Consider the following 288358-nt stretch of genomic DNA (forward strand, 5'->3'; position numbering starts at 1 on the left):
TCAAAACATGCACATTCACCAAGGCCTATTAGAGATTAGGCATAACAATCAAAAAATATACAAAATTCAGCCAAGCTATACACATTCCCCAAGGCCTGTTGGGAATAATGGCAGGAGAACTTTAAAAATTCTGCCAATATGCACTAGGGATGGATTCCTCTCCTTTTTTATGTTTTGTTTTTAAGTGTGGCCCCCTGGTGGCCATTAATGATCCAATTCCTTTTTCCTTCGTTATCCTTTTTCCAATAGGCTCCGATAAATTTTCTTTTCTTTTTTGCTTTGCAGAGAATTATCGATATTATAATTGCTATTTATTCATAAGTCTCCACTGGTATCAATCTTTATTCTGAACCGTGTAATGATTGCCTGTTTACATTCTTTTTTAAGTGCAAATTAGGCCGATAATTACCCATCATCAAGTCAGTGTCTTTTCCCCTCCTGCTTTCTGTCTGTCAGTTTCCTATGATATTCATAGAAAAACCCTTACCCCCACAATTAAATTACTGCAGAAACTGAATCCATCACTAGCATGCATAACATACTGAGAAGGGAGAGGGGGGAAAGTGAGCGAGGCACCCTCAGTTCAGCAGGTTACATGAATGGGTGAGCAGGAGCTAATCCTCCACCTGCCTGGGAACAGGCAAGCCACACAGGTGTTCAAAAGCTGGTCTGAACCATTCATGCACAGCAAGAGGGAGGAGGGAAGCCAGCTCAGCTCAGGCGATCCTTCCCTTTGCCATCTCCTTAGCAGAGAAGCAGCAGCCAGCCTCTTCCTCTTTTTGAAGCTGTCTGCCTCGGATCTGGGATCCCTTCTAGCCCTGAGATCCTTGGAGGTCCTTGCTGAGATCCTTGGAGGTCTCTCTCTCCTTTGTTCCCAGCCTGTCCTGCTGCAGACTCGACAAATATCATTTAACAGATTGAAACAGCCCCCTCCAACTGCCCAATACACTCATTGACATAAGTGAAAGGGAAAACACATTTCAAGAGCTGACATAGAGAGTTAAGATCAATAAACATTAACACTAAGTTTATCGATGATTTCAGAGCAATTTAAAAAAACCAAACAAACAGAAAACAGCCGTGGAGAGTTGCAACTTCTAAATCCTCTCTGAAAAATGGAGAATATCAGAAATAATGGATAATCTGATGGCAAATCTGATTACTGTGGAAACGGAGCCCATCGCTAATGTACACATATTCCCAAAGCACATTGGGAATTATGCATGATGACTGGAAAATGTACAAAATTCAGGCAATACAATATATTTTGTATATTTGTTTTTAATGTTTTTAATTGTTGTAAACAGCCCAGAGAGCTTTGGCTAGGGGGCGGTATACAAATGTAAATAATAATAATAATAATAATAATAATAATAATAATAATAATAATAATAATAATATGCATATTTCCCAATTCCTGTTGGAGATTATATTCCCTCTCATGGAAGGATTAAGTGCAGGATGGTCAGTTGTTAAGCACATTCACCACTCAATTTACATTCGCCTTAGCATGTATATATCCTTCAGGGAGGCATATGTTTAATTATATTCTACTACTTTTGGTATATTGTTTTTAAGTTGTTGATATATGTTTTTCCTTGTATATTGGATGTTTTTATGTTGTGCACCGCCCAGAGAGCTACGGCTATTGGGCGGTACAGAAATATAATAAATAAATAAATAAATAAATATGACATGTTGGTCAGGAGATTTTCCTATACAGGAGCATTCAAACATGCAGCTTGCCATCTATTTGAATGGTGCAGTTTCAGATATTCTGAATCATGTGATTTATCACATCTGGTCTTCTTTCAAGCGTAATCTTGAATACTAAATGTTATATCCATATCTAATGCTGCTCCTACTTAGAGTAAACCCATTTAAGTTAATGGACATGATTAACTTAGGTTCACTAATTTCAGTGGGTTGACTCTGAGTAGGACTTAGTTGAATATAACCCTAATTTGTTAATCTTTATGCAACATATAAACAAAACATATGTTTGTTGCTTTATTGATAGACTAATTGCTGCAGGCTAAGAAACTGAAATTAAATTTAAAACCAGTTAATTAACATGAAATAAAACATGAGAACCCAAGTACACAGCTAATCCAAAGGATGAAATTTCACTGATAACAGAACTGTTCCAATTTACTCCAAGTGATTTTTTTTCTTTCTAAAAAGGGCTGATTATGTAATGTTTAACCAGCCCTTCTCACTGAAAGCTCAGACAGATTTCTCTGTGAATGCAGCCTAGATGTTAATCCCCCATGGCACCAATTTCCTTCCATGTTAATGGTGCACCATAAAGATTTTGCCAATCATAAGCATTTGCTTAAAAGCTTGGAAATGCAAATTAATAGTTTGCTAGTGAACCCAAACTGATGTAGGAAAAAGCAGATGCCATATTAAAAAAAAAGTACTGATGGAGAATGTTAAACTCAATTTAAACAGTAGCAATGCAATTAAGGAAAAGAGAAATGCTGAATGAAGGTAATTGGTGAAGGAGATTATGCTTCTCAAATCTTGCACATTCTTTGGAGGATTTGTAAGTACTTCTCGTTGATCAATAAAAATCAGTCCTTTTTCAGCATTTGCAGGGAAGCTAAATGGTATGAAGGAAGGATCTAGAAATCAGACACATTTTGGAAATATGGAAACAGATCACTTCCAAATGACCTGTTTATTGACCATTCATCCTGATTTGTTTTCAGGGAAGTTATACAACATCAGCTGTTCCTTGAGCATTCCATCTAAAGAAAAGAGACCATTTCATTTGGTTGGCTGCAATATGTACTTGGGCTTCTTCCAGACTGCCCCTGTTTTGCAAGTGGGATTCAATCACATTCCAACAAATTCAGGTTGTGCAATGAAAGTGGGTTTGACAAAAAAAAAGAAAAGAAAAAAGGATGTTTTTGTACTAAAGGAAAGTAATGAGTAAATGCACTGGAAAATGTGGGATGACAAATGCTTGATTCAACATCGTATAACCTGTCTGCAAAAATATTTGGGAATGGGCCACAGCTCAGAAGGAGAGCACACGCTTGGTGGAAGGTTCTAGGTTTGATACATAGTATCTCCAACTAAATAGAATCTTACTGGAGAACCACTGCTAGTCAGAGTAGACCAGGGGTGGGAAAGCTGAAGCCCAATGAATTCGGACAGTCCTTGCCCTAATGTCATGTAGCTCTTGGGCTAATTTCTTTCTTTTATTCATTCTTATATATATAAGGACATAAGAAGAGCCTGCTGGATGAGGCCAGTGGCCCATCTAGTCCAGCATCCTGTTCTCACAGTGGCCAACCAGGTGCCTGGGGGAAGCCCGCAAGCAGGACCCGAGTGCAAGAACACTCTCCCCTCCTGAGGCTTCCGGCAACTGGTTTTCAGAAGCATGCTGCCTCTGACTAGGGTGGCAGAGCACAGCCATCATGGCTAGTAGCCATTGATAGCCCTGTCCTCCATGAATTTGTCTAATCTTCTTTTAAAGCCATCCAAGCTGGTGGCCATTACTGCATCTTGTGGGAGCAAATTCCATAGTTTAACTATGCGCTGAGTAAAGAAGTACTTCCTTTTGTCTGTCCTGAATCTTCCAACATTCAGCTTCTTTGAATGTCCACGAGTTCTAGTATTATGAGAGAGGGAGAAGAACTTTTCTCTATCCACTTTCTCAATGCCATGCATAATTTTATACACTTCTATCATGTCTCCTCTGACCCGCCTTTTCTCTAAACTAAAAAGCCCCAAATGCTGCAACCTTTCCTCGTAAACGAGTCGCTCCATCCCCTTGATCATTCTGGTTGCCCTCTTCTGAACCTTTTCCAACTCTATAATATCCTTTTTGAGATGAGGCGACCAGAACTGTACACAGTATTCCAAATGCGGCCATACCATAGATTTATACAACGGCATTATGATATCGGCTGTTTTATTTTCAATACCTTTCCTAATTATCGCTAGCATGGAATTTGCCTTTTTCACAGCTGCCACACACTGGGTCGACATTTTCATCGTGCTGTCCACTATAATAGGCAAAAAAACCCCTTGTGTTTTAGGAACGTACCTATAGCCAGAGAACAGATTGCTTTTCTGTCTATAGCTCCCCTCACCCCCCTGGTTCAGGTTACTTGGTGCAAGCATTGGTATTTTACTCCCAACACACTCCTCTGATGGAGCTATTTCAGATCAGGAGATAAGGGAAGCACTTTGAACAATCCAACAACACCTGGAGAGCACCACATTGGCAGGAAAGGAAAGTACATGTTTGTGCTCAATGTGCATGGGGCGAGAGTTCAGGAGCAAATGAGACACACAGACCAGCTTGGGAAAGCAAGGACACAACTTTATTAGACCCTGGTTGCATTAATAAATTAGGTTGGCGTGGCATAGGGCAGGGATCATGTGATCAGGCAGTCCATCTACTGGCCGATCCTCATATCCAACCTGCCAGCTGAAGGAACCACCAGGGAGCTTGAGGGGTATCAGGGTAGGGATGGTATCCTTTTGCCAGTGACAGTTCAAAAGGATTCCATCAACCTAACAGGCTCACATCAATTCGAGTTCATTCTTTATCCACTAGCCACTGCTTTTACAGATCTGTGGTGTGGGGTTTTTTGCTTGGAAAAATATTGACATTAATACTGATATTTTGAAGGAAATATTGATAAAAGAAATATTTATTCACTAATAGGCAAAAAACCCTTGCAGTTTAAGAACATACCTATAGCCAACAGATATTTCTATCAAACTTTAAAAAGCAGGGAAATTGGGCAGCTACAGTGAATGCACCGGGGAAGCAGGAGACCTGACCTCCTCTCTGAGATATTGGACTGCCCTACAGATTTGTCAAAAGGCAAACACGATTTAGGTTGGTCTTTAACAGTCCAATCCACTTCCTGTGTAGCTTGGAAGAATTTGGTAACATGTGGGAACTGGAAGGGGATAGGGGAGCGGAAGGGAGGGGTGCAGGAAGGGGGAGGAAAGGGGCAAGAGGAAGAGGATAGGAGGAAGGAGGAGGGGAGGGCAGGTTTGATCATCTAAATGCTTTTTGAGTTCAGTGGGATTTACTCCTGTGCAATCATGCTTAGGACAGGTGAAGCTGACCTGGGAAAGGGGCAGGGAGAAGGGGAGGACGGCAGGAAGGGGAGGGAGGAAGGGGAGAGGAGGGGGAGGGGAGGAAAACATTGTGAACACTATCATTCTTTTTCAGGGTTTCCCCCACCTTTTTGTTCTACAGCAGGCCCATGTAGCCTCCCACACAAATTTAAACCAAAGCAGTCACTGACCACATCCACACCAGACCTTGATTTCACTTTAGACAGGCATGGCTTCTCCCAAAGAATCCTGGGAAGTGTAGTTAGTGAACAGTGCTGAGAGTTGCTAGGAGATGCCTTGTTCCCCTCACAGAGCTACAATCAGAGTGGCTGACTGTTAAACCACTCTGGCCACTGTACAGGGGAATAGGAGTCTCCTCTCAGCACCCTTCACAAACTACACTTCCCAGGATTCTTTGGGGGAAGCCATGACTGTCTAAAGTGAAATCAAGATCTGGTGTGGGTGTGGCCCCATGATTAGGAAAACCCAGCAGCTGTGAGTCTGGCTTTTAGACTACTGACAGTTGGTTCTTACTGAGCATGCCCAGCCTTATCATTGAGTTCAATGCTAAATTTCTTAAATTAATTAAAATTCGGCCAGGCATTTCTTGATGCTCTCTGACTGTTTTGTGTATTTCCATGAAAATTTAGAGGGTTGTTAAGCAAGCATTTCTGAGTTCAGGACTATAGGTTTTGTAAGGTTTTGTTTTGAAATGAGCTTATAGGAGGGATCAGAATGGCATGGGGGTATTTTCAATTTAACATTGTGGAATGCAAAAAATCCATGCTGATTGTAGTATACAGCCACTCTTGAAGCTGTATAATTCTTGTGATGGTATCCAATGAGTAGGAGACAATCCTTTATAACAATCCTTTAGAAAGTTAAACAAAGTCAAGTTCATCAAAAGTTGTAAAAAGTGCCACATAATATGATCCCAGGGTTGGCACCAGAGGGTGGCCAGCTTGGGCCCTGGCCCAGGGTCCCTTTGGGCCAGAGGGCCCCCTGAAAGGCCCCTTGTTAGGGTGGGAGGGTGGCACTCCCATTCCATGATCCACAGTGGTGTCAGGTCCTGCAACCCCACCCTGCCATGGATTGCAGAGAGGAAGCTCTCAGGCACCGTCCTTAATACAGATAATGTGGGCTTCAATAAACCCACCCACATGCCCTGCCTACCTCAGTGTGAATGCTATGTGTGCATGCTTGCCATCACCCAAGATCCTGTTGCCACTGGAACTCTTTTGAGGAGAAGGCCCTCCTCTCCCCCATCCTGGAGCCAAGGAGAGATTTGTTTCGTTTTGTTTTGCATCTCATCTTGGGGTGAATCTGAAAAGACACAGAAAGAGGCCTGTTCTCTGGGTCTGAACCCTCAAAGCTATGGGCAATGAGGAGCTGGACTGCTAAGGTGGAGAACTGCTTCATCTTATGCTCAAGCTGTATGTATAAATAAATCATATGTCATAAAGACACCACAATCTCAGCTGACATTCTTTCCAAGGAAACCAAACCGTAGGTAAACGCTGACACCCCTGGAAGTCTCACACCACTCGGAGATTAAGGTGATGCGCAACAGCGTGTGTGTGCACACACACACACAGGCAGTTTTGAACATTTCATTTCTTTCCTTTTAGCACATAAAGTCAACAAACCCCAGACACATCAACCAGCTATCTCTTACACATTCACACACACATACACATATTAATGTGTACCCTCCCCATCAACATACAAGGGTCCCAGCAATATCAAAAGTTTTGCTTTACTGTGGGCTTCCCAAAGGCATCTGGTTGGCCTCTTTTAGAACAGGATGCTGAACTAGATGGACCATTGGCCTGATCCAGCAGACTCTGGTGATGTTCTTAACTGGTTGGCCACTGTGAGGATGCTGGACTAGATGGCCCATTGGCCTGATCCAGCAGGTTCCTCTTATGTTCTCATGTGTTAGCTCATTCCAGAAGAAAAAGCAAAAAGGTCTCTGCCCCTGGAGTAGCCCATAGTGGAATAAATGGCCAACCGCCTGACCACAAGGCAGCAAATGTGCACTTAAAATATGAATGCAACAAATACATTGCAATGTATTCTTGATTTTATTCCATGTTATTATGCCAATGACTATTGTATATATCTTTTGTTTTGTTTGCAATCTGCCTTGGAGGCTATTGGTGGAGAGGCAGGACATAAATCACATACCTACAGAGACATATACCCAAACAAGCAGATTAGCCCTTGTGTCTCTGAGATTACCAAATTCTGGACATTTGCATCTTCTAAAACCCTTTCTTAACCCACCTTTCCTACCTTCATGCAGTTAAACTATAAATCCCACAGGAGAAAAAGATTGCATGGTTGTGGTTTATCTAGGATGAATGGAGACCTGTGGCCCTGTAGATGTTGTTGGACTCCAACTCCTATCAACCTTAGCCAGCATGGCTAATGGTCAGGAATGATGGGAACTATAGTCCAGTCATGTCTGGAAGGTCTCACAGGTTCCCCACCCCTACTCTAGGAAGTGCTGAACACTTTAAACAAGCATTTGTGTCTATAGGCAAGGTCCCCACCCACCCCAAAAAATACAAAGGTAGCTAAAACATTTTTGATCTGATAGGCTTATTCAAAGTCATTTGCATCCCTGATACATGCGAACGCAAGGAAATATGATTTATAATGCAGCTCTTTCAAAGTAGCTTCCAGACAGGAAGAGGGCTTTGATTTATTTGTCTTATATAAATGGTTTCCTGGAAACAAATTTGTGTATGTGTGCATGAGAGCAAAATGTTTGAACGAGGGCTTGGGAGACCGGTTGCTGTCTTTCTTCCAACTTGTTCCTGCCAAAAAGGCAATTTTCAAAAGGGGCTGAGGTTAGCTACAACTCTCCTCACCGCAGGATGTTGTCATGGCAAACCGATCCAGTGAATACATATGGAAGGCAGAAGGGAAATGAGAGCCAAAAGGGTAGTCTCCAGTCTGAGAGACAGTATACCGCTGACTACAGATGGTAAAGATTAATGACAGGGGAAAGATAATGCCTGGTTAAGATGAAAAACCAGACTGACCCAGCCACTGCCCAGCACCTTCTAAAAATTAACAAATAAAAGGCCTGTAGCCTCTGAACAGCTTCAGCCTTCCAAAGAAACAGTGGGAGGGGAGCTGTGTGAATTTATGTGCAACGTGGGATTCAACTTTGTGCGTTGGCTTGATCTATACGTGAGGGGAATGGGGGGTCTCCTCACAACTCTCAGCACCCTTCACAAACTACATTTCCCAGGATTATTTGAGGGAAGCCATGACTGATTAAAGTAGAATGAAAATATGGTATGAATGTGGCCAAGAACTCCCATCGTTTGATGGGAATTGTAGTTCAAAACATCTGGAGGGCACCAGATTGGAAATGGTTGGGCTGGGGAATGTAAATAAGTGTGTGTGGGGAGGGCATATGTGTCCAACAAAGTTCTACTCAGAGTAGTAGACCCACTGAAAACAATGTGCCTAAATTAGTCATGCCCATCTATTTCAATGGGTCTACTCTGAGTAGGACAAACATTGGATACCATTCTTTTTTTAAAATGTAAAGTTTGTTCTAAAGTTAGTCAAAGTCATAGACTACTCATGAAATAGAATTATTATTGGTATTGTTATTATTAATTTCTTACCCGCCTTTTGCCATAAACTCCGAGGGTGAGTTAACAACAGTTTAAAATTAAGTATTTAAACAGGTTAAAACAAATTACAGTCACAGGAATGAGGTAAGGACAAGGTGGCAAAATGGGCAAGAGCTACAGCTAGGGATGGAAAGATCTGTCAGTTTCGGTTCGCTCACTTTCTCATTTTTCTAATGTTACATTCAGGTCTCCACATTTCTGCAGCAATCTGCGATTTTTTTAAAAAAAAAATCCTCAGGAAAATTCTCCACCATTTTAGTGAATTTATCCAAATAAAAATGTTTTTGTAGGTAGTTTTGACGAAGGTACACATTTTTGCAAGCCAATTCTCATCACAACATGCCTTTTTGCATTTTATTTTCACTTGTGTATTCATTTTTATGCACACTTTCCCCTAATACGTGCATTTTTGTAAATATTGTTTTGTTGGCGAACTGCGTCCCAAAATTCTAATAAATGCAACTTTCGAAGGATGACTGTGTTTCGGTTCTCATGTTGTTTCGGAAATTGCAAATTTGATAAATTCTGCTTGAAATGCGAACTGAATTGCAATTCTCACCCATTCCTAGCTGCAGCTCAGTGGTACAACCTCTGCTTGTCATGCAGGCGGTCCCGGGTTCAATCCCTGGAGTCTCAAGTTGAAGGGTTAGGTAGCAGATGCTGGGAAAAGCTTCTGCCTGAGGCCCTGGAGAGCTGCTGCCAGTCAGAGTAGACAACAATGGGCCAGACAGACAAATAGTCTGATGTGGTATAAAGGAGCTTCATTAAACCTGGGGAATTTCCAATCTTTTCAGACTTCTGAGATGTTTTCCTGTATTGTCCATTTGCTTTCAAACCTAATCGGTGGGAAAGGTAGATTCTAATTCTGAACAAGATTATTCTGAAGATGGTGCTCCCATTTATCTCTTTCAGAGCTCCTCGTTTGTTTGAAAGCTGGAGTTTGAAGAAAATGATGTCACTAGACCCTTTCCATGTTACATCCACAGAGTCGTGGCCCTCTTCTCCTAGGCTGATTTCTTGGAGGAAATATTGTGGCAACAGTCCTTTCCCATGTAAACTGAAATGGCATGTTTCAATCTTCAGGCTTCTTCTGAGAACATAAATGTTTAATTCTCGATCTACTCATCAGTCAAGCCAGTTGATCTATAGAAAGTTATCTCACCATCGAAAAGCTCCCTCTAGCTCCCTACAGATATATTCAGGGTACACAGAAGGCTTCTAAGGAGCTGATGTCAGAACAGGTCTGTTGATTAATGGGTCCCTAGGACATTCTGACACCTTTGTATGGATCGGAAAGATAAGAGACAGTGAGAGTCTACCAGAGTGCATTGCTTTATAGCAGGGAGCCAAAAGGTTAGAAGCATTGTAGAATTCCAGAGAGAAACATTAGACACAGGGTTTCCTCTGGGGTGGGATAATGGCCTGCAAAGGCTACTGATAGAGTGAAAGATCATTTTGTAGTACTCAAGCAAAAACCAGAGACAAGACAGATGATGCTAAAGGGTGAGTGTAAAAACAAGAATATAGAATCCACAGAGGAAATGAAGCTTAACATACATCAAGAATGGGTGAGGCTTTCCCAAGCCCCCTGGAAGCAGGCCTTAATTGATCAATAGTGGGAAACAAGGTTAGCTGTAAAAAAAAATTACATTTGTGGACTCATAACTGGAGGAGGAACCTGTGGCCCTCCAGATATGATTTGACTCCAGATCTTATAATTCCATATTTACTATTGGCAATTTTGGCACAGTCGTTAACCAAAATGGAGACAATAGTCAAGAAATAAGAAGAAGGCTAGGACTGGGGAGGACAGCTATGAGACAACTAGAAAAGGTCCTCAAATGCAAAGATGTATCACTGAACACTAAAGTCTGGATCATTCAGACCATGGTATTCCCGATCTCTATGTATGAATGTGAAAGTTGGACAGTGTAAAAAGTGGATAAGAGGAAAATCAACTCATTTGAAATGTGGTGTTGGAGGAGAGCTTTGCGGATACCATGGATTGTGAAAAAGACAAATAATTGGGTGTTAGAACAAATTAAACCAGAACTATCACTAGAAGCTAAAATGATGAAACTGAGGTTATCATACTTTGGACACATAATGAGATGAAAATAGAAGGCAGTAGAAAAAGTGGAAGGCCAAACAAGAGATGGGTTGATTCCGTAAAGGAAGTCACAGACCTGAACTTGCAAGATCTGAACAGGGTGGTTTATAACAGATGCTATTGGAGGTCACTGATTCATAGGGTCGCCATAAGTCGTAATCGACTTGAAGGCATATTGCAAAAACACAAATAATGGAGGGGTGCAGGTTTCCCATCCCTGGTTTAAAAGATAATAAGTGGACATGCTTCAATCAACAGGCCTTACTTCAATTAATGCAAAAGGGCAGCACTAGTTCAAGTTGTGTTACTTCTTGTTTATGCAGGGATCAGAGCTTAATGGTAAAGCCCTGCTTTGCAGGAAGGAAATCCCAGCTTCCACCCCTGGTATCTCTATGTAGGGCTGGGTAAGACTCCAGCCTGAGATCCTGGAGGGCCTCTGCCAGTCAGTATTGAAAGTACTGAGCTAGATGAACTCATGTTCTGACTTAGCGTAAGGTAGATTCACGTGTAGTAGCTCTACCAACTTGTGATCCATCAAGTCTCCAGCCATATATTATGACCTTCAAGGTATTTGACACAGAAACATAGAAAGCTGCCTTATACTGAGTCTGACAATTAGTCCAACTTGTTCCGTATACTCTACACTGACTGGCAGCAGCTCTCCAGGATTCCAGACCCGGAGATGCTGGGGATTTAAACTGGGACCTTCTGCATGCAAAGCAGTTGCTCTACCTCTGAGCTATAACCCTTCCCCATGGCCCCTCCTCATGTAGCATTTTTTCCTGTTTCCACCAGGAAGCAAAACCAGGTGCTTACTCAGAACCTTGGTGTGTTGTTAGGTATGGCTAGTAGTAGGGCTGGTATCAGGTCCCACCACCACTGGGGAGCTGCTGAAGCCCAGCACCTCAGGAGTTCATATTAGAATCCACAAAGACTGCATTTTTCATGCATTCCTGTACATAATGCAACCAAGCATTAAAACACCGGATAAGTTTTATTCTAAGCCAGGTAGGCTGCAATCATATTATCAGTGGGAGAGAAATTTGATTCAATTCACATTTAAAGAGGAACTTGCACTTTCTGAAACAATTATTGCCTCGCTTTTGGGCCCACTTGCCGGTGGCATTAAGGCTTTGCAACCACACCAGGAACAGAGCTGGTTTGGCTTCAAAGCCCTCCACCCTCCATGCCTGAGCATGCGGCTGTCCATTTATTCTTACTCTCTGCTTCCTGCTACTTAACCAATTCCTGATCCACAAGAGGACCTCTCTTCTTATTCCATGACTGCTAAGCTTACTCAGGAGTCTTTGGTGAGGTACCTTGTCGAAAACATTTTGAAAGTCCAAGTAAGCTATGTCAAGCGGATCACCTCTATCTATATGTTTGTTTACACTTCAAAGTGTTTTTGTTGGAGGGTTTGGAGCAGCGATGCATGCTTCAACTGAGCTAGTAAGAAAGTAAATAGGGAAGTCCACCTCACCTTTGCTGTTTTGCAGTGTGATGTTTTTTACCATCCTAGGTGAAGTGTTGTACAGTAGAACTTTACTGTCTGGCCGGCGTACACTGGGCAATTATATATTTCTGGCTAATCTGCAGGGTGCCCTGCATGAGCTATTGTTTGCAGGTGTGGAAAGAGGAACTCTTGTCCTCTTTGGTGGTGGGTATGTGTGGAAAGTTCCCAGGGTAGGGATTGGTGAACACCCTGAGGCACCCTTTAAGGTGAAAGGTGAGACCTGAGACTTGCCTTCCAGGTTGTGAGGCCAATTGGCTGGGTAGGGTTTATCTTTGGGGTTAAGCTGTAACACCCATTCAGAGTTGTGGGCCCTGAGAGAGGATGGCTCAGGAAGGTCTCCCTAACTGCCCTTAGGGATTGGAGCTAGTGGAAGTGTGGTGGAGGTTGAACATGGCAGGCTGTTACTCACCCAATTTGTTAAAAGCTAGGTCCCGCTCAATCACTCTGTAGATCATTTGCATAATATTTTGCATAATTGGCTTAATTTAAATAAACTTGGCTCTTGTTTTACCCACACATCACCTTGTCATGCCTCTTCACTTCATGACCAAAATCCCACCATCCTTCAAAATGTGTACTTTTCCAGATGTTGCAATGCAGTTCTCAAGTCAAGTGATATGTATAAAAATGTACAAAAATCTATAGACTTGGGTAAACTGCACATGAATGCATATATTCATGAAAATAACATCTAAAATACATTATATGAGGAAAACTACTTTGCAAAAAATGTGTATAATAGACAAAATACATGCAAAATGTATGTAATAGAGCAATCTGCACTAAAATCCTGATGAATTTTCATGGGGACTTTTTTTTAAAAAAAAGCACAAACTGGTATGAAAATATGGAGGGAACATTGAAAAGCTCACCACAGGAAGCTTGGGGAAAAAACAAAGCAGTGTCTTGAAAGGAGATTGTGGCTTAGGTTCAAGGTATTTTGGTCTAAATACTTGAGAAGGCCCCAAGAGATTTGAAAGTTTTGTGTCAAAGCAAGCAGCTTGCCTGGCTTAATTCAAGCTGAATTCTCTGTGATGAAAATGTGTTAGGTATGCATGGCATTTGTTGCTGTTTCAAGATTGAGTTTGAGTTGCTTTCAGATGGCAGCCAGCTTTAAGATGTTAAGCCTGTTTATTGAGCATTCATCCTGATTTGCTTCCACAGAGTTTATGCAAAGGTTAAACAATATCTGATCTTTATTGAGCATTTGTTTGGTTTGTTTACAGGGACGTTGTACAACGATGTGTGTGCATCCTGATACCTGGTCTTTATTGAGCAGTTGCTCTGCGTTGTTAGTAAGGAAGCTATACAACAATGAACATGCATCCTGATTTGCTTCTGGGGTGTTTATACATCTTTCCATTAGTCATTTGTTCATACCACTTTCCTAACCGCAAAAAGTCCATTATTTTTAAACTGGATTTCTTGGACTAGGGCATCAGAATGCTTTAAATCCCATTAATTGTGCAAATGTAAATTTCCGGTGTGCGCTTGAATCTCTCCCACAAAATACTGACAGCCTGAAGATGACCTGAGTTTCCAACCTGGGCTTCGAAGGATGCCTTGTTTCTTGTGTCACCAGGGCCATATTTCTGTGACCATCTTTGAAACCTAACTATCTCCTTCTACTCTACCATGTAGGCCACAATGCAAGTTGAGATAGCAGCCAGTCATCTGGTTTCACCATGCCTTATATCCAGTGACATATAGTGCTCTTTAGCATAAATAACTTGTCTCACTGGTGAGAACCAAAGAACTGGGACAAAATGTCCCTCCCCTCCAATTTTACATCTCCTCTCTTCAGGCCACAACATTTGAGTGGGGACAGTTTGTCAATTTGGGGGTAGGCAGTGAATTTGGGAGGTAGGTATGAGTGCTATTAAGTGTCACACCCCTAAATCCCCTGAAAAATGTGAAAAAGGAAAGTACCCTAGCCTCTTCCAAAATTTGGATGAAATTTTGACTTTTGCACTCCTTAACTCATTGCATTGGCCTCACCTAGTTTTGCTCCTCTTCCCTTCCACCACACTGCTACCTTTGGAACTCAACTTCTAACTACATTCGATTATTGTACATTCACACTTGCCCTCCAGAGGTCATGGACTACAACTCACATCAGTCCCATCAAGAGCAAGGGTGATAGAAGTTGTTGTTCACAACATCCAGAGGGCACCATGTTGGCCACCCCTGATACACATTGACGTTCTGTGTTTCAGCTGCTGCCTGTCTTGCCTGGCCTGTACAGCACTGTTCACCCCTGGTCCCATCAGAATGGCTGCTAGGTTCACCCAGTACCACTTGGGCCTGACAGATGCTGTCACTGTAAGGAATTTTTTTAAGAGTTGTTTGTTCATTCTTGAGTTGTTTGCAGCTCCAGTGTTCAGTCAACGTCCTCTGTCTTAAGCACAAAATAATCCCAAGGCATAATTTTCTATTGCATTACATCCTCTTTCACATATTTCAGTGACATGTTCCAGATCACCGGAATATCCGGTCTGTGCAAAAATATGAAGTTAATCGTTCAATGTGCATGATTTCTCTATTATTGAAGTCAAAAGCAGATGTTTTTCATTGTGGGATGCTCTCAGGGCATGGTAGATATATTCACACACTCTCTCAAAGAAATGTATTTTCATCCCCTTGGGTTTAATTTTTTAAAAGCTAGGAACACCATCCTTCAGTTGTTCCATATGCACCAAATCTCATTCATTTAAGAAGGGTCCAATGTCAGCAAAGAATCTTAGAGTACCAGGTTGCAATTCACACCTCTCTTAACTATCCAACCTGAAAAGAAATTCCAGATTGTCAAAGAAAAAATTGCCAATCTAAGTAAAGAGAAACTGAGTCATATGGCAGAGAGCTATTTGCAATCACTGTATTAACAGAAGCAATGACCTTTACACACTCCAGAAGAAGCCATATGGGCCCCAGAGCACAGCAACAGTTTGTCAGGCAAAACCTTTCAGTCGTATCTAACATGGGAGGAATATCTAATTTTATAGACAGCATTGGGACAAATGTGACACAAGAATCCTGGGTGTCAACCACCCCTTGTTACTAAAAGAGCCACCAAGATTTGTGGTATCCAACCAGTAGCGTTTTCCAGGTGTGTTTTTTTATTTAAACAAAATGTTCATCTCAAATGTTGGCCTATCAGTTCTTGAGGATTGAAAACAGATGGTCTGCAGTCAATTCCATCAAGAATCCAAATTAAATCCATTGGCTTGTTCTTATCTTGAATTAATGATAGTTGAATAATATGCACTGGCAGCCTGTGAAGCTCCTATGATTTTTGGCAGTGCAAGACTACAGCGCATTAATTCCACATAAGGCCAACCTCATCCTTGGTGTAATTCCATTGATTTCACAGGAGTAACCACGGGGATGAGTTTGGTCTGTTGAATATCATGACTCCCCCCACTCTTTCTACTATTTAACTATAAGTTGACAAGACCCACTTGTGCCAAGTAAATTATGATATTGCCCTTTGACAGCACTAAATTTTAGCAAGGCTTTGGACTGATTCATCCATGTGTGTCCACTTTTCCCCCCGGCATCTGATGACTTCCAGTTGAATGTGTGAACACATACAAGCTATCTCTACACATGTATGAAGCATGTACACTTGATTTGTACAGCTCAGTTACAAATCCAGGCCTAATCTAAGGTACTCACAGTAGTATTTAAAGCCCTAATTAATGTAGACTCCTACTGACCCTCTTGGGATCAGCAGGAAGGGGGGTTCTTGGTAGTTCTGCCACCCTCAAATGTTCAGGGGATGGTGGCCTGGGAGAGGGCATTCTCTGTGGCAGCCCCTAAGTTGTGGAATTCCCTCCCCACAGAGGTGTACCCGGCACCTTCACTGCAGAGTTTTTGGGAAATGTGAAAGATGCACTTCTTTACTCTGGCCTTTGGCACTTGAGATTTATGTGTTCAGGACCCACCCTATTCCATTGATTGTACATTGTTTTCATTATTTTTAATACTGAAATTTAAACTTCTGTTAACCTGCTCTGGGACCTTCTGGTGAAGAGCAAGTAGCAACAACAACAACAACTGCTGTGTACATAGGTAGATAAATTGGACTCTCGTTGATTGTTACATGTGAATAATTATACGAGTGTACAGCTCAAATATTAAGTGTACACTGGTATACAGATTATACAATCATTGAAGGCAACATGAAAACATCCCTTCTATTTGCAGTGGTAAGAGAGTTCTATCTGCAGTGTACCAGGACATGCTCAAGATCTCACGATTAAGCCCTTAACAGCTTGGAACCAGTTACTTGTGGGATCACCTTGCCTCCTATGTGTCTACTTGACCACTTCAATCTCCTGAAATTTTACAAGTAACATACGATGTTTGATCCACCTCTGCAGAGTCATGCTTTCAGTTTAGCAGCACCCAGTGGTGGTTGGTACCCATTGAGACTGGTAGGGCAGAAGGTACAGAGGCCAACAGTAGGTGGAGCCAGAGCCGATAACAGGTAAAGCCAACAAAGTCTAGTTTCCTCCCCGCTTCCTCCTCCCTACTGAGTTGTATAAGGGCAACACTGAGACTAAGGAGGAAGAAGCTGACAGCCAGTACCACCCCCTAGACTAGATGCAAGTAAGTAGATAGGCAGATGGAGACTGGCTGAGGACAGACTGAAGTTGGTGGGGCAGACCCCATTTACCCAGATAGACCAGACTCTACTGGCAGCACCTGTGCTCTGGAACTCCCTGCCTATTGACATTAGGCAGGCACCCTCATTGTGCAGTTTTAGATGCACGCTAAGAAAAGTCTTTATTTTGGCAAGCCTATCCAGACATGTAAACAAGTGATGGACACTCAAAAAAAAAATGTTGGTTTTATGTGTATATAGAGAATTGTTTTAAATTGTTCTGTGTATGCTGCTTAGAGATTACTTGATTAAGTACTTTATAAATCCTTTTAAAAGATAAATAAAGAAATTGTATGGTCCATTCACAGAACCAAGTCATCACTGGAGCCCTCTTCAGCTTAAACATGTGATGCACTCATGCACGAGTGGGCTAGCCCCGCTTCCTAGATGCCAGTGTGTGCATTGGCTCTGCCCCCTGCCAATGCTTCATCAGTGTCAACCCAAAGGTGACCTTTTATGAATATGAATGTACACACGTACAGTTCCCTCCACAGTGACATGAACCCTGTTTAACCAGCATTCATGTTCATATGGAGGGAACCCTATGCATGTACATACAAACAAACTGATGGTATTTGTGTGCTGGCTGAGAGGTGTGGCAATGTACATGCCATTCTTTAGGAGGCAGTGCCACCCTGCTCAGGCATGAGAGCCCATTCACATCAAAGAGAACGGAAGCATCCTAAGGCTGACTTACCAATGAATGCAAGGAACATATTCCTCCAAATATACTTTGAGGAAACTGTTTCCTCCATTGCTGTTGGAACAAAAACTGGTCTAGATTTTAGGAATAGTGTTTGACAAAGGAATAGCTTTTACCAGAAGAATGGCTAGGTTACACCTGGTAATGACAACCACACAGAAAGTAAAATCGCTCCGTATAGAATCTTTCACTGGGTGAGTTCAGACTTTCACTGACTTTGGGTGGGAGGTTTCAGCCCTCACAACAATACTGTTTCAGCTTTCTGTCCCAATGTAAAAATTGCACTGGGGATCCAGATATTGATCTCTGCTAGCTTAGAGATCCGCATTGTCATTTTAAAAAACAGTTTCTGCTGGACAGATCTATTTTTCATTATTAGCATTATTTTGTTTATAGCCTGCCTTGTATCCAGTGATAGGAGGAACTCAGGGGCATAAATAGGGTCCCCCAGCAGGCAGGCACCTATCCAGGCACTGGCCTGCTTAGCTGCAGCAAAGTTGCTGAATTATGTGCCTTCACAACATGCCTGAGAAAAGAAGGACGTGACATGACAAGTAAAAAGGGTAATCATGGGGAGGGGGACAACACCCAACATGCAAACGATTCCTCACTTGATCTCTTTGCCTGGAATTTAATCTAGGGCTGAGCGTAATCATCTCCCCCAGACACATGTCTTCACCAGAGCTTGGAAGTAACCAGTTACAAGTAACGAATTACTTGTGATTTATTACTTTTTTGAGTAACAAGTGGGTAACCTCATTACATTTTGTTGGTAATAGAACGAGTAGTAACTTCATTACTTTTGAGGAGTAATTACTATTGTGCATTACTTGGGGGGGAGCAGGGGAAGTCTTCTGCTCCTCTGATTTCTGAATAAAAATTATGTGCTTCAAATTGGGCTTCTGTGCAGTGTTGTTCTTCCTTCATGCTCTATGGGTGCTTAGGAGGCGAAAAGGGAGGAGGTGGAGAGCGAGACGGGGTGGAGAAAACAATTGTTTAAAAATTGACAGGAGTGGAAGGAGAAAAGAGCTGGAGGCAATATATATATATACAAAAATATGTGTGTTGGGGTATCATCATTGCTGGGGGTGGGGTGAGGGGATGTGAGATTTTGTTATGCCATTCTGTTAATCTTATGGATAAAAAAATTATTCTACTACCCTCTCTCTGTGTGTGTGTTTATATTTAATGTTGTTTTAGGCTACTCAGATGTGCAGCAGCCAAGGCCAACACCTTGTAGGCATTTTTTTAAAAAAGTAACTAAAATGTAGTAGCAATTACTTTTGTGTAAAAGTAAAGTAATCAGTTACTTTCAAAGCAATTGTAACTGTAACAGTAATTACTACTTTTGGGGGGCCATGTAACTGTAACTGTAATTTATTACTTTTTAAAAGTAATCTTCCAAGCTTTGTTCTTCCCAGGACCACCATGGAAGTGTTGTAGGGGCAGCAGTGGCATGAGGGGAAGGGGAGAGTGGCAGAGGTGTCCTCTCGGTGACAATGGTGTTGTGCTTACTGGAGGCTAGTGGCTCAGCACCTTGGAAAGCTCCTTGAAAGTTTGGATTAAAACCCAGAGTGGATTCACTACCCCACTGAAATCGGAGCCACCAGTTTCCACTGACTGTGCTCCCTGAGAAGGGGTGGGGTGAGGTTGGGAAAACGGCAGCAGTGGTCCCTCAGATGTGCACTCAGGTCTCTAACACCAACTTGGGGCTCCCCCAACCTCACCACCACCTTGTCCCACCCCATTCCAATCATCACAGCACCACCACTGGGAGGTCACCACTGCCACTTCACCCCCAATCCCCACATGCACCACCACTGCTGTGGAAAGGATAATAGCAACTTTGGGGGAGAGGTTTACATTTGACAAGGCGGCTCCTTTTTTGTTTTTACTTAAAATGAAGCTAAGCTGCTGATCTGTGAGGGCAGCCACTTTTTTACCTGTAAATGTTGTTATGTCATCACTTCTGGCCCTCATTTTCAAATAATCAGTGTCTGGGCTGCCGAGTGCAACCAAGCTCTTCTTGGAGCAGTGGCTTAAATTTGTTTTAAGTAAAAAGAAAAGAATGTACGCAGCTACCTCGCAGCATCTTACAAATTCTGGAAGGGTTTTTGCCCTGCCCATAAATGTGTTGGAGGGGGAAAAAAAACTGGGCCGTAGATCTCATCCCAGTGCTACTTATCTCCATTCCCTAAATATATTTTTCGTTCGTTCTGCATGGCCAGTTAGTCTCTGATGTCTTTGGAGAGGATGTTAGCGAAGATGCCAGCTTTGATTATGATTTTGGAAGAGAGTCCTTTTCAGTTCTTGTTACATAAGCATCAAACAGCAGGTGGCTGCAGCTTTGAGATATCATTGAGCTGAGATTAATAAATATTAGGAAGTTAGCTGGAGAAGCTTCCACAAAATATTTCTAATGTCATTTCCAGTACCCTCAGTTTAATACAAAGGTCAAGCAAAACCAACCAACCAATAATCATTAAGAACATAAGAGTCCTGCTGGATCATATCAAAGGCTGATCTAGTCCAGCATCCAGTGATCAGACAAGTGCCTATGAGAAGACTACAAGCACAGCATGAGTACAACAGCTCTCTCCCTTACACAGTGAATGTCAGTCAACAGCCCTCTGAAAATGTCCGGCATGATAAGGAATCTGAACCAATGTTAATCAGCTACAAAGCATATTAAGAGGAGTCAAAGCATCATAGTTATATATTTTTATATACAAGTCAAGCTTGTGCTAAATATGTAACACTCTTGATTAATAATTATATGACTCCTGCTCTGAGAATTGGGAATGGGGGGATAGAGGGTGGGAAGATGCATCTGATAGAGCATAGCTGGGGGGAACCTTTGGCCTGGGGCCAAATGTGGCTCTCTAGGGCCATCTTTCTGACCCACAGAACTCTCCCAGGCCACACCCTCTGCCCAGGTTACACCCATCGTTAGCCCTGCTTTGCACCCTATTGAGTGTCTTTGCCTGGCTGGAACATGTCCTCTGACTGTGACTGTCTCTGTCCTTCAACTTGGCTGGATGGCAGATGGAGAGGGATATTTAGGTGTTTGTAGGAAGTAGCTGTACAAAGATAAACTTTACATCCATTGCTTTGCTCATATTTGCCTCAACAACTGTGTGTCTGGAAAAAAACCCCCAAACCCTGAGCATTCTACTGTCCAAGTGACTATTAGCAGGACTGATTGCAAGTTTTAGGGAGCCATAGCAAAGTGTCTTCTGGTGGATCCCATCCTATGTTGGTGGGCTCTGGCAAGTTTACTTGGTGGTGTTGGTGGCCATAGCAACTGGGATATAAGTTTCCAAATTATCCCCAACATAGTGTTGCTGCCGAGCATTGTGGAAAATCAAAATGGTGTCTCCCAGACTCCCCTACCTGGGGGCCCAGGACAGGCATTAGTGGTGGTCCCTAGGACATGGGCCCCTTGTATCTGCCCAGGGGTGCTGTGTATTGATGCTGAGTCTGAACAGTAGTGACTAGAATTGCAGAACATCCCAATTGGATGGTATGACCAAATAGTCTAGTCTGACATCCTGTATCCTCACAAGGGTGAGAGAGTGCCCCAGTTCTCTGATTGCAATGGTTAGTAATCAAATCAGGCATAGCTTTTCTTTTTGATGTCTGGATTCACCTTGTCGGTTGTAAAAGAAAGCCTGTTTTTCTCCCAGAATGCTTTTAGGCGATCCTTCCGATAAGAGTTGACAGGCTGTCGTTTGGATGTAATCAGCATGTATCCTAAGTGGTGAGAAAAAGCTCACAATAAATAATGTATTTGATGAATGTAGCTTCATTTTCTGCCCAGCTATGCGATGTGACGTGACAAAAGAGCTAAGCCCAGGAAAGGAGGATGTGGATGACACAGAGGAGATGTGTGCTAATGAAGTTCTTTTAAGGCCTAGTCAACTGCCGACAAACACATTTTGATTTCCAAAGTAAGAAAGAGAATACTGGTGATGTTACCAAAGTTGGCTAGGAATACAAACCTTCCAATGGTCTCCTCTAGTCCTAGATGAGCACCATGAACCCACAGAGTTCTTCCCCAGCTTCTAATGTCCCCAGAATCACAGGGCATCACATAATGGCTCATAGTTAAGCTTGGAAATAACCGTTTTCCCCTGGTTCTGTAGGAAAATACTTTGGCTAGCCAAACCTAATTCTGAATTAAGCCCACCTAGGGATGGACGGATTTTCATTTTCTCATTTTTTCCAATTCTAAATTATGTCCTCCACATTTCTGCAGCAATTTGCATTTTTTTAAAAAAAATTCTCATGAAAATTCATCATCATTTCAGTATGAATTTTTCATAATAAACACATTTTTGTATGCAGTTTTGACCAATATACACATTTTGCAATCAATCTTCCCCAACCTAACTGCATCACAAAATTCAGAGAAGTGTGAATTTTGAAGAGTAGGTGTATTTTGGCTTGAGAAGTGTGAATTAGCTAGTTTCCCATTCAAATCCAAACAAAATTGAGTCTCACCTCCATCCCTAGGTTCAGCCCAGGATATTTGTCCATCGCTAGAAAATACCCGTTGTTGCTTGACATCAGATCTTTTTCATCATAGTAGTTAGTGGGATTTTTTTTCTTCCTCTCTCCATAATACTCAATCTCAGGAGCCTTCTTCTGGTCTTCTTCTATCTGCGCAATTCACATCGTGTGGAGGAAGCAGTGGGACAAGTGTGTACGCCGTTCTTGAATTGAAGAGTGACTGTTGACAGCAGGGAGCCTCCATTTCATCTGTATGCTCCCTACATATTTTAGATATGAAGCTATACACAGGGATGTAGTCATCCAGGGTCCCAGGGGATCTTACAAAGGTCCCTATGTCTCCAGTGTCCCATAAGCCAATCAGCATAAAAGGGACGTGTGTTAGCCTCTGAGAAGAGTCCCCAATGAGTGTCAATGGCAAGCAAGCTCTCATTAGTTCCTACTTCAGAAAGCCAAGTCAAGTTGTGGAGAATGAGAATTCTATAATTTCAATAGAAGACACAGTGAATCCTGATTATAATATCCCATCTGCATCCTCAATAAGGTTGGTAGCAGCAGGAGATAAATGTGTAGACACTGAATTCAATAATGCAAGCAATATTTCTTGACAGCGAGGAAGGAGAGTCAAATGGTGACAGTAACACAGAAGCCAAAAACAGTGTTCAAGCCTAGCCATCTTATTCTATACATTTAGAAGTTGTATAATCTTAGAAGCAGGCATAGCTGTGGCTATCATAAAGGGGCCAAACACTTCTGAATTGTGTGTGTGTGTGTGTGAGAGAGAGAGAGAGAGAGAGAGAGAGAGACAGACAGACAGACAGACAGACAGACAGACAGACAGACAGACAGACAGACAGACACAGAGAGAGAGCATTCAGCAAGGATTTAAATGATTTTGTAGATATAGAAATGAAGGAAGCCGTCTTGTATAGTCCAATTGTTGGTCCATCTAGCTCTGTATTGTCTATACTGATTGGCAGCAACTCTTCAGGGCTTTGCGCAGGAGTCTCTTCCCAGCAGTACCTGGAGATGCCTGGGACTGAACCCTGGGACCTTCTGCATGCAAAACAGATGCACCACCATTTATTTATTTATTTATTACATTTCTATCCCACCCCCTCCTCCCAGAAGGAGCCCAGGGCACCAATGAGCTATGACCCTTCCCCTAAATCATATAATAACAATGTGTATTTTTAAAGGGTTCCACCAAAACAGATTTGTATTCCAGAGGAAGAACATGTGGGGAAAACCCATTGACAGCTATGTTTAAGAAAGACAAAACTATCAAGGAAAGTAAATTTATTTCCAGCCTTTTAAGAGAGAAAGAGAGAGAACCACAGAGACAAAAAAAACCCACTCAAATATTTAGAATTATGTTTTCCCTCTAAAACTGAACAGAAGCATGTAAAAAAGTGTTAAACTTTTGCCTAACAATGGCAGTAAAAAGTTTAATTATCAAGTAGTGAATATTACGATGGCAAAAATTATTGTCATGATGATCATAAAGGTGGAGATGAGAACTTAACAGCAGATTTACTTTTCCTCTACACATTAATATAAATCGCTAGTTTTCGGAAAAAAATAATTCATATTGGGGAATATGCAAATATAGCAAAATAGTCTTTGGATTAGAAAAATAGGAAAGTGATAGCAACAATAACCAAAGAACACTGAACTAAGGAGTGTGAGAATCGATATACTATTAATACATAACATTGAAATAGAACATGATAGAATAGTTACATTTTTCCTTATATTCAAGTCTGTTGAGGGGGAAATCTTCCAAATCATTGATTGATTGATTGATTTATATCCCGCCCTTCCTCCCAGCAGGAGCCCAGGGAAGCAAATCTTAGGACTTTAATGGAAAAAGACAACTACACTGATGTCAGCAAGCCTGTAATATTAACCCAATTGTGGCTGAAATAATTTTTGTTTCTGTGGTTTTAAGAATGACAACCAGGAAAGTGATTGAGACCATGGAAGAAATTATGTTTCAGAAAATAATGGGTGAGATTGAGATAACGAAACAAACCCTGAGACAGGGTAGACAGGAGATGAAAATTGAATTTAACAAAATGACGCAGGAGCTTAAAGAAATAGGGGGTTCTGTGAGAGAGGTGTTTGATGAGATTAGAGATGAGAAAAGAAAAATTAAATGGAAGCTACAAGACCTGGAGATTGGAACAATGTGAAATTGGAAAAAGATTTGGAGTTTATGGATGTTAGAAATAAAGTTTACTGTTTGGAATTCAACGTTGTCTCTGAAGAAATTAATGAAGATTTTGGTGGTAAAGTTATCAATGTCTTGGATAATTTTCTGGACTGGAATGATGTGATGGAGCTTGACATAGAAAAAATCTATGGAGTTGGCTACAGATATGTGACAGTGGAGAAACTCTTAAGAGATGAGCCAGTGCATTTTGTAAAAAAGAACAGAGATATGACTTTGCAGCAATATTTCAGCAACATATTCAGAATTCTTGACTGGAATGATGTGATGGGGCTTGACATAGAAAAAATTTATGGAATTAACTACAAATATGTGACAATGGAAAAACTTTTAAGAGATGAGCCAGTGCATTTTGTAAAAAAGAAGAGCAGAGATGTGACTTTACAACAATATTTCAGCAACATATTCAGAATTGATGGCAAGGACATATTTGTGATGGGGGAAATTCCCATCAGACTCTTGTTATATGACTATGGCTATGACAGCAAGATCATCATGGGATACTGATAATGGACGAATGGATACTGAAACCACTGGATTTAACAGGACTATTGAAGATGGAAGATGGAATTAATATTGATAATGGAAGAATGGTTATGGAAATTATTGGACCTAACAGATTTGACGAGATGGATTAATCAATATGTTTATTTGGACTATGGCTATGACAACAAGATTATTATGGGATACTGATAATGGAAGAATGGCTACTGAAATTACTGGACTTAACAGGATTATTGAAGATGGAAGATGGAATTAATACAGATAATGGAAGAATGGCTATTGAAATTATTGGGCCTAACAGATTTGAATCAGATGGATTAAGCGACATGTTTATTTGGAGAAAAATTGAAAGATATATCTGTCAAGGAATTGAAACCTCTCTTTAACTTTTTGAGGAAAGAATAAAGTAATGTTTATGAGATTTGATGATTAATTAAGATAACTACTGGAGGAAAGTGATTTTATAATATAATTTTAGAGACAGGATTGTTATATATTGTAGACCTATAACTGATCTGCGACAAATCGGAAGTCAACATTTTATTTTATTGTTTAATTGTTTTTGTTTTGTTTTGTTTTTTGTCTTTGAAAATTTGAATAAAAATTAATGATAAAAAAGAAAAGAAAAAGACAACTATGTTAAAGTGATTACATTTAAATTAACATACTTACATTGAAAGAAAGACAACCATACACAAGGCAGCTCTCTCAAATATTGGTAACTGGAACACAGGAAGCTGCCTTTTACTGAGCCAGACCATTGGTCCATCTAGTTCAGTATTGTCTACACTAACTGGCAGGGGCTCTCCAGGGTTTCAGAATAGGGTCTCTCACAGCCCTACCAGGAGATGTTGGGATCTTCTGGATGCCCAGCATGTGCTCTACAGCTGAGCTGCAGCCTTTCCCAAACTACAAATTTAAAATGGCAGCAGGGCTTTCCCTCCTCTCCAATCTCCTGTGAGACATTAAAATAGTTTTTTTTTTCTGACGGTATGGTTGTTTTCTATATTTCATTTGCAGACCCCTGACTTTCCCCTACTCGCTGTCTTAAATCTAGCATGTTTACGTATGTGGCCAGCTGCTAAATAAATAAATGACCATAATCTGGTCTGTTGTCTAAACTAATCAGAACTAATCTATAGATCATTTAAAAAAACTTGGAAAAAATCAAAAGTAGCCAGCTATCTTTTTCCTTGTTTTACATTTTAACCCTAAATTCAACAATACCAGTTCAGCAATCTAAAATAAATGTCTAGTAAAATGCCAAAGCCTTCATTAATACACTTTTTAGATAAGGGTTGGGAAGGAAATTGTTAGTGGGTCTCTATCCTCAAACTTAGATTTAAGGCTATAGTAGTCTACGTTAACCTAAAATGCACAGTCAGCTTTAAATGCTCAGAGTAAATTATAAGTACAGTGTACGCCTGCACATTTATAAAATCATTTGTGGGACTGTCAAGAGGAAAGATGGATGCACGTAACATGGAGAAACTACTTAGAAGAAAAAACTGAACTGAATCCAGGGCTGACTCATTTTGCAGCCACCAGCTTGCCAGTATTCCTCAAAAAAACCACAAAAAACCCAGCAACTTGTAACTGATTTTAAATAATCACATAACAAGACAACTTGAGGTACAAATGCATAATAAATAGGCTTATTAAAAGGTCAAGTTGGTAGTGAGAGAGAGATGTACACATGTAAATAGGACATTAGACACAACACTTTCCCTTTAAATGTTTAATAAACAAAACAAGAAGTAAAAAAGAATCATTTTATTTCAAAGTCTGCTTCGTATATTGAAGCACATATTAAAGCAACAGTACAATGTTCATAAAATATAAGTGTGATGTAACATTTCTTACATGTCAGAATACTGATATTTGTATGTATACTAAAATAAGAACTTTAAAATTGTACAAATAGATACATTTAAAAATGACATAGAAATAGGGCGCCTCCCACTGCAACAAGACAGAGTTTTATATCTGGCACGTATTAGATTAGGATGAAAGTAGAAGCAAAAAAGATTTACAAGAGTCAGCAGAAACAAGTCGGAGCTCAAGAGACATTATAATTGTACATTGTCCTGTACATACATCATATGTGTTTAAGCTGGCTGAATATTATATATTTCAAGTTTAAAAATGCACTACATACGGAGTGTCCATAGTTTAAGGCGAAATTACAGCTCAGAACTGTTATCCTTTCTAATTTGTGGAAGCTTCTTTGACATAAAAGACTTAAGTTGTTCATCATACATAGAAAGATTGACTGACTGTAAGTTGATCTTTTTTTTTTTAAAGAATTTCCCTTCATTTAAATATTTTGTATTTCACAAGTGGTTATTTTTCCCCCTTCTAGTGAAGTTGATAACCAACTCCAAACTTTGCCTTTTGCATGAAAAGGTACTTCACAGTATTTACCACTTTTTATGTCCATTTTTAATTAAAGGACTCTCCCCAACCCCGCCAAACCTTAATGCTTTATATGAACCTTTCCTTGTTTTATTTTAAAAAAATACCTGCTTACATTTCCTCTGATTTTTTTTTCCAGAACACTAGACACAGTTCTTAAGGCCAAATTTGTAACTTTATTGTTAAGAATCATCTTCGAAAGTGTCTTTGGAGCCATATAAGTCTGCTAGTTTCTTAAAACGAGGTCCCCAATTTTGTAGATAGTCATAGTCCAAATCGGAATCCGTCGTTGCCGACTCTAATGAGCTAAGTGAACCAGCCACTGAGCCTCTTCCTTCATAGCCATAGATCTGGATAGAGTCATAAGGAGGAGCTGTTGGGTCATTGTCTGCCTCTTGTATCCTTGTGTTAATAAAGTCATCAACGTCAACACTGTTCGGAGCTGGCCGAAGCCCGGGCCTTGGCATGTACTGGTACTCTGGCTTTATATCTTTGCGAGGAATAAATCCATTGATGCCATCAGGGTTTTGCAAAGTAGCAATGTCAAAAGCTTCTGTGTCTTCTTCCCCGCCACCTTCATCATCGTAAGTTATGATATTCTCTCGCACATCTTCCTCTTCAAAAACAATGAGAGGCTCTTTCTTCTGACGTTTTAGTGTTACAAACAACACTACAATCACTGTTGGAGGAAATGAGAAGTTTTTTTTTAATGCACATTCAAAGAAATAACCTCGTGTTTTTTGAGTAAATCTAGGGATAACATGTAGAGATGCTGGGTTGGATCCAAAGGTTTCATTCCATTCACATAGTGTGTTTCTGTTCAAAGAAAGTGAGTTCTGCTCATGGAAGGCTTTTTTTCATCCTTCCATTAATGGAATGAATTCTATGAATGAAAACTCCTTCTGTGCATGGAACAAAGTGTTTGGATCCAATTCATTTTAAAGAGAGAACCCGCTCCAGAATGAATACGTATCTAACAGGTTAATTTCCAAGATGTCTGCTGGATGTCAGAAAACAATATGAGCTCCTTTCTGGGTCTGGAGCAGATCAGGCACAAATATCCTGATATGGTGTTCATATGAGTCCTCTCAGTCCATCTCTGCCATGATGGAATTCTTGTGGATGCCTTGAGGGAAATTGAGACTCTGAACACTAAGGCAGATGAGGTGGTATACAATGCTGGTCTTACTCAGACCAGACCTACTGAAGTTAATAGACATGGCTAATTTGAGTTTATTAATTGCAATGCGTCTGCTCTCAGTAGGACTTAGTTGAATATAACCCATGGTCTTTACAGTACCTCCTTGGGACTTCAAAAACAGGGGATGCTTAAGCATGCGGCTGTTGGGCTGTGCTCAGCTTGGTGTATCCTGAGTTAAGCAGGCCTGCTTTATTTCTCACACATTTCCTGAACCAGGAACTGAATTGTTAAGGCGGAATCCAGGAAAACTTACTAATGGCTGCTCAAAGTAGGTCCACCTAAAAAGTAGATCCACTCAATAAACCTAAGTTAGTCATGTCTATTAACTTCAGTTGACTTACTCTAAGTAGGACCAGCACTGAACACTACCCTAAGTTCCATTTCAAACAATGACTGAACAAAAATGGCTTTCCAAAATTCATAGAATCATAGTATAGTAGAGTTGGAAGGGGTCTATAAGGCCATCGAGTCCAACTCCCTGCTCAGTGCAGAAATCCAACTTAAAACATACCTGAGTGGCTGTCCAGCTGCCTCATGAATGCCTCCAGTGTTGGAGAGCCCATTACCTCCCTAGGTCATTGGTTCCATTGTCGTACCGCTCTAACAGAAAGTTTTTCCTGATGTTCAGTTGAAATCTGGCTTCCTGTAATTTGAGCCCATCATCCCATGTCCTGCACTCTGGGATGATCGGGAATAGAACCTGGCCCTCTTCTGTGTGGCAACCTTTCAAGTACTTGAAGAGTGCTATCATATATTCCCTCAGCTTTCTCTTCTCAAGGCTAAACGTGCTCAGTTCTTTCGGTTTCTCCTCACAGGGCTTTGTGCCCAGTCTCCTGATCATCCTTGCTGCCCTCCTCCGAACCTGTTCATTTGTCTGCATCCTTCTTAAAGTGTTGTGTCCAAAACTGGACACAATTGGTCTAACCAGTGCTGAATAGAGGGAAACTTGTACTTCACGTGAGTTGGAAACTATTTTTCTGTTAATGCAGACTCAAATAGCATTTGCCCTTTTTGCATTTACATCACACGATTGGCTCATCTTCAGCTTGTGATCAGCAACAAATTTCCCGCCCTATTCACAGGTGACAAAATTGGGAAAGGGATGATTCATCAAACTTTATCAAGCAAATTCCTGGGGGAGAGGCCCATTCTTAACATGATGGTGATGCAGATTCTTTCTTTTTTCCCTTGTGTCTCCCCCTGCTCCCACTATCACAAGCAGCAATAGCAGACCTCTCTGATGTTGGGGGTCTGGCCCCCATTTTGAATCCCTCACAATATCCTATATGTAGCATCATTCCAAGGCATTGTGTGTGCGTGTGGGGGGGATGTTCCTGAAATTTATTAGAAAATATTGTTCTTTCCACTAAATTTTCTGAGAATATTTCTCCCATTCTCAGAAAGAAAATGATCCTCTGCTTTGTGGGAAAGAGAAGAAAGGTCTCAGAAAACCTAGTGGAAGGACAATTATTTTCTAATAAATTTCAGCTCCACTATTCAGCTGATTGTCACAAGCAGAAAATTAAGTGGCAAACCTTTAAGTGGAGGCTGGTGCCCGTTGGGACTGGTAGGGCAGAAGGCAGAGAGACCAACAATAGGTGGAGCCATAAGTAATGAGAGGCAGAGCCAACTAATTCTGATTTTGTCCCCATCCTCCTCCCAGATGAATTCTTCAAGGGCAACATACTAAGACCCAAGAGGAAGCAGCTGGCAGGCAGTGTCATCTCCTGGACTGGTTATAAGTAAGAAAGCAGGCAGGTTGGGGCTCCCTCAGGCCAGACAGCAGTTGGTTTGGCAGTGCCCCAGTTGCCACAATGGACCAGCCTCCACTGCTGCCTCTCTTTTGTCCATGGATGGTACTGTTTTCCCTACGTAAGAGTCCACACTTGTAGAAGGCATTTGTTATTAGTCTACAGCAGGGGTCACCAGTGCTCCAATTGCCCTAATAGACCAGCCTCCACTGTAGCCTATGCCTGTACTGCTTCAGATTGCAGCTTTGGGCTCGCATCATTGGCTGCTCACCCTTTAAAAATAACGTGTGCACACAAAATGAGATATTCATGTATAGACGCTTGTACTCACCCCACCCTGGAGGATAGTTATGTGAGTACCCACTTGTGGTCTGAACTGGTACAGTCCAGTAGTCTACCACCTCACCTCTATTTGTGAGGACCCCATTGGTTTAAAAGGGACACCGAGCATAATTTTGTTGGATTGTGCATCATATTGAGATGAAGAAAAGGGTGTGCGTATTGAGATTTCCTTACCTAACAAGATGACAATGCAAGCAAGGATTGCAATTAAAGCTCCTGTGCTAAGTCCAGCATTGAGGATGTAAGCTTCTGGGTTGCAAGAGGTTACTTTGCCCTCTCCATTACAGCCGCACACCCGGATGGTGAGCATGTTGGTGCTGCTCTGTGGTGGGCTCCCGCCGTCACTTATCACGATGGGCAGAAAGTATAGATCCTGCGTCTGCCGGTTGAAGCTGGTGCGTTTTGTGTAAACACTTGCTGTGTTATCTGTTTAAATGAGATAATGATCATAAGGTATCTTCCTGCATCAAACATTTTGGCCTTTTATTCAAAATCAACTCAGAGCTAGGGATGGAAGGATCTGTCAATATCACTTCTCTGATTCTTATTTTTCCAATCTTAAATGCAGTTCTCCACCTTTCTGGAGCAATTTGCAATTTTCAAAAAAATCCTCATGAAAATTCTTCAACATTTTAGTGTGAATTTCCTCTAATAAATATTTTTGTATGCAAATTTGACTAATGTACAATTTTTGGGGGGGTATTTCTCCTAATATAAGGCATTTTTGTATGTTATTTTCACTGAGATGCTCATTTTTATGTGCATTTTGCCCATTATATATATACTGGAGATCACAACACAAAATTCAGAGAAGGGAGGATTTTGAAGGATGCCTGTGTGGGGCCACTACATCCAGCTGCCACACGGAAGCCTCTTAGAGGGGAGGATGCTATCTGCCCTGGTAGGGGACAGTGGAAGGAAACAAATTTATCATCATCATCAACAACAACAACAATAATAATATAATAAAATTTACATCCCACCCTTCCTCCCAATAGGAGCCCAGGGCGGCAAACAAATATACTAAAAACATTCTAAAACATCATAAAAACAGACATTAAAATACATTAAAACAAAACATCTTTTTTTAAAAAAAAAGCTTTAAAAACATCTTTAAAAGCACAGACACAGACTGGGATAAGGTCTCTACTTAAAATGCTGGTTGAAAGAAGGGGCCAAGAGATCATCACCCAATGCTGTTCTCTGAAAATAATGCTAAAGATAGGATCAGAACCACTGTAAAACAGTGCCTCCAGTACCCATCTCACCAAGTTGGAAGGATACCATGGTCAATGGTATCAAAAGCTACCAAGAGATCAAGTAAGAATAAAGGGCGAACAAGGCCGATTCAGTCCCATCGCCAGGACTGAACCCAGATTGGAATGGGTCAAGAAAATTTGTTTTATCCAAGAGTATTTGCAATTCCTGTACCAGAACCCTCTCAATCACCTTCCCTGAAAAGGGGGTATTTGTGACTGGGCAGTGGTTCTCACAAACCAATGGGTCCAGGTTGGGCTTTTTCAGGAGCAGTTGGATCGCCGCTTCTTTCAGAGTGGCTGGAACCACTCCCTCCCACAATGATGCACTGACCACACCCATCCGGTCATACCTCCTTGGCAAACTTTAATAAGCCAAGAAGGGCAAGGGTCGAGAGAACACAGTGCTGGATGCACCATTGCAAGCACCTTGTCCACATCATCAGGCTTCATCAATTGAAAATACATGTTTACTTCTGCCACCCCTTTTCCTGGTGTACTGGCTTCTGGGAGAGAGGGCTGCGGAAGGGAGCCAAACAGGACCTGGATATTGTGTATTTCTCTCCAGCCCTTCCTCAGATATGTCACAGGAACGCCTCTTTCACAGACCTTCCAGCAGCTTCTTCCAGCTCCCCTTATGATGGGCTGGGCTTCTCTGGCAGACCTTTGGCTGAACAGTCTGGTATTAGGCACTTATGCTGGTGTAGCCAAGGACCTAGCTGGCTCAGGCAGAGGTCCACGTATCCAACTCCCCCCAGCCCAGTGTAAACAGCAGTTGGATTGTACCCTGGATCAATTTTCTCCCCCATCCCTACTCAGAGCTTCAGTTCTAACAGCAGTGGCATCACTAGGGCTGGTGTCACCCAGTGTGGTAACTCCTTGGTGAGCCCCCAAATTTCCTGCTGAGTGCACGCATGCATGAGCACACATGCTCGCAAGGCCAGCCAGCCATGCCCCTGGGAGGGTGCACGCCAGAGGGTCACCCAGCCAGAGAAGCAGGACTGGGAACGCCGGTGCGCCTCCCTCGCCCTGCCGAAGCTGCTCCTGGTCTCGCCCGCCCACCTGCCTGCCTCCGAGGAGGAGTTGGCTGCTCCGACGCCAACTCGAAGCGCTTCTTGGCTCCTTTGCTGGGCAACGGCACTGGCACCCTGCCCCGTGACAGGGTGGCTCTGGGTGTCACCCCCCTCATGGTGTTACCCGGGTGCGGTCCGCACCCCACTAGTGACGCTACTGCCTAACAGCCTGGCAGCCTCTTAATATTGTGTCTTCTGCTCTCATCACTTCCCTTATTTGCAAATAAAATGCCATGTTGAGAAGAACACAAAGGAAAAAGTGAAAGGCATAAATTGTTACTTATAATAATATGGACATGCCCATATTTTCCCTGGTGTTTAATACACTAAGTATGTAAAATGCGAAGGGGAGACACACATTGCTAAATGCTCAGAGATTTCAGACAAGTGCCATGAATAAAGATGGGTGAATCTCTCAGTTTAATATTTTTTTCCAATTTTAAGTTCAGTTGTCCATATTTCCACATCAGTCTGCAATTTCATCAGCAATTTAGTGTTAATTGCTCCTAACATACATATTTTTGTTTGCAATTTTGCCCAGTATATACATTTTTGCAAAGCATATTTTTCCGTAATATGTATATTTTCCATCGTTTCTATATTTTATTTTCACAAATATATATTCATTTGGATTCATACATTAGTTTTGTACATGCATTTCTATACATATTACTTGGCTGGAGAACTTGATTGCAAAGTTCAGTGAAGTATGAATTTTGAAGGATGGCTGTGCTTTGGTTCTCATAGTATTTCAGAAAGTGCAGATTAGGTAGGCTTCCTCTAAATGGATCTGAATCCAATTTCTCCCCATCCTTAGCAAAGAAGAACATAGGGCAAGTCCGATGCTAAAAAGCTGAAGCCAATAATGTTCAAGCAGAAAATGCCTCCCCCTTCTTTGTAAGGCCTTTTCAGATTTCAAATGAATGAATGGTGAGGGTGGAGATTAGTGCTGGGAGGACCTACAGGTGACCTACAAAAGTTTACTCCCTGTGAGGGTGTCCCATGTGTCTGTTGGAAGTGGGGCAAGAGCAACTCCTGTTTGGGTTATTTTGTTTGTGTTCCAGAAGAAAGATAGAGTTAGGGTCCTCCAGCTGGCTAGGTTTGCCTACCATTACCTGTGCTGTTCTCTACCTAACTTCCTTCCATTGTAAACTGGTATGCTCAGGGAAGCTGACTTGCCCCTCCTTCCTTTGTCTTCTTCTTCAACTGTCCAAGAAGAGAGGAGACATCTTGTCTTTGCTCTCTCTCCAGAGCCATGAGAGCAATACTCACATCTGAGCATTGCTCCTCCAACGTAGTTAGTTAGTTAGAACTAGGTATGCCTTTCCTATCTACTATGTATTTCTATTATTTATAGAAAGTAGCTTTTCTTATTTTACCAAGTCTTAAGTCTCAGTGATCTAAATGCAGAGTAAAAGCCTGCTTCTATATATACACATACATATTTCCATAACAGTGCCTACAACGGTATTCAAGCCCTCCAAAAATGCATGGAAGTTAGAAGGCAGGCATATTTATTTTAAGTATTTCTACTCTGCTTTTCAAAACAAACGTTTTCCCAAAGCAAATTTTGGGGAAAAAACTTTACACCATATCAAAAAAAGTAAACCCAATCTGCAGAATAAAACAATTCCTACTCCAGACAAATAAAGGAATGTTAGAATATAAAAAGAGAGAGCAATAACAGTCTAAAAATCCAGGAGAAGCAGGAAGACCTTTAAAGCCTGCTTAACAGAAATCAGGGATCTAGACCAGGTATGGGGAACCTTTGGCCCTTCAGATGTTGCTGAACTACAACTCCCATCATCCCTGACCAGTGGCCATGCTTGCTGTGGCTGATGGGAGTTATAGCTCAGCAACATCTGGCGAACCAAAGGTTTCCCATACCTGATCTAGATTTCCCTCTCTCGGGAAGGAGTTCCATAGATATGGGACCACCACTGAAAAATCCCTATGAGCAGGAAAGCTACAGCTAATCTTAAACCCCGACATGGTCAGGTAATCCTTCAAATGACCTGGTCCAAAACCCTTTAGGCCTTTAAAGGCCAATATCAGTGTTTTATATTAGACCTGGATGCCAATAGGTAACCAGCCCAGCTTATACAGAATCAGTGTAGTATAGTTAGTCTCTAGAAACATCCTGCCTCAATCTTAGATCTCTCATGCACAGGGGGAGGGCATGTTTCCACAGGCTTCTTCTTGGATCCCCTTTTCACCATGCAGCATTTACACTTTAACCTCTCTTACCACAAGATGTGGTGATGGCCACCAATGTAGACAGCTTTAAAAGGGGATTAAACAAATTCATGAAGAATGAAGCTAGCAATGGCTACTGGCCACGATGCCTATATCCTACCTCCAGGATCAGAGCTTGGCAAAGTTACTTTTTTTAGACTACAACTCCCATCAGCCCCAGCCAGCATGACCACTGTATTGGGCTGATGGGAGTTGTAGTTCAAAAAAGTAACTTTTCCAAGCTCTGTCCAGGATCAGAGGCAACAACATTAGGAGAAGGCTTTGCCCTTATGTCCTGCTTGTGGGCTTCCAAAAGGCCTCTAGTTGACCACTGTGGAAAATAAGATGCTGTACTAGACAGTCTTTGGGCCAATCCAGCAGGCCCTTCTTAACTAATGGCTGCATTTTGTACCAGCTGAAGCTTCTCAACCCTCTTTAAAGGCAGCCCCACACAAAGCACATTAAAGTAGTCTAGCCTCAATGTGATCTCTCCCATGTCACTGACTCGCCCAACATTTGTTATCTGAAAAAGGCTATATTTTACATGAGGCTTAGAAAATATATTGTTTTAATATATCGCATTTCGAAGCAGACATTTCTAGAAACCTTGTACCAAGCCAGACAATTTAACCACCTAGCCTACTATTTTCTACTTTGAGTGGTAGTCTCAGGTAGGGAGGGTCTTTCTCATCGCCTTCTGCTTTGGGTGTGGGGAAACATTGGTCATTCAGATGTTGTTGGACTACAAGTCCCATCAGCCTCAACCATTGGCCCTGTTGGCTGGAGCTGATGGGAACTGTAGTACAGCAATATCTGGAGAGCTAAAGGTTCCCCATCACTAGCTACTTGATCCCTTTAACTGGAGATGCCCAGGATTTAAAGCATGTCCTGCCCCCCTGATCTTTTCCCTCTCCTCCGACTAAAAGATGGGGATCCTGTGACCCTCCAGATCTTGTTGCACTCCAACTTCCACCATACCTGATCAATGGCCATGCTGGCTGGGACTAATGAGAGTTGGGAGCCCAACAAGATCTGAAAAGCCACACGTTCCCATATCTGCCCATTTTGTCCAAGGATCTATAGAATAGGACTTCCATCTTTTCCAAATACAATCCTAATTATGTCGAGAAATATACAGCTCTTCATAAAGTTTTGCTTGACTTCCATCACTTATAACCAATGTGGGGAACCTTTGCTCCCCCAAAAATGTTGCTAGACTACAAGTCCCATCATCCCTCACCATCAGCAATGCTTGCTAGGTCTGGAATTGTAATTTAGCAACATCTTGAGGGCCAAAGGTTCCTCACCCTGATCTAGAGCATTCAACAGTATTATTTTAATGGAGACTCATTTGTAGAGGATTGATCCCTCATTTCAACACCTAGGTGCTTAAATTTCAATTATCTTTTATACATATCCCACTGAATAAATGGAACCTTGCATATGGGATAACAATGTGCAGGGCTGCATCCTGAATTTTTACTATGATGTCCTTTAAGTCCTTTAAGTCATATTAGTCAAATGAAAATGACTCATGTGTTATGGCTAAGTGGAGCTAAATACCTACCTAAATTAAGCTGTCAAAATAAATATTTTTCCCACTTTATATTTTCAGTGTATTGCCTTTGGCAGACATCAAAGTATTCAAACACTTGAAGGAAAAGGGATTTATTCAGACAATGTCACTGGGCATAATTCCAATAAAGACAGTCCTGGAACTAAATTTGGCTTAATATAGAGACTGATCCCTAATGCTGTCATTCCTCTGACTTTATTTACTGTTTTAATACTACTGCATTTTTCCCACCCTGGACATGTAATTGTTATACAGCCACAAGAGCAGCTGTATACTATAGCCAGCATGGATATTTCACATTCCACAATGTTAAATTGAAACTCCCCCATGCCATTCTGATGCTTCCCATAACCTCAGGTCAAAACAAAACCTTACAAAACTTACAATCCTGGACTCAGAAAGGCTTACTTAACAAAACACTAAATGTTCATGGTGAAACACAAAACATTCAGAGAGAATTGAGAGTTCAATGTGTAAAAAGAGAGAAAAAAGAACCAGACCCATTTCTGTCAGTGTTCTCATAATCTCTTGAAATTAATTAAAAATCAGCCATGTTCACAGAGTACCTATTACTGACCTTGCTCCATACTCTGACCTTCACCTTTTGCAGTTTAAAAGTTGAAAAAAATGCCTGGCCAATTTATAATTAATTTAAGAAATTTAGCATTGGAGTCAATGATAAGCTCGGGCATGCTCAGTAAGAACCAACTGTCAGTGTTCTAAAAGCCAGACTAACAGCTGCTCAACTTGGCTAATCAGATTAAATAATAAAAAAAGGTTTCTAGCATTTGTAGAACCTGAGATATGAGGGGGAAATGCACAGGTACTATTCTTCTAAATAGTTTTTGTGTGTGTGAGAGAGAAACTAGCCTGCTTCCACTTTCAGTGTTTTACTCCACCCCTCTGAGACATTCCTACAGATGTCCAAGAGGAGAGGTGGAGATGGATCTAATGGACCCAAAGCCACTCCATTTCCTGGTGAGAGGCCCAAATTTTTACTCTTCTGTTGTGCCATGCTGGAGTTGTCACAGCGAAAACAGAGAAATAAACTCTCCCACCATCACCTTCCACCCTGGCCAGCCTAAGTGGGCCTTGGATGTGGCGGAATCTCTGCTGCTCCGTTCCATTCCTGCTGCTCCCCCACCCCTACGTATAGGATTGCTCTGTAAATGTCTCTATAACATATCTCACTTTAAAATGATATCTGAAGGTGACACAAGTGTATTGAAGTCTATACTTATAATATCTTCTCACTTGTAGAAAAATACAGCAGGGCCAAAAAATGTGTGACATTTTTTAGATCAGTCATGATAAATATGACACAATATATCATGTTTTATATTACTGAGCAGATTATGAATATTTAGAACCAAAGAACATTAGCATTTACTTTCGATGTCATGCCATGGAGAAAGACCGTTCTGTTCAATAAATACAAGCTGTTACTTCTGAAAAGTCTTGTTCATGTTCATAACCTTGCTTAGTATCCTCATCTACATACTAGGGCTATGAACTGTACTCAACCAAGGCCCAAAGAGGACCAGGCCAATACGGGGGGATTCTAGGCATCATTCGAAATGGGTTGAGATCACCCAGGGGTTTTGTGGGCTTTATCCTTCTCTTATCATATCAGTGGTTATGTGACCTTTTGGGGTCACAGACCCCTTTGAAAATTTGATGAAAGCTATGGACTCCCATAAATAAATAAATAAATAAATAAATACCATTTATTTTATTGCCCTGGATATTTTTTGTGCCTGATTCACAGACCCCTGGGAAGGGCATTCATGGACCCCCATGGGTCCATGGACCACAGGTTAAGAACCCCAATATATATGGTTAATGCCTACATTATACCACAGGGGGAGCCTTGAATAGTCATTTCCCTGTTTTGGGAAGACCATTTCTATTGATATTTGAGGGCTCTTGTTCTGTTGAGTATTTCTTCTATGTTCTGCTAGAATAACAACAAAAAACCCACACACTTTTGTAACAAGATAGAGCAATATATAACCCCAAAACATATCTTCATACTTGCTTTTTTCCTCCTCAGTCCCAGGCCTTTCCATGCAAATGCATGTCTTATTCCATAGCCCATAATTATTTTAATCCTTTTGTTTTCCAGAATTATCCAGTTTCAGCCCCTGTTATTATCCAATCTGAATGTTCTGTGGGAGAAGGGAAAAAATCCATTCCAAACCACTTCAGACTCCATCAATATTGTTTTCTGTTTCAAGAACACCAGCAGCCAGCTGCTATCTCCTGATCCAATCCTTCTTCATAGATTGGTTGCAGCTATTTAAAATATGTGTATAGCATATTATGTCCACAAATGTTTATTTCCTCATCTTTGGTGTTCATCTAGACACCTTGGGGGGGGAAGTCTTCAGATTGGTTTGGGTTCATTGAAATGTCCTTCCTTTTTGTTTTAACTTTTTTTCTCTTCTGGAGGAGATAGTCAAAGAAAGTTTGGTATAGATTACTATATTTTACCGCCTGCTCTACCAGAGGAGGAATTTAATTCAGCAGAGCTGACCATATATCATTGATTGTACATAGATTTAAAAAAATGCATCAGAGAGAAAGATCTTCCAAGGTCAGTAAGATGAGGGTCACAATGGCTTAAGCAAACAGAGAGGCCTTTATAAAGGTCCACTGCTTGGGGTTGACAGGTTCAGCATGTTCACATCTGATTCAGACAGATCTTTCCTTGTTGGGAGAGTGCCCATCGCTATTCATATCTCTCGGATCTCTCGGGTATGTGCAAATAATCACCTTCAAGTCAGATAATGGAAGAGAGCAGGGCTAGATGAAATCGGCTTGAGTTACAGGATAGTAGGTTGTTGGCTGAACATTGAGACAAATTTCTTGATGGTAAAAGAAGAATTTTGCAGTGGAACAATTACGTAGAGAGGTGATCCCTTTTCCCTTCAGGTAGAGGCTGGTTATCTGCTGAGGATGCTGCAACTCTAGATTTCCTGCACTGAAAGTAGATGGCAACAAGGCTTCTCCCAACTTCATATTGCTATGTACTGTATTTTGCCACTAAACAAATTAGGCTACATTGATAAAAGTTTGTAATCATAGCTTACATTCCAAAAAGCCTTCAAAAGGAAATTCTACTAGGTGCAAACTACACATTTGAACTGAGTACTCCACAACATCATATAATACTGTTTCTAACAATGTTGGGGATCATTTAATGGCTGTGATATATATTCACTAATAGCCAAAAAAACCATGCAGTTTAGGAATGTACCTATAGCCAACAGATATTTCTATCAAACAATGGGGCACATATGCACCAGGGGAGCAGGAGACCTGACCTCCTCTCTGAGATATTGTACTGCCCTACAAATTGGTCAAAATGCAAACACAATTTGGGTTGGTCTTTCACAGTCCAATGCACTTCCTGTGTAGCTTGGAAGAATTTGCTAACATGTGCCTCTGAGCATATGGTGAGTGGTGGCAACACCTGCCATCTCCAAAGATGGAGAAATACATTTTTGTATATTTGTTGGTGTTCTTCTTACCTTGCGTCTTTTCTGTGTTACTACTGTTTCTACAGAGAATCAACTCTAGAAAATTATATTTCTGTCTTTATTCATCCTAGAAATCTGTGTCAAAATTATTTTTATTAATTTCAAAGCCTTTTTATTGGTCAGTGTCATATGATGGTGAAGACAGCCTTTTGTGTTTCAAACTGGAGGTTATGCTCTATTTCTATTTTGGGCACATTAACAGTTGAATCTGAAACTGCAGTTTGATGTAAAATCAGACTGATTACAATATGTTGCTACTTAAGCAATGCCTCTAGCTGTTGGGAAAAAACAAACTTAGCCTGCCCAAGATGCATGTTTTCAGCCTGTTGTGCTTAAACTAATCCACTTAAGGAAAGGTGGGCATGGTCAATTAAAAATAGAGCACACCTGTTTGTTCACATATTCACAGAAACAGAAGCAAAAGAAAATGATTTATTATAGGAAACATCACTAAAATTGCAAAGTAAATCAAACATATTTAAAGTGACTATCTGAACTATATCAACTCTTTTAATATTGGTGTTTCCTCCCTGAAAAACAAGATCAGCACATCACATGTCTTGTTTCTGTTATTTGGGCTGATTGCAAGTGTTGCCACCTGTCACCATATGCTTAGAGACACATGTTACCAAATTCTTCCAAACTACACAAGAAGTGGATTGGACTGTGAAAGAGCAACCCAAATTGCGCTTACATTTTTACAAATTTGTAGGGCAGCACAGTGTCTCAGACAGGAGGGCAGGTCTCCTGCTCCCCTGGTACATTTACTATAGCTGCCCAATTTCCCTGCTTTTAAAAATTTGATAGACGTATCTGTTGGCTATAGGCACATTCTTAAATCACAAAGTTTTTTTTTTTGCCTGTTAGTGAATTTTTCTGATTTTCAATCTGGGAAGTAAGAAATGGGATCCTGTGCAAGTTTGCTGAGAATGGATTGATCATTTGCATGCTTATTGAGTTCAATGGTATTTACCCCCCTGCAATCATGCCTAGGATAGGTGAAACTGTTCACAGGGGTTGGGAGAGAAGGAGGGGGATGAAATCACCTTGTCCAAGTGTCTGGAGTCGATGAGTGGCTGGATGGGAAGGAATAAGCTGAAGCTGAACCCGGATAAGACCGAGGTACTGTTTGTGGGAGACAAGGGAAGGTTGGGGGATGTGGACCTGGTGCTCAATGGGGTATGTTTGCCCCTGAAAGACCAGGTCCGCAGCCTGGGGGTCATTTTGGACTCCCAGCTGTCCATGGAGGCTAAAGTCTCGGCTGTGAGCCGGGTGGCGCTGTATCAACTCCATCTGATACAGAGGCTGCGCCCCTACCTTCCCAACCATCTGCTCCCACCGGTGGTACATGCCTTGGTCACCTCTCGCCTAGACTACTGTAATGCGCTCTACGTGGGGTTACCCTTGAAAATGGTCCGGAAGTTGCAACTGGTACAGAATGCGGCGGCTCATCTGATTAAGGCAGCCGCTGGCAAGATCACATCTCTCCTGTGTTGAAGGAGTTGCACTGGTTACCGGTTGTTTACTAAACCCAATTCAAGGTGTTGGTTTTGACCTTTAAAACCCTATACGGTTTTGGCCCAGTCTATCTGAAGGAGCGCCTCCAGCATCGTCAGGGATGCCGCTCAACAAGATCAGCCTCAGAAGACCTTCTCTCAATCCCACCGGTAAGAACAGCGAGACTGGTGAGGACTAGAGAGAGGGCTTTCTCAATAGTGGCCCCCACCCTATGGAACTCTCTCCCAAATGATCTCCGTCATGCCCCTTCTGAGATGACCTTCCGCCGGACTTTGGAGACCTGGCTCTTCAGGAAAACTTTTAGGATGGGTTAGGCTTTTATTGTTATGTTTTAAATTTTAATGCTTAATGTACTGTTTTTATCTTGTACATCGCCCAGAGTGGCTGGTCAACCAGCCAGATGGGTGACTAATAAATTGAATAATTGAAATTGAATTGAATTGAGGAAGGAAGGAGAAGGCAGGAGGAGGGCAGGTTTGATCATTTGAGTATTTATTGAGTTCAGTGGGATTTATTCCTGTGCAGTCATGCTTAGGATAGGTGAAAGAGAGGGGAGGAGGAGGAGGGCAGGAACGGGGAGGGATGGAGGAAGGGGGAGCGAAGGAGATTGGATGGGTGGGCACTGAGCAGAGGGGAAGCCCCTTTCCAAAAGGAAAACTGTAAACAGTATCATTCTTTTTCAGGGTTTCCCCTGTCTTTTTATTTTACAGCAGGCACATGAAGCCTCCTACCCAAATTTAAACCAAAGCTGTCCCTGGCCACATCCATACCAGGGCCTTATTTCAGTCATGGCTTCTCCCAAAGAATTCTGGAAGTGTAGTTAGTGAAAGGTGGTGAAAGTTGCTAGGAAAGGCTCTGGTCCCCTCACAGAGCTTCAATCAGAGTGGTTGACTGTTAAACTGTTAAACTAGTCTGGCAACTGGAGCTCTGTTAGGGGAATAGGAGTCTTCTCTCAGCACCCTTCACAAACTACACTTCTCATGATTCTGTGCGGGAAGCCAGGACTGTCTAAAGTGAAATAAAGGTCTGGTGTGGGTGTGGCCTCCGATTAGGCAAGTCCAGCAGCTATGAGTCTAACTTTTAGAACACTGACAGTTGGTTCTTACTGAGCATGCCTGGGCTTATCATTGACTCCAATGCTAAATTTCTTAAATTAATTAAAAATTGCCCAGACATTTTTTTAACTTTTAATCTTCAGAAGGTGAAGATCAGAATATGGGGCAAGGTCAGTAATAGGATTACAGGTACTCTGTGAAGACAACTGATTTTTAATTAATTTCAACAAATTATGAGAACTCTGACAGAAAAATGTCCCAAAGGGGTCTGTTTCTCTCTCTGTGTTTACACTTTGAACTCTTGATTCTCTCTGACTGTTTTGTGTATCGCCATGAAAACTTGGAGAGTTGTTGAGCAAGTGTTTCTGAGTTCAGGACTATATGGTTTGTAAGGTTTTGTTTCGAAATGGGAAGCATCAGAATGGCATGGGGAGATATTTTCAATTTAACATTGCGGAATGCAAAAAAGCCATGCTGGCTAGAGTATACAGCCACTCTTGCGGCTGTATGATATTCTGATGTCACCACACAGACACAAACACAAACACTCACACACACTTTCACTCATAAAAATGTAAGAGTCCTGATGCATCAGGCCAAGGGCCCATCTACTCCAGCATCCTGTTCTCATAGTGGCCAACCAGATGTCCATGGGAAGCCCACAATCAGAACCTGAGTGCAACAGCACTCTCCCCGCTTGTGATCCCCAGCAACTGGTATTCAGAGGCATACTGCCTCCAACAGCGAAGGTAGAACGTAGCCATTGTGGCTAGTAGCCATTGATAGTAGCTCTTTCCCAGTTTGGGAGTATATGTGTCTAATCGTGAAGAATGTGAAGGGTGGAGCTGGTGATGTGTATTTGATCCCTGAAAAGCTGCAAAGCATCACTGCCACATGGAAGAGACCCATGCAAGGTTATTTCTTGCTATGTCTTCCAGTGCTCCTGGACGTGTGCTAAGGGCGAGAAGCAGAGCTTGGAAAAGTTACTTTTTTGAACTACAACTCCCATCAGCCCAATCCAGTGACCATGATGGCTGGGGTTGATGGGAGTTGTAGTTTTAAAAAGTAACTTTTCCAAGCACTGGCGAGAAGTACATGATTTTGTCATGCAAACATTCTGGTCGTGTTTTTATGAACAATCCCTTTCAAATGACTGTTAATGCCGTGCCTCTTATCTTCCTGCAGTACTCAAGTACATTCCCCAAGCTATCATGGGATTAGAAATGATACCAAATGTATATAGAGAGTGTGAAGTAAGACGTCCATTATATATTAACATTATACAAATATGAGTAAACATCCTGGATGAAAGCAATGCAGTGCTTTATCACAGCATGAAATTACATATTATCTCATGTTTTCTATAGAACCAAGCTAGGCTGGAAAAAGGCAGTAATACCATTAACTATTAACAAGATGCAAAATGTGACTTTTTATTATTACAATATGTAATTACTTTTAGGAGATGAGCAGAAACTCAATTAAATAATCATTATAGGATGGCATTCATTTTTAAAAGTTCTGGCCAGGGCCTAAACATTGGTGTTTTCATTAACTGGTTACTGCAGTTAATAAAGGCATTTTTCTTTTAAAGTAACAAATTCCCTAAGAGTGTGGAGGCATGATACAAAGATTACTCTGATTTACAAATGGAGAGAAGGGGGAAAAAGAGAGAAACATTAAGTTATTTGACTTGCAAATTGTAAGACATTCTGTCACAGGAAAAAAAGGTTACTTGCTAGAAGCCTTTAGAAATCCTACTATTCACTTTGTCTCTCCAGCTTAACCTTTTATAAATATACGCACATACAAAGAATTAAATTAACTCTGCTGTGGGGGTTTTCCCCCTCATGAAAATTACATGAATATATTAAGAAATTCATCATGTGGCTGGAGAATTGGTACAATAAAGGAAAGGAAAGGATTATGCTACACCCCCCCCCGAGATAAATTCAATTGACTTAGATTGCTGGGGAGAATTTGTTAAAATGATGAAACCTGCCAAGGTGGTGTCTGCTAAAGCAATTCGGTTTAATAGATTATCAAGTATTTCTGTTAGGATTTCTCTTCAGTTCAATGCTTGTTTCACTGAAAATAATGAAAAAAGAAGACAAAAATCAGGGGTCCCAATCCAAAGAACATTGAGTTGCATTGGATGTTAGAGCAGGCCCACTGAAATTGAGGAATTAATTTAATGGGCCTACTCTGAGTAGGCCTAGCATTGAATACTACCCAATGCAGGAACATAGGAATCTGCCTTATACTGAGTCAGACAGTGGCTCCCTTGGATTTCAGCCAAGAGTTTCTCTTAGCCCTACCTGGAGATGCCGGGAGTTGAACTTGGAATCTGCGTGCAAGGCAGATGCTCTACCACTGAGCTATGGCTCTTCCTCAAATGGGTCTACTCTGAGTAGAACTTTGATGAATATAACCCTAATAGTGCTTGGCACTGGTTAACCATGGTTGAATTGAGGCATGACCCAACTCCTTTATTTATTTTATTTAACAAAATGTATATACTGCTTGATTGTAAAAAAGCTCTAAGTGGTTTACAAAAAACATTCAAATTAGTGAAAAAATAGTTTAAAAACAAGTAATTTAAAAAAAAAACAATTAAAACAGCAACAGACTCAAAAGATCAACACATTAACATATATGTGTCTTGACAGGCTTGCAAAAAAAAAAGTTTAAGCAGGAGTCGAAAATAATACAGTGAAGGTGCCTGCCTGACATCAAAAGGCAGGGAGTTCCAAAAGGTAGGTGCTGCCACACAAAAGGAACAATTTTTTACAAGTGCAGAATGAGTGTTATGTGACCCCTGCAACAGTGTCTGTTCTTCAGATTGACGGGCTCAAATGGGCACAGATGGCGTAAGGCGGCCCTGCAAGTAAACTGGTCCCAAGCTGTTAAGGGCTTTATATACCAATAGTAACACCTTGAATTTTGCCCTCTAACAAATGGGCAACCAGTGCAGATCCCTGAGCAGTGGTGTTATATGACAAGGTATCATGCTTGTCAGCAATCTGGATGCACTGACTGCAGTTTTCAGATCAAGTGCAAGGGAAGCCCCACATGCAGTAAATTGCAGTAATCCAGTCTTGGAGTCACCAATGCCTGAACTACTGAGGTCAAACTATCCCAGTTCAGGAATGGCCACAGTTGTCTTACCAAGCACAGCTGATAAATGGCATTTCTAGCCACTGAGACTACCTGGGCCTCCAGTGACAGAGATAGATCTAGAGGCTCCCCCAGGCTGTGCATTTGTTCCTTCAAAGGGAGTGCAACCCCATCCAGGGCAGGCAATCAACCAATTCATTAGATATGGGAACCACTCATCCACAGTGCCTCCATCTTGCCAGGATTCTAATGGTCCAGTCCTCCCAGGTAATTCTTTGGATGAAGGCCAGTTTTCAACATCTATACCTTTTAACCAGAGCTCGGAAAAGTTACTTTTTTGAACTACAGCTCCCATCAGCCCCAGCCAGCATGACCACTAGATTGGGCTGATGGGAGCTGTAGTTCAAAAAAGTAACTTTTCCAAGCTCTGCTTTTAACTTGTCGCTAAAATTTCTTAAGGCAATGCTAAGCAAACAGGTTCAACAAAGATACAAGAGTTCATAACTATATAACCACATAGTTATGTAGTTAAAGATAGCTAAAGATCATCTCACTCCTTATATAGGCAACCAATTACTGTGCTCTGCAGGGCAGGGCCTCCAACAGATCTCATTAGCAGGTCCATTCTGTATGGTATAGGAAGGACACTGAGGTGTCACCTATTCTTTGGAACCCCTTACCATTATATATCAAAAGGTGACATCTCTATTGCCTTTTTGGTTTATATTATTCCGGCCTTCCTTTTTCAACAAGCCTTTTAAGGGGAGAGTCTTTAAGGAGATTCTTTATCTCTGTTAGATTTGAAATCGATGTGTATTTGTTTTTTTAATTGTTATAATTATTTTTATATATGAAATTGTGTAACTGTTTTTTATCGTGTAATTGCTTCAAGATACTTTATGGAATTTCGTCTGATCCAAGCCTCCTGCACAGCACGCCCCATTTTGGCTCTACCAGAAGCTATTCATAAATGGAAATAACTAAATAATGGAATGACATCACAACAGCACTTCCACAGAGACCAGCATGTATAAGTGTGATGATAAGAACATAAGAATCATATAACACCTGTCCTGGCCCAGCTGCACTGGCTACCAATATGTTTCCGGGCCAGATTCAAAGTGTTGGTTATTACCTATAAAGCCCTTAACAGCATCGGACCGCAATACCTGGCGGAACGCCTCTCCCGCTATGTACCTACCCGGTCGCTGCGCTCGACGTCGAAGGCCCTTCTCCGTGTCCCAATGCATAGGGAGGCACGGAGAACGATAACTAGAGCTAGGGCCTTCTCAGTGGTGGCCCCCGAACTATGGAACGCCCTCCCTGATGAGATACGCCTGGCGCCTTCTTTGTTATCTTTTCGGCGCCAGGTAAAGACCTACCTCTTCGCCCAGGCATTTTAAAAATTTAAAAATTTAAATTTAAAATTTAAAATTTTTAATTATGTTTTATTGTGTATTGTATTTACATCCACCTGTATTTTAACCTGTTTTATTATGCTGTACACCGCCCTGGGAGCTTATTGCTATAGGGCGGTCTAAAAATGTAATAAAATAAATAAATAATAAATAAATAAATAAGAAGAGCCTGCTGGATCAGGGCAATGGGCCATCTAGTCCAGCATCCTGTTCTCACAGTGGCCAACCAGATGCCCATGAGTAGCCCTCAAGCAGAACCTCAGTGCAATAGTGGTCTCCTCAGCTGTGATTCCTAGCAACTGGTATTCAGAGCAATCCTCCGTGGGCTTCGCATAGGCATATGATTGGCCACTATGAGAACAGGATGCTGTTCTTCTTATGTTATTAATGGGTTTGCCTCTCACAGTGGAGTTAGAACGTAGCCATCATAGCAAGCCTTATTTGTCTCCAGGTATTTGTCTAATCCCCTTTTTGAAGCCATCCAGGTTAGTGGCCATCACTACCTCTTGTGGGAGCAAATTCCACAGTTTAACTCTGTGCAATGTGCAATGTGAAGAAGTAGAACAATACCACATTAAGGCTACAGGCTTAAGGTGGAGGGCTGGAGAGAACCAAAGGCCCATCATCCACTTCAATAATGCCCTACCACCAGAGCTTGGAAAAGTTACTTGTTTGAACTACAACTCCCATCAGCCCCAGCCAGCATGGCCACTAGATTGGGCTGATGGGAGTTGTAGTTTAAAAAAAGTAACTTTTCCAAGCTCTGCCTACCACTAATGAAAGCTCTACCGGCAGGGAAGAAGTGAGAACAGCAGAGCATCCTAGCACTTCTCCATCCTTTATTATTTTTTTCTTTTAAAATTCAGCAATTTCCCTCCCACTGGGAACAACACACCATTCTCTCACAATCTGAGAGCCCCCAACAAATCAGAAGAGTATCGCATCACCATTTTATCCGTGTATCAGCTTAGAGAGGACGTGCTTGCTGCTGTCCCTGAAATCATCAAAGTTTAATAAAGAAGAATTGTACGTATTAAGCTCGCACACACTGGGGCCTGCAATTCCTGTGCATTTATCATAGAGATTTTATATCGCATGTACTTATCAGGATGAATGATGCTGATGATGCACTAAAGGAATGGCTCTGATCATTGGTTGCATATTTCCCCCCATCTTTTGCAATGGCTGTCAGCCACAGATAGCCAGTCACACAGCTAACAAAAATATTGCAATACAATGCGATAGGAGCAATTAGTTGACTTCTGTCCAGTGCAGCGAGACTCTGTACAAACCTTTATTGTCTTGGAGAGTAAAATTAGGCTTCTGGATCATTTCTGGTGGCAAACCAAAGATAAATCTTGGGCCATTGGCAGCAGCATCCTTGTCCTCTGCTTTAATTGTAATTAACAGCTGCAAAAGAAAGGCTCTTGTAAGCATGCATCTATAAAGTTTTTCTTTTCCCTCCCTGTCAACTGGCTCTCGAGTGAAAATTCTATACCTGCCTTTAGGGTACAATCTCATAATTGTTTGCCAGCCCATTCCAGCACAACATGAACTATATCTCACATCATAAGAATGCAAGCAGAGCCTGGCTGGATCTTGGCTGGATCTTGGCTGGATCAAGGCCTTCTTGTCTAGCGTCTTGTTTTACATAGCGATCCACAAGCAAGACACATGGGCAACATTCCTCTCACACTGTTGTTCCCTAGCAACTGGTAATTCAGTGGTGCCCACTTAAAACTTTTTTTCTGTTTGTTTAGGCAAGCCTATCCAGACACATTTTTTTAAAAAAAGTCTGTTGCTGTTTTAATTATTTAAAAAATGTTTTTAAATTACTTTTTAAAACTGTTTTCTCGCTAATTTGAATGGGATTTTTAAAAAATCACTTAGAGGTGTTTTGGGTTGTTGTTTTTTAACAATCAAGCGGTATATAAATTTTGTTAAATAAATAATAATAAATAAATACAGCCTCTGAACTGGGAGGCAGAATGCAGCCATCATCACTTTCAGCCATTGAAAGACTCACCCTCTGTGAATTTGTCTAATAATCCCATTTTAAAGGGGAAGGGCTGGGGCTCAGTGGTAGAGTATCTGCTTAGTGTGAGAAGGTCCCAGGTTCAATACCTAACACCCCCATGTGGGGCTGGGAACGTCCTCTGTCTGAAACCCCAGCGATCTACTGCCAGCCAGTGTCAACAATACGGAGCTAGGTGGACCAGTGATCTGACTCAGTATAAGGCAGATCCCAACATTCCTATGTAAAGCCAGCTTACATAGATAGGATCATATGAAGCTGCTTTATACTGTCAGACACTTGGTCCATCTAGCTCAGAATTGTCTACACTGACTGGCAGGGGCTCTCCAGCATGCCAGCAGGGAATCTTTCATAGCCCTACCTAGAGGTGCCAGGGATTGAAATTCTCCCTTCCCCTTGCACAACTTTTAAAGATACAGAAGACCTCTTGGAGTCTGGGCCTGGCAAAAATCCATTTTTTCCAAGATGCTGCATCAATAAAGTCCAATGGCAGCTGATGGCTCTCTGACAGTGGGGCAGTGAAATCCTTGCTGGATTTTAGTCTGAACTTTCAAGGAAGTACACAAGGTGCTGAAAATGCTGCACCCTAGACAGCTTCTTGAAAGTTTGGACTAAAACCCAGAGCAAATTCCACTGCCCCACTGACATGGAGCACCAGCTGCCACTGCTTATAGTAATGTGAGAACATTGTTGCAGCATGACAGAGACACAGAAGTACAAATGTGGATTTTGGGTGTCAATTGTACTAAAATTTGTAAAAAAACCCCAACCCTATATATATTGAGGTTGTGTGTGTGTGATTATGCGTTATTTGTGGTGAGGACCAAGGGAAAGAGTCTGGAGGGAGGAGGAAGATCCCTAGCTCAGTAGTAGGACACATAATTTGAACATAGAAGGACCTGTTAAATCCCTGGCATCTCTAGATTGGACTGGAAAAGTCATCTTCTGAAATACACAGTTGCCACTGGCAGTCAGTGTAGTCAACACTGGGCTGGTTGGACTTGGTATAAGACAACTTCCTGTGTTTCAATAGGGGAATGTATGCGTTATAACTGTTATTACATCCCCATCCACAAATCAGAGGCAGAAGTTACCTCGTTTGTCTGTGGTTTTTCACAAACAGCTGCTTCATAGGGTTCTTTAAATTTTGGAGCATTGTCATTTACATCGAGGACCTTGATCACGACTGGAACTTTGGCTTCCTGGTGCCGGTTATCTACAACAGTTAATGAAAAGGGGGGAAAATGCAACAATATGGGATAAAAATACAAGGTTCCAAGTTAGTCCCCCCACTTCAAAATGGCACTTCCTATTTTCTACCAATAATATTAGGAATAGAAAACCACTTTTCCTGCCTTTGGCCCAAACAACAAAAATATGTACTCAGCATTCTCTTGCACTAGTGAATGGTTGAATTGTGGTATTGCACAACAGAGGAATCCAGTGCAACAGATTGTACCATCTGTCATGCAACAAAGCTACCAGTGACTTCCTCGCATATTCTCTTGGGCGACAACATTCTGTTGGCACAAAGCATTTCACCAGTTGAACAAGGTATACTGCTAGGTGCCTTTAAAATTAGCACTACATTGGATACAGCCCTTTGTAACTCCTCTAAGAGTAACACACTTTATGATGGCATTAGCTTTCATGTTCTAGAGTCAACTTCATCACATGCAGGAAGTGTAATGCTCAGTTGCAGGTATGCACATAATGGGATGGATTGTAATTAATGGGGTAAGAAAATGCAATAAACAGAGATAGCAAAAATTCAGTTGGCGCTAGACTGTATACAAATACACAAATAGGCAAAAAACCTTGCAGTTTAAGGACGTACCTAAAGCCAACAGATATTTCTATCAAACTTTAAAAAGCAGGGAAATTGGGCAGCTATAGTGAATGCACCAGGGGAACAGGAGACCTGACCTCCTCTCCGAGATATTGGACTGCCCTACAAATTGATCAAAATGCAAACACAATTTGGGCTGGTCTTTCACAGTCCAGTCCACTTCCTGGGTAGCTTGGAAGAATTTGGTAACATGTGCCTCTGAGCATATGGTGAGTGGTGGCAATACCAGCCATCTCCAAAGATGGAGAATTACATTTTTGTATGTTTGTTAGTGTTCTTCTTCCTTTGCTTCTTTTCTGTGTTACTACTGTTTCTACAGAGAATCTAACCTAGAAAATTATGTCTCTCATTATTCATCCTAGAGATCTCGTGTCAAATTTATTTTTATTAATTTCGAAGGCTTTTTATTGGTCAATGTCATATGATGGTGAAGACGGCCTTTGGTGTTTCAAACTGGAGATTAATCTCTATTTTTATTTCATTATTCATCATAGAAATCTGTGTCAAATTTACTTTTATTAATTTCAAATCCTTTTTATTGGTCACTGTCATATGATGGTCAAGATGGCCTTTGGTGTTTCAAACTGGACATTATGTTCTATTTCTCTTTTGGGCACATTAACAGTTGAATCTGAAACTGCAGTTTGATGTTAAATCAGACGGACTACAATATGTTGCTACTTAAACAATGCCTCTAGCTGTTGGAAAAAACAAACTTGGTCTGCCCAAGATGCATGTTTTCAGTCTGTTATACTTAACTCCGCTTAAGGAAAGGTGGCATGGTTAATTAAAAACATAGAGCACATGTAGAATTTTGCCAAAATATATTTCACCTCCCTCTGTCTTATCTTGTGCAAACTGAGACGCTCCTCATGTCTACTGGAAACTATTCTGCGGAATAGTCAGCCCCATTATTCCACAATTGTTTTTGAAGCTTTTTTGTATGTGTTGCAAAGTGTTGCTGTACTTCACATATTCACAGTAACAGAGGCAAAAGAAAATGATTTACTATAGGAAAGGTCACTAAAATTGCAAAGTAAATCAAACATATTTAACGTGACTATCTGAACTATATCAACTCTTTTAATATTGGTGCTTCCTCCCTGCTAAAACCAGATCAGCACAGCACATGGGCAGATTGTAGGTGTTGCCACCACTCACCCTATGCTCAGAGGCACATGTTACCAAATTCTTCCAAGCTACACAGGAAGTGGATTGGCCTATGAAAGACCAACCCAAATTGTGTTTGCATTTTTACAAATTTGTAAGTCCAAAAGGGCTCTGGTTTCTCTCTCACTCTTTTTGCATTTTGAACGCTTAATTCTCTGTTTTGTGCATTGCCATGAAAATTTAAAGGGTTGTTAAGCAAGCGTTTCTGAGTTCAGGAGTATAAGTTTTGTAAGGTTGTGTTTTGAAATGAGCTTATCAGAAGCATTGGAATGGTATTGCAGGGTATTTTCAATTTAACATTGCGGGATGCGAAAAATCCATGCTGACTACAGTATACAGCCACTCTTGTGGCTATATAAACAAGCACAGTGGCACTTTACAACAGCAGTGACAGTGATAAAACAATCAACTTGACAACACTATAATTAACATCTACAGTGGATAAGGAAACTATTGTCTCCATTCAAACTCAAATTAATAGAGCTGAAATTCTTGACAAATTCCTTGGCCTGGTTAGTTTTCTCTTGTGTTTCTTGGAAGGAAATTATAATAGCCTTCTCAAGATCCCATTAATAAACACTTGCCAGTTTAACGATGTTTTGAAGGGCCATGAAATAGTTGATTTTACATGAACTAGACACTAGCTGTATGACAAACAATGCATATTTTGGCTAGCTATAGAGAAAGTGTTTTATTGCTGGCTCTGTCTCATGGACAGATTAATTTTCTGCATGTAATGTGGTGGGTAACATATTCCACATGCTTTTGCCACTTTACCACTGACTGGAAACTGATCTGGACATAGCCTGGAGACATTAAACGACTACTGTGCCTTGAAGCCAAGGACAATATGCACTAAATTGGCTGCAAAGAATGCCCATATTGATCCCTTTTCTCCCTTGGGTCGTAGAAATTAAAATGAGCTCATGATAAGCCTTGAGGGATGCTTTGACAACAGGAAATTAATGAAAACCTAAAACGTTTCAGATTTCTCTCTTGAGGTTAGGAATGGGTGAATCTATCAATTTCAGTTTCTGACAGTTTCTAATTTTTCCCTCTTCAGTTCTCCACATTTAGGCAACAATTTGTGGATTTTTTAAAAAACAGTTTCTCATGAAAATTCATCAGCATTTTTGTGTGATTTACTCATAATACACACACGTTTGTATGCAGTTTTGCCTAACATACACATCTTTGCAATGCAATTTCCCCTCCCAATTCATTTTTTTGTTATTTTCATCATTTGTTCTGCAATATTTATACCCTCTAACATAATGCATTTCTGTATGTTATTTTCACAAATATATGAATTTTTATGCACACTTTCACCCAATGTATGCATTTTAACACATTACATGAAGAACTGCTTTGCAAAATTTGGAGAAGTGCGTATTTTGAAGAATGGCCCTGTTTTGGTTTATATATTATGTGTAAATTAGGAGTAGGTTTGCCTTTAAATGAAAACCAAATCAAATGTATCCCTCATCCACTTGGTTCCACCCAAATTTAATTCTTTTTGGAAATCTGTTCTCATAGTGGCTAACCAGATGCCCATTAGTACAGCTTCTTGTCCCCTCCCCACTAAGCCCCTCATCCAGTTTATTTTTCATTGCTTTTGTGTTAGCAGCTTGGCCACCATGTTGCATCTTCCACAATGCCCAGACCTAGACCACATTCGCACCATACATTTATCCCACTGTTATTCCACTTTAAAAAGTCATGGCTTCCCCCAAAGAATATTGGGAAGTGTAGTTTGTGAACAGTGCTGAGACCCTTATTCCACTCATAGAGCTACAATTTCCAGAGTTTTCTGGGAAGAGGGATTGATTGTTAAACCGCTCCCTTAACAAACTACAGTTACCAAGATTCTTTGGATGAAGCCAAGATTGTTTAAAGTGGAATAATAGTGGAATCAATGAATGGTATGAATGTGGCCCTAGTGTGATTCTATAGTATTGAGGTGGAGAAAGTGGTGCAACACACACATACACAAATTGTGGGTAATATTCACATAAAATCCTGCAGGGGGTGAGAAAAAAAATCTCAGAAATTTCCTCAGAAAAAGTTTGGTTCAGTTCTAGTGCTAGGATGTGGCCTTTCATAGCATCGATATTTTGCTCAACATGGGGACTGTTGCATTTTAATATATTTTATATTTCAAGTATATATATTTTTTCTGCTGAATACTTACGGAGTTCATACGCAAACACTGAGATATTGTGCCAGGCCATTTCTTCCCTATCCAAATTTTTTGTGGTCATAATTGAACCATCTTCTGGGCTGATGCTGAAATATCTGTCAAGGTCAGTGTGACGATCAATTAAATAGCTAAAAGGGGGTGCAAATAAAGTAATTAGAGAATTATTCAATGGCCTCAGCTCATTTAATGTCTCCCAGACAGTGTATCACATATTACTTTAAAATATAATTTTGACACCATCCTTAGGAAGATAAAATATTAAATTGACTTAACTAAATCACTAAAAACTACACAGAAATGGACATCCTTCTAGACAGAAATGGGTTTCCTTTTCTTACTTATACCTACATACGGTCACATGTTTCATATTAGGCTTTTGGTAGGAAGAAACATTTCTTAGGGTGGAACGATGCATTGCCAGACACACAAGAAACATGTTTTGGCATTCTAAATTGTTGCTATTGTTGTTATGTTTATATCCTGTCCTTCCTTCCAGAAGGAGCTCAGAGTGGCAAACGGGTAAAAAAAATCTATAAAGCATCTTAAAAACAAAAGAGCTTTAAAAACATCTTAAACAATGACAGCATAGATGCAGACTGGGGTAAAGTCTCTATTTAAAAGGCTTGTTGAAAGAGGCACTGAATAGACAACAGAGATGTCTAATATTTAAAGGGAGATAATTCCAAAGAGTAGGTGCCACAGTATTAAAGGTCCACTTCCCATGTTGTATGGAATGGACCTCTGGATAAGATGGTTTATGCAGGAGGCCCTCACCTTCAGACAGCAGCAACATATGAGGAGTAAACAATTTTTCAGGTATCCTGGTCCCAGGCTCTATAAGGCATTTACCACCAAAACCAACACCTTGAACTTAACCCGCTAGCTAATGGACAGCCAGTGCAATTATACTGTAGTTGTATAAAGTGGGAGAAGACTTCACTTCAAGGGATGAACCTCTACCACTATGATCCACATTGACTCCCCTGCCCCCCATTTCCATAAGTTGAGGGAATGCCTGAAGACATCAATGTGCATAGCAGACTGCCGCCCCATCATTTGGAACCTATGCAACCATAGTGCCACATCACAGTGGGAGTCAACATGCACAGAGCAGGGTCCTCTCCTCAAACATTCCCCCACTGTGTGCACAACATGCTGAGAGGGACAATGGCCCTAATTTCCCATGACTGTAATCATGTGATTTAGGACACCTAAATAGGCCTGCTGCTGAAAGCGAAATCCTATGTTTAGGGATGGAAGTTTTTGAAAAAAATCATGAAGCTTATCTTCATGATTCTTCTTTCTAATTCCCATCTCACTCCACAATCTAGATGAGAATGTTTTTACCCAGATCCACTAAAAATACAAATATGTATAATATTATGCACTCGTAATAAACACATTTTGTATGCAGTTTTGACTGATATATACATGTTTGCAAGTTTTCTCCTAATATGATGCACTTTCATATGCTATTGTCACCAATAGTCATTTTTATGCAAACCTTCCCCTAATACATGCATTTTTGTAAACTTTGTAAACTTCATCATAAAATTCAGATAAGTATGAATTTCAAAGGATGGCTGTGTTTCAGTTCTTATATGGTTTTGGAAAGTGCAAATTTAGATTTGGCTTTCAATGCAAACTGAATCTAATTTCTCCCCCATCTCTAGTCATTTTAGAAACAACCAGTGTCAGCTTAATTTGCATCATTATATGCTTCATGGTTTGCCAGTTTATTGAAATGTTGCTACTTCATTAACTTCATATTTATCTATACTGCTTCTTTATTAGCTAAGATAACTGTCGTAAGGTCTTGGGAAAGTGCTTGCACTCCAACTCTGTATCCTTGGGCATTGCAGTTGGCATCTGAATGAGTTATATATAAAAAGCATAATAAAACTGAAACTTTTATGGAATCTGGCTTCCCTTTTAAAACTGGTATTACGATGTGAAACAGATGTGTACTTTATAGTAGAACAAAGTATGTAGTGTGATAGTATCAAAGACTGCAATTGCTTGGCTTGTAATGCAAATTGGGTCTGGTTGCAGATCTTGGTGCATTATGGAAGTGAGCACCATGTCCCCAAGAGTTCTTTTCCAAATCAGATCAGTTTTAACCTAGGCCGTTGGGGTAAAATTACACCCCAGTACACTTTTCATTGCAAATTTTTTACAGAAATAGACTTAAAATATAACCCTCCTCTGACAATGTCACCTACACAGTAAGTAGCGAATAATCTCCCCATTCACAGTTTTCTCTTTGCACATACCTGGGACAATAAATAACCCAAGAAAACTTAGTTTTGCATCTTCCCCTCCCCGCCCTCCAATTTTAGAGTTCCTCATCTAATTGATTTATGAATACCCATGTTGCCATTCCCATTTTTCAAGCACACCTTATAAGGCTGTTTTTCGCATCAGGGTCTTTGGCATGTACCCTCCCAACTGGAGCACCAGGGCCTGCATTCTCTTCCACTTCCAGAATATAAAATGGTGCTAAAAATATAGGTGGCTCATCTGCATCCTCCACATTAATTTTCACAGTTACAGTATCCTTGAATGGTCCGTTGCTGATGAACTTTGGGTCAATGTGTATATTGGCTGCCTCTACCTTCAGACTGTAGGTCCTTTTGGTTTCGTAATCAAGATGCTGAAAGAAACAGGAAAATGGTGTATCACTCAAAATAAGTGCTACAGCTGATTTTACAGAAGACAAATGTGTGTGTGTGTGTGTGTGTGTGTGTGTGTGTGTGAAAAATGATGTTTCCCATGCGAGCACAATTATGTCATCCCACATATTATCTCTTAAGGATTCTGTATGTTCAGATTTTCAATGTTCTGTTTATCAAGGACTACAATTGGAGCTGAAATTGACTTTAACCCCCCCCTCAAAATGTCAGAATTAGCAAAGTAGTCCTTAAAGGGGTGGAGGGACAAGCCCCACTGATGTTTACTGCACATTCTTTCATCTGTAAGACAAAATATTTGTAGGCCTTGATAAACATTGAAAATAAAGGTACAGAGGGGTAGGCAAGGTTGAGACTTTGCTGGTGCCTCAAAATTGCCAAAGAGACCAGCACCCCAGCTGTGCCTAAATTCTTTGGTTTTTAAAGGGCATCTAAAGTCAGAGGTTGCAAAAGAAAGTTCTTAGTTTGTGTAGCCCACCGCTTGCATGTTAAGGGAGATGTCGATGGATGCCTTGCTCAAGGGTTCCAACATTCTGGAGTCAGCACTGAGTGACAGTATCCTTCAGTCAGCAGAAATGAGCAGAGCATAATACTTCTGTTATAAAAATGTTTTGGGGTTCTGATTGGAGATGGGTTACTATGTTGATTTTGGTTTCTCTTATTTACTCATTTTTCCAATCTCAAGTTCAGTTCTCCAGCTTTCTACATCGGTCTGCAATTTTTTAAAAACAAATGTCCTCATGAAAATTCATCAGCATTTTACTGCAAATTTCCCCTAATGGATGCATTTTTGCCTAATATGCACTTTTTTCAAAAGCATTTTTAATATAATCTATTTCTATCTGATTTTCACGAATACATGCATTTTAAGCACATTTTACCATAGTATATGCAGCTTCATAACATTACTTTGGCTACATTCCAAAATTCAGAGAAGTGCAAATTTTGAAGGGTAGCTCCAGTTTGCGCATTTCAGAAAGTGCAAATTAGGTAGATTCACCTTAAAATAATAACTTCATCAAATTTCTCCCCCATCTGTAGTTCTGCTATCTTCTTGATTCCACCCAGATTTAATTTTGTTTGGAAATCTGTTCTCACAGTGGCCACAATTATACCCATGGGAAGCCTGCAAGCAGACACTGAGTGCAACGGCACTCTCCCCATCTATGGTGCTTAGCAACTGGTATTCAGAGGAACACTGCCTCCAGCAGTGGAGGTAACACACAGCCATCATGGCCAGCGGCCACTGATAGCCTTCTTCTCCACGAATTTGTGTAATCCTCTTTTTGATAATCGAGAAACGTTCCGCCCAAGTAAAATATACAGAGAGATCAATCAAATTTTCAGAGTTGGTTAAAACTTTGGCATTAATGAAGCTGAGCATTGCTACTTTCGTTTTGGGCTTTGCATTATTAGATGTTCAGATTGATTTCAGCACTGACATCAGCTGAACAATAAAAGAACTTCATTTTTGAAGTGCAAGCAGAAACTGGATAAGTGGCTTAGGATGGCTGAATCCGTTGATGGGAATATAATGCCATTCAGCCTAGGTTTCCTTTCTCTCCCCCCCCCTTTCTTTTTCTCAGCACTGAATGCATTTAGAAGGTATATTGATAGCCAAAATTAAGTTTTCATCAGAAAAGCAGGCACAAAAAGAAATCTCTTGTAATTTTCACATTACTTGAAAATTCACACCATACTGCCAACTTGAAAATGAATGCTTGATTATAACCAAAGCAATCCCATCATTTATTTCCAAGTTAATACGCAATATGCTTTGAAGAGCGAATGGTGTTGATTTCTCAAGTGGAAGATCAGTAAAAGAATAATATACTTTCTTCACTTTAAAAAGATGTTAAGAAGCTTCTATGCATCAATGCTTTCTTTTCATAATCTCTTTCCTTCCATTCTGGCTCCAGGCATTAGCAGATAACAGTAAAATGGGATGCTGGAAGTTAATCATAGCTTCATAAACAAATTATCCCAAACTACATTTGCTGTGATTTTCTTACCATGAGCAATAATCTATGGCTATTATATTTTCTGCAAGACATGGAAAGAAAATGAAGTATATTATCCATTAACAGGAGTGAAAGGATCATATTGCCTACCTTCTTAAGCTTCACAACCCCTTCCTGCGTCTCATAATCGGTTGTAATTTCAAACATCTCTATACCGTCTCCGTCAATAATGTTGTAAGTTACTAAGCCATTTTCTCCAATATCTGGGTCTTTGGCCTTCACTCTTCCAGCTTCCTCCCCTGGGATAGATGCTTCTGATATTGACATCTGGTAAACACCTAGGCAAAGAGCATTTATTAGTAAATGAGTCATCATTAGTTTCTTTGGGTGTATTCTTTTCACTTTCTTAATCTATATGTGCACCAAGTAATGCAAGTGTTAAAATTCAAGATACTTCAAAGAGCAGGGAAAGCCAACAAGGCGTCCTTCAGATGTCATTGGACTCTAACACCTGTCTACCCCAGACACCATGGCCAATGGTCAGGGATGATGAGGATTGTAATCTCCAACATCTGGAGGGCACCACATTAGCCACTTCTGTATAGATCTATTGACAATCAGCCTGCCCCTATCAATATTCTTCTGCAACGCACAGCTACATGGAAGCTTTGGGTGTACTTTTGAATGCATTCTCAGATCACAAAGGTTGGTGGCAAACTGGGAGTGTTTTTGAGAGTACATTCCATAATCTATCCTAACGCATTAGGGTTCTTTGGCAGATGCTCAGGGCTTCCTCCGTAGACACATTGGGACAATGTAATGCAAAAGGAAAACAAAACATCACAACACACATCATCCCCAAACAAGCAGAACCTGATGACAGCAACAACAAAAGTTTTCAAAAAACTTCTTGAATAGTGCATTAGGGTGCTTCCAAAGCTTGAAACCTGGAATTGTACTTCAGAGGACCCATGACCTACAAGCCACACATTCCAGGCATCTGGGACACCTGGCCTTCCACCTTTATGACTATCCTACTGTCAGGCCTAAATAGCAAAACTTCCAGGAGTTGAGATGAATTCATGGCTGGCCTACACATGATGATTATCATGTGAATGACCATTTTAAATTGCTTGCTATAGTGACTTCATTTTCTGTGACCTGTTGACCTATTGTTCTGCCTACATGCAGTGGATTAGCAGACAAACTGGCCAGTGTTATTTCCTCCCCTCCAAAAAGTGTCATCCATGGTAAGGATGTGAATGGATTAGTGCAGGGTATCAGCTGTCCCAGAGACAAATTTAGAATGAAACTCATGTGCATTGTTGGCACCAGCCCTAATTTGTATGTGAAAAATATTGGGCATTTGAGCTACATTTTGGTTGGTTGCTTTGCCATTTTTACCATCAAATTTTCAAACTTATAAATACAATGTTAAGGTCCAGAGGATATAAAATCATCAATGTACATGGAATTTTATAGAGCAACACAGGCAAAAATGATAAGTCTGTTCCTCAAAGTTGATGGAGATCAAGCAGAGGCAAGGACAACAAGGAAGTGCACTGAATGTTAGCTCATAATTATTTTTGAGATGCAAGGGAAGCTTTTCTAGACTCAAAATATTCCCCCTGCAACCCATTCACTGTATTTTTATTTTCTAGTCACATTTGTTTCTTTCCCCTTTCTGTTGCTGCCTTGGCACAAATGTTTAAACCGTGTATGCCCTCATCCTCTGAATTTTCCAAACAAATTAAGTATTATGTAATAAAATTATATTACAAAGTTACCTAGCCAGTTCAGAGTAAGGGCAGGAACTTTAATTCCACCTTACCCTTGAATGTGCACACGTTTTCACAACTGTTTACATCTGTCTCCCAAAACAAGTAAAAGAATTAAATAAAAAAATGAGGTTCCAGTACTCATATCTTGATAAAAGTACAGTGGGAGCCTGCTCAAAATGTCTGGCATGGGCAGCAAAAAGAGTGGCACCAGTACTCTGGTGAGCCCCATCACAAAAAAGCCCTCCCTACAGCAATAAATGGATGGTTTCATGGCTTTTGCCTGTCCACATTCATTGAGACAACTTATAGGCCCCAAACCAGAATACCAGATTCTCTCTGATGTGGGTCCATACAGGGTAGGGATGTTATTGTTTCTATAGTCAGGCCTAGGCAGAAATCAGGGTCACCATCCAGCAACAGAAAGTTTGCCACCAGATTCAAATATCATTGAACTCCGACTTCCATTAGACCAGCCAGCAGAACCAATGTCCGGGGATGGTTGGAGTTGTAGACTAAGAACATCTGGAAGGACATGGGTTCCCCATTCCTGTTTTAAAGGACATGGCTCATACCCAGATCTTACTACTTAAGAAGGTTTAAAATGTTAATAGGAAGGGTAACATAGATGTCTGTTTCAGGTTCACAATATAGCAGAACGCTAAATAAATATGTAGTGCATAAGATATGTACACAGAATGGGTTTTTTTTGTGATGGTACTCACTGGTATGGAGTACCGACACCTCTATTTTTGCTGCCCATGGCAAATATTTTGTGCTGCCACCCACAGCACTTATCAAGATAACGAGTACCTGCACCACATTTTTACACAAACAAGAGCACTGTGTATATGCATGTAGTTTCCTTAAGATATACATGTGCAATTATTGCCTTCTGCTTACTTGCATTTTAAAGAGGAATAGGGCCAAAGTTGCATGTTTGCACACTTCATATTCTATGTGCCACACATATACTTGTACATAATAGTCACACTCCAGACCAATGAACTAGCCCTCAAAAAAGTGACAGAATCAAAACATCCATAAAACAGATAATCCACTGAAAAGTAACTGATGCTCAAGTTTTGTAATTGTTAAGATAGAAATCTAAGCAGATTGCTTTTAATAATGGTGTCCTTGAAGTTTCACAGTGTGCATGAATTCATAAATATACAATGTGGAAGAAGGGTGATTCCATTTCTTTCATCCTTCTCTTGTTACAATGCATTTTTTTCTCTCTCTAGCATATTTGTATTGCTTTTATCCAGTACAGTCTCAACTGTCTTATTTAACAGGTTTTTCCAGTGCTTCCCGCAAAAGTCTCAACCAAATCGCATTGATCTCAGTGGGGGTATGTTTTTAAAACATCCTTGTCCAGTATGTTTTCAAAGTAAGACACAAAATCCAAACCCTTCCCCAGGGTTTTAATCCTGCCTTTGAAAAACGATTCACTGTGTATCACTAGGAAATGGTTTAATCCTTTTATGGAGCTGTTTGCCCCCTTCTTTTTTGTTTAAAAGAGGGCTTTTTGTTTGACTTATAAACTGATAATGACTTATAAACTCAATTTGAATAGATGTGTCTACATATTGAAGGGATGAAATAGAAGAGCTCAAGTGATACTGATAACTTCCATCTAATGTTGAAATCCTACTGACCTGGGTGTAAGTCCCATGGAACCTGGTGGGGCTAGCTTCTGCGCTAACCTACATTAAGTTTGTGCTCTAAATGGTTGAGTGCTTAGGTTTGCTGACATTCAGCCATCATGTTCCCACTTGTACATCCTTGGAGTTGTAGCTTAGAGATGAACTACACAGTAGTGGACAGAGTAGAAGGAGACGGGGAAGGGCAGGGAGATGGGGCAGTGCAGATGAACCAGGAGGAGAGCCAGATTGGCTCGGCTGGTGTGTCTGCACAATGCCAACCTCGCTGTTCCATCGCCCCTGCACTCTCCTTCCCATTAACTCAGCTGTCAGGAGGTCAGGTGACTATGGTTGCCCCACTACACCATCTGCTACTGAAAGTACACATGATTAGGAAAATGGAGATGCTGCTGAAATGAAACAGCATCTCCAGTCAAGCTTCTCAGTCATGGTACCCCTATTGTGAAACGTCATCCCTAAATAAATTCACCAGGCAAAAACATGGCATTATTTAGGCGTTTGGCCAAAAAGCAGCTATTCCATGGCTTGATTTGGGACTGTAATCATCAATCTGCTGACCTGGAAGAAAGGCCCGTTAAAATAAATGGGCCGGCAACTACATGACTAATGTTATTTTGTTGTTGGTATTTGTCCCCCCCCCCGGTAATTCTGTTTTATGAATCATATTGTGTTTCCATGGGAATTGCATTGAGTTCATCTTGTGAAACAAAGGAAGATATAAGTTACTAAAATAAAAACAAATATAAATTATTGGTAATGTGTAGGATCAATTATCCAATGCCAAGGCACCTTCTCCCAAAAAATATGGCAATCAAACTGATGTCAGTACTGAATATTCACAACAAGTAGTTATGCCCTAAACTCCAATTTCCGCTGTTGTCTCCAGAATGTCTCCATGATGGCCAAAATACCCAGCTAGCATGCCATGTGTGCTGTGATGCTAAAGCCGATTACTCCTAGATTTGCTGAATACCTAAGACACTACCTTATTCCCCAGAGGGCAAGCATCTCCAGAGGCAGTTAGCGACTGAATGGCAGTCACTGAGACACAATAGCAGGGAAAATAGGTCCACTGATGGCTATTATAACCATGGCTCGCATTCCATGGCAGCAGCAGGGGAGGGGCAACAGTAGGGAAAGGTTATTGCCTTTGTGCTCTGCTTGTAGTCTACTCTGAAGCATCTCACTGACTACTTTGAGAAACAGGGCGCTGAACTGGATGAACCTTTGCTCTAATTCAGCAGGGTTCTTCTTGCGCTCTCAACTTACTCTGCGGGAACTTCGGTGGGTTGTCGTTGACATCTGTAAGTGTAATTGTCACTTTGGTTGTCCCTGAGAGTCCTCCCATGTGTCCTCCCATGTCCTTCGCTTGTATGACCACGTGATATTCTTCTTTTGCTTCTCTGTCCATGTTGGGAAGGGCAGTTCTAATAATACCTTCAGGTACAAGATGGATGGGGGAAAGGCTCAGAAAACATTCCTTGAACATCTGCTCCACAATGACAACCCGACTTGGAGCTATAAATATTCAGTTGCATCAGCACTGGCCCAGGCTCCTAATGGCCAGCAACTTCCAGCAAGGGAAGAGTGATTTTAAAGGAGGTCAAGCAATATCCAGCTGTTCAGTCCCAATCCCTTGCCTCGGGAGAATTTGGTGAGAACCACTACCTAGTATGACCAGTGCTGTTCCAACAATTTCTCATTTCCCAGCAATTTCCCAGCAATTTAAGAGACAAGAAATGTCATTTGAAAATTAAGAAAGGTGAGAGAATTTTTTTTTTAGAGAAATTCTCCTGGGTGGGCACAACATTTTTTTGTGGTGCATATCAAGGTGGACAAGAGGTGTTTGTGAATGTCATTTCTTTCATTCTCCAAATCATCTCTGCAGTGAAATGTGCTCTCAAGTGGTCTAGACCTCCCTTTAAAACCAACCCAGTGACCACATTGTTTTCATGTGTTTGGTAGCCAGGCTGCCTGGTTCTTCATGCTTCAAATAAACTCAGGGGAAATGCTCAGGGAAAGCTCAGGGGAAAACATCATGGAGTAACTTCTCCCATTGGGGTTTTTCATATCAGGAAGTGTAGGCAGCTGGGAAAGCTGCAGATTGATGGATGGGAACAAAAACAAACACACCACCCACAGCCACCCCGTGATCTTACAGTGGTAACATACTGTAAGTCCCATCCCACATCAACTAAAATGCTAAAGAAATTCTGGAGTGCCTTCAGAAAGAGGCAGAAAAATGGAAGTCCCTTCTGCAAGGGGAAAAAAACTTGTGTGAAACTGAATGACACATTTGGACACAGTGCTAGGCATGACACCAGGTCAGGATATGCTGCCTGAATAATCCTTGTTAAATATAAACACCACATACTGTCTTTTCCTTTACTAAATGTGAGGACCAACTTTATTCTGAGATCTTTTGTAAGCTGCTTCGAGAGCCTCTTGAGATGTAAGTATTTCAGATCAACAAATGATTGCTGTCCAGTGCATATAAATGCAGCATTGGGTTACTCAAGGTGGGGGGGGCTTTGTTGGGCAGGGTTGCACAACATGTTACTCACCAAAATGAATGCAGCGAGGCATGGGGACCTTGATGGAACTTTTGATTTTGCTGCCTTGCCGAGGACTACAAAACCAGGAGGATTGTCAAGTAGTATGGATGCTTGAGGAATCCAATCTTTGCAAGTCCTTCTAGGCCAAAGTCCAGATTAGGACTTATTTATCTATTGAGTTTCATCCTTTCTGAATGTTTCAACACAGTTCTCCATTCAAGAAACTTATTAAATGTGTCATTAAAATTAGAGGAAGTATGTTAAAAATGCATATTTAAATGCGAATGCTTTTTGTAAAAAAAAAACATGTGGAAATGAAACAGAACAGATGTATGGGTGAACACATGAAAATTGTTATGGACTAGGAAAAAAAGACTGATTTGTACATCCCGTGGCCTTGGCAGGCTAAAATACATTGCTAATGGACTGCTTTCACTTGGCGAGTCACATGTTCTGCAACCATTGTCTGGAGCCACTTGTTGATATGAAATGTCATCCTCTATCTAGAACTGAAAAGTAATGGTGCTGTCAAGTTTGCCACCAGCTGGGTCAGAATATGAATTTGTCTCTCTCATAAGGCTTTAATGCATTATGAATCAAATGTCATTTCACCTTAGATGTTGTTCTACAGCTTGAGAGTAAAATCAACTTTGCACATGTTCCAAAAAATGCATTTAGTTTCGATCTATTTTTCATCTAACACCTGGATACTAATTAATGCTCAGACAGAACTAAGCAAATGCTCCCCAAGGCAGATTTTTAAGGCTTTTGGGAACTGTAGATAAATCACAGCATTGTCTTAGGTGGTGGGAAGGAGCTCTCTCCTTTTTCCTAGGATGGCCTTACCCAACCAGGTGACCTCCACATGTTTGGGACTACAACTCCCATCACCCCAAGCCAGCATGGTCCACGGTTAGGGATTATGGAAGCTGCAGTTGAAAGCATCTAAGAACATTGGAAGCTGCCTTATACTGAGTCAAACTATTGTCTACACTGACTGGCAGTGACTCAGTTTCAGACAAAGGGCATTCTAAGCCCTCCCTAGAGATGCCATGGATGGAATCTGGGACCTTCTGCATGCAAGGCAGATGCTCTGCCACTGAGATATAGCATCAACCTGTGGAAGGCTATTCAAGGACATCAGAAACTGCCACGACAATACAGAATATGATAGACATGTCCATTTTTATTTACAGAGTTAATATCTGGATTTCCCTTTATTACCATATCTCAGTATTTGTCAAGGAATGTTGCCCTGGCTACCCTAGGAAGTAGGTCAGGTCCTTTCCCTTGCAGTGAAAACATTTGCTCAGAAGTACCTGTCTGTGCTTCCACGGAGAAGTATGGCTGACCTTCGAGAATGCTGTAAACTAGTTTGGCACTATTTCCATAGGTAGGATCATCAGCATCTGAGGCAGTCACCTGAATTACAGAAGTACCTAAAAATAGAAAGTTTGTAGATTTCAGAATTGAAATATGTTAAAGCCACATCGTCCGATTTAAGCATACAGAATGCTTTCAGAATTTATTTTTATTTTTTTTAAAAATGAAATGAAAAGATGAGGAGATTATATATTAATTAAGCACTGGGAAACTCCCATTTCTCTATGGGAGGTATTTATTAGTGAATCACCAATGGTTTCCCACCAATTGCACCAAGAATTATGAGACATCTGACCACTTAGTTAACTTGGAGTTCTGGAAATCCTATTCCATTAAATACCCTTTTGTTCTCTTAGCAATTGCTTAATATTACTATTTGGGGTGCTCATCATACACTTTGTTTCACAAAACTGTCCTTTTCCAGTTTTTGAAATTGCTTTTTAAGGAATTGTTTTGAAACTGCTTTTTAAGAAGTTCTCAAAGACTTGTAAAAATATGTTTTTGAGATGTTTTGTGTCTGAGTTGTTTTAAGATGTTTTTAGTGGTTTGTTCTTTATTTGCTGCCCTGGGCTCCTTCTGGGAGAAAGGGTGGGATAGAAGTTTAATAAATAAATAAAATTTGGGAATTATATACATAGCAGTGGCAGCTGGTGGCTCCCTGTCAGTGGGGCAGTGGAATTCGCTCCAGGAATCTTGGATAGTTTGGACAGAGCAGATTCCACTGCCTCGGTGACATGGAGCCACTACAGATGCATAGTAATTGTCAACATAAGTGGAATATTATTTTATCTGAATTACAAAGGGTAAAATGCAGGGGATCTACCACTATTATCCATTCCCTTATGCCAGTGTGAACCAGAAACACAATCTAGGATGCAGTTGAGTGAGTGGATGCTTACAGACACCAAGAGTTGGATTTACCTGGAACAGAGAGTGAGTTTAGGCCCCAGCTGCACTATACATTCAAAGCAGTATCATATCACTTTAAACAGTCATGGCTACCTCCGAGAATCCTGGGAATTTTAGTTTGTTAAGGATGATGAGCATTGTTAGGAAATCCATATTCCCCTCACAGAGCTACAATTCTCAGAGTGGTTTAACTGTAAACCCCACTTCCCTGGGTCAACGTGCACCTGGAGCTCTTTGGAAGCAGGGACTTTCACCACTGAATGAAGAAATTCCTGCTTGCATGGAGCTCTGGTTGTGCACCAGAATCTTGCAAACATTTGAACTGGGGTGGAAAAAAACAGAAATATATATGTGAAAGGCATAACAAGTGAAGGCATTCTTCCCCAAGACCACAGAAATGACGGAATGGGATTTTCCCCTCCTTTGGAATGGGATCTACTGTAATTGCCTGTTGCTTCTTCATGCATGTACAATGTGCATGCACACAGTGAATAAGATGTGCATAACCACTTCAAATGAGAAAGAACATCCTGTGGAGTTTTGTAAAGCTATCATGAGCCTAACATTTGCAAAATGGCCTGCCAGGAACCAGGTTGAAAGAGACTGTATAAGCCTGCCCAGAAATCTCTAAGACTAACTGAGATGACCTTGGCAACCTTTTTCTGAAAATAAATAAATCCTAAAACAAATTACAAACATGACAATGTGGGCTAGTGGGTGGAACTCAATTGCTGTTCCCTCTCACTGCTCAACAGTCACCCACTTGTATTACTGTTATCCCCTTCTGACTCCCTGACAGTCATTAAATTCCCCTTGTATTGGCACCAGGTGCACAGTGTTGGCGCCAGGCGCACCTCATCAGTACTGTCATTCCATAATTTGGGGGCCACCACTGAGAAGGCCCTCTCCCTTGTTGCCATCCTCCAAGCTTCCCTCTAACTCATAAACTCTAACTGATGATCGGGACAAAAGCAAAGGTTCAAGCATCTCCTCATTTGTCATCCTGAGAACTGAAGTGCAATTTTGAGCTACATACCTACGTTGGATCTCTCTGGTACGTTGGCATGATAATTTTCATGTAGAAATTCAGGGGGGTTGTCATTGATATCTTGAACTTTCACAATGAATTCTGAAGGTGGCTCTAGGGGTCGGTTTGTATTCCTGTCCACAGCTTGGGCTGTTAATGTGTACTGAGCTCTTTCTTCTCGATCCAGTGTCTTTGTTGCGTGGATGTTCCCTGATTTGTCATCAATGACAAAAATGATTCCCGCTCCTTCACCTGAGAGAATGTATTTTATGTTCCCATCACCAGAATCAATATCCGAATGAAGCTGTAAAATGCAAAACATACATACCTACGGTTTTCAAAGGCAATAAATACAAAGAACAAAAGGAGAGCCTTGCATGGTGAGATCAAAAACCTGTCTAGTCCAGCATTCTGTTCTCACAGTGACCAACCAGATGCTTATGGGAAACCTACAAGCAGGACATGTGTGTGTGATACCCAGCAACTGGTATTCAGAGGCATGGAGCCTCTGATACTGGAGCTATTATGACTACTAGCCATCAATAGAGTAGTATCCAATGCTAGTCCTACTCAGAGTAAACCCACTGAGGTTAATAGATATGACTAAGTTAGATTCGTTAATTTCAGTGGGTCTATTCTGTGTAGGACTTAGCTGACTACAACCTATAGCCTTATCCTCCATGATTTTTTTTTTTGCTCTAATGTCATTTTAAAAACCATTTAAAAACATTTTTAGTAAGCACACTGACTTGAAAATGTTAAAGACTTTTCTAGGGTTTTCAGCTATTTTTTCTTTCTCTCGTATACTGTAACCTTATTGGGAAGAAACCAGATTTTTACACAGAATTTGTTTATTTGTTGATGCTGACCAGAAACTGATCCTCTACAGCAGAGTGAGCCTGGCAGCCAAATGCGGCCCTGCAGGACTCACCAGCTGGCCATTGGGACTCTACCTAGGTTATGCCTATTCCTCAGCCCTCCTTTTGAACGTTTCTTGAATGTTTTTGCCTGGCTTGAAAGTGTTCTTGAATTCTGATAATACCAGAGAGTGGCATGTATGGGGGTACAGGGAGTGGTGTTTGGGGGGGGGAATAAAATTTGCATTCATTGCTCTGCCAACTTTTGCCTCATCCACTGGCATGTGGTCCTTGGAAAAGGTTGCCCTGAAGGGAATGCCAGGGAGAAAAAAAGTTACCCATCCCTGTCCTATACAACCTTGGGGCATCTCTGCAATGAATATTATGGACAAGTCATTTCAAATAGTCTAAAGCAGCCTTTCCCAACCAGTGTGGCTCCAGATGCTGTTGGACCACAACTCCCATCAGCCTCAGCCAGCATTGCCAACGGTCAGGAAAGGTGGAAGTTGTGGTCCAACAACATCTGGAGGCACACTGGTTGGGAAAGGCTGGTCTAAAGAGATCATTCACAAAGTACATTGCAGGCTGGTCCAAACTGCACATGGATTTCTGTTTTTCTTTTTTTAAAAAAAACCAGTGTGGAAGGTAAAACTGATTAGTACTTGTTGATTTTAAGAAGAGGAAGCAGAATATCTTTCATGAAAGGTTTTATATTTTGTGCTTTGTATAAACTATACTTTAAAAAAAGATCTGTGAAGCATGTGGCTGCAACAGATGAACCACTCATTGGCTTTTATCTCATTTCCAATTTCCAATGCCCATTGTGATATGTTAATGAATGGCCCTAAAGCAATTAAGCTATGAAATGAAACCAGAGCCCCACTTCCTCACCTTCCTTCACTTTCATAATGCTATAGCTCTATGAATTGATATGAAAAAACTAATACATAAGATTGGGATCATCTTTGCTTTCTCACACTTTATCCTATTTAAGCTGGTACAATAGCGATAAATTGTCACTCAGGGTAAAGCAAATGCAGGCTGATGCCCAAGTGTAGGAACCTAGAGTGCATGATTAATATTTATTTTCTTCTGTGAAGGCTAGGGATGGGGGAGAAATTAAATTCAGTTTGCATTTAAAGCCAAATCTATCAAATTTGCTCTTTCTGAGAACCAAACACATCTATCCTTTGAAATTTGCACTTATATGAATTTTGTGATGCAGTTCTCCAACCAAACAATGTTTTCAGAAATGAATTATATATGTGTCCATTAGTCAACAGTGCATCAGTGGTGGCTGGTGGCTCCATGTCAATGGGGCAGTGGAATCTGCTCCAGGTTTCATGGAGCTGTCCAAGGTGTTAAACCTATTTTGGGAATAGATTTCAGCACCTTGGACAGCTCCTTGAACATTGGGACTAAAACCAGAGTGGATTCCACTGCCCCCCTGAAACGGAGCCACCAGCTGCCATTGCACTGCATAAAGAAAATGTGTTTATTAAAAGAAATTTGCAATCAAATGCTGAAGAATGTTCATGAGGATTTGTCTTTTCCAAAATCACGACTTGGTAAAGAAATATGGAGAACTGAACTTAAGAACTGAAAAATGGACAGATCATTTTGAAGCCTGGTTCTAGTGTTTTGGTTTTGTGATAAAAAGGTCATCTGAGTGAACTATCATGTGAGATGCCAAATAGATGTGGATCATCCATCATTTCCATTCACACAAAGAACAGAGAGAAGTAGAGCAAGAATGAGGAAGGACTACAACACAATTGTAGAACAGCTGCTTTTCATGCAGAAGGCTCTAGGTTCAACCCAGTGGGCAATGAGGGATGGATGAATCTATCAATTTCAATTTCTCTAATTTTCTCATTTTTCCCCAATTATAAATTTGTGCATCCATTTGCAATTTTTTTCAAAAAGTCCTCACAAAGAATTGTCAGCATTTTAATGCACATTTCTCCAAATATACACAGTTTGGCAAGCCGTTTTGTTTAACATAATACATTTTGGATGTTAGTTGCACTAATATATGCATTTTATGCACAATTTCCTCTAATATACACATTGTACACATTTTTGTACACATTATTTAGATGGAAAACTGCTTCACAAAATTCAGAGAATTTCAAAGGATAACTGTGTCTTGGCCACTTACTGTTTCAGGAAGTGCAAATCAGGTAAGTTTGCATTAAAATGTTAACTGAACTGATTTTCTTCCCCAAAACTACCTGGAGTCCTATGGTCCTTGGGAGGGTATCCCAGTGATCTCTGGGTGTGATGCATCTCCCGCTACAATGGCAGAGAGAGAGAGAGAGAGAGAGACAGACAGACAGACAGACAGACAGACAGACAGAGACAGAGAGGTCAACCTCCAAAGATGAAGCCCTGATGTCCTCTGTGAGGCTGCACAAACACCTGCAACTGGTTTCTCAATGTCAGATCTCTGACATCGGAAAACACACAGCAGAGGTATTCTAGGGGCACTCTGGGAGAGGTTGTGCATCTGCAGGATGCATGGCCCTCCTGTTCCCCAACACAGGGGACAAACTATGTCAGCTTTGTCTTAGTTTATTTCTCTGCTCTTATTTTCAGTAGGAGGGAGATCATAAAAGAAAGGGGGAGGGAACCTGCTTGTAAACAATTGTAGACAATACAGGGCTAGTGGACAAATGGTCTGAAGTGTTATAAAGCAGATCCCTATGGTTCCTATGAAAGTGGATGGTGATGCCAATGGGACTGAAGATGACTCTCATATGGACCATAGGTCAGCCTTGATAGGATACGAATTTGAACCATGCACTCTAGATTCTCTTGAATTTGCCCTCACTCAGAATGCAGCAAATTTTACCTAAGGACACTAGCAAGAACCTTAAAAACCACCGCCCCTCTTATGTCAATGTACCTCCCATCTAAATTCCATCATATCTTATCCTGAGAGTATTCCCATAAAGGAATCCCCTTTCCTTATCAGAATATTTTTTGGTGGGATTTTTTTTAACCATTGAATTTAAAACCTGGAACAGAAGTGGCAATGGTAATGTCTGTGATGAGAAGGGTGCTGGATTATCAGTAGAGTGCCCCTGGGTGCCTGGGGCATTTCAGGACAGCATCTCCAGATGCTGTTGGACTCCAGCTCCCATCAGCCCCAGCCAGTATGGCCAATAGTTACTAATGCTGGGAGCTACAGTTTAATGATATATGGAGACCCACAGATTTTCCAACCCTGTTCTGCAGGGTATTTATTTCAGGGTACCATCAGTATCCACCCTGCACTGAGAGGACACTTAAAATGTAAACTGAAATTCCATCTAATTTACCCAAAGTATGTTAAGAAGTGGCATTATGAATCTGAATCTGCTCTTACCTCTGGAATAAGAAGAACATACCAGTATCCGGACTGGTAGAAAACAAAAAGCCAGACACTCCCAGTGACCTAGTTTCCATTGTATCTCTCTCTCTCCTCTCTCCCTCTTTTAAATATTGTTAGTTGCTCACAAGTCCTACTTTATACATTGGTTTCATTCCAAAGAGACATATCCCTTAAAGTTCGGCAAGGATAAAGTGCCAATAGTTGAGTAGGTAACTGTAGAAATAGCCTACAACATTATTCTACCAACTGAAAGCAGGTCTATTATAGATGCTTTGGTTGTGTCCTGCATTGTTGATCCTGCATTGAGCAAGGGGTATCATCAAACTCTAAAACTGTATGATTGTTTTACCAGCATTACTATACAATTGGATAGATATCAATTGCTTCTCTCCTTGCCCTTCATTCATGCCCCCTTAAAAAATGGCTGCTACTATGTGCAGAAGTGGAATCTGCAACAAGTTGCAGTGTGAAGTGCTCCTATTCTGGGTTCTAGCCAGCCAGCTTTGCCTTCTTCTAGAATACACCATTCCTCCCCCCATCTTTTCACCCCCATCAACAGTAGCATTCCATGGTTACTGATCCCCAGACCTCATTGCAGTGTTTTGGGACTCCCCCTTTTCTTAGATGTTTCATTTTAAACAATTACTGTATTTCTACAAAATACTCAGAGTAGATGCACTGAAATTAATTGGCATGACCAATGTAGGTCTATTGATTTCAACAGGCTACTCTGAGTACAACACTGGAAGCAACCCTATGAGGTTATCCCCAAGTCTATTTACATCTCACTGATGTGCATGGCTGGTGCCATTTTGAATACATAGTGATGCACATTCATAAAATAAGCTTTCTGCTTATATATATTTCACATAGACTTCTGCCTAAGTAAGCAGGCCTACATAGTGCAAAGACAGGCTTATAGAATTAGAAAATCAAAAACCCATCCCATGTTCTATCTTAGTGGCCCTCTCAGATATTGTTGGACTCCAACTCCCATCAGCCCCAGTCAGCATGGCCAATGGTGTTGGGAGTGATCATCCAGCCATGTATGGAAGGGTACCCCATCCATATTCTAACCAATGTAAACTGATGACTGATGAGGAACCCCTTCAATAGTAGCTTGCAACTTTCAAAACTTTCCTGACAATTATAAACATTTTTTTAAAAAAACTCAAAGCCCCATTAGCTTTCCTCAGGAGTCACTTGGATGATTCACTTTATGAAGGACCCCCAAATTCACCTTGAATTCCACTTCAAGTGTTATTTGAAGTGGCAACTGTATTCATAGTTATATCCCAAATATCCAGAGGATTTTCTCAGATCCCCCAGTATTAGTTTACTATTGGTTTTGGAGCAAGCAAAGGTTATGTCATACGCTCATCATGCTGAGCAGATTAGTTTTGAAATATGTTGCCTTCTGACCTGAACTTTGGAGAGAGATTTAATTTAACCACTAAAAACCACTGGTTTTTAAAATTGTATATTTGTTTTTATTGTTCAGTGTTTTGAATTTTTGTAAACTGCCCAGAGAGCTTTGGCTATGGGGCGGTATATAAATGTAATAAATAAATAAAACCACTTATAACCCACCTTTCTTCCATTGTGTAGGCCAGAACAATATGCATGTGGTTCCCCGGTGGTCAGTTACAAGGAAACTGACCAGAGAAAGACCTCCTTAGCTTCAGCAAGGAGGCTGCCTAATGTGTCTTTAGACTATATCCTGTAGTATGTAAGAGATATGTAACCTGTTCTGTCTGCCCTACTTTTTTAAAAAATTCAAAGACATTTATAAGGTATCTTACAAAATATTGATAAAATACATAGAATGCAAAAGTTTAAAAATACACAATTATTACAAACATCAGAAACACAATAAGATCATAACAATGCAATTAAACCTCAGAACATACACTAAAATCAGCATCAGTACTCCATTAAAACCAGACTAACATAATTAAGAAAATAAGCCTTGCTGCCCCAGACCAAAGGTCTATCTAGAGGAGTATTGCGTTCCCAAATGTGGCCAGCCAGATGCCTATGTGAAGCCCACCAGTAGGACTTGAGTGCATTAGCCCTCTTCTCCCTATCCAACTTAAAAAGGAAGGAGTGGCAACTATAACTCAGAGGTAGAATGCATTCATTGCATGCAGAAGGTATCGGGTTCATTATCTGCAACTGCAAAGGAATCAAGTAGCAGACAGAATCAGAATCAGGAAAAGAGGTCAGAGTAGATAGTTTTGGGTGGCAGAGAAATTTAGACCCATAAATTTACTTCTCTTGCATGGCTTGTATGACTTGACTTCTCTCCTATCTCTATTTCACATAATGAAATGCTGGCTTTACCAGATGTGGTTCGGCTTGCAGTCCGACTTAAATGAGAATGGAAAAAGGGAAACAAGCAGAACCAAGGTCAGAGGCATTCTGTCCGTGCCTCTGCGTTCTAGATAGACCCAGAACACACAACAGTGATGTAGTCATCTAGAGACTTGCTGGAACATTTGATTCATGGACAGTACACACACATATGTCTTCTGGGGTGTAGGTCAAAGTCACATATGGAGTACGGGGGACTGTCGGAGAGCCAATGGAGTACACCACCCTATATGGAATCCAATGTTTTATATAAAAAGGAATAAGAGCAAGAGCTTCGGAGGGGAGGGGTTCATGGTTCTTCTGTAATGGGACTATCAACTCTGTGGGCTATGAACTCGACAGTATGGAATCCTGGGCTGGCATATCACTTCTGCTTCCTTTAATGTCTGCTACTCAGGAACATAAGAAATCTCTCTTTTTGTATCTTCTTTCTATGTGTATATGACTATTCTTTTAAATGTGTGTTCTTGTTCTTGTTCTTGAAAGATGCACAGACAAACTACTATGAACCAAAATCTCATTTGTCCTGATTGCACCATAAGCCGAAGTCCAGCAAGTGACCAGCTCCAAGGAGTAGGTAAAGTGGTCAGAAGGTTTTATAGGAGCTTCCAGAGCAAATTTCTGGTACCTAATTAAAAGCCTCTGAAAGTTAAATTCTTACATGGGCCAATTCTGATATGATGTAAGCGTAGCCTTCTATGTACCTTGGTTAAATGAATTTTAAAAATGACCTGGCACTACAACGAAGCAAACTGGTAGGTACCATCTCTGGGTATATCCCACCCCATCTATTCATCTACCCCCCGGGAATATTTTAATGCTACCTTTCCTTAAAGAAGCTCAGAGTGAAATGCCTGCAACTCCTCTCCTCATCCTTTTACCCTCTCCACAAAACTGTGAGGTAGGTTACGTTGAGAGATGGTGACTGGCCCAAGGTAATTCAGAGTTTCATGGCTTATATGGGGATTTCAGCCTGGGTCTCCTCTATCATCCAAGCCATTACACAAAGTGGACTCTCAGCCTTAGATATAGGTTGGGATACCTCTTGCGCAGCTCTGCTGCTGAAATTAAGTGGATCTGCCTCTGAACCCTGGTTGGAAGGGAAGCTACTTGGGTATCATAATTTATCGTCATCATCATCATTCCCCATACACCCAAAGGCAGTTGGTAACAAATTTAAACACATAATTGAAAATAGTTAAAAACAGCCTAAACACCCAAGAGGTCCGTAGGGAAGGAGGTGGCTTTCAGATATTTGGGACCTAAGTCATTTAGGGCTTTAAACACTATCATGAACACCTTAAACTGGGACTGGAAACAAACTGGCAACCAATACAGCTGTTTTAAAACAGGGGTTATATAAGTTCTAAAGGGAATCCCAGCCAGTAATCTTGCTGCTGCATTTTGGACCAGTTGAAATTTCCAAGTCGTCTTCGAAGACAGCCCCATATAGGGCACATTGCAATAATCCCATCTGGAAGTTATCAGAACATGGAGCACTGTCGCCAAGTCTTCTCTGTCCAAAAGGGGATGAAGCCGGCAAACTAGCTGGAGGTAGAAAAAGATACTCCTAGCTACTGAGGCCACCTGAACTTCCAGTGACAAGGAGTACCCCTAGGCTGCAGACCTGCTCTTTCAGGGAAAAAGCAACCCCATCCACAACAGGCCATCTTCCCACGTCCTGGGCATATAACACTTCTGTCTTTTCTGGATTCAGTCTCAATTATTTGGCCCACATCCAGTCCATCACTGCCTCCAAGCACCAGTCCAACACTTCAGATGCCTGTACTGATTCACTTCAACTTCCTGTACTGATTCAGATGGAATAGAGAGGTAGAGCTGGGTGTCAACTGCATATTGATGGCAACTCACTTCAAATGTCCCCATAATAGATCCCAGTGGCTTCATATAGATAGCATGAGGGACAAGATGGAACCCTGCAGAAGACCACAAGATAATTCCCATGGTGCCTCCCAGAACTATGTGTTGGAAGTGGCTCTGGAGGTACGAGCAGAGCCACTGAAACACAGTGCCCCAACCCCCACCTCTTCAAGACGCTCCAGAAGGATATTGTGGTCAATGGTATCAAAAGCTGCTGAGAGATCAAGGAAAATGAGCAGGCTTGCATTCCTCTATCTCAACCAGGGTGACCAAGGCAGTTTCAGCGCCATGGCTAGGCCGGAAGATAGTCTGGAACAGAGCCAAGTAATTGGTTTGCTCTAAGCATGCTTAAAGCTGGACCACCACCACCTTCTCAAGCACCTTGCCCAAAAAGGGGATATTTGCCACTGGGTGATAATTGTTTGACACTTCTGGGTCCAGGGAGGTCTTCTTAAGGAGAGAATGGACCACATCAAAGCAGATGGTACCTCCCCCTCCTCCAGCAAAGCATTCATCACTTCCTGGATTCCTCCCAGTCAGTTACCTACAGCTAGTTCTCAGCAGCCAAGATGGGCCAAGGGTCAAGGGGACAGGTGGTGGGCCACACTTCTTCAAGCAGCTTGTCCACATCAGGCCACAATAATATAAGACCCTTTGATTTGTTAAGAGGATGAGCAGGGAACAAGCATAGTAAATAAATACTAAAAAAATAATAAAAAAATCTTACAAGGCAGTTCTATAGACAGAATGCTGCTGGGAGGAAGGGTGGGATACAAATTAAATAATAATAAATAAATAAATAAATCACACTGAGTTCAAGGTAAGTGGTTTCAGCAGGGATGGAGAATCTATGACTCTCCACATATTGTTGGACTCCAGCTCCGATCGGCTGCACCCAGCATGGCCAAAGGTAAGGAATGATGGGACTTGCAATCCAACAATATCTGGAAGAACATAGGTTCCCCACTCCTGGACTATAGGATTGCAGGCTAGTAGTTCCTAAAGAAGTAAAATAATTGATCAAACCAAAGACTAACTTACCCTGCCCACTAGAACAGGATCTGGTCCGGTATACTCCTCTATTACAAAGAACTGGTTCCACACCCATCCTCTTTTCGAACGGTGAAGAACTTGCCCTTCCTTTCCTTTTTCGTGGTGACCATGGAGCGATGACCTTAAATGATTCATTTTTTCAATCTCCATGGTGAAGCTGCAGCACAGCATTCCCAGGCAGACAAGGGCAGTGTGTAAACAGTCGTCCACCTTCATTTTTGGTTATTGTATAGGCACCGGAGTATCCCCAAATCTACCCCCTTCTTCTCACAGGGCCACCAAAATAGTAAAAAGAAATAATATAATCCTCTGGAAATTTCAGATGTAGTTTCCCATAAACAAGGTGTCACTGCTCCTTAAGCTCATCAATTTAGTTCCGTATAGATTCCCAAATTATTTCCTAGAAGGAAGAAAAAGAGAGAGAGAGGGTGAGAAACGTAGGACAATTTCCCCATTATGTCAATTGGAAAATAATTATCATTTCAAAAATGTAATATGTGGCAACTTAACATGTGGCCACATCTCCTCTTTTACAGAGGGCAGTTGTCTATTTGAAGGTCTTTCCAGTCCATGTCTGGTTCAACAATAAAGGACCTTGATAAAGGAGAGACAGGACATTGAAGGTGCCCATCAACAGGCTTTGGTCTAGTCTGAAGGCACATGAGGCCACCACCTTGCTGAAGCTAAGGGGGTTTGGGTCTGGTCAGTGCCTGCATGGGAGACCACCTGGGAACCACATGTATGTTGCCTTGGGTCCTATCATGAAAGAAAGGCAGAGTATAAATGTAATAAATAAACAAACAGCTAGCAGACTGAGCAGGCACATAGGGTTACCTCGTCACAGTCTTCATGGTGAGATGCATTGTACTTCTATTTTAATTATAGTAATTATTTTGCATCTATACATATACATCTACACATTTTATACAAATCTGTGTCTATGTTTTCGGTGGCATGTTTCCTCTGTTTTGGCATATACACCTTAGCAAGATGTCATTTTCCATTCGAGACAATAATGTATAAGGACTCTACATGAAAAGAATTCCTAGTTATAATATTTACTTAAATTTTGGGCCCTACAAGTAAGCATTCCAAATTCAAATCATAAATGGTTCTTTGCATTATAACGAATGATTTGTCTTCTTGCTCTAGACTCACCATATTATTAAAAAATATTCCCAGTTAGTTTCACGATTACATTGGATAGCAGAGTTTGTTTCAGATTTTCTCACTTATGAACATTGGAAGCTGCTTTGTACTAAGTCAGGCCATTGGTCCATCTAGCTTGGCATTGTCTACTCTGACCAGCAGCGACTCTCTTGAGTTTCAGGCAAGAGCTTTTGCCAGCCTATCTGGAGATACCAGGGATTGAACCTGGGACCTTCTGCAAGCAAGACAGATTCTCTCCCACTGAGCTACAGTCCTTCCCAAGTGCGCATATGCTTTTGTCAACCTCTGCTATCACCATTCCTTAGTACCTTTTCTAAATGCAAGCATGGACCCCAAAGTTAAGGCTGCAGAACCACAGTGCCACGATGGCACAATTCTCATTCAGCTGGTCAAACTGTGACTGGGATGTACCTCTTCAGAGTGCAGGGAGAGCCAATAATTAACACAAAACAGTGTAAGCAACTAAAGCCTAATGTTAGCCGCCTCTGAACTTCTCCCCACTTTCTCCTGATAACTCTCCAACAACAATAAAAGACTGTTAACCAGCCCCAGCTCTTTACTTAGTTGCTCCTCATTTCACCTACACACTCAGCACATAAAATCCAAATATCCAAGAGAAAAATATGCTCAGATGCGTAGCTGTTGAACTACAGACAGTTTGGTGGAGTCCCCTGTAGGAAACTGTAGAATAATGTAAGCCCTATTTAGTCCCTTTTCTCAAGGAATTAACAGCTGCATGCATGATGGCCCCAGACCAGGAATCCTCACTTGCAAAGTCCTCATACAGCAATACCCCAGAGGAGAAGATGGACCCACTTTCCAGTTATTCCCACATGGATCTGTTGGCACCAGAGCCAAGGAGGCATGCCTCTGCCACCAGACTCCAATGACTGAATCACAACTCCTTGAAGAATCAAGAAAGTCCTGGACAGCTTCCCTGAAAGGAGTCCCCACAGTTTAAAACCCCACTGTCTAGAAAAAGCCAACAGCTGCAGGAAATGTCACTCGCCTTTTAACTAACCAGATATAGCACTCAGGGGGTTGGACATCAATCCTGATGTACCTTATCCATACTATAAAGACCTGGCAGTTGCTCTAGGAAACTGCTGAGATGATTTGCTTCTCTGCGTCAGCTGTAGGACTGCTAACTGTAGTCCTGAACCTTGGCCCTTGTCCAGGGTTTCGACCTTCATTCCCCATCTATTTTGGAGCCCTGGGCCTACTGGTCTCCATCTTGCCATGTCTCACTGGTAGAAATCAAAATTGATGACATTGGCATGTGGAGGAGAATGGGACCACACTCACTAACCCTGCCTCTGCTCTCCTATCCTAACTGCCTGCACCTTCTGCCTTCAAGCAGAAGTACTGGGAGGGAAGATCTAAAGTGATGAGGCTGCTGTACACACATAAGCTCTGTGCACATTTTGGAACCATGAATAATGAATGTTCTAGATCATGTGGTGGTCATACACATGTACAGCAAGCCCGCTGGTCCTTTCCTCCACACACAAAAATGTTGATGACAGGGGTTGGGGCTTGCAGGGATGTGGCAATGGGGTAGAGTCAACCAGTGTGTTTTCATTTTCCTCCTTCTTACACAATAATCATAAGGAATATGACTAAATATTGGGGATGGTTTAAATCAAAACCCCTCTCAATTTTCTTCCAGCCATCATGGCCGACTCTTTCAGGCCATCTAAAAGAACATACCAAAGGGAAGGTTTGGGTGTTTTGCTTCATTGTCTTCTTTTGATCGAGGAAGGAGATATGAGGAAATTAAAAGAAGACAAATGAAATGTACAAGCAAATTTTCTTTCACAGACCATTAATTTCAAATGATGCCATCAACAAATAGGTTTAAGAAAAATCATCAGACTTCCAATAATGCCCAAGATGTAGTATAACTTTATTACTGGGATTATGATGTGATTACCAGGAAGGTCTTTAGAAAAATAGAAAAGATGTGCGGATATATGAAAGTGTTTACTATCAGTTGTTCAGGCATGAAGAACTAAACACAAAACATTAACCACAAATCTAAGACATTATCCTTAATTTACTAATTAGGGCTTAATGTGGTAATTGCCTGCAATCCCTTTGTTTTTAAATGCCTCTGTGTAGGGCAAGGAATGGGCTGGTATCTTTTCAAGCCCTGCTGTATCTGGTCTTGTTGACATGACAACAGTACCCTGAAGTTTCTTTCTAGCACATAAGACAGAGCAATCATTTAAGTTTGGAAAAAGCACATAGATAAATCCTGAACCAAGAGTTATTTTGAGCTGACTTTAGGGATGGAAGTATCTGTAAATTTTGGTAGTCTCAGATTCTCATTTTTCCAGTCTGAAATTCAGTTCTCCACATTTCTACAGTAATCTGCATTTTTAATTTAAAAAAATCCCCCTGAAAAATTTTCAGCATTTTAATGCAAATTTCTTCTAATAAACAAATGTACACATTTTTGAGTAATCTACACATTTCTACAAGCAATTTCTCCTAAAAGAATACATTTTTGTGTTACTTCCACTATTCATTTTTATGCATATTTTCCCCAATATTTGCATTTTTGTAAATGTTGTTTGGTTGGAGAGCTGCATGGCAAAATTCGGATAAGTGGAAATTTCAAATGATTTCTGTGTTTCCATTCTCATCATGTTTTGGAAAGTGTGGATTTGATAGATTTGGCTTTAAATAAAAACTGAATTTAATTTCTCTCCCTAGCAGACTTACAAGGATGTGCAACCCTTGTCACAACCTATCAAGGTTTTGTAAGCATTCCTTTCAAATACTTGGGGAGAGGGGTGAAACTAATTGCCATCCTGGGCTCCTTCTGGGTGGAAGGGTGGGATATAAATTTAATAAATATTGCAGTTTTCAGCATTCAGAACACAGGAAGCTGCCATTGAGTTGGACCACTCATCCAACTAGCTCAGGATATTCTACACTTAATGTTTTGGGTATCTGATTTCTATGAATTCTGAAACCAGCTACCTGCTCCACATCCTTCCAGGTGAATGTACATATCGGAAATAAGTTACCCACTGGCTTGTGCAGATCCATAATTTTCTGATGCACTTTTAAGCTAAAAAAAAAAACAATTTAAAATTGCATTATTTGAGAGATAATGCTTTTAGAAATGCATATGCAATGCATATGTATTTAAATGTGTATTTTCATGCTGCCTTTTTAAAAAAAATAATGTGGAAAGAGAACAGACTGATGAGTGAAAACATGCATCATGCAACTGGACTGGAAATAGACAGAGGGCAGGTTCACACCATACATTTAAAGCACATCCAAGGTACATTTAAAGGACAGGACTTGCCCCAAAGAATGATGGGAACTGTAGTTAGTTAAGGGTGCTGGGAATGTATAGCTCTCTGAAGGGAAAACCACAGTACCCAGAATTCTTTGGAGGAAGTCATGCACTTCAAATGTGTGTTGGTTGGGTTTTAAATGTGTGGTGTGAACCTGCCCTGATTTGCCAACCCCTTACTTGTAATGGCTCTCCAGGGTTTCTGTTGGGATATTCCTACTTGTAGATGCCAGGAATATAACCTGGAACCTTCAGATGCTCTTCCATTGAGCTATAGCCCTTCTAACAGCAGGTTCATATGGGATGAGCTGGATGCCGTCCAGTTGTGATCATATACAACAAGTCACAAACAACATCTACCGAGCCAGGATATGGCAGGTCCTGACCAGCGACATTGTAGTCATATAAAAAAAAAGATGCATAAATTAACCAAAGTACTGGAAAGCTGGTCAAATTGTGATCACTATGATAGAAATAGAATCTAGTTGAACTACTGATCAAATGTGGTCAGGCGGTGATCTCTATGGGAGAAGCAGAATCTTATATAGTTATTTATTAAATTTATATCCCACCCTTCTGTCCAGAAGGAGTCCAGCTAGTATTTCTAACTGAAATACTGATCAAATTTGTAGGTGGAGATCAGTGTGGCTTTCAAAAACTAAACATACAAAATAAACGGTGAAAAAATATTGACAGATAAACTGTCAAGATTAACTCCTAACAAAATTCTTCCTCTGTTCCCTTCCAATAGATATTATTTTTCTTTCCATACCAAACCTTCCATCTTAAATTTCCTTAGAGGGGGTGGAAATTAAAACAAATGAATCACAGACAAAAAAGACAAAGGGCCAAGAGATATTAGGTTTTGATGACAAGGCTAGAGTCTAGGAAACCGTGTCTGATCAATGGTACTCAAGCGTGTTGTCTGTATAGCAGATATAATCCCAGTAGAACCAAACAAGTTTCCAGTGAGTGCCTTTATTTCAAACACTGTGTGCTAAAGCTCCATAGACTAAACAATCCCTTAGATTTGTCTAACCAACACTTCTGCATGATACATTAAAATAGCAGCTGTTCTGCAGGGACTGACTCCTCCCCAGCACTGTCTACCAAACTATCTAAACAACGGGCGATATCTGCAACCTTCGCACCAGGCAGGCAAAACACCTTGCGGTCTACACGCCCATCATACACCCCACTGTCTATGTTCCTAATGATCGAATCACCCACTACAAGGATCCCTCCACCCCCTGGAGATATATCCTCGGCACAAGAGGATAGCTGCTCATCCCCCAAGGAATGGGTCCCTTCTAAGGGATCGTTTCCCTCTTCCTCAGCTGGATGCTCTCGTTCCCCGAGACCATCGTTCTCCATGATAGCAGGAGAGCTATCATCGCTGGAGTGGGACACAGCTATAACGTCCCTGAAGGCCTCCTCCACACACCTCTCTCCCTCTCTCAGCTTTTCCAGGTCCGCCACCTTGGCCTCAAGGAAATGAAGTTGTTCCCGGAGAGCCAGAAGTCTGTGGGCTGCATTCCTTTCTAGGTACAGGTTGGGGTAGGAAGGGGGCATGCCAATGTTTGTTGGGGCCAGAGGCAAAAGTGGACAGAGGCATTAATGTTAAGTTTACTTTTGTATAGAAGGCTAGTTTTTGCATACACTCTTCTCGATCTTCCATCCAGTCCTTTATAGGTGTGAAGCAGGGCCGTGGCTGTGGACAGTTCTGAGGATCAGACAGAGAGCCCCAGAGAGCCACATTGGCACCCTGGACCTGCAGTTCCCTACCCATCCAGTTCTCCCATCTTGGTTCAGAGGCTCCTAGCATTAGCGTACAGGCACTTGTAAGCAGTGTCTCTCTTCAAGTGTCTTTGGCACTTGTGGTTTGGCCTGTGGTAATTTTGCTCTTCTGAATTTATATCCTGTGCCCCTGCTCTCACAATGCCTACTTCTAGGCCTACCCCTTTTAAAATTTCATCATTTCTTTGGTTTTTATTCCAGGGGGGAGGTTTATTCCGAACCGGACCTTTCTCAGCTCCTGTCGGGTTTCCCCCCTCAGTCAGTTTAAAAGCTGCTCTGCTACCTTTTTAATTTTAAGTGCCATTGCACTCTCCAAGTGCCAGCAGTCTGGTTCCATTCTGGTTCAAGTGGAGCCCATCCCTTTTGTACAGGCCCGGCTTGTCCCAAAATGTTCCCCAGTGCCTAACAAATCTAAACCCTTCCACCCGACACCATCGTCTAATCCACGCATTGAGACTGCAAAGCTGGGCCTGTCTGGCTGGTCCTGCGCATGGAACAGGTAGCATTTCAGAGAAAGCCACCTTGGAGGTCCTGGCTTTCAGCATCCTACCTAGCAACCTAAATTTTGCTTCCAGGACCTCACGGCTGCATTTCCCCATGTCATTGGTGCCAACGTGCAAAATTACCACAGGCCAAACCACAAGTGCCAAAGACACTTGAAGAGAGACACTGCTTACAAGTGCCTGTACACTAATGCTAGGAGCCTACGAACCAAGATGGGAGAACTGGAGTGCTTGGTCTTAGAGGAGAGCATTGATATAGTGAGCATAACCGAGACCTGGTGGAATGGAGAAAACCAGTGAGATACGGTTATCCCTGGATATAAACTATATCGGAAAGACAGGGAAGGACGTATTGGTGGCGGAGTCGCTCTATACGTGAAAGAAGGCATTGAATCCAGCAAGCTCGAAACCCCAAAAGAGGCAGACTCCTCCACAGAATCGTTGTGGGTGGTGATACCATGCCCCAGGAGGGACTTAATACCGGGAACGATCTATCGTCCCCCTGATCAAAATGCTCAGGGAGACCTTGAGATGAGATATGAAATTGAGGAAGCATCCAAACTAGGAAATGTGGTAGTAATGGGTGACTTCAACTACCCGGACATAGACTGGCCGCATATGTGTTCCAGTCATGACAAAGAAGAAAGTTTCTAGATATTCTAAATGACTATTCCCTAGACCAGTTGGTCATGGAACCGACCAGAGGGATGGCAACCCTGGACTTAATCCTCAGTGGGGACCGGGACCTGGTGCGAGATGTAAGTGTTGTTGAACCGATTGGGAGCAGTGACCACAGTGCTATTAAATTAAACATACATGTAACTGGCCAATTGCCAAGAAAATCCAACACGGTCACATTTGACTTCAAAAGAGGAAACTTCACAAAAATGAGGGGATTGGTAAAAAGAAAGCTGAAAAACAAAGTCCAGAGGGTCACATCACTCAAAAATGCTTGGAAGTTGTTTAAAAACACTATATTAGAAGCTCAACTGGAGTGCATACCGCAGATCAGAAAAGGTACCGCCAGGGCCAAGAAGATGCCAGCATGGTTAACGAGCAAAGTCAAGGAAGCTCTTAGAGGCAAAAAGCCTTCCTTCAGAAAATGGAAGTCTTGTCCGAATGAAGAAAATAAAAAAGAACACAAACTCTGGCAAAAGAAATGCAAGAAGACAATAAGGGATGCTAAAAAAGAATTTGAGGAGCACATTGCTAAGAACATAAAAACCAACAACAAAAAATTCTATAAATACATTCAAAGCAGGAGACCATCTAGGGAGGTGATTGGACCCTTGGATGATAAGGGAGTCAAAGGTGTACTAAAGAACGATAAGGAGATTGCAGAGAAGCTAAATGAATTCTTTGCATCTGTCTTCACAGTGGAAGATATAGGTCAGATCCCTGAACCTGAACTAACATTTGCAGGAAGGGATTCTGAGGAACTGAGACAAATAGTGGTAACGAGAGAGGAAGTTCTAGGCTTAATGGACAATATAAAACTGACAAATCACCGGGCCCGGATGGCATCCACCCGAGAGTTCTCAAAGAACTCAAAGGTGAAATTGCTGATCTGCTAACTAAAATATGTAACTTGTCCCTCGGGTCCTCCTCTGTGCCTGAGGACTGGAAAGTGGCAAATGTAACACCAATCTTCAAAAAGGGATCCAGAGGGGATCCCGGAAATTACAGGCCAGTTAGCTTAACTTCTGTCCCTGGAAAACTGGTAGAAAGTATTATTAAAGCTAGATTAACTAAGCACATGGAAGAACAAGCCTTGCTGAAGCAGAGCCAGCATGGCTTCTGCAAGGGAAAGTCCTGTCTCAGTAACCTATTAGAATTCTTTGTGAGTGTCAACAAGCATATAGATAGAGGTGATCCAGTGGACATAGTGTACTTAGACTTTCAAAAAGCGTTTGACAAGGTACCTCACCAAAGACTTCTGAGGAAGCTTAGCAGTCATGGAATAAGAGGAGAGGTCCTCTTGTGGATAAGGAATTGGTTAAGAAGCAGAAAGCAGAGAGTAGGAATAAATGGACAGTTCTCCCAATGGAGGGCTGTAGAAAGTGGAGTCCCTCAAGGATCAGTATTGGGACCTGTACTTTTCAACTTGTTCATTAATGACCTAGAATTAGGAGTGAGCAGTGAAGTGGCCAAGTTTGCTGATGACACTAAATTGTTCAGGGTTGTTAAAACAAAAAGGGATTGTGAAGAGCTCCAAAAAGATCTCTCCAAACTGAGTGAATGGGTGGAAAAATGGCAAATGCAATTCAATATAAACAAGTGTAAAATTATGCATATCGGAGCAAAATATCTTAATTTCACATATACGCTCATGGGGTCTGAACTGGCGGTGACCGACCAGGAGAGAGACCTTGGGGTTGTAGTGGACAGCACCATGAAAATGTCGACCCAGTGTGCAGCAGCTGTGAAAAAGGCAAATTCCATGCTAGCGATAATTAGGAAAGGTATTGAAAATAAAACAGCCGACATCATAATGCCGTTGTATAAATCTATGGTGCGGCCGCATTTGGAATACTGTGTACAGTTCTGGTCGCCTCATCTCAAAAAGGATATTATAGAGTTGGAAAAGGTTCAGAAGAGGGCAACCAGAATGATCAAGGGGATGGAGCGACTCCCTTACGAGGAAAGGTTGCAGCATTTGGGGCTTTTTAGTTTAGAGAAAAGGCGGGTCAGAGGAGACATGATAGAAGTGTATAAAATTATGCATGGCATTGAGAAAGTGGATAGAGAAAAGTTCTTCTCCCTCTCTCATAATACCAGAAGTCGTGGACATTCAAAGCAGCTGAATGTTGGAAGATTCAGGACAGACAAAAGGAAGTACTTCTTTACTCAGCGCATAGTTAAACGATGGAATTTGCTCCCACAAGATGCAGTAATGGCCACCAGCTTGGATGGCTTTAAAAGAAGATTAGACAAATTCATGGAGGACAGGGCTATCAATGGCTACTAGCCATGATGGCTGTGCTCTGCCACCCTAGTCAGAGGCAGCATGCTTCTGAAAACCAGTTGCCGGAAGCCTCAGGAGGGGAGAGTGTTCTTGCACTGGGGTCCTGCTTGTGGGCTTCCCCGAGGCACCTGGTTGGCCACTGTGAGAACAGGATGCTGGACTAGATGGGCCACTGGCCTGATCCAGCAGGCTCTTCTTATGTTCTTATGACTGAAAAAGAGAGATGAGGGAGAATATTAAGTATTTGTAGCTCGGAGTATAGCTCCAGAGTAGGGATGGAAGGATCTATCAATTTAAGTCCTCTCCGTTTCTCATTTTTCCAACCTGAGGCTGCAATCCAATACGTACTGTGCTTACTTCTGAGTAGACATGAATTGGATTGCACTGTTAAATTTAGTTCTCCACATTTTTTGCAATTTTTTTTTTAAAAAAGTCATGAAAATTCTTCAGCATTGTGCACATTTCTTCCAATAAACACATCTATGTATGCAGGTTTGATTAATGTACACATTTTTGCAAGCAATTTCTCCTATAATGCATTTCGGTATGTTATCTTCCACTAATATATTCATTTGCATGCACACTTTTTTCCTAAAATATGTATTTTTTTAAAAAAAAAACAAATTGTTTGGTTGGAGAACTGGTTCACAACATTCAGATAAGTGCAAATGTTGAAGGATAGTTGTGCGGACAATTATAGCCTTATAGTACAATCCTGTACTTGGCTATTCAGAAGTAAGAGCCACTGAGTTCAGTGACGCTTTCTTCCAGATAAGTGTGTGCAGGATTACAGATTAAATAAATTAAAAAGAGATGTTAGTGAATACTGAGGATATTGTGTGGAAATGTGTTTTCCATATATTGAGCAGTGCCTAGATAATTCACATTCTTCCACCGAAACCCACTGTACTTCAGCATAAACCACTGTCTTTGTTCCTATCTTCAGTTTCAGTGAACTGAAATATTATGGAAAGGTGTTTAAGTAAGCTTAAGCTTACCTCCCTCTGAGAATTTTTATGAGCCAAAGTAAAAACTGTGGTTTCAATCAGCTTAGCTGTTACCAGATTTACATTTCCCTGCTAATTCACAAATTACTTTACACTTCAAGCAACCTCTGTGTGAATGCTGAAAGCATATATCCACTTACCCTAGAGTAAGACCCAGCAACTCAATGTGACTTGATTCTGAGTAGACACATTAAGGATTGCACAGTAAATGTCCCCGTTCATTTGTGATAGTGGCCCCATCTGCACTATACATTTAAAACAGTATTATATCACTTTAAACAGTTGTGGCTTCCATCAAAGAATCATGGGAACTGTAGTTTGTTATGGGTGCTGAGAGCTCTTGGGAAACCCTTATTCCCCTGGCAGAGCTACAATTCCAGTGGTTTAACCATGGCTGTTTAAAGTGATATAATACTGCTTTAAATGCATAATGCAGATGGGCCTAAGTTGTTCTGATATGGTTCTACTTCAAGCCAGTAAGACAGATATAGGGAATCAGTGGCCCTCCTGATGTTGTTAAACTATTTCCAGCATCCCTGGCAATTGGCTCTGCCAGCTGGGGCTGATGGGAGCTGGAGTGCAAGAGCACTTGGAGGGCCACAGGTTTCCTGTCTTTTAAAGGTTCAGTAACAGGTGTAACACTTTTGGGGAACTGGCTGTGTTCTGATCCACATGAAAAATCTTAATATGATTTACCTAATGGTGGTAATTTGTAAGGCGGGTTAAATGAAGTTAATGGGTCTAACAAAATATCTATGCCATATGTTTAAAAATGCTCCTAGTCTTCCATGTTCATGATTCAATATGATTGTTTATAACTTTGAGGGGGTTTTGTTTGTTTTTGCACTGAACCTTTATATTATTGCCTAATAACCTGATTGTTTTAATGATCTCCTGTCTCCAGGTTCTATAGATACCTTACATTAATAGATCAGGTTCTTTGAGCTGGCAGTCTCCCTCTGCCTCCCAATCTGCTCCAGAGAGTTGGGAGGAATCCTCCAGAGCAGCATGAGAAGGAAGTGTGGAGCGCTGCAGGAGGGAAAAATTTGTGCAAACCACCTGATCTTCTTATGAACCTCCCTCTCCTCTACTTTAATGGAAATTTTCACTGGATCCAAGAATCTTCTGTAAATGGAATGGACAGCATTGGATGCACCAATGGTGTGAAGGCAGAACGTCAGGGTAGGTAAACTGCCGTCCTGCAGACTATCTGTCTCTCCCTCATGGCTTTTTCCAGGCTGTGCCTCCTGCATAGCTGACACACTTCATCTGCCCTCCTCTGCGTGCTCCTGAAGTGCTTTTGCCTGGCTGGAATGCATCCTTGATCTGTGATAAGGCTCTTGTATGTCTGGCTGGAGGATATATGTGTGTGTGGTCAGATTGTTAATTTTGAAATGTAATCAATAATAATAATAATAATAATAATAATAATAATTAATTTGTGTGTCGCCTATCTGGCAGATAGCCACTCTAGGCGATGTACATTAAAATGAGATAAAATACAATAATATCAAATGCAGTCACATTAGTCTCAATAAATAAAATACTGGACAGTCATCAATACATTTATAAAATATTTACATTTGCAGCATATAATAGATGACAAAATCATGGAGATTAACCCATCCCAAGGATCTCAAAGGCCTGTTGAAATAGCCACGTCTTCAGGGCCTTGCGGAATACATCCAGGGAAGGGGCGTGTCGAAGATCAAATGGGAGGGAGTTCCAGAGAGTGGGGGCCACCACAGAAAAAGCCCTCTCCCTAGTACCCACCAACCTAGCTGTTTTGGTTGGTGGGACTGAGAGAAGGCCTTGCGTGGCTGATCTGGTCGGGCGGCATAATTGGTGGCGGTGGAGGCGCTCTTTCAGGTAAACTGGGCCGAAACCGTACAGGGTTTTAAAGGTTAATACCAACACCTTGAATCGGGCCCGGAAAACAACCGGCAGCCAGTGTAGATCAAATAACACCGGCGTAATGTGATCACGGCGGCGGCTGTTGGTAAGTAAGCGCGCCGCTGCATTCTGTATAAGTTGCAATTTCCGGGTCGTTTTCAAGGGTAACCCCACGTAGAGCGCATTACAGTAGTCCAATCGAGAGGTGACCAGGGCATGTACCACGAGTGGGAGCTGTTGAACAGGGAGGTAGGGTTGCAGCCTACGTATAAGATGTAATTGAATTTCATTATTTCATAAGTAATTCACTTGGCATAAATTGTCACCAGACCTTGTGTAGGATCTTTTGATGAGTATTTTACTTCATCTCATGCATTTTTATTGGAAGTCAAGTAAGGGTGCATAGGGCTGCAGGCTTACTTTTTGGGGAGTGAGGATGTTAAATGAAAAGTCATTTTGTAACAGCTAGCATTCATGCAAATAGGACTGGGTGAAAGGCCAATTGAGCAAGATGGGATTCAAGGCAGGGGGAGAATTAAGCTTGATAATAAGAAAGAAATCAAATGGGTTAGCACAAAGTGGCGAAAAGGGAATTGATTGGATAGAGCACATGAACCAACTCTCCCATTTTAAACATAATCTTATATAATCTATCAGATGCTACTACGGACAGCTAGAAATCAAAATAGATACATGCATGAAGTAACTGAAATGCAGAATCTCAAGGATCTGAGTGCCCAGTAGCTACACCCTACCTGCTGTTTAAAGCTTCTTCTAAAAATTCTTCCCCAACAGTGTTCTTTGCTGTTCCAGACTGTGATATCATTGTATGGCTTTAATATGCTCAGTATAAACCTCTGCACAAAAATCTTTTAAGGGATTAGAGTCTTATTCTTTTAACTCTGTCTCCCTTGGAAATCTCTTGGGGCAGCTTTAAAAATCACGTTTTATGCAAAGTTATGAATGGAAACCTTAATCCCATGCATTTAAGAATTATTTCTTTTGGCTTGGTATTGGATAGACATTTAAAATCTAGTAACCCCCAAATGATTCCTAAAAATAGCTTTTCAGAGTTGCTTTCCCCCTGTGGCTGGCTGGATATTTTGTACAGTATATAGAACTGGTAAAATAAGGGCTCATTTGAATATTGTGCTTCCAAAGGAGGGAGCCAAGTGATGCCCATGGGTACATACTTGGGCTGTCGACTGATGAAGAATGTCTTGTTGATTAATTGCCTTTCTTCTGGACTGGTTCTGGACTGATTAATTGATTAGGTACTTGATTGTATATAAATTTATTTGCATATCATCAAACTCTCAATATGTGCTCTTTGGAAATACTGGGCGAAGCGTAAGTAATCTTAATTTAATAAGTAAAATCTATTAATTACTTTTAGACTTCATTTAAGATTGTATTTTTAATTCCTTTTTCCAGTAACATCTCAAACAACCATGAAAATTAAACGATTTGTACCCTTATCTCATAATTTTACTGGTTCAAATTTATTCATCTTAAATGGGTATACTGACTAATTCAAAGATTGCAAATATATAGGGTTGTAGTCAACTAAGTCCTACTCAGAGTAGACCTATTAAAATGAATGGCTCTAAGTTAGTCATGTCTATTAATTTCATTGTGTCTACTCTGAATAGAAGTAGCAGTGAATATCACCCAAAGTGACATGAACATATATGCAACATATATTCATGCATGTCTGGATGCATATACAGGTGCACATAACTGATGGTGTTATGCATGAATGGGCAAATATGAAATTTTTCAATTGTTGAGGATAATTTTAACCTCACAGAATTTTGAACTAGGTTGTCCTTGAGTGAATTTCACTCGAGTTACTTAACAATCTGAATGGAAATCACAGAATTTTGAATTGCTCCCCAGGGCTGATTCAGTTGTCCAAAATTCTTGAAAACAACAGTAACTAATAGTAATCAGGGATTATGAGATCGAAGGTCATATAGTCCACCCATATTGATGCTGGAAATCCACTGCTACAACACCCCTGTTAGGTGATCACCCAGCCTTTGCTTAAACATCTCTTATAGGGATGAACCAACCATCTTCTGAGGCAGTCTGCTTCACTGTTGGACAGCATATACTGTTAGGAAGTTCTTCCTAATGTTTAGTCAAAATCCCCTTTCTTGTAATTTTAAGCCATTGATTTGAGACCTACCCTTGGTTAACATATCTAAAGCATCTGAAGTGTGCACCTAAATAATACAGTGTGTGAATGAAAGCTGTAGCTGTTTGTCGTGTGTGTGAGAACAGACATATTATAAAAAAGGGGGTTTGAGGTACCTTACTTCCATCTTTGATAATGATAATACAGGTGTACACTCTAGTGAATCAAACACTGATAGGTCAACCTGCCCACTTGTTACCAGTGCCAGTCTACATCTTCTCCAATTGGAAAAGTGATCAAAGCAACCTGTTCCAGGAAATCAAACTGAGACAATCAATACTGCCACATGGCACGGGTAGTGGATAAGGTTTTCAGGTCAGCAGATTAGGAGGGAAGAATGTGGGGGTGTAAGAAAGAGAAAGAGAGATGGGCACCTCCAGACTGTTGCTATTCTTGGGTGGGATTCAATCACACACTGACAAATTCAGGTTGCACAATTATAGTTGATTGGGAGGTTTTGTGCAACAAACCTACTTCCACAAAAAATCAACCTTTTTGCAATAAGAAAAGTGATGTTGTGTTCTAGTCCTATGGAGAATGTGGCAAAGCTGATCAAAGGTTGCTGGACCATGGATAGCTTCAAGTGACCAACTTGTTCTGACAAAAGATGAGAGTAGATTGAGGCCTCTTAAGGCTCTATTCCCTTGTAGGGAACAAAGCCTTAACGGGCCAACCTTCTAGCCTGAAGACAAGCATTCCTCCTCCATTCCATAGCCTCCCTCCTGGTGTGCTCACTGTACCACAGTCTGGTGATGTGTGGTGGGAAGCATCTGTATCTTCAGGCTCAGGAAAAGGTGGTTATAAAGGTCTGTGCTCAGGCCCTATAGGCCCTGGGCATGTGAATTCCTACCAAACATCCTCAGGTGCACTGTTCTCCCTATCTTCAGCAATCATCTCTGAGACCTGAACCTGACCCAGCTCCCATCTGGTTCTCCTGCAGCCTCCGATCCCATGTCAAGATCACTGCTAGGTTCAGGGGGTCACAATAAGTGTCAGGAAAATGTCATGTGAAGTGTACAGTATCACTTGCTGTGGTGCAACACCATCTAACCTTCCTGCAAACAGTTTGGAACAAATGCTCAATAAACACCCAGAGAGATAATATAGGGGAGAAAGAATGTGGTTGTCAAAGGCTGAGGAAATTGGAGACTAGTGGTTCCAATGTCAGTGTGGCAGTGAATCCATTCCAGGCTTTAGTTGAACTTCCAAGGAGCTGTCCAAGATGTTGAGCCTATTATTGGGATATGTTTCAGCACCTTGGACAGCTCTGTGAACGTTCAGACTAAACCCCCAAGCAGATTCATTGCCCCACTGACATCACAACACCAGTCTCCATGGGTTGAAGATGTGTGCATAAATCCACAGGATATACTGTAGCTTAAGTCAAACACTTTTGCTTGGCCCCAACTATTTGTTTTGAAGGCCTATTTTTTTGCCCTGAATTTCTATTTAAATTATAGTATTTTTCCTAATTTTTCATCTATGCATATTAATAGTTGACCAGAATGGTCACAAAAATGTGTTTCTCTGGTTTCAATTTATTTTGCAGTCTTGCATATTGTTTAGTGCAGGCACAACTTTAAAGTGCAAATAAAGCAAAACAACCAACCAAAACCCTCAAACTGAATGACTTGGAAAAAGAGAGAACAAAAGGTTTGGGAAATGAAATATGGTTGTAAACTGAGTTTACACTCCTTCACTTGAGATATATGTGACACAGACTGTCTATTTTCAAGAATGAACTCGACAGGAATAGGAAAAAAACAAGAATAAGAAAAAATCATACTAAGGAACACAATGATTGATAGTGCTGTATGACATAATGACTATGCTCTTGGAAGAGTTTGTTTTAATAATAATTGTATACTTGTGCAACTTGGAGCTAAGTGGAAAATTCTTAATTTACTGTGTGCTCAGCATCAAATATCACTTTAGTCACTGCCCATTCTAGTTCCAATAGACTTTCTGTTATGTAAGTGAGTGGTTGTGGATGGGGCCTTGAAGGAGTAATAACCAAAGTCAATAAACTGCCAATTATTATATGTTGTGTTCACATTTTAAGCCAGCTCTGAGTGCTTTTCATTTACAAAAGGGCTCATGTGTAAAGAGGTCAACATTAACCTTATACCTTTTCTTTTTGTTTGCACATTTATTGGGGTGGGGGAGAAATCCAATGCAAATAGCAGTCTAATTTCAACATGCAACAGAATGTACATGCTTTGGATCTAAACTAGGACACAGAAAAAGGGTACATACTCTTCTTTCTTTCTTTAGTAATTAGAATTATAGAATCATAGATATATAGAGTTGGAAGGAGCCTATAAGGCCATTGAGTTCAACCCCCTGCTCAATGCAGGAATCCAATCTAACCCGACAGGCCTTCTGAATGCCTCCAGTGCTGGAGAGTCCACCACCTCCCTAGGTAATCTGATCATCCTTGTTGCCCTCCTCTGAACCTGTTCCAGTTTGTCTTCACCCTTCTTACAGTGCAGTGTCCGGAACTGGATGCAGTACTCAATATTAGGCCTAACCAGTGCCAAATGGAGGGTAACTAATACAATTAATTGTTTGGAGGGTTTTTTTTTTAAAAAAAATCATTCTGTATTTATATATTTATTTATTTATTAGTTTGATTTCCTAATTAGAGTGAGACCGATGGGGGAGAGGGAGACAAGAAGTAAACACGGAGGAATAAATTCTGTGTGTGCGTGCACACATCAAACATATATAACTAGTGGACACTGGTGGCTGTGTTTAGTCTGAACTTTCAAGGAGCTGTCCAAAATGCTGAGCATATTTTGGAAATAGGCTTCAGCACCTTGCACATCTCCTTGAAACTTCAGACTAAAAGCAGGAGTGGCTTCACTGCCCCAATGGCATCACAGCCACCAGTCTCCACTGGGTATAACCTTTTAAAATATAGACATTTCTGCAAAGTCTTTAAAACTTAGTGCTTTGTTTTTATCCCAGTCTGTATCTGTATTGGATTTGAGATTGTTTTTATGCATAGAATGGTTTCAATTGTTTTTATAGATGACATTGTTTGAGATGTCATTGTTTGAGATGTTTTTATTTTTGATGTTTTTGTTGTTGCATTGCTTGGAGATGTTTCATTGGGAACAACTCATAAACTGGAATGAATATATGAATGAATAACAATTGTAACGGACAAATGGGAGTTCCCATTGCACCCCCTGGGCGTGCAGGCAGTCTCTGTTTAGAATGAAATTTCTAGCCTGCTTTTGTTTTCCAATGTAGATGCTCAGAAGTGCTAAGAAAGTGGCAAAATAAAAAAATAAGTGCAATAATCCTGTCACAAATACATATATATTGATATATACCATAACAGATCATAACTGCGTTCAGAAAGATCCAAGACAGCCAGAACTAACACATAATAGCATTGAAGAGCAAAAGAATCTAGGGATGGGGAGAAATTTGTTGCTTTCATATTTTAATGTTTTGTGCAAATCTTTTTTTAACCATCTGCAAACTGTTACTGGAATGGGGTGAACTGCCCTCAAGAGTGAAAAAAAAAAGAGAAACCAAAACGGAAAGATTGGACTGTTCTTAATAGAATCAAAGGTCACATCCACACCATACATTTAAAGCACATGGCTTCCCTCAAAGAATCCTGGGAACTGTAGTTTTTAAGGGTGTTGGGAACTGTAGTTCTACAAGGGGTAGGGATGAGGGAGAAATCCAATTAAATTTGCCTTTAAAGCCAAATCTATCAAATTTGCACTTTCTGAAACAATATGAGAACCAAAATACAGCAGTCCTTTGTAATTCACACTTATCTGAATTTTCCAATGCAGTTTGCCAACAAATGTTTACAAAAATACATATATTAAGGGAGGAAATGTACATTGAAATGAATATATTAACAAAAACAACATACAAAAGTGTATTATATTAGAAGAAATTGCTTTCAAAACTGTGTACATTAGTCAAAACTGCATACAAAAAATGTATTTATTAGGAGAAATTCATACTACCCTGCTAAAGAAATCACAAATTGCTGCAGAAATGTAGAGAACTGAATTTAAGATTTGAAAAATCTTTAAAAAATTTTGAAAAATGAGAGAACCAAAAATGGAGAGAGCCTTCTATCCCTAGTAAGGGGGAAACTACAGTTCCTAGGATTCTTTGGGAGGTCATGGCTGTTAAAGTGGTATAAATGTTTTTGAAAGGTATGGTACAGATGTGACCAAAGGCTTATTGTAAAAGAAATGATGCCATAACACAAATAAGAGGAAGATTATTGGGGCAGGGAGTTCCTCATACATATCACAGAGAATGCTCTCTAGCATATTGCCGCAAAACACTTCTCAAACATGAATAGAATGTGCAAGAGATACACATCAACTGGTCTTCATGGCTGGCAGACTCAGAGGGGAAGAGATGATCCTTCAAGTAAATTGGTCTTAAGGTTTTAAACACAACTGACAAGCAACACCTTTTTGACTATTTTACTTCCCCCCCTTTCTTTTACAGGCAACTCAGCAAATTAAGCGTTGGTGCAATTTTTGTGTAGTGTATGCACCATTATTTCCTACAGGTTCCCTGACTGAGGCTACTGCAATGACATAGTAATGACCCACATGATCTACCTTTGGACATAATCAAAGGTAGCCATGTTCTCGTAACATCCCAGGTGGATTGTCTGCATGCAGGTTTTGCATCGAAATGTGCATTTTGAGACACGTTTTCTCTCAAAATATGTGTTTCTAAACACATATTCTTTAAAACGCAAGCACTTAAAATGTATTTGGATACCTTTTTTGAGTGGAGCACTGCATGATAGCATTGGAGAGGTGTCAAAGCTGGTGGACAACTATGTTCCAATCTGCGCGCTAGATGTCAGCTTCTAAAGGAATTTACAAAGGTCAAATTCCTGAAGCATTCCTACCACGCAGAAGCTCAATGGGAGGCGTATTTGGAGTAATGACTCCTGGTACCACTAGCAGCCTTCTCTGGCAACTGGCTGGGGTGCTGTGGGGGGTAATTTCACTATGTGTCCCTCTCACATAATGGTGGCTGGTCAATTAGGGAGACTGGGGCACTGCCCCACCAACTTCAGACTGCCCCCAACCACCCCTCACCTGCTTTCCTTCTTACATATAACTCTACCGAAGGGTAGCCCTGGCTGTCAGCTTCCTTCTCCTTACTGCTGCCCCTTATAGAACTCAGCAGGGAGGAGGCTGGGGACAAAACTAGAATTAGTCAGCTTTGTCTGTCATTGGCTCTGGCTCCATCTTCTGTTGGCTTCTTTGCCTTCTGCCCCACCAGTGCAAATGGGCACAAGCCATCACTGCTCTCATGGGATCTCTCTGTTTCAAAAGCTGACCAGAGTGATGTAGGGAAAATATGAATGCATGAATTTATTTATTTTCGAGCATTTGTAGACCATCTACCAGCCAGAGTTCTTGAGGCTGCTTACAATATGTTTAAAGTGCAATAAAATAGACAATGGGCCGATAGTTACTAGAGCAGAGGAAAGTGGTATATAAATCCCACCCCGCCCCAATTATCCAGTGTTCCAACAAGGGCCACTCTGCAGCTGAATGTCCTGGCCTGGAACTGACTTTACTGCTTCAAAGGTGCTGAAAGTCCTGGGGGGGGGATCCAAAGGTTTCAGATTCTCCAAACAGTAGCAAAGAGATCGTGCAGGTATGAATTTGGAGAGGTTTTGTGCATTGGATGGTCTGGAATGTCACTCTGCATAATTTGCAGCCCCAGATTCTGTTCCTGGGTTGCTGCAGCAGTACTGATGTGACAGGAGAGATTGTCGCCAATGAGACTCCTGACTACTTCATTCCAAGACAACAGAAACCACAGTCACTATATACAGAGCTGCCTTTCACCGTTTCTGTAGTGACATTTTTTCAGGGGGCAGGAGTCTCTGCACAACCCCTTCCCCTTTTCTGTGAGCAGTACAACAGTCTTTAAAATAAGCAGCCATATATACTATATTATGGGAGGGGAGAAATTCGGTCAGTTCAAGGGCCACATTCCTTTCTGGGCAATCTTCCAAGGGCCACATGGCCGTGTTGGCCAGGGCCAAAGGCAAAAGCGAGTGGAGCGATGGAAGTAACTTTTAATTCTGTACAGTGGCCTAGTTTCTACACATGCTCACATATCCCTCCCCATCCTTTATCACAAGAAGCACTATCAGAGTTGAAGCCAGCCTGCTCCCGAAAAAAAAATTCAAGGAGGGTGTGAAGCAGGGCCACTGAGGGATATAGCTCTGGGGGCAGGGGGTGTGGCTTGGGACAGTTACAAGAGTCCTAGAGGGCTGCATTTGGACCCTAGGCCTGGTTTCTCACCCATGCTATACTTGTACACATTGATTCTACATCTGTGATGGGCAGGGATGTAGTCATTCAGGGTTGTGGAGGGAGGGTTGTAGACCCCTTACTTTTTGGAGGAGCAGGGGCCCTATCTACAAGCCAATCAGCATCAAAGATGATCATGTTAGCCATTAAGAAGAGTCGTCTCACTTGGCTAACAACATGCTTCCTTGTCCTTTTATGCTGATTGGAGCCAGTCGGAGTGAAAGGTGAGCCAATCACTGAGAAAACTCTTCTAAGTAGCTAATACATGCCTCATCTTTCATGCTGATTGTCTCTTAGGGTAAGTAAGAAGTGAGCTTCATGGCAAAGTACTTTGGTCTCCCAAATCCTAGTCCCACACCTGAATTCATTTCAGAATTTTTAAAATCAAAAGGTTTCTGGCACCATGTAACTCCAAGAGAGATTTATTTTTTGGGGGGGGGGGAGAGCCTATGCACACAGCAGTTCTTTCTGGTTCTATAATTCTGTAATTGCAGATGACAGTGAATTCTGGGGGTGTGGCTCTGAGGGCACATTGTGTGACTATCATGAAGGGACCCTGCACTTCCCAATTTGCCACTAGGCTGGGATTCACCTTAGCGAAGTTGGCAACCAAATACTGAGCATTGAGGATACACACCATGGGCACAATTCAGTTTGCACTAAGTGCCCAGTTAGCACTAAGCACTTTTAAATCATTTTAATACTATGGGAGGGAATGAAGCATGTGCCTAAGTATTTCACTATAACCATGCCCCACATATCCAGGTATGAAACAACTAGATGCTAGGGATTTTAAACTATAAAACAAACTCCACATATTCATCATTTTCATATGTGTGAGGATGTGCCAAGATTGCTAAAGTAAACACATGCAGAATGTTTACCTATTAAGTGGGGATTAATTAAACTCTGTGAGAATTAATTGGTTCTCCACAGTTAGGTTAGGCAACCTTTTAAAGATCACACAGCTTGCACATTTTAGATTTTGAAAAGTACAGCCCTCCTCATCAGCCAAAGCAAAGATATTATTATCATGATCATCTTCTTTGGAGGAAGTTATTTATTAACAGGTACAAAACAGGGAATATGATGCCTTCCATTGAGCCAACCTCTGCGGTTGTGGAAACAGTTATTCAAGGACTTGCTCATGATTAAACTGAACTAAGTCAATCCAGAGCTAAAATGTTATGCAGTTGTTATGTTATGTAATGCATTTCCCCATGTACAGACATCCAAAGACCCCATTGTTGTTTTGAAAAATTGAAGGATTGATTGGCTTCCTCTTACCTTCATTGAGTCCCTTTTGTTGAAGTGCCTCACATTTTTTGGCTACCTGAGGGCCAAACTACAAGTTATCCTTAATGCCTAGTGTGCCGTTGCATCTCCATTTTGTCTTCATTTAATTCAGAAATAACTGATGTGGTGCCTACATATATTGTGGATGACAAATCCCATTGGTCCCCAGCCAGCATGGTCAATAGTCAGGGATTATGGGAGATGGAGTCTACAACACCTGGATGGAATCATGTCAAGTAACTCTGACTTAATTACAGATGTGGAGGGACAATTGTTCTAGGTGCTGCAGTACACAGTGGGGAGAGGTTCATCTCTTTTCTCCTAAGCTTTCCACCATATGGATACAAAGCATAGTAAAAAAAAAAGTCCCACTAGTGTCAATACTTAATGGGCTCCTACTAGGAGGAAGGGCAGGATATAAATTAAATTAAATTAAATGAATCTTTTTACTAACTCTGGCAGCCATTAGGGTAACAATTTGAGGTTGGCAGTTGGGGATAGAAGTGATAAACTCCCCCCCATTGCACTTCTATCTCGATAGATAATGATTTCCCCAGTGACTGTTATTAAGTAAAAACAAAAGGGTGAAGTAATCTTCATTGTACACATTAAGTGTTAATTACATTAATTTGACCTTCATCTCATGTTCAAAGCCAGACACAGGCTGCATTCAGATGTGGGGCTTATCATGTTATGTTTCCTGATTATTTATTTATTACATTTACCCCCACCCAGAGCTTGGAAAAGTTACTTTTTTGAACTACAACTCCCATCAGCCCCAGCCAGTGCCATGCTGGCTGGGGCTGATGGGAGTTGTAGTTCAAAAAAGTAACTTTTCCAAGCTCTGCCACCTCTTTCATAATAGAAACCCAAGGTGGCTTACATATGGTTCCCAGACGGTCTCCCATCCAGGCACTGACCAGACCTGACCCTGCTTAGCTTCAGCAGGGAAATGGCCTTGTGTGCCTTCAGACTCATGTGCCTGGGACTATGATGGGATTATGATGCTAACACTTCTGCCCTGATTTCTAAAGTTCCTTTCACATTGCAGCATCTGTTGCGTCATGGAACTGTTATATATGATTTTCTTGGTAAACTGGATTGCAAACAGATTTTTTCTGGAAGCAATTAACATGGAAATGAGCACTAAACTTCGACTTGATTCCACTTGATTTGCAGAAGTGGCTTTTATATCATGTGAAAGATCACATAAAATGCAAGGAAACGTTGGGCAAATAGAATAAAATACTTTAGATGATCAACATAAAGTATTTGGGGTGAGTCAAAACAGGGCTCTGAAAAAGCCACAAATTCCATCACTAGGAATGAGGAAGGAAACGGATCCCGTTCTCATTTAAAGCTAAACCTACCTAATTCATTCTTTAAAAAAAAAAAAAAAGTTGGGAAGTGAAACACAGCTATCCTTCAAAATTCCCACATCTCGGAATTAGGAGAAATTCACAAGAAAACACTGATAAATTTTCACAAAGACTTTAAAAAAAATCATTAATTGACATGAAAATGTGGAGAGTTGAACTTAAGATTGGAGGAAAAAATCATGAACTGGAGGAAATGGAAACATTTAATCTGTCCCTAGATGCTGTTCACTGTTCAGAAAGTTGTGTTTTCTGTCCCAGCGCTGCTTCTGAATGGCTGATTTCACAAGACCTTACAACTCCTGAAGATCCCATGTACACACAGGAACAGAGGTCTACATAAACATCCTCAGGCACTTTCTACAGTCGAGCCTCACTTTGCCACCACCCCATTATTGTGCTTGCATCCTGGGCCAAAATCTCTGGGCCTAGATAAGATGTACCCATTTTCCTCTACCCACCATTGCTTAGGCCTTGAGTCAATCCCATCAAAGAGGTTGACAAACTGATTCTTACAACCATCAAGAGTGTGGATGGGTGAATATATCAACGTTCATGTCCTGGTTCCCAATCAGAGAAGCAGATTCAGGACTCCGAGACTGGGTTTTTCTGCATAAAGCTTTATTCCAGAAGCCAGAACAGGCGAGGCCTAAACCAGGATTCAAACTGGAGCAGCATACTAGACATTGGAAGGAACAGCAGATGAGATGTCACAACAGCAAATATAAGCAATGCTACTTCTTATATACAGAAAAGGGGTGGGCACCTAAACATTATGAATTAATTCAGGCTCTTTCCAGCACAAGTTGCAAAGCAGGGACTGGGGGGGGCACGGCCATTTCTGCCTCTGCTGAATTACTTTCATTTTCCGCTGCTGGAGCCATCGCAAAGTTTTCATTAGGGCTTATCTCTTCAACCATTGTGCCTGGGCTTCATGCTAGCAGAAAGCTCCCACTAGCCGACTGAGATGAGAAAAGGCTGCTTGAAACTTCCTCAGCAATTCTAGTAACCAGCTTTAAGGCTTCTGGAGACGCCCCCTCTGCCTCATTTCCACCATCAGTATTGGCAATGTTCTCCCCAATGTCTGTACCCCACTTCCGATTCTTCTAACCTTGCCAGGGGTTCTCCTTGGACATGACAGTATGTTTCTCTCAGTTTTTCACTTTTCCAGACTGAAGTTCAGTTCTCCACGTTGTCACATCCGTCTGAGATTTTTGAAGAGAAAGTCTGCATGATAATTCATCAGCATTTTAGTGCAAATTTCTCCTAATCTGAACACTTTTGAAAAGCAATATTCCCTGATATAATGCATTTTTGTATGTTATTTTCCGTAATACAATGGATGCTCATTATAACACTGGGAAACAAAGGATGCACCCACATTATAGGGGTTCTGTGTTAGAATGAAAGCTGCTTGTCATGCCTGCAGTATATCTGAATCTATGGCACAATGAGCTATGTTGTAATGAGCCTCCACTATATATGCACTTATATGCACACTTTGCCCCGATACATTCATTTTGTATATTTGGCTGGAGATCTGCATTGCAAAATTTGGAGAAATGCAAATTTCAAAGGATGGGTGTGCTTCAGTTCATATCTTGTTTTGCAAAGTTATGAATTAGGCAAGCTCTTCTTTATATGTGAACTGAATTGAATTTCTCCTCCATCCCTACCCAAAAGTGCAACAAGTATCTGTAGCAAGTACACTTACACATGAAAAATAAGCATATATCCAAAAGAGAGGAAGAAGGAGCAAAACAAGAAGCAGAAGAAGCAGAAGCAGAAGACGACGACAATGGGTTATTACAGGTTCACAAATGATCAGGGAGAGAGTTTGAGACAGAGCAGGCAAACATCTTGAACCGGCTTCTGTTGGGTCACTTTGTTTATGCTTCAAGAAAGCAGCAAAATCGGCAGTCGTGGCTGGCTGTGCTGCATGACAGCACAAGAGAACCTTTGTTCAGCTCCACTTGGTGCCATTTAAACATTGTGATTCATTGAATATGAGACTGCTTCCTGTATGGGTTTCTTTTTCTCCTTCTTTGTTAAGGTGGGGGGCAGTGGGGAAGGGGAAAAACAGCCCTATTGAAAAATAGAAATGGGGAGTAAAGTAAAGAAAAAGAAAGAAAAAGAAAAAGGAAGATTAATAAAGATCAGTTCAACCTCTGGAGATTGAAATATGCCACTGAACCAAACCATGTCTCTTCCCTGTGTAAACCAACACCATAGGTATGATTTATAGTAACAACAGGCAAATATAATGATTTTAACTGATGGAAACCTTTTGAGCATCTCATGTTGCCACTATGGGGTATAATCTTGTGATGTGCAATTAAACGAAGCTATATAAGATACTTTTGGGTGCTGGGAGGGCCTTTCAGCTAGCTTCAACTATGGGTTATTGTACAGGTGCCATTTTAGATGGCAGCGGTTTGGGTTGGTGACTGAGTTTGGGTGGGAAGAGAGACACAAGAATATTTTAGTATGGAGAAAGGGATGGGGTGAAATTCAATTATGTTCACATCTAAAAGTGAACCTAACTAATTCAAAATTTCTAAAACAATATGAGAAATGAAACAGAGCCATTTGCAATTCTCCAACTTTTGCAATGCAATTCTCCAGCCAATTAATGTTTACAAAACTGCATTGACTAGGATAATGTGTGCTAAGTATTGTATACTGTATATTGCATTATACAGCCACAAGAGTGGCTGTATACTATAGCCAGCATGGATTTTTTGCATTCTGTAATGTTGAATTGAAAATACCCCCATGCCATTCTGATGTTTCCCATAAACTCATTTCAAAAGAAAACCTTACAAAATTTATAATCCTGAACTCAGAAAGGCTTGCTTAACAACCTCTATATTTTCACGGCAATACACAAAACACTCAGAGAAAATCGAGAGTTAAAAGTGTAATAAGAGAGAGAGAAAATCCAGACCCCTGTTGGACTTTTTTCTATCAGTGTTCCCATAATTTGTTGAAATTAATTCAAAATCAGCTATGTTCACAGAGTACCTGTAATCCCATTACTGACCTTGCCCCATACTCAGACCTTCATCTTCTACCGTTTAAAAGTTAAAAAAAAAATACCTAGCTAATTTTCAATTAATTTAACAAATTTAGCATTGGAGTCAATGATAAGCCCAGGCATGCTCAGTAAGAACCAACTGTCTGTGTTCTAAAAGCCAGACTCACAGCTGCTTGGCTTGCCTAATCAGGGGGCCACACCCACACCAGACATTTATTCCACTTTAGACAGTCATGACTTCCCCCAAAGAATCCTGGGAAGTGTAGTTTGTGAAGGGTGCTGAGAGTTGTTAGGAGACAACTATTCCTCTGACAGAGCTCCAGTGGCGAGAGTGGTTTAACAGTCAATCGCTCCGATTGAAGCTCTGTGAGGGGAACAGCACCTCTCAGCACCCTTCACTAACTACACTTCCCAGGATTCTTTGGGAGAAGCCATGACTGTCTAAAGTGAAATAAATCTCTGGTGTGGATATGGACAGTGATAGCTTTGGCTTAAATTTGGGTGGGAGGCTACATGTGCCTGCTATAGAATAAAAAGGTGGGGAAAATGCTGAAAATCAATGATATTGTTCACAGTGTTTTTCTTTTGGAAAGGAAAGAGGCTTACCCTCTGGTCAGTGCCCACCAACTCAATCTCCTCCCCTCCCCCTCCCTCTTCCCCCTCCCTGCCCCTCTCCCAAGTTAGTTTCACCCATCCTAAGCATGATTGCACAGGAGTAAATCCCACTGAACTCAAAAAGCATGCAAATGATCATACCTGCCCTCCCCCTCCTCCCACCTATCCCTCCCTCTTGTCCCTTCCCTCCCCTTTCATTTGCCCCTCCCTCCCCCTCCCCTCCCCTCTCCACTCCCTTCCTCCTTCCCTATTCTCTCCCCTCCCCCTCATCCTCCCCCATGGCCAGTTTCACCTATCCTACCCCTTTTTCCTCTCCCCTATCCCCTCCCTTTGTCCTTCCCTCTCCTCTCGTCCTTCCCTCTCCTGTCCCTTCCCCCTCCTTCTCCCCCATAGTCAGTTTTACCTATCCTAACCATGATTGCACAGAAGTAAATTCCATTGAACTCAATAAGCATGCAAATGATCAAACCTGCCCTCCCATCCTCCTCCCTCCCATCACCTCCCATTTGCCCATTCCCTCCCACTTGCTTTGCCCCTCCCAATCCCCTCCTTCCCTCTCCTCCTCCTTCCTCTTCCATGTCCCTTCTCTTCCTCCTTCCCTCTCCTCTCCCCTCCCCTTCTTCTTTCCCCATGTCAGTTTTACCTATCCTAACCATGATTGCACAGGAGTAAATCCCATTGAATTCAATAAGCATGCAAATCATAAGACCTTCCTTCCCCTTCCTTCCCCTCTCCTCTTCTCCTCCTCCCCCATGGTCACTTTTAGCTATCCTAAACATGATTGCACAGGAGTAAATCTCACTGAACTCAGTATGCAAATAATCTAACCTGCCCTCCTCTTCCACTCCTTATCCTGCCTGCTCCCATCCCCCTCCTTCCCTCTGCCCTTCCTCTCCTCTCCCTCCTCTTACCCACACCTGCCCATCCTCCTCCTCTCCTCCCCCATCCCATCATGGTCAGTTTCACCTATCCTAAGCATTGCAGGGGACTAAATCCCATTGAACTCAATAAGCATGCAAATGGTCAATCTATTCTCAGCAAACTTGCAAAGGATCCCATTTCTTACCTCCCAGATTAAAAAGAAGAGAAATTAACTAATAGGCAAAAAAAAAAAACACGTTGCAGTTTAAGAACATACCTATAGCCAACAGAAATTTCTATCAAATGTTCAAAAGCAGGAAAATTGGGCAGCTATAGTGAATGCACCAGGGGAGCATGAGACCTGACCTCCTCTCTGAGATATTGTACTGCCCTACAAACTTGTAAATACACAAACACAATTTGCATTTTATCAAATTCTCCCAAGCTACACAGGAAGTGGATTCACCGTGAAGGCCAGCCCAAATTGTGTTTGCATTTTGACAGGTTTGTAGGGCAGTACAATATCCCAGAGAGGAGGTCAATTCTCCTGTTCCCCTCATGCATTCTCTATAGTTGCCCAATTTCCCTGCTTTTTAAAGTTTGATAGAAATATCTGTTTACTATAGGTATGTTCTTAAACTGCAAGGTTTTTTTTCTATTAGTGAATAAACTGTTGTATATTGCATAAACTATTGTAAATATTTATGCAATATATATATTGAATACACTAGGGTAAAATGTGCCAAATATTGTGAAAATAGCAATAATAACAAACAAAATTATATTAGGGAAAATTGCTTTGAAAAAATGTGTATATTGGGAGAAAATCACAGTAAATTGCTGATGAATTTTTATGAGGGCTTTTTCATAGAATCATGGAATAGTAGAGTTGGAAGGGGCCTATAAGGCCACCGAGTCCAACACCATGCTCAATGCAGAAATCCATCTTGAAGCATACCTGATAGGTGGCTGTCCACTGCCTCTTGAATGCCTCCAGTGCTGGAGAGTCTACCACCTCCCTAGGTAATTGTTCAATTGTCGTACCGCACTAACAGTTAGAAAGTTTTATCCTGATGTTCAGTTGAAATCTGGCTTCCTGTAACTTGAGACCATTATTTAATGTCCTGCACTCTGGGATGATCTAGAAGAGATCCTGGCCGTCCACTGTGTAACAATCTCTCAAGTACTTGAAGAGTGCTATCAAATCTCCCCTCGGTCTTCTCTTCTCAAGGCTTAACATACCCACTTTTTATGTCTCTCCTGATAGGGTTTTGCTTCCAGTCGCCTGATCATCCATGTTGCCATCTTCTGATCCTTTTCCAGTTTGTCTGCGTTCTTCTTAAAGTGTGGTGTCTAGTACTAGACACAGTACTGCATAACCATGCCAAATAGAGGGGAACTAGTACTTCATGTGATTTGGAAATGATACTTCTGTAAATGGTCATGTGTAAGCGGCTGTCCTACTGGCACAACAGGTTGACAAGCCACCTGCTGAGCAGTTCCACAGAGGAAGCAAAAACTGGAGTTTTGTCAAGAACTTGGTGGGCCACCAAAACATGGCTGGCAGGACAGCTTGGTGGGTCCCTATGAAGGAAATGGACTGTGTTTAAAATAATAAACATTCTGTATATAGTTGGTTTGTGGTTAATTTGTTGCCTGGCTTGCAGCCAGTAAAGTCTATTGTAGATAAACCATGTCTGTCATAGGATTAGGACAACTGTTTTCCTTTGATGCTTTGATATGCATGTGTTTTAGAATAGGAGAAATAAGGTGGGTAGAGAGTATAAGTACAGAGCTTTATGCTTTGACATGCAAATGAAGGTGGATCTCACAATGAGATAGTACCCTTGTACTGGAGAATGAACAAAAGAGATCTACACAAGTCTTTAACAAGGTTTCACGAGTTCAGATTAACCTGATTTATTTGCTGAAGTTTAGACTCACAGTGGCTTTTCCCCTCTGCAAGGGTGGGGGACCTACTAAATTGGTCTGCCCCCGGAGACTAATGAATCCTGAAGGTTTTCAAAGGGCTCTGGGGGATTTTCTGGCTGATAAGACTGGCGCTCCTGTCGAAGCCCTGGTCGAACTGTGGAATGCGGAGATGACCCGGGCTGTTGACATGATCGCTCCTGCGCGCCCTCTCCTGTGTAGAGCTCATACAGCTCCATGGTACACTCCAGAGCTGAGAGCGATGAAACAAGATAGGAGGCGGCTAGAGCGGAGGTGGAGGTGAACTCCCGACGGATGCAATTATGCGCTGGTAAGTGCCTCTACTAAGCTGTACTTAGGAGCGGTGAGGGCGGCAAAAAAACATTTGCTGCCACTATTAAGTCATCTCTTTGCCGCCCAATGGAGCTTTTTAGAGTTGTCTGAGGGTTACTTCACTCTGGCCCACAGGACATGGTAGGGTCATCGGTGGCCCGTTGTAATGAGTTTGCTGGACACTTCCAGAATAAGATCTTATGCATCCGCTGGGACTTAGACTCTCAGTTTATAGCAGTTGGTCCTAATGATGTGTCCGGAGCACAGTCGTCATGTTTTATTGGATGAGTTTCAGTTGGTTCAACTCGAGGACGTGGACAAGGTGCTTGGACAGGTACGTGCAACCACTTCGGTACTAGATCCTTGCCCCTCTTGGCTAATAAAAACTAGCAGGGATGGAACAGCTGGCTAGGCCAGGGAAGTGATAAACGCCTCTTTACGAGAGGGAGTGGTCCCTGGCTGTCTGAAAGAGGCGGCAGTGAGACCACTTCTGAAAAAAACTTCCTTGGACCCAGAAAATTTCAACAGCTACAGACCAGTAGCGAATGTTCCATTCCTGGGCAAGATCTTGGAACGAGTGGTTGCTGGCCAGCTCCAGGCGCTATTGGATGAAACCGATTATCTAGATCCATTTCAATCAGGTTTTAGGCCCGGTTTCGGCACCGAGACAGCCTTGGTCGCCCTGTATGATGACCTATGTCGGGAGAGGGATGGAGGGAGTGTAACTCTGTAGATTCTCCTTGATCTCTCAGCAGCTTTTGATACCATCGACCATGGTATCCTTCTGGAGAGGCTCGCGGAGCTGGGAGTTGGAGTTACTGCTTGGCAGTGGTTCCGCTCCTACTTAGCGGGTTGTCTCCAGAAGGTAGTGCTTGGGGAACATTGCTCGACACTGTGGGTTTTCCAATGTGGAGTCCCGCAGGGGTTAGTTCTGTCTCCCATGCTTTTCAACATCTACATGAAGCTGTTGGGTGCGGTCATCAGGAGATTTGGAGTGCGTTGTCATCAGTACGCTGATGACACACAGCTCTACTTCTCTTTTCATCTTCTTCAGGTGAGGCTGTCAATGTGCTGAACCGGTGCCTGGCCGCGATAATGGACTGGATGAGAGCTAACAAACTGAGGCTCAATCCAGACAAGACTGAGATGCTGTTGGTGGGTGGTTTCTCTGATCAGATGGTGGATATACACCCTGTCCTGGACGGGGTTACACTCCCTCTAAAGGAACAGGTTCGTAGTCTGGGAGTTGTTTTAGATCCTTCCCTGTCACTTGAGGCTCATGTAGCCTCGGTGGCACGGAATGCGTCCTACCAACTTCGGTTGGTAGCCCAGCTACGTCCCTATCTGAGCAAGGAGGACCTCACATCAGTTGTACATGCTCTGGTAACCTCGCGATTGGATTACTGCAATGCGCTCTACGTAGGGCTGCCTTTGAAGAAAGTCTGGAAGCTACAGCTCGTGCAAAACGCGGCGGACAGATTGATAACGAGGACCAAGCGGTCTGAACATATAACACCTGTTCTGGCTCGCTTGCACTGGCTACCAATACGCTTCCGGGCCAGATTCAAAGTGTTGGTTTTAACCTATAAAGCCTTACACGGCACGGGGACACAATACCTGCTGGAACGCCTCTCCCGATATGAACCTGCCCATACACTGCGTTCTACATCGAAGGCCCTCCTCCGAGTTCCGACTTATAGAGAAGCTCGGAGGGTGGTAACAAGAACTAGGGCCTTCTCAGTGGTGGCCCCCGAACTGTGGAATAGTCTCCCCGATGAGGTGTGCTTGGTGCCAACATTGTCATCTTTTCGGCGCCAAGTTAAAACCTTCCTCTTTTCTAAGGCATTTTAATCTAATTTTAATTTAGTTTTAAAATTTGCTGTAACTGATTTTAGATTTTTCATTCTGTTATATATGTTCTTGTTGTATTACATTATGGGATCTTATTGTATATATCTGTATTTGTTGTTGTACACCACCCAGAGAGCTATGCTAGTGGGGCGGTATAAAAGTTTAACAAATAAATAAAAATAAATAAATAAATAAAATTTCAATGTACAAGAGGGAATTGCTTGTGTGCATGTAAACATTCATATGTTAAAACCTATTTTCCTAAGGACCACCTTTTTGCATCTTTTTAATAAATGTTTTAATCTTGATTCATAAAAGCTTGTGGTCTCTATTCTTTCAACTATGCTATGTTTAAAGGCCAATCCACACTACTAAGAGGTTTTTTCCTCACAGAGACACAAGGGATTTTTAGGCTGTTTGGGGAAAGGCAACCTGAGAAGAAATAAAATCTTTCACCTGGTGGCAGCAAAGATCAAAAGGGAAGGGTGAATATTCATTCAATGGAATTAATAATGTGGCTGTTGGCAACTGTTCAGATTTTCATTGCTCAAAAATGGAAGACATTGCATAATTTATATCTCTTTATAGTACAATAATGTCTGGAATCTGGTGATATCTGAGAAAATAACACAATTTAAATGTTTTGAAAGGCTCTGAAGACACAGAACATTTCTACACATGTATATGTGCGTGAATTTATTATTTATGCTACTGCAGATGACCTGCAAAGTTCTTTGCCTGTACCAGTGCATGAAATTTGGACATCATAATTGTGATTTATAAAAAAAACCTTAGATCTCAAGTGTTAATCCCAGAAGAATGGCTCTGTAATGTGACCGTGAAAACAAATATTATTTTATGTATATGTCATAATTGTATTGGTTTTGTTATATGGCCAGGATTCCCCCCCCCCACTCCAGGACTTGAGAAAGTTGTAGGTGCAGGGCCAGTCCCCGATTGTGCAAGGTTGCTTCTGTCACAGTTACAAAGCTTTTCTCCCTATAGTCATAACAGGTACTGAAAGCTGGTCTTTGCTGAAAATGTTTGAAATGGCTCTTCATTAGGAGATAGGGAGGGATCATTTTTTATTCAGGTACATGAAATACGGAAACCTGCCACAGGTTACATAATATGTTATTGTTTCCCTCCAGCTTTGTGCTATTAATTTTTCTTTTTAATGAACTGTCCAGTCTGGTTTAACTAAAGGAACAATGATGGAGCTGCAGTATAAATGGCTGATGTGGTGCCTTTTTATAATTTTAGAAAGAATCCTCCCCTCTCCCTAGCACCAGAGTATAATTGAAAAACAAAGCACAAGCAAAGCACAGAGAGGGGTTGCCAAGGCAAGTTGTCAGAAATGAAGTGGGGGGAAATCCTATATCAGAAATGTATTCTTTCTGTTTGATGAAGCTTTTGTGCCCTAGTTTTTGGGGACTGCTATAGATTTTTACTGTTTTCTATAGTTTGTTCTTATTTTATGCTGTTTTGCTGTGCCACTCTGATCCCCTGAGGGCCAAAGAGAAGGATATAAATAATTTTAAATAAATGAATAAATAACATCTCTAAGTAGGGATGGAAAGATCTGTCAATTTCAGTTCTCTCAGTTTCATCATTTTTCCAATCTTAAATTCAGTTCTTCACCTTTCTACAGCTATCTGAGGTTTTTTTAAAAAAAATCTGCATGAAAATTCTCCAACATTTTAGTGAGAATTTCTCCCCCTAAACACATTTTTGTAGGCAATTTTGATTAATGTACACATTTTTGCAAGCAATTTCTCCTAATATAATGGATTTTAATGTTAATTTTACTAATATATTCATTTTTATGCACACTTTCCCCTAATATCTTAATTATTGCAAACACTGCTTCATTGGAGAACTGCATTGCAAAATTTGAACAAGTGCAAATTTCAAAGGATGGCTGTGTTTCGGTTCCCATGTTGTTTCACAAAGTGCAAATTTGATAAATTTAGCTTTAAACGAGAACTGAAGCTAATTTCTCCACCATCCCTATCTCTAAGCGACATGGCATCCACACTATTTCCTTGCATACTTAGATAATATATGTGTGTGTGATACGATTACAGAATCTAATGAACACAGAAGAATATGTGCCACTTTTCAATCTTAATTTATAGCAGTTACATTATGATATTTCCTGTCTGTGATGTAAGCTTCTAAACACTTGTTTATATGCAAAGAAGCACATAGTTCAGAAATTATTCCATATTCTGGGATGTCTAATATTTCTGATTAGAAACGCATCTATGCGAGCCTGGAAAAAATGCCTAAATAATTAGTAAATTAATAGAGGCATAATAAGACTCATTTAGGGAAGTCAGTAAAGCTGTTCTTGGGGCTTGTGCACACATTACCCTAAGATGGTTGTCATCTGTCCCTACAGTTCAGTAGAGGCATCTATTCCCACTACCACTCTGGTAGAATCTAGCCTAGAATGAATCAGCTCTAGGTTTTAGGTTGGCTACTGAAAGGAAGGGTGGGGAACCTCAGGTCTGGTGTCCAAATGTGGCCCTCCAGGCCCCACACCAAGCCCCTCTCGACACCACACACCCTCATCAACCCTGCTTCATCCTCTCTTCTAGTGCTTTTGACTGGCTGGAATGTGTCCTCAAACTGTGACAATGCCTCTTGCTTCCCTGGATGAAGGATGGAGAGAGAAGTGTGTGTCTATAGAATCTTGGATTTTTGAGTGGCTGAAATGTAGCCTATCATAGAAAGAAATGAATTGTGTCCATTGCTCCACCCACATTTTCCTCTGGCCCCACATGTCACTGGAATGTGCCCCCCCGATGGGCACCCTAAAGGGAAGGCTGCCTCAGGCTGAAAAAAGGTCCCCTGATCCTGACCTAAAGGAACATGTCACAGTTGCATTTTGGGTGGGGGGGAAGGTTACAGTGTACCAAGGGATTTAACAAATAATCACCGGGATGGGTTCCAAGCACACATTTATCATGCAGTGACTTGGTGATTTCAGCATCTTCTAAATGAACCATCACAAATCAAAAACACCAAATAGCACACATTCAAGTGGGATCCACAACAAAATGTTACAGTGTGGAGTGCTGCTGTTCAAGACTCTAGCCACAATATTCCTCTCTCTCTCTCTCTCTCTCTCTCTCTCTTCTTTAAACCTTCAGGCTCCCCAAAGCCTTTGGATGCCTTCCTCTTGTGTTTAGGTGGTGCCATTTTGCTGCAGAAGCAATGGCACTTGCATCTTAATATTGGAAACAGAGGGAATGATACCAAATCTAACACTTCTTTTTGATGGAGTCTGTTCAGACATTCAGTACTGCATATGAAAAAGCAATAAGCACTAAAGTGATGAAAAATCAAGATACATACACATCTCTATATGAAATGGCCGCAGCCTATCTAATATCTTCTAATCTCCCACTTAGTAGCTTCCGATTTCTTTCAATCCAATTGCCTTTACCTGCTCATCAATTAATGTAAAGAGACATGTATTTACTTAGAATCCAAATCAGAAAGTAATTACTTTGATTTACAAAGTCGTCTTCATAAATACAAGGAAGGCATTCCATTTCTGACTGTGAATGCCACATCACATTTCATTTCATGTTCATAAACAGCAATGGGAATCCACAGAGAACTTTGACTGTAGCCCATGTCCAGAGTCCCAAGATCCTAAGCATATACAATGGAGAATTGTATGCTCATTCAAGGCTTCTTCCATAGTATTTCTAACAACAGTATCTCTTCAGCTAAATTGTCCTCAAGAGCCACCTATGGTGTGGGATGTTGGGAGACAAGAGACGCTGGAACAATCAAATAAGTCCAGGCTGAACCTCATTGCAGGTCATGAAGAAAGGGAGGAGACTTAAGGCCTCCAGGTGAGCAAGGACATCATGGCAAAGCATCCTGTGGCTCATGAGTGTTTAAACCAGCTTTCCCCAGCTTCGTGCTTTCCAGGTGTTTTGGACTACAGATCCTATAACTTCTGACCGCTGCCCACATTGGCTGGGTCTGATGGGAGTTCTAGTCAAAAGCAAAAGATGAGCAGCAGGTTAAGGAAGGCTGCACTAGGCTGTATGAAACTTAAAGAAACTTGATGGAACATTTCTGCTATACTTTTTTTTAAAAAATCCCTCAACAATCATCGTTTTTGAATATTTCACCTTTGACTGCTCTTTGTTGATTTAGATACTGAAACAGGAAATTTACATTCCTGAGTGAGCACTGCATGAATGAAATCATTTCAAGGGAGAACAAAATACAGAGCAAAACAGAGAATGTAAATACTGTATGGACACCAAAGTTTACATGACAATCAACAAAAGGTGTGCTTGTTTGCTCTTCTTCGCAGGGGGGACAATTGAAATCCGTAACCGAGTGGACACCTAAAATCATCCAGTGGGGAGCCTTCTCTCTGAAATCATTACAAGTGCAGTAACTTCCTCTGCATTTCAAATTCAAAGAAAATCAATGGGGTGCTTTTCAGAACTAGATGCTGCTTAACTCAAACATGATTTTTTTTTGCCCCTGTTCTTGACATGTTTAAACAATTCCCACTTTCTTTTGCTTTCTTTAAGAACATAAGCCCTGATGGGTCAGGCCAAACGCCTAACTAATCCAACATCCTGTTCTTACAGTGGCCAACCAGATCCCCATGGGAAGCTCACAAACAGGACCTGAGTTCAACAGCATTCTACTCAGTACTTTGAATACCCAACTGGTATTTATTTATATTTATTTATAAAAGTATTTATATACCACCCTCTCACAAAGCATCAGGGCAGTGTTCAGCAACATAAACATATTTAAAAACAATGGGAAACAATCATGAAAATGACTGGCTACCAAAAAAAAAAACATTTTAAATAGCTGCATAGGCCTGTTGGCACAACAAATTCTTTAAGAGATGCCTGAAAGTCAAAAGCAACGTTGCCTGTCAAATCTCTGCATGCTGCCTCCAGTGAAGGGAGAGAACAGGCTGAAGCTAAATCCCGACAAGACCGAGGTATTGCTCGTGGGTGATAAGGGAAGGCTGGGAAACTTAGACTTGGTGCATAATGGGGTGAAATTACCCCTGAAGGACCAGGTCCGCAGCCTGGGGGTCATTCTTGACTCCCAGCTGTCCATGGAGGCTCAGGTTTCAGCAGTGAGCCGGGCAGCTTGGTACCAATTACATCTGGTACAGAGGCTGCGACCCTACCTTCCTGTTCATCTGCTCCCACGAGTGATACATGCCCTGGTCTCCTCTCGTTTAGACTACTGTAATGCGCTCTACATGGGGTTACCCTTGAAAACGGTCCAGAAATTGCATCTGGTACAGAATGCGGCGGCTCGCTTGATAACGCAGAGCCGTCGCCGGGATCATATTACTCCAGTGTTGATAGATCTACACTGGTTACCAGTTGTTTATGGGCCCAATTCAAGGTGTTAGTATTGACCTTTAAAACCCTATACGGTTTCGGCCCAGTTTATCTGAAGGAACGCCTCCAGTATCACCAATTATGCTGCCAAACAAGATCGGCCTCACAAGACATTCTCTCGGTCCCACCAGTGAAAACAGCTAGGCTGGTGTGGACCAGAGAGAGGGCATTTTCGATTGTGGCCCCCACCCTCTGGAACTTGCTTCCTTTTGACCTTCGACATGCCTCCTCCCTAATGGCTTTTCGCCGAGCCTTAAAAACCTGGTGTTATGAGCATGGGGGGGGCTGGAATGGATGATTTCTGTGGGTCACCTTTCCAGCCTCTGATTTGGAATCCTATGCCTGGGAGGCTGGCTCTGCTAGCCAGATGAATCTCCTTTGTTAATCAAATAGAGTGGCTAGGTAGTTAATGGTCCTATTTAGTTGCCCTGGCAACTGGTGAAAGGGGCTAGGAAGATCCTTTTTGTCATTTTAAACTCTACTGGAGGAGAGTCTCCCCCCCACTTCTGGGCGGGGAGAAGTGTGTTTGGAGTTGAAAGTGGGTGTACTGGAGAACTAGGGCGGCAGGCATGCGCAGAGGCTGGCTCCCTGCATCGTGGCGATAGGATGCCCCTGCACCTAGATGGAAAAGCTGGATATTAGACTGCTGATGCTTTGAACCCCTCCATCCTAAGCTCAGGTTGGAATGTGTGTACATAAATAAACCATATTTCATAAAGACACCGCAGTCTCCACTGGCCTTCTTCCCAAAGGAAACCAAACCCTGGATGGGCGCAGGGACCCCCTGAAATCTCACCACTCGGAGATTGGGGGAGGCGCGCAACACTGGCTATTCAGGCAGGCCTATGGGATTTCTGGGGCGGATTAGTTTTTATGGTATATTAATTGAAAGATGGTTTTAGATGAATTGATGTTGATGTTGTGAATTGTTGATTGTATATTGTTTTATTGTTTTATATTGTATTTTGTATTGTTGTACGTCGCCCAGAGTGTCCATTAATTCGGACAGATGGGCGACTAACAAATAAAAATTTATTATTATTATTATTATTATTATTATTTGTGGATAGTAGCCACTGATAACCTTATCCTCCATGAAATTGTCTAGTCTAAGTGGTTAGCCATTATCACTACCAGGGGTGTAGTCAACCGGAATTATGGGGGGGTCATAGATCCCTTACTCTTTTGGGGAGCAAGGTCCCAGCCAGGTCCCTATGTACAAGCCAATCATCATGAAAGGGGACCATTTCATTGGCTTCTGAGAACAGTCCTTTTGTGCTTATTGGAACTAATCAGAGTGAAAGGAGGACATTTGGTCACTGAAAGGACTCTTCTTGGTAGCTAACACACAGCCTCCCCTTTCATACTGACTGGATCTTAGGGATGTCTGTTGTAGTGGAGTGTGGACTCAAGAGACAACACAGACAGCAAAAGAGATGAGGGAATGGTAAAAGGGTGTGTGGCTGTGAAGGGGCGTGGTGGGGAATTTGCCACTACACTGCTGTTCACTGTGTCTTGTGAGAACAAATTCCATAGTTAACTGTGTGCTGTGTGAAGTATTTTTTTTGTCTGTCCTAAATCTTCTACTGTTCAGCTTCATTGAATGGCCCCTGGTTCTAGTATTATGAGAGGGAGAAAAAAACTTCTCTTTCCCTACTTTCTCCACACCATGCATGATCTTGCACACACCTGTTATATTTCTCCTTATTCACCTTTTTTTCTAAACTAAAAAGTCCCAAATGCTGTCACCTTCAGACCTTTGATCATTTTCCATCTCTCCACTATACTTTTGGAGATGCTGCACCCATAACTGTATTCCCAGTGTGCTTGCACCATGGATTTGTATACAGGCAGTTTAATTTTCAATCCCTTTCCTAATAATCCCATCCATGGAATTTACCTTTTTGACAGCTGCCAAACACTGGGTTGACATTTTTGCTGAACTATCTAATACGATCCCAAAATCTTATTCCTGGTCTGTCAGTTCAGACCCCATAGCTTATATGTGAAAGTAGGATTTATTTATTTATTGCACTTTAATAGGTGTTCAAGAATCCTCAGCAAGTTGAGGCATTCTAGTTGGTCCTAGGGATGGAATGATCTGTTAATTTCGGTTCTCTCCATTTCTCAGATTTCTAATCTTAAATTCAGTTCTCCACATCTCTGCAGCAATTTGCCATTTTTTTAAAAAAAAATCCTCATGAAAATTCTCCAACATTTTAGTGTGAATTTCTCCTAATAAACACATTTTTGTAGGCAGTTTTGACTAATGTACACATTTTTTCAAGCCATTCCTTGTCATATAATGCATTTTATGTTATTTTCACCCATTTTAACGCACATTTTCTCTTAATATATGCATTTTTGTACAACTTGTTTGGCTGGGGAATATCATTGCAAAATGCAAATAAGTGTGAATTTTGAAGGATGGCTGTGTTTAGGTTCTCATATTGTTTTGGAAAGTGCAAATTTGATATATTCTGCCTGAAATGAGAATTGAACTGAAATACTCGCCCATCCCTAGTCTTGATCAAGTTATTGCCTTACTGTGGCTCCTGGATGTTGTCTCCATTATTTCACCATAATTTCATGATGGATGTTCATGCACCTATAGAAATCTGCTAACATCCTACCTTTCCTCAGATATTGGCGTTTCATGGCTGTGACCATGCTTCATGATCTACCCTGATGACTCAACTGGATTCTCACTGAGATCACTGAGGGAGAAAGTGCAAAAAAAAACCAAACAAGTTTGTGCACAGTTTTGTGCGACGGAGGTACAAAACTGACAACTATCCTTCAACTTTTCCAATGTATGTTCAGCCAACAGCCCTTGATTTATTGTGAAAAAATGGAAATGGATTGCCTTCAAGTTGATTCCAACTAATGGCGACCCTATGAATAGGGTTTTTGTGGTAAGTAGTATTCAGAGATGGTTTACCATTGCCATCCTCTGAGGCTGAGAGGCAGTGACTGACCCAAGGTCACCCAGTGAGCTTCATGGCTATGTGGGGATTCAAACCCTGGTCTCCCAGGTCGTAGTCCAACACTCTAACCACTACGCCACACTGGCTCTCTGATTTATTATAGTTACCAGATTAATAATTGCTTATATTAAACATGACTTCCAAGACTAGGAAGCATCTTTCCCCCATATGAGCCAGGTGGAAAAAAATATATGGAGTCGAGGCTATCACAGGGCAAAACAATCAGTATGTAATGGAAGGGTTAAACGCACATATGTAGAGACTGACACATTGCTGCTCCTTGAAGCACATTCTCTCTCTCACACACACACACACTCACTCACTCACATACACACACACTTTGCAAGAGAGAATGGTTGTCCAGTTTTCACAGTGATGGGTTTGCCATCAGATGTGTTCATTGGCCCTTAAAATAAGGATGGGGAATCATTTTCAGCACAAGGGCTATATTCCCTTCTGGGCAAAAGTGAGCAGAGCAACCAATGTGCATTTTACATTTGTACAGGAGGCCAGTTTCTACACACACTCAAACATACCTCTCTGTACCCTACATCTAGGCAAGGAAGAAGCATTGTCAGAGAACAAAGGCTCATTCCAGACGGGCAAAAACGTGCAAGGAGAATTTGAAACAGGGCCAGTGAAGGGTGTGACCTGGGGAAACTCCCAAGGGCTAGTCAGGGAGGCCTGAAATGCCACATTTTTCCTTCTTAGCCTTCAATTCCCCACACCTGGCTCAAAAGCCTATGGATTCCCTCATGAAATTAAATGGATCACTGTCTAAGTATAAAATCAATTTTATTGGCTCTTGAGACTAATTGCTGCAGTCTACCTTAACTGGCAAATGAATGTCACATACACTCTTCTGTGTTGAGGGTTTTAAATTTTTTTTTTTAAAGGATGTCACAGCGCACAAGCCATTTAGCTGCCAGAAATAAGATTACCAACACTCAAGGACATTTTGAGCAAAAATGAAGCAGCTGTCAAGCAGAGTGTAGCTGCCCTGACTGTAAAACAATATGAATGAGTCAGCTAAGCACTAAGCTGTAATGTCATAGGCCTGTGCACTGTATTATGAGCACTGTAATTCAGGTGGGAACTTAACATCAAATGCAGCTAAGAAGGCTGTTACTGGCATGATATCTATTACAGCCAATGCAGAAAAAGGTTGGCCATGTCAAAATGTGAACATTCTTATGTTTCAAGAGCGTGCCTATTCAACGCCAGAATAAAGAATACCATGAATCTGCAGAGTCTGAGATGGTAAAAAAGAAAAAAAAGAAGAAAACACAACTGGAGAATGGCTGCAAAACAGTGGGTACAACAGAGATGTGGAATTCCTTCTTATTCTAAGGCTGCTTTCAGATATGGGGCTTATTGCATCAGTTTTTCAGATTAACATGACACCTCTTCTGTTCCGATTTCTCAAATTCCTTTCACACTGCAGTACCTGTTGCATTAAGGAACAGTAGCATTTTCAGCTGGTATACCGGCATTTCATGCAAATATCTTTCACACGGCTTCAATGAACAATGTCTTGTTTTTGTTGCTCACCTGTTACACACATGCACACTGTACGTCTAAGACCACACACACACCAATGTGCGCCTAAATGGCAGGAACACGCTGCATGCTAGGATGCCTGTCACATGAGCTGCTGCAGCTAGCAAAAAACTCCCATGATTTCCTGGGTTCCCAAGGTTGCAAGCATATTATTTCTGGTATTATTTATTACAAAAATTAGCACTAAACTTGCACTATATTCCACTAGAATTCCAGAACTAGCTTGTGCATCGTGTGAAAGATCAAATATAATGCACAATTTACCAGGTAAGAAATTGTCAGAATAGCAGAATAAAGTGCATTGTGAAAGCAGCCTAATAGCTTCATATTCTAGCAGTCCTTTCCATCTTTTAGGCTGAGACAGTGGAGAAAATAAACAGCTTGAGTTGTATTCACTTAGATCCTACTCAGAGTAGACTTGTTGAAATCAGTGAACCTAAGTTAGCCATGTCCATTAACTTCAATGGGTCTACTCTGAGTAGAAACAGCAGTGGATACAACCCTAGACTGGTCACATGTGAGCAGCAGAAATATTGTGGGTTTGACATGAATGGTGCTCTAAATAGTATTAAAGATTTGATGAAAGAATGAGCGGAAATGCAGACGAAACGAAGCTCAGAGGCCTCACATTCAGGAAACTGGAAAATATTTGGGTTGGACACAAAGACTATCACTGCTGTTTGAGATCATAACTGGTTGTGGATAAACTCTCAGGATGTAGTAATAGCACATCAAAGATGTAGGAACATATGCAAAGATTGCCAAGCTTGCTCAAATCAGTGGTCCAAGCAACTCAGAAGTGGAGAACTTTTTTCAGCCCAAGGGCTCCATACCCTTCTGGGCAACCCTTCTAGATAATGCCAAGATAACGTCACTTAAGCCCTATTCAGGCATTCTGTTGCTTATGCAATTACAACAACAAATTTAATTACATGGTCACAGACCCAGTAAAAACATGTATTCATCAAAACAGTACAATTTCTAACATGCACTAACTTAAAATATGTGCTACTCAGATAAACTAAGGACAGAAACAAATCAAGAAACAATTAAAGCAACAAAATCCCATTGCACATATTTGCAGCAGAAAATAAGGAGTCTAGCAACTGTTTCCATTATTATTTTGTTTGTGTCAGCCAACAAGTAGGCCAAATAGCGTTCAAAAGTCATTCCCGGGTATTTTAGTAATCTATATAGAAAAGGTGTGGGGAACCTTTGGCCCTCTATATATTGCTGAACTAAAACTCCCATCATTCTTGATCATTAGCTATGTTTGCAGAGGCTAATGGGAGTTGTAGTTTATGCTGGATACATAATATACTATATACAATCCACTTGGCTCATGTCCTTAAAAGTTATGTTTATTAATACATGTGTGATCATTCTCATCTGAGGGAAGCACATGGGTGCTCTCTTAACTGGAATTTTATCAGAAACGTGAAGGAGTTCCATATAAGAAATAAATGGAAACCACATATCATCTTTTGAAAAAGAGGATTCCATCTTTGCTTGAAGTATAAGCTGAGGTGATCAGGCACCTTACCTTTACCCACTGGAAACCCATTGCCAATTGTTGTAGCATATTCCACCCATTTCAGCAAGTCAACAGTCCCAGGAAAGATTTAAGTTCTGTGATGCTGCATATCCAGTATCCCAATTCTTTCTGGGGAAAAAGAGATGAATTTAGTTGAAATCCAGAATGACAATGTAAGCGCAATTAAAAATAAATAAAGAGAAGCAAGCCTTTAAAGTATTCTCCACCCTTCTTGGGACCCTGGGTAAACTGCAAAAAAGGGTAACTGATACAGATATATTATGGGGCAAAATGTTTCCGTAATTAAAGCTCTGGAGGCCATGTCAATATCCCACATGTTTTTTCTCTCTTCTTTCAAAATGAAGAGAATCTCGTGAAAGAAAACGGGTACTGAGAGCATTACCTTGTATAAGAGACACTGTAGCAAAGTAACAGCTAGAAGGTCATCACAACAGCCAATTAGGAGGTTCTGCCGGCTCAGGCTTTTTTAAGCGCTGCAAGCCAAAATTAGGAAAAAGATCAGGTTTGTTCTTCTGTGTGGACTGAGGGCTTATCTCGATGCTTGAGAAGAAATATATTGCATTGGTTAGAATGTTTAATTCAGTCCTTGGAGATGTGGGTGCAAAGCCCAGTTTTGGATAAGATTAAAGTCCTAATCAGGTGTTCTATACTGATGCTGTGGAAGGGGCATGCAGAGAGGTGCAACTCCAAGCCTTTTTCTTTGCTTTCTGAGCAAGAATGATGAAGCCATGTGCCCAAGTGTCAGGGTAACTGACCTATCCTCCTGGCTCCATCAAGGAGCATGAGATGATAAAAGGCTTCCAGTTTCATTTGTGACAGATGAGCATAGGGAAAGTCAAAGAAGAAGGAAAAGAATCCAGCAGAGGTTGGATGCTGTTAGGTTAGATACTTTTCTTTTCCTTTTCTTTAATGGGGCTCCCGCTTCATGCTAGCAGTTTAAATGGTAACACTTCTCTGCAAAATGTTTTGCATTTTGAATAAAAAGCCAAAGGTTGCATTTCTGCCAGCTGAAGATCATTGTTTAAAAGCTGGATGTGTTTTACAAGGTGGACCTACACAGTCAGAAGTAAGCGCCATCAAGTTAAATGGAGCTTATTCCCAGATAACTATGGATAGGATTGCACACATGCTGTTCCTAATAAATTGGGCATTGTGCTATATGCTGCTGTTTTTGATATGTTTGTACGTGCACATATCAATCAACACAACAGCTGTCTGCATTTTTGGACTCTCCTTGGGGTCTTAGCTATAGAGGCTTTTATGATGAGCTCCAGAACTTCCAAATTTACCATGACACCTCTGTCTATACTCCATGCAATTAACAAAGCAAGGAAGTAGAACATTCTGCATATTCTGGTCATACTCCTGCTACTATGTCCTGGGCTAGTGCTGCCCCCGTCCCATAATGTCAATGTGTTGAGGGCATGTCAGCACTGGAGAAGCCTGCCAAACATTCATAGGCTGTTCCCTGAGTTGAAACTAGGGACAAGGGAGAAACTGAAGTTAATTTTGCATTTAATCCACACTATCCTAAAATAATATGCAAACCAAAATATAGCTATCCTTCAAAATTGCCACTTCTCTGAATTTTGCAGTGCAGTACTCCAGTCAAGTCATGTGTACAAAAATGCATGTATTAGGGTAAAGTGTGAATAAAATGCATATATTAGTTAAAAATAACAAATAAACTTCCATTACAGTAAGGGAAATGTGTTTGCAAAAATGTACATTAGGCAAAAATGCATTAAACATGTGCCTATTAAGAAAAAACTGCACTAAAATGTTACTGAATTTTCATGAGGAACTTTAAAAAAAATTGCAAACTGATGTGGAAATGAGAAGAACTGACATTTGGAAAAATGAGAAACTTGAGAGAAACCAAAATTGACACACAGCCCCCCATTCTGTTTCTCCATGCAGTGTTAATCATGTGGAAGATAGAATGTCTGAACAAGACTTAAATGTTATGACAAACATAGAGCTGCTTGTCCTGGCACAGCCCCGTGGAATCAGACTCAGGATCACTGGTGTGCTTTTCTCTGTTATTTTTAATATGAAGCTTAACTCTAGAGAGGTACATAGATCAGGTTACAGATTACACAGTTCTCTTCATGGCATGGCTAGGCATGGCTGCTCAAGCAAAGACATTGTTGCAATAATTTGACAACCTTTAAGTAATCTCGGGATGGGTATAATACTTGCGCAGGAACTATTTCTCAGTTCGGGACTGGGCTAGCAAACTGGCACTCCGACAGATGGGCTGAGGAGTGGGCTGAAGAGCCTGCGCAGATGGTGACACGTCCTTGGTGATGGGAGTGGCGATATCTCTGCCAGTTCTTCCTCAGGCTCCACCTCCATCCACGTCTTTGACTCTTGTGACACTGGGGGGTGTGGCAGGAGGCAGCTCTGGGGGCATGACAGAGTCTGAAGGCAGGGTGATGGAAGAGTCTTCCTCAGACTCAGTCCGTCAACCATAGCCTGTGCCTCACTGGGCAAATTGCTGGTCTTCCTCAGTTCCACTGGGCCCCTCCTCTGGATCCCAATCTTTCTCCTTCTCTGTCCAACTCTGTCAAGAGTTCTCCACAGGGCTCATGACAGCTGCTACCAAACAGGAGCTATACGCTGTGTCCCTGTTTCATAACTTACACCATGTTATTATAAAATGTCATGCCAATACCAGCCAATGAAGTAGAGAAGGGACAGGGGACCATTCCCTTCGGGAAACTTTCCAGAGGCCACGTCAGCGGTGGACAGGGCCAGAAGAGGACAGAACAACAAATGTGAATTTTGCCACTGCGGAAACAGAATGCTGGAGTGTAGATCTTTGGTTTGATCCAGAGTGGGCATAAGACTGCATCCTAGAGGGCTAGGGAGATTCAGGTTCAAATCCAAGTCAACAGTGAGGCTCATTATGTGATGTTGGTCTAGACATCTCCCAGACTGTCCTCTCTTGCAGGGTTATGGTGCGTGGGTGGAGTGGTGTGTAGAGGACCACATGCACCACCCTGATTTCATTGGAATAAGAATGGGGGCAAGAAATGAAATAACAATAAAATTCTGGCCAAACTGATTGCTCAGAGGAAAGAGACAGGCAAATTAAATCCTTATTTCAAAAAAAAAGGTGACATCAATGTCAGCAATCAACTGCAGCTTTATTGAGAGTAAGGGGTTAATGAGGAAGACTCTGGCTCAGTGACAGACCACATGCTTTGCTTCCAGAAGGCCCCAGGTTCAACCCTTGGTGTCCCCAATGAAAAAGGATCATGTTGAAGCTGTTATAGATTATCCCTGCCTGTGACCCTGGGCAGCCATTGCTGATCAGGGTAGATGGACAAACAGTCTGATCTGGTATAAGGCACCTTTCTATGTTCCTAATCAAGTTCTGAACAGGTGCTAACAGCTGCTGCTTTTGAGCACCAAGTCTGTCTGATGAATATAGACTGCACAGGCACAAAATCAGCACAGAATCCCAATTTACATTTTGAGCAAGAGGAAGACTATCAAGGCAAAAAAGCTCTCTTTGGAGCATAATCAGCATTGCAAGCTTGGGAGATTTGTATTCTAAAGTGATTGATTTCAAATGTTGGCAACGTCACTAAATCCTACCCACTGTATGTGTGAGCTGTAAATTTAGTCAAGATCCAAGTAACTAATGGTTTGTGTTACTGTACATTAGGGGTTGAAGCATCTGTCAATTTTGGATCTCTCCATTTCTCATTTTTCCAGTTTTAAATTCATTTCCCCACATTTACACATTTTCCACATTTTTTTAAAAAAAATCCTCATGAAAATTCTTCAGCATTTTAGTGTGAATTTCTCCTTATAAACACATTTTTGTATGCAGTTTTGAGGAAAATACATATTTTTGCAAGCATTCTCTTAATATAATGCATTTTATGTTATTTTCACTGATATATTCATTTTTATGCACACTTTCTCCTGATGTATGCATTTTTTTCAAGCATTGTTTGGTTGGAGAACTGCATCACGATGTTCAGAAAAGTGTAGCTGTGTTTGGTTATGTTATTTCAGAAAGTGCAAATTAGATACAGATTTGGCCTTAAATGAGAACTGAATCAAATCCCCCCCCTCCTAGATAATATCAAAACACAGTTTGCCGCTTTGGGATTATCAACACACAACTTTATATTGATTTTAAAATTGCCATGCCTTCCTCAAAAAACATCTGGAAGTTTCTTGAGTGATCTTAGATTCTTGATAGAAAACTCACAGAATCTGAACATTCTCTCAGAGGAGGGGATACTTTTTAAAGCAGCTCACAGAGTAGATGTATTTAGCTTCTTTAAATATAATAGAACTTCTGAGGCAACAAAAAGGCCATCATTTAAACACAGCAATAAAACAAGAAAAACAAATAAATTTAATAAAAATGCTAATAGCAATTACGAGACCTAACATAGCAGAGCTACCTCAGAATTAAATATAGAGGTTGTGTGTGTGTGTGAGAGAGAGAGATTTCAGTTGTTCTACATGTCAAAGGCCCACTAGAACATAATCGTTTGGGAGCATCAACAAAGAGTATAGTGATAGTTTATAATGCAGAGGCATTTCCCTACACAGGACACCAGTCAATCAATTTTTATTAGAAAATTGTAATTTGTAGACATACCCTAAGGCAGGGCTGAGGAACCTGTAGTCCTCCAGATTTTCTTGGACTCCAACTCTCATTAGCTAGGTTGCTTGTGGGGGCAACCTACCATACCATACATTTAAAACATGCATCCCAATTTAACAGCCATGGCTTCCCCCAAAGAATCCTGGGAATTGTAGTTTGTTAAGGGCGCTGAGTATTGTTAGAAGATTCCCCATTCCTCCTATAGAGCTACAATTTGCCTGGGAAGAGGGATTGGTTGTTAAACCACTCTGAGAATTGTAGCTCTGTGAGGGGAATAAGTGTCTCCTTAACTCTCAGCACCCTTAACAAACTATAGTTCCCAGGATTCTTTGGGGGAAACTATGGCTGTTTAAAGTGTTATGATAGTGCTTTAAATATATAGTGCAGATAGGGTCAAGAAGAATTACTCTTGTCTTTAATAACATGTTATGGATTAGCATCTTTGTTAGAAGAAAGAACCACTGTCATTGATTACGATTTTTAAGCAACAGAGGAACAATCCATACTGGCCACTTTGGTATCTGTTTTTTTTAACAGTCCAGCCAATTTACTCCAGTTTCTGGTTTTCAAAGTCCAAATGCAACAATCAAAGGGGAGGGGGGAAGTATCATCAATAACTTATCACCAAGAAATTTTCACTCCAAATGGAACGGATGCAGTCATACTTTTAGCCCAATTCCTGACAAGATTAATTTTTTCTCTCTTGTAAAGTAAGGCATGTCTTTAGGGGTTGGCAGCCATAGGGATTTTGAAACTGTTGATCATTTAGATGCCAAAAATTGGGGGTGTCTCCCCCCAAAAGGCCATTGTCCCTGTAGTAATTACTTCACAGTGCCTGATGCTAAATGGATAGTTATGGGTCCCAAGAACCAGCTGAATCCTGCATTGTCCTTGCATGATAAAAAGATTAGAGGCTGAAAAGCAGAGGAACCGAATCTCACAGCTTCTTAGACTGCACACTGAAAGGACCATTGTAACATCCGCATAAATCCTCAGCTCCCTGGGCTCTTGACAACTAAAGCAATGGACAATAGAATTCTTGTGTTGAACAAAACAATCCTTGTCTGCCAAAGGGCTTATCTGCTTAATTTACAAATGTCTTTCATTGTCCCTATTTGGAAAAAAAACGATTATGGGGAGCACTAAATAAATATTCACAGCTTTGTAGTATATTTGCCACCATGAATGTTCTAATAGTAGTAGTAATAATAATAATGACAGCAACAACGAGGACCATAAAATAATGAGGCCTTTGCAGTTTCCTTCTTTTTTCTCAGGCCTGCATTTATCATTACCGTGAGTGCCAGATGCATATGCATTAATGTGGCATATCACTCTCAGTTGTAGGATGCTTCCAGATGGGTACTTTTCGTGATATTAATGAACCTCATATATGCATTTTTGGGTAGAGGGAACATCCACATGACATCATTGGCATCAAAATGCCTGCCTGCATTTAATCCAGAGTAATTCCAGGGAAAACCCTGGAAAGTAAAAGTTTAAAAAAATGTTGTCAACATCCCAGTTTTGATACCTGAACAATCTGTTTGCAAATTAAGCCTTCCCCTCTCATTATATAGATCCCATCTGCAATATTCATTTAAAATAGTATTATGCTACTTTAAAAAGTCACGGCTTTCCCCAAAGAATCCTGGGAACTGTAATTTGATAAGGGTGCTAAGAGATGTTAGGAGATCCCTTTTCCCCTCACAGAGGTAGAATTCCCAGAGTGTTTTAACAGTCAATCCCTCTTCCTAGGAAACTCTGGGAATTGTAACACAGGGGAATAGGGGTCTCCTAACAACTCTCACCTCATCAGTTCCCCCTTTATTGAAATGTTTAACTATATGAGTCTGCAAAGTTTAAAAAGAAATTAAATGAATTAAATAAAAATAGAAAACGGTAGATAAACAAAGTAAATAATTTTTTAAAAAAATAAAAAATAGAGTTAAATAGGCAGACTAATAATGGCACTGGTATTTCGGTAAATTTCAAAACACTTTTTAAAGTTTGACATAAGAACATTTCTAGAAAGAGAGAAATGTTTAATAAAAACTTATCAGAAGAAGTTCAAACCAGTTTAGATTATATTGATGGATGATAATCTAATATCTCAAAATTCAGTGTGGAACAAAACAAAAAAAACCAAGCAAAATGGAAAAGAATAAGTCCCATAGACAATCATGTACTTTAAAAAAATGTTGACATGGTTTGAAATGTTTCTAGGGAGAAGCCTTACCTTAATGCTAATATGATAAATAAAAAATATAATTTTCTAGCATATGATGATAAAATATTCAGGGCAATATTCTTGCTTTAGTTTGTCTGTCAATGACAGGCACTCCAGAAGCAAGAATTGGAGGGTGGACATGGCTGCATTGAGACTTTGGAACTCTCTGCCACTGAAGATTTGCTGTACATCATCATCATCATCATCATCATTTAGATCAGGGATGGGGAACCTGTGGCCCTCCAGATGTTGCTGGACTGTGATTCCCATCCTCCCTGACCATTGGCTGTGCTGGCTGGGGCAGAAGGGTGTTGAAGTCCAACAACATATGGAGGGCCATAGATTTCCTGCCTTGACTTCAGATGATTTCTGAAGGCCTTGCCCCAGCCACCTTTTGAAGTATACTTTGTTGTAGATGGTGGCTGCTGGTCGAGAGTGTATCGCTGCAGTGCCTTAACTGTTTCTATTTTCTGATTTTGTATCTTGCATTATTTTGTGGTCTTGGCTGATGTGTTTTTAATTTGTTTGCCTAGATGTATTTTATTTGTTTTTATTTGATGTGTTTAATTTTTCACTTTGTAAGCCTCTATATGTGTTTGTGTAGAAAAGCAAGACAGAAATAATGAAACGACTAATCCCCTCACTCTTGCGCGCACACACAGCTGTTATCATCACAAACACCTTGGGGGATCGATCATGGATCACCTGGGACAGAAGATTGTATCCAACTGAAATATTCTCAGAATAGACCTACTGAGATTAATGGAACTAAATTAGTTACGCCCATTATTTTCAGTGGGTCTACTCTGCGTAGAACTAACATTGGATGCAACCCACTGCCTCTGGTTTGTTTCACAGTCTACCACCTCAGTTTATGCAATGTATAGATCAGGATGGCCACTGAAACATCACCAACAAAAAGAGGATAAAAGAGGATTGCATGCTCTGTTTTATATGTATAGGTGCAGATTTAGAAATAAATGATGTAATTTAAAAACGTATATATATCTCATCATAGCTGGGAAGAAGGTGACCAGATGAACTGTGTACAGTGGTGCTGTGAGAGCAGGACTTGGGGGCATAAACCCAGTAGCCCACTCAGCAGAATGAACAGGAGGCCCCCAAATACATCCATGCCAGCTTACTACATTTTGAATTTGGTGAAGTATAGGGATCAGTGAATCTGTCAATTCCATTTTCTCTCTTTCTCATTTCCCCAGTCTTAACTTCAGTTCTTCCACATCTCCACATACATTTGTCTTAAAAAAAAAAAAGTCCTCATAAAATTCATCAGCATTTTAGGGCAGATTTCTCCTAGTACATGCATTTAATGCAATTTTGCATTAAATGTTGCATTTTTACACATTTTTGCAGAGCAGTTTCCTCTGCTGTAATGCACCTTTGTATGTTATTCTTACCAATATATGCATTTTTATTCACGCTACCTTCATGAATGCATTTGTGACCACATTGCTTGGCTGGAGAACTGCATTGCAAAATCCGGAGTAGTGTGAATTTTGAAGGATGACTGTGTTAATGTCTGTGCATTGTTTCAGGATTTGCATATTAGGTTGGGTCACCTTTATATCTAAACTGAATTGAATTTCTCCCACTTCCCTAGTGAAGTAATACTCATCTAATGAGCCTTCTGCCCATCATAAAACCATTAAATCCAGAGATTAAATTGTCTAACCACACCACTGTATGCCTGCTAAATCTACCACTCGGGTGCTGATGGTTCATGGGTAACTTCATGTCCTCTCCTATGGTTCGTTATCTTTAAACTTGAAGTCAGCCCTTCAAACAGAGACCTCTTTGAAACAGAGGACTGTCCTATAAAATAGGACACAAAGCCATCCGGGTGTAGACTGGCTTTTAGAGGTCCAGATATCAATTTAGCACAACAGCCTTGGTGACGTGACATAGAAAACTTACTCATCACCACTTTTGAGGGGTACCTCTTTGTGTGGGAAAGTTTTGTTCCCTCTGTTCCCCCCCCTCATCTTCAAGGGGAAGAGGGAGGGGGACCATTCTTAAGCCACAAGGCCTACTAAACATTTGTTTACATTTCTTCTGGGTCGTGCATATGAGGCTTGCAATGTCAAGACCTATGGTAATCTTTCAGCTGCAGGAGCACAAAGGTCACTTCAACAAGACCTAGCATTTAAGTTAATGGAAGGAAAGCTGTTGAGCCACCTTGAATGTTGGGCATAAATCCAGACATTTCAGGGCTGGGTGGGCGGGAGGAGAGAATGAAAGTAGCACACAAAAAGTTGCAATTTGAGGTGACCTTGTGAAGTATTTTTCAACCACTTTTCAATCCAATAGGACCCAACGAACTCTTTTCTAGTCTATCACTGCCAGCTTCATCCCCTGAAATGAACCACATTTGTCTTATGTTGAACTTGCTGCCTGATGTTTTTAGCTGGACTTTACCATTTAGCTGTGGACCATTCCCCAAAATATATAGCCATGAAATGCTGAGACATACTGCCATTCCACATGACCCCAGTCTCTGTTTTCTGTTTTCCCTGAACAGGCTGATGGCCTTCATCCAAAAGACTTAATCGTTTTTATGTTAGTTGCTGCGAGACTTGTTATATCTCAAAATTGGAAGGAAGCACAAAAATTGAGTTTAAATGTTTGGTTTATTTGTTTCTAGTAGTATTGGGAACATTAATGCACCACTTAAAACTACAGAGAGGCAAAGCTACTCCAGAGGATTTTGCCTCTACCTGGTGGTCATTCATCCCTAATATGTCGAATGAATCCCACAAAATCCATGTCCCAGAGCAATATGATTTTATTTGGAACTACTTGTAATGCTCTCTTTTGTCTGTGTGAAATAGGATTCCATTCTTAAACTTTGACTATGTATACTTCTTTCATCTTTTAAACAGATGTGCCCTATTGGATTCTACTCTTTCTTTCTATGTGAACGGCCCTGGTTTTGTTTGTTTTATTGCACTGTTTGGATTACATCTGAACACTTTTCCTTTTCGTACTTTCTTTATGTTAAAATATTTTTTTTTAAATACTGAGAAACCAAGTAATGTTGACATGGATGAACCAAGCTGGGCCCACCAAGTTATGGCTACCATATGGATCAGCCCTCAGACACGCAATCGTCAAGCCATCTGATGACTCTTAAAGGGAAGGGGCGGTGATCCTCAATGGAACGCTCCCGTGTTGGCTGACTCTGGACAATAGGCAAGAGGCCATTTCTTGTCTTTCTTCCTGTTCCTCCAACATTCCTCCTTCTTGGAAGACTCCTTTGTTTCCTCTCTCCCTCTTTTGGTCCTCTCCTCTCCTTCCCTCTCCTAGCCCTGGGCAACTTTCGGCCATTTAAATGGCAATGGCTGTCCTCGCCACCTCTCCCTCTCCCCAGCAAGCCACAAATGTGGCATTACATTATGGTCTGCAAGCAAGCATCACCAGCTTCAGTGACATCACCAGCAAGCAAATACATTTGTGGCTGTCCCTAGCCTCCAGCACCTCCCTTTGCAGCCAGGAGAGAAGGGAGCTCCTTGGCAAGCCCAGAGGCTCACTGCAGAGTGAATTCCCAAACTGTGTCAGCCGATTATGTGAAATCTGTGGCCCATTCAGTGGCCCCAATTCATTGGTATAGCACTGTATTCCACACAGTCGTAAGTCGTTGTTCAAACAACCAGCAGAGGATGTATCTGTCTTTCTGTGTTGGTTGTTTTAATGAGTTTGTTGTAATTGGTTTTAATCTTACTGTTGTAAGTTGCTTTGGGTTGCTTTGCAAGGAAAGTGACTTTTATTATTATTATTATTATTATTAGCTATTAGGGATAGGTGAATCTATGAATTTCGGGTTCTCTCATTTTCCCAATCTTATTTTCAGTTCTCCATATTTGCACATCAGGTCGTGATTTTTTCAATAAAAAACCCCCCAGACCTCATGAAAGTTCCTCAGCATTTTAATATTAGTTTCTCCTCATCCACATCATTTTGTAAAGCAATTTTACTTAATAGAATGTATTTTTGTATGGTATTTTCATGTGCACATCTATGCACACCTTGCCCTACTCTATGCATTTGTGTACACATTACTTGGCTGCAGAATTGCATTTCAAAATTCAGAGAAGTGGGCATTTTGAAGGCTGGATGCATTTCAGTTTGTGTGTTCTTTTGGAAAATACAAATTAAGCAGGTTTGCCTTTAAATGCGAACTGAATTGAAATTCTCTCCCATCCCTAATTGTAATATACGTGGTCAATACAAGGTATCTATTTCCCTTCCTTCCCGCTACTCCTTTACGCAAAAGTGTTAGGTAGCACTTGTTTGTTTGATTAACAGCACAGTGTTTAATAGGAGGCATTTGTTCAATGGAGACTGCCATACATCCCTTGTAGACATTTGCCCTCATGCTTCTCTCATCTTGAATGTTGATGCCATCTGACAGCAAAAAAATATTCTTGGGAGCAAAATCCTGGCTGGCTGAAGAGGCAGAGGGATGTGGTATGCAAGCAACTGTTCTCGGCAATCAGTTACGGTAGATACCTCATCAAGAGCTAATCTAAGGATTCAGGGTGTTTTTGATAGGATTTGAAGCATGCTGTAGAATTTTGAATTGAGGCTGCCTGTAAAGTGTGCCTCTCGGGGATGTAAGAGAAAAGAAGGTTTATACTAGTTAATCCAGATAGAAATAATAAAAAAGGGGGAAAAGGAGAAGCATTTCCAAATTGGTTTGGGATAACAATATGCTCAAGCCAAAATTGATTCTAAGATGATCATTTCTGTTGATACATTTGTAATTAATCCATATTACAGCAGTGTATCTAGGAAAACAAACAAAAGCTGTGAATAATAAGGAAACCAAAAAGATTACGCATGTTTGCCAGGATGAAGAGTAAAAAAAGAGTTTCAAAAGGATCTCTACCAATGCAGAGAAATTAGAAGCCCATATCCCTCCCAACTCATCTGTCCAAATCTCTAAAGACTTGTTCACAGTGAGGGCATGCCTTAGGTTAGGGCTGCGAAACCTGTCAGTGGTGACTGGTTGCCCCATATCAGTGGGGCAGTGGAATCCGCTCCGGTCTTTAGTCTGAACTTTCAAGGGACTGTCCGAGGGGCTGAAATCTATTCCCAAAATTGATTCAGCACGATGGACAGCTCATTAAGAGTTTGGTCTAAAACCCGGTGAGGATTCAACTGCGTCACTGACAGGGAGCCACCAGCTGCCATTGGAACCTGTGGCACTCCAGACATTGTTGTACTCAAACTCCCACCAGCCCCAGCCAGCATGGCCAATGGTCAGGGATGAAGATGAGAGTTGTAGTCCAGCAACATCTGGAAGTCCACAAGATCTCTACTCCTGTCTTGCATTGGGATCCTCAGTCCTGCCTTGCATTAAATTGTTAAGACATGATTCTTTTGTTAAGGGCATGCTGGTGGGGGATAGTCCAACAGCCTTGGTAATCCAAGAGGTAATCCAAGAAGTGAAAATCAAAGCTTTGGAGCTGGAGATGCCTGCATTGTGACTCCTCTCCTAATAGACCTCACCCTCTCTACTGCCACTGCTGCTCGTTCCTTCATTACAACACTGTGGAAAGTACTGTCAGGCAAGCAGGGCACAGCAGTAGCTGCTGCTCCTCACCCTTGCAACCATTGCTGCTCACTTGGGCCAGAAAAGTGAGTCAACCAGGAGGAGACAAATTGGAAAAGGATGAATAGCAGGACTAAGGGATGACATCAGTGGGCCCCCTATCAAGGCATGGGCCTCAGCTAGGGATGGGGGAGAAATTTATTATTATTATTTATTATTAATTATTATTATTTATTAAACTTGTATACCGCCCCATAGCCAATTCTCTCTGGGAGGTTTACAATAACTAAAAACAAATACAATTTGATTCAGTTAACATTTAAACCCAATTTATTATCAAATTCACACTTTCCAAAACAATATGGGAATGGAAACACAGCCATCCTTGAAAATCCATACTTATCCATATTTTGTGATGCAGTTCTCCAACCAGCCAATGTTTACAAAAATGCATGTATTAGGAGAAAGTGTACATAAAATGAATATATTAGTGAAAATAACATGAAAAATTGCATTATATTCCAAGAAATTGCTTGTAAAATTGTGTACATTAGTCAAAGCTACATACGAAAATGTGTTTTTCGGAGAAATTTATACTAAAATGTTGAATAATTTTCATGAGGATTTTTTTTAAATCACAGATTGCTGCAGAAACGAGGAGAAATGAATTTAAGATTGGAAAAATGAGGAAAAGAGATAATCTAACTGCATGATTAGGCTTTGTTGTTATTGGTGGCAGTGGTGAGGAACATGCAAGCAGGGTCTGATAGCCAGCCAGACAAGGATGGCCTAGAGGTCTAAACCTATAGCCCCAACAACTTTAGGAGATGAACATCTGTGGCCAAGTCTATAAAGATGTTCCAGCCGTGGCAATCAGTCAAGTAGAAGCTGGTCAGTGAGCCAGAGTTGAGGCTGAAGAGCACTTAAATGGCAAGGCTAGAGAGATCCAGCCAATTTTGGCCATCATAATTTCCCTAAATCAAAGTCTGCTGCCCACCATGACTGTGAAGGAAACACAATTTTGTGTCCATGCTTGCAGTGCGGAACAGCAGCAACAATCACTGCTTGGTAGGCTATAAATAAAAGCTTGTTTACTGAAATTTAGCTAGCTTTCCTGAACAATGTGTTGGGTACTGTTGGTTGATCAGAATGATTCACTCTAAATAGCACAACCCTAAATTCTCTCTTCCTGTTATTAGAGCCACTTCATAGAATAAAATGGTGCATAAATAGCAGCTGCTGCACTGCCTAAAGCCTTACAAGCTTAGCGGAAGGGAAGCTGCAGGATCAGGTCCCGACACAGTGACACAAAAAATGGTCAGCATCCAAAGAATAACAATGAAAGAGAAAAAAATCCCAGAATGCTGAGAGAAAACTTATTTCTTAGGAAAGCCCAACACTTGTTGGCCTCTAGTATATTGGGCCTTCATCAGGGGCTATAAAGAAGTGCAATTGTAATGTAAAAACATTATTGTGATTCATAATTGTCCTTTTTTATGTATTCATATAGTATATTGTCTTCTTGATAGTCCCTGACAAAGGTCCAATATACTAGAAGTCGGAACACACTGGCTTTCCTAAGAAATAAATTTTCTCTCAGAATTTTGGGATTTTTTTCTCTTTCTTTGTGAGTCATAGTTGATAGGCATTTAAACATGTGCCAAGACTTTTTAATCCTACTAATTAGGGATGTACTAGAATTCCACCCAAGTTGGGTTTGGTACTGAATTTTCCATCGATTCACTTATTCTCAATTGCTGAGGATCGGATTTTAATGTAGTGAATTTCTGCGGCTATTTTTGAAAAGGGACTTTTAAAAAAAATATCAACCTCAACCAACAAACATCAATTGTAAGAATGATAATTTAATGACATTTCCTTTTAGAATATTGATGCTTCCTTCAAAATATTGATATTTTCAAATATGCATATTTCCTTCAAAATATAGATATTTCTTTTAAAATATTGATATTAATATTGTTTTTTTTCCTGAGTGAAAAACAACCACAGATCGGTAAAAGCAGCGGCTGGTGGATATAGAATGAACTCAAATTGGTGCCTGCTCGTTAGGTTGACAGAGTGCTTTCGAACCGGCATTGGCCAATGGATCCCATCCTTACTACTAATTTAAATGCAAAAGGGGTTGGAGCACCAGAGGCATCCTCCCAGCACTTAACAGTACAGGGATTTGATGGAATGGATCAGGATAAAGTGGCAAGAGGTCAGGGGAGCCTCGGTTGATGGCAGTAGTTGCCCCACAGATATATCTGTGGAGCTACCACTATCATCCCAACCTGTGGAGCTACCACTATCATCCAAATGTTCTCCCAACCTTGCCACTGCTTTGCCCTGGATAATTCCTGTCCTGGAGAATGCAGTGTCACTGCAGGGAGCTCCAGCCACCCATGCACCACTGCTAGATTTAAGCACATGCTTAACTCCCCTACTGACATCAGTGTGTCATAAATTTGACTCATGCAGCAATGTAGTCATTGCCAATTATTTCAAAGCAACAGTTGAGAACTAATAATATAGTCCAGCAGAGTACCCTGCCTACATCTAACGTTGATAGATATGGAAAACAAGGCATATTATTAACTGATACGATGCTGCAGGAGCAGCGAAAATAATGCACACTGAATAAAATAACTTGCTGAGGCTTCAGTGGGGAAACAGCAGTAAAGAACTGAAGTCAGCAGATGGTAAGTCTCCACTCTAAAGTGGATAAAGCAGTCCGGTTGCTAGCAAATTAAAAACAACCCTTAAATTCTCCAAGAATTCCACAGGGGTTGTTAGTCACACACTTCTCATTGATTTTAATTTAAGTTCCAGAGAAGTTCAGTCAAGCTGGTGTCTCCAGTGATCCTTTGTAGAACAAACAATTGGCAGTTTAATAAGTCATGATTTCTAAATCACATGCCTACACAGCCTATCTCTAATGATGACTTAGGGACAAAGCAAGGTAGAGCAGCAAGGGGAGAGAGATTATGAGGAAATGTCGACATATTGACCATGATCAAAGTTAATAGTTGTGATTCAACATTCATTCCCTTTATCACTGGTACCAGAATATATATTTTTTACTTTTTTTAATTTAGGAAGCAAAATGATACAATATTTAAATTGCTTGTGCCTTTGCAGTCTGAGATTAGAGAGGTGGTTGTCAGAGAGAAGGCTTTCTCAATGGTAGCAACCCAGTTATGGAACACTCTCTCCGTGGAGCTTTGCCTAACACCCACTTTAATGTACTTTCAGCACTAGGCAAAGAACTTTCTTCCACCTCCGCCCTCTACTAAGCTTTCAAGATACAATTTTAGATCGCTTCCAGAGGACCGGTTTATTGAGCATTCATCCTGATTTTCTTGCACAAAGTCTGTGGGGAAGGGGAGGTTTTACACTGCACATTGTTTATGGAGCATTCACTTTGATTTGTTTGCAGGGTTGTTATAGGACATCAGGTCAAGCAACTGTTATCTTACTTTCCAGGATTGGCAGGATCTGTCAATTTTGGTTCCCTTACTTTCTAATTTTTTCCTAGTCTTAAGTACAGTTCTCCACATTTCTGCAGCAATTTGTGATTTTTTTATCTTAAAAAAATCCTCGTGAAAATCTTTCAGCATTTTAGTGCAAATTTCTCCTAATAAACATTTTGTGTGTGTGTGCTGTTTTGACTAATGAAGCCAAATTGCAAGCAGTTTCTCCTAATATAATGCATTTGTGTATGTTATTTTTGCTAATATATTTTTTATGCACATTTGCTCCTCATTTATGCATCTTTGCAAACATTTTTTGATTGCAGAACGGAATCACAAATTTGGATAAGTATGACTTTTGAAGGATGGCTGTGCTTCTGTTCTCATATGGTTTCAGAAATTGCGCATTTGATAGATGTGGCTTTAAATGTGTACTGAACCAAATTTCTCCCCATCCCTTCTTTCCATTGTGCATTTCCCTGTCACTTTCCTTACCATATACAGTCTGTTTTTGTTTTGCTTTTCATCTGAAAGGGGCACTGTTGCTCAAGAGTTCTAAATCCACTTTCATTGCTCAACCTAAAGTTGTCGAGATGCCACTGAACCCCACTCACAAAATAGTGACCAAGTCGAAGTGACCTAAATCCTGCTGAACATTTAGTGGCTTTTAGCCCTCTTTTTTTGCTTTATTTACATTTTCTTTGTTTCATTTGTTTTGTCAGTTGTCCTGGAAATATGATTGAAGGGCAGGATAAAAATACTTATACTAAAGAAATACCAGCTTTGGTTGCCTATGCACCAGATTAGACTACTGCAACACATTGTATGTGGGTCTGCCTTTGTAGATGGTTCAGAAACTACAGCTTTTGCAGAACATGGCAGCTAGATTGTTAACTGGGACAAGAAGGTGTGAACATATAACACCAGTTCTGGCCCAACTGCACTGGCTACTAATATGCTTCTGGGCTTAATACAAAATGATGGTTTTGATCCTTATAGGCTCCAACCTTACTGCCTCCAACCATGGAGGGAGAACATAGCCAATCATGGCTTATAGCCACTGATAGTCTTAGCCTCCATGAATTTGTCTAATCTTCTTTTAAAGCCATCCAAGTTGGTGGCTTTCACATTTTGTGGGAGTGAATCCCATAGTTTAACTATGTGCTCTGTGAAGAAGTACCTTCTTTTGTCTGCCCTGAATCTTTCAAAATTCAGTTTCATTTGATGTCCACGAATTCTAGTGTTATGCAAGAAGGAGAATAACCTTTCAGTGTCCAAGAAATGCCCATGAAGCTAATGAAGGGACTTTGGATCTGGAGGATTCATGCCTGTTGTATACTGCCACCACAGGCAGAACACTGCCAATAAGACATCTATGCTGGTGGAGGTTTCTGCCACTGTTCCAGGGGATCTCCAGTGGTTAAATTCCTGCCAGTCCTCCTTCTTCACTGGCACTTAGGCTCTTTCCATTCATGTAAAACCTTCTGCTCATCTTCACCTTGAGGCAGTGTGGTATAGTGGTTAGAGAGCTGGACTGTGACCTGGGAGACCAGGGTTCAAATCCCCACTCAGCCATGAAGCTCACTGTGTGACCTTGGGCCAGTCACTGCCTCTCAGCCTAACCTACCTCACAGGGATGTTGTGAGGATAAAATGGAGAAGGGAAAACCATGTGCACCCCTTTGAGCTCCTTGGAGGAAAGGTGGTATATAACAACAACAACAAATAATAACAACAACAACAACAATGAGTAATGACTAGAAACAGCTTTCGCAAAGTCTCTTATCTCACAGATATACTCCTGGCATGATCTGCATTTAGAAATCCAAGTAAAACCATTCAGCAAGCCCAATCTGAAAAAAACACCACAGTTAGGATGGCGTTGTATTGTCCCTTGCTGGGAATGTGCAAGGTAAATTGCCTGCACAGCTTGTCCAGGATGCTACTGGGAATGTTGGCCCACTTGGTCACTATCAGGAAGCAATACTGTTCATTTTGACACAGTGGGGCCTGGAGTAATGCCTCATCCAGTGACCAGGTGAACATAGGATTAGCCTCTCAATAGGTAGTTACCCTAAATTACCTTCTAGGATGAAGGGTGGTATGTGTGTGTGTGTGTGTGTATAAATACATACATACATACAACAATGATTGTTGTTTCAGTACTGAATCCAGTTTATTGGGAAGTTTATCCTCTTTTTTTTATTATTTCATTCGGTTATATCCAGCTAAGTTCTATTCAGAGTCAACCCACTGAAATGAATGGGCATGACTAACTTAAGTCCATTGATATTAATGGGTTGACTCTGAGTAGAAGTTGGAGGCAGCCCAATGATTGATTTAACCAATATTATCCCAGTTTCCAGTACAATATTAAAAGTGGCTAAACAAATCAAAAGCACAGAACATCAAAATAAATGAAATCACCATCAAAAACACTACCAAGTGTGCAAGAGAAAGCACTGCCACATCAATCATAAGCAGCCAATTAGCTACCAGGCTAGGTTCAAGGTGTACAAAGCCCTATATCGCTTGAGACCAGGATACCTTAAATATCGCCTCATCCCCTATATGTTCAACTGATCCCTGTGTTTTGCAAGAGAAGACATTCTGCAGATACCATCCTGTTCTGCATGATATCAAAATCAAGCCTTTAGTGTGGTGACACCTACCCTTTGGAAATCCCCCTCCCCATTGCATATCGGACAAGCACCTTCTATATTGTTTCTCCAGTGCCTGTTAAAGATGTTCCCCTTTCAACATTCCTTCTAAAACTTTCCTCCCAGCTGGTATCTGTTGTTGGGTATGAATTGATTTTATGTGTGGGTTGTTGTTGCTTTACACTGTTTTTATTTTTGTTTTCTTAATTGTTTTTTATATATGCAGTTCTTTTATATATGTTATTATACTGTAAACCCCTCTGGGATGCCTCATGGGAAGTGATTGGTAAATGAAATACTAGGGCTTTTAGTGTGACAGTACTCATGGGTACAGAGTACCAGCACATCTGTTTTTGCTGCCCATGCATTTTGTGATGGCGCCCATGGCACTTTTTATCAAGATATGAGTACTGGCACCTCATTGTATTTTACCAAAAAATAGATAATAAACGTACTCAGAACACGGAAGCCATCCAAGATCTTCTGAAATGCAAAAAGAGAAACAATCTAGCAGATTCCAAATAGGGTAGAGGTAGGAATTCCACACTTTTGTTAAAACCACCAGAAAGGCCCAGTCTCTCTTGCAAACCCACCATATCTCAAATAATGTGAGGGTGCCTGTTTATGTTTTTTGTTTGTTTGTTTTTATAAACAAGCAATGCAATAACTCCAAGTCACCTAGGGTAGTAGTCTTCAACCTTTTTAGATCCAGGACCCACCACTTTTAGCCTTAATCTGCAATGCAAACATCAAAATAAAACATGGATTGTATTGCTCTAGCCATAACCTGAAATATTTAATTAACCTATAGTCCCAATTGGCTATTTAGGAGAGGCCAAGATCAGTGTTCTTATATGCAGTCAAGCAATCAATATCTGTTTCTTTTCTTTCTTCCTTTTCATGGAATATTTTAAAACTCAACTAATATAAATGTTGAATAAAGCAGAATTTGATAGTGGAGTCCTATGCATTTCTACTCAGACGTAAAGCTCATTGAATTAATTACAGTTTAATTCCAAACTAGGGATGGGGGAGAAATGCAACTGTTTGCATTTAAAGGTGAGCATACCTAATTTGCACTTCTCAAAACAATATTTGAACTGAAGCACAGTCATCTTTCAAATACACACTTTCCCCAAAAAATTTTGCAATGCAGTTCTCCAGCCAAGTAATATGTACAAAGAACACCTATACTAGTGTAAACTGTTATTCACATATTCATGCAGGGGTGAAGTCATCCAAGGACATGGGGGGGGTCATAGACCCATTACTTTTTTGAGAGCAGGGTCCCAGCCAGGCCCCTATGTTTGAGCCAATCAGTATGAAAAGGGAGGGTGCTAGTCACTGTAAAGAGTCCCTGTTCCTTCATGCTGATTGAAGCCAACCGGAGTGAAATGAGGTGAGCCAGCCACTGAGAAACTGACTGCTAGGGAGGTCTGTTGTAGTAGATTGTGGACTCATGAGATGACATGAAGAGCAAGGGAGAAAACAGAAAGTAGAAAAGGGGGCATGGCTGTAAGGGGTGTGGCATGACTATCATGCAAGGACCCTGCACTTCTGAATTTGCCACTACACTACTGTATTCATGAAAAGAACATACAAAAATGCATTATATTAGGGAAATTTGCTTTGCATAAATGTGTATATTAGGGGAAATTGAATGGAAAATATATATTAGCAGAAATTCACAATACAAATTCGCAATTCATGAGGACTTTAAAAAATTGCAAACGGATGTGGAAATGTGGATAACTGAAGACTGGGAAACTCCCAGCCTGCATAAATGAATGCATACAGAGGTGTAGCCATAGCCACTTTGAACTCAGGGGTGTTCCTTCTCCAGTCCTTCACAATTACAGCTTTTATAAGATTTATCCAAATAACCTTTGCTTGGAGTAAAAGCCATTAAAATGAATGGACCTAAGTTTGTCATGTCCACTAATTTCAGTGAGCCTACTCTGAGCAAAAGTTATTTGGATACAATCCTTTGAATGTATACCCTCATTTCAAAACCACAGCACAGAAGCATGCCTTTTCAGATGTTTAGATCTCCCCACCTTATATGTATGCTCGTTCAGAACAGTGCAATTTCAACCAAATGATCTGAAAATAAGCTACAGGCGGTAATTTTTTGCAGCAAATCCCCTCATAAAAATGTTACTTCATTTGGAAAGTTATGAGCATCCATAAATGTAATAGTGTGGCTTCAAATATTTTGTAGAGATTAACTGGTAAATAACGTTCACAGGAATGCAGTTGGAATCATCTATTATTAGGGATTTTTTCAAAAGAGAAAAACACATTCTAGTTTCAGAGAAGGGGTTCATGATTTTATTGTCCTGGCATAATAATTAGCTGTGTGTGTTGCTTTTTTTGCAGAGTTATTAATAATCCTTCCGCTTTTTGTCTCAATATTGAAAATCATAGCATATAAGGGCCATCATTAAAATTAAATAATTACAGTCTTTGGTTTTAGTTTGATGACAATCATTTCACAATCTTAAATGTGCATTTTTAAAAATTTAACTACAGAGAACAAGCAATCATTTTGGTTAAAATATATGCTCCTAATAATAAAATGCATTTTTATCATATTTGTGTCTCATCACTCTTCTAAGGATTTCAGAAGAGTATGCAAAAGGTTTCTCCTATTCATAGAATCACAGAATTGGATCCTCTAGTCCAAATCCCTCCTGATGTAGAAATGTTACTGCCATTTTTGCAGAGCTTGGAAAAGTTACTTTTTTGAACTACAACTCCCATCAGCCCTAGGCAACATGGCCACTGGATTAGGCTGATGGGAGCTGTAGTTCAAAAAAGTAACTTTTCCAAGCTCTGCATTTTTGATAGGTGCCCATCTAACCCCTGCTTAAAACTCACTAATAGAGATTCCACCACCTTCCAAGGCTGTCTGTTCCACAGTTAAACAGTTCATAGCATTGGGAAGTTTTTTCCTAATGTTTAGTGGAAATAGGAACAGAGGAAGCTGACTTATACTGAGTCAGACCATTGGTCCACCTAGCTCAGTATTGTCTACATTGATTGGCAGCAGCTCTCCAGGGTTTCAGGCAGGAATCTCTTCCAGCCCTACCTGCAGATGCAGGGGATTGACCTTGGGACCTTCTGCATGCAAAGCAGATGCTCAGCCACTGAATTATGGCCTTTCCCCTAAATTTGCTTCATCATCTATGTTAGGGGTGGGGAACCTATGGCCCTCCAGATGTTGTTGGACTACAACACTGATCAGCCCCAGCAAGCATGGACAATGGTCAGGAAAGATGGGAGTTTGCAGTCCAACAACATCTGGAGGGCCAAATGTTCCCCACTCCTGATCTATGTAGTAGGCCTTCACATATTTGAAGATGGCTATAATATGACCGGTTAATATAATCTGCTAGCATATCTTCTCCTGGCCAAAAATACACAGCTGCTCCAACCTTTCCTCCCAGGACTTGGCGCTGTATCCAGTATTAGTTATTCTCAAAGTAAACCCACTGAAATTTTGAAAAAAGATGTCTAATTTAAGTCCATTAATTTCAGAGGGTCTACTCTGAGTATAACTTAGTTGGCTACAAGCTGTGGTCTCCAAGCTCTTCATCATCTTTGTTGTCCTCCTGCGGATAACAACCCCATAAGGCAATCTGGCTGAGAGACAGAGATTGGGGCAAAGTCACCTGTCATAATGTTGATGGCTAAACAGGAATTAGAACCCAGTCATCCTAGCCCTGAACCGATACTTCCACTATAATGGCTCTTACACTGGCATACAAAATCTGAGAGTGAAGAATGTACCCAGCATGATCCTGCCCAGGTTAAGCACATTTTCACCTCACTACTTTTTTTTCAGTGAGTGTGATTTACATTCCTAACTCACCTATTGAAATCAGTGGGACTTTAAAATCTTGATTAACTTTGATGGGATTGTGAGCATATTGCATAAGGGCACAGATATGTGAAAGCAAAACAGCAACATTTAATTCATATTTACAACAAAACAAAATAATTTCCTTTTAACTCCCCAATGGGCATTTTTCTCTTCTTCATTTTCTCATGCCTTTCTGAAATGGAACACTTTGATCTCCATAATGAATCAGTACAAACTACAGGTGTTCCTTTCTCTTGCTTTGATAACTCTTTTTCATATAATTATTTAATTGCAACTGCTTCCACAGTTTGTTCAAAACTGATAGATCAAGCTCATGCTTTCAGTAAGATTATATTCATAGTCAATAACCATAAACCATATTTGTGCTTGTTTGAAGAGTATTACTGAATAACAATTCACACAATAAGGGGCCACCAACCTTTCTGGGGCAGTGAGCACATTTGGAATGTTGAGGAAGCTCTGTGGGTGCCAATTGCAAAATGACTGTTGTTGGGTTGTGACATAACAGATAATGGCTGTCCTGGGGATATGGCATAAAACAAAATGGTTACTATATCTAAAAAAGCAGAAAAGGTGATCACAAGATAGTGTGGGCATGACCCCCTCATCAGCTTCTTCATCAATAGGAATAGGGCATCTACATTTGCCACCTCCATGCTCACTCACACAGATAATTTCTTTGCACCTACCCTCCATTCAGAACAGAAGGGAAGGTGCATGTCCAGTCCTGGCATCCAATGAAATGTGGGTGTCAAGGAAACATGTTCAATGAGCCAGTGCAAACAGGAACTGAACAGGAAGAGCAAATAGTATTTTGTGCATTGTGGATTTCTTAAGAGATATTTATTAAGACCTTATGCAGGCACTGTTGTAAGCACAGGCAGGCACCTAAGTGCCTAAGTGCCTACATTAGCAACCCCTATGCCTGTGCAGAATACCCCCCCCAATAGCAAGAATAGCATTCACACGATGCATATGATCAATTTCCTACTATGTTTCAAGAATTGGAGGAAACCTGTCCTAATCATCTTTCTTAGTCATATGACAGTTTATTCTACATTTCTCAGTCTTCACCATTTTAACAAAAGAATGAACATTCTAAAAAATAGTACCTTTTCAGATGGTTTAGCAAATCTCTCCTTGTTGCAATCCAGCTATACACATGGCTAGGTCTACAGAACATTAGCCACACTGAAATCAATGGGATTTTAGCTGGTTGCAGCTAAGCTGGGTCCCCCAATGCTCTAGTTTAATGAAAGCCAATAACAATAATAAAAAAGACCGCATCATTCCATAAATAAATTTCTTAGCAATGATAACCCTCACCATTGCCCACTCCATTCAGTTAAATCAATTTCTTTCACCTATTCTCCTAAGCAAAATATACAGCATTCACTCACACTATCCAATCTATGATGTTTGGTGACATAATATAGTAATCATAATACACAAAACTCTAATATTCCCACTGATTCACATCTGTCCTATTTCAGCTAGCCAACATGAAAAAGGTTAGCTGTGCAGTGCAATTCTGTATCTGTTCACTTAGAAGTATGCCACATGGCTTTCACATTATTTGGCTGGCATGATGAGGGGAAACTGGCAGATTGCAACCATCAACACATGCACCAACATCCATTCTCTGCTGCCCCCTCCACTCTTTGCTTAACCTCTAGTTTGAAAAAAGAGTACTGGTTAAACTTGGAAAATTATTCACTCATTTGATTACACACACACCCTTCATGGATCAGCATGGCTCCCTGCACTTTTTTAAAAAAAAAAACGAATAACAGGCTTTCGGCCATGAACTATGCAAAGCTGTATGCTGCCTTCTAGCTGTTATGTATTCCAAAGGCATCTCAAACCACTCACATTCTATCTCCACTCCCACTATGAATGGATTTGGCATCCATGTGCTCAGCTACACACCTTTTCTAGTTTCTCTGTTCTTGCTTCCTATGAAGACTGCTTCTGAGCTGGGAGGACATGATGCCCAGGAAGATGAGCAAGCCCATCCTTCAGGCTTCAGGGCAGGGAACAGCAGTGAGCCTGGAGCCAGGTGGTTTCATGTCCTAGAATTTCTTTCCACCTGGAGCCAGGTGGTTTGTTTCTTTTCTTTTTTTTAGTGGGGGGAGGCACCTTTCTACTTCCACTCAACTGCTTTCCTATCATGGAGAATATGGCATGATGGCTGTCCCCAGGATCAAAATACTCATTGCTGGGGAACAACTTTGGAGAAGACTATTGTCCCCATGTGTCCTGCCTGTGGGTTTCCTATTGGCATCTGGCTTGCTGCTGTGAGAAACACAATGCTACACTAGGTAGGCAGTTGGCCTAATCCAGAAGATCCTCTTCTTATGTTATTTTTCAGCATCCAACAGGTTGTGCTGCCACTTTTGCAAGTCTTGCATCTTTACCTTCAACCTTAGTCTTTCTCTTCCTTTCTTCTTGTCTCCTCATCTCTCTGTGCTCTGTGGTCCTCTGATATTCTCTCTCTCTCTCTCCTTTGTTTCTCCTCAGGCTACTCCTTCCCACTCACCTGCTGCTGGCTAGGTCTGGGACAATTATTTAGCATCAGTTTCTTCTGTCACCATTCCAGTGCCAGCAACTATGGCTGATCCTCATAGATCCCTCTTCAGGAGGGGAAAACTACACAACCCAATACCAAAGCAAGCAACCAAGGAACAGGCGAAAGAGGGAAATAGTGACCAACAAAGATAAGCTGAGAGAGAGAACAAATAGGTATTGTGACACAGCTCATTTACAGAGGCCTATTGAAGCCTTCATGGCAAGGTATTGCCTGCACAACAATTCAGGTGCTGCCCTTAATTATCACCAGTTCAAGTTTGCAGGTTCTGCTTCCTGATAGTGATCTCTCTTCTTTTGAATGGATCTGTGATTGATTGATCAAAGTGTCTTCATTTAATAGGGCTCTGTAAAATATTCTCCTGTTTCCACGTTCAGGATGAAAATAGCAATTTGGGAGGTGATAGAGATATCATCCCCAAAATGCTTTGTTCAATATCTTTCTTTCCCCCATTTGATTGCTGCCTCAGCACAAATCCTGTCTCCCCAGCCCCCTTACTGTGTTTCTTTCTTCTTGGCTAACCCAAGTGATGACAATGCAGGAGAACGGCGGTGTAATCTCTTGTTCATGAGCCCTTAATACTGGCAGATTGGAAGAGCTAACATATAATCAAAATGTTCTTCCCTCTGAGCATGTTCTACATGGGGCTGCCCTTGAAATGCATTCAAAAGGTGCAGCTGGTACAAAATATAGCAGCCTGAATGCTTTTCTGGTGTGTGCTTTTCAGACCATGTTATGGCAGTCTTAAATCAATTGCACTGGCTTCCAGTTTGTTTCCAGGTTCAGTTACAAGGGTTGGTCCTTACCTACAAAGTCTCTTATCAGGGACGGGGAACCAGTTGGTTTCTGTCCCAGCCAGCATGGCCAATGGTGAGGAAATATGGGAGGAGTCCATCAACATCCCTGCCCTATACAGCTTAGGACTAGAATATCTCATCCTATATGAACCTGTTCATATGTTATGATCATTGTTGGAGGCCCTGCTTTTTGTCCAATGGCTGAACAAGTTTTAGAGAGTAGAATGATGAAAATATTGCAGATATTGCCCAAGAAATAGATTGGAAAGGAATTATGCAGAGTCTCCCTTTACTTCTAGCCCTCTTCGTCTTTTACTCTAACTTGACTATGATGCTCAATGGCCCAGATGAAAGACTTGCTGCACCCAAAAATAACAGGTGGAATGTTTATCTGGCTCTTGAAATAGAGACACCAATGTAAATAGTGTTATGGGTTTGGGGCTTGAGATAGATGATTTCTAAGAGTCCCCTTACAACCTCTGATTTGGAACCCTGCACCTGGAGGTGGGCTCTGCAGCTGAGAAACCTGCTCCGCTGGTCAGATGAGTGTTAATCTAATAGAGTGGCCAGGTGGGCTAAGGGGTCTGTCAAGTGCCCATTAACTGGCAAATTGACCAGGGAGATCCCATTGTTATTGAAACTCTTCAGGAGATCCCCCCTCCCTTTCCTGGGGCCAAAGAGAGGCTTGTGTTTTTGGTTCAGTTGGAGGAATGGCTGGGAACTAGAGATACACAGAGAGGCCCTGCATGCTCTCTGCATGATGGCTTCAGGATGCCTCCTATAAGCCTGATGGAAAAGCAAGGTCTATTGGACTTCTAATACTTTGAACCCCTCTATCTTATGCTCAGGCTGTGAATGTGTGGAAATAAACTATATTTCATAAAGACACCATAGACTCTGCTGACCTTTTCCCAAGGAAACAAACCCTGGGCAAGAGCAGAGACCCCTGGAAGTCTCCAACTGCTTGGGGATTGGGGTGGTGGGCAACAATATTTAGACTCATGTTGTAAATAATAAGCTGTCCTGTCTTAGCCAGTAGGTTACCCCACATGTCCCATATCAAATGTTAGAAGACAAGATGTCCATTACTTGAGCCCTAGGGGAAATTGTCTTTGAAGATACAGCACACCCTTATGTGTTGTCAAGGTGTTAGGCTTCATAAGTTCCCTATATGCAAGTATATGGTGGGGGGGGGAAGGCCCAAGGATCAGCTCAGGTTTTAGTAATTACATAGCCCATAATGGAAAATGTTGGAAAGGCTTTATCTTGATCATTCAGCGATAGGCATTCTTGTGACATTTCCTCAGGTCTAATGCCTCTTTAATATTCCTGCATAAATAATTGAAATCTTCTTCATTAACCTTCCTGGCAGCTGCCACAGTCAAGATCCTCAAGAGGCTGCAAGAGTTCCCCTTACGCAGGAGATGACAGCATTAGATCGGAGCTTGCTGCATTTTTATTTGTTTATTTACGGGATTGTTTGCTAGTGGAAATGCTGAGGGGCACTTCTTAAAAATATATATTTTTTAAAAATCCATGACTAATTAAATCTGTAGTGGGGAACCTGTGGCTTTCCAAACATTGATGGATTCTAATTCCCATCGGTCCCAACCTGCATGGGACAGCCAAGGAAGATGGGAGCTGTAGTACAACAGCATCTGGAGGGCCACGGGGCTCCCAACTCTGACCTAAATGTCCTGGAGTGATAAGCAAACCTTTTGGACTGATTATGCACTGCTTACGATTTGTGACCAGCAGTTAAGAGCAGAAGACAGAAGACCCAGTCAGCCAAGTGGTAACATCTTGATGTGCAAGTAACCAGTTGGCAAGCATGTCAAATATATATAATCTTGAGTCCCCATCTGCACTGTTCACTTAAAGCAGTATCATGCCACTTTCAATAATCATGGCTTCCCCCCAAAATAATCCTGGGAGCTTCAGTTTGTTAAGAATGTGTTCTTAGGAGACCCCATTTCGCATCACAGAGCTGCAGTTCTCAGAATGGTTTAACAATGTCCCTTTTCTCAGGGAACTCTGGGAATTGGAGCTCTGACAGAGGAAGAGTAGTCTCCTAACAACTCTTAGCATCCTTAACAAGTACCAGACAAAGCTACTGGATAAAAATGCTGAAATTTAGAGGAGGTTTTTTTCAGTGTGGCCAAAACATTGTATAATTTTAAGTAAAATAACATTAAAGATAATTATTATGAAAATGATAACATCCTTGTGATTCTACATTTCTTTCATTCTTATCAACTGTACCAGTGATTGCCACATTGATAAAAAAAAACAGCCGCAAAATACATCTGTAACTCCATTTCTTGAGCGGAGCCTCAATGACTGAGCCAGATGATCTTGGTTCCCTCCCCACCTCATTTGTTTTGGAATTAACCACTGTCACAAACAGATTGGGAGTAAATTTCACGTTGCTTCCTGACCCGCACTCACTGAAGCACAGCAAATCTGAGCGATCTCGTGAGCCCAGAGTCAGTGCAGTGGGAATAAAAAGATGCCCCACAAATGCTAAAGATGTTGTTAGCTGCTGCCGCTGTTGCTTGTTCGGAGAACACAAAACAACCTCTCTGTCTGAGCCACTAGATTGAAAGGACAGAACATCCCTTGTGCACCCTTAGCCATTTATCCAAAATCTAATTGTGCTGCAAAGACTGTATGTGAATTGTCTTACAAAGATCTACAGCACTTCGTTTAGTTGCATGACATTTCATTTTGTGTGTGTGTGTTCCTCCAGAATAAGCATTGCCAGGCATACCTTTGATCCTCCTCTGATTTAAAACCAGCAGCTGCCTGAAAACCTATTAAATGCTGAAGATTGGTATGTTTCCTAGATTGAAAAAGAATAAAGGCAGAATCAATGGTTTCATCAGAGGTCTGTTTGGACCTGCTAGACTGCATATTTTCTTTGGAATTGAAAGCTAATCCTAAAGCAAAACTATCAAGTCTCTCTCTCTCTCTCTCTCTCTCTCTCTCTCTGTGTGTGTGTGTTAGTTTCATTTCTATCATGACATCCTGAACTAGGTGGTTGATTTAAAACACAGGGCTTCCCAATCTCTACACAGATTGTTTTAAAAAAATAATTGTAGAGATTTCTAGATAACTTTTTAGGACATAGTTCACTGGTAGAACATCTGCTTTGCATGCAGAAGGTCCAAGGTTTAATCCCTGGTAGAACTGGGCATACCACCTATCTGAAACTCTGGAAAGCCACCGCCAGTCCGTGTAGACAATAGTGAGGCTGTGAACACACTAATTGCCAGAGCAAAGCATTCCCATGAGCCACACTTGGAGGGGAAAAGGGTTGATCTGCCAATCAGCTGCAAAATCTCTTTGAAGCTGTTTTTTTTTTAAAAAAATGCACTCAAGTTGCTCCCACCAGGTTTTAAAGTAAAAAGGGGTGAGATTTGGCTAGTGTTGTATGCCCCCATTTTCAGAAGACAAAGGTGGAGGCACACTGGAACCAGCAGAACAGTACATGTGTTTCTACCCTAAGTTAGATAGGCCAATGATCACACTAAGTATAAGGCAACTTCTTATATTACTATGTCATGCCTCCACTTTCTTCATTTTCTGAAGGAGATACTATTTCATCTCCACAGTCCATGCATAGAGGAGATCCAGCCCACATGGGCATATTCTCTATCCACCCCCACAATCCCCGAGCAACATGGATCATAGGAATCACAACTGCTGGCGGAACAAGCAGCTGTTGATGAAGGAAAGTTATGAATATATGAACATAAGAAGTTCTTTGCTGGAGTAGTCCAGACGTCCATCTAGTCAAGTATTGCGTTCCTCCAGTAGCCAATGAGATGCCTACGGAGAGCCCCCAAGCAGGACATGAAGCCAATAGCCTTGTCTCATTGTTGCTTGTGATGTTCCTATATTAATGTATATATGGTAAGTGTTGTTGTTTTAGAAGATACATGGTAAGTGGAGTGAAAGAGGGGGAGTGAATGGGCAGTAGAATGCGAGATGATTGGCTGAGTGTTTAAAATGGCTGAATGTATAAAAGGAAGAGTGAGAGTGGAATGGGGGGGAGAAGAGAAAGAGTGGGTTGCTTGGTGGGGTTTGAGAGAGTTGTTTGCCAGGAGAGAGTGAAGAAGGAGGGGGGTGGAGTTCAGATTAGTATTGAGTAAAACCATATGCTTATGTGCCTTAAGAAGAAATCTTGTTAATCTTGTTAGCTTTGTTATCTTTAATAAATACTTAATTTGGTTTACCAAAGGCCTGATCCTTGGCTGGGGTTTCACAGACCAGAAGGGAGGGTAAGGTAATGACCAAGGCTGAAGGGGAACTGTAACAAATGGTGGCAGCAGTGAAGAGAATAACAATACCAGTATTCAGAGTCTCTGGGAATACTAGTATTGGGACGTTACTGGTGGTTGCCCAGCAGGGGGATCTGTTGAGATCTGTGCTAGAGCGGGGAGCGAAATCATAAGAGAGAGCGGTCCGGACTGGTGGAGTCCCTGGTGGTGCCTAGAGACAGGCAGTAACCACGAGCAGGTAGGAACCTGACAGGGAGAGCCAGGGAAGGATGCCTCACAGGTGGTGTCAGTAGAGGTGGGATACGAACAACAGAGAATCCAGATACGAACCAAAGAGAGTCCCAAAGACACGTGGTGACAAAGGAGACTACGTCACAGGTGTTGGCTGTAGCAGTGAGATACGAATACTAGACAATCCCTAATAGTTGTGTGGCAAACAGAAATAACAAAACAAGATTACTTGTGAGAGTGACTGGCAAAGAGTGTGTGGCAAAGAGTGAGTGAACTCAAACACCATGGCTGAATACATAAAAATGAAAAGAGAGGAGCTGGTGGAGAAGTGCATAACATTCAATTTACCTCACGAGGGTAAAGGGGTAGATGAATTGAGGGTAGCACTTATAGGATTTGCAACTGCCCAGCAAAAACAACCTGTCAGGGAAGAGACCCCAGAAGGATATTTCAGCAATCCCGCTTATATAGAGTACTTGAGAGAGAAGTTGACGATGGAAGCTGAGAGATTGAGGATGGAGGCTGAGGAAAAAGACAAGCAGAGAGAGTTGGAAGCTGAGAGATTGAGGATGGAGGCTGAGGAAAAAGATAAACAGCGAGAGTTGGAAGCTGAGAGATTGAGGATGGAAGCTGAGAAAATGAGAATGGGGTTTGAGGAGAGGGAGAAACAACGAGCAGTGGATGCCGAATTACAAGTAGAAAAGTTAAAATTTGAAAGAGAGAAGTTTCGTTCTGATGAAACAAGAAAGGACAGAGATGGAGCAAGAATAAAAATTACTCCAAAGGACTTTGCTGTCTATGAGCCTGGTCAAGATCCTCAAATTTACCTCAGTACCTTTGAAAAAGCAGCTCAGTTGTGGGGGCTACCTGAAGATAAATACATGCAGTATTTATCAAACCTGATTAAAGGGGAATTGGCTGAGGTATACCAATATTTCCCCTCAGACAAGCCCGTCACCTATGCTGAATTCAAAGAAGCAGTGTTTAAAAGATTCAGACTGGGGCCTGATTATTTTAGAAAGCTTTTCAGAAATTGCCAGATACAGACAGGGAGGTCTTTTGTGGAACTGGGAGCAAAGTTGATGGATATATTTGGAAAGTGGATGAGTAGTGCCAAAGCTCAGTCAGTGGAAGAGGTGAAAGGCCTCACGATACTGGATCAATTATACCATCAGTTACCACCAGAAATAAGGCTCCTGGTCAAAGATCGTTCCCCTACATCTGTGCAGGAGGCCGCAGAGATGGCGGATCACTTCGCCTCCAATAGAACTGGCTGGGTGGGGAAAACATCAAGAGAGTTTAAACCCAGACCATATAGTGCTGGCAGAAGGGATGTGGTACCACAGCGAGTGAGTCCTCCATTAAAATCTGAAGGGCACAGGACACCCCAGAGTGGATCTGTGTACCCTAAAAGTGAGGAGAAATTATGCTACAAATGTGGTAGACCGGGGCACCTACGTTTTCAATGTGAGGTTGCCAACCCCAGTAGTAATCCTGCTCAGACAAGGGCAGTGAAAACAGAGCCCAAGGCTTTAGAAACAGCGAAAAAGGTTCAGTTTTGCCAGATAAACTGGACAGAAGTAACAGACCTTGATTCAAGTCTGAGAGAGGAAGTGAGTGTACAAGGGGCAAATTATTGGGCATTGCTTGACACTGGTGCCGCTCAGACGTTACTGAGGCCAGATTTAATAAAATCTGAAGAAATATTACCTCAGGAAACAGTGACTATCCAAGGAGTGAGGGGTCAACCAGAAAGTTTGCCTGTGGCCCTGGTGGAAATGACTTGGAGAGGCCGAGAGGGCCGATATAAAGTAGGCATTAATGCCCAGCAACAAGAACCAGTAATACTGGGAAGGGATGTAATGGGCGCCCAAGGAAAGATCTATGTAGTGACCAGACAGCAAATTGGCAGAGAAAAAGAAGCCATATTAAGGGGGGCTGAAACAAACAGGGTGGAATCTGTTAGCCAGCCTCAGGTCACCATAGCAACCACTAGCAGGCCTGGTGAAGGAGACAGACTGTATCAAGTGGTCTCTGGGGAAGAAGCAGATCAATTCAGGGAAGAGCTGCATAAAGATATAAGTTTGAAGCATATAAAGGAACAAGCTCTGACCCAACAGATTCCTTTCACTGACAAACTGAGGAATCAAGTTGTGTGTGAGAATGGGATTTTATATAGACTGTGGATGCCTGCTGAGAGAAAGGATGAATGTGAACCAGTGAAGCAATTGATAGTACCTAGCAAATACAGAACCAGATTGCTAGAGGTAGCCCATGATGTCCCATGTGCAGGACATCTGGGAATAAAAAAGACCAAGAGGAGATTGGCTGCACATTATTATTGGCCAAGTATCTCCAAGGATGTAAAACAACATTGTCTATCTTGTGGAATATGCCAAAAGGTGGGAAAGAGTGGAGTAAAGACCAAGGCACCCTTAAAGCCCCTTCCTATAATTGGACAACCCTTTTATAGAGTGGGAATAGATTTGGTGGGCCCTTTTTCCAAACCCACAAGGCATGGCAAGAAATATCTAGTGGTGGTGGTGGATTTTGCCACCAGGTACCCAGACGCAGAAGCACTGAGATCTGTAGAAGCCCCTGTAGTGGCAGAGGCTTTATTAAAAATCTTTATGAGGCTGGGTTTCCCTCATGAAGTGCTGACGGACCAAGGCAGTGTATTCATGGGAGAAGTGATGCAATGTATGTGGAAATGTTGTGGTCTAAAACATCTAAAGACCACTACTTACCATCCCGCCACTAATGGACTAACTGAGAGATTCAATGGAGTTTTGAAGGGCATGATAAGAAGCTATGTTCAAGATCACCCACAAGACTGGGATGAACGTTTGGGATGCTTCTTATTTGCATACAGAGAAGTCCCTCAGGAGTCAACAGGCTTCTCACCCTTTGAACTAATGTTTACTAGAAAAGTGAGGGGACCTTTGGAACTGCTAAAAAATTCATGGGAAGGAACTCTGGGAGAGTACAAAACTTCTGTAGTAGATTTTGTATTGGAATTCCGCAATAAATTAACATCAATGATGGAACTAGTGAAAGAGAATTTGAGTCATGCACAGGAGAAGCAAAGTTACTGGTATGACAGAACAGCCAGAGAACATGTGCATGATGTGGGAGATATGGTTATGGCGTTCATACCCAGGAAACATGACAAATTACAGGCTAACTGGGAAGGACCATATACCATCAGAGAAAGGCTTGACACAGTGACATGTGTAATCACCACATACCAATTAAACAAAAGCAAAGTGGTTCATGTAAATATGTTGAAGCCTTACCATACCAGGGATGCACAGGTGTTGCAAGTTACCTTATTCCCTGAGGGAAGTGGGCCTGAACTTCCAGATTTGGTACAGGAAAGCAAAGACAAAGGAGGGGTAGATCAAGTGGAATGGTCAGAGGAGGTAGAGGAGGAAGTAAAAGAAGAGATTCTGAGAGTTTTGAAAACCTATAGGAATCTCTTTAGCAACAAACCTGGCCGAACCAGTATAGTTATACATTCCATTGATACTGGAGATCATGCCCCAATCAGATCTGTTCCGTACCGTGCGAATGGGAAAGTTTTGAATGAGATCAAAAAGGAGGTGGAAGATATGCTGGAATTAGGAGTGATCAGGAAATCCATCAGTCCCTGGGCCTCAAGTATTGTCCTGGTTCCGAAAAAAGATGGAACGACAAGGTTTTGCATTGATTATCAGCTAATCAATAAAATTACTGTCCCAGATGCATATCCTATGCCTAGGGTAGACGCTATGTTAGAGTTATTGGGGGCAGCAACCATTATCTCTACACTAGATCTCTGTAAAGGATTTTGGCAAATGGAACTAGACGAGCAATCCAGAGCCAAAACTGCCTTCAGTACACCAGATGGGTTATATGAGTTTGTGACCTTACCCATGGGACTAAGGAACTCACCAAGTTCATTTCAGAGGCTAATCAATACTGTGTTGCGAGGCATGTCAGATTTTGCAGTGGCCTATATCGATGACGTGGCCATTTTTAGCAAGTCGGTGCCTGAGCATGTCCAACACCTGACAACAGTATTGGAGGCCTTAAGAAAAGCAGGCCTCACAATAAAAGCTAAGAAATGCCAGTTTGGACTAAAGGAAGTAATCTATTTAGGACATAAGGAGGGGAGTGGGAAAATCACCCCCTTATGGAGCAAGGTGGAGGCAATACAAGCGTGGCCGATCCCCTTAACCAAAAAACAAGTAAGGGCATTTCTGGGTGTGGCTGGATTTTATAGGAAGTTTGTGAGAAATTTTGGGGAAATAGCAACCCCCTTGCATGAATTAACAAAGAAGAAGTGTTCTGAGCGTGTGGTATGGACGGATGAATGTCAGAAGGCTTTTGATCTACTGAAGCAAGCCTTGTGCCAAGGACCCATATTAATAGCACCAGACTATGAGAAACCATTCATCATGGCTACAGATGCGTCGGACCTCGCGCTGGGAGTCGTCTTGCTGCAGGAGAGAGAAGGCACCAGACATCCAGTGGCGTACCTGAGTTGCAAGCTGACGCCGAGGGAGAAAAACTATTCGTCGGTCCAGAAGGAGTGCCTAGCGGTTGTGTGGGGACTGAACAAGTTGCGCCCATACGTGTGGGGACGAAGATTCACAGTGACTACGGATCATTGGGCCTTGTTATGGTTGCAGACTATGAAAAACCATAACACTATGCTGCAGAGGTGGTCCTGGGCCCTACAGGACTATCAAGTGGACTTCCAGTTCATAAAAGGCAAGGACAATGTACTGGCCGATGGACTTTCCAGGCAAGTGGTTGGGACTGCAGTGACGTGACCAGACAGAGGAGCAAAGAAAGACATTTTCCCCATAGAGACTTTTATTTGTTAACGCGACGTATAAATCCTGGAACAGGAATAATACTCTGCTGTTGTTTAAGGGGGGGGAAATGTGATGTTCCTATATTAATGTATATATGGTAAGTGTTGTTGTTTTAGAAGATACATGGTAAGTGGAGTGAAAGAGGGGGAGTGAATGGGCAATAGAATGCTTGATGATTGGCTGAATGTTTAACATGGCTGACAGTATAAATGAAAGGATGACAGGTAAATCTGGGTGAATGTGAGGTGGTAAATTGTGGAATAGGAGGGAGAAGAGAAAGAGTGGATTGCTTGGTGGGGTTTAGAGAGTTGTTTGCCAGGAGAGCGTGAAGAAGGAGGGAGGTGGAGTTCGGATTAGTATTGAGTAAAACCATATGCTTATGTGCCTTAAGAAGAAATCTTGTTAATCTTGTTAGCTTTGTTATCTGTAATAAATACTTAATTTGGTTTACCAAAGGCCTGATCCTTGGCTGGGGTTTCACAGACCAGAAGGGAGGGTAAGGTAATGACCAAGGCTGAAGGGGAACTGTAACAAATGGTGGCAGCGGTGAAGAGAATAACAATACCAGTATTCAGAGTCTCTGGGAATACTAGTATTGGGACGTTACTGGTGGTTGCCTAGCAGGGGGATCTGTTGAGATCTGTGCTAGAGCGGATAGGTAAACCATAAGAGAGTGCGGTCCGGACTGGTGGAGTCCCTGGTGATGCCTAGAGACAGGCAGTAACCACGAGCAGGTAGGAACCTGACAGGGAGAGCCAGGGAAGGACGCCTCACATTGCTCTCCAGGAACAGCTGGCCCCTAACATAATCCCTGTGATCCTAGGTCAGATTTCACTACCGTGGTGCCCTCCAGATGTTGCTGGACTACAACTCTCATCATCCCTGACCAGTGGCCATGCTGGCTGGGACTGATGGGAGATGGAGTCCAACACCATCTGGAGGTCTCCAGGTTGGAGAAGGCTGTTCTAGAAGTTCAAACTGCCAATCTTATTTGTTTTGTTTTTAGAGTATGATATATTTGGGTTTTTTTTGTTTTTAACGTTGTTGTAAGTCACTTGGAGACCTTTGGGTATCACACGACTAATAAATCAAATAAATAAATGTCATTGGTAGCCTTATGATCCATGAATGTGTCTTTCTAATCCTGTGTTTGAAGACATCTAAGCTAGTGGACATCTTGTGGCAGTGAATTTCATGTGGTGGATGAAGAAGTAATTTGTTTTGTCTGTCCTGAATCTTCTGCCAATCAGTTTCATTGCGAATCATTCCTGAGCTTCAGTGTTGTGAGAGAAAGACAGAAAAACTGAATAGCCATTTTCTCCACACCATGCATAATTTTATAAACCTCTATTATGTTTGTTCTGGAGAAAAAGTGTCTTTCCAGGTATTTCTAATAAATCTCACTCTTTACCAGCCACATCCACACCATACATTTATTACACTATTATTTCACTTTAAACAGTCATGGCTTCCCACAAACAATACTGGGGAGTGTAGTTTGTGAAGGGTGCTGAGAGTTGTTGAAAAAATGAACTGCCTTCAAGTCGACCCTGACTTATGGCGACTCTATGAATAAGGATTGCATGGTAAGCGGTATTCAGAGGGGGTTTACCATTTCCTCCATCTGAGCCTAGTCCTCTCCAGCTGGCTAGGGCCTGCTCAGCTTACCACAGCTGCACAAGCCAGCCCCTTCCTTGTCCACAACTGCCAGCTGGGGGGCAAGTGGGCTCCTTGGGACTATGCAGCTTGCCCACAGCTGCACAGGTGGCAGGGCACATAAGCCCTGAGCCACTCACTGTGGGGGTGATCTTTATCTGACACCTAGGAGACACGAGCTGGGATTTGAACTCACAGACTCTGGACTCCCAGCCAGGCTCTCCTCCCCACTGTGCTATACTGGCTGTAGAACTTGTAACATTACCACAATACTAGTTTTTCTACTATCCCATCAAAATAGCTATTCTCTTCACAGGGCTACAATTTCCTGAGTGGTTTAACAGTCAATCCCTCTTCCCAGGGAACTCTCAGAATTGTAGCTTGTGAAGGGAATGGGGGTCACGTCACAACTCTCAGCACCCTTCACCAACTACACTTCCCAAGATTCTTCTTGACTGCTTAAAGTCAAATAATAGTGGGATAAATGTACAGTGTGAATGTGGCCCCCTCTCCCTGCATAACTGGGCGGGGAAAGCTTTGCACTGAATAAGACAGTGCAAAGTAAGGAAGTAAGACAAAATATGTGTGGGACCTGCGCATGAAGATATGTGGATATCTCCTCTGGATATCTGAGGATGGAAATCTCACTTTGTTCTGCCTGTCTCCAGCCAATAGAACTTGCCTACCTGCCCATTTGAAAGCATTGGGAGCGTAACTGGCTGCTTCAATGAGCTGAGCAGATTTTTTTTTCCTTTTAAGATCCAGATTGGCTGTGCATGCATTGTTGTTAGTTGCATTTCAGTGGGAATGGGTGGACAGGTGTGTGTTAAGTTGGTGATGAGATTTTGGTTTTCGATAAAAGAGGTCACAGCTGGTGGATTCAGAGTAGGAAATGAAGAAACAAGAGGAAGGAGGTTGGGGAGCTTTCTGAGGAACTCTATGAAATTCAAATTGTAACATAGTAAAATGCAATATCTAAGGAACGAAAGAAGCAATAAAAATACAATAAAAAACCCTACAGCATTGGGCACCACACATGACAGTTGCTACAACAGGAAGGAAAAAAATTTGTGAAGTGGTCTGCCAAGACCCTCAGCAATCTTCCAGTAGTCCATGGGGCACAAAAGTTTGGGAACCTCTGCTTTAGGGCTCTTTTGAATCAGAAGGGAGACCAAAGTCATTTGCACACAATGATGCACAAGCACCTACAAAATTCATAAAACTCAGTGGGCTTTTGTTAAATGAAACAAAAACATCCATATAAAAATGCACAGATGAAGTATAAAACTGAACTACAATTGAACTACTGTATAATTGAAGTTATAAGATAGTTACTTATGTTCCCATCCTATATCTCCGCACTGGGACACCCTTTTCAGCCTGTAGGTGGAATCTCCTGATGGGCACCTTCTGGGAACCACAAACCAGGGGTGGGCAGGGCGAAAGGCAGAAGTGAGTGGAGTAAGAGATGTGACTCTTATCTTTGTATGGTAGGCAGTAGCGGCTGGTGGCTCCATGTCAGAGGGACAGTGGAATCCAGATTTTAGTCTGAACTGTTAAGGAGCTGTCTGAGGTGCTGAAACATATTCCCAAAATAGGTTCAGCACCTTGGACAGCTCCTTGAAAGTTCAGACTAAAACTCAAAACTGACATAGAGCCACCAGCCTCCACCGACAGTAGGCTATATTCCAGCCATGCAGAAAAAGAGAGAGAGATCCATCCTTCATCCAGGCCAGCAAGAGACAGTTTTGAGGACACAATATAGCCAGGCAAAAGGACTCAAGGATGGCATTAAAGAGGATGGTGAGGGGCAGATAGAAAGGTTTGGAGGGCTGCATTAGGCCTTAGGTTCCCCAACCTGCTATATCCTATCTTATCTATATGACCCCAGACTAATCTTATCTCATTTTTGATCAGGTAAACTCCCTGTGGGAAAGCTGTGGACATAATATATTTTGCCTTTCAGCAAAGTGCCCCATGATATTCAGATTAGCAAGCTAGCTAAATGTGGGCTGGATGGAACAACTATCAGGTGGATCCACAGAATCATACTCAAAGAGTGTTTATCAATGGTTCCTTCTCAAACTGGGCAGAAGTAATGAGTGGGGTACCACAAGGCTCGGTCCTGGGCCCAGTGCTCTTCAACATTTTTATTAACGACTTGGATGAGGAGGTACAAAGCATGCTTATCAAATTCGCAGATGATACAAAATTGGGAGGGATAGCTAATACCTTGGAAGGCTGAAACAAAATTCAAAGAGATCTTGATAGGCTGGAGCATTGGGCTGAAAACAACAGAATGAAATTTAATAGGGTTAAATGCACCTAAGAAAAAGAGACCAAATGCAGTTATAAGATGGGGGATATTTTGCTCAGCACTGCTACATGCAAGAAGGATCTTGGAATTATGGTTGAATATGAGCCAACAATGTGATGTGGCTGCAAACAAAGCAAATGTTGTTTTAGGCTTCACAAATTGTGTGAAGTACTAGTTCCCCTCTATTCAGCAATGGCTAGGTCTCATCTCAAGTACTGCATCCAGTTCTGCACACCACACTTTAAGAAGGATGTAGACAAAATAGAATGGGTTCAGAGGAGAATAGCAAGAATGATTAGGAGACTGGAAACAAAGCCCTATGAAGAGAGACTGAAAGAACTGGTCATGTTTAGCCTTAAGAAGAGAAGACTGAGGGGAGATATGATAGCACTCTTCAATTACTTGAAAGGTTATCACACAGAGGAAGGCCAGGATCTCTTCTCAATCATCCCAGCATGCAGGACACGGAATAATGGGCTCAACTTACAGGAAGCCAGATTTTGACTGAACATCACAAAAAACTTCCTGTTAGAGCGGTTCGACAATGGAACCAATTACTTAAGGAGGTGGTGGGCACTCCAGCACTGGAAGCATTTACAAGGCTGAATAGCAACCTATCAGGGATGATTTCGTTTGGATTCCTGCATTGAACAGGGGGTTGAACCCAATGGCCTTATAGGCCTCTTCCATCTCTAGTGTTTTAGGATTCTGTTATTCTGTTCCATTTTTAAACTGGTGATGTGGTGGTGCTTCCGGCTATATTGTTAAAAAGATCTTCTTACCTCCCTCTTGTTTTCTTCTATTTGCAATGGGCTGGGAATGTGGGGCTTAACTGTGTGGCTAGTGGATACGGAATGCCCCATCCCTGTAAAATACGACTACCACTCACAAAACTTTCAGCAGCTACCACATGTCTCTGTGTTGTTTGAAAACATACCTAGCTCAGGAATAAATAGATCAGCCCCAGGCTAAGAGTATAATACCATAAAGAGTGGCTATGCTGCAAAATAAACTGCCTGTGGGAAATAGATTTTTCTAATGTTATATTAATCAATAGCAACAGTAAGTACACCACTGTCAGATATAATCATTTCCAAGATGACAACATCCCTTTAAGTCAGCAGTATTTGATTAAAGAGAAAAGCTGTGCATGCTTGAATCCAGAAGCCCATTTGTATATGCTGCAGCTTGAAAATATGTAAATGGCCATTCTTGCTACATCTCTGCAATTGGTTGCTGTCACCTGCCATGTTACAGGATGTGGCTTCTTACTCATTCCACTTCTCAGTCATGCCCTTAGATGAAGCAGTTGGTCTTCTCACCCACAGACATTTAGTGAAACTTAGACTAGAGAGGCCAAAGAATTGGCTGGTTATTTCAGACTGAAATAAGAGGTACTACATCTAGGCGGTGACCTGATCTCTGTTGCCTCAGAGAGCAGAGTTGCATCTAATGGGCTTAAGGTACAGAAGGTTGGATTTTGGTTGAATGTTAGGAAACTTCTTGACAGTACCAGCAGTTTAAAAGGTGGGAGGGAGGTTCTCCCTTGCTGGAGGTCTTCAAGTACAGGTTGGACAGTCATCTATTGGGGATGGTTTAGGTCTGGCTTTCCTGCATCAAGCAGGGGTTGGACTTCATGGCCTACCAGAAGTGTGGGGAACCTTTGGCTTTCCGGATGCTGCTGCACTACAATTCCCATCATCCATTGGCCATGCTTGTTGGGCTGATGGGAGTTGTGGTTCAGCAACATATGGAGGGCCAAAGGTTCCCCACACCACCTGGCCTATAACGATTCCTCTGTCACTATGATTCTACAATTCATGCCTTCACCTCTGCGGTTCTCGAGGACTCTGTTTTCTCCCCATTCTCATTCATGCTGTTCCCTTTCATTTTATTCCTCATGCATCCATTCACCTGGCCCATCTGGGTTAGGACCTTTAGTGTATCCCCTTTTTCTTTTACCCTTACTGTATTTTACCTCTCTGCCCATTGAACCTTCTGTGCCTGCTCTAATTTTATTGGGTTACGCCATAGCTTAGCCTTAGAGTGCATAATTTGCACGCAGAAGTCCCGAACTTCAATTCCTGGCAGATCCAATTGTGGAACGGAGATGGTGTTTCTTACATTAACATTCATCCTGCAGCGGTCCATGCAGTGGGATGAAGTCACCCTCCCAACACATTGTTGCTGGTTGCCTGGGGCGGGAAGCAGAGGTGAGGTCAGGGCTACATGGTTACATCGAGATGAACACCACTGCCAATCTGGCAATCCAAGCAGTGCAACCACATGGCTCCAACCTCAGAGAACGGGCAAGAAATTTAATTCAATTCACATTTCAAGACAAATCTATCAGATTCACACTTTCTGAAACAACATGAGAACTGAAACACAGTCTTCCTTCTAAATTCACACCTGTTGCAATGCAGTTTGCCAGCCAACCAGTGTTTACAAAAAAGCATACGTTAGGGAAACGTGCATAAAAATGAATATATGAGGGAAAATAACATACAAAATGCATTATGCAATGAGACACTTTTTGCAAAAATGTGTACATTAGTCAAAACTGCCTCTAAAATGTGTTTATTAGGAGAAATTCACACTAAAACGCTAAAGGATTTTCATGATGTTTTTTTAAAAAATAAAAAAAAATCACACATTGCTTCAGAAATGTGGAGAACTGTATTTAAAACTGAGGAAAAAATCAGAAAGTGAAAGAACTGAAATGGATAGATTTTTCCATTCCTAGCTCAGGCCCATCCAGGTAAGAGTCAGCAGCACTATTGTTGGGAGGGTGGCTCCGTGGGTCTGCCCTACCACATATGCCACTACTGCTTCCATCATTTTCTCTATTCCAGTAAAACAAGCTCTTCATGAGCAGGCTGCTGTTAAGTTATCAACGCCAAATCAGAGTCCCTACTAGGATGCAATGATCTGGAAGAGAAATTATCGCTCAATTGCCAAGCAGTTGCTTTGAATGCATATGGTCCTAGTTTCAATCCCTGGCATCTCATTTTTTTTAAAAAAATGTACATATTAGGTGTAGAGTACAGCTGCTAGACTGATTAGACAACATTGTGCTAGATCAGCCTTCCCCAACTGTGGGAGCTGTAAAGGTGCAGCAGATGTTTTGGACTATGAGCCCCATGACTATTGGCTGGGGCTGATGGATGTTCTACTTCAAAAGATCTGGAAGGCAGCAGGTTGAGGAAGTCTGGGCAACATGGATCATCTAACCTTGTGTAAGCACGTTCCGTCCCAGAATCTCAGCATCTTAGCCAAATATAGCCAGAGACCTCACCACACCCCTGCCTGTCTCACCTCTCTGTGACATTGGAGAACATCAGACAATCCTAGATGTTTCACCACCTGCAGCATATTGATGATGATGATGATGATGAAGAAGAATTTACAACCTGCCCTTTCTCCCAAAGGGAGCCTACATTAACCAACAGACACTAGAGCACTAACAACATCTTAAAAACAAAACACCTTAAAAATAATTCCAATATAGATGCAGATTGGGAGAAGGTAACTACTTAAAAGATTTGTTAAAGAAGAAAGTCTTCAGTAGGTGCTGAAAAGACAACAGAGAACAGACAGACTATAACAGATGCTATTGGAGGTTACTGATTCATAGGGTCACCATAAGTCGTAATCGACTTGAAGACATATAACAACAACAAAAGTAAAAATACAAAGCAGTATCTGCTGAAGCAGTAATATAGAAGGATCTCTAGATTCAAGAAAATTAAAATGGTAGCTAAATTAATTTTTTACCATTGGATGTGGGCAGACACCTTTGGAATTCAAGAGGTGATTCTCTGCCCTTATTGTTATGTTTAACTTAGAAATGGTCATTTATTCTTCTTTGGGATCAGCTGCATGCAACTATGGTGCTATTTTCAAGTCAAGGAAAGGGAAGGATATTCTTGGGTCACCATTGTCTATTTATGAAATGTAATAGCAGGACAGAGTAAAAACAACATAATTCTCTTGGAAAGCTTAGTTCAGTAAATCTTGTTTCACCTTAAGGCTTAGTTCACAAAAGCTTGTTCAGAGCTCAGATTGGAGGAGCTGGAATCCAACCAAGCCTTTCAGGCCTCCTTAGAAATACAGGCTCTATAAACTCAAACCTCCTGGTTAAATACACTAGATATCATCTGCCTCAAAGACCCTGTATTTGCATCCCTCCCTGCCACATTATTGCTGAACTGTGGCGTTGCCAGAAAAGTCCTCAAAGCTTGAGGAAAAGGAGTTGTATATTGCTTGAGATAAATGAGGGAGGACATGAAGAAGTCATTATACAATCTGAGAAGCTTAGAGCCCTCTTAAAGGTGGGGGGAGCTTTTAATGGACTTTTGAGTCCATGTGCTGGTAACCTTAGGCTGGATTACTGCAATGTGGTCTATGTGGGGCTGCCCTTGGCCCTGTTTCTGAATCTCCAGCTGATACAATTGTGGCAGCCAGACTGCTGATAGAAGCATATGGCTGACAACGTGTGACATCACTCTTAAAACATCTGCCCTGGCTGCCCACCCGCCACCAAGCCAGGTTCAAGATCATTGTATTAATTTACAAAGCCCTGAATAACTTAGATCCTGAATACCTTAGGGAACATCTGGACCCTTATATCCCAGCTCAGTCACTGAGATCATCAGCAGAAGTGGCTTTGGTCATCCCCCGAGTTAGTAAGGCTCATTTAACATCGACATAATATTGAACCTTCAGTGTCATCAGTCCAGTTCTCTGGAATGCTCTGCCAACAGAGATTCAGCAGGCGCCTTCTATTTTAACTTTTAAATGCCTGCTGAAAACCCTTCAGTTCTGGCAGGCTTATGCAGGCAATTAAGATGATGCTCTTTTTGCAATAGCTGACCTTTGTTTTTATTGCATTTTTAATGTTTTTTATTGTATGGATGCTTTTTTTAACTGGTTGCAAACTGATTTGATTTTTTTTTAATGAAATAGTGATATACAAATATATTTATAAATAAATAAAAAATAATGGAAAGGCACCTAAGCTGTTTTCATTGGGGGAGAGTATAACTAAAAGATGGGCAGAGGTATAGGATGCTGTATCACTTTCTCCAGCAGCCTTCCCTTTTCCTGACTAAAATAGCAACAGCATAATGTAAGGAAGATAAGGCTATTAATGGCTACTAACCATGATGGCCACATTTTACCTCCACTGTAGAATATACCTGTGAATGCCAGTTGCTGGGAATCACAAATAGGGGTGTGCTGTTACATTCGGGTCCTGCTTGTGATCTTCCCATAGCCACTTGGTTAGACACTGTGAGATCAGGACTAGACAAGAATTTGGTCTTGTCCAGCTGGGCTCTTCTTACATTCTTATGAAGGATGTGCTTTGATTATGCAAAATTGCCTTTCTTTGGAACTTAATGGGGGACAATATGATCATGATAAATGGGTTTTGAGGGCCATTAATTGTTCCAAGCCATTGGAATGTGTGTCATACCCCTTACACGTCTGCAGGTGCTAAACTGGGAGACATTTCATTCGGTTTGCATTTAAAGCTGAATCTATCAAATTCACTCTTTTCTGAAACAATATAAGAACTGAAACACAGTCATCATTTGAAATTTGTACTTATCTGAATTTTGCTGTGCAGTTCTCCAACCAAACAAGGTTTACAAAAATGTATCTATTAGGGGAAAGTGTGCATAAAAATGAATATATTAGTGAAGATAGCATACAAAGATGCATTATATTAGGAGAAATTGCTTGCAAAATGTGTACCTTAGTCATAAAGTGTGTACCTTAGTCATAGTACCTTAGTGCATAAAATGTGTTTATTAGGAGAAATTTGCACTAAAATGCTGAAGAATTTTCATGAGAATTTTTTTTAAAATCACAAATTTCTACAGAAATGTGGAGAACTGAATTTAAGACTGGAACACAGTTGTGTAATGGCGAATTCAGAAGTGCAGGTTCCCTTCATAATAGTCACAGCTACATCCTCTCCTAAAATTATACAACTTTCTAAGATTATAGAATAATGTGGCCAGGCTTGAATACTGCTTCTCCATTACTGTCACCATTTGACTGTCCTTTAGCAACCAACAGGAACTCCTTTCACTCTGATTGGCTCAAATCAGCAGCAAACAATGACATAATTGAGAATACTCTTCTGGGGGGCTAACATAATCCCCTTTCATGCTGATTGGCTCACAGGACACTGAAGACATAGGGACCCTGCTGGGATCTGGTTCCCAAAAAAGTAAGGGGTCTAAGACCCCCCTCCCAGAGACCCTGGATGACTACACCCCTGGGAACAATGACTGCATAATCTTTCATGGGTCAGAGGCTACTTTATCCAGTTCAAGAAGTGTTATCCTAAGTGGGTAGGTATGCATGAGTATGTATACATTACCTATCCTGTGCAGAGATAGGTAAATGTTTGTGCTTTTATTTTATTCTGTTATAAAGAGAGGTCAAAATAATGTGTGAGAGAAGCAGAACACAAATAAAAATGAGCTCTGGCTAAGAATATTTTGAGAGCATTTACTGCTGTCGCTTTTAAGAATTCTAACAGAGGAATAATAATCTGTTCTCGGAAGAATTGTGGGGAGGATTGCATTGTTTAAATAGCAACCCTGAAATGAACAGAATTTTGAGCTGGCTGGCTTGGCAAAACAATGAAGAACTGTAAAGTGCTGTTGTGTGGTGAATGTGTGTGGGATGTTTCAAGAGAAGACTAAAGACTAGCGCCGTCTATATCCAACTCCCCAGATGTTTGCAATCACACCCTGTTTCTGAGCCCCAAAATTGCTACATGAAACCCTCTTTCTCCAAAATATACATATACTGCCACATGTCACTAGAAGCTCTGCTTCATCCCTTGTTTTTATTCTGCAACAGATTCTGCAATGACTCTGCGTACACACCATATCTTTAAAGCACATTCAAAGCCCATTTCGTTCCCAAAGAATCCTGGGAACTGTAGTTTGTTAAGGGTGCTTGGAATTGTAGCTCCATGAGGGATAAACTACATTTTCCAGGATTCTTCGGGGTGGGGAGAAGAATCCTGTATATGTCATCGATGCTTCTAAATGTGCCTTGGCAGCCACAGGGTGTGAAATGGCAGGCAAGGGCCCTATGCATGTGTGCTAGAGATAAGACGTGTACACTCCTACCACTGCAATTTAACTTTGAGAGATCCTGAGGAGAGAGATGAATTACCTCTAGCAACCCACACTTGGAAAACATTGACAAGGCATTTCCGACCAAAAGGCAAAAATATGGGGTAAAATAGGGATATTGGTGGTTTAACAGGGATGCTTAGGTTGTGGTTAAATGCCTTGTTGCATTCAAAATATATTAAAATGCAAATAAAGTGTGTGTGTGAGTGTGTGAGTGAGATAATCATTACCAGGAGGGACAATTTCACTCTTTCATCACCTGCTATGATCTTTTCCTCTCCTGCCAACTACAATCGCTCCTCTGAAGTGACCAGCAACAGCAGGAAATTCCTCCAAAATGAGCCAATAGGGAATAGCCTCCCAATACAAGCACCACCTTCAGAGGATCCATTTTTGTCAGTACAACAGCAGGAGAACCAAGGGGAGACCTTTCTTTATTTCATGTTATCCAAAAGATGTCAGGGTGGGCTGCAGCATGTGTAAAAACACAAGATGTATTTGTTTATTTAGACAATTTATATAGTGCTTATATTTAAATCAAACTCTAAGCAGTATACAACATAAATTAACACATCTTAAAGAGCAAATACAAAAAAACCCACAACACAGTCTATAAAATACAATTATTCACTGAACAGAGCATCCTCTTTAGTATCAACATTTAGTACTGCAAATAGAAATGAACTGCCAAAAATACAAGAAAAAGTCATAACATTGCACACTAAGCAAAATATCCCCTAGGCTTCAAAAATAATAATAATAATAAAAAGTCTAGTTAAAAATCAACGTTATTTTAAACATGGTAGATTAGACAAAAGAAAATCAACTCATTTCTTAATCACTATATAATAAAAAAGCAAAATAATTAAAACAGCCAGACCCTTTATAATAGTAAGCAGAAAACAAACGAAGAAGCCAAAAATAATACAATCAATGAATATTAAACAAGACTTGGCATCATGCTGCGGGAGACAACGGGATACTCTCCAGATGTTGGTGACCTACTGCTCCCATCATTCCTGACCATTGGCCATGCTGGCTGAGAATGATGGGAGATGGATTCCAACAGCTTCTGAAGGATGTCATTTTGGCGACCCCTGGCCTAATCCATCTCAAAATGCCATAAAAACTCCAGCTGCAGCACGCACAGTCAAACCTTCCATTCAAAGCTAGGGGAACCAGATAAGGCTTTAAAGCTCTCTTAAAAACCTGAACTGATGGAGCCAGCCATATATCTTCTGTAAGGCAATTCTAAAGAGCAGGAGTCATCAGCGAGGACAGATGCCTGCTGTGGTCCCAACATTTGTAAGCACCATCCAAGATGTTGGGTTGTCTTCAACTAAGACCTATTCAAAAGACACCCATTGAAATAAATTGAACTTGAGTTAGACATGCTGATAAACTTCAGTGGGTCTGCTCTGAGTAGGACTAGCATTGACTACCTCCTCTTATTTGCATTTAAGGTACAACAACAACGCTGTGTGTTAAATGGACATTTACATTTAATGCCATGCCTACACTGGTCCTTGCTCTAAAATTTAGACCCCTTCTGGCAAATCAGGACATTTGGAGAGTGTTCTACAGGGGGGACTGTCCCCTCCTCAATTCTGTAAGGCTGTAAGAGGAACCAGGACTTTCTCCTCACAAGGAAACAAACTGTGCACTCCTAACCTTGTCTACTCAGAAGTAGGGATGGGGGAGCAATTTTATTCAGTTCACATTTAAAGGTGAATCTATTAAACTGGCACTTTCCAAAAATATGAGAACTGAAACATTCTTTATAATTTGCACATGTCCAGATTTTGAGTTGCAGTTCTCCAACCAAGCAATGTTTACCAAAATGCACATATATTGGGAAAGTGTGCATAAAAATTAATATATTAGTGAAAGTAACATACAAACATATATTATGTTAGAAGAAGCTGCTTGCAAAAATGTGCGCAGTCGAAACTACAAAAAACAAAGGAGAAATTTGCACTAAAATCCTAAAGATTTTGTTGCTGTCGTTAGGGAGATTTTTTTAAATTGCAAACTGCTGTAGAAATGTGGAGAACTGAATTCAAGACTGGCGTTCCCGCTTTGAGAGGGCATGTTTGCCACCATCCACGTGAAGCAGAAGGCTCGGGAAGTTTCGAGAAGAAAGCAAAAGCTGGTCAGGGGGTCTTCTTAGGCCAATTAGAAGTCAGGGATTAGCAGGTATATAAGACCACTTCTCTCTGTTAGACCTGCCTTTTTTTTTTGCCTGGCTGCACCCACCCTCCCTCCCTTGTCAGTATGGGCTTTGCTAGTCGCCAATGGGGCTGAGTAGGAATTTTTTGGGGGGGATCCTGATTTAAGAATCCCTTTGGTTTTGCCTACTCCATACTGCTCGGGTTCATTTGATCGACTTTCTGGGAGTGGTTTGGGCTGTTCTGCTTTGGCTGGTGTGGAATTTGGGCAGGTAAGGTAATTGGGAAAAGAATGAGGAGGCTGAGGCATTTTGGTAAAGGGCACTCTCTAGGGAAACATCAGTGCTTAACGTCTGGTGCGGATCTGGGGAGTGTCCTAGTGGGACCGGCTTGCACATCATGGTGAACGCCTGTACGGTGGGGCCAGGATGCGGAAGTTGGAACCACATACCTGACTCCGATAGCAAGGAGGGATATTTTTTCCCATATCCTTGGTGTGGAGTTACAGTCCAAGGTGACTGACCTGATTTAAGATTGAGGGAGAATTCCCTACTAGTTAGTCTGTACCTCACCTGCCCAAAGGAGTTTAAAATTGGATTAATTGGATTAATTGGATTATGGTTTAATATTTGTTATATTTTATTAAATATAACATTATACCATATCTGTGTCATGAGTCTTTTTGGGTGTGGGGGCAATGGAAAAATGAGAAACAGAGGGATCTGAAATGAACAGTTCCTTCCATCCTTACTCAGAAGTCCTATTGAGTTCAAGGGGATTTACTCCCAGGCACGTAGGGTTAGGATTGCTGCCTAAGTTTGTAGAAGGATGTTCTGATTCTTCTTAGAATTTTGAGGAAATGGAGCAGAAAATGGTTGGTGTCTCCTCCCCCCTTTTTTCTTAATCGCACACTTTACTCGGAGGAATATCCTATACTCATCCATATGAATTAAAGGAAGGGGGGGAAATAAACAAACCCCTACACAACAAAACAAATCTTGTTCTTACCCACTAAATTATATCTGAAAAACTGGCTGCAGTCCATTTCTTTCATACACCATTATGCTGTCAAGAATCATAAATGCCCACTTCTAAGTGCACCGTAGATTTGTGACAGCGAGATGCCCAGAAGGGATTTCAATTATTTCAACCAAAAGAAGGCTGATTGAACAAAATGTACAAATCTTGTGAGTGTTACATCAGGAAACAATCTGAGCTTGGGAGAAACTGCAGGTCCTTCCCTCGCCCACCCACACACACACATCGTTCTATTTTGAGATGTCTGTTGAGTGTGGTGTGGTTGGCTAGGGTAAGAACATAAGAAGAGCCCACTGGATCAGGCCAAAGGGCCATCCAGCTCTAGCTTCTTCTCCTCTCAATGGCCAGCCACATGCCTATAGGAAACCAGGCACCTGGTTGGCCACTGTGAGAACAGGATGCTGGACTAGATGGGCCACTGGCCTGATCCAGCAGGCTCTTCTTATGTTCTTATGTTCTTAAACCCACAAGCAGGACATGAGTGCTGGACTGGATTGGGGAGATCTGGATACAGATCCCTCCAGTGGAGGCTCGTGCCCATTGGGACTGGTGGGATGGAAGGCAGGGAGCACAAACAGTAGGTGCAGCTAGAGCCAATGACAGGAGGAGCCACCCAATTCTAGTTTTGCCCCTATTTTCCTCCCTGCTGAGTTCTACAAGGGGCAACATTGAGAACTGAGGATGAGGAGTAAGCTGACAGCCAGGGCCACCCCGTGGACTGGTTATAAGAAGGAAAGAAGGCAGGAGGGGGCTGGCTGAGGACAGGTTGAGGTTGGTGGGGCAGTGCTCCTTTAGCCCCAATGGACCAGACTCCAATAGATCCCTCCTAGGCCGAGAAATAGATAGGATGACTCTGGCCCAGTCACTCACTCTCAGCCAAACCTATTTCATTGGATTCTTGCAAAGATTAAATGGAATAAACTCTGAGCACCTTGGAGGTAGGTCATACAGTAAACACATACATCTGCATATTTTTAAAATGTATCATGTATTTTTAAAATGTATCAGTTTTTATTTCCTGGGGACACAGAATTCCCAGGTGATCCTCTATCCATGACCCACCCAGATCTGGACCTGCTTAGCTTCAGCAATGTTTACAATCAATGAAATGTTTATTATGCTTGGCAAACCATTAAACAAAGAACAAAATATAAAGCAATACGAAAACCACAGCCTCAGTAGAGCCAATTGTTAATTATTCAAGGTGACGAGTCAGGAACTGACAATAACATTGCAACATTCATATATATTGCTGCCTATTTGGTCATAGATTTATTAGACCCCCATCAATGCTACATCATATGCCTTTAGAGCAGAGATGGAGAACCAGTGGCTTCCATCAGCTACAGCCAGCACGGCTAGTGGTCAGGGATGATGGGAGTTGGAGTCCAACAGCAACTGGAGATTCCACTGGTTCCCTATCACTGCTTTAGACCAGGGATCAGGAAGTGATCTGTGTGTGTTTGGAACAAGATGTACTATTAATTTACTGATATTTGAAAGAGAAAGCAAGAACTTTTCCCATGTCTCCGAGAAGCAATGAGAGAGTGAAGGCTAACTAAAGTGCTGTGCTCTTATGTATATCTTCGCAAATACACAGATGCAAATAACAAATCTTGGACTCTTCCTGGATTTGGGATTATCTACAGATGTCGGGCATCCAGGCCCATGGGTGGATTACTCTGATCTGTACATATAACACTTTCATCCAGGACAGATATTATCAAGACTTTCCACATTTTACTTAACTATAGTGGAAAAATCTACCCAAAGTCTTGTTAAGCATTTGTTATCTTTTTAAAAAGGAGACTTTGGCCTAATAGGAAAAGCTAAACAAGGTGATTCATATCTGAGGCCTTTTCCTTTTATTCTTACTTGTATAGAAAAGGAAACAAATGGAATTGATAAGTGAACTAAGTATGCTTTCCTGAAACTATGGCCACATCCATACCATAGGTTGTCTTCAACCTACTCAGAGTAAACCCACTGAAATTAATCAATCTACGTTAGTCATGTCCATTAACTTCAGTGGTCTCTTTTGAGTAGGATTAGTCTTGAATATCACTCTATATTTTTACAGCACTGTTCTATCACTTTAACAACCGTGGCCTCTCCCCAAAGGATTGCAGGAACTGTAGTTTGTTAATGGTACTGAAAGTTGACAGGAGACACCTATTCCCCTCACAGAGCTGTAAGTGCCTGACTTCTCTGGGAAGAGGGATTGATAAACCATTCTGCAAATTGTAGCTCTGTGACGGAGATATCTTAATAACTCTCAGCACCCCTAGCAAACTGCAAACTGAAAAGAAAGGGATGTTTCCTTTCTTGTGGCTTCCCGAAAACATCTGGTTTGCCAGCTGGGGGAAACAGGCAGGCGAAGCAGACAGATCTTCAGTTCAATTCAGGAGGACTCTTGTCACGTTGGTGCAAAATGGGGGATGAGGTTCTGCATTTTCTGTTTCCACATTTTATTTTTATTGGAAGTTTATACTTCTTATCATCCACAGATGCCAATGAGGCTTAATCTCTAGGCTAAACATCTACCATCAACATGATAAAGGAGAGGTGGAAGGACAGAACAGGGATTTCATCATACAGGGTAAATTTAGCCCTGCATATAATAAATGTAAACCTTGCACTCTAACACTTTGATTATAATCTGTGGGTACAATGCCCTTAAAACAATTTCCTGCTGCTTTTTAATACATTAAGGGGAAATTATGTAAATGCTACCACATTAGATTGATTGGATTGAAATGAAGCCTTTTCTACTTGATTTTATTTTATTTTTTGAAGGGAAGAGTCACAATTACAATGATTGAGAATGTGGGGTGTTAATGAAAATGCTAATCAATTCCTCCTCATCAGGCACTGGTATGGGCTCTGCCCAGTTTCTCTGTATCAGTCACACTTCAGGCTAACTGTTCACACCTCTTTACAGCTCTGGATACAGAGTCCTTCAGATTCCCTAATACACTTACGTGTTTCTATTTAAGTGAACTGTGCTCATCAAATGGAAACTGGGGCTGGATGGAAATGACCTCCTAAAATTACCTGTGCTCTTTATGAACAGATTGCTGGATGTTCTTGGAAGGTGAAATTCTCCAATAGTCTCAGAAAGTTATTTTCTGAGAAATTCTGCTCAGTTAATGCTGACTTCGTATGTGGGAGAAAATGGATTCAATTCACATTTAAAGGTGAATCTATCTAATTTGCTCTTTCCAAAACAATGCACAAACAGAAACACAGCCATCCTTTGAAATGTACATTTCTCCAGATTTTGCAATGCAGTTCCGCAGGTGTAAAAAAATGCACACATTCATGAAAATAACAGGAAAAAATGCATTATACTAAGGAACATTGCTTTGCAAAATTGTATATATTAAGCAAAATTTCATAAAAAGTTTGTGTATTTTTGGAAAAATTCACACTAAAATACTAATTGGTTTTATTAAAACTTTTTTTTAAAAAATCACAAACTGATGTGGAAATATGGAAAGCTACAGTTAAGATGGGAAAAATAAGAAATGAAGAGACCCTTAAAAGGACATATTTATCCATCCCTAATTTTGACTGAAAGTCTTTTGTTAGCAGGGTTTACTTTACTTTTTTCAGAGCAGGGTCCCAGCCAGGTCCGTATGTCTGCAGCATCCTACGGACCAATCAGCATGAGAGGGGAGTGTGCTAGTCACTGAGAAGAGTCTTCTAACATGCTTTCTTATCCTTTTCTGCTGATTGGAGACAATCGGAGTAAAAAGAGGTGAGGCAGTCACTGAGAAGACTCTTCTCAGTAGCTAATGCCCCCTTCATGCTTATTGGCTCCTAGAGACATCTGTTGTGGGAGAAGATGTTAACAAGGATCTCATTCTCAACCCAGCAGCAAAAAAAGGGGCATGGCTGTGACTATCATGAAGAGACCCTGCACTTTTGAATTTACCACCACACCACAGTTTGTTATTTCTTATTTTTTGGGGGGTGGGGTTGAAAGAAGCAACTGATTAAGAGAAGATGATTGGAAGGGGAGCAGGAGGGCAAGCCCAATGCTTCCTTCAACGATAATTTTTAAACTTGTAATAATAACATGTAACATTTTCATAGCACTACATAAGTGTTGTAGCCCAGGGGTTACCACACTGTGGTTTGTGGATTTCCCGTGGTCCACGAGCTTCATCCAGGTGGTTCCTGACAGGTACACATTAAATACACACATTGACTTTCAGTTATTTTATTTACTGCTGCTTTTATTTCTTTTATTGCTTTTACTGCATTACAATTTGAATTCTGCAGAATGCAAATGGTAACAGTGTAAAATACAATGTAAGAAATAAAAGAAGGAATACAAATACAAATAAATCATGTAGATCTACAACAGAGCATTACGACTGTTACAATAAACAGAAAAATCATCAAGGGGTCCACCAAGACCATCCAGAATTTTCAAATGGTCCACAGGGGAAAAAAACCCTGGGAACCATTGTTATAGCAGATATTGTATGACACCGTAATATCAAAAGTTCTCTATTTTCTTTTTTTCTTCTTGCCCTGCCCAGACTTTCCAAAGTATCACCTCTTCACCATAAAAAAAGCCTCTCTAAAGCACCTTTTTGTTTCTCGCATAGACTACTTAACAAGTAACATTATAGATGATGGTGACTGTACAATTGATTTCTCACTCACACACACACACATGGTAGATTTAGCTGAAACCATAATATCAGAAATCTGGCCTATTAGTATCCATTTAGAGATAAATATGTGCAGGTGGAAATAACCTAATGAGTTTGTTTGTGTTATTTATGCTCTGACATCATTTCCATCCCTAGGGCTATTTTTCAGTGCACATTGCAACTTTGATATCCTGCAACCAGCGGCATATCTCCTCCAATGACCAATTTGAATTCCCTGCTGAAATATACAGATACAAACTCCCAGGTATCCTGCATAAAGAAACCCTCCTAAGGCCACATGTAGAAAGGTAGCTAGGAGTAGGCATTTGGGTGCAAAGACTGTGAGCTGACTTCATTTCTGGTAGTGAAAACAAATCCCTGGGCTCAGAATGTTCTTTAATTCCTCTAACTGTACATCTTTTGCACCTGGCTCCAGTTGCAAATCATGGGATTCTAGTTTTTAAAAAAAAAAAAAAAAAAGCCTGAAGTCTGCCTATCCCTGTCCTAAAGAGCAATCTGAATGTTGACGATGCTGCTGCTGATTATATTAGTCTCTTTTTTCACAAAAGTGATTCAAAGCAACTTACAGAAACAAACAGTAAAAACAAGTATAAAACCAGGAGTAAAAGCAACCTAAAATGCTTGCTGATAACATGCATAAAAGAGCAGATTCAATTCAACTCACCCAACTAAAACCACCAGCAAGGTCCAGACGATGAGTGTATACAAATGTTTTTGCCAGGCACCTAAAAACAGATAGCCAGGTGTGCCTCCTTGGGGAGAGCATTCCACAAACAGAGAGCACTACTGATATGGCCTGATAAGGCCTGTTCTCAGAGGGAGCACATGGAGAAGGGCCCCAGATGGTGAATACAGGGTCCAAGTTGGTTCATGTGGGAAGAGGTGGTTCTTTAGTTACTGGGGTCCTGATCTGAATAAGGCTTCATAGGTCCAAAACAGCACTCTGAATTGGGCCTGGAAACTAATTGGTAGCCAATACAGTTGTGCCAGGACTGGTGTTATATGTCAAGCGTTATGGCCTCTATCACTATCCTTTGCTGCAACTATTAGAAAGTCATGTTTTCCCACACATAGGGTGATTATACAGCCATGAGAGTGGCTGTATACAATAGGCCAGCATGGATTTTTCACATTCCACAATGTTAAATTGAAAATACTCCCATGCCATTATGATGCTTCCCATAAGGTCATTTCAAAACAAAACCTTACAAAACTTATAGTCCTGAATTCAGAAACACTTGCTTAACAACCCTCTAAGTTTTCATGGCAATACACAAAACAGTCAGATAGAATCAAGAGTTCAAAATGTAAAGAGAGAGAGAGAAGGTGGGGAAAACCCTGAAAAAGAATGATACTGTTCACAATGTTTTCCTTTTGGAAAGGAAAGGGGCTTCCCCTCAGCCAAGTGCCCGCCCACCCAATCTCCTTCCCTCTCCCTCCCCTACCTGCCCTCCTCCTCCCCTTCCTGCCCTCCTCCTCCTCCTCTCCCTGCCCCTCCCCCAGGTCAGTTTCACCTATCCTAAACATGATTGCACAGGAGGAAATCCCACTGAACTAAAAAAAATGCAAATGACCAAACCTGCCCTCCCCTCATCCTCACTCTTATCCCCTCTTGCCCCTCCCCTCTCCTCCCCTTTCCTTTGCCCGTACTTCCTCATCCACTTGCAATCCCCTCCTTCCCCCTCTTCCTCCTTCCCCTCCTCTCCCCCATGGTCAGTTTTACTTATCCTAACCATGATTGCACAGGAGTAAATCCCATTGAACTCAATAAGCATGCAAATGATCAGACCTGCTTTTTCCCTCATTCCCCCCTCCTCTCCCTTCTTCCTCCCCTCCCCTCCTCCCCATGGTTTCACCTATCCGGACTGCAGGGGAGTAAATCCCACTCAATAAGCATGCAAATAATCAATCCATTCTCAGAAAACTTGCACAGGATCCCATTTCTTACCACCCGGATTAAAAAGCAGACAAATTCACTAATAATTCACTTAAATTAATTCACTTAACCACTCCACTTAAGGAAAGGTGGGCATGGTCAATTAAAACCATAGAGAACACCTAGAATTTTGCTAGAATATATTTCACCTCCCACTGTTGTATCTTGTGCAAACTGAGACACTCCTCATGTCCATTGGAGACTAATAGTCAGTGCCATTATTCCACAATTGTTTTTGGAGTTTGTTTAGTGTTGCAAAATGTTGCTGTACTTCACATATTCACAGAAACAGAAGCAAAAGAAAATGATTTACTATAGTGATTACAAAGTAAATCAAACATATTTAAAGTGAGTATCTGAACTATATCAGCTCTTTTAATATTGTTGCTTCCTCCCTGCTAAAACAAGATCAGTACAGCACGTCTTGTTTCTGTTATTTGGACTGATTGCAGGTGTTGCCACCACTCACCATATACTCAGAGGTACATGTTACCAAATTCTTCCAAGCTACACAGGAAGTAGATTGGACTGTGAAAGACCAACCCAAATTGTGTTTGCATTTTTACAAATTTGTAGAGCAATACAATATCTCAGACAGTAGGTCAGGTCTCCTGCTCCCCTGCTGTATTCACTATAGCTGCCTAATTTTCCTGCTTTTTAAAGTTTGACAGAAATATCTGTTGGCTGTAGGTATGTTCTTAAACCATAATTTTTTTTTCCTATTAGTGAATATTCTGTTAAGTCAGTCTGAGGGGCCACACAGTGACTACTCTATATTCTTCTATGTATGGGTAAGAGAGCAAGGCGGCTTTCACACTGCACTTTATTCTGCTATTCTGAAAATTTCTTACCTGGTAAATTGTGCATTATATTTGATCTTTCACATGACGTACAACCTAGTTCTGGAATTCTAGTGGAACATAGTGCAAGTTTAGCACTATTTTTCATGATAATACCAGAAATAATCTGTTTGCAACCTTGGGATCCTGGGAAATCGTGGGAGTTCTTTGCTGGCTGCAGTCACTTATGTGCCAGGCATCCCAGCATGCAATGTGTTCCCACCCTTTAGGTGTGCTTTTTTTTGCCTGATGAAAATTGTACCAGTATTCCACCATAGGCACAGTTAGCAGCAGCATTTATCCCCCACACCCCTGAAGCTATACCGCTATATATATGTCAGATGCTAAAGGGAGAGGGTTGTACGGTGACAGGATGAGGTCTTAGACTTCCTAAACAGTGGGGAACTACATTGTGCATGTTTATAATGGGTGAGGAACAAAAAGAAAGCATTGTTCATTGCAGCCACGCGAAAGACATTTGCACGAAATGCCGGTATATCAACTGAAAAAGCTACTGTTCCTTAACGCAACAGGTAGAGTGTGAAAGGAATTGTAGAAATCGGGACAGAAACGCTACCGTTTTAATCCATTAAACTAACACAATAAAGCCGTGTCTGAAAGCAGCCCAGGACAAAACACTTTTATCATTTCAATAACCTCATACAGTTTTCAGCCCGAGGGCCACAATCTCTTCAGAGCAACCTTCATAGGGCCACATGTCAGTAGTGGTCAGAGCTGGAGGCAAAACTGGGCACAGGAACAAATGTGAATTCTACCTTTGTACAGTAGATCTGTTTCTACACACACTCACACTCTTAATCCTCCATCCTCCATTTTTTTTTTCTTTTGACTGATGAAAATTGCACCAGTATTCCTGCATAGGCACAAACAGAACTTCACTCAAGCTTGCTCTGGATCCCTATAAGGATTCCGTTAATCACCTAAAATATATATAAACGTAATTGTGATTAACCAAACAGAGGTTTTTATTATATTAACAAAACGTTTCAGCTTCCGCCATCATCAGCTGCTAACATACAAATGCTGTTACCAAGGTGGTAGTTATAGAGCTTTGAGGATGGAATGCTCAGAGAGGCTTCCTTTGCAGAAGCTAAGTAGTGGTGGTACTGTCCTCCAGGTTCAGGCCATGTGGCGCCAATGTGTCCAGAGAGTAAATCCAAAAGTTCTCCCTTTTGGTCAATGCTGCTGGATCTGCTGGCATCTCTATCTCTGTTATGGAAAAGTCCAACAGGCTGTGACCCTCGATGTTAAAATGCTTTTCAACTGGTTGCTCCACTTATATATTATATATATATAATTGTTGTAAGCCGCCCAGAGAGCTTCAGCTATGGGGCGGTATACAAATGCAATAAATAAATAAATGTTAGATGCTAAATGGAGAGGAGTGCACGGCAACAGGATGAGATCTTAGATCTCCTACACAGTGGGGAACTACAGTGAGCATGTGTATAATGGGTGAGGGGGAAAACAAGTGGTTGTTCACTGGAGCCGTGTAAAAGACATTTGTGCGAAATGCTGGTATATCAGCTGAAAAAGCTACTGTTCCTTAATGCAACAGATACTGCAGTATGAAAGGAATTGTAGAGATTGGGACAGAAGCACTACCTTTTTAATCCATTAAACTAACGCAATAAGCCCCATAACTGAAAGCAGCCTGGGATGAAACACTTGTATCATTTCAATAACCCCGTACTGTTTTCAGCCTGAGGGCGGCATTCTCTTCAGAGCAATCTTCGTCTTTATTTAATTTTATTTATTTATTTATTAGATTTACATCCCACCCTTCCTCCCAGTAGAAGGGTTTTCTTGCTACCCATGGTAACCATTTTGTGCCAGTACTCACAGCACTTATATCAAGGCATATCAGAATCTCATTATTTTTTTAAAAAAAAGAGCACTACTTGTCCATTGATCTCAGTGGGTCTACTCTGAATATGACTAACATTTGCTATCACGCCTAAGAAAGTATGGGTTGGGGGCCAAGCTGTTGTAGGTGTCTGAAATACAGGATGGCCTACAAAATTCCATGGAAGGAACAACTACAGACCATGCCTTTTTTCAACCTCCAGCAAAGCAGTCTTCAATGTGCCAAGGTCATGATAAAAGGCCTCTGTTATGTCATCGTAAATATCCATCTCAGTGTTTTTTGCTATCGAGCTGTTTATTTCCACCAAGCCTCATTTCTGGTCCAATTTGATCAGAAAATTAAACTTCTATTAGTGCAATTTCTCACATATGCAAGTATGCAGATTGCATGTTCAATACAGTCTATTTCAAAAATCTATTTGGGCATTAAAATGTATATGGAGAGGATAGGACCACAATATTCTTTGAGCTCCACACAGTTTTCAAATGCTAAATGAGATTTGCCTGCAGCTTGGTGGAGGTATTAAATTAACTAGAAATTCTAGAGAGGTAGTCATGTTATTAAAACTGATTAAATTAAGTAGAATGATTCTAATTATGACTGGAATATGGAAGAATTCAATATTGTTTCCCCCTTTTTAAAGCCTTGATCCTGAAATACATTGCTTCATCTCTTTAAGGTGCTCTTTGTGATGCGTCCTTCCCTGGCTCTCCCTGTCAGGTTCCTACCTGCTCGTGGTTACTGCCTGTCTCTAGGCACCACCAGGGACTCCACCAGTCCGGACCGCACTCTCTTATGGTTTACCTATCCGCTCTAGCACAGATCTCAACAGATCCCCCTGCTAGGCAACCACCAGTAACGTCCCAATACTAGTATTCCCAGAGACTCTGAATACTGGTATTGTTATTCTCTTCACCGCTGCGACCATTTGTTACAGTTCCCCTTCAGCCTTGGTCATTACCTTACTCTCCCTTCTGGTCTGTGAAACCCCAGCCAAGGATCAGGCCTTTGGTAAACCAAATTAAGTATTTATTACAGATAACAAAGCTAACAAGATTAACAAGATTTCTTCTTAAGACACATAAGCATATGGTTTTACTCAATACTAATCCGAACTCCACCTCCCTCCTGGTAAACAACTCTCTAAACCCCACCAAGCAACCCACTCTTTCTCTTCTCCCTCCAGATTCCACAATTCACCACCTCACATTCACACAGATTTACCTGTCATTCTTTCATTTATACTGTCAGCCATTTTAAACATTCAGCCAATCATCAAGCATTCTATTGCCCATTCACTCCCCCTCCTCTTTCACTACTTACCATGTATACTCTAAACAACCAGCACTTACCATATATACACTAATATATAGGAACATCACGCTCTTCTCCTGTGCTTAATGGCCGGGGAGAACTATTATATCTACATAATTGGACTTTGCAGGCAGGCAGGTATGTACGATACATTAAGCTGCCAAGGTAGCAAAAGTACTTGCAAAATGTACAAAGGCCTTGAGCTGAGGCTGGCTTGACGTTACATATTTGAAACCTGAAACTGATCTACCCACCCCTTTTATAATCAGATGTCTTTAAAAGAGGATGAGAGAAATTCATGGAGGAAAAGGCTATCAGTGGCTACTAGCTATGATGGCCATGCTCTGCTTCTACAGTCAGAGGCAGTATGCGTCTAAATCCCAGTTGCTGGAAACTGCAGGAGGGGAGAATTATTTTGGGTTCAGGTTCTGCTTGTGGGCTTCCCATAGGCAACTGCTTGGCCACTGTGAGAACAGGATGCTGGACTAGATGGGCCACTGGCCTGATCCAGAAGACTCTTCTTGTGTTCTTATGTTCTATTCTTACATGTTCTTAAACATTTTGGGTCCCATCGATCCCCCCCCCCCATTTATATGTAGGAAGCTGTGCAATCTTATAAGTAGGGACAGTGAGTGAGACACATAGGCACTGGAGCAAACAGTAGTTGTAAGATCTTGCAGTGGAAACCTTGCTAGGATGGGGGAGAACCTTGGGTGGAAAATTATTATTTGTGATGAGTACCAAATCACACTGGATTGGATCCAGCTGCGACTCTCAAATGTCAGAAGGCTCTTTGATTCAGTGGAGGCTTCCATCAGTAGAAAAATGGAGAGGCATTTTTCACTTATTCACCTTCACCCTGTAGTCCCCTGCCTTCCCTCCCCCATCCCTTAGTCTGCTCAGGAGTATTGGGGGATCCTTTGAAACAGTGTGGTAGGTGTCCCAAGGAAAAGCAGATGAAACAGACAATCTCCCCTTTTGGCTCACAGAGATCTCCCCCAAAACAAAACGCCTTCCTTCAGTGGAGGATACAACCCACTGCAGTTTAAATAAGAGGTTTAAATCATTCATATCATGCCATTCAAATCATTAATAGATACTAAAATGCAGTTCATCCTAGATAACTAGATATGATCCCAGACCATATATAACTACAATCCCACACTGCAATCCTGCAACATTGATTGACTTCAACAGCATTTAAGCAGTCAAACGTGGTACACAATTCTGTTCTACTTTTGCCTTAGGCTCTGGCCCCCATTGGCATGTGGCCCCTGGAAAGTTCCCCATGAAAGAATTCAGCTCTCAGGCTGAAAAATGTTCCTCAACCCTAATGTAGTGGCTGCTTTGTAAGAGACGGCCATAAGGACGGGCCCTCAAGTCAGGGAATCTCTGAAGGTTGAACTTTGATTCTCATGACCCAATGATTAAGTTGTCCTTAGCCTAGAAAGCTGGTCCTGTATCCTGCATAGGTCAGATGGGTACATTAGGAGAAAGTTGCACGAAAATGCTGATGAATTTTCATGATTTTTTTAAAATGCAAACTGATGTGGAAGTGTGGAGACTGAACTTAAGAAATGAGAAGCTGAAGTTGACAGATTTGTCCATCCCTAGGGATAGGGTTTGTGTGGATGCCCATGTCCCCTGCCCGTAGTTTTAGCTGACAAAGGATGAACACACCTAGGATAGAGACACAATCTTGGTGCCTTTTCCAATGCATCTGCACCTCTCTTTTCTGAAATGGGGCACATGACAATAGTCAAACCACACCCCTTTTTACTCTAAAGCCTGGTCAGATCAACTGCTTTTTTAAAAAAAAAATCAGCTTCAAACAGTTTTCAAAACTGATTGGCAGATCAACTCATTGCCCCTCCAAGTGTGGAAAATTGAAACTCTTTGCTGTAGGTGACTCAGAGCTTGGAAACGTTACTTTTTTGAACTACAACTCCCATAAACCCAATCCAGTGGCCATGCTGGCTGGGGCTGATGAGAGTTGTAGTTCAAAAAAGTAGCTTTTCCAAGCTCTGAGGTGACTAGTGTGCCCACAGCCCTAGTATCAACCAACCACAGTAACATTCATTGGGTCTGCTGTGTTCCTTTTCATCCTGCAATGACTAGGATTCTATGAGAGAAGCAAACTATTTTCTCTGAACTCTTAGCTTTTCTGAAATATGTATGTGGTGCCCCCCTCCGATTTTCCACTAGGTTACTTAACGTTTCCTCCTGAACATTGATTTCTGCTACTGAAACTTAGTATCCATCCCAATACAATTAAGCATTCTGACCAAGCCTTTTGCAGTTGTTGATGGAAGCTGTGTTTCACTCATTGGAAGAATGTGAGGCTGTGAGCACACTAGTCACCTACAGCAAAGCTTGCCCATTGGCTATAACCAGAGTGGGAACAGGTTGATCTGCTGATCAGTTAAGAAATCTCTTTGAAGTGATTTTTTTTTAAAAAAAAATACACACTCAAGCTGATCCCACTGAGTTTTATAGTAAAAAGGGGCAGGAAAGGTGAAGATGTGCTGGAACCAGCAAAATAGTAAGTGTGTTTCTACCCTGAGGCAACACAACCAGCATTTACTTAAGGCTGCACTTTTTTCCAGGTTAAATCCTATTGCTGGTATCCAGGACAATCCATTCATTTATTGCTGGCTCAACCTTTCCAAGGAATCCTTTCAGTAGCTCAGCTTACTTTAAATGCTAAATTACTTAATAACAAGTGTGGGTGTGTACATGCATGTCTGTGTGTGTGTGTGTGTGTGTGTTAGGGATGGGCAATAATTTTGATTCAGTTTGCATGTCAAGCCGAATCTATCCAATCTGCAATTTCCAGAACAATATGAGAAATGAAACACAGCAATCCTTTGAAAATTGCACTTATTTGAATTTTGCAATGCAGTTTGCCAACCAACCAATGTTTACAAAAATACATATATTAGGGGGAAATGTTCATAAAAAAGAATATATGAGTGAAAATAAAATGCAAAAATGCACTACATGATGAAACATAGCTTGCATAAAATGTGTACATTAGTCAAGACTGTCTACAAAAAATGTTTATTAGGAGAAATTCTCACGAAAATGCTGGAGAATTTTAAAGAGGACTTCTTTTAAAAAATCACAAATTGCTACAGAAATGTGGAGGAGTGAATTTAAGACTGGAAAAATAAGAAACAGTGAACCAAAATTGACAGATCCTTCCATCCCTACCCTGTGGTTGCTTGGAAGTTACCAGATGAGAGAGTCAGTGATGGCAGATGGGGATACCTGTAATCCGACTTTGCCCACCATTAACAAACTTCTGTCCTCCTTCTGTAATACACAGCTGCAGGGAAGTGTTGAATATATTCTAGATCAGGGTTGGCTATCCTGTTTGACTCCAGCTCCCGTCAGCCCCAGGCAGCATGAAATGTCTGAAGAGCCACAGGACAGCAGCCCCTGTAGCTCATATGGAGGCAACAGATCTGGATTTTGGACCCTATATGTGCGCCCTAGAATGTGAGACCTAGCATATTCCCAGGATCTAATGCAATACACAGCAGTTCCTTGGCAGAGGTGCAGCACTTCCTTGGCAGACAAGTCTCAGTTGGAAAGAGTTTCTGTATGTAAGAAGTTTAAAACCTGTGGAGCAAATAATAGTGTGAGCTACAGAACTGTGCCCAGAAGTTTCCAAGTCATATTCATGAACACTTTGGCACCTCCCCTTTTACTGAGAGAAATCACATTAAAACAAAAAAACTGCATGAGGAAAAGTTATTGCTCAGAAGAACTACAAATGTCAACTTGGAGGCTGAAGCTTGCAACAGCTGGCCTGTATTTCCTTCTCAGTGGAAGGTTCAGGAGCAACCCAATGCTTCTTGAGCTACCATTATTCTGATTTTCCCATATGAGGGGATGTTCAGTGTGACCTCCCTAGCACATTATAATGGAAGAGCAACTATGTTCTGACCATGTTCCGGCCTGTGTTGTATGCTTAAGGGCTTCCCACACACAGGCTTCTGGTTGTCCATTATGAGCAAAAGTTGCCGAGCTAAACAGGCCTTTGGTCTGATCCAACAGGACTCTTCTTTTGTTTTTATTTTTAGGGACATTAGAGTAAGATGTGGAAAAGGAAACAAAACCCTCCTCACAACAAGCTAGTCTAGCACTAGCCTAGCACTCTGACTGGCTACAGCTCTCCACGTTCTCAGGCAGAGGCCTTTCCCACAGAAACATAGGAAGCTGCCTTAGGCTGAGTCAGACCATTGGTCCATCCAGCTTGGTATTGTCTACACTGACTGGCAACAGCTTTCCAGGGTTTCGGACAGAGGACATCTCCTGTCCTGCCTGGAGGTGCTAGGAACCTGGGACCTTCTGCATGCAAAGCAGATGTTCTTCCCCTGAATTACGGGCTTTCTCCATCACTTGCTACCTGATCCTTTTGAAACTGGAGATGCTGGGGATTGAACCTGTGACCATCACTGCATGCAAAATCACTGAGCTAGGGTCCCTCTGGCAATTTCACACTGGCCAATCAAATGTGGGACAATCAAGAGATGTGTGAACCTGGTGTCAATTGCATCATTAGTGCAGAGATCCTGACTTGGGCTACAGCCCTGAGGATAACATAATGGCCAGTCTACTCCTGGGGAGATGCTTTCTCCACAAGAGGGAAAAGGACTGATATTAATGGGACCGATGCCAGCTTCTTCATTCTTCCGATAGTCTGGGGTTACACAATTCTAGAAGTTCTCGGAGAACTCCAAGGTGGCAATATGATGCTGACGGGAACACTAGAAAGACTGACTAGAAAGATGTTAATCCTGACAAACTGCCTGAGCATTAGCCTGAACCACAGAGAGATTGAATTTGGTCTCCCCTGAGAGGGCGAGCAATGCCGGTGGTAACAAAACAGCTTTTCACAGTGGCCTAAAAAGCAGATGGGCCACAAGCAACGGCATCCAAAAGAGCATTGGCGCCCTCTAGCGCCCACAAGCACCAGCTCATAGAGAAACAATTTGCTAAATATAGACAGGGCTACAGATTTCCTGCTAATACAGCCTGAAGGCATGAAATGTCTGGCGATACCTTCCAAAAACAAAGACCCTTTATTAAAACCAACTTTAGTAGGATTCATAAACAAGGCAGGCCCAGTAATACCCATAAACTCAAAAAAAAAATACTACTGCCCCTTTGGAAATACAGATTGATATAATAGTCTCTCTCTCTCTCTCTCTCTCTCTCTCTCTCTCTTGAAGAGTTTTTAACCCTTTGCTTACATGGAAGTAAAACAAGTTTTAGTACTTCTTTTTGGAGATTTGCTTTGAAGGGACAATAGCCTAACTGACATTATGATGACTTTGCGACTCTTATACAATCCTATGCACGTCTATTCAGAAGCTAGTCCTATGGATTTAAAGAGATGTACTCCCAGTGTACATAGGATTGCAGCCAAAGGCAATGTTCTAGCCTTCTAAAACTACTTTGTTATTTGTGGCCTGATCCTAGGCATGTTTGTGTGTTTGTTTAGATGAGCTAGATGCCACCGTTTGCACAAGCCACAAGTTGATTTGCAACAAAATCAAATCTTTTTTTTAAACAAAACCAAATCAAATCTTTACCCAGACATTAGTTCCATTGAGATTGGTGGGACTTACTTTCCAATAGGATCATAGCCTTAAAGAGCTTTAGGTTTTCATTTGCTGTGCATTCCTTCTCCTCCTCCCTATTTAGTTTTAATTTGGATGTGGCACCCCGCTACTAATCAGCTCATCCACAGTATTATTGCAGACTAAACATCCGGGGCAGGGGGAGGATTGCCCACTCAGGAATCTATGGACATCCACAGGAAATGTTCATAGAAGCTGAGAGATGGGGATAATGAAAAGTAAAGCAGGGTCAAACAGAGGGGTGTAAACACTGGAGAGGCTGTGAGGTGTGAATTAACAGCACAGAGGCATCTGATTTACCCCCAAACTGGCTGTTGACATGGACTCTATGGTCATTTAAAAATAACAATTGTTTAGATGAAAACATGGTTTCAAAAATACTTAGTAAAATGCACCATATACAATTGGATTCATGGTTATTGTTTTGATTTGTTTTTTTTAAAAGGCAACATTTTAATTTTTAAAAATCTGAAAGTTCTTAGCATTTCCATAAAATAACAATTCATTTCATGGACTTTTGTTTTATTAAGTGCATTTTTTTTAAAAAAAAATCCTGAACATCTTGTGCAGTTTCACAAAATCTTGTCGCTGAATAACAACATTCCTCTCCCTGAAAGATCCATATTAAACAAAGAGTGCTTATACTTTTTTAAAAAAAGGGAGGGACCTCTTTGTTTTGTTTCTCCTAATCAGTCAAACAATATTTATTTGTTAGAGTGCAGTTCTATGTATGTCTGCTTAGAAATAAGTACCCTTTAGTTCAATGGGTCATGTTTCCCAGGGAAGTGTATCTAGGACTGCATCCTAAGCTGCCTGAACAAAGTTCATTCGCTGGAAAATAGTCCCTCCTCTTTGCTTGAAATGCTATGTTAATTGTACTTTGCCAGGCAAATGGGGGGAAAGACATGATTTGTCAGGTAAAAAGGGGAGAAAAAACACAAGAACTGTCATCCTCAATCACCCTTCCATTTTTGTCCCATCTTCCACATTGAATTCCACAACAGAAATCTTTGCATTTTGCCAGGCTGTCTCTCCACTGGCCTCCCCACCACCAGCCCAATGAGAGAACACCCGTCCTCGCTGCAAAGGGAGTTTCTTCTCCAGGCAACTGACTCAGCTGACTGCAACAGCTCCTATGCTAATGAACTTGCCCAAATGTGCAAACTTTGTGCCTTTCTTGCCCGCAGAGTCAGTACTGAGGAGAAGTCTATAAATAGTCTCCCCCCACACCCTCTTCCTCTGGTTGGGTTGTTGGGATTGAGTTTTAAAAAGAAACTCTATAATGCAGAACTGCAACCTAGGCACATTCATCATATGAGGAAGCGTTTTCTTGAGGGTGGGGAGGTCTTTGCTTTGTTTTTAAGCTTACAGAGTGAAATTTTCCCTTTCTCAACTTTATCTGTTCTCAGGCAGCAGCGAGGCAAACTGTTGTCAAACTGTACTTGATTTTACATTTCCTGGGGTGCGGCACAGTGCCTTCTTAAATGTGCTGAAACAGCCTTCTTGGATTGAAAAACAAAAGAACTCTTCCAGGCATTAAGGTCTACTTTACTGCCCTTTCTAAAATCATGAAATATGCTGATGCAATGAAACAGAAATGTGACATGCAAGCAAACAGATTATTATTATTATTATTATTATTATTATTATTATTATTATATTCTGGAAGTGGAAATAATCATAAGAGCAACATAACTTGGATCTGAAATCCCAACAGGGTGACATTTATCAAGGCACACTTCGGATTAATTGCTGCACAGAACTTATTTCACTAGCAAATCCTAACTAGGTCTGGAAGAGGCCCAGGCTTCAGATGCACCCCATACACAGCATTACTTGCTTTCCAAACTCTGATGAAACTGCTTCCAAACCAAAGAAATGGATAGGTGGAGGGGGTGTACACAAATAAATGAATAAACCAAGAAAGAAAACCCTCTTGTCCTGACTCAGCCTACCTGAGTAGGTCTACCGCAGCTTGATTCCTTCGCCGTTTCATTGTCAAGCCATTAAAATTATTTGATTCCTTAACAGTGGATCAGTGGCCCGTGAAATTCTTATTGTGTCATCAAAATGGATCAACAGGAAGCACATCCTTCCCAGCTGAGTTACGAGCCATGGAAATGTGGGAGAGAAAGAAGAAAAAGCACTTCGCTCTCCTTTCCAAAATTCAAGATTGCTATTTTGCCTGAACTACTGACCTGTTTTTCACTGAAGGGATTCCTTTGTCCTTCCCGAGTAAATTACTCTATCGCATCACTGCGCCGCCCTGCTCTCTTACGTCTCAACAGCAAGTGGGCCAATAATAATAATAATAATAAATAAATAAATTTTTAAAAACGAGGATTTCCCCCCATTCCTTACTCTGTGGCTGTGCCAACTTGGCATCTCTCCTCTCCGTGCTGGCCCAGTAAATATTTAAAGGCACCGATGATCAGCGGGCATCTCTCCAGAACGGCAAAGTTGCTTGCATGGTGACGTCAGATTGTAAGATGGGCTCTTGGGAGGATTCCACAGGAAGAGTTTTGTTTTTGCTTGTTTTTAATTCGAAAAGTGACCGTTATGTAGACGGACTGGCAGCCTTAGCGCCTGATTCGTTTCACCTTCCCTGGGGCTGAGATTACCTACAGATCAGCCAAAGACCATAACGGTTTCCCTGGCAGGGCACATCCCGGCTTTTTCTGTCTCTCGATGGGTACCTCATGAATACTGGTGCAAGATGCGAGGGGTGGGCAAACAACGATCAAAGTCTGTCGTATCAACAGCCGAACATCTCCTGGAAGGAAATCGCTAGGATCCAGTTTTTGGACAGGGTCTCCCCCTCCCCCCTCTCCCCCCCCCCAACGCTGCTTTCCTTTCCAAAAACACAGACACACCACCGAAGGCTCCAGAAGTAACCCAGAGTTAATCACAGTTCCTATCGACCCACATCATCTCCAAAAAACAAAACAAAAACCCACCGCCAGGAGCATTCACCAACGCCTGCGACAGAGCGACATTTGTCAAAGAATGCCGCTAGTGACGGACGCGAGAGACGGGCAACGAGAGAGACAGACACCGCAACGATCTGTTGTTGTTGTTGTTGTTTGCGAGTGTGCGCTGTTCAGATTTGGGGACCAGGGGAGGGGGAGGACCCCTGAGGATCCTGAAGACGTTTCTTGTGCGATGCACCCGTGCACCCCAGCGCATCGATCTGTACTGATCCGAGTGCCTGAAACTGATGCTCAGCGCAGCCAGCTCGCATTGCTCTGAGTCTTGCGGGTAGCCCGCTGCGATGCTGGGCTACTCGGAGGCTCCGCTTGCAAACATGAACGTGTGTGTGTGTGTTTTAAAAATATCTCTCTCAGCACACACTTTCACAGTTACCTAGAGATAAAACGATACCCCCCCCCCGATCTTGGAGGCTAGATAGATCTCTGACTATGTCTCTGAGGCGCGTGCATAGATTTCTCTCTCCCCCCCCATCCCTTAAGCTATCGCCCCTCCAAGCTTCGCCTTTGACTGCAGGTCAGTTTCCATCCATCTCCAGCTTCTCAAGCCTTCCTCTGCACCCCCCATTCCTCCTGCAATCTCCGACGCCTGGATGGCAGGGGACAGAGGAAACTCTTCGTCAGTCCCCTAAGAAGAAGAAGAAGAAGCAGATGCTCCCCATCGGACCTCCCTTTCCAACAGCTTCCACTTGACTGAGCTGCGCCCCCTTCCATCCCTGATAACGTCTCCCCCCTCCAAAAAAAAACCCCACCACGAATTCAGCAGAGGGCATCGCTCCAATCAAGAATACCCCCAGCCCCCCCAATCTAGGGCGATCGTAGGGAGGCGGACGGCCAAGTCTTACCTGGGCGTCAGGCTCCTTGCTTCTGCCTGGGTCACCTCTGGAAGCAGGAAAGCGAGCCGAGGCAAGTCCCATTCACAACTCGAGGCGCAACAGCGGCGGCGGCATCCCTTCGCCTATTCCACTCCGCTGGCAACGGCGGCTGAATGAGGCTTCGAGCTAGTGGGAGGAATTAGAAACAGGAGAGGGTGAGGGAGGGGGGAGAGAGAGAAAGGAGGGAGGGAGGCAAAGGGGGAGGGAGGAGGCGGGCAGGATGAGCAAGAGGCAAAGCTGGAGACTCTTTGGGCAGAAAGGGCTGGGGAGGCCTGGGAGCCTGCCTTGCAGTGTCCGTGGGGCTTCCCTACAAGACAAGGCAAGACTCTTTTCGGGGGGCAGGGGGGGAGTACAGGCACCTCTTGTGGAGCCCAAGAAGCTGCTTTACTGAATCAAACCATTGGCCCATCTATTGTCTGCACTGACTGGCAGCGGCTTTCCACGGTTTGGGACGGGGGTGTGTGTCTCTCCCCCCCCACCTGGAGATGCCAGGGGTTGAACCTAGACCCTTCCAGTGGCAAGGCAGATGCCCTCCCGGGGCTGTGTTATAGCCCCAGCCAGGCCCACTGGCCCATCCAGCGGAGGGTCCTCTATACACTGGCCGGCTGCGGCTCTCCTGGGCTTGTGAAGGGGGAGCGGCGGATTCATAGCCTTGCCTGGAGACGCCAGGAAAAGAACGTTCAGCAGGCAAAGCACAGGCTCAGCCACTGGGCAACGGAGGAGCTGGCAGGCGCCGCTCAAGGAGCCAGAGTAGGGGGACAACAAGGCACACACACACATTTGGGGGCTTGCTCCTTTCCCTCTTTCTCTTCTCTTTTGGAAGTCTCCCTCCGCCCCAGCTCACAAGGGCTTGGAGGTGGTGGCTCCACTGGAGAAGGCATGGATAATCTGTGCACGCTCAGAGGCAGCTCCCTCTTCAACCCCCAGTAGCCACCACAATGCGCACATGAGATGGGCTATGTCGCTCAGTGGTGGCGGCACGCCTCCTTGGTAGGCAGAAGGTCCCAGCTTCCATCTCAAGGCAGGGGCAAGAAAGAGCCCCTGTCTGAAATTCTGGAGAGTCACTGCCAGTCTGTTTGGAGCAGGGTTGTGGCCTGCCAGAAGCGGGCAGAGTAGGGCAGCTCCCATTGGCCTTGATGATTGACCAGACCATTGCCCGGGTCCAGCAGTAACTGAAGGGCCATGGGTTGCCCATCCCTGGGGTAGAAAAACATGGAGCTACACATGGTCTCTCTTGGTATTAAGCATCATCCTATGTTCCTACTTCCTTGGCATGGCAAAGCTGAGACAGGATTGTCCCTTCAAAGCAGATCATACAGAGGAACAGTAGTGAGGTGATAAATTCAGAAGTGCAGGGTCCCTTCCTGATAGTCATGCCCCCTCTCTTTCTGACTTGCTCTCCATCATTGCCACACTCCCCAGTCCTTCTCCCACAACAACAGGGGTCCCTAGAAGCCAATCAGCATAAAAGGGGAGTGTGTCAGCTACTGAGAAGTGTTTTCTCAGTGGCTGACTCACCTCCTTTCACTCTGATTCACTCCAATCAGCAGGAAAGGACAAGGAAGCATGTGAGAAGATTCTTCTCAGTGGCTAACACACTCCCTTTTCATGCTGATTGGTTCGTAGGATGCTGGAGACATAGGGACCCTGCTGGAACCCTTCTCCCAAAAATGTAAGGGGTCTAAGACCCCCTGAGACTCCGGACAACTACACCCCTGCAGATGAACATTTGGCAGAGTAATGCTGGTGGCTGACATTAAGGAGTCACCTCTTCCAGAATAATAGGTGTGGGAGCCATGGCATGTATTCAGGTGTTTTTTTTTTTTTTAAATGAGTATGAGTTTTGAAGGACTTTGCATGGCATTGCTGCTAAGACATCCCCTCCAAAACACACACACACACACACACACCACACATACACACACACACACACACATGTTATGTGTTGCATATGTTAAATGCAATATTTAAACTCCTCCATCTTTGCAGTGGAAATAAAAAAGGGAGTAGTCACGATAAGGCAGTGCTCTCCTCTCCAAAAGACTTATTTTCCTGAGAAAGTGTTTTTCTGTCAAAACTAACACACAGGCACAACTTTTAATGTGGTCGTGGACTGAGAGACCAAAGACACAATCAGCAACCTCACTTTATCTCTTCCAGGACTGTATTCATTCGGATTGCAGGTTGGGGAATCATGTTTCAACAGGGCTTGTCTTGTAAGCATAACTCTCAACACATTCAAAGCTAGCACATCAAGAAGAAGATTAAGCTTCTCCATAACATGGTAGATTTGCATATCTTGAGATTTAGTTTTCCCCCCCTCTTAACACAAAGAAGCATCTGTACATGTGATTCCTCTACCCACAACCGGCAATCATAGGCCCAGCAACAGAGCAGATATACTACAAGGCACTGCTGATCATACAGTTCGACTCTGTCTTTTTTCCATATTCTCTTTGAGAGTATACTTGTCTAAACTATGGGGATCTGGGATGGACCCTTTCCACACACCTACATGATGGGGCTTGCAGGTTGATGCTGCTGCTAAAATAATTCATTCTATCCTGCCTGGCTCCATCACCAGTGCCACCCAGAAAAATATCCCGATCACACACATGTCCCTTCTGATTTAAGCAGTGCATTAGTATACTCACTAGCAATGGGGCCTTGTTCCACAGTAATGGTGAGTGGATCTGGTAACGGTGAGAAAGTTGAGCCTTTGTCTCCTTCTAGGAGGGCAGGATAGATGTAAATGTACTGCCTTCAAGGCGATTCTGACTTATGGCGACCCTATGACTATGGTTTTCATGAGGCTGAGAGGCAGCGACTGGCCCAAGGTCACCCAGTGAGCTTCATGGCTATGTGGGGATTCGAACCCTGGTCTCCCAGGTCGTAGTCCAATGCTTTAACCACTACACCACACTGTACATTTAATTAATTAATTACATGGTATCGAGTTGATAAATGTCATGTAAGTTGGCAATACTTCTTAATGGAGCAAAAGTGCATGAACTGTAATGCTGGCAGCACAATTCTATGTCTACTCAGAAGTAAAGTGAGGAGTCAAGAATGAGTCTGGATTACTGCAATGCACTCTGTGTGGGGCTGCCTTTGGGCCTGGGCCTGAAGCTCCAGCTGATGCAGAATGCAGCTGCTAAACTGCTGATGGGAGGCAGGAGGCCAACGGCATGTGACACCTCTGCTAAATATTCTGCACTGGCTGCCTGTACCTACCAGGCCAGGTTCAAGGCTCTTGTGTTGATATACAAAGCCCTGAACAACTTTGGTCCATAATGCTTTAAGGACTGCCTGAGAGCCCTTATATCGCAGCCTGTTCATTGAGATCATCTGGAGGAACACTGTTAGCTGTTCCCAGAAATCAGGCATTTAGTGTTGCCAGTTCCCATGCTGTGGAACACTCTTGCAGCAGAGATTCAGCGGGAATCCTCACTTTTGGTTTTCAGGCTTCTCTTATGCTGACAGGCCTATGCTGTTGTTTAAAACAACTCCTGAGCAGCCAATCATTTTAAAAATAATTATGTTGCTGTAGACTGCCCTGATGTTTTGCAAGAGGGTGGTCTAGAAATACTTTTATAAATAAATTCCATTGTTTTCAAGGGGACTTACTCCCTGCAAAAATGGCTAACAAGATTGCTACCTGAGTTTGCATTTCAGGATTTGTTTGAATATAGACTGGCATGCTCTGGCACAACACTAGAAACAATAAAATCGGGGGAGGGAGCAGTTTACTGATATAGAGCAATGACTGCACATGCACATACATACACACACACAAATTTGGATGCACTCACACATGCAATCATGTTTTCTTTTTTCTTTTTTGCACGTTTTAGCAATGTCTCTGTGCCGATTTCATTAGGGAAGGGGAGAAGGATATGAGCTGAAGCAACTCAAAGCTGCAGCCACCACAACCAATTTAATTCTGGAATTAATGTTAAACATCAAAATTCTGTGGAACAGACTGCCTTGGAAGGAGATGAACTCTCCTTTGCTGGGTGTTTTTAAGCAGAGGCTGAATACCCACCTATTAGGGATCCTAGAGGAGTGAATGTCCTGCATTGGGAGCAGGTTGGACTAGATGGCCTTTGTGGTCCCATCTGACTTTTATTATTCTATGAAATCTGAATTCAGGAAGGGTAAACCCACAGAAGAAGAATGGAACTGTTCACCTGAATAAACCTGCCTAAGTCTTGGGATCAGTTCTGGAGTCACTGCATGGGGCAGGCCCACCAGTAAGATCAGCCAGACTGGTGGGCATGTTGACCTCCTTTTTATGGAACTCCCTCCCAAGTGATTTATGTATTGCCCCTTCAGTACAGACTTCAAACCCCACTTATTTCAGGATGCTTTTTCTTAAAGGGTTTATAATGTCATTGGTCTGAAACTGTTTTAGTTCATTGTAATGCAATGAACAGACATGTTGCTGGCCCATGAATTGTTTTAGGCTGCTGTTTTAAATGGCCCAGCTTTCCAGCTTTCTTTTTCTTTTTTTTTAAAAAAGCAAGTCTCTAGCTCTTGTGGAACCAGAGATACAAGACAAAATGTGGAGTCAGTTTTCTGCCCATTCTGTGAGACATTAGTCTACTCCTGCCTTCCATTGTTCTTAGCCAATGAGGGACACCACAGCTGTCCTGGGAAAATCAAGAATTTTAGTCTGCCTGCCTGATGCATACGCAGAATCTTGCAGCTTAGAAAACTGCACTCACTCACTTGATCAATACATGCAGATCCACCCCTTAGCCATAGACTTTCTGGTTGAGTCAGCAAGGAGAAGCATCCTTCATCTCAATTGTCTCTGTGTCTCAGGGTATGTGTCTTAAGTGGTGAATGCAGTGGGAGTGTCTGCCTGCCATCATGGAGTATGGAATAAAGGGGTATGAGTCCGCCAAAAACTCCTTCCCCTGAACAAATACAAGCTACAAAAGCAAACCTCTCTGTAGAGAAGGTGGCAGTATTAGTATTTGCATTTTTCGGCCCTGCCCCAACCCTGTTAAATGGTACTCACTCCCAAGTAAAGTTGCATTGGAATGCTGGCTCACTCACCCTGTTGCCTCGCAGAGACTCTGTTCAGCAATTCAGGAAAGGTTAAAAAGTAGTGTTTGATACATATCCTTCTTCAAAATTACCGGCAGGCATCTGCCCAACCAAAGATCACCCTACTTCATTTCCTCCCCAGAGATGGATGTGTATGTGTGTGTGTTCTATGCCGTGGAAGGTATAACCTTCCCCCCCTTAAGACCAATAGGAATGGCTTTTCCCCCTTGAGACCAATAGGAATGGAACAGCTGCCCTCTCTAATGCTAGCACAGCTTGCTGGATCTCTACAATTCACTACATTGTTTTGTTTTATTTTATTAAAAAAGAGGCACCAGCACTCAAGTCTCCATCAAGTTCCAGCCTTTATCACGAAAGGCTGTGTTTCCCCTTTCCCTGATCTGGTAGGTGAGAATCAGTGTACTAAAGACACTTCATGCATGCTCAGACACTAATCTCTTTAGATAAGATTATTGATTGAACTGATAATATTGAATTTTTTATTTCTAAGTGTGTTATAAGTTGAAGTGGTGTGTTTATTTCACATTCCCTAATTGTTGGTACAGACAACTTCTCGGTCACAATAATGATTTTAGTTTATACTTTGCTGGTGTTTTGTTTTATGCTGGATTTTTATACTGCTGCATCAACTTGTTTTTGTTTCTGTTTTGTGTTTTATTATGTCTTTGTATTGAATGCATTTTGGACAGTCTATGGCATTCAATACAAAGACATAATAAAACACAAAATAATAAAACACAAAAAAAACAGAACTATCACTAGAAGCTAAAATGATGAAACTGAGGTTATCATAGTTTGGACACATAATGAGAAGACTTGATTCACTAGAAAAGACAATAATGCTGGGAAAAACAGAAGGGGGTAGAAAAAGAGGAAGGCCAAACAAGAGATGAATTGATTCCATAAAGGAAGCCACAGAGCTGAACTTACAAGATCTGAACAGGGTGGTTCATGACAGATGCTATTGCAGGTCACTGATTCATAGGGTCGCCATAAGTCGTAATCCACTTGAAGGCATACAACAACAAAACTGAATGCATATTTTTATTATTTTTATTATGTGTGTAAGCTCTGGTTTTAACAGTGGAAGGCAGGATATAAATCCTCTTAATAAATAAATATTCCTCAGTGTTGGAAACTAGGCATTTAAGGTTGAAAATGTAAGTTTTTGGGTTGTTTTTTTTAAATTAGATACTTCACATCCTCCCCCAGTTTTTGCTGGTAATTACTAGGCACAAAAACAAAACAATCAAACAATGCAACCATTAATATGTTTAATTTCCATAATTAGCCAATAATTTGCATAATGTGCAAATTAGACTCCCCAGATTTGTGGAACTGGAATATGGCAACCCTATGGGTGTAACCTCCATTGGCTGTGAGGGTAATATTAGGGCATAATAAGAGAGGGGGAGGAGGACAGAACGTACTTGAACATATAAACAGATATGGGAGGTCCAGATGGTTATTCTTTAAATGAAAGGAAAGTGCTTAGAGGAATTTGCTGGGGAATTAAGGAATGTGTCTGTAAAGCAGTTTTGATGAATGTGAGTTTTTATGGGGAAATGGTCAGTTAGAGTTTCAGAATACTTGTAGGGGCTTTGAGATGGCTCCTTAGAAACAAGATTATTCACATCTAAAGGCTGCTTGGATATTTGTACCTCATCGAAAGCAAATACAATTTGATGCTTTTCAGTCTGATGCCACAGAAATCCAAATGAGTTCTCCCATAATCGCAGCACAAACCGGATTACACACACACACCTTAGGCAAGGCCCCCTTTATTCAGTGCCAAAAATGAAATAAAATAAAAATTTCAAAGAAGTTAGAGGATGAAATAAATTATGCAAAACAAAGATATTTGCATGCATATGTATGCCATTTTCTGATTTGAGGATTTTGTCCTTAGGATGAAGGGCAGTGCATGGGAGACAGGAGCCATGTGGAAGAAGTGAGGCAAGGATGGGGAGAAAGAGAACAACAGTGTATGTTCCCATACTCTTTTGGTGCTTATGGAAGGACTGTAGCTTAGTGGTAAGAGCATTTGCTTTGCATGCAGAAGAAGGTCCCAGATTCAGTCCCTAGCATCTCCAGGTAGGTGCTGCCAGTCACTGTGGACAATACTGAGCTAGACTGGCCAATGGTCTGGCTCAGAATAAGGCAGGTTCCTTTGTACTGCTTCCAGCTGAACACACAGCTCATGTCAGCAATTGGCTGATGAAGCTTCTTGCAATGTGCAAAGGGGAACTCTCTGGATGAGTATCTCGTTGGATGTTCAGGTGACAGGACACATGGCTGATGGTGGTTCTTAATAAAGCTGGAAGCTGCTGCGAATGCTGAGCATTTAGGTGACATAGACATCAGTGAATGAATGAATGAATGAATCTTTATTTTTACTCTGCCCTTTTTCCAAAACTGGAACTCAGGGCGGCTTACAAATAAAAACTACACATAGGTAAAAAAAAACATACAAAAATATACAATTAAAATAGAATTAAACTATTTGCGACATTAAAACCATGAAACTAAGACAATTTAAAACATTAATAATAGGACCATAGAACACAGACCTTATGAGGCCCTATCTTAAACATCTTCTAGTCCAAAAGCCTGTCGGAATAAAAAAGTCTTTGCCTGCCGAGAATCAGTGTTTTTTTAAGAGTTCTCCCTATAGTTACAAGAGACAGTCACCTGGAAACCTGTGTTTTCTATGAAATATGAGAACCTCAGGATGTCTGGGTTCTGCACTGCATTGCAAACTTCTGTGTGCAACATAAATATCCCCTTTATAGAAGCTTCTTACAACCCTTGAATATGATTGTTTAATACATTTATATACTACCTTTCTCCCAGTACAGCCAAGGTGGTTTGTAATTTAAAATGTTGGAATAATTAACGGCACAAAATATTCTCAGGCCAACTTCAGGAGCTGATGGCATTAACAGGACTAAAGTGCATCCACAATTAACCTGTTTCCCATTGGCTGTGAATGCAGGTATGTGTCTGAATATACATGGTGGTCCAGAATTCAAATAAACTAGCCACATTAAACTAAGCTAAAAACTAAAGCTAAACTAAACTGGAGATATTTGGAATGGGGGTGACATAAGAAATGCCAAAGCAATCCCAATAGAATTGCACAATGTACAGAAATAGTACCTGTAACATGCTTAAGTCAAAAGCAATTTATCAATCTATAATGAAAGGTTTCATTAATTCCTTTTAACAGACATGTTAACAAATGAATGCAATAACATCAGATCGGGTGCTAGTGACTCGTCAGAGTTTGCTTCAGCTCCCTGGGCCGGAATCTCAAAGGAAGAATCTGTTCAGGTATCCACCCTATTACATTTGTCTTGTCAGCTTCACTTTCTAAAGAAGTTATAAGTTTGAGGATACGACCCAGGAGATGATACTCAAGGAAAATTTCATTTCAAAATCAATAGAGTCTGCTTGAAGAGGTGCTTGGTCTATGTCCAGCCGAATCAATAATATTCACAAACCTAATATGCAAACTGATCTAGGGTTTTGGCACCTGAAAAAAATCACCAACTCTGACAAAATGTGTGGATGCAACGAGGCCACAATGGACTTTCCCATAAAAGTTATAGAAGCCCACATGAGACATGGGAGAAAATCCTGTTTTATAAGATTTGTTAGAAATAGCCAATTGTGTTTCATCACAAACTGTGACTATGGTTCATACCTGGAAATTGACATCTGATCAAGACCAAGTGACAATCTCAAGAAGCTGGGATGCCCAGGCCAGGGAGCACATACCACTGTCTCCTGATAAGAACGATTAATGGCTTGGGGAGAGAGGGGGAAGGTTGTAGCTCAGTGGTAGAGCATCCGCTTTGTATACCGAAGGTCCCAGGTTCAATCCCCAGCATTTCCAGGTAGGGCTAGTAAACAATCCTGCCTGAAATCCGGAAGAGCCACTGACAGTCAGTATAGACAATACTGAGCTGGATGGACCAATGGCAGGTTCTTAGGTTCCTATGAGAGAACCACTGGGGCAGCCCCTCCTCCACCTTCCCTGGAGCTGTTTAAGACCTGAGTACCCCAAACAGAAGACATAAGCCAGGATGCCCAGGTCAGGTAGCATACATATCATGGGCTCCTGATAGAACTGTCAGAGGTCTGAGAGAACTGTTGGGGCAGACTTCTCCTACCTGTCATGACCCTGGATTTGGATTCCTCACCTTCAGGGGAGAAGGGTGAGGACTCTGAAATAGTCCTCTGAGTCTGAAGATGGCAATGCTGCATCCTCAGGGCGGGCAAGGGGTTACTGGCACCACAGGCTCATCTGGTGGAAGTGTTCTGGGGCTGGTCCTGCATACCCTTTCTGCTTCACCCAGAAGTACTTCCACCAGATGAGCCTATAGATGCCCCTCCGGCTTGACGATGCCGTGTTGTCATCCTCAGACTCAGGAGAGCATCATGCCAGAGGCCCCAACGAAAGCAGAGTTGAAGACTGATGGAGAGGATTCCAGCCCTTTAAGTGAAAAGGAAGCCTCCAGTGCAGGTGGGCCCAGCAATAGGGATGCAGCAGTGGCTGCTATTATAAGGCCCCATTTGCTCTATACATTCAAAGCAGTGTCACTCCACTCTAAACTGTCTCTGGCTCCATTGCACCTGAGGGCAGCAGGCTAGCTTAGGGGGAGCAGGCCAGGCGGTGTGGCACACCAGTCGCCATCACTCTCCACCACTCTCAGCCTCCCAGTGTCTGCCGCATGAGGCAACTGCCTTACTCTGCCTAATGGCAGGGCTGGCCCTGCATGCAATGGCAGTCAGAAGAGGATAATGGGAAAAGCTGGGATAAACTGAGCAGCCTAATCCTTTCCCATTACATTCTCACTGGCACTCAGCCACAGGTCTATTCCGTTTCCCTTTGTGTGGATTTTTTGAAAAGCCTGCATTGTATGCATTTCGTGTGCAGTTTTTATGTAAAATACAGACTTTTTAATGTAAAGCACACACTGTTCAGTGTATTAATCCATCAAGTATGCATTTTGTAACCATCATTTGTGTAAAATATGTATTTTGGGGTGTACTTTTTGTGCACTGAAACTGGGGATGGGTGACTGTCAATTTTGGTTTCTCTGATTCTCATTTTTCCATTCTTAAATTTAGTTGAATGAATGAATAATTTTATTATACGGTCACAGACCTATCAAACAAAAAAAAATTTAACAGACAGCATAAAAACGTTAAAAGCGTACCGTATTAGTGTAACAATATTATCATAAAATCACTTTAAAAGGGGGGCATTCTTTTGCTTCGCCTAGACTAAATTAAAAAATTTAGCAACAGATTCTGTCGTTATCTTATCGGTATCAGACATAAGGAATTGTAAATACCAAATTTAGTTCTCTACATTTCCACATCAGATCACATTTTTTAAAAAGTCCTCATGAAAATTCATCAGCATTTTAGTGTGAATTTCTCCTCATATATATGTGTTTATATGCAAGTTTGCCTAATACACGCTTTTTAACAAAGAAATTTCCTCTAATGTAATGCATTTCTGTATGCGACTTTCACAAATATATGTCTTTTTATGCAAACTTTACCCTTGGTTATTCATTTTTGTACGAGATAGTTTGCTGGAGAACTATACTGCAAAATTTGGAGAAGTGTGAATTTCAAAGGGCAATTCTGTTTCACTTTGTGTTTTGTTTTGGAAAGTGTGAATTAGGTAGATTTGCCTTCAAATGCAAACTGAATCTAATTTCTCCCCTATCCCTAACTGAAACCTAACTGGAAAAGTGTATCATCCAACTGGGAATTACATTCAAAATCACAAGCAAATTTAGGAGCATCACATCAGCTCTGTCCATTGTGAAAAGTGGACCAAATTCTTTCCCCCTAGGGAGAAGGAAGACTGTGATGGTATAGTTAATGGCAATTCAAATGTCCACAGCTAAAATAGTGGCTCCTGTGAAATGAATGGTGACAAGACCTTTCAGAAATAGGCTTTAAGTGCATGACAAATTTGATGTCTAGAGCCATCCATTCTTATTGTACTTCAGGGTAGGTCCAACCTTTTAAAGGGGATCTCTTAACATTACATTGTTCTTTAATTGTTCTATTCTTCCATCACAGCCTTTAGCCAGACGAAGGAATAGGATGAAGTAGTCAAGAACCTACTACTTGCAAGTAATGCCTGCAGCAGCCTATATCTAGTTTAGTGGATCTTTAGCAAAAGAGAGATGTTCAGGAAAACCTACATTGCCCCCCAGCAAATGCTACACTTTGCCCAGACTCCCCATTATCTCATGCACTGTTGGAGTGACATAAGTTTCAGACATAAACACAGGAAGTTTATACATAGTTTCAACCTTACACATTTATATGTGTCTGTCTATATGTTTAAGTTTGGAACATCTGTGATAACAGATTTGTACGCCTTAAAGAGAAAGGTGATTGTCAGTTCTGTGGCCTGACATTTGCACAATTTAGATATAATTTTAAAGATCTACTGCTTGTTTCCCAAGTTAACACACACACACCATCTGATTGTATTCCAACACAGGAAGGCGTATCTTTCCCCACCACCACTGCTGTGGGTCTAAGGAGGAAACAGTTGCATCAGGCAAATTAACTCTTCCTCTAGATCCACAGATCCAATAAAACATTATTGCTTTGAGGTAAAAAATGAAAGGATCAGAAGATCTGATTATGAAACTTCTGTGTTCCATCTATTTGGAGTAGGAATGGGTAAAAATTTAGATTCAGTTCACATCTCAAGCCAAATATACCAAATCTGCACTGTTAGCATGTTGGGGTTTTTTTGTGGGTTTTTTTGGCCCTTACGTTATTTTACATCTCTGTCCATTGAACCTTCTGTTGTAATTCTAATTTTATCTGTTCTAATTTTATCGGGATAAGCCATAGCTTAGTCTTAGAGTGCATGATTTGCATGCAGAAAGTCCCAGCTTCAATTCCTGGCAGATCCAAAGGAGCTGGTGTTGCTTGCATTAACATTCATCCCACAGGGGTCCATGCAGTGGGATGGAACCACCCTCCCAACACATTGTTGCTGCTTGCAGGGCAAGCTCCAGGCATGCGGGGACCCTTGGGCATCAGCTTGCCCTGGCCCCCCGGTGGGTGTGGTTGTGTGCGCGCACATGCGTACACACACACGTGGCCCTCCCGCGCCCCCATGGCCCCCCTACCTGTCTAGTCTTTACCATTGCCCTTAATGAAGATGGTGGCCACAGTTTCCCTAAGGGGAATGAAGCCTCCACCGCCATCTTTGTTGATGGCACACGTGTGTGCTACGCACGCGCATCTCTGCCATCACCTAAGATGGCGGCAGCGGCTTCAGTACCTTAGGAAAACTGCAGCTGCCATCTTCATTAAGGGCAATGCTAAAAAGCCAACTGACAGGTAAGTGGGGGGCGTGGGGGGCACAGATTGTGGAAGGGGAGCGGAGGGCCCCTCAGGGGCTCCTGTAGCTCCGGAGCCCTCAGGCCAGTGCCCAACCTGGCCACCCTTTAGAACCGGCCCTGGCTGCTTGCCTGGGACTGGAAGCAGAGGTGAGGTCAAGGCCACATGGTTAGATTGGCATGAGCACCACTGCCAATCTGGCAGTCCAATCAGTGCAACCACATGGCCCCAACCTCAGAGAATGGGCAAGAAATTTGATTCAATTTGCATTTCAAGACAAATCTATCAAATTTACATTTTCCAAAACAATATGAGAACCAAAACAGCCATTCTTCAATATTAGCTCTTATTTGAATTTTGCAATGCAGTTTGCCAGCTAAACAATGTTTACAAAAATGCATATGTCAGGGGAAAGTGTGCTTAAAAATGAATACATGAGTAAAATAACATACAAAAATGCATTACATGATGAGAAATTACTTGCAAAAATCTATCCATTAGTGAAAACCACATAGAAAAATGTGTTTATCAGGAGAAATTCATACTAAAATGCTGGAGAATTTTCATGAGGATTTTCTTTATTAACAAAATTGCAAATTGCTGCAGAAATGTGGAGGACTGAATTTAAGATTGGAAAAAATGAGAAATTGGGAGAGCTGAAATGGGCAGAACCTTCCATCCCTAATTTAGGCCTATTCCAGGCACAGTGGCAGGAGATGTTATAAAGATGGGATGGGGTGGCAGAGGGAAAATGAGACCAGATGGAGAGAAAGGATCAAAACGCGCATGTGGGGGGGGGGAGAGAAATTGCAAAGCAAGATGAAGTCAAGGACAGAGGAGCCAATTAAAGGAAAGGTCAGCTCAGTTGCTTTATCAGGAACACCAAAGAAGTATGTCCAACACAGATATGTAATGAGAATACAGTGTTACAAATACGATGTAATGGCTAAGTGACTGAGCTGTGCACTAGGAAGTTCCTGGTTCAAATTTCACCTCTGCTGTGAACTTATTAGGTGGCTTTTCTAAGAATAGATACTTTGTATCAGCCCCAGTCCCACATCTGTTCTGTGGAGATAATAATGTAGACCTACCATGCAATGCCTTCTATGGATTAGAGCAGTGGTGAGGAGCTTAGAGCCCACAGACCCAGTTAGGACTGCTAGATCTCCCCATTTGTCCCATAGTGTCGTTGTGGACAAGCCAGACCCACCCGCTGTACACCTGATGTCGTATATGATGTCAGGTGTAGGGCAGGTAAAGAGGCAGCTGGGCGAAAAGGGAGTTTGCAGGCACCTCAAGCAAAGCCCCATGCATAGCGTTTTCCAAGTTCCAATGATGAGCTGATTGACAGGGCTCGGGAAGTGCTTTGTGCGGGGCTTTGTGCATGGGGTTATAATAATTCGTCCACTTTATTTGTGAATTGCATGAACAAGATGCTACAGTGCCCAGGAATATTTAGGAGACGTCATGGCTATTTAAAGTGATAGCATAGTGCTTTCAAATGTACATTGTGGATGAGACCTAAGATGCAATGCATTTAAAGAAATTTAAACATTGTAATAGAATCATAGAGTTGGAAGGGACCTCAAAGGTCATCTAGCAGTGTTGCAAGTTTTTTAAGGACTCAGAGTACAGGGTGGATGACTCATATTTGTCTATAATTTGCATATGATGATTTATATGCATAGATGGCTGTGGCTGGGGTCTCACCAACAATGCCTTTTGCAGCATACCCAGGTGGTCTATAGGTAAAGGGGGGAAATTAAGAGGAGGAGCCCCTGTGCTATCCCCTAACAACAGCCCAGTCCTTTAGGCCCCATCTGCACTGTGCATCTAAAGCACTATTATACCACTTTAAACCATTACGGCTCCCCCACACATAATCCTGGGAACTGTAGTTTGTAAGGGTGCTTAGGGTTGTTAGGGCCCCTATTTCCCTTGAAGATCGACAGCTCCCTGAGAAGAGGGATTGATTGTTAATCTTATCTAGGAATTGTAGTTTTGTGAGGGAAATAAGGGTCTCCTAAAGGGTCTCTTTAGAAAATGAAACTGAACAGTCTTCTGCCACCCTTTTGCTATATCTCTGCCCCTTGGGTGGGGAAAGAGTTTCTTTGTCCTTTTCTTTTTTTACAAACACTGCTTCTAAATGCTTGCGTTTGCATGTGATGTGTAGCTAACCATCTAGGAAAAAAATGTACTTAATGGTAAGGAGTGCTATTAGGCCCAGCTGCTATGAAATCACAAAGACAAATAATGGATTTTTTTATTTTTTTAAAAGGAAGTGTATTTGGAAGGATAAGATTTCTTCCTTGGCAATAAAAGCTACAATATGTGACCTTGGTTGCAGAGAACAATCTGTGGGTGGAATGGAAGGAGAGACAGAGAGAGAGAGAGAGAGTTGGAAAGTCCTTTTTAAAAGGAATGTTAAGAGAAGACAATGCAGTGAAGGAGCATAGTTCTCGACTAACAAATCCCATCATACAAGCATTGCCATTTGTTCTTCTGATTTTACTTTAAAGATCTTTGAATTTGTAGTTCACCCAATGCCACAATCAAATAAAATGTAGTGAGCAATGGCCACATTGTTTCTTGAAAAAATTGGGGTGGGAGAATGTGAGTCACTGATCTATATCATACACGGCACACTAGCTCTTCCCCAAGCTAGCCCAAGGGTAAATGCTAGACATATGGCTTCACTCCGATACAACAGACAGTATGCATTTCATTTTTCTGTTAAGATACCCTATCTTTGTCTCGCGTTAACAGCATGCTTAGATTAAAGGGGGGAAAAAGTAAGAGAGAGAAAGGAAATTCAGTGGGAATCAGCTGCACGAAGAATCTTAGGGTGTGCAGATAAGAACAGAGCATTCTGAACTGGATAAAGGATACCAGAATAGCCACTAGCTAGTGGTTCACTATACAACATCTCTAAGAGTGAAACTAGACATGACATTAATTCCAAGTGGATATACTTGACTTAATTCTTACATATTTCTTACATATTGCATTTTATTGTATTACAATTCCATAGAATGGAAATGTAAGCAATAAAAGAAGCAATAAAATACAATTAAAGGCCAATATGAATATTTGATGCAATAGATGTATTGTTGCCCATCTTCATCCACAAACCCACAGACATGTTGCGGACCACCTCATTGGAGTTCGTAGACCACAGTTTGCAAACCCTGCTCTAGTTAAGGATGGGGGGAAATTCAAGTTTGCATTTAAAGGCAAAATTGCATTTTCTGAAACAATATGCAAACCGAACATTCAAATTTCTCCAAATTTGGCAATGCCGTTCTCCAGCCAAATAATGTTCACAAAAATACATATACTAGGGTAAAGTGTGTATAGAAATGCATACATTAGGACTGGAGAAAAAAGTGGGCAGAGCAACAGATGTGACCCTTACTCTCCAGCCACATAAAAGTCAGAGGTTTATGGTCTGGGGAGACAGGATGTGACCTAGAAAGAGTACTAAGGGCTGGATAGAGGAGCCTTCTGCCTCAGGGCCTGAGGTTCCCTTCAGTTTAAGATTCAGTTTGGCTCCCCCTGCAAAGGCAGCTATCCAAAGAGCCCAGTACAAAACCTGCCTATTCAGCTTAGAAATTGGGTTGTTGCAGGTGGTGCGTGGGAGTGGGAGTGCAGTTTGGGAACCTCTGATTTAAGGCAATATTAGCTTCTTTATTGGTGGCAACAAGGCAGATTATAGCAAAGTACTGAAAATCAGAAGAGGAAGCAACCATAAAGGAGGGATATACTTATATTTGACAAATTGCTCTATCGGAGAAACTAACTAAACAGATCAAAGCAATGAGACACACGGGATATGAAGATGACTTTGTAGTTTAATAGTATGGTTTTCTGCAATGGGCATGAGATCAGACAAATTTGCCATTGCTGTCTGATTCTCATAAGAGTATGAGATCCTTGCTGGACCTGACCAAAGGTCCATTGAGTCCAGAATCCTGTATTCCAAACTGGCTAGTCAGTTGTCTCTTGGAACATCGCAAGCAGAACATGAGGAAGATAGCCCTCTCACACTGTTATGTTCCAGTAATTGCTAATTTAAAGACATGCTGCCTCTGATCCTGGAGGTTCCATACAGACATCATAACTGGTAACCACTCATAGACATATAAGAACATTTTTTTAAAAAACCTGCTGGATCAGGGCAAAGATCCATCTAGTCCTGTTCTCACAGTGGCCAACCAGATAAGAACATAAGAACATAAGAAGAGCCTGCTGGATCAGGCCAGTGGCCCATCTAGTCCAGCATCCTGTTCTCACAGTGGCCAACCAGATCCCTATGGGAAGCCTGTGAGCAGGACCCGAGTGCAACAGAACTCTCCTGAATTGTGATTCTCGGCACCTGGTGTTCATAGTACACTTTGGAACTCTCTGCTGGAATAGAATGGAAATATTATCATTCTGTTTAGAAGGAAAGGATCATTTACCTGTATCTGTACTGAGGTTCTGATGCGTTTTGCATTGTTAGTATTATTGTTAAAACTAAATGAATAGGCTTTTTAAAAATAATAATAAAAAAGAGTCTCAATTCACATCCAGACCTCACTGGAGCTCTGCGTACTACTGAAACATCTGGCCTGCCTTACTGTGCCCCATCAGCTTCTCCTCAGGAACAGGACAGGGCACTATAATTGGAAGAAACTGACCCTTCTGTCACAGTTTAACTACTCAGATTGTGAACGAATGTTGTGGTTCCTTCTGTCTTATCCAAAGTCAGGGAAAGAACAGAGACCAAAATGCATTTTTTTCCATATAGTGCCTGTTGTTAGAAAAGCAAATATGAATCTCTTGGTGAAGGTATACAACTGCTGAAGAATTTAAAAGAAATCCTGAAGTGGACCTCAGAAACTTCTTAATGCATCACTACTGTTGATAATGGGCTTTTAGAGACATGGGGCATAAAGCTAGATTCCCTATTTACATAAGGTATTATTTCCTGTTAGAAACTTGAGCTTCATTTGTTTCTGACATTGCACTTTTTAAAAAATACGGACATGAAGAAGCACAATAACCAAGGCATTTTATTTTCATCAACAATGAGATCTATTTTTTTTTTCATCTTAACTGAGTGTCGCACATGAGTCGTGGCCTTATCGTTTTGTTTAGTTTAAATCCTTGGGGAACTTATATAATTATTTTTAGACAAACAAAAATAAGCACTTCTTCACACAGACTTAAACTATGGAATTTGCTTCTGCAAGAAGTAGTGATGGCTGGCAACTTTGACATCTTTGAAATGGGATTAAACAAATGCGTGGGGGAGAAGGTTATTAATGGCTACTGTTCGTTATGGCTATGTTGAACCTCCAGTATCAAAGACAGTGTGCCTCAAAATACAAGTTACCGGAGATTACGCATGGGAGAATGTTACTGGCCTCATGCCTGTTTAGGAGCTTTCCATAGGAATATGGTTGGGCATTGTGAGAAGAGAATGCTGGACTAGATAGGCCTTTGGTCTGCTCCAACTGGGCTCTTTTTATGTTCATGCTTTGGATATTGATGTGCCATTCTATAACCAGCTTACAAGCAAAAACAAATTATAAATAAGTACAATGTGCACAATAAAACAGATCTAGGTCCAGCATGGTCTAGTGGTTAAAGTGTGGGGTGCCAGGGTTCAAATGGCCACTGATCCATAAAACTTACTTGGTGACCTTGGGCCAGTCACTGTTTTAAGTCTAACCTACCTCACAGGGTTGATCTGAGGAAAAAAATGAACAGGGGGAGAACCATGCACATCACCTTGACATCCCTGGGGCAAAAACAGGATATGCAGTAAATGTAGGCACAAATATAATAATCATATAAAAATGGGAGAGGGATTTCAAACATAGAACAATGGCAGATTATCAGCCTTCTCTGTGAGTGAGACAGTTGGGCTTAACCAGTGGGAGTGAGCAGCACAGGAGTGCTCCCAGTAGCACCAGGTGGTTTGATGTAGCCCCTGTTTTCGTTTCCCACGATGATCCTAATATACTCAACCCAGGTCCCTAAAAAAGTATAGTTGAGGGCGGGTATGAACAGTCAGCCCTGCCAAGGCACTGGCTATACCAACAGCTGCCCAATGACACCAGGTGCTGTCGCCAGCCCTGAAGAAGCTATTGTGGGAGTGAATTGCTGCTCATTTAGCTCTCAAATAATCATGACATCCTACTGGGTATTTTGCACAGGCTAACTTTTTATAAGGAAAGTGTGCTGTAGCTGGAATCCCCTGTTATGGAAACTCTGGATCTAATTTCCCTCTAATCTGAATGTCACTTCTATTGTACATTCTGTGCTGTATAATTAATGGCTTTGCTTATTCAAGCACATAACCAAGGGATGTTTAAAAACCTCCGTTTTTACTTAGCTCCATTCTGTGTGGGCTTTCCTTTTAAAGATGTCAGTCTCTACTTTTCCCAGAATCATAATCCTGCTGTATTTTGTGCTGTCTTTTGGTTACATCTGATTTCAGGTTGCAAACGGCCCCAAACGTGTGTAAAATAGATTTATGAGAGAAGGATGTTGCTGCTAACCCTTTTGTACTGATGAACACCAGGGAGTCACGCTTATCTGGCACAAAGATCTTTCTTCATTTAATGCCCACAGCTTGAAACAGTCAATCATGCCCAGCATGCACCTGAAACATTTCAGGTTTGGTTTTTATTATTATTTGTGGTTTGTATGTGTGTGCAGCCTCTGTGCCATTGGCTGCCACTATGAGTCAATAGCTATTTATCTACCCATCCAAGGCCATAATCAGAGGCACTGTTATCCTTGCAGGATGAATAGCCATTTTGCACCAATCCCAGGGGTCACGCACTGTCCCAATTGTAGCCGTCTGCCTGCATGGAAACAATTATAAATGGAACTGCTCCTCTGCAAAGCAAAATAATAATGATAAAAAGCCAAAGCCCTTATAGCTGTGAATTCTCTTTTAAATTATCAAAGAAGGGAAAGGATCTTTTATGAGATGCTAATATACACTACAAAATTCAATACATCTGTGCAACCCCCTGAAAATTCACACACTAGTAATAGTGCAATCATCACCATATCTACTCAGAAGAAAGTCCTATTGAATTGACTGAGGCTTACCCCAAGGTAAGTGGGGGGATAGGACTGCAGCCTAAGTCTCACCGAGTTTGAAGGGAATTGTTCTCTAGTAACTGGGTTTAGGAGTACAGCCTAGGTTTCAGTAAAGATGAGGGTTGTATTTGAATTTTTTAAGGCCTGCATTGTACTAGGGTATGACCTTGCTAAAGTTAAGCACTTTAAGTTGGATTTATTTCAAAAGTAAACATTTAACCATGAGCTTGCGTTTCTCCTGTTGAGATCAATGGGAGGTGTGGCTCAACTCTATAAATGTGTATTCAGAAAAAGTACCACTGCATTCTATGATATTTACTTCCAAGTCATTTAACAGATGGAACACTTCAATTTATACCTTGATCATATCAGTAAACACAATAACTTTAGACAGTATGTAAATCTGAGCTTCCCCAAAAGAGTGGGGAAAGTATATATATCACACATACTTGCACATACACATACATATCCATCTGTGTGGCTCTCTCTCTCTCTCTCTCTCTCTCTGTGTGTGTGTGTGTGTGTGTGTGTGAGCGAGAGAGAGAGAGAGAGAGAGAGAGACTATTATATCAGTCTGTATTTCCAAAGGGGCATGGGTACTTTGAATTCAGGTAGGCAGTGAAGGAAACACTAAGTTTGCTTTTTAACTGGTTTTATTCATAGGATGTGGGCATAACGTATAGCAAAAGCAGATAATCTTACAGCCCATTTTGTTGCTGGAGAATCCCCTCTGTTTAGCAACAGCTCCAAACTCCTGAAGGTCAAGGCTCAGCCCCTCAAGGCCTCCCCTTCTCAAGGTATGTGGTGGGATCCCTTCGAACAGGGGCACTTTTAGTCTTAAATACTGTTTCACTACTCTAGTCACCGTAATTCAAATTCCATTCTCGTGACCTTGACAGCATTATTACAAGGCTATAGGCTCACTTAGGCAGGAGCGTCAATTAGCCAATAGAGAGAGCTGGTTGCTCCCATGCTGATCACATGCACTTAAGATGCTTGACAACTATCCTGTGCCATGTCTCTGTGACCCTGAGACTAAGACCAAACTCCTCCCACTTAGTCTCATGCATCCCTACACGGAATTAACTCCTTAAAGGATGTACCAATAAAGAGAATCTAACTGCAGTGGCATAGCTACATATAAAAGCATACTATTTAGAAGATTCAGATCCCAACATAGACCTCGGGTGGGGTATTAAAGGGACAATTGCTAGACACCACCTGTCTCCTTGAAATCACAACTGTCTTCTGTGTATTTTCCAATACACAACCAATGAGTTTCAAGCAAATAGGTCTTCTTTAAAGCCATTCCTTAAAAATACATATAAAATTATTAGCAGCAATAATCACTTACATTGATTTTTTTCTTCAAACATGCATGATACATCAGTAAAGAATAATGCATAAAATAAAACATTCCATTACAAATCCTAGTTAATATTACTATATAAACAAACATTGCTAAAATATAGGGGGTACAAACTTCACACAGACACTCACTCACTCACACATTAGCACAGAGGGGAGAAATCATGTAAACTGTGAGACTAAACACCCATGAAATAGAATGGAAGGAGTATAGCCTGTGACCTTTGTATGTAGAGCTCAAAATATATACAAGGTAAGTGCAGTAACCAAATCACAGAAGCAGCAATTGGCCATAACCCAGCCTTCATAGCTTTGCTCTGCTAATTTAACACTCGTAGTGTGAGATAAAACCTTGATCCTGATTGAGTCCTAGACAAATGCAGTCAAAGAAATAAAACCATATGCCATATGTGGTTCTTTTCTTGTTCCAAAATATGAAGATATTTGTGTCATGAGGCGAAGCTCATATTCTTGATGCTGGGAAGGGCCAGAGTAGGTGTGACTAAGAAACCACTGATGAAATGGGCTAGTATGGGAAGTTTGCCTCAGTGCCAATACTGGCAAATGAAATGTTTGGGGATTTGTGATCCTGGATCTTTCCATTAAGTACTGAGCAACTGTTGTGGTGGCATCTAACTTCCAAGGAAAAACAGAACAATGAATCAGAGTACGGCTGAATTCTTCGTCTCCTGTTTTGTGCTCATTACGAAATGAAATCTCCCCTGATTTTGCACAGACAGCACTTGGACTTTTTCCTGAAGGTAATGAGTGTTTAATAACATGCTCATCATTAAATGCAACATTCTTCACTTGCATTTTAGTATTGTGTTACTTCTCATCTCTGCTTTGTTTGATTGACATCAGTCACCGGGGGGAAAATTGTATTATGTAACAAGTATCTCCTGAGTCAGCTAATGATTTGATAGCTGAGACTAGTCCCGTTTTGTTGTCCCATTTTTTCCCTTCTTCAAATCCAAAAGTTTACAATAAATCACTGGTTTGATGTATCAAACAATGTCAGGATTCCTTTACAAAACATTGATGGGTGTTAGCAAATGGGATAACATCTCTTCAGATCATGGTGTCCTAAATGGCTTCTTTTCTTTTCTTTTTAAGATGACTAATAACAATACTTGCACCAATTTAGTGTCTATCCAGGTCCAAAAGCACAATTCAGTACCAAATATCGTCATTCTGCTGAAATACTCCTTGTAAAACTCCTTATAGATATAATTGTTGTCAGAGTGCTTCACTCATTGTTTCATTAATTCATTCATTCAGTGTTCAGAAATCTTTACTGCTAGGGATGGGGGAGAAATTTGATTCACTTTGCATTTAAAGCCAAATCTATCAAATGCACACTTTCCAAAACAATAAGAGAACCAAAACACAGCCATCCTTCAAAATTTGCACATACAAATCTCCAATACAGTGATACAGTTCTCCAAACAAAGATTGTTTATAAAATGCATATATTAGGGGAAAGTGTGCATAAAAATTAATTTGTTAGTGAAAATAACATACAAAAATGCATATTTGGATAAATTGCTGGTAAATATGTGTACATTAGTCAAAATTGCATAAACCTGTATTTATTAGGAGAAATTTACACTAAAATGCTGAAAAAATTATGAGAATTTTTTAAATAAAATTTGCAATTGTGCAGAATTGTGGAGAACTGACTTTAATATTGGAAAAATGAGAAACTGAGCAAACCTGCATGATGTCACCTCTTTTTCTTCACTCAAATGCCTACTCAAAACCCACCTTTTCCATGAAGCCTTTGGCACAACTTTGATGTTCCCATCCATCTCTGTAACTCAGCCTGCAATTATGGTTAGACAGATGTGACTATTTTATTTATTTATTTATTTTATTTATTCGATTTCTTAGTCGCTCATCTGGCTGGCTACCCAGCCACTCTGAGCGACGTACAAAGCAAAAAACATATAAAACGTCAAAAACACCAAACACTAAGCAAGAAAGCTAAACAATAACATAGAGACTAACTCAAATCGTTCCCTCTGTGCTTAATTCTTTATTGTAAGCTCCTCAAGGCAGGGAACTGGCCTCTTGCACTCTGTAATGGCGGCATGCATACTGATGCTGCACAAAAACAAATGGCCTCAACTTCCTCTTCTGCTTTATTTTTATGTCACTAAGTTTAGCATCAGGGCCATACTCAGTAGCAGAGCAACTGCTTGATGTGCAGAAGGTTCCAGGTTCAATCCCCAGGTAAGGCTGAGAAACACTCCTGCCTGGAACCCTGGAGAGCCACTGCCGGTTTGTGTAGACAATACTAAGCTAGATTGATCAATGCTCTGACTCAATATAGGACACCTTCTTATGTTCTTTTATTTTATTTATTACCATCTCTGGCTCCAACCAGTCCCCAGTTAAAAGGATCAGGTAGCAAGTGATGTGAAAGACCTCTCTGTCTGAAACTCTGGAGAGCACATGTTGTAAGACCTATCAGAAGACATAAGCAAGCACTGGAATGGAAAGGAAGGTAGGTGTAAATTTTTAAAAATAAGCAAACTGAAAAGTTTTAAAAATATGCCAGCTAGATAACACATCACTTAATTATTTTAAGGTAATAAAGAACAAGAGACAAACCGCGCTCCCCCCCCCTTAATAAGGGATGATGGAGGAAAATTAATTGCTTCCCCCCACAAAAAGCCCCCAGTTCTGTTTGTCTGCAACTTGGCAGGCTTAATCCACTCTGAGGGATCCCTATGTCAGTAAATTTCTACTTTGGCCAAAAGGATATAAGATTATAGCCATTTTTAGATTTCCCATTATAGAGAATAGGGAAACACAGAGTTTCATTTATACAGAGAAGCTTCAAATCCAAAATGCAGAATGATGAGATAGCACAATGCAAATCTGAAGCAGATCAATATTTCTTTTAAACAATTCACAGATACAGGCAAAAAGTGAATATTGGGGGCTCTGAACATCCCTTATATATACATATATACACACAATATGCATGCATGTATTCATTTTTGTTGGTTAGCAAATTCTGAAGGATAAAAAAGTTAATTTACATTTTGCACCTTATTTAAAAGGTCAATTAAATAATTCTAAATTTATTTTCTTATATATATGTAAATTAGAAATTGGCTTGTGAATATTTCATACCGATATGAGTTGGTTACTCTCAGTTTCCATGGATATTAATAAGCAAGATCAGGATCTCAGACAGCAAGAGGATATTGGAACAAGGTTAAACATGATCTTCAACAGAGTCATCCCCCGAGATCCATGGTTTTTCAATTTGCAAGATTTTACAACTGTGGGAGAGTTGGATGCATTTCAAGTGCTGTTACTGTTGGTAAAAAAAAAGCATTTGCAGCTGCCAAAAGGACCTGTTTTAGGGATCTGAAAAGTTGGCAGATGAGCATCAGAGTGCAATGGAATGAATACACCAGTGAAATAAAAGGTAATCTGTTCCAAAGGTAAGAAATGCTGAAAAGATATTTATGAGAACCTTCACTTTGTTCTTCGATGTGTGTATGTTTCATTGGCACTTACTATAAGGTATGTTTATAGCAGTTCACCTTTTAAGTCCTGATTCCACAAAGTGCTTAAGCACATGTTTCCCTGTAAAGTGTAAAACCAGAAATTGGCATTTCCATGCTATTCCGAAGTGATGTTCCTAGGTGATTATTAGGGGGAGGGGAGGCTAAGGAACCAAATGGCTGATCCAGATTCATACTAGATGCTCTGAGCAACGGTTGAAAGAGCTGGATATGCTTAGTCTGGAGAAGAGAAGATTGTGGGGGGAAACACCACAGCTGTCTTCAAATATATGAAGGGCCCCCAAAATGGAGAAGACTAGCTGGTCCAGAAGGCAAGACTAGAAATAATGGCTGGAAATTGCAAGAAATCAGATTTCCCAGGAATGTTAGGAGAAACTCCCAACTGGTAAAAGCTGTTTGACAGTGGAACAGCCTCCCTAGGGAGGTGGTGGGACTCTCTTTGACTGGAAGGATATATGCAGAGGCTGGACAAACATCAGTCTGGAAACCAGTTGCAAGATTCCTGCACTGAGCAGGATGTTTGACTAGATTACCTCCAAGACCCATTTTAACTCTGAGAACATAAGGGTCTGCTGGATCAGGTCAATGGGCCATTTTGTCCAGCAGTTCTGGACAGTTCTCACAGTGACCAACCAGATGACTATGGGCGCCCCAAAAACAGGACCTGAGGGCCACAGCACTCTTCTCCCACCCTTGTTTGTGATTCCCAGCAACTGGCATTCAGAAGCATACTGCCTCCATGCAATATCATGATGTGTTCACAACATCCCTAAAAACACTGTGAGTGACCACCAGTCAGGGATTGTGCCAGTGATGACACGCATCCGGAGGGAGCCAATGAACTCAGGACAATGGAATATATCCTCCCAGCCCAGCCACCTGCATCATAACATCATCAGCATCTCCAAAGCGTCACCAGTTCATTAGCCCCAGTGGCACAGCCAGCAATAGCCCTGCTGTTGTAGACATTCCTGCAGGCAAAAATTCAAATCCCTTTGTGCTACACAGACATGTACACCATTTTGGAACTCAGCACACACCGAGGGAAGAAAGGAGAGCAGCACAGAGTTCACATGGCTCCCTGAGTGAGGGGAGCCTGCACAGGACACACACACACACACACACGAGGTCTCTGGGGATAAAGGTCTCAGTCCCACCCAGGGAAGGAAAGCCGCTTTTGCCAAGCAGTCAAGGGGAGTGGAAAGGAAATGCAACATGGGCAGTCACAAACACATGCCAGCAGCAGTAGCCTCCGGGGCCTAGGCATAGGGCTAGAAAGTGGCAGGCAGGAGTTTGAGCCCCACTGAGCAAAGGGAAGGGTGTAATATGGTGTAACAACATAATAATGAAAATCCGAGCTGAAATGCACACTGATCACTGTCCCTTAAGAACATAAGAACAAGAGCCTGCTGCAAGAGGCCAATGGCCCATCTAGTCCAGCATCCTGTGCTTACAGTGGCCAGCCAGATGACTATGGGAAGCCCACAAGCAGGACCTGAGTGCGATAACCCTCCCTCCGCCTGTGATACCCAGCAGCTGGTACTCAGGGGCATGTCGTCTCTGGCAGTGGAGACAGAAGATCTCTACAATTCTATGAGTCTTATTATGACTAGGGCTGTAACTCCATGGAACAGCACCTGCTTTGCATGCCGAAGGTCCCAGGTACCATCCCTGGATCTCGGGAAAGGGGTGGGAGAGAACCCTGCCTGAGAGCCTGGAGAGTCTCTGCCAGTCAGTGTAGACAATATTGAGCTAGATGGCCCAAACGTTTGACTCAGTATAAGGCAGAGTCCTATGTTCCTACATTTGCTTGAGATTCTTTTACTCCTCTCTTCAGTTGTCAAGGTTCTCAGAGTAGCTTATCTCAAACTAATACAATTAATATAAGCAATAAATCTATAATAATCCATTTTCAAAAGCCAAGAAAGCAGTCACAATGATATGCAGAATTGCACCAAGACCTTTTAAAACAAAATCCGGTAATCCACAGCAAAGAAAATAAAGATGAACCTCTCTGGGGAGTTCCGTACATGGGATGCCACACCTGAAAAAGGCCCCATTTCCTATCTCCAGCCACTTGCTGTTGTTGTTATGTGCCTTCAAGTCGATTACGACTTATGGCGACCCTATGAATCAGAGATCTTCAATAGCATCTGTTATAAACCACACTGTTCAGATCTTGTAAGTTCATGTCTGTGGCTTCCTTTATGGAATCAATCCATCTCTTGTTTGGCCTTCCTCTTTTTCTACTCCCTTCTGTTTTTCCCAGCATTATTGTTTTTTCTAATGAATCAGGTCTTCTCATGATGTGTCCAAAGTATGATAGCCTCAGTTTCATCATTTTAGCTTATAGTGATAGTTCTGGTTCAACTTGTTCTAACACCCAATTATTTGTCTTTTTCGCAGTCCATGGTATGGACAAAAGCTCCAACACCACATTTCAAATCAGTTTATTTTTCTCTTATCCGTTTTTTTTCACTGAGGCTGATTTTAATAGCTTGGGAAGTTCATGAGGGGGAGGGCCAGTGGAGGCTGGTCCATTAGGGCAAGTGGGATGCTTGCCCCATCAATCCCATTCTGTCCCCACCTGCCTGCCATCTTACTTGCAACTGGTAAGGGGGTAGCTCTACGTGTCATTGGTTCTGGCTTTGTATTTTGTTTTGTTTTTAGATATATCTGCTTTTTTGTGTTTTTGAATCTCTTTGGGGGGTATAGCTGTCTGGGGTTGCGGAGGGTCACAGACCCATTACTTTTCTGGGAGCATGGTCCCAGCCAGGTCCCTATTCATGAACCAATCCACATGGAAAGGAAGTATGTTACCCACTGAGAAGAGAAGAGTCCTTGTCCTTTCATGCTGATTGGAGCTAATCAGAGTGAAAGGAGGCGAGTCAGCCAATGAGAAGACTCTTCTCAGTAGCTAACACACAGCCTCCCCTTTCATGCTGATTGGCTCCTAAGGACGTCTACTGTAGGGAAGTGTTGACTCGCAAGACAACAACAAGAAGAGGAAGATAGATGAGGGAAAGTGGAAAAGGGGGTGTGGCTGTCAGGGGGCATGGCGTGGCTATCATGAAGGGGCCCTGCGCTTCTGAATTTGCCACTACTCTACTGTTTATAGGTTAAAACTAGTGCTCTGAATTGTGTTCAGACACAGAACAGTAGCCAGTATAGCTGTTTCCAGACTGGTATAGTATGATTCATATGACCTGCCCCAATTAATAAATGCACTGCCATATTTGGCACTAACTGTAGTTTCCAAACATTCTTCAAAGGCAGCCCCACATACGTTACTTTGCAGTAGTCTAAATGAGATGTTGCCAGTGCATTGGTGACTGAGGCCAGACTATTTTATGTAGAGATGACAAGAGGATAGTGCTCTAGAAACTCAGTATCACTTTGGCATCAGTGCTGTCAGCTTGCCCCAGCACTGAGAACCACTCCACATGTTACGAAGCAACTAATCCTGATTTGCTACTGTGGGGGTATGCTCAACATGCAGCCGCAGCAAATCCTGGTCCCTGCTGAGTGTGCTCAAATGTTTGACAAGCTGTGACGGCTGTATTTATGCTTAACCTTTTTTGGTGTACACATCAACTATCATAGGTGTACACTTAAAAAAAATGATATGTGAGAAACAACCCTGGCAAAATGTGAAGCATGATTCAGACAGAACTTTGGTAACAAAAGCCAAACATTTCTAATGGCACAATCAAATCTGAGAACAAATTTCAACTTCATCATGCAGTGCCAACGAGGTGTGGAGATTGATGGGAACGGTTAAGGGAAGTTCTATTAGAGGCAGAATGATGTTGGAGATAACAAGGTTACCACGCCATTATGCATTTTCCGCATGGAAGGCCATGCAAGCCTCATTGACCATCAAAATACTGTATCTGTAATCAAAGTCCTTGAAAGCAAATAGGAGGAAAAATACAGTGTCTCTTAAATGAGAAGGAGAAAAGAGCAGAACGATACAGGCTAGAAAATGTTATATAATCGGAATACTGTAAAAGAGGGGTGGGGGAACCTTTTTCATGTTGAAGGTCCTGTTCTTTTGGGGACCATTGGCAGCCACAGTGGGTAAGGCTAGTGGGAAGGGCTGGTGGGCAAAATAGGTGGAATCACACACCCCAAAGTGGGCTCTGATTGGGCCAGTCACTGCCTCTCAGCGACACCTACCTCACAGGGTTGTTGTGGGGATTAAATGAGGAGGGGAAGAGCCATGGAAGCCAGCCTGAGTTCCTTGGAGAAAAGATGGGATAATAACTAACTAACTAACTAACTAACTAACTAAAATAAATAAGTAAGTAAGGAAGGAAGGAAGTGGAAGTGGGACACCCAGGGAAGGGCAGGAGCTCAGTGGTAGAGTATCTGCTTCGCATGCAGAAAGCCCCAGGTTTGACCTCCAGCATCTTCAGGTAGAGCCAAAAGAGACTTCTGTCTGAAATCCTGGAGAGCCACTGCCTGTCAGTGTAGGCAATATTAGGCTAGATGCACCAAAGGTTGATTCAGTATCAGGCAGCTTCTTCTTATGTATGTTCTCTTTCTACAACCCTCCTCCCTCTCTCTCTCTCTCTCTCTCTCTGTCTCTCTCTCTTTTTCTCCCACACACACATTTACTGTGTTCCTCCCCACCTATATTAAATTAGCCTATGGTCTACATGTAGTCCAAGGGACACAGTTTGCTTCCCCCACCCCATATCATAAAGTCATGTGCCTGTAAAATGAGGAAAATGTGGGGATCTTTTGGAGAGGAATGCTTAATAGCTAAGATAAGAAGGGGGGGGGGAACCCTGCCTGATTCAACATGCCGACTGAAAATAGTAGTATTAAAAGTGTTCGGAAGGCTTTGCATACTCAATGAACTATACCCTCAGAAATGAAACAGACTTAATCCAAATGTCAAATGCATGTTTGCATGGAATAGAATAGGAGGAAAGCTATTATCTAAAGAGCACAAAAGGAAGAGAGGGAAAAAGACTTTTAATACCTCTGATTTTTTAAAGCTTTTGATGAACTATGCAGATCTTAGACACCCTCTCCTCCACCATACCCTTTTGCAATATCTGGGATCAGTAGGTTGGCATCCAAAGAGTTACTCTAAGCTCGCACAAGAGTTTGGCTATGTCAAGTGGGATCATTGACATCCCCTCCCCCAACTTTGGACTGCTAGTCAAAATCTGCTTTTGAAAATGCCCTGTTTCAAAAGGGGTTTCCTCTGTGGTTCAGAAGGGCTCATAGAGAAAAACATCCCTGAAAGCCTTCTTGGGTACAGACAACTAATGGTTAATGAGCCAGATCTTCAGATCTTTCAGACGTGAAGTGGATTATTTAAGATGTACCATGTCCCAACAGCAAGCCATGTAGAAAAAATTACTCAGTGGTTGCATTTGGAGTTTCTTTCCTTTGATGATCCTTCAAAGCCTTCCTGATGTCAACATACCATGAAGTGCCTGTAGAGGTTGTAGGCTTGCTTCCACATCTTCCAATTTCATTTGCTTGCTTCCAGATCATCATAGGAAGGGAATTCCAAAAGGAAAACTTGCCCTCATCCCTTGCACGGATACAGGACAAATGTAACCGTACTGAGAGCACAGCATCTTTTCATGATGAATATGTCTTACTTCTCCATTTGCAGTTTACACAATACATAGAAATATAAAAGGAAGATGCAAAAGGCACACATTTATCTTATCACCACTTCTTACTAACATGAGGACTCACACTGAGGTTTTGATGAGTCTCCAGGGAATTTCTTAGTGGTGTGAGAGAGCCTCTGTTGCCGCTTCCTGCTAACAGGCAAAACAGCCTGAGGCCTGTCACTTGTCTGTTTGATGTGGTACAGGACTTAAGAGGTGACTTTTCTAATCCAGGTTTTGTGTGCCAAATATTTCATTTGCATTTCCAGATGTTTAGGGCTATAAAGGTTCAAGGACAGATGCAAAGTAAAAATAAGGTGAAGGAATCAATTTTTTCAGAGTACATTCTGGAAAATAGGGGACTGCTCTGAAATATAACTGAAGAGAAGTTAGAGCAAAGAAGAACAGGAATAAAATATAGATTCCATGGTAAGTAGGAGAGAAATTTGATTCATTTTAATGCAAGCTTACATATATTTCCTACAACAATATATGAAGCAAAACACAGCTATTCTTTGAAATTTACACTTCTCCAACTTTGGTGATGCAGTTCTCCCACCAAAATATGTAGAAAAATGCATATATTAGGAGAAAGTGTGCACAAAGCATACATACATGACTGAAAATAATGTACAAAAATTCATTATATTCTGTGAAATGGCTTGCAAAATGTGTATTTAATGTGAAATGGCAGACAAAATATGTGTGTTGGGAGAAATTCACACTAAAATCCTGATAAACTTTTGTGAGGCCTTTCTTTTAACACAAAAATAATCACACACTGATGCAGAAATGTAGCAAACTCAACTTAAGACTGGAAAAATGAGAAACAGAGCTAAATTAAAATGGGCAGATTCATCCACTTAGAGCTGGGGTTCCAGATGTAGCTGGACTACAGCTCCCATCAGCCCCATCCAGCATATCCAATGGTCAGGTATGATGGGAGTTGTAGTTCACCAACATCTGGAGGGAACTAGGTTCTCCACAGCTGACTTAAAGCAAATTAAAAATGAAGACATAGGGCACCCATAGGCAGGATCCACCATTGACACCTACCCCGGGCTTCCCCATTCTTTCCTGGAGTTCTAATCAGCGCCAGTCGCCAAGGTGTCTGGACACCATATTAATTTACCACGATGCCACAAGCAACATTTTATTAAAGGCACTGTGGGATATTTAAGTGGCAGCTCCAGATGAAGCCACAAACATTGAATGGAATGCTGCTATGGCCACCTACTTCAGCCCCTGCCCCCACAGGTAAGCCACCCCCCGAGAGTCTCCATAGGATATGTTTCCAAAGATGCCCCCAGACCTGAAGCCAGCCCTGGTGAAAGCATATGCCACCCTGAAAAGGGTTGCACAAGACAGACACAAGAGAGATACTTGTTGAAGTATCTCAGTGGTAGAGCATCTACTTTCCATGCAAAAGGCCTCAATCCTTGGCAAACCCAGGTAAGATTAGGAAGGTCCCCAGTCTGAAACTCTTGAGAGCCACTGCCAGTCAGTGTTGACAAAACTGAGCTAGATGGACCAATGTTCTGACTTGGTCTAAAACAGCTTCCTTTGCACTGAAACAAATTAGAAATGCCCTTTCTCAAAATGATAGCCAGTAAAATTACCACCATGGCTTGCTCAACCACTAAACAAATACACTGGGAAAGGAGACTGGAATTGAGAAAGAGGGAATGAACTGAGAATCTCTTATTCCAAACATTGCACTTGCTGGGTAACGGTGGAATGTTACTGAAGAAGCTGAAATGTGTGTTGGTTTGTCAGTCACAACCATTATCCCACAAAACATCAGGAGGCACAAACTGTAGTGAGTTTAATTTAGCAATCAGACCAGCAGCACCACATTGACTGATTGCCAGGTTCACAGCTCTCCTGCTGTTGCCAGATCAACCACTGAGCACGCAACTGATACCATGAGACAGGACTGCTAACACTAAGGACTAATTCATGTAACACTAGTAACAAATAGCAATGTGCTTTTCCCTCACTATTCAAAGTGTACCATGTACATTACCTCTATAATGCATTAAGAAATCTTAGTTGAGAAAGTGATTCTTTATTTGACTAAATCTGCATAAATGTACATTTGAAAAGCAATGGTCTAAAAATATAAGGTTGAATGTAACTAGGTCACACTCAGCATGGATCCACTGAAGTCAAGTTGCAATCCTAAACCCACATACCTGGGAGGTCAGACTTAAGGATTGAAGTGTTAAATTAGTCAGGTCCATTGGTTAAGTCAATGGGCTAAAGTTACTCATTTCCATTGGTTTCAATGGATCTACTCTGAGTATGAATTAGTAGACCAGTGATTCTCAAACGGTGCACCGCGGCACGCTGGTGTGCCACAAGAGGTGACTAGGTGCGCCACAAATATTAAGAAAGTATATTTTAAAAATGAGAAGAACCCCATTTGTATAGATTTATTACATCTATGATCAATATATATATGTGTGTGTGTGTGTGTGTGTGTGTGTGTGTGTGTAGTACACGAAGTGCACCAGAATTTTTTTTTATGTTTTACAGTGCGCCGCAAACCAAAAAAGTTTGAGAACCACTGTAGTAGACTGTCCCCCTTTGCTTTCAGATGATTCATGCAAGTGTTGTATTAGATATCATATTGGAGCTAGAGGGAGCCCCAGCTGACGAAGCGTCAAGGCGAGTTAAGCAGCAGAGCGAGTTCGGCAGCAGGGCGAGGACGCCAGGACCCCCTACTCTGCCCGTCTGTTCCCTGACCTCAACTAAACCGCAGTCTCCAACCCATTGACGTAATAAACCTTAAACAAAACTATGCAGGTAAGAAGCCAGCAGGGATGTGGGGGCTTTCCAGTGTTTTGCACCGCCTGCAGCATGTACGACTATCCGCCTGTTGGACAGAAGTCGTGGGTGTGCTCTCGGTGCAATGAGCTCCTGGCTCTCCGGGAACGACTTCATTTCCTTGAGGCCAAGGTGGCAGACCTGGAAAAGCTGAGAGAGGCAGAGAGGTGTGTGGAGGAGGCCTTCAGGGACGTTATAGCTGTGTCCCACTCCAACGATGATAGCTCTCCTGCTATCATGGACAATGATGGTCTCGGGGAAGGAGAGCATCCAGCTGAGGAAGAGGGAAACGATCCCTTAGAAGGGACCCATTCCTTGGGGGATGAGCAGCTATCCTCTTGTGCCGAGGATATATCTCCAGGGGGTGGAGGGATCCTTGTAGTGGGTGATTTGATCATTAGGAACATAGACAGTGGGGTGTGTGATGGGCGTGTAGACCGCAAGGTGTTTTGCCTGCCTGGTGCGAAGGTTCCGGATATCGCCCGTCATTTAGATAGTTTGGTAGACAGTGCTGGGAAGGAGTCAGTGGTCGTGGTGCACGTTGGCACCAACGACATGGGGAAATGCAGCCGTGAGGTCCTGGAAGCAAAACTTAGGTTGCTAGGTAGGATGCTGAAAGCCAGGACCTCCAAGGTGGCTTTCTCTGAAATGCTACTGGTTCCACGTGCAGGACCAGCCAGACAGGCCCAGCTTCGCAGTCTCAATGCGTGGATGAGACGATGGTGTCGGGTTGAAGGGTTTGGATTTGTTAGGCACTGGGGAACATTTTGGGACAAGCCGGGCCTGTACAAAAGGGACAGGCTCCACTCGAACCAGAATGGAACCAGACTGCTGGCACTTAAAATTAAAAAGGTAGCAGAGCAGCTTTTAAACTGACTGAGGGGGGAAACCCGACAGGAGCTGAGAAAGGTCCGGTTTGGAATAAACCTCCCCCCTGGGATAAAAACCAAAGAAATGATGAAATTTTAAAAGGGGTAGGCCTAGAAGTAGGCATTGTGAGAGCAGGGGCACAGGATATAAATTCAGAAGAGCAAAATTACCACAGGCCTAACCACAAGTGCCAAAGACACTTGAAGAGAGACACTGCTTACAAGTGCCTGTACGCTAATGCTAGGAGCCTCCGAACCAAGATGGGAGAACTGGAGTGCTTGGTCTTAGAGGAGAGCATTGATATAGTGAGCATAACGGAGACCTGGTGGAATAGAGAAAACCAGTGGGATACGGTTATCCCTGGATATAAACTATATCGGAAGGACAGGGAAGGACGTATTGGTGGCGGAGTCGCTCTATACGTGAAAGAAGGCATTGAATCCAGCAAGCTCGAAACCCCAAAAGAGGCAGACTCCTCCACAGAATCGTTGTGGGTGGTGATACCATGCCCCAGGAGGGACTTAATACTGGGAACAATCTATCGTCCCCCTGATCAAAATGCTCAGGGAGACCTTGAGATGAGATATGAAATTAAGGAAGCATCCAAACTAGGAAATGTGGTAGTAATGGGTGACTTCAACTACCCGGACATAGACTGGCTGCATATGTGTTCCAGTCATGACAAAGAAGCAAAGTTTCTAGATATTCTAAATGACTATTCCCTAGACCAGTTGGTCATGGAACCGACCAGAGGGACGGGAACCCTGGACTTAAGCCTCAGTAGGGACCGGGACCTGGTGCGAGATGTAAGTGTTGTTGAACCGATTGGGAGCAGTGACCACAGTGCTATAAAATTAAACATACATGTAACTGGCCAATTGCCAAGAAAATCCAACACGGTCACATTTGACTTCAAAAGAGGAAACTTCACAAAAATGAGGAGATTGGTAAAAAGAAAGCTGAAAAACAAAGTCCAGAGGGTCACATCACTCGAAAATGCTTGGAAGTTGTTTAAAAGCACTATATTAGAAGCTCAACTGGAGTGCATACCGCAGATCAGAAAAGGTACCGCCAGGGCCAAGAAGATGCCAGCATGGTTAACGAGCAGTCAAGGAAGCTCTTAGAGGCAAAAAGTCTTCCTTCAAAAAATGGAAGTCTTGTCCGAATGAAGAAAATAAAAAAGAACACAAACTCTGGCAAAAGAAATGCAAGAAGACAATAAGGGATGCTAAAAAAGAATTTGAGGAGCACATTGCTAAGAACATAAAAACCAACAACAAAAAATTCTATAAATACATTCAAAGCAAAAGACCATCTAGGGAGACAATTGGACCCTTGGATGATAAGGGAGTCAAAGGTGTACTAAAGAACGATAAGGAGATTGCAGAGAAGCTAAATGAATTCTTTGCATCTGTCTTCACAGTGGAAGATATAGGGCAAATCCCTGAACCTGAACTAACATTTGCAGGAAGGGATTCTGAGGAACTGAGACAAATAGTGGTAACGAGAGAGGAAGTTCTAAGCTTAATGGACAATATAAAAACTGACAAATCACCGGGCCCGGATGGCATCCACCCGAGAGTTCTCAAAGAACTCGAATGTGAAATTGCTGATCTGCTAACTAAAATATGTAACTTGTCCCTTGAGTCCTCCTCCGTGCCTGAGGACTGGAAAGTGGCAAATGTAACACCAATCTTCAAAAAGGGATCCAGAGGGGATCCCGGAAATTACAGGCCAGTTAGCTTAACTTCTGTCCCTGGAAAACTGGTAGAAAGTATTATTAAAGCTAGATTAACTAAGCACATAGAAGAACAAGCCTTGCTGAAGCAGAGCCAGCATGGCTTCTGCAAGGGAAAGTCCTGTCTCAGTAACCTATCAGAATTCTTTGAGAGTGTCAACAGGCATATAGATAGAGGTGATCCAGTGGACATAGTGTACTTAGACTTTCAAAAAGCGTTTGACAAGGTACCTCACCAAAGGCTTCTGAGGAAGCTTAGCAGTCATGGAATAAGAGGAGAGGTCCTCTTGTGGATAAGGAATTGGTTAAGAAGCAGAAAGCAGAGAGTAGGAATCAACGGACAGTTCTCCCAATGGAGGGCTGTAGAAAGTGGAGTCCCTCAAGGATTGGTATTGGGACCTGTACTTTTCAACTTGTTCATTAATGACCTAGAATTAGGAGTGAGCAGTGAAGTGGCCAAGTTTGCTGATGACACTAAATTGTTCAGGATTGTTAAAAGAAAAAGGGATTGCGAAGAGCTCCAAAAAGACCTCTCCAAACTGAGTGAATGGGCGGAAAAATGGCAAATGCAATTCAATATAAACAAGTGTAAAATTATGCATATTGGAGCAAAAAATCTTAATTTCACATATACGCTCATGGGGTCTGAACTGGCGGTGACCGACCAGGAGAGAGACCTCGGGGTTGTAGTGGACAGCACGATGAAAATGTCGACCCAGTGTGCGGCAGCTGTGAAAAAGGCAAATTTCATGCTAGCGATAATTAGGAAAGGTATTGAAAATAAAACAGCCGATATCATAATGCCATTGTATAAATCTATGGTGTGGCCGCATTTGGAATACTGTGTACAGTTCTGGTTGCCTCATCTCAAAAAGGATATTCTAGAGTTGGAAAAGGTTCAGAAGAGGGCAACCAGAATGATCAAGGGGATGGAGCGACTCCCTTACGAGGAAAGGTTGCAGCATTTGGGGCTTTTTAGTTTAGAGAAAAGGCGGGTCAGAGGAGACAGGATAGAAGTGTATAAAATTATGCATGGCATTGAGAAAGTGGATAGAGAAAAGTTCTTCTCCCTCTCTCATAATACTAGAACTCGTGGACATTCAAAGCAGCTGAATGTTGGAAGATTCAGGACAGACAAAAGGAAGTACTTCTTTACTCAGCGCATAGTTAAACTATGGAATTTGCTCCCACAAGATGCAGTAATGGCCACCAGCTTAAATGGCTTTAAAAGAAGATTAGACAAATTCATGGAGGACAGGGCTATCAATGGCTACTAGCCATGATGGCTGTGCTCTGCCACCCTAGTCAGAGGCAGCATGCTTCTGAAAACCAGTTGCCAGAAGCCTCAGGAGGGGACAGTGTTCTTGCACTCGGGTCCTGCTTGTGGGCTTCCCCCAGGCACCTGGTTGGCCACTGTGAGAACAGGATGCTGGACTAGATCACTGGCCTGATCCAGCAGGCTCTTCTTATGTTCTTATGTTGTTAAAAACAGCATTCCTGGTTCTCTTACACATACGCAGGATGGAATGTCTCTTTTAAGATGGAGCATGCCATCTGTGTCATGTGGCAAGTGCTTAGAACATGCACAGTACTTCAGCAGTAGGAAGGGCTGTAGCTCAGTGGCAGAGCACACGCTTAGCAGACATGAGATCCCAGATTTGAAGCTCACAGCCCTGCGTAAAACAGGAGTGGGGAATCTTTTTCAACCCAAGGGCCACATTCCTTTATGGGCAACCTATCAGGGACCACATGCTAACATTGGGTGGGGCCAGAGACAAAAATGGGCAGAGCAACGGACGTAAATTTGACCTTTGCACCATTGAGTAGTTTCTACACACACACACACATCACACACATATCTCTGTATCTAGACAAGCAAGAAACATCAGAGTTCAATGTCACAGTCCAGCCAGGCAAAATCATTCAAGGAGGGTGCAAAGCAAGGCTGGTGAGAAGTATGGCTCAGGAGCCCATGTGGACTGGGGAGAGACCTGAGGGCCAGTTTTAGAGATCTAGAAGGACCGTATTCATCCCCCAGGCCTAAAGTTCCCTATCCCTTACTTAAAAGATTCTGCAGTAGTGGGACTGCAAAGATGCACTGCTGGCCGTGGAGACTGGTGACTCTGATGTCCGTGGGGCAGTGAATCCACCCCAGGTTTTAGTCCAAACTTTCAAGGAGCTATCTAACTTGCTGAAACCTATTGCCACTGACATTGGAGCCACCAGTCTCCACTGCCTGCCAGAGTTTCTGCCAGTTGGAGTATAGTGAGCTAGTTGGATATTACTGGCTCAAAATGCGGCAACTTCATGTGTGGGCTAAGTGGAGAACTCCCCACAGGGAGTAATGTGAAGGCAGTCCTCACACACTAACCAGGAATAAATCCAAAGTGTGATTTCACACAGAATTCAGCTTGATACCAAATATTTTTACAAATTTATAATGGAGACTTATGGACACTGGGAGTATGTTCCACTGAACACAACAGGGCTTATTTCTGAGTAGGCCTGTCTAGGATTCCACTGCTAGTGATTCTCATGTTCCCACTGAGCTACTCCTCCACCACCAATTTTTATACATATATACATACATATTATACAGCCACGAGACTGGCTTTACACTATAGTCAGCATGGATTTTTCTCATTCAGCAATGTTAAATTGAAAATACCCCACATGCCATTCTGATGCTTCCCATAAGCTCATTTCAAAACAAAACCTTACAAAACTTATAGTCCTGAACTCAGAAACGATTGCTTGACAACCATCTAAGTTTTCATGGCGATACACAAAACAGTCAGAGAGAATCAAGAGTTCAAAGTGTAAAAACAGAGAAAGAAAAACCAGACCCCTTTTGGACTTCTTTATGTCAGAGTTCTAATAATTTGTTGAAATTAATTAAAAATCAACCATGTTCACAGAGTACCTGTAATCATATTACTGACCTTGCCCCATACTCTGACCTTCATCTTCTGCAGTTTAAAAGATTTAAAAAATGCCTGGCTGATTTTTAATTAATTTAAGAAATTAAGCATTGAACTCAATGATAAAGCTGGGCATGCTCAGTAAGAACCAACTGTCAGTGTTCTAAATGCCAGACATGAAGGCACATGAGGCGACCACCTTGCTGAAGCTAAGCAGGTTTGGGTTTGGTCAGTGTCCAGATGGGAGACCTCCTAGGAACATGTATGCTGCCATGGTGAAAGGCAGGTGGGGTATAAATAAATAAATAAATAAATAAAATACATACAGAAAGAAAGAAAGAAAGAAAGAAAGAAGAAGAAAGAAAGAAAGATTATTCAAAGAAATGAATAAAATCTCCTACTTTGAGTTATCTCTCTCCTCATCCCCAACATAATTACATGCTGAAAGAAACGCAACTGACTGACTGGGGAATACATTTAAAAGGAAATAAAAGGAGTATATGGGCAGGGGAGGGATGTGGGAAGTAAAATGTATATATTTCAGTTAGTTGTTTTGTTCACAGTGAATTACTTGAAGGAACCCAGATGATAACATTGACGTGACCTACAAAATCGTAAACACTCCATATCCAAATCAGAAGATGAGAGAAACAGAGGTAAAAATCTCTCTGGTGGGACATTAAACTGGCTGTTGCAGCTGTAAGGCAGCAGAGAAGGGAGGCAATGATACGAAAGGTGCTAATTGTGAATATATATCATGGCTGTGCATTTATTTGCTTGTTATACATACATTTATTACTCTTCCTATAGTCTGAGTCAACCAGTGACCTAGTTCGTATGACACACGAAGCTGAACGTTGGCTTGGCGAGTTCGTGGGGGCCCGTGGAGAGGAGTCCACAGCCACATTGTTCCTTTCCTTTTTTTGCTGCCACGCTGTGACAAGCTAAGCCGAGGTTTGGCTTAGACCACATTCACACCACGCACTTATTCCATTATTTATTTAATTATTTAATGAATTAATTTGTATACCACGTCATACTTTGAAAAAAGCCTCTAAGCGGTTAAACTCTGTTAGCAAAAGTCACAAATACAGTGAAAACGAAAGGGTACGTTTGGTGTTCCTCGGTGTTACCTGATGTTGATGTTCGGGTTCCATCTTCCTAATGCTATCCAGGCCATACATCTCTGGGGGAGATGTGGAACCATGACGTTACTCTGCCTGTCTTTCTACAATGTGTGAGTATAGAATAAGTTGGACGAGTCCCATCACAGAGCTACAATTCTGAGAGTTCTCTGGGAAGAGGGACTGGCTGTCAACCAGCTCAAGGAACTGTACCTCTGTGAGGAGAATAGGCGTCTCCAAACAATCCCCAGCAGCCTTCACAAACTACCCTTCCCAGGATTCTTTGGGAGCAGCCACGAGCATTTAAGGTGGAATAATAGCAGATTAAATGTATGGTGTGGATGTGCTCTTAGTCTGCCATCCACATTGGGGCTCGCTGTTAAACTCTCCCTTCACGAACCACAAGCTGTAACAAAGATTTTATTATATGGAGGAGCATTCAAACATGCGAGGCCTAATTGATTACAGCAGCCTTTGCCAACTTGATGTCCTCCAGATGTTTTAGACTATACCTCCCATCAGCCCCAATCTGAAGTCTGAAATACTGTCTACATATATATGTCTTGGCAGCTCGTGTTAAATTGGGCCTGGAAATGCACCAGCAACCAGTGTTGCTGGAACACAGAATGAGTGTTATTTACTCTGATAGGTTTGCCCCAAGTTGGTGGCATTCTTCAGGATTCAGCTCCCTCTCCAGAGAAGGATACATCTTGCCTGTAGTGCACAGGCGTATTATTTTCAGCAAAACTGCTGTGTTGCCTGCAATGTATAGTTCCACTCCTTGGAGAGAGTGTGGCAGGATGTGCATGCTATCCTTTCTTTTAAGACTCCTGCAACAGATTTATTCTTTTAGGATAGCCTTTGCTGACCTGGTGCTCTCCAGATACTTTGCACTATAACTCCCATCAGCTCCCGCCATTGACTATCCCAGCTGGAGATGATCAAGGCTGTAGTTAGTCCAAAACATCTGGAGGTCACCAGGATGGTGAAGGCTGCTTTAGGAGGGCTACAGCAGGGGAGACTGCAATAGCTTAGAGTGGACAGACAAGAACAGCAGCAGATGAGGCCATCTATGGAAGGACAAATTCATTGTGCAAACTGGGGATAGGAAAAAAATTAAATAAGGGAGAAAGGTGTTTTTTTTTAAAAAAAAAAAGAGGGTCCAGTGATCCTCCACACCTACTCAATGTGAGAACCAGAATAAAGGGTTGAACTTTAGAGGCCTAACAGACTTGGAGAGAAACTAAGACAAAGCAAGTTTTATCCAGGAGTCTCCCTGCATGATTCAAAGGAGGAAAGGGAAAGTCAAACTTCCTAAATTAAAAGAAAGTAAAATTAATGTGAAGTGGCAAAGTTCTTGCCTTGATTTAGGGCTTCAGGTACTGATCATTAATTCTAATCCACTTGGTCTTTGGGAGGATAGTTGCCCTATGAACAGTGGGTTACAGAAGAGTCCATGACACACACTCAAGAACCTCAGAAAAAGCGAGGCCTGTATCAGGTTAACAAAAGTTTTATTTTATTTCTACCCTTCACTTTATCGAAGGGGGCTTACAACACAAATATTAAAAGCGATACGGCTATGGGAAAAATAACACATATAAAAACAATAGTGTAGGATACAATTATATAGAGGGGCCAGCAATAAAAGCATTTTAAAACAAGCTTGTCAACATATGAAGGTCTACAAGAGAAGGGGCTGAGTCGAGTTCTTGGGAAAGTGAATTCCACAAGTGTGGAGCCACCACTGAAAAAACCTTGTTGCTAGTACCCGCCAGCCTTATTGACTTGAGCTGTGTGCCAGAGCTCAGAGCTTTGGACTACAAAGTCCAAAGGGCCCAGGCAGGTTTGCATATGTATAAGCAATTCTTCAAATTCCAATAAGAGTAGACCAAGCTATCGATCATACTCCAGTGACAGAGTATGAGTCTTATCCAAGTGCCTCTTTCTTTTCTTCCTTCAATCTTCCTCTTGTTCCACCCAAGTAGGCACATCCAAATTCTTCTGAAATTTCACTGTTGGTGATTTTTGGTGGCAACACTTCAACTTTTCTTCTGAATGCTCCCACAGTCATGGCTTCCAGGAAAATAAGAAGGCCCATGATACATAGAAAAGTTTTTGTATCTGGGACTCCTCCTAAGGACATATGAAGAGCCTGGCTGTATCGGGCCATAGGCCCATCTAGTTCAGCATCTCACAGTAGCCAACCAGATGCCTATGGGAAGCCTGAAAGAAGGGCCTGAGTGCAATAATACTTGTGATTCCTAGCAACTGGGATTCAGAGGCATACTGCCTCCAGTGGCGAAGGTAGAGCATAGCCATCATGGCTTAGAGTGACTGATAGCCTTATCCTCCTTGAATTTGTCTAATCCTCTTTTGAAGCCATCGAAGTTGGTGGCCGTCACTACTCAGTTAGATATTAGGATAAACGGGAGATTTTGCGTGACTCAGGATACATTGGGTGATATCCAGTGCTAGTCCTACTCAGAGTAACCCCATTGAAGTTAATGGACATGGTGAACTTAGGTTCATTAACTTCACTGGGTCTACTCTGAGTAGGACTTAGTTTGATACAACCCATCGTATTAGTGAGAATGCACACTGTCTCAGCCAGATTTCTTCTTTGGGGACAAAAAAAGAAAGGACGGAAGGAAAAGTTTGATCCAAATAGTTTATCATTGGCTACAGTCCGCATATGACCCAAAGATATTCCTGAAGCTGGCAGAAACACGACTATGTATAATTCAAACAAATGAGGATGAAGGGTAAGTTTAAGTAAGCCGAAGATTAGTAAGACACTGTTAATTCTATCTACATTTCTGACTCTGACTCTCTCCCCCCCCTTCCTCTTTCTATTTCTGCTTTTTGCTGTTGCTCTCATTTAACCTTCAGATACTCAGCAGTATTAAATGTGTTAAGTCAACAACTTGGTGCATAATCCATTTTTTCTCCCCTCTTTTATTCTGCCCTCCGTGAATCTTTCACTTCCTAGACACTTCTCTTTATGCTTCCAGAATATTAAGAATGAACTCATTGTTTGCAGCAGTTATTGTTACTGCACCTGCACTAATTCATTTTATTAATGGAATGTGCTGTTTTCTGTTGTTGTTTTGCATCCATTCCAGCTTCATTTGCAAGGCCTCCTCATGATTCAGTTGTTCGTTTGCTCAGCTTTGGGCACTGATTTGTGTCTCTCATTTCACATTAAGACCCCACCTGCACTATACATTTAAAGCACTCTTATACCACTTTAAACAGCCATGGTGCCCCCCCCCAACCCTGGGAACAGTAGTTTGTTAAGGAAGGGGAGAATTGTTAAGAGACCTCCGCTCACAGAACTACAGTTGCCCGAGAGGTTTAACAGTTAATCCCTCTTTCCAGGGAACTCTGGGAATTGTATCTCTGTTGGGAACAGGGGTCTTCTAACCATTCTCAGCATCCTTAACAAACTACAGTTCTCGGGATTCTTGGGAGGGAGAAGCCATGGCTGTTCAAAGTGATATAATACTGCTTCAAATGTATGGTGTTGATGGGGTCTAAGTGAAAATGCTCTACATGTTAAAAGAAGGTGCAGAGGAGCCAGTGAGGCCATACAATCTCAGTGGAGGCTGGTCTGTTAGGCCAAATGGGGCATTGCCTTTTTTTCTGCTGCTGCCTTCTTACTTACAGCCAGCCTAGAAGGTAGCACTTCTGGTCAGCTGCTTCCTCATCCATCTCAGTTTTGTCCTTGTAAAACTCAGTGGGGAAGAGGAAGATGTGGGTGAATCTTGGTTTAATCAGCTCTGTCTGTCAAATTTCACAACATGAACAGAAAATATGTAATATAGTATATACAGTAAGAGAAAAAAGCTAAACATGTAACAAGCTGAATTCTGGACATACATAAATCAAATGAGAGCAATGCCTATATGTAGCACATACATATAGACTCTCAAGTTATAGCAGTAGATCCTAGTGAGATGTCCGGAGCACAGTCTTGTCCTGTTTTGTTGGATGAGTTTCAGTTGGTTCAACTCGAGGACGTGGACAAGGTGCTTGGACAGGTACGTGCAACCACTTCGGTACTGGATCCTTGCCCCTCCTGGCTGATAAAAACTAGCAGGAATGGAACAGGTAGCTGGGCCAAGGAAGTGATAAATGCCTCTTTATGAGAGGGTGTGGTCCCGGGCTGTCTGAAAGAGGCAGTGGTGAGACCACTCCTGAAAAAGCCTTCCTTGGACCCAGACAATTTTAACAGCTACAGGCCAGTGGCGAATGTTCCATTCCTGGGCAAGGTCTTGGAACGGGTGGTTGCTGGCCAGCTCCAGGCGCTATTGGATGAAACTGATTATCTAGATCCATTTCAATTGGGTTTTAGGCCCGGTTTTGGCACTGAGACAGCCTTGGTCGCCCTGTACGATGACCTATGTCGGGAAAGAGACAGAGGGAGTGTAACTCTGTTGATTCTCCTTGATCTCTCAGCGGCTTTTGATACCATCGACCATAGTATCCTTCTGGAGAGGCTCGCGGAGTTGGGAGATAGAGGTACTGCTTGGCAGTGGTTCCGCTCCTACTTGGCAGGTCGTCTCCAGAAGGTAGTGCTTGGGGAACATTGCTCGACACCGCGGGCTCTCCAATATGGGGTCCTGCAGGGGTCAGTTTTGTCCCCCCTGCTTTTTAATATCTACATGAAGCCGTTGGGAGAGGTCATCAGGAGTTTTGGAGTGCGTTGTCATCAGTATGCTGATGACACGCAGCTCTACTTCTCCTTTTCATCTTCTTCAGGTGAGGCTGTCGATTTGCTGAACCGTTGCCTGGCCGCGACAATGGACTGGATGAGAGTTAACAAACTGAAGCTCAATCCAGACAAGACTGAGATGCTGTTGGTGGACGGGTTCTCTGATCGGATGGTGGATATATACCCTGTCCTGGATGGGGTTACACTCCCCCTAAAGGACCGGGTTCGTAGTCTGGGAGTCTTTTTAGACTCTTCCCTCTCACTTGAGGCTCAAGTAGCCTCGGTGGTTAGGAATGCGTTTTACCAACTTCGGTTGGTAGCCCAGCTACGTCCCTATTTGAGTAAAGAGGACCTTACATCAGTGGTACATGCTCTGGTAACCTCACGTTTGGATTACTGTAATGCGCTTTACGTAGGGCTACCTTTGAAGACAGTTCGGAAGCTACAACTAGTGCAAAATGCGGCGGCCAGATTGCTGACAAGGACCAAGCGGTCCGAGCATATAACACCTGTTCTGGCCAGCTTGCACTGGTTGCCAATATGTTTCCGGGCTAGATTCAAAGTGTTGGTATTAACCTATAAAGCCTTATACGGTGCGGGACCACGATACCTTGCGGAACGCCTCTTCCGATATGAACCGGCCCGTGCACTATGTTCTGCTACGAAGGCCCTCCTCTGGGTTCCAACTCACAGGGAGGCCCGGAGGGTGATGACAAGATCTAGGGCCTTCTCAGTGGTGGCCCCCGAACTATGGAACAGTCTCCCCGAGGAAGTACGCCTGGCGCCGACTCTGCTCTCCTTCCGGCGCCAGGTCAAAACCTTCCTATTCTCTGAAGCATTTTAAGTTACACTGATTTACTTTTAAAAATGTTTATTGTATTGGATTGTTGATTGTATTTTAGTATTATTTTGTTATTCATTGTATTTTTATGCTATTTTATGTTCACCGCCCAGAGAGCTATTGCTAGTCGGGCGGTATATAAATTTAATAAATAAATAAATAAATATAAATACAAATGTACTGGTTGTGTGTACGTTCCAAACAGATAATATTGTCTGCACAGCTGATGTGACCGCATAGGTTATTCCTCAGTAGATTTTTTTTGGATAGATACATGCCCAACACGTTTTGCCTTCTAAGCCTTCTTCAGTGGCCTGTTTGGTTACAGTGTCCTTTGAGTTCACCTAGCACAATTACAAACCATTTTATAAACACATGTATACTCACGAAACATAAAGCATCTCCTGCTCACCACTTTTGGTCCAGGAACTGCTTTGTAAATACAAAATAGAGCAGCACAGCATTCCAGTAATTACTAGTGTCTTTTTTTTTTAATCCTAGTTCAGTAGGATTCTGAACTGCATGGAGAGACTATTTGCACAGAGCAGGATTCCTGTTTTGGACCTTCTCAATCAGCGTGTGGAATGTGGGGGTGGAGCTGGGCAAAGTCATGAATCTGTGAGGTCAGGGCCAGAGGTGGAGTCCTGCAGCACTTTCCTGCGTACTTTGCCCCTTCATGCGATTGACACATGAAGGAGGTTAGGGTCTTTTGTTTTCCTGGGCCCCAGTTTCACTATCTCTTAAGTAAGCATTGTGTTTGTTTTCAATGCATCATTGTTCTGGAATGGTTCTTTTTTGCTTTACTCTTAAGGGCTTGAAGAACATCAGGAAAAGAAACAGCAGTGCACCATTACGGTTGCAGCCCATTAGAAACACTTCTTAACATTTTGCATGGTTTTGCACACGTGGGAGAATTGTGTCCCTGACTCATAATGAAGTGGTGGTGAGGAAGGTATTGCAAGAGACTTTTTTTTAATCAAATACAGGATTGCTGTCATGTGTTTTTGAGGACATACTCGGAAAGACAATTATTTCCAGCCATATATGTGTGTAGCCATTTCCCTTATAAATTAAATAAAGCTGTCTAGAAAATCCTTATTTATAGTCAAAGATATCTGTATCATGAGCCAGTGGGGAGGGAAAATGTGTTGTCAGGTTAGCCCAGGATATAAGGCTGGAGGAACAGGTAATAGAAGGGACAAGCTTTGCCACAAAACTGCTATGAAAATGGCATGATGCCAGTTTTCTTGTTGTTAGCCATCAGTGTGCATGGCAATTTACAGAGGACATGAGAACAGTTTTGATGAGAAGCTCCGTTCAGATGGATCTCTGCACATGCCCTGAGACTATAAGCTCATTTCTCCTTTGTTATAAGCAATGAGCACGGTGCTATTGCTGAGAAATCAGAGAAAGCGCCTATAGCTCAAGCTGCCTCCTCCCATCAGAGGAAGCAACAGTGATCTCCCCCGATATTCTCTCCTTTGTAGCTGCTGAACAGAGAGATTACCCCAGAATAACAGATGTGTACAATGAGCTTCGGCATCATGTCAGCGCAAAAGCCAAATTAAGGCCCTAGAACCCTTACCACATTTAAAGCAAGCAGATGCCTTATCGAGTTGTTAATTAACTCCAGGAAAGTAACAATATGGCATCCTACAACATACAGCAAGGATCTTCCACTGGTAATTGGACAGATGTTGAGGAGTGTGGGGAGTGGCAGTGAAATGGTAATGAAGCGCTAGAGGGCAGAGGTGTGTGCTATGGAGTCTGCCCTGTGCTTGATGTCCTCAGAGGTGGTGGAGGACACTATCCTGTTTCCTGTGTAGAAATAAGGGTCGGCTGCTGCCGTGACCTTGGGCCAGTCACTGCCTCTCAGCCTCATGAAAACCCTATTCATAGGGGTGCCATAAGTCGGAATCAACTTGAAGGCAGTACATTTACATTTTTTGCTGCCATTCTGGTCAGCTTCTGGTAGGGAATGGGGAGGATTCCATTCACTCTGCATTGAAAGGTGAACCTACCTAATCTGCACTTTCCAAAACAACATGCATCCTATGAATTTTGCCCTTCTTTGGGGGCTTTTTAGTTTAGAAAAAAGGCGAGTCAGAAGAGACATGACAGAAATGTATAACATTATGCATGGCATGGAGAAAGTGAACAGCAAACAGCTTTTCTCCCTCTCATAACAATAGAACTCGGGGCCACCCAAAGAAACTGAATGTTGGAAGATTCAGGACCAGGGCTTGGAAAAGTTACTTTTTTGAACTACAGCTCCCATCAGCCCAATCCAGTGGCCATGCTGGCTGGGGCTGATGGGAGTTGTAGTTCAAAAAAGTAACTTTTCCAAGCTCTGTTCAGGACAGACAAAAGAAAGTCCTTCACACAGCACATAGTTAAACTATGGAATCTGCTCCCACAAGAGGCAGTGATGGCCACCAACTTGGATGGCTCTAAAAGAGGATTAGACAAATTCATGGAGGATAAGGCTACTAACCACTTTGGTTGTGTTCTGCTTCTACTGTCAGAGGCAGCATGACTCTAAAAACCAATTGTTGGGAATCACAAGTGGGAAGAGCACTGTTACATTCACGTCCTGCTTTGGGGCTTCCCATAGGCCTCTGTTTGGGCACCGTGAGAACAAGATGTTGGGTTAGATAGGTCTTTGGACTAAGCCAGCAGGATCTTCTTATGTTCTTAGGCAGTCCAGCAAATTCTGGAGGGACACATGTTCCGTGGCAAGAGAGGGAACAAACAACTTTTCTCTCCAGACATCCTTCTCTCTGCTTCCCCTTGTTTTCTTGCTTTTCATGTTCTTTGTTAGCTATTATGTGCATAAATATGTCCTGAAGCTGAGTTTTTGTCTACATCTGCACATTATATTTAATACAGTAAGGCTCAGTACAATTCTTTTTTTGCCTGTAAGACCCTGTTGTTGCAGGCAGTGGTAGTTTTGTTGCTTTATCAATTTTACACAAGAGCTATCTACTATGAACACCAATGCAAATTAAATCAGAAAAGAGACAGATTCTCTCAGCCTTCTGGCAACAATAAATAAATACCAACAATAACAAACAACAACAACAACATGAACATGAACACACACTATTTTATCACTATCGTAATGCAACATCAAAGCCTAACATTTCTGCCACCGGCTTAAAGAAAAAGAAATTTATCTTCCTGGAGTCTTGTGTTTTTCCTGAGATGTTAGCCCAGTCTTAATCAGTAAAATAGATGCATCAGACATGTGGATACCAGTGGAGTGGCTTTAAACTAACCACATGAAAGCACTTCATTTTTCTGCTTGTCCAGTGTTATATTTTACAATTTTGTTGAAGGGAAAAAAGAAATATGAATGCTAATAATAGCACACAAAGAATATGAGGCTCTTTTTTGGCATCTGGTGAGAACAGGACATTGGACTAGATAGGCCTGAACAACCAGTAGGGCTCTTCTTACGTTGTTTCCAATTTCCCACATTCTTCATATTCCTCAAATGTCTAACTCATTATTTGAATGTCCTTAATTGTTGTTGGGTGTAAAGGAAGGATAATTCAGTTTTGCCCATCGACACAAGCAGGTGAACAAATCATGGCTTGAAATCAGTTTTTGAAGAGAGAATGCCCATATCAAGATTGCTAATTGGATATTAGTATAATCATATATATGTTTAGTCCTATTAAGGTCAGTGGGACTTACTCCCAAGTGAGTGGGTATTGCAGACTTCCCCAGCTGGGCCCCTGTAGATGTTTAAGACTGCATCATCCCTGATCATTGGCCATGCTGGCTTAGGCTGATGGGAGTTGTCCAAACTGTCTGGAGGGCATCAGGTTCGGGAGGATAGCAGCCTAAGCATTTTTCGTGTGTAGATTACTGAGTAAATATTAATATTTCAGATATTTATTTCAAAATGGAACTGCTTTTATTAAAAAAGTCTAAAGTAAACTCATGAATGATATACCTTAAAGTTCATAAACCCATTTATAAAAGCACAAAAATTAGAGTGCCAAGCTAAGCCAAAACTAGATAGTTATAGAATCAGTCAAACAATAATCAAGAGCCCTTTGAAAGAAAATGATCTTGGCATGTCCATGAAAACACAACAAAGAGGTGACCATATGTGCTTTGTGCCAGAGACCATGTAGAAGGTTATGCAGTTGAGTAATTTTAGACTCTGGTCTTAATGGTCTTATAGAGTAGGTGTGGATGAAAGGTAGATTGCAAGTGATCTACTGGTAGATCTCTGTGTGATTTTCAGTAGATAATAAGGATTCTAACTTCCAGTTGCTTAATAACAGCAACAGCAAAAACACCTCCCCCCTCTAAACAAGGCTGGTGAGATGAAGAAAGGTAGAGGGAGCCAGGAGTGGATGTTTGAGTGACAGGATTATAAATTCAATTCTTGCAACTAAAAACAAATCCCTGGACTGAGCATATGCTCAGAGGCACCCTGTTCTTTCATACTAAGTGGGAATGAAGGAGAAATTTGATTCAATTCACGTTTAACATTGAATCAAATGTGCACTTCCCAAAACAACATAAGAACCGAAACACAGCCATCTTTCAAACCACACACCTACCCAAAATTTGTGATGCAGTTCTCCAAACAATGTGCCACAAAAATGCCTATATTAGGGAAAAGTGTGCATAAAAATGAAAATATTGGTAAAAATAACAAAGAAATGCATTTTATTATAATAAATTGCTTGCAAAAACGTGTGCATTGGTCAAAACTGCATTCAAAATGTGTTTATTAGGGGAAATTCACACTAAGATGCTGAAGAATTTTCATGAGGATTTATTTATTTATTTATTCATAGCATTTATTAGTTGCTTTTTCCCAAAGATAGGACTCAAAGCGACATACGAAAAGGAGAACAAGAACACATTGCATATGAAATAGCTTGCAGCAAGTCAAACAACTGCAAAAATAATTTCAAGTGAAATAATACAACAATATTAAAGAAAATAGCAATTTTTTAAAAAGTAAATTGCTGTGGAAATGCAGAGGACTGAATTTCAGATTGGAAAAATGAGAAAGTGACAGAACCAAAACTGACAGATCCTTCCGTCCCTAGTAAGAACCAAGTCCAACTGTGTTCAGCAGAGCTAATTCCCAGGTAGCTAGTTAAATATGCATAGAATTACCTAATAAATTATGTATTGTACTATGCAGTACAGCTGCTATTTGCGGGTCAACACAGCTGTCTGCATTTCTTGATGTTCCTGGGAGGAGCTGGCTGGCTGTGGGGTGTCAGGACAAACTCTTGCTTAAAAATATGCCGCCGCACCACTGTCAGGAGAACCATCATAGTTACATCATCAGGATGAACAGACAAAAGACTTGCTTCTAGCCTCTCTTTCCAATATGCAGAGAAGCACAATAACTTGTGGTTCCTTTCTAGTATTTTTTTTTTTAAAGATTGTTATCATCAAATAACAAAGAGAAACCCATCAGTACTACACAGCCGTGGATGAGATTAGATATGTTTTTGGGTCGCGAGCTTGCTAATGCTCCCAGCATTCCTTGTCTAGGAATGTTTGTTAATTTGAACTCCCTTCCCTTGCTGCCTTTCTTTAATCTCCCAACCAGCTGTCTCCCATAAAAGATATTTCTGTTTTTAGTTACAAATCTGTTTAGAGATAAAAATGCAGCCATAAATACACAACCACGCGCATAGAATTTTTTTTCGGGGGTGGGGCTGTTGTTTTGCTGACAACTGAAAATCAAGTCCAGATGAAAAATATTAAAAGTTTGTTCGGGAATATAAAATGTGATTTGCTTGGCCAAGAGACAGAAGTGCACATTTCCCCCTCAATAACCAGCATTTCTGTATGATTCCAGCAGCTCCTTGATCAAGCTATATTCTGTTGCCTTTTTTAGATGTGTCCCTTATCAGAAAGGCTTCAACTGGAGAGTTTATGGCTCTCATATACTGGTATTTTTCAGCTTAAAGGCTTCACATTCCTCACTGTGCAAAATGTCTGAATGAGCAAAGGAAACAACATTTGTACTTAAAACATTAAGTACAGTAATACCTCAATTAATAAAGTATATTAGTTTTTGGACATCACTTCTTTAACAGAAACCTTTGTACCAGAGGTAGGAATAACATGGAAGGAATAGGGATAGGTTCCTACACGCACTCATAGATGGGGGGTCAGCTTCAACAGGGACTTTAAAGGGTGCCTACCCGGCACCCACCCTCCCCACTCCCACTCCTTCCCCTTCCCCTCCTTCTCCTCCTCTGAATCCTATGGATTCTTCTCCCCCCCCCCAGCCCTGGAAGAAAGCAAGTAATTTCTTTAATGCAAAGCAAACACACAGCCTTGTCAGTTTCACTCTAGCAAAGCAAAGACACAGGCTTATCAGCTTATTGATAGCAAAGCAAAGACACAGGCTGGTCAGTTTCACCTTAAAGCAAAGGCCCAGGCTTGAAAGTTTATGGATAGCAAAGCAAAGCTGCTCAGTGTCATCTTTTTTAAAAAGAGATTCATTCCTGGAGGATACCTTAACTGAGGTATTACTGTAAAGAATCCAATTTGGAAGGAAGCTTATAGAAAAACAACCACCACTATTGGAGGTGTCCACCTAGGGTTATAGGAGAGGCCTAATACTGAGTCAGAGAACAGGTCCATCTAGCTCAGTACCGTTGACTGGTAGCCGGTCTCCAGGTTTTCAGAAAGGAGTCTCTCCCAGTCTCCCCTGGAGATACTGGGGATTGAACCTGGGACCTTCTATATGCAATGCAGATGCCCTGCCACTGGGCTGTGGCCCTTCCCCAGCTCTGTAGTGGGGAGAGCTGGAATGGTGAACTTCATAAGGCTCCATACTTTGCCCACAGAATTCTGCAGTGTTGGGTCCTGGATGCATAACAATAATGATGGTGAAGCTTTCTTGCCTTCAAGGATCAGCATTTTTCTGCCCCCTTAGTCTCTGGGCTCCTTGCTGCCTTATTTCTCCATCTAGAGGGTCTTCTTCGGCTGCCTTAACTTTCCTTCCTGGGAACAAGCCACTCATTTGTGCCTTGCTCCACCTACATGCCTGACTGGGTTTGCCCTCCCACATCCATAAGAAGAGCCCTCCATAATGGATAATTACCGGCCAGTGTCCAATATTCCATTTTTGGGTAAGGTAATAGAGCATGTGGTGGCCTCCCAGCTCCAGGGATTCTTGGATGAAACAGATTATCTGGATCCATTTCAATCTGGTTTCAGGCCTGGTTATGGGACGGAGACGGCTTTGGTTGCCTTGGTGGATGACCTACGCAGAGAACTGGACAGGGGGAGTGTATCCCTGTTGGTTCTCCTGGACCTCTCAGCGGCATTTGATGCCATCAACCATGGTATTCTTCTGGGCCGCCTTGCTGGGATGGGACTTGGGGGCACTGTTTTGCAGTGGCTCCATTGCTTCCTGGAGGGACGAACCCAGAAAGCGGTGCTGGGGGATTCCTGTTTGACCCCTTGGCCATTGACCTGTGGGGTCCCTCAGGGCTCAGTTTTATCCCCTATGCTATTTAACATCTACATGAAAACGCTGGGAGAGGTTGTCCGGGGGTTTGGGGTTCGGTGCCATCAGTATGCTGATGACACCCAACTCTATGTCTCCTTTCCACCTAATTCCAAGGAAGCTGTCTCGGTTTTAAACCAGTGTCTGGCGTCAGTGGTGGACTGGATGAGGGTGAACAAATTGAAGCTTAATCCAAACAAGACAGAGGTCCTCCTGGTCAGTCGTAAGGCGAATCAGGGAATAGGGATACAGCCTGTGCTGGATGGGGTTACACACCCCTGAAGACACAGCTTCGCAGTTTGGGTGTGCTCCTGGACTCAGTGTTAAATTTGGAGTCCCAGGTTTCTGCAGTGGCCAGGAGTGCTTTTGCACAATTAAGATTAGTGCGCCAACTGCGCCCGTTCCTTGAGCTGTCTGATCTGGCCACGGTGACACATGCCTTAGTTACATCCCATTTAGATTACTGTAACGAGCTCTACGTGGGGCTGCCTCTGAAGACTGTTCGGAAACTTCAGTTGGTACAACGTGCTGCAGCCAGAATGTTAACTGGGGCTGGTTGCAGGGACCGTACTACCCCCCTGTTAAAATGCTCCACTGGTTGCCAATCTGTTTCCGGACACAATTCAAAGTGCTGGTGTTGACCTATAAAGCCCTATACGGCTTAGGTCCAGGATATTTATCAGACCGTATCTCCCTGTATGAGCCTGCCCAGGCCCTGAGATCCTCAGGAGAGGCCCTTCTCTCAATACCCACATCTTCTCAAGTACGACTAGTGGGGATGCGTGAGAGGGCCTTCTCGGTGTCTGCCCCTAAGCTTTGGAATTCCCTTCCTAGGGAGGTAAGAATGACCCCCCTCTTTGCAGTCCTTCCGCCGACAAGCAAAGACCTTCCTATTCCAACAAGCCTTTGGAATTGAAGGCTAAGGATAGGGCGTGAAGGGTGCTGCATTGCTAATGTCTATTATATCATTTTTAAACTAGTTTGAACTTTTTTAGCTATATGTGTGTATGGTTTTAATATTGGAAATAGTTTAATCTTATTTTAATGTAGACTTTGTATGTTTTTAATTATATGTATTTTTAATCTGGAAGCCGCCATGAGTTCCAGTTTTGGAAAATGGTGGGGTATAAATAAAGATAATAATAATAATAATAATAATAATAATAATAATAATAATAATAATAATAATAATAATAATAATAAAGAGCCCTGCTGAATCAGACCAATGCCCCATCTAGTCTAGCACACTGTTCTCACTGTGGCCAACCAGATTCCATGGGAAACGCACAAGCAGGACTAACTGCAACAACACTTCTCCCACTTGTGATTCCTAATGACTAGTATTCAGAGGCATACTATCTCCAAAGCTGAAGGAAGAACATAGCCAACATGACTAGCAGGAATTGCTAGCCCTATCCTCCATGTATCTCTCTAATCCCCTTATAAGGAAGTGGCCATCAACACATCTCATGGAAGCGAATTCCACAGTTTAATTATGCACTAAGTGAAGGAATGTTTTCTTTTGTCTGTCCTGAATCTTCCACCATTTGGTTTCATTGGATTATCCCAGGTTCTAAGGTTCTTCTTCACTTACACTGCCCTTCCCAATGCTGTATAACACCAAAGCAGACAAGATGGGGGGGGGATGGATGAAGAAACAAAGGAACATAAGAAACTGCCTTGTAATGTGAAGTCAGACCATTGGTCCCTTCACTTCAGTATTGTCTACACTGACCGGCAGCAGTTCTCCAGGGTTTCAGAGAAGGGACATTCCCAGCCCTACCTGGAGATGTCAGGAATTGAACCTGGGACTTTCTGCATACAAAGCAGATGTTCTACCACTGAGACGCAGTCCTCCTGATAAAATTCCAATTCAGCCAGCAGCATCTGGGTGTAATCCACCAAACAACTCACTCTGTCATGTCCCTTGTGCTACGAGGACTCTGAGTTACATATTAGCCAAAATATTTATTTGTATATCATCTGAGTTCCTTCCAGCAAAGAAATGTTCACTTCAGCCTATTTGTCAATGGGGAAAAAAAAGGTGAGCACACTTGTTATTGATAGAAAACATATAATTATGCAACGAAATCAGCTCTTCAGTATTCAGTTTCTTGGAGAAAGATTCCCAAATGCGTTTCTGATGCTAACATTTGCCAGAGAACCGACTATTATTCATCCAGAGTTGGAGCAAGACATTTTCCTTGAGGCAAAGGACAAGTTGGTGTCCCCCACTTGTGTCATATGCAGAAGCCAACACTGGTGACAGAACACCACACACCTGAGAGATTCAGACACGCTTAGAGGACACAGAATAGGTTGGAAGGTTCACACAGCTCTGTTCTCCATCACCTTGCTACTGCTGCTCCCCACCACCAGGTGTCTGCTGCCTGAAGCATGTGCCTCACTCTGCTTAATGGTAGGACTAGCCCTGCATTTATTGCTTAGAATCCTCTCCACCTCTCAGGGAGCAACTTAGAACCATACAATCATAGAATAGTAGAGTTGGAAGAGGCCTATTAGGCCATCAAGTCCAACCCCTTGCTCAGTGCAGGAATCCAACTGCAAGCATACCCTAGAGGTGGCTGTCCAGCTGCCTCTTGAATGTCTCCAGTGTCAGAGAGCCCACCATCTCCCTGTGTAATTGGTTCCATTGTTGTACTGCCCTAACAGTTAGGAGGTTTTTCCTCATGTTCAGCTGAAATCCGGCTTCCTGTAACTTGAGCCTGTTGTTCTGTGTCCTGCACTCTGGGACAATCGAGAAGAGACCCTGGCCCTCTTCTGTGTGGCAACCTTTCAAGTATTTGAAGAGCGCTATCATATCTCCCCTCAGTCTTCTCTTCTCAAGTGTAAACATGCCCAGTTCTTTCAGTTTCTCCTCACAGGGCTTTGTTTCCAGTGCCTTTATCATCTTAGTTGCCCTTCCATGGGAGAAATCTTCATGCCGAAGCACTGACAAGGCTGAAACTTGCTTAAGTTTAACTGTGTAACAATTTATCTTTATATTCTTTTCTTTATTACATTTATTACAGCTGTGAAAAAGGCAAATTCCATGCTAGCGATAATTAGGAAAGGTATTGAAAATAAAACAGCCCATATCATAATGCCGTTGTATAAATCTATGGTGCGGACGCATTTGGAATACTGTGTACAGTTCTGGTCGCCTCATCTCAAAAAGGATATTCTAGAGTTGGAAAAGGTTCAGAAGAGGGCAACCAGAATGATCAAGGGGATGGAGCGACTCCCTTACGAGGAAAGGTTGCAGCATTTGGGGCTTTTTAGTTTAGAGAAAAGGCGGGTCAGAGGAGACATGATAGAAGTGTATAAAATTATGCATGGCATTGAGAAAGTGGATAGAGAAAAGTTCTTCTCCCTCTCTCATAATACTAGAACTCGTGGACATTCAAAGAAGCTGAATGTTGGAAGATTCAGGACAGACAAAAGGAAGTACTTCTTTACTCAGCGCATAGTTAAACTATGGAACTTGCTCCCACAAGATGCAGTAATGGCCACCAGCTTGGATGGCTTTAAAAGAAGATTAGACAAATTCATGGAGGACAGGGCTATCAATGGCTACTAGCCATGATGGCTGTGCTCTGCCACCCTAGTCAGAGGCAGCATGCTTCTGAAAACCAGTTGCCGGAAGCCTCAGGAGGGGAGAGTGTTCTTGCACTCGGGTCCTGCTGGCGGGCTTTCCCCAGGCACCTGGTTGGCCACTGTGAGAACAGGATGCTGGACTAGATGGGCCACTGGCCTGATCCAGCAGGCTCTTCTTATGTTCTTATGTTACATTTACTTATTTCCTCCAAGGAGCTCCAAGGAGTACATGGTTCTACGCTTCCTCATTTTCTCCTCACAACAACCTGTGGGTAGGTTATGCTGAGAGACTGTGACAGGCCTGAGGTCATCGTATGAGTTTCATGGCTGACAGGGGAATCTGAACCCTAGCCCAGCACTGTAACTGCTACACCACACCAGCTCCATGGGCCCTGATCATTCTCTGGCACACTGCTTTCTCCCACATGAACCTGCCCATATATTCACACTGTCTATTGGGAGCCTGATTTGGGTGCCCCAGTTTTGGAGGCAACATGGGGGCTATGGAGGAGAGCATTCTCTGTGGTGAAACCTAGACTTGGGAATTCTCTCTCCAGCTTTATCCCTCAAATACCTAAATTGTTAACTTACAGGTATTATTTATTTATTACATTTATATACCGCCCATAGCCGAAGCTCTTTGGGCGGTTTACAGCAATTAAAAACATTAAAAACAAATATACAAATGTTAAAACACACACACACACACACACAATTTAAAAACACAATTAAAAAAATTTAAAAACAATTTTAAAACGCATGCTAAAATGCCTGGGAGAAGAGGAAAGTCTTGACCTGGTGCCAAAAGGATAACAGTGTTGACGCCAGACACACCTCGTCAGGGAGATCATTCCAAAATTTGGGGGCCACCACTGAGAAGGCCCACTCTCTTGTTGCCAGCCTCCCAGCTTCCCTCAGAGTAGTCATCCGGAGGAGGGCCTTTGATGTTGAGCTTAGTGTACAGGTGGGTTCATGTCGGGAGAGGCATTCCATCAGGTATTGTGGTCCTAAGCCGTGTATCTGGTAGTTCATCCAGATCTCCTATATATCCAGGCTTTTGGTGGCCCCTGATTTGTCAGTTTGCAATGGACGTAGCTGAGCGGCAGAGCAGAGAGGCCCAAGTTCAATCCCCAGCATCTCCAGATAGGACTGGAAAATATTCCCTGCCTGAAGCCCAAGACAGCTGCTGCCAGTCAATGTGGACCACACTGCCTAGAAGGTCTAAGGCACCTTCCTATGTTTCTAGCTGTCATCGTTTATTTTATTTTTTTCCTGACTGCATGCTGGTTTTATTTTCTAATTAACTGTAATTGACTGCTTTAATCACGGTGTATGCTGCCTCGAAAGCCTATATTTTTGTAGAAAGGAGGGACAAACTATGCGTGTGTTCTGTGTCTACTTGTCTGCTGATGTTTTTCAGCCTCATAGCTTGGGATGGGCAAATCTGTCAATGTGGGCTTCTCTCATTTTCTCAGTTTTCTAATTTTAAGTTCTGTTCTCCACATTTCTACATCAGTTTGTGGTGTTGCTTTTTAAAAGTCCTCATGAAAATCCATCAACATTTTAGTGCAAATTTCTCCTAATATACACATTTTCGTTTGCAATTTCACCTAATATACATATTTTTGCAAAGCAATTTCCCCTAATATAATGCATTTTTGTGTGTCATTTTCACTAATATATGCATTTACATGCGCACTTTACCCCCAGTACATGCATTTCCCCACACATTTTTTGGCTGGAAAACCACATTGCTAAATTTGGAAAAGTGCAAATTGCAAAGGATGGCGGTGTTTCAGTTTACCTATTGTTTTGGAAAATGCGGATTAAGTAGGTGCACATTAAAATCCTAACTGAACTGAATGTGAACTCCATCCCTGCTTTGAGGCAAGCAGGTATAGGACTGCATCCTAAGTCTGCTTTTCAACATCTAGTAGTTACTGATATTCCCTCCAGAAAGCACATACATGCACACACATTTACGTAGAAGTGAGTCCCACTCCAGTGTGTTCAATAGAGCTAACTCTGTTGGTAGTGTGTTCAGTGTTGCAGCTTTAATCCATGCAGGGTTTTCTAACTGAGTTTATAAAGGGAAATGGTAAGGAGTTATGTTATTTTACCTGGCCTTTATCTTGAAAGCTCCTGCCATTTAAGCACCTAGAGAATAGGTGCCACATAAATAAAGACTGAGACACAGGCATTGGGAAGGATGGAATGATCACACCAAGCATCAGGAGCAATTTCCTTCCTCTCCATTTTACTGCTTGGGAAATGCTCCTCTGAAGTGAAAGAAGTTGCCCTTTGTTTCCCAGTCTGCTTCATCACTCTGTGTAGAGATATTTCCCAACAAAAGCGGTGTTGTTTGTTGGTGTGTCTGGGGAGAATGAAGCCAAAGAAATCAAGGGGGGGAAACCCACAAGTCCCTGTGGTATAATGTTTCAGTGCTGAGGAAGAGGTACAATTAAGTGAACATGAAAGATTCCAGGCAGCGACAATCTCTTCCATCTCTCCGCCTTTCAGACTGGATGACTTAAGGTGGGTTTCGCAACCCACATCTGTCACAAAAGTGATGTCATGGGTCTATCTCTGACAGGCACCGTAGGTCTGTTACCCTCTTTTAAGACTGCTTAACCGCTAAACACCTCTCCAAAGAACAAGGCAGAAGCATCGGTCAAACTGAAAAATTAACACACGGAATGTGTTGGACGTGGAATGGGCCGTTTGCAAGAAGCGAACAGAAGGAAGACCAAACCACAGCAAGTATAATTCAGGAGAGGGAATCTCCAGAAAATGCTGAATTTCAGCTTCTACCCCACTGGCAATGCTGGCTGGAGCTGGTGCGATTTTATTTATTTATTTAGAACAATTATGCCCCATGCTCCCAGAGGAGTTTACACACTATCAAAGCAGTACTTATCATCTAAAAGTCATGACATAAAGGAAAAGGAGACAGGAAGGGAAGAGGAAAAAAAGCAGCAGCAGCAACATATGGAAGGTCCTAGGTCCCCCGTTCCTGCCATAATGCCATTTCCTTTTTTTGGGGAGGGGGGGGGAGGAATGGAAAAGCATATACTCCTTTATAGAGTATATAATCATATACTCCATCATATGGAGGCTGTGTTAAATTAACACTAACACTTCACATTTATATATTGCTTTTTTATTTATTTAGAGCATTTCCTTTCAGCTGAAAAAAAGATCCCCAGAGCTGGATACAAATGAATTACACACACACACACGACCCTCAGGCTTACAATCAAAAAAACACAAAAGGAAAAGGGAATGGGGAGGGAGAAGGAAAACATAACACTCCAACCAGTTCTTAAAGGCACCTGCTTGATAATGATCAGCTGGGATTGAAACAGTCCACATAGCCTGATGGAATAGATGCTGTCAGATGCCAACTGAGGGAGATGCAGAGGTAGCCAGTGTCTATGCAGAGCTGATAGAATAGCACTACTTCTCTTCTCTGCTACAGTCTCATGGAATGGCTGCTGCTTGGTGAGTAGGGATGGGGAGGATTTGTGTGGTTTGTGATTTGATTGCAAGCTCCCTGATTTGCACTTTCTAAAACAATACACAAACTGAAACACAGCTCTCCTTCTGATGATGAATGTTTATTTCGGTCCATGACCAGCAAGCAGCTCTCCTTCGAAATTTGCACTTCTCTGAATTTTGTGATGCCATTCTCCAACCAAATAGTGTGTACAAATATGTGTATATTAGAGAGGGCACCCAAGGAGAGCATCTTGCCCAAGGGCTCCACAAAACCTGGAGCTGGCACCATTGATTTTCTCCACAAGGCACTGCACACAAACAGCTCATCACATGGCTGTTTCTGGCATCCAGTCGCACATGGAGCCACTGAAATGAGCCATCAACTGTACACTCACCCTACAATGTAAGAGCCTTTGGGAAGTCAGATGAGCAATCAGAGTGACAGGGAAAGCAATAATACAGGATGGTCAGGCATCTTCAAATCGAATTGAATATCCGCAAAGGTTTTTCACAGCATGCCTGTAGTTTCGAGATCAGACACCTGGCTAGTAAATTACCAGACTCCGATTTTGTCAAAGCGCTATTTGTGTGCACTTGACAGATTAGGAGAAACAATCCAGAAATTCCCCTATAAAGGGACTTGCTCCTGAAATCATTCTTTTTTTTACTATGGCATTGGAAGTTTAAAAAAGAGAGGAAAATATTTTTAAAGGGCAGCTTGCTGGAGGGAACTTGCATTAGAAGAATGGCATGCTTTCTATGGGCTGTCGACAGAGAGAAACTTTCTCCATCCTGGATGTGGTTAGCATTAAATCACAAGTGCTTTCCCACACTGCAGTGGTTGTGCATTACAGTAACCTCAACAAAGACCACAGATAGCTTCCCTAACACATACACACCCCAGTCTTGTAACACAATAATGGCTATAAAGTGAGAAGATGACCTTTGTTCTAGCTAATGACATTCTTTCAACGGGTTCTAACAGTGCCAAGACATTTGTGTTAGGAAACTGGAAACAAAGAGGCAATGCACAAGGTATGGAATTTGACTGGGATCATTTTATTAACTAGAGCCAGTGTGGTGTAGTGGTTAAGGTGTTGGACTATGACCTGGAAGACCAGGGTTCAAATCCCCACACAACCATGAAGCTCACTGGGTGACCTTGGACCAGTCACTGCCTCTCAGCCTCAGAGGAAGGCAATGGTAAACCCCCTCTGAATACCGCTTACTATGAAAACCCTATTCAGAGGGTCGCCATAAGTCGGAACTGACTTGAAGGCAGTCCATCATCCATCATTTTATTAACTGTAATGAGCAGAGCAATCCAACTCAGGGGAAGCCGGCGCAACTTGTGCTGTAGGAAGAGAATACTACAACATTACTTAGTCTGGGCAGATGGATGGAAGGTTTAGAGCCTTGGTGTCCAACATAGTTGCCACTCATCACATGTGGTGAAATGGCTATTGACCTGTGGTGATTTGGTGATTTACATGTGTACCATATCAAGAAGTGACCACCCTCCCTCATTAACAATCACAGATTTGTTCTTTAGTCCTAATCACTTTTCTGATTTTGAAAAGAGTACAGAACTATTTCTTTATTCATGCACGATCCATTTCACTTTAACATCTATAATTCTCAACCATCTCAAGAACTTGTGAGGCCTCTTTGGAGAGGTACATGCAGGAAGTCAAGCTGCTCTTAATTCCAGCTCTTTCCCCCTGACACAGCCCTTCAGATGAGGAGAGAGGTCTTCCTGACTCACTCCCCTCAAGGCCACACAACTCCAAGTGACTGACACAGGTTAACCTCAAAAGTGATCTATATCCTGTCTCACTGGTGGGCCTGTAGCCACAGAGGATCTAGGGGGCCTGTCCCCCACAATGTTTCTCCTCACTATTTTTTTTTACAAAAAAATAAATTTATTACAGAAAAAGAACTCTCCCCCCTATTTTTTTTAATACCCTCCCAAACTGTTAAGCTAGCTCCAGGCCTGTCCACAGGTTCCACAGCCCTGGGTACAAGTCTCTGGTATCACTATTCACCTGAAAAGTGTCTCAAGGTACCCAGCATTTGTGCTTACCTCTCCTGTCTCCTGAACACACCTGCTGAATGAAACCAATCCACCTTATTTGCCAGCTCCCAGAACTGCCAGCACTGCAGGGTGGAATAGGCAAAAAAAAAAAAAGCCAGCCAATTACAGGAGAGGACAAAAAAAATCCTCCTTGACCCCAACTATGGTGACCAGCAAATCTCACACTGTATACTGGGAGGGCAGGCTGGGTGCCTTGTTGTGAAGGGGAGGCAGGAAGGTGGTCTTAAAAGAGTCTATGCCACTCTTTCCCTGTGCTGATGTGCATGTTGTGGGAGCACAGGAAGTGGCTTCTTGCCAGTCTTCTTGCCCTCATTGCAAACATGCTCCTGACCAGACCCCTTTTAGTGCTGGACAAGGGAGCGATACTCTTCAGTAACCCATCAGGTTTTGTGGTGAATAACATGCAAGTTACCAACCTGTGGAAAGAGTTTGTTCCCACAGGTGGTGCATGTGGCAAGTTTGGAGATGGAATGAAGGCAATGATAGAGGCAGAGAGGCTGCTACTTGCTGAAGAAGAGTCCTACTGGATCAGGCCAAAGGCCCATCTAGTCCACCATCCTCTTTCCCGCAGGGTTCAACCAGATATCTTCCATAAGCAGAGCATGAGGGCATTAGCCTTCTTCTGCTGTTGATTCCCAGTAACTGTTATTCAGAGGGATACTACCTCTCATCCTAGATATCGATATAGAATATTTTGGTTATTTACTTATTTATTTATTAGATCTATACCCTGCCCTTCCTCCCAGTAGGAGCCCAGGGCAACAAACAAAAGCACCAAAAACACTCTAAAACATCATAAAAAATACTTTAAAATATATTAAAACATCCCGAAAAACATATTCAAACAAAACAACTTTAAAAACATCTTAAAGAACAAAAAGCTTTAAACACACACACACACACACACACACACACACACACACACAAAGCTTTTAAACAAAGCAATTCCATCACAGATGCAGACTGGGATAAGGTCTCTACTTAAAAGGCTTGCTGAAAGAGGAATAGAGCTATTGTAACAAGAATCCATTGATGGCGTTGGCCTCCATGAATCCTCCACTCTCAGAGGCAATACACTTTTGAATACCAGCTTTTGGAAACTGCAGGAGGGGAGAGTGTTTTTGCCTCAAGGTCCTGTTTGGGGGCTTCCCTAGGCATCTAGTTGACCACTATGAGAGCAAGATGCTGGACTAGATGGGCCACTGACCTGATCCAGCAGGCTCATCTTATGTTCTTAATTTGCTCAATCCTCTTTTAAAGCCATCCCAATTGGTATGCCTTCTGGTAGCGAATTCCATAGCTTAACTATGTGCTATGTGAAAAAGCAATTTTTGTTGTTGTTGCTTGTCTTGAATCTCCCACCATTTAGTGAGTCTCCCACCACTTGAAGTACTGCCAGGTGTTTTGATGAGTTCACATTCTAGAGAGTTCTCTTGCACTCAGGTCCTACTTGTAGGCTTCCCATGGGCATCTGGTTGGCCACTGTGACAACAGGATGCTGTATTAGATGAGCCACCAGCCTGATCCAGCAAGCACTTTTTATGTTCTTAGAAGTCTAGAAGTTTATCTCTCTTCACTTTCTCCACATCATATATAATTTTATAAACCTCTCTCATATGCCACCCCTCAGTCCTTTTTTCTAAATTAAAATGTCCCCTCCCAAATTGTAACCTTTCATTGCAGAGGAGTTGGTTTATCCCCTTAATAATTTGGGTCACTCTTTTATGCACCTTTTACACCTCTGCAATATTCTGGCTGTCCAAACTGTACACAATATTCCAACTGTGCTCACGTGATAGATTATACAACAGCATTATGATGTTTGCACTGTGGGACAACAAAGACTGAAAATACTAGTTTCTGTTTTCAGTGATTCCTAGTATAGTGTTACATCTGGACCCTAAAATATGATTCGTTTTAACTATGGTTTATTGAAAGAGACGACATCATAGACCAAGGTTTGAAGTTGGCTTTTTTGATAATCCATCATGAAGTCTAGCAACTGTTTACTCAGGATCGGATTTAACAGTAAACTGTGGTTAGTTAAAAATGTAAGTGGATGCTTTCCAAAGAGAGGGAATGGGGGAATAATGTGTTATGTAAATTTGTATTAAATGATATTAGCTGAGATCGTCAACAGTCTGAGATGCAGTGTGCCAGTGTGTGTGTTTACCTAAGAAAGCAGGCTTTTACCCTGCATTGAGATCACTGAGAGTTAAGACTTAGTAAAATAAGAAAAGCTACTTTACTTATAGAAATACATAGTAGAAAGGAAAGGCATACCTAGTTCTAACTTACTAACTAAGTTGGAGGCGCAACGCCCAGGTTTGGGAGTTGCCCTCATGGCTCAGGAGGGAGAGAGCAGAGACAAAGGGATGTCCTCTCTCTCAGACAGTCGAAGAAGAGAAGAGAGGAAAGGGCAGAAGGAGGAGGGGCAGATAAGCTTCCCTAAACATATCAGTCTAACTACGGAAGGAAGTCAGTCAGAGCATCACAGGTAAAGGTAGTCAAGCCTAGCCATCTGAAGGACCCTAACTCTATCTCCCTTCTGGAACATAAACAAAAGAACAAAACAGGACTTCCTCTTGCCTCACTTCCAACATAACAAACCCAAGATTCATTTACATCATGATAAACCACAGTTTGTTGTTAAGTAAAATTAATTATAGACCCTTCTGAGAGGACCAATAAAATTATTTCCAATGGGGATCCATTTCAATCCGGTTTTAGGTCCGGTTTTGGCACTGAAACAGCCTTGGTCGCCCTGTATGATGACCTTTGTCGGGAGAGGGACAGGGGGAGTGTGACCCTGTTGATTCTCCTTGATCTCTCAGCGGTGTTTGATACCATCGACCATGGTATCCTTCTGGGGAGGCTTGCGGAGTTGGGAGTTGGGGACACTGCTTGGCAGTGGCTCCGCTCCTACTTAGCGGATCGTCGCCAGAAGGTAGTGCTTGGGGAACACTGCTCGACACCCTGGACTCTCCATTGTGGAGTCCCTCAGGGGTCGGTTCTGTCCCCCATGCTCTTTAACATCTACATGCAGCCTCTGGGTGCGGTCATCAGGAGTTTTGGAGTGCGTTGCCATCAGTACGCTGATGACACGCAGCTCTATTTCTCCTTTTCACCTTCTTCAGGTGAGGTTGTTGATGTGCTGAACCGTTGCCTGACCGCGATAATGGACTGGATGAGAGCTAATAAACTGAAACTCAATCCAGACAAGACCGAGACACTGTTCGTGAGCTCTTTCCCTGCCCAGATGATAGACGCTCGTCCTGTTCTAGATGGGGTTACACTCCCCTTGAAGGAACAGGTTCGTAGTTTGGGGGTCCTTTTTGACCCTTCCTTGTCGCTTGAGGCTCAAGTAGCCTCGGTGGCACGGAATGCGTTTTACCATCTTCGTTTAGTAGTCCAACTACGCTCTTATCTGGACAGTGATGATCTCGCTTCAGTTGTTCATGCTCTGGTAACTTCTAGATTGGATTACTGTAATGCGCTCTACATAGGGCTGCCCTTGAAGACAGTCCGGAAACTTCAGCTAGTGCAAAACGCGGCAGCCAGGTTGTTGACGGGGACCAATCGGTCCGCGCATATAACACCTGTCCTGGCCCGTTTGCACTGGCTACCTATCTGTTTCCGAGCCAGATTCAAGGTGCTGGTGTTGACCTATAAAGCCTTACATGGCGTGGGACCGCAATATCTTGTGGAACGCCTCTCCCGCTACAAACCTACCCGTGCGCTTCGTTCAGTATCTAAGGCCCTCCTCCGGGTACCAACCCATCTAGATGCCCGGAGGACTGTTACTAGATCTAGGGCCTTTTCTGTAGTGGCCCCCGAATTGTGGAACAGCCTACCTGAAGAGATCCACCTGGCGCCTACAGTACTTTCCTTTAGGCGCCAGGTTAAGACCTGGCTATGCTCCCAGGCATTTTAATGTTTTAATGTTTTAATGTTTATGTTTAATGTTTTAGTTTAAATTTGCTGATACTCGTTATAGATTTTATTGTAACATTGTATTTTAACCTTGTTGTACACCGCCCAGAGAGCTACTAGCTATGGGCGGTTTATAAATGAAATGAAATAAATAAAATAAATAAAATAAGTGACAAAATATGACAAAGTTCTCATGTCTCTTAGACTTGCTTTGATTGTTAGTCCTTCTTAGTTTGTCATTTTTTTAAAAAAATAACTGGTTTGATTGCAGAGCTTCGAAAAGTTTCTTTTTTGAACTACAACTCCCATCAGCCCCAGCTAGCATTGCCACTGGATTGGGCTGATGGGAGTTATAGTTCAAAAAAGTAACTTTCGCAAGCTCTGTTTGATTGTGGGTCTGATTTTGTATTTTGCACTCTGTGGTTTCTCATTAGTCAGCTGACTGTTACCATCACGTGTTCAGTTGAGACATATGTCTTTTCAGAGTAAAATCCAAACAATGCCAATGTACTGAAAACCATTCCCAAGGTCTCCAGAGATGCTAACTGGGTGGTACATGCAGCTACTTTAGAAAAACCACAAAGCACATGCTGAAGCTTCCCACACAGCCCTTTGGACCCAGGCTAGGGGAAAGTCTCAATGAAATGGGCTACTAGCGTCATTTTTCTTTCTTTCTTCCAGTGCCAATTGACTCTGTACTTTGCCAGCAGCTCTTTCTTGTACTACTTGCTTAGCATACAGTTACACTCCAGGCAGCAGGGAAGGCACTTCTGCAGGTCATGGCTATTAAGAACATAAGAACATAAGAAGAGCCTGCTGGATCAGGCCAGTGGCCCATCTAGTCCAGCATCCTGTTCTCACAGTGGCCAACCAGGTGCCTGGGGGAAGCCCGCAAGCAGGACCCGAGTGCAAGAACACTCTCCCCTCCTGAGGCTTCCGGCAACTGGTTTTCAGAAGCATGCTGCCTCTGACTAGGGTGGCACAGCACAGCCATCATGGCTAGTAGCCATTGATAGCCCTGTCCTCCATGAATTTGTCTAATCTTCTTTTAAAGCCATCCAAGCTGGTGGCCATTACTGCATCTTGTGGGAGCAAATTCCATAGTTTAACTATGCGCTATTAAAGGATGTTACCTTCTGTCATTAGTTGGAGTGTCCCCCGGGCAGCTCCTGCATTATGAAATGTTAGTTCTGCCAGGTGTTCAGATGCTGCAGTCATAAATAGGTCAAGCAAAATGCAAGATAAAGGTAGAAGGCTGTTGCTAATGACCAGACCTTGTTGTTTTGTTGGGAAGCTGAATTTGGAATACAAATGTACATGTCACTTTACCCTGGTTCACAATTGCAGGGGTATGGACATGTGTTTTAGAGCTATGTGCCAATGACCTTTGAAATTCTCCATTCTGTGTGTGAAAAGAGATTTTTTGGGGAGACCATTTTACTGAATTTCTTCAAAAGAAGGAGAGGTTCTCCAATAGTTTCTCAGGGGTGGGATCTACTGATGTGACAAGCCATTTTCCTGATCCCACCCTCTTACAAGGGGCTCCCCTCTTGCTTGTAGCCCTAAATGTATAGACCTGGCAGGTTTCCCCCAGCTGCTGCTTCTGCTAATTAGATAACGAGATCTTTGTTCTTTAAAAAAAAAAAAAACACAAGGAGTTGTTTCAATACTGGGCTGTACTCATTCCGGTGAGTAGGAAATTGAAAAGGGGATGGATTTAGGTGAATTTAGTCCCCTGGGAACAGAGATTATACTTAACGGAGTGGAGAATAGGGAATTAAGGGAAGGATATGGGAAGTTAAAAGTCCCTCAGGGAATAAAAGGGACTCCCTGTCTTATTCCCTGTGGAAGTTTTAAAACTGAAACTAGTTTTTTACTGGTTCAAAACTGAATCAAAAGCTGAAACTGAGTTGGACTGGAACCTACCCTTACGTTTTAGTTTTTACATACTGCATTTAATAATCCTAAACCAAGCCTCTACTGAGTTTGAACTGAAGTTTTTTAAAGTGTGAGTTGCCCTTCACTTTTAATTTGTAACATATACTCTAGTTTTGAAAACTAAACTAGTTTGGTTTTAAACTGAACTGAAAACTGACACTTTTACCTTGGACTGAGGCCAACCCTACCACTTTTGTGCTGTCTTTTTCAACCTAAAACTGAAGCCTACCCTGAGCTTGATCTAAAAGCGAAGCCTACACTTTTTGACTTTAAGCTGATTTTTCCACTAGCTGATTTGTACTTTGTGGGGCTATATATTACTGGGCTTGTGGGTTTCTTTACCCTCCCTTCAAAAATGGGAATCAATCCCAGTTTCTGGTTCCAATTTAGTGCAGCCCTTCAAGGTATCCTGCTAGGTTAAAGATGAAGACTAAACTTCTACAGGCTTATCACTCTTGCGATTTAGCTCCTGAAGTATAAAGTTTCATAGGATTTACCCCACTGGGATTTATTTCTCAGCATACAGTGCTTTTGCTGTATCCTTATTACAGAAGGGCAGAGCAATCCAACTCAGGGGAAGCTGACACAAAAGGAGCTGGCGGGAACGTCTGTGGCATCCAATTACCATTTGGGAGCCTCCAGACCAGCTGAACACTGGCTCAGCTGGGACTTGCACATGGGGAAAGGAGACAAAAAGGTGGCTGTCACGAATACCCCTGCCAGGAGCAAGCACTCTCCATAGACTTCCATTGCAATTATTTTCTTGAAAATGGAATTGACTGCCTTCAAGTTGATCCTGACTTATGGCGACCCTATGAATAGGGTTTTCATGGTAAACGGTAATCCGAGGCGGTTTACCATTGCCTTCCTCTGGGGCTGAGAGGCAGTGACTGGCCCAAGGTCACCCACTGAGCTTCCTGGCTGCGTGGGGATTCGAACCCTGGTCTCCCAGGTCATAGTCCAACACTGTAACCACACGTACACTGACCTTTTTTCAGATGTAACCTTTGCTCAGATTGGGACCTGCAGGAGCACTCCCAGCACAAATTGGATGTTGCCTAAGTCCCCCCCAGCCCCTTTTCCCGACATCCCCCCCCAGAACGTCCCTTTTCCGGGTCTTCTGCCAGTCTGGGCTTCCCTGGCAAATCCCTGGCTGAGCTGGCTAGGTCCAGGCATCACTAGCCAGGATGAGAGGCTTCTGCTGGCCTAGCCCAGCTGAGCCAGGTATCAGCCAGCTTAGCCAGGGGTATGCCATATCCAACTCCCTTCAGCCCAACATATATAGCAGGTGGATTGTGCCCTTAGGTGATGTTTTAATACAGCAATTAATTAATGGATGGTACTTACCCTCTCCTCACACAGCTGCCTAACTTCCTGGTTACCTTGATCTTGATGTTTTGTCGCTGGGTCTGAGATGAGTCATCAGCTGGGGCTCCCCTCTTGCCCATAGAATTGCTTCCATAGGTAGATATAGATATTGTTTTATCTGTGTTTACTTCTTGTATTTTTATTTTTATATGCCACTATGGTCCTTGGTAATGTTTAGCAGTTATGCACACACACACACACACACACAATCTGTGATAGTGAAAGAGAGTATATTGAATAAACATGACTTTTTGCAAAGGAAATTGCTTTGGACTATAGCTGTACCTTGCTGTGAAATACAAATCTCTCAGTCTGTGTGTGTGTGCGCGCGCACACGCACGCACACACACACACACACACACATATCCAGGGGAAAATCATTTGAAACAGCCAGGGTGATCTCCACCCCCTCTTTTAATTATCACTTGAATATCAAGGGGGGAAATGAAATAACAGTTTCCTGCTCTCTTGTGATCACGGTGTACTTTGTTACTTTTCAACACTTCTAATGGTCTAGAGGTAACTCAAAATGCATGATAAATGCCTTGCACTAAAAGCCGTATCCTATTCGTTGCAGCATAATGATGTTATGCTCTTCTTTTTAAAGGACATATTCCATTCTACAGCTGCAAAATAGTAAGAGGAAATGACCAGCTCATTATTATAGGACACAGATCATTCTGATGGTGTGAGCGATGTATTAGGATTTACATTGTACACTCTATACCTTAATGGCTTTCCAACTTGGCTAGAGAAATTTTCTCTTGCTGGATCTTGATGGGAATCTTGTTGAATATCTCATATGCTCCAAATGTCATGATTTACCAGGGCCAGTCTATTTTTTTTCTGGAATCTGTCCCTCACCCTCTGTAGGTGTTTATTGCTGTGGAGGAGATGTTGGTGAAGCCCTTACCAAAAAAGAAGTGTAAATTCCTGGCTGCATACAGACATAGGGTTTATTGCATTAGCTTTACTGATTATAACAGTAGCGCTTCTGTCCCAATTTCTAACGTTCCTTTCACATTGCAGTACTTGTTACCTTATGGAACTACAGCTTTTTGAATGGCATTCCCGACTTGTGTGGGGGCGTGTTTAACCGCCACCCACCACCTTTTCTTCAAGAAGACTCAGGAGTCTTCCCAAAGTGTGTGTGTGTGTGGGGGGGTTAGTCAGGTGAGGTTTGGGGATCAATCAGAGAGAGGGATGAGTGGGTATAAAAGCCCGCTCCTCCCCCAAACTTGCCTCTCTTCTGCCTCACGGCACCCACCCTTCCTCCCTTGTCAGTATGGGCATTGCTAGTCGCCAGATGGGGCTGAGTAGGAATTTTTTTTGTTTTGCCTTTTTTTCATTTTGCCTACTCCATATTGCTTGGTTTGATTCAATTGGTTTTGGAGGGTTGCGGCTGGCCTGCTTTGGCTGGCATGGAATTTGGGCAGGTGAGGAAGGAGGGGTAAAATAGCGGGAGACTGGGGCATTTTGTAGAGGGCACTCTCTAGGGAACTACCAGTGCAGATTTACTGGTGGGGATCTGGAGGGTGTCCTTGTGGGCCCAACTTGCGCATTAAGGTGAACGCCTGTATGGCGGGGCCAGGTTGCGGAGGTTGGGACCACGTTCTTGGCTCACCTAGCAAGGAGGGACAAGTTCTTCCCCATTCTTGGCTGGGGAGTCACAGTCACCGTGAATGGAAATGCCAGGGGGCTGGAGGGAATGCTCCCTACCAGATAGGTTTATCCTCACCTGCCCGAATAAGTTACTATCCGGTTAATTGGCTGAAATTGGTTGGAATTTAATAGCTGTTATATTTTAATAAATATAACATTATTCCATGTTTGTGTCATGAGTCTTCTTTGGTGTGGTGGCAATGATACATTGCAGTGTCGGGCTAAATTTCATTCACACCTGTGGACATGGTAGGACACAACGATGAGTTTTTTTAGTTATTTCTGTGTTTGATTATGTTTGATTTATGGTATAATGAATTTATTTTAAAGTTGCTTAATATATGGTTTTAATTATGTATTGGTTGTTTGTCTGTTGTGCACCGCCCAGAGAGCTTCGGCTATGGGGCGGTATATAAATTTAATTAATAATAATAATAATAAAATGTCATTGGACATTCTGCTACTCCCCCACCCTTTCCTCACATGCACACTTCTGTTTCTCCATGATTCCTCCATGAAAATGGCTTGTGTGCTTGTATACCACCCCAAATTTCATCATTTCATTGCCATGATTTTCTGGGTTAATGGGGTTGCAAACAGATTCTTTTCTGGAAGCAATTAACATGGAAATGAGCACTAAACGTCCGTTAGATTTCCAGAAGTGAAAAGATCATGTGAAACATCAAATAAAATGTGGCAATTATCAGGTAAGGAAACATACAGAAGACAGAATAAGCGGCCGTTTGAATGCAACTGCTGATTGTTTAATGCTCTCCTGAGGCCTGCTAGACAATAACAGTCTGGGAGGCAGGTGAACATATCTTGTGATTAGCACATACCATGTAAATGTGTATGCATGTACACTACAGTCCCCTTCCCATACTATCCTTATGCATGTTATTCTTCACCCATCCCTGGCCAGATCCATCCCTCTGACCTCAGCAAGCTTAGCAGATGTCTGAAGGGGGAGCCAGGAGCTGTTATCATGTGAAGGAGTGTGCAGGACTGCAGCTGTCTCCCCCATCTGATCTTTGCTGAAGACACAAAGGTCAGTGGTTGCAGGGGGCATTGATGGTGAGACCAGGACATGTGGTCCTTAGCCCTCCCTAGATTTCAGTTTGACTTCTGGCTGTCTGTGCAACAAAACTGACATTTAAAACTATGTTAGTTTGCAAGAATGCAATTTAGTGATATGTTGGCTCAGTCTGTGTGTGGGTGTGTTCAACAGTAATTACAACTGTATCCACAGACATGCACAACATGGACGGATGACAAAACTGGGGAAACTATTTCACCAAATATTCTCCAGGGGAGTCTGAAATTCTTCAAAAAAGAAAATTTCCTCAAAACGTCTCATTGTTTTCCGAGATGTTGTAGCTCGGTTCCATGCACACATAGACGTAATCATAATCACACGCACACACAGTTTATTGAATGAGCATTGATGCACATTTTCTCACAAAGTAAGGGGAGAGGAAATACCCAACAACTAATGTTAACACAACACTGGAAAGGCCAATCAGTGATGCCAACATTACAAGTGAAGATGAATTGGTTCTAATATTTGTTTTAGCTGTTAAGTCAATAGTTGAGTTGATAACTTCTACAAACTTCCATGACATAGGTGATCACCTGGGTCCCTTGTCTCTAAATCCATTCCCAAACATAACATAACATTTGATTACAAAAGTCCCCAAAATGATTACAAATAGCCAAGTCAGAGGAAAGGTCTCCCTCGGGCAAAGTGAATCTTTTGGGACATTTGTCCTATGTAACTATGGCAATGATTCTTTGTTCTTATTGGCAGTTTGAGACTACTAACTAATCATAAGGGATTCTGCATTCAGATGTATTGCTTTAGCTGAAGAACAGCATAAGGACAGTATTCAGTAGAATTTGCAAGTAAAAAAGCCCCAAATGATCTAAAATCCAGATCTCACTGAACACATAAAGCCCTTTTCAGGCATTCGTAATGCTACTTAAATAGGCATGTGACATAGGGCAGGAGGAATGAGTGTGATAGCTCTGGCCCTATCACCATTCCTATTGCCCTCAATGAGTTGGAGGATGAACCCCAGATAGGCAACAGGTAGGATGAAGAGTTAATGCAATCATCCCTGTAGCCCACCCTTGCATGACTTAAGTCACATTAAGAAAACCTGAAAAGGTCTGCAGCAGGGTGGGAAACCTCACTGTGGCCCTCAGTGCTTCACTGTCTGGCCCTCGGAAGTCTCCCCACGGCACACACCCTCCCTAGCCACACCCACTCTCCCCAGGCCTCACCCCTCACCATCCCTGCTTCGCACCATGTGCCCTGGAACACTGCTAATGCCTTTGCTTGCCTGGCTGGGTAGAGATGGATGTGTAAATCAGGGCTGTGCACTGGATTGGACTGAGGAATGAGTACAGAACCAAACTGGGTCAATTTGAGGTGATCCGGGCATTGACTAAGTCAGGCGGAGGCAGCTCCAGACTGCCAGGGGCTGAGTGGCCCAAAATGATTTGGGCTTGTCAGGGGGGAGGGGTCTAAGGTAGGACGGACAGGCAGGCAGTGGGCAGGAAGAAGGAGAAACTCTAAAAAGGCCTCGAAGATTAGGAGGGACCTACCTGATTGGCGACATCTCTCTGGGAGCAGGTAGGGGTGAGAGGTGGATGCCTTTGGATGTGAAGTGCAGGGCGATCATTTTTAACCAACTTTACCATCTGACCTTCCCACCTCTCCTTCCCTGTGATTCCCACCCTTTGAAGTGGATTTGATCCTGGTGGTGCAAGGTGTTCCTTTGGAAGTGGCTACCATGCAAGGAAGCTTCTTGTAAAGCAGCATCACACAGAACCAAATCTTCAATGCAGGATTGTACCCCCCTGCTCTTGGTTGGGAGGGAGGAAAGGAGACAAAACATCTCTTTCCCCCATCCCCTTCCCAACTGTATGTTTGATTAGGGTTTTTAAAACCCCTAATTCAACATTAGCCCCACCTTCTAAATTGATCTGGGGCTGGATCCAGGGTGGGTGTTCCCATGTCAGATGTGTGTGTGGGGACTGTGCACAGCCCTAATAGAAATTAGCCTACTGTACAAAGGTAAATTTTACATTCGTTGCTCATCAGTGTTTCTCAACCGGTGTGCCTCCAGAAGTTGTTGGACCACAACTCCCATCAGCCTCAGCCAGCATTGCCAATGGTCAGGAAAGATGGGAATTGTGGTCCAACAACATCTGGAGGCACACCGGTTGAGAAACACTGCTCTGTACACTGGCATGTGGCCCCTGGAAGGTTTCTTGGAAGGGAATGTGACCCCTGGGCTGAAAAAGGCTCCCCACACCTGGGTTATATAAACATTCAGTGGTAGTCAATGGTAGTCCTACTCAGAGTAGACCCAGTGAAGTTAATGAACATGACTAACTTAAGCTCATTAATTTCAGTGGCTCTACTCTGAGTAGGACTTAATGGAATGCAACCCATAATCATATTGTTGATTTTTAGGTATCCTCATAACTATATATAAACATGAACAATACTGCAGCTTAAGTTTTATTAATCACTCTATATGAGAATGATGCCTATGGTTAATTGTTTAGCCTGTCAAAGCCAGATCAAGGTGACATTTTTAGTGCTCATTGTCTAACAACCTAATTTGGTTTATATTTAAATATACATAAAAATGAAAGATTAAAAGTATTTGTTCATATTATAGGGGAATGGGGACATTTTAACTGCAAACTTACTGGGATCTTTGAACCAAATAGCCTGTTCTCTCTTATGCACTCACTCACTCTTTTTTTTCCTTTTTTTTTTTACAGGGGGGACTTCCAAGTGTCATCTATGTATGGAAAAACTGATTTGATGTATAGAAGCTGCTGCCGAAAGACTAAGGGTTGAGATGTTTACAGGTATTATATGGAATGATTGTTATGGGTGGATAAATGCTGCAACACAGCAGTTTTCACCAGAGGTGTTTTTGGACAACAATTGAATATTTGATGTGTCACAATTGCAACTCCTTCTGTAAAATACGTCTTTAAAAATAAAGCATTCCTTGTAGTATGGTTTATTGCAATCCTGATCCCCTTCGCAGTGCAATCATATGATTAGATGACAAAGAATTCTAGGTTTTAATGCAACAACAGCAAAGAATTGATTTGTAATATGCAAACTGATCAGTACCTTTGGATCAATGTATTAATCTTCTTTAAAATGTGTGTATGTGTGTCTCTGTGTGTGTTTACACACAGAGCTATAACAGGAGCACTCACACAGTGTTGGAGGTCTATAAAGATTCTAAGAAATCACAATGATATTTTCAATGAGAAGTTGCTGTGAATCACAAGTCATTATAATGCTGTTGCACTCAGGTTGTGGTTGTAGACTTCCCATTGACATCTGTTTGGCTACTGTGAGAACAGCGTGCTGGACCATATGAGCATTTGGCCTGATCCAGCAGAGCTCTAAATATATTCTTTTCACATGATGTGTGGCAAGTGTTAATGAGCTGCCTATCTCTTCACTGGCAATGTCAGATTTTCCACCTTCATACTCTTAGAGATCTTGTGATAAAGAGGAAGTCATTTTTTCTGTGATCTAGCATCTGGCTCCTTATCTAATCCCAGTTGTCTCCCTCTGCAACTCCAAATGGGCAGGTTTGGCTCACACCTTAGTGATGCTTCTTTGGTTGCACAAAAGCTTTGATACAGCTGTGAATTCCACAGAGATGTTTCCAGTGCATGGAGATTGGTGCTATTCTTCAGTAACATTTTGCAACTAACATCCCAGCCCAAATGTTCACCACACATGGATTCACTATGTATGCATTTTAAACACTATCAGGTATTGGCTTAGCTGCTCATTATTTCAGCCTTTGCCATTTTTTAACATCCTGAGTTGGCTCATTAATTAAACTTATATTTATTTATTTTATTTATTTATTTGAGATATTTCTATCCCACCCTTCTACCCTATAATAGGGCACTCAGGGTGGCTTACAATAATGCACAATAAAATTGTACACAGTCAAGATCACAAAAACATTAAAATATATTAAAATACATAATACACATAATACAATTAAAATACATAAAATACAACACACACACACATATATATAGGAGTGGTAATGAAGGGACTAAAGAGGTAAAACTAAAATTGAAGACTAAAATCAGTTCAGGCTCTACCTTCAGTCCCTCCCTTCCTGTATCCTGCCTTTCCTTGCAGAAGGAGCCCAGGGCAGCAAACAAATACACTAAAAGCACATTAAAACATATTAAAAACAAAAGACTTTAAAACATATTAAAACTAAATATCTGAAAAACATCATGGTATGGCAGTATCATACCACTTTAAACAACTGTGGCTCCCCCAAAGAATCCAGGGAAGTGTAGTTTCTGAAGGGTGCTGAGAGTTGTTAGGAGACCCCTACTCCCCTCACAGAGCTACAGTCCCCAGAGTTCCTTGGGAAGAGGGACTGATTGTTCAGCCACTCTGGAGCGTATAACTTCCTAAGGGGAATAGAGGTTTCCTAACAACAAATTCAGTTCAAAGAAGTGAGCCAAGCCACAAGATGCAAAGGGAGTAAATTACACCCCAGTGGCCCAAGCAAACTTGCCTTTGTTGTAAATTCTCTCACAGCCTTAAATTCCGACTCAGCCTCAGACTCGAGAGCAGAAACAACAAAACCCATTCAAGGAGTCCTCCTAAGGGATGTGGTTTTTGGATTGAAACTCCATGGCATCCATTTATTCTCTTTAGTTTGGATAGAGGCAGGTTTTTGCTTTGTTTTGAAAAGCCTATTTTCTTCCAAGGGTATATTCATTCCCCTTCCTTCCTCGTGACAGATTTTTGTGCAATATTCACAAGGGAAAGAAAGCATCAGAGGCAGAGTCAATCTTTCAAAGCCATTATGTTCCAGTGAATTTAAACATTATGCAAAGCATGTTCGCCCAGCTTCTAATTTAGACTTATGCTCCGACATGCAAATCCTCAGCAGAAATATATGAATGTACAAGTCAGTTATTTGCATGGAGTGAGTACTTCCAACAGGAGTTAATTTTCCTAACCTCCCACCATGGAAAGTGCATATTTCTCCCCCTGGAACTTTTTTTTTCTAAAAATGAAAAAGCTTTGCATTCCATAAAACATCCACAAGATTACAGTTTCAAGCTGTACTTAAAGCAGCCTGGTCCACTGAGAAGTGGTGTGTTTTTTGTTTGTTTGTTTGTTTTTTAAAAAAAACTTTCCCCCCAAATCTTCTGAGATGGAAAGCTCAGCACATTTCAGTTTTGAAATGACTTTTACCTGAATGGGGATGTTGAGCAACAGCACCACATGGTTTAAAGCTTGCTGGAAGATAATGGCTTTTTGACTATAGTGAAGGAGATTTGATGAACAGAGAACCTAGTTTTACATGTTTTCTCTCTTTGGGGCAGATGGTTCAGAAAGGGTTAAAAGTGTGTAATGTGTCAAAGGCAAGCAGGCATGCAAGCCTTATCCCCCCAAATTCCCCCTTCCCCCATGAGTGGGATCTTCCCGGACTTTTACACATTGAGTTGTGTTAGCATTTGGAACTGAATGCTTGGCAGAAGCTGAACTGCAACAGGATCCCAGGTGAAGGAGCACACTTCGCCCTGGATATAATCACACTGAGGGTAGAGACACATTGTTGTACCAGTTCCAGTGCATCTCCACCTCTCTTTTCTGAAAACAGGGGCCCACGATGCTAGTCAAACTCCACCCCTTTTTACTCTAAAACTCCAGTTGGATCAGCTCAAGTGTTTTGTTGGGTTTTTTTTAATTCAGCTTCCTGCAGATTTCACAACCCATTTGTCTTCCAGGTGTGGCCAATGGGAACATTTTGCTGCAGGTTCAGGCAGAGACAGTGATTGGCCCAACACTTTGTTGTGGGCAGTCCTGAAAGGTCTGAAGTCAGCAGTGGGGAACAGAGGGAGGTATGGCCAGCAGAGGGCAGAGCTGTTTCCAAATGCAGCCAGAAAAACCATTCTCGCTGCTTTTGATGCGACTAGTGTGCCCACAGCCTGAGTTTCTGAGTTTAGGAAAAAAAGAAAGCCTTCAAGTCGATTCTGACTTATGGTGACCCTGTCATTAGGGTTTTCATGAGGTATTCAGAGGGGGTTTACCATTGCCTTCCTCTGAGGCTGAGAGGCAGTGACTGGCCCAAGGTCACCCAGTGAGCTTCATGACTGTGTGGGGATTCAAACCCTGGTCTCCCAGGTCATAGTCCAACACTCTAACCACTACACCACACTGGCTCTCACACCACACTGGCTCTCAAGGAAATGCATACTGGATAGAAAAGATCCTAGTTCTAGCTGACTATAGTTGGAGATGCGAAGAGTCATGCTTGCTCTTTAAGCTCTGCAAGCGAGAGAGAGGCAAAGGAAATATGTCGCCTCTTCCAAGGTGGATGAAAAAGAAGGGAGAATGAGGTCAGAAACCGTAAGGGTCTCAGTTTACACACCTGAAGGAAGGTCAGCACAAGTTAGGTTAGAAAGACAGTCTAGGAAGCTTGGAAGTTCCGCTCTCTTTCTCCTCATTCCCACACAAACTCCTAGCAAACTGAGTTGCATCCCAACAGTTTCAAGGGAACTTCTGAGGATACTTCCAAGTGACCTGATTATTGATTTGCTTGTAGGAAAATTAGATAAAGAGGCAGTTTAATGAGCATTCATTTTGGTTTATATGTGGGGAGGACAGATGATGTTGCATCAAAGAAAGTGTTATTCCCAAACTTTCCGGTGTGTTTCATCTATCACCTGGGTAAGTCTGATTTACCCATTTTTTTTAGGAAGTGGGTTTGTTGTGCAAGAGTGCAAGATTAACTTTCATTGAATTTTCAGACATGTGATTGAATCCTACCCCAAAAAACAACAGTCTGGAAGTGCCCAACATGCATTTGACTGAACATGCTTAGGAGCCGCTGATAGGAAGCCCTGCCTTTTCCAATTGCACAGAGGCTTCTTAAGTTTGTTCAGTTGAATACATGCAGAAACCCCCTTCAGATTTTTGCACACAGGGCCATTGGGAGTGGAACCTGAGTGCATGTCTCCTCCCCTCTACACACTTAACACTCCATCACTTGTTCATACAAGCATCTGAAGAAAGTTTCACTGGATTCATAACTGGTGTAGCCCCCCTTACTTTATTGGCAAGGACAGAAGTGCTGATGGTGACAAGAGGCAAAATGGAGGTTTATAAGGCTTTGAAATAATTACTCTGGCCAGAATTCATCATCCACAACATTACTTAATCTGGACAGATGGACAGAGTGACACAGTTGTCACTCACCACATGTGGTGAGATGGTTATTGACCTGTGGTGAATTGGTGGTTAACTTCTACCACCTATTTTTTAAATATACATTTTAATAAGATTATTTTACACATGTAACAGGTCAAAGAAGTGTCCACCCTCTGCCATTAAAAATCGTAGATTCTTCCTTGAGTCCTAATCACTTTTCTGATTTTGAAAAGTACAGAATTGTTTTTTAATTCATACAAGATCCATTTCACTTTAACATCTACAATTCTCAACTATCTCAAGAACTTGTGAGGTCCCTTTCTTTGGAGACGTACCTTTTCAAGATGTTATGTGATCTTATTTCAAAGCACTCAGCATTTGAAAAATGATTTCAGTTGATACAATGTTAATCAAATTTTAATTGATTTTAATCAAAAAGAATGTGCAGTTCAAATACAGTTACTCCAAAACTGTTTTCAATTTTTGGTTCAACATGGCTCTGTGAATCAACTTTTTCTGTGGTTATAATAGTGAAATCAAAATATAGGTCATGGATACTGGACAAAAATTTGGAGATTGAGATGTAGTCTAACTGATTTTATGCCTGATTTCCCTTGCATTACTTAATGAAAAGATATGTCAGATTTCTTATGAATTCTATCAATAAATAATTCAGCACATTATGTGTATTTTTCTACCCTCAAAAACACATTTAATTTTTGTTTTGTCATATGGCAAAAATGTTAACACATTTGCCTCAAATTCAGCAAGTATGAAAAAAACAGTAGGGCACCACTGGGGTGGAAGGCAGAGGGAGGGGGAAATGTTTCCTTTTGCTGCTGCTGCTGTTCCTAACAGAAGGATGTTGGGGGTCTGGGGTAATGGGGGAACCATTGGGGGACAATAGAGATGGGGTGGAGTGGCATGCTACCTGATTGGGTCAGGAATGTTTCTGATTTTTTCTTTTTTGGGGGGGTGGAGGAATTGAGACAAAAAGCCATCCAATCCAAGGAGCATTTTAGAGAGTTTAACTATCTTTCCTCTCTCACACACACTTATTAACAACAAAACTATACATAGTTTCTGGCAAGCAAAGTGGCTCTGGTAACAACAGCACGTCAGAGTCTGTTTCTAAGGGTGCTTCCAGATAGGTGTTGAGTGTGAATGGGTGATCTCCCTGCATGCTTGGTGTTTTTTTTTAACCAGGTCCACACAATGTCCATAATCCCACCTCCACCCCCATAATAATCCAGACTTGCCCTTTCTGGGAAAAATCCAGTAATTTTTTTTAAAAAAAACCCTCTTGTTGCCAATTACCCATTTCCAATATCTGAATGGCCATTTACTAGTGCCTCCCCACAAAAGCTGGAAGCACCCTAACTCTGTTGATGTCTACGGGATAGCACATTTGTTGAGTTTGCCTATCCTGAACTACCAAAATGATGGGAGATTTTAGTGAAAAGATTTGTACGAAACGCAAAGGCAGATTGCAGTCAATTTGTCAAAAATAGGAAGAGTTCAGGTGTGATAAAGCACACGAAAACCTTCTCTATTTGAGGGGCTTAAAAGAGCAGTGGGTCCGCAGCCCTGCCACACACATTGATCAGAGTGGAATGGTGGGGACTAGGCCCATCACTAAACCAGCCTGGAGCAATGACTGGGCCCAGTGCCATCACATGAAGGGATCCTGAGCTGACTCACCTCATTTCCCATTATATAGGAAATTAGGCACAGAAAAGTACAGAAACCCAGCAACACATTTCTGCTTCGTAGAGGCTCTGATTCAACCGGGGGGGGGTATATACCCCGAAATCACACCTATTCACCATGTTACTTGGTGCTCACAAATATACAGTGCACACCCCTAATCTTCAACCTAAGCATTAAAAGACCAAACAAGAGATGGATTGATTCCATAAAGGAAGCTTAACTTACAAGATCTGAACAGGGCGGTTTATAACAGATGCTATTGGAGGTCGCTGATTCATAGGGTCGTCATAAGTCATAATCAACTTGGGCACATAACAACAACAAATTATGAGTGTGCATTGATTTTTTTTAAAAAGCACAGATTATACAGCCACAAAAGTGGCTGTATATTATAGCCAGCATGGATTTTTCACATTCAGCAATGTTAAATTGAAAATACCCCCATGCCATTCTGATGCTTCCCATAAGCTCATTTCAAAACAAAACCTTACAAAATGTATAGTCCTGAACTCAGAAACACTTGCTTAATAACCCTCTAAGTTTTCATGGCAATACACAAAATAATCAGAGAGAATCGAGAGTTCAAAGTGTAAAAGGAGGAGAAAAACCAGACCCCTTTTGGACTTTTTTCTATCAGTGCTCTCATAATCTGTTGAAATTAATTAAAAATCAGCCATGTTCACAGAGTGCCTGTAATGCTATTACTGACTTTGCCCCATACTCTGACCTTCATCTTCTGCAATTTAAAAGTTTAAAAAATGCCTGGCTGATTTTTAATTAATTTAAGAAATTTAGCATTAAAGTCAATGATAATGTCGGGCATGCTCAGTAAGAATCAACTGTCTGTTTTTTAAAAGCCAGACTCACAGTTGCTGGGCTTGCCTAATAATGGAGCCACACCCACACCAGACTTTTACTTCACATTAAACAGTCACGGCTTCTTCCAAAAAATCCTGGGAAGTGTAGTTTGTGAAGGGTGATGACAGGATACTCCTGTTTCCCTGACAGAGATCCAGTGGCCAGAGTGGTTTCACAGTCAGCCTTTCTGACTGATGCTCTGTCAGAGGAACAGGGTATCTCCTAGCAACTCTCAGCACCCTTCACTAACTACACTTCCTAGGAATATTTGGGAGAAGCCATGATTGTCTAAAGTGAAATAAAGGTCTGGTGTGGATGTGGCCAGTGACAGCTTTGGTTTAAATTTGGGTGGGAGGCTACATGTGCCTGCTGTAGAATAAAAAGGTGGGGGAAATGCTGAAAAATGACAGTGTTCACAATGTTTTCCTTTTGGAAAGGAAAGGGGCTTCCCCTCTGCCCAGTGCCCACCCACCCAATCCCTTCCCTTCTTCCCTTCCCTCCTCTCCCTGTCATCCTCCTCCCCTCCCTGCTGCTCCCCCAGGTCAGTTTCACCTATCCTAAGCATGACTGTATGGGAGTAAGTCCCACTGAACTCAAAAAACATGCAAAGCATCAAACCTGCCCTCCCCTCCCTCCTTCCTCCCCCTCCCTCCTTCCTCCCCCTCCCTCCTTCCTCCTCCCTCCCTCCTTCCTCCCCCTTCTCCTCCCCCCTCTTCCCCCCATGCCCAGTTTTAAGCATGATTGCACAGGAGTAAATTCCACTGAACTCAATAAGCATGCAAATAATCAAACCTGTCCTCCCCTCCTCCTCCCTCCCACCATCTCCTTTTTGCCCCTCCTCCTCCCCTTTCCTCCCCCTTCATTTGCCCTTTCCCCTCCCCTTCCAATCCCTTCCTCCCTCCTTCTCCTCCTTCCATTCTTTCCCTTCCCTTCCTCCTTCCCTCTCCTCTCCTCTCCTCTCCTCCTCCCCCATGGTCAGTTTTACCTATCCTAACCATGATTACATGTGAGTAAATCCCACTGAACTCAATAAGCATGCAAATGATCAGACCTGCCTTTTCCATCCTTTTCCTCTCCTCTCCCTTCCTCCTCCCTTCTTCCTCTCCTCCCATCTTGCCTCTTCCTTCTTCCTCCTCCCCTACCTGCTCCAGGCCTTCCTCCCCATTATCAGTTTTACCTGTCCTAAGCATGATTGCACAGGAGTAAAACCCATTGAACTCAATAAACATGCAAATGATCAAACCTGCTCTCCTCCTCCCTCTCGTGCCTGCTGCCATCCCCCTCCTCCCCTCCCCATCTCCCTGTGGTCAGTTTCACCTATCCTAAGCATGATTGCAGGGGAGGAAATCCCACTGAACTCAATAAGCATACAAATGATCAATCCATTCTCAGCAGACTTGCACATGATCCCATTTCTTACCTCTCAGATTAAGAAACATCTTGTTGGCCTTGGAGGAAAGCAAGATCGTGGAGCAAATGTTCCTTTGGTCTGATTTAATAGTTATAATGGCTGTGTTCTACCTCCACTATCAGCAGATTTATTGCTTAGAATCACAAGTAAAAAGAACACTGTTGTACTCAGGTCCTCCCTGTGGGCTTCCCATGGGCATCTACCTGGTGAGAGGACTTCCAAGAGGCTGGAGAAGGGGACCTGCCATCACTGCTCTCTCCAGCATTTCCAGGCTCCTCTGGAGGAGAAAAGGGAGAGCCACCTATAAGTCATCTAGCCTGGTGAGAGGATCCCTCCTCACTGAACTCTCAGCCAGGCTGTTGCGGCTCTTCAGAGTGCAGCAAGAGGAGCACCTGGAGCTCCATTGGCTGTTAGCTTTCTTTTTGTTTCATACATATGCATTTAGTACAATTTTATTCGAAGTTTGCTACATTGTTTTTGCTGTATTTACATTTACTATGCTTTGTAAACTGACTTCTGTTGCCTGTCCCATTGCTTTGTTTTCTGAATGCTTGTTGTAAGCTGCTTGGGGCACAGCTCACTGTGGAAAGGCGGCATATATATAAACTCAATCAATCAATCTGATTGTCCACTGTGGGAACAGGACGCTGCCTGAGCCTTTGGTTTCCTTGTGTTCTCATCCCACAGGGAGCCTCTTATGTTCCTGCGTATGACTTCACACAGCCATACTTGGTCACCGGATCTCATCTGTAGTAGAGCTCGTAGAAAATTGAAAGGCTTGAGCAAGATGTCTAAAAAATATTAAGGAAATCCCAAAGAATGTTGGTAAGTCTTTCTGAATTCCAGGGTGGGTTGTACACTCTGTTTGCTGACAGTCTCATGGCGCAAAGAAGGTGGAATATATCCTTACCATTCTCTATCAACAGGGACATGTTTCTCTGTGTTTCCTCTGAAGTAATCCAACTGTTTCTGTCTCCCCCTGGCATTTGGAGTTAGTTATTGGCTCATTCCTCTAGTTGAGATGGGGAGCATTTAGCCCCTATGGATGCCCACATTGACTGAAGCATTTGTGCAATGTTGAGTCAATACACTTAAAATGATGGGATACAGAAAATCACAGGATTTAGATAACTGCTAACTGCTATTGAATCAAGCCCTGGAAGATTAGGAGACATTTGCTTTTAATTACTTTCTCACAGCATTCAGGGAAACAAAAAGACAGGCAAAAAACATCACGGCCTCTTGTGTTTTCCAACTCTTCACATTTCCATATATTGAGTAACTGTTGGAAGGAATGGAGAAACTCAAGTTCTAACATTTGAGAGCAATTGTCAGAATATTTGCGAACACCTGTCATTTGACATTTCTGTTGGCTGTGGAATATATATATATATACACACACATATGGAAATCATGCTAATGACATGCAAATGAAATGCAGCCTTCTTGCTCAATCATATTTTCCAAGTCTACTCTCTCTACTGAATAGTTGCCCACATCTGTTTGTTGTCTTATTTTTAGGGCCGTCAGGTAGTTTGTGTTGATTAATCTTGTCTTTTAGCTGATGTAATTGATTAATCAAAATTTAAATTGTCCTAAATATGCTTGCTTGCTTGAACATCTTTGATGTTTTGATTTTTTTTCTCATTTTTAGGAAGGGCCCTAGTGGAGGAGGTATAGTACATGTTTGCATGCAGAAAGTTCTAGGTTTAGCCCAGGGATCTACCTGAAGTCCTGGAGAGTTGCTGACGGTATAAATACTAAACTGCATGGACTAATTAAAACATCTTCCTGTGGTCCTATTACCTATGAAACCATAGCACACCAGAACCAAAGTAGTCAAAAAAAGAGTATGCCTTCAGTCAAATCCATACTCAGGGCTGGCATCTGCACTCACCATGTTGGGCAGCTTCCAAGGCCCACCAGTACTGATGCCTCCTGTGGATTGGGCTAGGAATGGATGGCTCTGTCAATTTTGGTTCAGTCAGTTTCTCATTTTTCCAATCCTACGTTCAGTTTTCTACATTTCTGTAGCAATTTACATTAAAAAAAATCCTTAGGAACATTTGTCAGCATTTTAATGCAAATTTCTCCTAATAAAATTATTTTTATTTATTTATTTTAAAACATTTCTATCCCGCCCTTCTACCTTATAATAGGGCACTCAGGGCGGCTTACAAAAATAAAATCAAACACGTACATAATAAAATTGTGAACAGTAAAACCACAAAAAGATTAAAATAAATTAAAATACATAAAATACAATATATATATATACACACACACACACACACACATATATACATATAAATAGGGAGTGGTACTAAAGGGACTACAAAGGTAAAATTTAACATAGAAGGCATAAAATCAGTGTCAGGCTCTACCTTCAGTCCCTCCCAAAGGCTCCCAAACACATTTTTGAATCACCATCCCTTATCTGAAGAACCTATTGCCTGTCTATAGTCTACATTTCTTGTCTCGTCACTCAGGGTTCGGAGTGTGTAAAAGAACCCAAGTCAAAGGCAACCTTTTTTATTTGTTGGAAAGTTACTCTTTTGAAGTGAACATAGGCACAGTAACAGTTCAAGTGAAAAATCAACTGTGTGTGAGGTAGTGGGTTGTGTGTGTGTTTTGTAAAAAAAAACGTCCATATTTTTGTAAAAAAAAAAAAAAGTTGCAAAGCTCAGAACAGAACATTACAAATTACTGCCTGGAGTTAAACTGCATTTTAACGTAATTCTATCCAAAATGTTTCACATTGTCAGATACATTTTACATCCACAATATGTCGCTAGTTAAGCTTAATAATTTTAATGTGTCAGGCTAGGTTTGAACAAAAGGGCATTTGGATTCCCATTTGGCTAGCACAGGAAGATGACTATTATTCATTCTTAAATAAGTGCAAGGCTGACATGATATTTTGCCTCCTCATGAGGAAGGTTGGTGGTCCATGTTTTCAAAATGACCTTGTTCTAACTTCAATTGCTTGGCAAAAGCACACTTAATTCAATTATATGGAACTTTAGCACAGCCTTAAACTTCATTTTGGCTCACAGCGGAAAGGCACATGGAGTCTTTCGAGAGTAACAGGATGCATTTGAACAATTTCCCTACAATTCATCTATAAGTGTCAAGGGTCTCATTTTGGTGATTTCTGTAACTGTTTTTTCCCCTTAAGTTTTTGAGAGTACTCAAAACAAATCCTTGCAAACTCCCAATCAGTTTTGAGCCAAACCCAGGGACAAGCATCATAGATCAATGGCAAAAACACATGCCAAAGGTTTCAGCTTAAGTGGTGGAATCTCCAGGTAGGACTTTGAAAGACTCCTGTTTGTAACCCTGAAGATTCGCTGCTGCCAGAAATTGCAGTTGAGCCATTCCCAGGTATTTTGAACTACACCTCACAAGCCCCAGATATCTGAAAGACAACCTCCTTCCCTATAGATACTCTGGGTTGTTAAGATCAGCAGAGGAGGGCCTCTTGGTAGTTCTGCCACCCTCTGACGTTTGGGTGGTAGCAGACTAGGAGAGGGTATTCTCTGTGGTAGCTCCTAAGTTATGGAATTCCCTCCCCACAGAGGTGTGTCTGGCACCTTGGCCACATTCACACTACACATTTATTCCACTATTATTCCACTTTAAAGTGTCATAGCTTCCCCCAAAGAATCCTGGGAAGTGTAGTTTGTGAAGGGTGCTGTTAGGAGGCCCCTATTCCCCCCAGAGAGCTACAATTCCCTGAGTGGTTTAACGATCAGTTCCACTTCCCAGGGAACTGACAGGTCTGCGAGGGGAATAGGGCATCTCCTTCACAACTCTCAGCACCTTTCACAAACTGCATGTCCCAGGATTCTTTGGGTTCAATGTACAGTATGAATGTAGCCCTTGACTGTACAGCTTTCATCGGATGCTGAAAATGCACCTCTTTACCTGGGTCTGTGGCATTTGAGATGTATAGTTTTAGAACCCATCCTATTCTTATGATTGTAATTTGTTTTAAACTGGATGAAGGGCAGATGATGATGATGATGCTGATGAAGAAGAAGAAGAAGTCACCTGACTGTTGACCATGCTGGCAGGGGTTGAGGGCAACTGTAATCCAAAACATCCAAAGGATACCCAGGTTGGGGAAGGCTGCTGTTGTAGATCATAGTGAGCCTGATGTTCCAATGGTCTGACTCAGTATATAGCAATTTCCTATTGTAATACTGATGTTTCTGCATCCTTAATTTGGACCAGTATATTTCTTTGTCTAAAAACAACACAAAGAAATAAGCATCAGTTATTTTTTTTCTTTAAAAAAACACAACTTTCTCTTTTTTCTACCTCCACCACTATTCTGAATAATAGCAGACATGTTTTGCATTGAAGAAAACAAAATCTCCTTCCCGGTTTAAGCACTTGGTATGTCAATTTATTTATTTATTTAATAGCAACTCATCATGTTTGGATTTCTGGTGAGGAAGTTACGGCAGCTCTGCCATTGAGCACAGCACAGTCTCTATGGCACAGATTCTGCCCTTGGAAGCTATGGAAAACAATAACGTAATGCCTATTCCATATGTGTGAGCACGTGTATGCTTCAACCAGCCCATCTGCAGAAGCGGAGTCACCATAAAATATAGCTGCTGACCCATCTCTTTTCTTTTTCTTCTTCAGGGCCATGGCCCTTAAAGAATTTTTTTTAAAAAAAGGAAGACGAAGACAAAAGATGGGGTGGGGGCACTTTTTAAACTGCCAAACTATTCCCCAGATTTTTTTCTGGAAAGAAGGGAGAGGGGAGCAATGACATCTGCAGATGCACAGCAACACCTGTGTAAAATATCAGTCAGTCCATCACATTGTTATTCTTTGTAGCCCATGGCAATTGGACTATAAATCACAAAATAAAAAACAAGCCAAGCCAAAAGTACCTGTAAGTTAACCCAAAACTATGTTTTCAGAACTACAAATGATCAAAACTTAACACTGTGAACAGGGGTGTAGTTGTGTGGGGTCTCAAGGGGGTGTCTTAGACCCCCACTTTTTTGGGAACAGGGTCTCAGCATCCTATGAGCCAATCATCATGAAAGGGGAGTGTGTTAGCCACTGAGAAGAGTTTTCTAACTTAACATGCTTCCTTGCTGTTTCCTGCTGGTTGGAGTCAATCAGAGTGAAAGGAGGTGAGTCAGCCACTCAGAAGACTCTTTTCAGTAGCTTTTATGCTGATTGGCTCCTATAGGTTGTGTCTTGTGGGAGAAGGATCTCATTCTCAACCCAGCAATAAAAGAAAAGGGGGGTGAGGGAGTGTGGCTACGACTGTTGTGAAGGATCCTGCACTTCTTAATTTGCCACAACATTACTGATTATGAAGTTCCTCATATTATATATATATATATATATATATATATATATATAATGTATGTATGTATAAAGTTTGAATATCAGTTTAGTGCAGGGGTAGGGAACCTGAGGCCCTCCAGATGCTGTTGGACTCCAACTCTTTCCAGCCCTGGCAGTGTGGCCAATGGTCAAGGATGATGGGAAGTATAGTCCAGGAACATTTGGGAGGGCTCAGGTTCCCCACTCTTGTTTCAGTGTGCTAGATTATTTATCCTGCACTTATCTTCAGCCTCCTGTGTTGCACATCAAATGCTGTTCTTCCAGAATTTATGCATCTGGACACATCTGCTGCTATTTACAACTCCCCATCATTTCTGGCAGGATCCTATAAATGTGGCATTACCCAGTAGGAGTGCCCTATTCTCGTTTGGCTTCTTGGACAGCCAGAGGGAATACTGATCAGAAAGAATGCAGGTCCCATTAAACATGAAAGGAGCTGACCAGCTGCACATTTACAGCTCTGCCTCGCCCTCTCTTCACCAGCAATGATGTAATGTTTCCATCCAGATATCTACATCTGCTTTGGGAAACTCACTTAACCCCATAAGAACACAAGTGCTTAGGATTTTCATGTCATCATCCATGACGTTTGCCATTTTGCTGGTCTGGAGACAGCATGAAGCACCTCTGGGCAGTTGCCAGAGCCCCAGCAGTCAGTCAGGGCCCACCACATTTGCTTTCACTGTGACCTCTTTAAGCATCCTATGAGGACCTGCCGCTGTTTCTTTATCTAGGACTTGTTCAGGTCCTTCTCTCACACACACACCCTGCCCTGGTGGTCTGAGCAGTGTTTGGTGGCTAGGTCTTGGATCTGCCATTTTAAATTTGTTGCCATGTCTTCATCATAGGAGATTCTAGGAAATTAAAATGTTGGCTCCAAGCTGTCTGGCAAGTTTTGGATCTTGGCTGCTCCCCACGATTACCATTACTGTCAGAAAATACCATAGGAGGAGGACCACTGACAGTGAGGGGAACACATTAGAACGTACTCTACTGAACTGACCCTAGAAAATATGTAAGACCAAGTCATTTATACATTACTTTGTATCAGAGTCTCAGGGTATGATCTGAAGGTTCTGACCTTGGCTGCATGCACACCATACTTTCAAAAAGTTATTATTCTATTTTAAGCAGTCATGGCTTCCCCAAGGAATCCTAGGAAGTGTAGTTGGTTAAGAATTCTGGGAGTTGTTCGTAGACCTGGGGAGTTTCCTGGGAAGAGGGATTGATTGTTAAACCACTTGGCAGTTGTAGCTCTGTGAGAGGAATAGGGAGTCTCCTAACACCTCTCAGCATCCTCATCAAACTACACTTCCCAGGATTCTTTGGGGGAAGCCATTACTGTTTAAAGTGGAATAATAGGACTTTAAACGTATGGTGTGAATGTGGCCCTTCTGTGAAATTAAGGCGGCCTGGGTCTGGATGAGAATCACCTGAATGCCTCCTTGGGTTCCACTACAGAAGAAAAGTGGATTACACTCCCCCTGAAGGGACAGGTTCGTAGTTTGGGGGTTCTTTTCAATCCTTCCTTGTCACTCGAGGCTCAGGTTGTTCATGCTCTAGTGACCTCTAGATTGGATTACTGTAATGCACTTTACGTGGGGCTGCCCTTGAAGACAGTTCGGAAGCTGCAGCTAGTGCAAAACGCAGCAGCCAGATTATTGACGAGGACCAATCGGTCCTCACATATTACACCTGTTCTGGCCCGTTTGCACTGGTTGCCGATTTGTTTCCGGGCCAGATTCAAGGTGCTGGTATTGACCTATAAAGCCTTACACAGTGTGGGCCCGCAATACCTGATGGAACGCCTCTCCCGCTATGAACCTACCTGTACACTTCGTTCGACATCTAAGGCCCTACTCCGAGTACCGAGTCATCGAGAAGCTCAGAGGGTAATGACAAGATCCAGGGCCTTTTCTGTGGTGGCCCCCGAATTGTGGAACAGTCTTCCCGAGGAGGTACGCCTGGCACCTACGTTGTTATCCTTTCGGCGCCAGGCTAAAACCTTCCTATTCTCCCAGGCATTTTAATACATTTTAATATATTGTTATGTATTTTAATGTCTTAATGCTTTAGTTATCTTAAATATTGTTGTGTTATCATGTATTTGTATTTTATACTTAGTGATTTTTGCTGACTTATTGTATCATAATGTATGTTGTACACCGCCCAGGGCGCCACTGGCTATGGGCGGTTTATAAATGAAATTAAATAAATAAATAAATAAATAAATAAATAAATTATACATTTATTTATTTATTTATTATTTCAATTTATATACCGCCCTCAGCAGAATAGCTCTCAGGGCGGTGAACAAACAAGATAAAATACAATATATCATAGTAAAAAATCACAAAAACATGTACAAACAAACAACAGAAAGCACAACAAAAATGAAATACAACACAAATTAAGAAGGATACATGTTAAAAGTAGAAAGATTAAGAAAATTAAAAGATTAAAATGCCTGGGAGCATAAAAAGGTCTTTACCTGGCGCCGGAAAGATAGAAGTGTAGGCGCCAGGCGTACCTCTTCGGGGAGGCTGTTCCACAACTCAGGGGCCACCACAGAAAAGGCCCTAGATCTAGTAACCACCCTCCGGGCTTCCCGATGAGCTGGTACTCGGAGGAGAGCCTTAGATTCTGAACAAAGTGAACGGGTAGGTTCATAGCGAGAGAGGCGTTCCACAAGGTATTGAGGTCCCACGCCGTGTAAGGCTTTATAGGTCAAAACCAGCACCTTGAATCTCGCCCGGAAGCAAATAGGGAGCCAGTGCAGACGCGCCAGAATAGGTGTTATATGCGAAGACCGACTGGTCCTCGTCAATAGTAATTAAATGTAAGAAAAATACATTTTTTAAAAAATAGCTCACTTTTTCCTAGTGATCCTAAGCATGCCTAGCATGCCAGAGCTCTAACTTGAGATTTATATTTTATTTAATTTTAATTATTTATTTATTTATTTATTTATTTATTTATTAAATTTCTATACCGCCCCATACCTGAAGCTCTCTGGGCAGTTCACAACAGTAAAACATCAATATACAATATACAATAAGCCACAAAGGAAACAATTTAAACACACCAAACTACAAAAACACTAGCATACTAAAATACTGAAGTATGAAAATATTAAAATGTTAAAAAGTTAAAGTATTAGCTGTTAAAATGTTAAAATGTTAAAATGCCTGGGAGAAGAGGAAGGTTTTAACCTGGCGTCGAAAGGATAGTAATGTTGGCGCCAGGCGTACCTCGACAGGGAGATCATTCCACAGTTCGGGGGCCACAACTGAGAAGGCCCTTTTTCTTGTTGCCATCCTCCGACCTTCCCTCTGAGTAGGCACCCGGAGGAGGGCCTTCGATGTTGAACGAAGTGTACAGGTAGGTTCATATCAGGAGAGGCGTTCCATCAGGTAATGTGGTCCCAAGCCGTGTAAGGCTCTATAGGTTAAAACCAGCACCTTGAATCGAGCCCGGAAACATATAGGCAGCCAGTGCAAGCGGGCCAGAATCGGTGTTATATGTTCGAACCACCTGGTCCCTGTTAACAATCTGGCCGCTGCATTTTGCACGAGCTGCAGTTTCCGAACCGTCTTCAAAGGCAGCCCCATGTAGAGCGCATTACAGTAATCTAGGCGATCAGTTGCGATCCGGTCCGGTGGGACCGGTTTCAGCCTCTTCCCTCTGAGGAAGTGGACAAGGTGCTCTCTACTGTTAGACCGACTACTTGTTTGTTTGATCCTTGCCCCACATGGCTCATTTTGGGCTGTAAAGAGAGACTGAGCGAAGGGATCAAGGCGGTGGTAAATGCTTCCTTGGAAGAGGGTGCACTGCCATCTGCCCTCAAGGAGGCGGTAATAAAGCCCATCTTGAAAAAACCCTCCTTGGATCCCCAAGATTTAAACTTTCACTCAGTCTCCAATTTACCATTTCTGGGCAAGGTGATCGAACGTGTGGTGGCCAGGCAGTTACAGACACACTTGGAGGAAACTGATTACCTAGATCCATTCCAATCGGGCTTCAGGACTGGACATGGAACTGAAACAGCCTTGGTCGCTCTGGTGGATGATTTGAGGAGGGCGTTGGACAGAGGTGAACATACATTCCTCATCCTCCTGGACCTCTCAGCGGCTTTTGATACCATTGACCACGGTATCCTCCTGGATCGCCTGAGGGGAATGGGAATAGGAGGCACTGTTTTACGGTGGTTCCATTCCTATCTCTCTGACAGGCACCAGAGAGTGGCATTGGGAGAGGAGGTTTCAGACCCGTGGCCTCTTAATTGTGGTGTGCCACAGGGCTCTATCCTCTCTCCCATGCTATTTAACATCTATGTAAAGCCGCTGGGGGCCATCATCAGGAGATTTGGGTTGCAGTGCCATCAATATGCGGATGACACTCAGCTCTATCTCTCGTTTAAGTGCTCACCGGAGTTGGCTGTGGATACTATTTCCAAGTGCCTGGAGTCTGTAAGTGAATGGATGGGAGGTAACAGGCTGAAGCTGAACCCCGACAAGACCGAGGTACTGCTTGTGGGAGATAAGAGAATGGTAGGAGATATTGACCTGGTGCTGAATGGGGTTAGATTGCCCCTGAAGGACCAGGTTCGCAGCCTCTGGGTCATTCTTGACTCCCAGGTGTCCATGGAGGCTCAGGTGTCGGCAGTGAGCTGGGCAGCTTGGTATCAATTACATCTGATACAGAGGCTGCGACCCTACCTTCTGGTCCATCTACTCCCACGGGTGGTGCATGCCCTGTTCTCCTCTCGCTTAGACTACTGTAATGCGCTCTACGTTGGGCTACCCTTGAAGATGGTCCGGAAATTACAACTGGTACATAATGCGGCAGCACGGTTGATTAAGAACAGCCGCCGCCGGGACCACATCACTCCAGTGCTAAAAGACCTGCACTGGCTACCAGTTGTTTACCGAGCCCAATTCAAGGTGTTGGTGCTAACCTTTAAAGCCCTATACGGTGTCGGTCCAGTCTATCTAAAGGAGCGCCTCCAGCATCACCAAACATGCAGCCTGACGAGATCAGCCTCACAAGACCTTCTCTCGGTCCCGCCAGCTAAAACAGCTAGGCTGGTACGGACCAGAGAGAGGGCATTTTCGGTTGTGGCCCCCACTCTCTGGAACTCTCTGCCATATGAACTTCGCCATGCTCCCTCTCTGGTAAGCTTCCGCCAAGGACTAAAAACTTGGTTGTTTCAGCGGGCATACAAGATTTCTCAATAGTTTTAGTTTACAATGTACAGATGGGGGTTGGGTGATTATTGAAGATTGTTATTAATCTTGTATTTATATGTTGTTTTTTAATTTTAATTATGTACGCCGCCTAGAGTGGCCATTTATTCGGCCAGATAGGCGGCCTAAAAATAAAATTTTATTATTATTATTATTATTATTATTATTATTATTATTATTATTATTATTATTATTATTATTATTATTATTATTATTATTATTATTATTAATATTAATATTAATATTAATATTAATATTTAGAGGTTACCAGAGCATGAACAACTGAAGTGAGGTTGTCTCTGTCCAGATAGGGGCGTAGCTGGGCCACCAACCGAAGTTGGTAGAAAGCGTTCCGTGCCACCGAGGCTACATGAGCCTCAAGTGACAGAGATGGATCTAAAAGAACACCCAAACTACGAACCTGCTCCTTCAGGGGGAGTGCAACCCCATCCAGGACAGGATAAACATCCACCATCTGGTCAGAAGAACCACCCACTAACAGGATTTCAGTCTTGTCTGGATTGAGCTTCAGTTTATTAGCTCTCATCCAATCCATTGTTGCGACCAGGCACCGGTTCAGCACATTGACAGCCTCACCTGAAAAAGATGAAAAAGAGAAGTAGAGTTGCGTGTCATCAGCATACTGGTGACAACGCACTCCAAAACTCCTGATGACCGCACCCAGTGGCTTCATGTAGATGTTAAAAAGCATGGGGGATAGAACTGACCCCTGCGGAACTCCATACTGGAGGGCCCAGAGTGCCGAGCAGTACTCCCCATGCACTACCCTCTGGAGACGACCCACCAAATAGGAGCAGAACCACTGCCAAGCAGTACCTCCAACTCCCAAATCAGCAAGTCTCCCCAGAAGGATACCATGGTCGATGGTATCAAAGGCCGCTGATAAGTCCAGGAGAATCAACAGAGTTACACTCCCCCTGTCTTTCTCCCGGCAAAGGTCATCACACAGGGCGACCAATGCTGTCTCTGTGCCAAACCCGGCCCTGAAACCCGATTGAAATGGATCCAGATAATCGGTCTCATCCAACAGTGCCTGGAGCTGGTCCGCAACCACTCGTTCCAGGACCTTGCCCAGGAATGGAACATTTGCTATCTGGATCCAGGGAAGATTTCTTCAGAAGTGGTCTCACTACCACCTCTTTTAGGCAGTCAGGGACCACTCCCTCTCACAACGAGGCATTAATCACTTCCCTGGCCCAGCCGGCAGTTCCATCCCTGCTAGCTTTTATTAGCCAAGAGGGGCAAGGATCCAATACAGAAGTGGTTGCACGCACCCGTCCAAGCACCTTGTCAACGTCCTCAAGCTGTACCAACTGAAATTCATCCAAAAAATCAGGACAAGACTGTGTTCTGGATACCTCATGTGATTCAACTGTGATAACACTGGAGTCCAAGTCGTGGCGGATGCAAAAGATTTTTTCCTGGAACTGTCTAGCAAATGCATTACAGCGAGCCTCAGATGGTTCCACCATGTCCCTAGGACCAGAATGTAATAGTCCTTGGACAATTTTGAAAAGCTCCGCTGGACGGCAGATAGATGATGTAATAGTGGCAGCAAAATATTGCTTTTTTGCTGCTCTCACTGCCCCTGAATACAGCTTAGTATAGGCACTTACCAGTGCATGATTGCATCCGTCAGGAGTTCGCCTCCATCTGCACTCAAGCCGTCTCCTATATTGCTTCATCGCTCTCAGCTCCAGAGAATACCATGGAGCTGTATGAGCTCTACACAGGAGAGGGCGCATAGGAGCGATCATGTCAACTGCCCGAGTCATTTCTGTATTCCACAGTTCCACCAGGGTTTCGACAGGAGCGCCAGCCCTATCAGCCGGAATTATGATGTATAATTAATTGTAATCATACACTATAAACAAAAAAAAAGACAAATGCTTCTGTGTAATAAATAAAATACATTATAAATGAAACTAAATATATCGTTGATCAAACACTGCAGTAATTAATGAGCAGCCAGTTAAGGCTTGTATATATTCAACAGGTCATTCATTGTAAGGCCAACTTTTAAAAAAGAGCCTAATGAAATCTGTATGCCGGCATTGCATCTGTTTCTTTATATAGCTTGCATTATTTTTTGTTTCCAGCAAAAAATGTATATCTCCCACTCTTCTAATGAGTTTTTGACATAGGATGTCCTTCCCCAAATATTTTCTTTTTTCTTTTTTTAAAAAGAGATATTAAACATCAATATTTTTTGCCAGTCATTTAATTTCCCATTATCTTAGGGATAGTACTTCTTTTCTTTTGAAGTGTCTGACCACTAAGATCCCAGCTGGAACCAGCATATTGACAATCCTTTATTTTACTTTTGTTTACTAGTAAATTTTCCACCTTCCCTAATAAGGGCCCAATGGCATTTTATACCACAAAGGATTCTTAGTGTTCTGACTGTGCTGCTTAGAGTTTCCTCTAGTGGATCCTTCTTGGCATCATCTTCTAAAAAGGCTTCTGCCATCAACAGGACAAAGTTCAAGGTGTTACTGTTAGTATATAAAGCCCTTGGGGACAGTTTACTTGCAGAATCACGTTATCCCATATGTGTCCAACCAACCACATCAATCTGTTGAACTGACACAGTTACAGGTGACACATAATATTAGTTCTACACTTGTAAGAAATCAGTCTTTTAGAATGGCAGCATCTAAACTTTGGAACTCCCTCTCTATTGACATCAGGCAGATACTCTTTTCAGCACCTGCAAAAAAAGGTTATGTTCAGACAAGC

At 42.0% G+C, this 288358-nt stretch overlaps 1 protein-coding gene across 7 annotated transcripts; it reads right to left on the reverse strand.

The window, feature by feature from the left end:
• Positions 1-26797: 26797 nt before the first annotated feature.
• Positions 26798-192105, reverse strand: CDH11 (cadherin 11). Of its 7 annotated transcripts, none has more exons than XM_061593712.1 (14): positions 191955-192105; positions 122237-122356; positions 103218-103333; positions 78237-78648; positions 68718-69012; positions 66709-66828; positions 64104-64271; positions 59543-59730; positions 57141-57394; positions 54733-54869; positions 50617-50738; positions 48780-48897; positions 30872-31123; positions 26798-28082 (listed from the first exon to the last, which is right to left on the reverse strand). In XM_061593712.1, exons 4-14 carry the CDS (start codon positions 78462-78464, stop codon positions 27586-27588), a joined length of 2379 nt encoding a protein of 792 aa, XP_061449696.1. In that variant the 5' UTR covers positions 78465-78648; positions 103218-103333; positions 122237-122356; positions 191955-192105; the 3' UTR covers positions 26798-27585. The 7 variants fall into 7 exon arrangements, with proteins under 7 accessions (XP_061449696.1, XP_061449701.1, XP_061449699.1 ...); XM_061593717.1 differs by lacking the exon at positions 103218-103333 and adding an exon at positions 168860-169068 and having other exon boundaries at positions 122237-122352; XM_061593715.1 differs by lacking the exon at positions 103218-103333 and adding an exon at positions 168860-169068.
• Positions 192106-288358: the final 96253 nt, after the last annotated feature.

Source organism: Rhineura floridana, chromosome 13 (genome assembly GCF_030035675.1).
Source record: "Rhineura floridana isolate rRhiFlo1 chromosome 13, rRhiFlo1.hap2, whole genome shotgun sequence".
Taxonomy (NCBI): Eukaryota; Metazoa; Chordata; class Lepidosauria; order Squamata; family Rhineuridae; genus Rhineura; species Rhineura floridana.

Bases quoted from the DNA above. Each gene is read 5' to 3' on its own strand.
- CDH11 (XM_061593714.1), bottom strand. From the start codon at position 78,464: ATGAAGGTGGACGACTGTTTACACACTGCCCTTGTCTGCCTGGGAATG. The intron at 66,829-68,717 runs GTATGTAGCTCA...TTCTATTTTTAG, and splicing joins ACCAGAGAGATCCAACGTAG to GTACTTCTGTAATTCAGGTG. The intron at 54,870-57,140 runs GTGTGCTTGAAA...ACCCCCTTTTAG, and splicing joins GCGAAAAACAGCCTTATAAG to CTATTTAATTGATCGTCACA.